The following is a 246,542-nucleotide window of genomic DNA, read 5'->3' as shown; positions in this document are numbered from 1 at the left end:
AACAAATTATGGATAATCTTGAATACCACTCTAATTATAGCTGCTGTTGCTTCCAAGCATTTCCCTGAAATTTATGCTCTTTATTTTAAAAAAACTTGCTTCACCATTCTTAAGCTAACACCTAGAACACTCAAATTTCCTCATGGTGGTACTTTGGCAGGTTTGCAGAAATTTTTCAACAAATATCAAGTATTTGTTTTATTGACGCAAGTAAAACTTCCATCTATAGTGGGGAGTGGGAAACCATTGCATTGTTTTCTGTAAGTCTGTTCTGAAGCAAAAACACTGATAGTGCTTCCAAAAGAACACATCCTCAGGGCTTTCAAGTTCAGTTTTCTATTGTGGATTTTTAAAGCCCATACAGTACTTCAAAGAAGTGTTACATAAAAAGCAGGTTGAGGGGGTGCAAGGGTAGTTCAGTGGTAGAATTCTCGCCTGCTATATGGGAAATCTGGGTTTGATTCCTGGGCCATGCACTTCCCAAAACACAAACAAGCAACAAACAAATTCAACAAATGGTGCTGCAATAATGGGATACTCACATTGGGAATAATGAAATGTGACCCTGTTATACAGTATACCAAAAAAAAGCAGGTTGAAGTAAAAATCGAACATGAAAATTAGAGTTGGCGAAGCACTTCCAACGGAATGAAGATGTGGTTTATAAGAGAGGGCACAATCAACTCCTTTTTCCCCAAAGTGAAAAGTCTTTACTATTTCTAATCATGATGTAAAAATATTACTCATTGAAAATTTCAGATAATACAGACTATTATAAAAGATTTTGAAAATCCTCCCAGTTCTACAACCCAGAGATAATGGTATATAGCCTTAGTCTTCTAGACTTCATAGCTATCCTATTAAAAATACACTTAAAAATGATTACTCATTTTGTAAAACTTTTGTTTCACCTAATGATAAACACTGAGCACATCTTTGCATCAACAAATGTTATGTTCTAGGCATTGTGCTGAGTGCAGTAGACATGTTAACATGTAAGTCTACAGAACTTAGAGGCTAGTAGAGGGTCTTTGTATATAGATTGTGATGTGGTGTGGTTATTGCTATGAGAGGGAAGTGCAATGGGAGTACATAAGAGGGGCACTACCCAAGTTAGACGAATCTGGCAAATATTCCTGGTTCAAGGAATGACAAAGTTGAAATGTGGAACAATGAATAGTTGATATGCTGAGCCCCATGTAATGTGTATTAGATGTTAAGGGGATTATAAAAGTATTGCATTCTTATTTTCCCTTGGGTGGTCAAAAAGGAAGTATTCTTCTTTGATAATATATGGGATATCTGCATGTTTTTCAATTTTTCCTTATTCCCTGGTCTAAATAAACTTACCTTTGTTTTTTCTCTGTAATGTTTGGTCAAGAAATAAGTGTAATAGTAGTAATTGCTTGCACATTTGTTTTTAAATTTACATTCCTTTTGCATTTTAGAATTTACTGTAGTTTAAGTTATTCCTCAATTGCATGTGCTACATATGTCTTAATTCTGAGGTCTTTTACAGCAAAGACTACTTTTGTGGATGAAAGAATCACTTTATATTCACGAATTTCCTTTACACATGTAGGCCACAGTTTTCTACTGAAGAGTTAAAGTTTTCTACTGAAAAGCCTCAGATAGCTTTTTCCTGAGATTTAAAGAATGATGTGACAGTTTGAAGCTATTATGCACCCCAGAAAATCCATGCTCTTTAATTCTCATTCAGTATTGCTGGATGGGATCTTTCTAATCATTTCTATGGCGATGGGTGGTAACTGTTGATCATATGGATTCTATGGAGACGTTTCTGTACCCATTCAAGGCGGGGTTGTTTATTGGGGCCCTTTAAGAAGGACCGATATTGGAAAAGGCGTCAGAGCAACCAGAACCAAGAGAGCCCACGCAGCCAGAGACCTTTGGAGATGAAGGAAAATGCCCCTGCGGGAGCTTTGTGAAACAAGAAGCCAGGAGAGAAAGCTAGCAGACATTGCCATGTGCTTTCCCAGCTGGGAGAGAAACCCCAAACTTCATTGGCTTTTCTTGAGTGACAGTAACCTCTTGTTGGTGCCTTAATTTGGACATTTTCATGGCCTTAGAACTTGCAACTGATTAAATTCCCCCTTTTAAAAGCCACTATCATTCTGATACATCGCATTCCAGCAGCTTGCAAACTAAAACAGCTTCTGAGATTTACAGAATGTTGTATTTGGGGAATAGGCTGTGGTCTTTCCATGGCAGTGTTCTTATAACCACTTTATTTTAGAATATAGAATTGTTTAAAGAAAGGAAAAGGGTTGACTTTTCTTTGATTCATTCGTATGTCATTGTGATCAGGCTCAATTCTTTAAGTTCCCCTAACATAATGGTTCACCTTTCCAGGAATAACTAAATTCTTAAGAATTGAACTTCTGCCTAATATGACAAGCAATTTTTCAATAAAGGTATTTTGGTTTTCATTAATATGAACTTTAACTAGCTCTAGGCTACTCATTCATGGGCTCATTAATATGTCTGTAGCAATATACCAATGTCTGTTTCAGCTATGAAATTCTTCTGCCCCAACTTTTTTTGTCTTAAATTTCTGTTTTGAAATAATTATAGATTATAGGAAGTTGCAAAAATAAATAAGGGTACAGGAAGTTCCCATGTACCCCTTCAAAGTTTCCAATCCAGAAAACTGATATTGGTACAATCAAAAAAGCTTATTTAGATTTCACCAATTTTACATGCATTTGTGTAGGTATCTATATGGTTCTATGCAGTTTTATCACATGTAAATTTGTGTAACCATAATTAAGGTACAGAATTGTTCCACCACAAGCCTACCTTTATAGTCACATTCCTCTTCTTCCCTCCATCCCAACTCTTGTCAGCCATTAATCTGTTGTTCTCCATTTCTGTAGTTTCATTATTTCAAGAATGTTTTATTAATTGTATTTATACAGCATGCAACTATTTGAGATTGGTGTTTTTTTACTTAGCAAATTCCTGAGAATCATCAAAGCTGTTGCATGTAACAATATTTTTTTATTGCTGAGTAGTATTCCATTACCAAAGTTTATTCATTCACCCATTGAAGGACATTTGTTGTGTTTCCAGTTTGGGGCTGTTACAAATGGAGCTGCTGCGAACATTTATGTACAGGCTTTTGTGTGAATGTAAGTTTTCATATTTTTGGAATGAACATTCACAAGTAAAACTGCTGGGTTGTATTTTAAGTGCATATTCAGTTTTATAAGAAACTGCCAAAATATTTTCCAGAGTTTCAGTACATTTCATATGCCCACTAACATTGTATGAGTGATCCAATTTCTCTGCATTCTTGCTAGCATTTGGTGGTGTTAATAGTTTCCATTTTAGGTATTCTAATAGGTGTATAGGGATATTGCACTATGGTGTTAACTTGCATTTTCCTGATGACTAAATGATATTGAACATTTTTTTCATGTACTTATTTGCCATCCACATATCCTCTTCAGTGAAATGTCTGTTCTCGTTAGCCCATTTTAAAACTGAATAGTTTTACTGTAGAGTTTTGAGAGTTTATATTCTAGAAAGTAATCCTTTGTAGAATTTATTTGTGTATATTTTCTCCAAATCTGTGGCCTGATTTTCACCCTCTTAAGGTTTCACAGAACAAAATTTTAAAATTTTGATGAGATTCAATTTATTACTTTTCTTTTTTATGAGTGTCAAGTTAAAAACCTCTTGCCTAGCTCTAGGTTCTGAAGATTTTCTCCTATTTATTGTTCCAGAAAGGTTTATAGTTTCGTTTTACCTTTTTTTTTGCATATGGTTGTCTAGTTGCTTCCAGCACTGTTTGCTTAAAAGCCTGTATTTTTCTTCATTGAGTTGCTTTTGCATGTTTGTCAAAAATCTGTTGGATTTATGTGTGTTCTCTTTTTTTTAAATACACGGGCAGGCTCCGGGAACTGAACCCAAGTTTCAGGCATGGCAGGCAAGAATTCTGCCACTGAGCCACCGTTATACAACCCTATTTGTGTTCTTTTTCTGGAATCTCTATTCTGTTCCATTGATGTATGTGTCTGTACCTTTGTCAACAGAACACTATCCTTAATTACTATAGCTATATAATAAGCCTTTACTCAGGTAGAGCTCTCTCACTTTATTCTTTTCAAAATTGTCTTTATTATTCTTGGTCCTTTGCCTTTCTGTACAAATTTAAAAATAAGTTTGTCTATATCTACAAAAATCTTGCTGGAATTTTGATAGGAATTATGTTAAATTTATAGATGAATTTGGGGAGAATTGATTTTTTACTATGTTGAGCCTTCCAATCCATGGACATGGTATGCTTCTCCATTTAGGTCTTTTTAAAATTTCATCACCACTTTGTAATTTTCAGATACAGATTCTTTATGCAATTTTTTAGGTTTCTTTGGAGCAATTGTAATTGGTGTGCTTTTATTTGGATTTCCATTTATTTTTGAACATCAAGAAGCCAGCAAAATGACACTAAAATGTGATTTGAAGCTTTGGCCTTTCAGTTTCCTCCTTCAAATGCATTAGTAGGCCTTTAAGAATTGAAATAAAGGAAGAAAGGGTAGGTTAAGTCCAGCCTCCTATTTCATATCGGATGTAGAAATAATACCTTTTACATCTGATCATTGTTGCCACTTGAAATCTTCCAGGATTGTGAAGTAGTTTCCTTATGAGGCAGTTCAGTTCATATCAGTGGTGGATAACTGATTTGCATTCTTCATTTTATTGCCTTCCTATTTCTTCTTAGTCTATCTATGGAAGGCAGACTAATCTAAACCTAGATGAAACAAAAACTGAAGATATAAAATGGCAGACTTTTATTTTTCTTTCTTAAGTTGTCACATATTTGATGCTATTGATTCACAGATGCAGGGATCCAGAGTCCATCTCAATGCAACCTCTCTCATATACCATCATCCCAGGTCTGAACTCTTAATCTATGTCCTACACATAGATTAACTGGTAGGATAGCCCAAGTTCATAATGTCATGAACTATCCAGAAACCTAGACACCTGAAAATGATGGGAGTGTAGAAAAAAGGAGTTTAAAGATTTCTATCAGTTTTTGGGGAAAAGTAGCCTGTCTAGATGGTATGAAGGAAATGACGAATAATATCATAACAAACACACTAAGCATGGTACTTCTTTATATGCTATTTTAACTAAATTTTAAGATGTTTCCTAAAATATTTACACAAATGAAGAAACAGGTTCAAAGGAGTTCTGATTTCCCAAGATAACGCAGCTAGCAAAAGGTCCAAGGATAATCAACATCAGAATCCCATATAGTGTTTGTTAAAAATTAAGATTCCTGAGTCACACTCCAGAACTACTGAATCATTTTTAAAGAATGAGGTGCAGTGGAAGGTGAACAAGCTTCCTTGGTGCTCATTTCAAACTTTCAGAACTAATGATCTGGGTTTTTTTTCAGGTTTTTAAAATAATTGTTTTAAACTTCTAAGTTAATTGTGCGAAAACTGAAAAGCACATGAAGCAAAGAACACAAATGTCATCCAGAATCACAAGCAGTTTAGTTTGACATATCCTTCTACGTCTTTTATGTGCATACATTTTTATGTGGTTGAGATCATATAGAAAGCGTCACGCTTTTTCATGGATATTTACCAATTCAAAGTCCCAAAGCCATGAGTATTGCGCTAATAAACAAGAACACATGACACCAACTCAGGGGGAAAAACGTACTCCTGCCTCTCGAGAACAAAAATTTCATAAGAGACAAAAATGGCAAAAGGCCTCTACAGATATTGGCAGTGACAAATACTGCATTCCCTTAATGCTCAATTTAAAATTAGACATAAATCAAGAGTACAAAAAGTATAATGCATCTAAGAAGAATTCATTGTCAGTTCTCTATCAAAATAATAGCAAGGTACGTTTCCAATGAGTTTTTTTTTTTTTTTTTAACATTTTTCCTGTGGTACAGCCAAGAGATGTGGACATATAATGGTTATATCAAAATGGAAATATGAGAAGTGCATGGGTAGTTGAGTGGTAGAATTCTTGCCTGCCATGTGAGAGGCCTGGGTTTGAATCCTGGTCCATCACTCCCCCCGCCCAGCCCCCGCAAAAAAAAATTCAACAATTGATGCTGTGATAAAAGGTTATTCACATGGAAAAAAAGTGAAACGTGACCCCCACCGCAAAGTTTACAAAAAGAGAGAATATGGATACATCTGTATACATCTCTCTCCCTGTACTTTCTTCTGTCCCTCTGCGGCCAACCTAATGAACAAGTCCTGATGTATACTGCTCAGAAGTGGTTTAACAATTCCATGTTAAAGATACTTCTATTAACAAAATATTTATACATTTGTTAATTCACTAGCTCTATTATTTATCAGACATTGTCACTTCAAGATCTCTAAAAAGCTTAGATGTTGTGAAATGAATCTTATCCACAGTAAACAAAGGTATTTTATAAAAAATGCACAGAGAACTATGGTTATAACTTAAAACTGTCTACTAGATATACTAATGATCTTTCTGAGCATTTTTCAGGTTCAACTGATGTTTAGGCAACAGATGAATATTATATATATATTATATAGCACTATGATAAAACTCCAATAATTCAAGTAGAATGAGGAAAAAAGAGCCTAAATGGAGGGGACAGTCCATTTAGGTAGAAGAGATCAGTGAAGTCTTTAAGGAGTAAATGGCATTTACAATGACTGGTAGAAATTTAAGATTTTCCTCAATAGTAATTTTATTATATTATATTATATTATATACATTGAGCTCAGAATTCATACTTCATTGTTCATTTAATATGCTTGAAAACTAGGAAGCAATTTGAGGAAGAATGGTGTGTTATTACACTAAAGATGAAAAACTACTAAATGCTTAACCAATTTCTTTTAAAATTTCAGATAAAGAATTTTCATTTGGAGAGGCATACAATTACAGGTTTTTTCAATTTTTTTTTAAATTACAGACTTAATTTTTAGAAGGATGACACACTTATAAAATTACAGTTCAATTTGTAATTTATTTCAATATTTTCAAACTTATTTACCTTCCATTTTTTGACATTCTCATAAGAGAACAGCACATCGTTGATACAAAAGCAAATCAGACTGAAAGCCTAAGCCTTAGTAAAATATTGTAGTATTTTTAAAGTTTATATAATTAACACCAAAGGCAAAATCAGATATTAAGTAATTAATGGCTCCCTCAATTTTACCATAATTTTAATTGAGAAATTGAATACTGACATTTTTAAAAACAGTAAACAATTTGCCCTTAAAAATCTTAAAAGTTTTTACTTTTGCAAAGTTACCTTTTTTTTTTTTTTGGTTAATACAGGTAACACTCTGCTTAAATAATCACACTCTTTTCACTTTGTGTCTATAAAAATGAAATTGTCCTTAACATTCCTAAATTCCTACTACAAAATAAGGAAAACATTTCTAAGTTTTCCAAATAAAGTCATAAGTATTTTTAAATGGGAAAACATAATTGAGTCATAGGGTTACATTCAGTGGCACAAATCATATATGTAGATGATAAAACATATCCGATGTTAGGTAAGGAATCAGAGTACTACTGTACTAGTAGCAAGCCATACAAAAGAGGTAGAATTCATAATCACAGTTTTATAGAAAAGTGGCAGTAGTTAATATCAGTACCCTGCTTTATTACTTATAGTACTAAAATTTGCTTAGCCTTACAAATCTAACAGCAGGAAAGGAGAGAGTCCCTCATAGTCAATGGTCATATATTGGCCCATATTTTCCACATTAAACAAGACATCTAAAGAAGTTTTTTAGTTAAGAAGGTAATCAATCATGTGGTGGTTACGTCATTTTTAAAAAGCCACAGGTAGGGAATCTAAGCTTTTGTTCTCTGAAAGGACTAAGAAGGGAAATACATCTTTCCGTACCACTCTTATTATAAATGAAACCACTATGTCTCTGGATATCATTATTGCTTATCAAGAATTCCAGCAGTACTAACTTATCTATGGATTCTAGTCCCAAATTTTTAAGTTGATTGTTTCTAACTCACAATACATTTTGTCATCTAAAATATAAGTGTGTATAACCTAATCATTTATTTATAGATTACTAGTACTTATTAGTAAGCTAGGATGGCAGAGATCTTCTGTGTATACACAGTTATTCACTTATTGGGTGTTCAATAACTTGGGACTCTGTTTTTCCAATCCTTATTTCTATGTCAATAAAGTGATCAGAAAGGATATTTATCAAAGTAATAATAAAAATTAAAATAAATAAGTATACTCAGTGCTGAAACTTAGAGTGTAGCTTAAGTTTCAAATGTACCTGAATACTTACAAAAGGTAACTTAAGACAGTATGAAATTATTATTCTAAAAAAACCCCACAAAACTATAGTCAAAATACATAAAGTTTCTTCCAGGTAACTGGAAATTGATTTCCTATCCTTTATATCAGGATTAGATTATCATGAAGAGACAATCAGATTCTAGACTTTTTAAAATAGTTCTGTTTCAGTGAGCTTTATTTTGATTGGATACTCTTAACTTGACCTAAACTACTTTTTATTCTATCTGATTGTTTTGAGAGCTAAGAAAAGAAGGTAGTTACGCTACATCCTTTTAGAAGTATCTCCTTCACAACTGGCAGGTCAGTAGTCATGTCAAAATTAACTTAACACTGTTGACAGGTAAAATAAAATAAGATGATTTCCTCACACTTAATTTAAAAATCTTATACCTTAGTTAGAAGCTAGACAGAATGTTTCTGTCCTTATGGAGACTGAGCAATCTTTGATTATATTCTTGACTTCAAAGAGAAAATCTGTTATAATTTTAATAAGGAAAGATGACTTTGCAATTCTGATAACTGTCAAAATGTTAGTTTTGGGGAATGTAGGCTATGTAAAACTAATATTTTTTACTAGCATTGTATACTGAACTATGATATTTGGTTATAAAAATCTCAAAAATGTTACTGTTTTCAAAGCTGTGCTTCTATTTACATTATATGAGAGGTGTATATGTAGAGAAAAGTTGAACCTTTGTCTTCTAAACATATAGATGATACATGATTAGGTAATTATTAGATAAGATCTGTAACAACATATTAAAAACTTCTATAATTAATTTAAAACTACTACATTTAAAAAGAAACTTCTGGGTAATAGAGCCTTTTAAAAACAGATTGTTTGACGTTGCAGTGAGGCCCAACATTCATTTGTTTAAAAGAACTATGACATTTGTAAAAATTTTTTCCAACTTCAGAATATGCAATTAGTTATATGGCTTCTTCAGTCAGTTATTATCTATTCTCTTAAAAGTATTTCTATTATACACTTAAGTACCACTGGATCAGTAAGATTACTTGCACAGAAAAAAGTAAGACTTTACTTTTTTGTTAAAATTATACTTGCTTCACAAGATAATGCCTGAAAGTATTTTGGAAACAATGATTAATGTCCTTGATGGTAACAGTTTTTGCATTTCTCCAAGTATGTTTTTCAATGTGAAGTACTTTACTTTGGAGCTTTAAGTTCTACTTTTCCTCTTATCTTCAAATAGACTCTTCAGCATATAAACCTGAATGGCTGACACCACCACCATGACAACTAAATTAACCATAGACCAGAAATTGACTCTATCAAAGTTGCTTTCTTGTACATTTCGATCACGAGCTTCAAATGCTCTAAGCAGAGTTTGAATATGACCACTTTTGCTTAGTCTGGACTTGATGCTATTGATGGATTCCTGGAGAGAACAAAATAATTTTATTATAAAAGAATGCTCATTTATTTTAAGTTAATAAAATTTCTTCATAGTACCCAGATAATCGTGTTAATTTCATATCCAAACGCAATTTTATGATAGGGTACATACACAATTAAAAGAGAGATAACAACTTAGATTATCTGAAGATCCTCTTCAAGGTTATGAAGTATTTCTGGTATATTTAAATTATTGTTTAATAGTTACTTAACAAAGGATCATGCTACTGCTAATGCAAAATGATAATAAGGAAATATATTTGAATGCACAGTGTCAAGAATTTTTACATGCATTATTATTATTCTCTCCCTCATAACTAAGAAAATGATTTTTTTAAAAGTCTAATATGATAATATTTACATTATCTGTTTATAATCTTTTTGTCTTTGAATTTTAGTTTGGCTCCAATTTAGTAAAACAACCAATGTTTTTATATCACAAAGAAGCAATGAAATCAGAAGATATTTCAAACTGAAATGTGCAGACTATACATCCAAACATATAACCTATTTATAAAACATAAAATAATATTCCGAGACCACATTCATAAGACAAGCTTCCCAACATGCATTCTAAACTGCATGTTTAGAATTCTAAACTTTAAAAGGAAATTACTTTTATAATAGGTTTTTTTTGAGATGACTGATTTGAAAACTATACAGGGATATATGGATGTAAGGTGAAATTAAGTTGAAATCTGAAATTGATGCCAGAGTATTTATGGAGAAAGTAAGAAAATATTAGAACAATCTTCTGGACAGTAACCTTGCTTAAAATCCTCACTTAAGCAAAATATACTAAAAATTTCAGACTGCTCTGCTAAACCTACAAAACTACAAAGTGTATGATTTATCACAGGCATATCTGTAAGGTTATGGTAAACCTAAGACTGAAAATATTTTCCTGGAAAACATTAAAAAAGAAGAAAGAGCTAAAATCAAAGACCTAACTGTACACTTGGAGGAACTAGAAAGACAACAGTTAAACCCAAAGCAAGCAGAAGGAAAGAAATTAAGATTAGAGCAGAAATAGAGAATAAAAAAGCAATAGAGAGCATTAACTTAGACTGACAACAAAAAAAGAGAACACACAAATAAGTAAAAGCAGAAATGAGTGTGTGGGGGTGGAGTGGACATTACTACTGACTCCACTGTAATAAAAAGGATAATTAAAGGATACTATGAACAACTGTATGCTAACAAATTACACAACCTAGTTGAAATTTCAAGATAAATTCCTAGAAACACATGAACAACCTACAATGAAGAAACAGAAGATCTCAACAAACCAATTACAAGTAAAGAGATTGAATCAGTTATCAAAAACCTCCCAACAAGTTCTGGGAAGATGGCTGAATAGGGTTGCTCAAGTTCAGCCCTGCTCCATGGAAAAGTTAGAGAAGGAACAGGAGGGCGATGGAGATGGAGATTCAAGAGTGCAACTGACCTAGGAGAGCCTTCTGCACCACACAGAGTGGCCTTGGCTGCAGAGGTTGAGGAACTGAGAGGCAGAAAGCTGGAGCCTGGCATGGAGGCACGGAGCCTGCTGGAGTACAGGGACAGGGAGACGGACTAGGAAGTAGGCCAGGTCATGTTCCTTGAATGCACTACCCTCACAAGAGCAGCCCCGTGACCTGTGACTCACCCCACACCACACACCTGAATGTTGTCACCTGCCCCCACCCCTGTACTCCAAGTGCCCCTGCCCCACCAACCCCCAGCGCACGTACCTGCCCCACAACCCCACCCCAACTGCTGTTCAACCCAACTTTCCTGCACCCCTACCGAGTACTACCTCCCTCTCTCTGCTCCCTGCAGTCTGTTGCCAGCACTTAAAGGCTAACCTCCATACCTAGGCTACACTACCTCCTGCCCATAGTGTCCCACAACCTCACCCCACCCCACCCCTGAGCTCTGTGCATCAGTTTATGGTACTCCTAGACTGACCTGTGCATGCATATGTGCCCACAATCACATCCTTCAGCTCTGGGAACATCAGTTTATGGCACTCCTAGCCCTACGCATGTGCACAGGCCCCCAGTCATGACCTTCAGCTCTGAAAACATCAGTTTACAGCACTCCTAGACCCACGCATGCACATAGCCCTCAGTCACACTTCTCAGCTCTGAGAAAGCACTGACCTGCGCAGCCAGGTCACATCTGCTCCCAACCCACAAAGGCATAATTTCAACCTGCTGCCATAGCTCTATGCATGTGCTCAAAGGGCCCTGCGTCCAAGACCCGTGCACACCAAGGTTACGCTCCCCAGACCTGCGTACCCACAAAGCTACATCCTCTCTGGCCGCTGTGCACCCATGTGCACAAGCAGCAGCATAATATCACAACCTGTGCCTATACTTGACTTGCAACGAATCACTATACTGTTATGCCCTGCCCCGTATCCTGCACCCTGTTGTACATCCATCTCGCAAACACAAGGCTTTAGACTGCTGAAACAAATTAATTCCCAAAGTAAATCAACCAAGATATTTACATACAATGAAAACAACAGAAGATCACTAAGCATATCACGATGCAGACAGATAAAGCTCTGCCTAACGGCCAAATTAAAAACATCAGTGCAGACACAGATGTTGGAATAACTAGTCAAAGATGTTCATATAACTCTACTTATAAAATAAGTGGGATGGCAAATGACTTAAAGGAGACCAAGAAGACAACAGAAGGGCATAAAAAGGAATTTGAAAGGATAAACAGAAAAACAGCAGATATCATGGAGATTAAAGACTGTTGACAGAATAAAAAACATGTCAGAGGCACACAACAGCAGACTTGAAGAGACAGAAGAAAGAATAAGTGATATAGAGGACAGGATAACTGACTTTGAACACTCAAAACAGCAAACGGCCAAAAAAAAAAAAAAAAAAAGATGTAAAAACTTGAATTGGATCTCACGGAAATGATAGCAAAACAAAGAATCACCGGTGTCCCAGAAGGGGAAGAGAGGAGTAAAGGGCTAGGAAGAGTAGTTGAGGATATAATGGGGAAAAACTTTCCAACCCTTATGAAGGACATATGAATTGGATCTCAGGGAAATGATAGCAAAACAAAGCATGCAAATATAAAAATCACTGGTGTCCCAGAAGGGGAAGAGAGGAGGAGTAAAGGGCTAGGAAGAGTAGTTGGGGATATAATGGGGAAAAACTTTCCAACCCTTATGAAGGACATAAATATAAAAGTCAAAGCTAAGCATACTTAAAATTAGGCCTAAGAGTCACCCCCAAGAGAGCCTCTTTTGTTGCTCAGATGTGGCCTCTCTTTCCAGCCAACACAACAAGCAATCTCACCACCCTCCCCCTGTCTATGTGGAACATGACTCCCAGGGGTGTGGACCTTCCTAGCAACGTGGGACAGAAACCCTAGAATGAGCTGAGGCGTAGCATCAAGGGATTAAGAAAACCTTCTTGTCCAAAAGGGGGAAGAGTGAAATGAGACAAAATGTCAATGGCTGAGAGATTCCAGAGTTGAGAGGTTATTCTGGAGGTTATTCTTATGCATTAAGTAGATATCACCTTGTTATTCAAGATGTAGTAGAGAGGCTGGAGTAAACTGCCTGAAAATGCAGAGCTGTGTTCCAGTAGCCATGTTTCTTGAGGATGATTGAATAATGATATAGCTGTCACAATGTGAGTGTGATTGTGAAAACCTTGTGTCTGATGCTTCTTTTATCTACTTTGTCAACAAATGAGTACAACATATGGAATAAGAATAAAGAATGGGGGAACAAATATTAAAATAAATTTAGTTTGAATGCTAGTGATCAATGAAAGGAAGGGGTAAGGGGTAGGGTAGGTATAATCTTTTTTCTGCTTTCATTTTATTTCTTTTTTTATTGTCTTTTTATTTCTTTTTCTGAATTGATGCAAATGTTCTAAGAAATGATGAATATGCAACTAAGTGATGATATTGTGTATTACTGATTAGATATAATGTTTTATTTCATTTGTTAAATTTTTAATTAATAAATAAATTTAAAATACTGGGGAAAAAAAGAAAGTGGAGTAATTCAGAGACAAAAATTGAGCATTTTGAGAACAGCAAGTGGGTTTTTCTTTCCTATTCTTCAGAATGCACTCTCAAACTCTAGACACCCACATTTAATGTAGAAGGATTGGTATATGGGGTAGATTGAATGTTTGCTTGAGGTCACAGATGTGACTTTTTTTTCTTATCTGCTGAGTGCACAGTCACCAGGTAAGGAATCAGCTTTTTCCTTCTCCAGTTTGACCCTCCAAGTTTCCCTCCCACTCCTCAAGTCTTAATAGCCAACCTGCATTTCCCTTTGCTTCTCCAAGGCCCCTCTTTAGAGTCTACTATTCTCTCTCTTCACTGAACAGTTACCTTTTCCTTATTGTTCTTAATTCTCAAGCTCCCAATCCCCAACTGTCTTGTGACACCATGCATGTATACTTGGACAGACAGAAAGTTGATTAGATACCAGTAATGAATCAGCACTGGCCTCCAAGGAATGATGTGTAGTGTGGATATGTAGTTTTCACTTCAAGATTCCAGATCATTTTTTTCATATTCATTAGCAAAAGAAAGTTCTGTTTCATGATTTTACTCAGACTGATCTCAAGCACCTAATATCCCTTTTCTAGGAAATAACAATAAGTTATAAAATAACCTTAAACTGAGGAGGCAGGAGGCATAACTATTGTCACTGGAAGACATGAAAGAGGATCAACTACAGAAATTTCCCTGAGCTATTTATTCACATGACAGATGTGCTCTTGGTACAAAGCTCAGAGTCAATTCAGCCCTCCCTTTAGTATTTAAAGAGAATGGACACAGGAAAGTTAAAGAGAACATATACTCAATTGGATCCTTCCTCACACCCATAGCTCACAGATCACATAAGGGAAGAAAATAGGCTGTTAAATATTATTTAACCAGCCACACATGTTTTTAACTGTTAATAAAAAATCATCAGCATACATATAATGTGTATAGTAAAACATGTTAAAATTATTCACTAAGCACAAAAAATATTTTAAATATATAATAAAGGCTTTAAAATATTGAGAAATCTGAATCTGATACAGTACATTTAAGATGGGAGGTAATTTCAAAATTAAGAAAGAAGAATCTAATAACTTAGGGTTCCTCTGTTCCATTGTCCCCACTGACACTCTTAGTCAATGCCATTTCCTCAATTTTACCCCCCTTTATATCTTTGTTGATCTGTTTTTGTATACTTCTACTCTCCCTCTGTTTCACTCAAACACTATTGTCTATTTCCAAGTCTACCACACATGCCCAACCTCTATTTTCCTTCTCATTTTCTCCCTATATCTGTCTTACTTCCTCAGTTTACCAATTTGGGCTCTCTTTTCATTTCACTATTCCCTTACAAGAACCCAACTTGCATTGAAATTCTACCCTGGAAGAGTACTTTCCACTGGAACATCGAAAATAAAATCAAACCATGCCTTCGAATTGTTAGGTCTCAAAAGGGAGTCCTCACCAACTGTACCGAAAATTAATCAGTAACCACCAGGATTTTAAGGAAAGAAAATGTTTATTCAGTGAAGGATAACCTTGCAGAGACAGGAGGATAAATACCTCCTGATAGATGTCAATCAGCTGGTAAGGTGAGGAATATATATAAAAAAAAAAAAAAGTCAAAGAAGCCCAACGAACTCCAAACAGAATAAATCCAAACAGGCTTTCCCCAAGACACATACCAATCTGTCTGTCAAATGTTGAAGAGAAGCAGAAAATCCCGAAAGCAGCAAGAGAAAAACAATCTACTACATACAAAGGAAACCACATAAGACTGAGTTTAGACTACTTGACTAGCACTATGGAAGCGAGAAGGCAGTGGTATGATATAGTTAAAATCCTGAAAGACTTCCAGCCAATAATTCTGTACCCAAACAAATTTTCCTTCAAAACTGAAGGAGAGATTGAAGTTTTCACAGACAAACAAGTCCTGAAATAATTTGTCAACAAGAGAATGGCCCTACAAGAAATACTAAAGGGAGAGCTGCCAGCTGAAAAAAACAAGACAGAAGAGGGACGACTGGAGGAGGGCACAGAACTGAAGAGTACCAGTAAGGGTAACTTAAAGGATAAAAAGAGAAAGAGGGAAAAGAATAAATAGATTAGATCTGACAAATAAAATGAAAAAAGATAAGATGGTGGATTTAAGAAATGCCTTTTCAGTAACAACTCTGAATGTTAATGGACAAAACTTACCAGTTAAAAGATACAGATTGGCAGAATGGATTAAGGAATATAATCTACCTATATGCTGCTTACCAGAGACTCATCTTCGACCCAAGGATACAAATAGATTAAAAATGAAAGGATGGAAAAAGATGGTCCACACAAGTTGTTACCAAAAGAAAGCAGGAGTAGCTATACTAATATCAGACAAAATAGACTTAAATGTAAAGACATCATAAGAGACAAAGAAGGATACTATATACTAATTAAAGGGTCAATTCACCAAGAAGATATAACAATCATAAATGTTTATGCTCCCAATAAAGGAGCTCCAAAGTACACAAGGCAAACAAAACTGAAGGGAGCTACAGATGTTTCAACAATAATAGTAGGATAGTTCAATACACCATTCTCCTCAACAGAAAGAACAATCAAACAGAAGATCAACAAGGAAATAGAGAAGTTAAATAACTTGGTATATGAATTAGACCTAACAGACATATATAGGTCATTGCACCCCAAAACACAAGGATATACATTCTTCTGTAATGCTCATGGAACATTCTCCAAGATAGATCATATGCTGGGGCACAGAACAGGTCTTTATAAATTTTAAAACATTGAATTACTCAAAGCACTTTCTCTGAACACAATGGAATGAAGCTGGATCTCAATAACCACCAAAGAACAAGAACATTCACAACTATATGGAGATTGAATAACACAGTTTTAAACAAGCAGTGGTTCAAGGAAGAAATTGCTAGAGAAATCATTAGGTATCTGGAGATCAATGAAAATGAGAATACAACTTATCAGAACTTATGGAATGTGGCAAAGGCTGTGCTGAGAGGGAAATTTATTGCACCAAATGCCTATATTAAAAAACAAGAAAGAGCAAAAATCGAGGACTTAACAACACACCTGGAGGAACCTGAGAAAGAACAGCAAACTAACCCCAAAGCAAATAGAAGAAGAGAAATAACAAAGATTAAAGCAGAGATAAATGAATGGGAGAACAAAAGAACAACAGAAAGAATCAATAAAACCAAAAGTTGGTTCTTTGAGAAAATCAATAAAATTGATGGGTCACTAGCAAGACTGACAAAAAAAAGGGAGAGGAGACAAATAAACAAATTCAGAAATGAGAAGGGGTGGGTAACCCCAGACCCTGAAGAAATAAGATACTATGAACAACGATTCAACAAACTAGACAATTTAGATGAAAAGGACAAATTCCTGGAGACACACAAACAAGCTTTACTGACTCAGGAAGAAACAGAACATCTCGACAAACTAATAACCAGTAAAGGATTCAATCAGTCATCAAAATTCTTCCCACAGATAGAAATAGGGTAGATACTCGGTAATTGGAGCTGAAGGGATGTAGATTGTACAACAGGACTGATTGTAAAAATTCAGAAATGGATAGCACAATACTACCTAATTGTAGCACAATAATGTTAGTACACTGATAGGTAATAAAGACTATCATTGTATCATCTAGGAATGCCTAGAGTGTACAATGATATTGACTAAATGCACAAATTAAAAAAATGTTTTTCCATGAAGAAGAACACAGTAATGTCAATATTGCAGGGTATTGAAAATAGATGGTAATTCATATTTCAAAACTTTAACTTCTACGTGAGACTAAAGCAAAAAATGTTTGGCACAAAATTTACATTTTGACTAGTGCATTTCCTAACATACCTTATATGGACAGTTTAATTGAACACCATAAATACACGGAAACTTGAATAGGGCATGGGATTTTGTAGGTTTGTCCAGAGCAATGCCCCGATAAATCCCAGAGTGATTTGAACAGTGACTAAAGAAGTATTTGCAAAGTCCTCTTGGAGAAATGGTGAGAAGGGGGAAAGTTCAACTTTCCCATTTGGAGAATTCCTGATATTCTCGCAAGCAGTGGGGACAACCAAATCAATAGGTCAAGCCCTCAATCTTGGGTTTTGTTCATATGAAATTTATCCCTGCAAAGGATAGGCTAAGCCTACTTAAAGTTAGGTCTAAGAGTCACCTCCAGAGAATCTCTTTTGTTATTCAGATGCGGTCTATCTCTCAGCCAACAGGGCAAGCAAAGTCACTGCCCTCCCCCTGTCTACGTGTGACATGATTCGCAGGGATGTAAACCTCCCTGGCAATGTGGGACAGAAATCCTAGAGTGAGCTGGGACTCAGCATCAAGGGATTGAGAAAACCTTCTTGACTGAAAGGGGGAAGAGAGAAATGAGACAAAAAAAGTGTCAGTGGCTGAGAGATTTCAGTAGAGAGGTTATCCTGGAAGTTATTCTTATGCATTATATAGATATCCCCTTTTTAGTTTAAGGTTTATTAAAGAGGCTAGAGGGAAGTACTAGTACCTGTAGATCTGTGTTCCAGTAGCCATGTTTCTTGAAGATGATTGTAAAATGATATAGCTTTCACAGTGTGACTGTGTGATTGTGAAAACCTTGTTCTGATGCTCGTTTTAACTACAGTATGGACAGATGAGTAAAAAATATGGATTAAAAATAAATACATAATAGGGGGAATAAATGTTAACAAAATGGATATAGGGAAACAAACAAAAAAATCTTACTACAAAGAGAAGCCCAGGGCCAGATGGCTTCACAGGGGAATTTCATCAAACATTCCAAAAAGAACTAACACCAATCCTGCTCAAACTTTTCCAAAAGTTTGAAGAAAAAGGAACTCAACTCATTTTATGAAGCTAATATCATTTTAATACCAAAACCAGGTAAAGATGCTATGAGAAAGGAAAACTACAGGCCAATCTCCCTAATGAACATAGATGCAAAAATTCTCAACAAAATATTAGCAAATAGAATCCAACAATACATTAAAAGAATTATACACCATGACCAAGCGGGGCTTCTACTAGGAATGCAATGATGGTTCAACACAAGAAATCAATTAATGTAATACAGCACATTAACACATCAAAAGGAAAAAATTACATGATCATCTCGATTGATGCTGAAAAAGTATTCAACAAAATTCAACATCCTTTTCTGATAAAAACACTAAAAAAGATAGGAAACAAATGTATCTACCTCATTATGATAAAGGGAATATATGAAAAACTGATAGCCAGAATTGTACTCAATGGAGAAAGATTGAAAGCTTTCCCCCTGAGATTAGGAACGAGACAAGGATGTCCACTGTCACCACTATTTTTCAACACTGTGCTAGAAGTTCTAGCTAGAGCAATCAGGCAGGACAAAGAAATAAAAGGCATCCAAATTAGAAAGGAAGAAGTAAAATTTTCATTATTTGCAGATAACATGATACTATACTTGGAAGATCCTGAGAAATCTACAGCAAATTACTTATGCTAATAAATTCAGATAGGTGGCAGGACATAAAATTAAAAGTGCAAAAATTAGTAACATTTCTATACATAAGCAACGACCTAACCGAGGAGTCAGTTATGAAAAAAATTCCAAAAAAAATTCCATTCAAAATAGCAACTAAAAGTATCAAGTACCTAGGAACGAACTTAACTAGGGATGTAAAGGACTTGTACACAGAAAACTACGTAACATTGCTAAAAGAAATCAAAGATCTAAATAGGTGGAAAGACATTCCCTTCTCATGGATAGGAAGGCTAAATATAGTTAAGATGTCAATTCTACCCAAATTGATCTACAGATTCAACACAGTGCCAATCAAAATTTCAACAACCTACTCTGAAGACTTGGAAATGCTAGTTACCAAATGCATCTGGAAGGGAAAGAGACCCCAAATAGATAAAAGCATCCTAAAAAAAGAATGAAGTGGGAGGATTAAGACTCCCTGATTTTAACACCTATTATAAAGCCACAGTTGTCAAAACTGCATGGTACTAGAGTCTTTGAGATCAAAGGAGAAAGGTTTATTTGGTTTGGAACTGAAATTTTCTGTAGCTTATAATCTAACTCAACCTATTTGTATAGCTCATTTGAACAACTGAACCCAGAAAAAGAAAGAGGTCCTTTAATTCTGTATACATTATTGTAATGCCTGGATACATCCTAGATAATAAAAAAGTACTGGCAAAGTCCCTTGAGGGATGGGAGAAAACATATGGAACTATTAAACCTTAACATCAGGGAATCCTCTGATACTGTGTCAAACTTTAGGGACACCCAAATCAATAGGCCATGCCCTTGATCCTGAGGCTTACTCTTGTGAAGCTTATGTAGGTAGAGAAGAAGCTTAGACTACCTATAGATATGCCTAAGAGTTACTTCTGGAGGACCTTTTTTGTTGCTCAGATATGGCCTCACTCTCTGTAAACCTAACTCTATAAGTGAAATCACTGCCCTCCCCACTATGTGGGACATGACATCCAGGGGTGAAAGTCTCCCTGGAGACATGGGAGATGACTCCCAGACCTGGCACTGTGGGATCAACAATTTCATCCTGACCAAAAGGGGGACAAAAGTATAACCAATAAAGTAGCAGTGGCAGAGAGAGTTCAAATAGAGTCGAGAGGCTACTCTGGAGGTTGCTGTTGTGCAACCTTCAGTTAGACATTGCTACCTATCATAACCTGCCCAACGCCAATCAGGACCATTCCAGCCAATCCTAAAGAACATCTAGGGCAATGTATAAGATTCCATCAGGGTTCCATGCACTAGAGTAACTTTCCAGAAACCTACAACCTCCAGATGGGTCCCTGGGCTGGATAAGTCTTGATACCTAGAGGGTTCAGAATCTCCAGATATCAGATAGTTCCATCTCCCTACCCCGTATTAGTGACAGACCTTTCTAATATGAAAAATTTAGAATGGCCAAAGCCCAAACACTGCTAAAAAGAGGGATGGAAAGATCAAAGGTGATGGTGGAGTTATATATTGAAGATAGGATTTAACAAATGAATATCAATGTTGAATCATTAAATTGATATTTCTTTTAGTCTCCAGCATCTTAGAGCAGCTAGAAGTAAAAACCTAAAATTATGGAATTGCAACCCACGTCAAACTTTGAAATCTGTTCTACAACTATGGTTGAAATTTATTGCTTTTTTTGACATATGTTAGTTTTCACAAAAAAAGAAGGAAAAAAGTCAAATTGATGATAAAAAATATTTAAGCCTTCTAGCCTCTATATTATGGAGCAGCTAGAAGGAAAAATCTGAGAGGATCATTTGGCAGTACATGACAAACTCTGGGAATGTCCTATAACTACTTGTTGAAGAGTGCTTTGAAAACTATTGCTTTTTTATTTCTTTGCTTATTTCTACAATATACAATAAAAAAGTTAAAAAACAACCAAACAAAAAACCTCCCACAAAGAAACTTCAAGGACCATATGGCTTCACAGGTGAATTCTACCAATCATCTCAAAAATACCAATCCTGACAAATGTTAAAATAAATTTAGTTTGAAATGCTAGTGGTAAACGAAAGCAAGGGGTAAGGGATATGGTATGTATAATCTTTTTTTTCTCTGTTATTGTTTTATTTCTTTTTCTGTTGTCTTTTTATTTCTTTTTCTAAATCAATGCAAATGTTCTAAGAAATGATGAATATGCAACTATGTGATGATATTAAGAATTACTGATTGTATATGCAGAATGGAATGATATCTTAATGTTTTGTTTGTTGTTAATTTTTTTTTAATTAATAATAAAAAAATACCAATCCCGCTCAAATTCTTCCAAAAGAGTAAAAAAGGGGGGAACACTACCTAATTCATTCTATGAAGCCAACATCACTCTAATATCAAAGCTAGTAAAGATACAAGAAAAGAAAATTACAGATCAATTTCTCTAATGAAGATAGATGTAAAAATCCTCAACTAAATACTTGCAAATTGAATCTAACAGTATATCAAAAGAATTATACACCATGATCAAGTGGAAATTATCCTTGGTATGGAAGTTGGTTCAACATAAGTAAACCAATTAGTGTAATATACCACATCAACAAAACGAAGGGAAAATATCACATGACCATCTTAATTAATTAAGAAAAGGCATCTGACAAAATCCAGTATCCTTTCTTCATAAAAACACTTCAAAAAAATAGGATTAGAAGAAAACATCATCAACATGATAAAGGGCACATATGAAATACCCGCAGCTAATATCATACTTAATGGCAAAAGATTGAAAACTTTTCCTCTAAGATCTTGAACAAGACAAGGATTCCCACCAGTCATCACTGTTACTCAACACTGTACTGGAAGTTCTAGCCAGGGCAATGAGGGAAGAAATAGAAATAGACATTCAAATTAGGCAAGAAAAAGGCATCCAAATTGGAAAGGAAGACATAAAAGCTTCACTATTTGCAGATGACATGATCCTATATTTAGGAAGTTCTGAAAAATCTAAAAGCTACTAGAGATAATAAATGAATTCAGCAAAGTGGTGAAGTTCAAGACCAACATGGAAAAATCAGTGGTGTTTCTATAAAGTACTAATAAGAAAACTGTGGAGAAAATCAAGGAAAAAATGCCATTTACAATAGCAACTAAAAAAATTAAAAATCCAGGAAAAACTTATCCAAAGATGTAAAGGACTTCTAAAGAGAAAACTACAAAACATTGCTAAAAGAAATCAAAGGACATTCCGTTTTCATGGACTAGAAGACTAAATATCAAGATGTCAATTTTACCCACAATGATTTATAGATTCAACAAAGTCTCAATCAAAATTCTAATAGCCTACTTTGCAGAAATGGAAAAGCCAATTATCAAATTTATTTGGAAGGGTAAGGGGCCCCAAATAGCCAAAAACATCTTGAAAAAGAAGTTGGAAGACTCACACTTCCTGACTTTAAAGCATATCACCAAGCTACACTTGTCAAAACAGCATGGCATTGGCTCAAGAATACACATACTGACCAATAGAATCTAAATGAAAATTCAGAAATAGACCCCTCACATCTATGGGCAACTGATTTTTGACAAGGCTGCTGAGTCCACTCCACTAGTAAGGAACAGTCTTTTCAACAAATGGTGTGGGAAAACTGGATAGCCATAAGGAAAATAATGAAAGAGGAACCCTAGCTTACACCATATACAAAAATTTATTCAAGGTGGATCAAACACCTGAATATGAGCCAGAACGACAAAACTCCTAGGAGAAAATGTACAGAAGCATCTTCAGGATTTTATGTTAGGGAATAGTTTCTTAGACTTTACACACAAAGCATAAGCAACAAACTACACAAAATTTAAAACTTTTAAAAAGACTTTGTCATGAAAGTAAAAAGACAACATACTTAATGGAAGAAAATATTTGGAAACCATATATCTGATAACAGTTTATTATCCAGAGAATATAAAGAAATCCTACAAGTTAACAATAAAAAGACAACACAATTTAAAAGTGGGCAAAAGACTTGAATAGGCATTTCTTCAAAGAGGATATACAAATGGCTAAAAAGCACAGGAAAAGATGCTCTATATCAGCAGGAAATGTAAATCAAAACCATGAGACATCATTTCACACCCACCAGAATGGCTACTAATAAAAAAAATGGAAAATTACAAATATTGGACTGGATGTGGAGAAATAGGAACAATTGTTTATTGCTGGTGGGAATGTAAAATGGTGCAGCTGCTGTGGAAGACAGTTTGACAGTTCCTCAGGAAACTAACTATGACCTGTATCCCGCTAATAAGTATTTACTCAGAAGAATTGAAAACAGGGACAAGAATAGATAACTGCACACCAACGTTCATAGTGGCTTTATTCACAATTGCCAAAAGCTGGACGCAACCCAAGCGTCCATCAACGAATGAACTGATATGGATACATACACACACACACACAAACACACACACACAAACACACACACACACACAGTGGAATATTATTCAGCAGTGAGAAGGAATGATGTTCTGATACATGTGACAACATGGATGCACTTTGAGGATATTATGCTGAATGGCTGAAGCCAGACACGAAAGGACAAATATTGTATGATCTCACTGTTATAAACTAATTTTAATAAGCAAACTTACACAGAATCTAGAATACAGGTTACCAGGGGATAGACTGGGGGTAGAGAATGGAGAGCTGATGCTTAATTTGTACAGTTGCTATTTAGGTTGACTGTAAACGTTTGGAAATGGATGGTGGTGGTGATAGCACATTATTGTGGGTGTAATTAACAGTGCTGAATTATGTATGTGAATGTGGTTTGAAGGGGAAGTTTTGGGTCATTTTTGTTACTAGAACGAAAGATGATAAAACATGGGACTGCATAACATGGTTAACCCTGCTTTGGACAATAGACTGGGGTTAATAGCACAAAGATGTTCCTTTATGAATTATAACAGTTGTATGGCACTAATACAAGGTGTCAATAGTAGGGTGGTATATGGGGAAAAATATACCTAATGTAAACTATTGACTATAGTTAAAATAGTATTATTTTAATATTCTTTCATCAATTGTAACAAAGGTACCACACTTGTGCAAAGTGTGAATAATAAGGGATATATGGGAGCATTACATTTTTGACATGACTTTTCTGTAAACCTACACCCTAATTAAAATAATAATTTAAAAAAATATGCTAAGCAAAAGAAACCAGAAACAAAGTGCTACATATTGTATGATTCCATTTAAAGGTAATTTAAATAAATCTACAGAGACAGAAATAGATTCGTTTTTATGTAGAGCTGAGAAAGGATAGCAGAATTGAGAGGTGACTGGGTTATAGGTTTTTTCTTTTTGGAGCAATGAAAATGTTCTAAAATTGATTGTGGCAATGAATGCACAAGTCTGTGACTATAGTAAAAGCCATTGATTGTAAATTTTGATGGACTGTATTGCATATGGATATATCTTAATAAAACCGTTTTTAAAAAAGAAAAAAAAACAATGGAAGGATATACTAATATGATTGAAATTTTAAAAATAGGTGGGAAGACTAAGAGTGAAAATATGGGTACATCATTTACATTTTAGGCCAGATTTCTCTATATAATATGGAGTGAAAAGGGAAAAGGTTAGAGGTTGAAACGGAACCAAAAGATAGTCAAGTTTTTTTTAGTGATAAAATTGAACTAAGTTTAACATACACATAAAATCACGGGTGAGACTGTCATCGTATGTCATAGTGTTATATGACATGAGTTCAAGTCAATCAAATAAAATCCTTTGTATTTATTAATAGTTACACCGGTGGAAAAGGTAAGAAAATCAACATTTATGGTGTACCAGGCACTGTTAAAAAAGCACATACATTTGCTATACTGCATTTTATCCTCACCACAACTCTAGAGGTATTATCTCCATTTGGCAGGTTAGGAAACAAAGGTTCAGAGAGCTCAGTAACCAAGGAATTACAAATAAGATATATGACAATACTCTAACGTCTTAAGCTAACTGATTTACAATATGTCTGTTCTGCTAATTTGATAGCTGCTTTCCTAAGAATCTCAAGTTATCAAAATACCCATTAAAAAAATTAATAAATTAAAAAATTTAGGTTACAAGAATATTACTAGACGTTATAAAGTTACAGCTTGCAATAACCAAATTATTTCTTCTGAAGGAATTTCTATAAAACAAGTATATATGCAAATATCACTAAGTAAATTCTAAACATTTGATCATGTCTAGCTTTGGCTGAAGATATTCAATAATCTTTTTTCCCTATCACAGGCAGAAGAATTATTAGCAGATAAGTTCTATATATGCCTTTGATATGTATGTATATAGTAAACAAAGCATGGAGCAATTAAGCAAAGAAGCCACATTTCTGATAATTGCTAGGTCTGATCTGGGTAGTGTAAAAAGTGTTTCCAAATTAACCAAAGAAGTAATATAAAATTTCCTGTTATAAAAACTATATTTGGGCAGGCAATGGTGGCTCAGTGGCAGTTTTCTCCTGCCATGCCGGAGACACGGGTTCGGTTTCCGGTGCCTGCCCATGTAAAAAAAACAACAACAAACTATACTGTTGGGGGGATACAAAAGTAGTTCAGTGGTAAAATTCTCACCTGCCATGTAGGAGACCTGGTTTCTATTCTCAGCCCACGTACTTTCCAAGCAAACAAAAATTCAGCAAATGGTGCTGCAAGAAGGGACTATTCACATGGAAAAAGAATGAAATAATGACCCCCGCCATACAGCATACAAAAAAAAGAAAACTATATGTGAAGATACCCACACCTCTTAAGTATTTCAAAATTACTCAGTTTTAGTCTTCCTTGTACAATATGCTGTGAGTCTTTACATTCTTGTGTTTGTAAACATTCTAAGAGAGTTTTGTATTTAAGAGCCTGTGTTCAGATTCAAGTTTGCCTTTTCCTTCATTGGAAAAATGGAGATGGTAATCTCCTAACAGAGTTAAGTAAGGATTAGGTAAGATACTTCAGATAAAATGCTTAGCTCAGTGTATATCATACTGTTATCATACCTCAGTGTGATATTTTATTAAAAGGCCATACTAACCAGGATATCTTCTAATTTCATATCCAACATATCTGTGCCGGTAATATATTTCTTCCAATCTTCTTGTCCTTGTTCCTGTTCTCCCATGTTATCGAGGATTAATTCAAAGAAAATCACTTTCTCAGAAATGGTGCTGAATGTATTGTCAAAGCAGAACATGTAGTCACCAACTTCGGTCTCGATCCTGTATTTTTAAAAGTACATATCTTCAGTTATCTGTATTTCCAGTTAGGAAATAGATAAAATAAATAACATAGTTTGTAATAACTGGAATGCCTATTGACATAAGGACTCACTTCCTTAGTATTTAAAGATAATTTATAATTTTTGGAAAAGAGACAACCTAGAAATACATATATTCAAGTACTTGTAAATTAGATAAACTTAGTATTTATTCAGTAAATGAAGGTAAATTATCTAGATCTAATTTCTGGAAAAGGATAGGATTAAAACCTAGGCACATAATACCTCACAAGAACCTTTAATATTTATATATTATTAAAAGTAATTTATCGTGAATTAATTTCATATGTAAATATGACTGCTAACCTACCCTTCAATTGAGATTAATCTGTAAATTGAGTTTTGCTTTGTTTTCAAAAGCAGTGATGGGTTGTACTAAGGACTTTCTTGCAGGCCTCTTCTATCAACTAATTACCTTTGTAATGTAGTTTACAAAGGTTAGGGATGAAGTCTATGGCCAACAAGCAGAGTATTACTCTCCGTGACATTGCTTTTACTGAACAAATGCCATGCTCACTTAAACTAAACTCATGATCTTGGACTCATTAGCCTTGCATTCAAGATAACTGACCTGTGTAGGGTTAATTTAGCAAAGTACTTTGTAATGATTTTTTTATGAAGAAACACTTTTAACAGAACAAAATATTCCATGGGCTAACAATATTTATAAGTACTTGCTCCAAACAAGAAAACAAATACCATTTCCTAGAATGAATGCCAAAACTGGTTTACATTTTATAATATATCAACAAGGTAACAGTTTTTCTTATTCAGTTAATTATGTCACGAGACCATTGCTAACACTTTTAAGAAACTGGTCAAATACTCTGTTGGCTTGAAAGCATTTATGTGTGCTAGAAAAACCATATTTTAATCCAAATTAATCTTGTGGGAGCAACAGTTTCTTCTAATCCTTATTCAGTATTATAGGTTGGAAACTTGATTAGGCTATCTCCATGGAGATGTGACTCATCCACTTGTGAGTATTAATTTTTCATTAGAGGATGATGTGAGTCTACCTATTCCAGATGGGTCTTGATTAGTTTACTAGAATCCTTTAAAAAAGGAAGCATTTATGGAGAAGGCTGAGAACAATGAGATAGCCAGGAGAACTACCAGAGCCATGACAGATCCACAAGACAGAGTCCATCAGCTAGAGCCCTTTGGAGATGTAGAAGGATAATGCCCCCAGGAGAACTTCATGAAACCAGAAACTGGGAGAGAAAGCTAGCAGACATTGCCATGTTTGCCATATGCTTTCCCAGTTGAGAGAGAAGCCCTGGACATCATCACCCTTCCTGAACCAAAGTATCTTTCTCTAATATCTTAGATTGGACATTTTATAGACTTGCTTTAATTGGAACATTTTTCATGGCCTTAGAACTATAAACTAGCAACTTATTAACTTCCCCTTTTTAAAAGCTGTTTCATTTCTGGCATATTATACTCTGGCAGCTAGCAAATTAGAACAAATACCAACTCAAACATTCTTGCAAGGCCATAATGTTTATAAAACTACACTGTAAAAACTACCGATTCAGATGATAGATACATACTTAGTCTTTTATTCGGTAACAGAGTAAATTACAAAGAATCTTTTACAAAAATTCAATATACCTAAAACACACATTCAATGATTTTGCCCCACAAAAGAAAAGTCAATTTTCTTTATTCCCATGACACTTCTAAGGTGTTATAATATGTCCAGCAACATTTCTGATCTACATTAATGATTTCTAAACTTTTCTAGCTGCGTTCCAAACTGCTTTGCAACCAATTCTTGTCAATTTCTTAAGGATAGTTTCAGTTGGAATTGGGTGACTCTCCAAACCAGTGGGCATTTAGAGTTGCTCTGGATTTATCTTTTTGGTCCAGCATTAGGTTCTGCTATAGCCTTCTAATATCCTGAATTTCATCATCCTTATTAAATAGGATGTTAACTTATACTTCCTTTTGTCTACACTTCCCTTTGGTTGACATACAACATTATGGAAATGCTGACAAGATCCGAGCAACATCTTTGGTGTCAAGCTCTTCAATGAAATTCAGATTCATTTGGAGACACATGAGTTTGGGGGCAAATATCAGATGTCAAGGGATGCCAAGAGCTTGCTGCAACTTAAAGTCTAACTGGAACAGGTTATGCTGCTAGTACTACCTTGTAGAAAACTCACGTGTGAGGGTAGGGAGGTTCAAGAAACCGCAAAGAGATTATTAAATGTTAAATTAGGAGAAAGGGTGTGTGTATGTGTGTGTATTTTAATCTGTGCTCAAAGTGAACCCTTCAAGAGCTGGGCTGGAGGCATCAGTAGCCTTGTTTCCATGGTACAGCAAGCATCACAACCCCAAGACAATCACTTATGATTCTCAAGCCATGCAGATTTCTATCTTCTTTTATGAGATATGAGGACCCACAGGGCCAAGCTACTAAAAGCTGAAAGAGAGGTGTGGGGGTAACATGAGGGTAGGACCTGATTTACCATTAACAAATCTTTATTAAACAAATGCCTTTCTTAAATGTCCTGCCAATGCCACATATTTAGTTTAGCAAAGAAAACCTGAACTGTTCTTTTGTTCTAATCTAAGGACATTGTTTTCTTTTTGGGCATGTCCTCTTAGATTCACTACATCCATTAATATTTTGCCCAGTTAAAATTTTTCAGATCCTACTGTTTTGCTTCTCTCCAATCACTGGTATTATTTTTTTCCACTAATTCACTTTTATTTATGATACATCACCATGTAACAACTGTCCTGACTTTCCATAGATTTCTTTTTCTATATGTCATATAGTAGATGAAAACAGTTCAAACTGCGTTTTAGTTTTTGTTGTGACTATTTATGGAAGGTTGCTCTAAATGATTCTGAAGCTTTCTTGCTAGGTCACTTAAATTTTCAAGAGGCCTGCATTACTTTCAATAACCTTCTAAATACAACATGTGATTTTCATCTTTTAAACTTATCTCTATTTCTTTTATTTTTTTTCCATTTCCACTTCATTACTTTTATTTGAGCAGGAGATAACTATACTCAACAAAGAGATTAGATAAGATTAGATTTTAACACATATACTACAATAATAACAGACAATACTTGTATACCCTTTCATAATTTACATATTGGTTTCACTTATCTCTTTTAATCCTTACCATCATTTTTTTTTTTAACCATCACATTTTGAAGTAAGTATAATGTAGGTAAAATGAGATACAAACAGGTTAAGATACTTGTCCATGATCACAAACCCTTTATAAGCCTAGATGAGACTTGGCTTTCTTAGTTGATCTAATACAACTGGTACATACGTACAAAGGATAATGTTTTATGGTCTGTATGCATGATTTGAATTCTCCTCAGTCATCATGATTTTTGTCTTTTGAGGATGTATTTAATCTTTGGAAAGAGACTGAAGCAAACTCTGGTGAATATGGAGGGTAACAATTTTAAAAGGAAACAAATCAAAACAAAAGACAACAAAATGCCGTGATTATTAAGTAATATGACCCAGATGTGGGGCATTTCCTGAGGAAAACTTGCCACCATATTCTGATTAATGGCATCATTCTTAAATGTATAACCACTAAATGAGACTCTTCCTAAACAGAGAGCAATTATTTAGATCATGTATCCTCAACAAAGGTGTTATTGCGTATAAAGGGGCAAAAAGTCGTTTCTGCGGGCAAAAAAATCTTAGCTGTTACAATGGTTTGTGACCCTCTAAAGTTCAGTCCTACACAATAAAATCTTATTCCTGAGTCTTTAATCTTTCTCACTGGATTTTCTTGGGTATTTCACAAGTAGTGCAAGCTCATGGAATATACACGAAGTGTACTCAAGATCAGTGCTACAAAACCACTGTGAATAGGCAGCTGTCACTGGAGGGCTTTCTCTTGACTGATGATTTAGAAGTCATGTTGTGAGAGGTGGCCTGTACATACATATTGACTGCCATTGGTTCCCTTGTGGATGCTGTTAACATTTGATCCTCAGTGGCTTTTGTATGTGACCTGGGCTTGGAGAATGAAATAAAAGTAGTTTATATTTCATAATTTATATCTACAAAAGTTATTCAAGAAATTATTAATTATGCCAAAAGCTGAAAAAAAAATCAAGAATATCTGATTAACTAATAGAGCTGATTAAATTACACATTTTCTCATATCAAGTAAAAGTTAAAAGTTAAGTTCACTAAAAACAATTTTTAAGAAATTAATGTATGTTTTTTCAATAATTTATTTTTTACTGGAAAACTATTTTTGAATGACTTAAAAGCTGATTATAATGCTATTATTTTTTTTGTTAATTAAAAAAATTAACTAACACAACATTTAGAAGTCATTCCATTCTATATATACAATCAGTAATTCTTAATATCATCACATAGATGCATATTCATCATTTCTTAGTACATTTGCAACAATTCAGAAAAGGAAATAGAAAGACAACAGAAAAAGAAATAAAACAACAATAGAGAGAAAAAATAAAACAAAAAAAACTATACCTCAGATGCAGCTTCATTCAGTGTTTTAACATAATTACATTACAATTAGGTAGTATAGTGCTGTCCATTTCTGAGTTTTTGTATCCAGTCCTGTTGCACCGTCTGTATCCCTTCAGCTCCAATTACCCAGTATCTTACCCTATTTCTATCTCCTAATGGTCTCTGTTACCAATGACATATTCCAAGATTATTCTCTAATATCGGTTCACATCAGTGGGACCATACAGTATTTGTCCTTTAGTTTTTGGCTAGTCTCACTCAGCATAATGTTCTCTAGGTCCATCCATGTTATTACATGCTTCATAAATTTATTCTGTCTTAAAGCTGCATAATATTCCATCGTATGTATATACCACAGTTTGTTTAGCCACTCGTCTGTTGATGGACATCTGGACTGTTTCCATCTCTTTGCAATTGTAAATAATGCTGCTATCAACATTGGTGTGCAAATATATCTGTTTGTGTCTTTGCCCTTAAGTCCTCTGAATAGATACCTAGCAATGGTATTGCTGGGTCGTATGGCAATTCTATTTTCAGCTTTTTGAGGAACCGCCAAACTGCCTTCCACAGTGGTTGCACCATTTGACATTCCCAACAACAGTGGATAAGTGTGCCTCTTTCTCCACATCCTCTCCAGCACTTGTCATTTTCTGTTTTGTTGATAATGGCCATTCTGGTGGGTGTGAGATGATATCTCATTGTAGTTTTGATTTGCATTTCTCTAATGGCCAGGGACATTGAGCATCTCTTCATGTGCCTTTTGGCCATTTGTATTTCCTCTTCTGAGAGGTGTCTGTTCAAGTCTTTTTCCCATTTTGTAATTGGATTGGCTGTCTTTTTGTTGTTGAGTTGAATAATCTCTTTATAAATTCTGGATACTAGACCTTTATCTGATATGTCGTTTCCAAATATTGTCTCCCATTGTGTAGGCTGTCTTTCTACTTTCTTGATGAAGTTCTTTGATGCACAAAAGTGTTTGATTTTGAGGAGCTCCCATTTATTTCTTTCTTTCTTCAGTGCTCTTGCTTTAGGTTTAAGGTCCATAAAACCGCCTCCAATTGTAAGATTCATAAGATATCTCCCTACATTTTCCTCTAACTGTTTTATGGTCTTAGACCTAATGTTTAGATCTTTGATCCATTTTGAGTTAACTTTTGTGTAGGGTGAGAGATACGGGTCCTCTTTCATTCTTTTGCAAATGGATATCCAGCTCTCTAGGCACCATTTATTGAAGAGACTGTTCTGTCCCAGGTGAGTTGGCTTGACTGCCTTATCAAAGATCAAATGTCCATAGATGAGAGGGTCTATATCTGAGCACTCTATTCGATTCCATTGGTCGATATATCTATCTTTATGCCAATACCATGCTGTTTTGACCACTGTGGCTTCATAATATGCCTTAAAGTCAGGCAGCGTGAGACCTCCAGCTTCGTTTTTTTTCCTCAAGATACTTTTAGCAATTCGGGGCACCCTGCCCTTCCAGATAAATTTGCTTATTGGTTTTTCTATTTCTGAAAAATAAGTTGTTGGGATTTTGATTGGTATTGCATTGAATCTGTTAATCAATTTAGGTAGAATTGACATCGTAACCATATTTAGTCCTCCAATCCATGAACACGGTATGCCCTTCCATCTATTTAGGTCTTCCGTGATTTCTTTTAGCAGTTTTTTGTAGTTTTCTTTGTATAGGTCTTTTGTCTCTTCAGTTAAATTTATTCCTAAGTATTTTATTCTTTTAGTTGCAACTGTAAATGGAATTCGTTTCTTGATTTCCCCCTCAGCTTGTTCATTGCTAGTGTATAGAAACACTACAGGTTTTTGAATGTTGATCTTGTAACCTGCTACTTTGCTGTACTCATTTATTAGCTCTAGTAGTTTTGCTGTGGATTTTTCAGGGTTTTTGACGTATAGTATCATATCATCTGCAAACAGTGATAACTTTACTTCTTCCTTTCCAATTCTGATGCCTTGTATTTCTTTTTCTTGTCTAATTGCTCTGGCTAGAACCTCCAACACGATAATGAATAACAGTGGTGATAATGGACATCCTTGTCTTGTTCCTGATCTTAGGGGGAAAGTTTTCCATTTTTCCCCATTGAGGATGATATTAGCTGTGGGTTTTTCATATATTCCCTCTATCATTTTAAGGAAGTTCCCTTGTATTCCTATCTTTTGAAGTGTTTTCAACAGGAAAGGATGTTGAATCTTGTCAAATGCCTTCTCTGCATCAATTGAGATGATCATGTGATTTTTCTGCTTTGATTTGTTGATATGGTGTATTACATTAATTGATTTTCTTATGTTGAACCATCCTTGCATACCTGGGATGAATCCTACTTGGTCATGATGTATAATTCTTTTAATGTGTTGCTGGATTTGATTTGCTAGAATTTTGTTGAGGATTTTTGCATCTATATTCATTAGAGGGATTGGTCTGTAGTTTTCTTTTTTTGTACTATCTTTGCCTGGTTTTGGTATGAGGGTGATGTTGGCTTCATAGAATGAATTAGGTAGCTTTCCCTCCACTTCAGTTTTTTTGGAGAGTTTGAGCAGAGTTGGTACTAATTCTTTCTGGAATGTTTGGTAGAATTCACATGTGAAGCCATCTGGTCCTAGACTTTTCTTTTTGGGAAGCTTTTGAATGACTGATTCAATTTCTTTACTTGTGATTGGTTTGTTGAGGTCATCTATTTCTTCTTGAGTCAAAGTAGGTTGTTCATGCCTTTCTAGGAACTTGTCCATTTCATCTACATTGTTGTATTTATTAGCATAAAGTGTTCATAGTATCCTGTTATTACCTCCTTTATTTCTGTGAGGTCAGTGGTTATGTCTCCTCTTCCATTTCTGATCTTATTTATTTGCATCCTCTCTCTTCTTCTTTTTGTCAATCTTGCTAAGGCCCCATCAATCTTGTTGATTTTCTCAAAGAACCAACTTCTGGTCTTATTGATTTTCTGTATTGTTTTCATGTTCTCAATTTCATTTATTTCTGCTCTAATCTTTGTTATTTCTTTCCTTTTGCTTACTTTGGGGTTAGTTTGCTGTTCTTTCTCCAGTTCTTCCAAGTGGACAGTTAATTCCTGAATTTTTGCTCTTTCTTCTTTTTTGATATAGGCATTTAGGGCAATAAATTTCCCTCTTAGCACTGCCTTTGCTGCGCCCCATAGGTTTTTTCCCTGAGATTTTTTCTTTTTTTTTTCTTGTTTTATTTTCTATTTCAAATACCAGAATACACCAATAGGAATGATCCCATTTTGATCATTCCGTTCTGTGTATATAATGAGTAATTCAGAATTTCATCACATACTTGCATATTCATCATCATGATCATTTCTTGGAACCTTTTCATCTATTCAGAAGGAGAAATAAAAAAGAAACAGAAAAAACTGTGCACCGCCCCATAGGTTTTGATATGTTGTGTTTTCATTTTCATTCGCTTCGAGATATTTACTAATTTCTCTTGTAATTTCTTCCTTGACCCACTCGTTGTTTAAGAGTGTGTTGTTGAGCCTCCACGTATTTGTGAATTTTTTGGCACTCTGCCTATTATTGATTTCCAACTTCATTCCTTTATGATCCGAGAAAGTGTTGTGTATGATTTCAATCTTTTTAAATCTGTTAAGACTTGCTTTGTGACCCAGCATATGGTCTATCTTTGAGAATGATCCATGAGCACTTGAGAAAAAGTTGTATCCTGCTGTTGTGGGCAAAGTCAACACAGCTAGCAACTTAAGATATTTTAAGACAAATATAACTGGAATAGCTGCTTTTAGTACTAAATGCTCCAATAACTGAACAAATTACCCAGGGAATACTCATGTATTCAATCAAAGCAAACAAGAAATTAAGTTAGGATCAAAGCAAAACTCCCTGACAGAAAAGAAAATAATGTTAGTGGAAGAAATTTTAGCTCACAAAAAGGACCACTATCAAGTATCATTTAAAATATTCATATGGAATCATCTAATTATGATGTTTAGTACTGAATATTTGAAATACCCTGCCCTGTAGATAGCCCCCTGGTATATTCCTCTTAAGGAACTAAACTAGTAGAGGTTACTTACGTGTGAACTCCATCTGATTTTCTTTGTTCAAAAACTAACATTTTGCCTTCTGGAGAGGCAAGATGGAAATCAATATCCAATCCTGCTCCATCTAAAACCTGTAGAAAAGCATGTAAGAGAAGAACATATATTATAAATTCTGAAAATAAAAATGATATAAAGTTCATTGTATGATGAAAAATTTTTCTTTCTAAACCTAGAGGGGTAAGAAAGTCAAGAGGCTCCTGTTATGAGCAGAAAGGATCTAAAAAATCATCTAGTTCATTCCATTCATTTTTACAACTTGTCCTTTTCTTACCCATTCCTGTTGTCATTCCCTACATTGAGGCCTATGGTTATTACTGAAAAAATCTTCCTAAAAACAATGATGTCAATGAGAAGTCTTGTATAATGGAAAGGAATACAGGCGGGAGTTCAAAGGTGAGATCCTTAACTTAAAATTAAAGCAGTTTAGGACCTACTATATAACCTCTCTGTTTCCACTCCAAAAAAGTGAGAATAATAAGCTACTTTTTAGCTTGGAATTCAAGAGTCTCCATGATCTGGATCCAACTGACTTCTTCTTCAATGCATTCTTCTACTATTCCCAGATATGAACTCTGTATTCCAGATAGGAGAGTTCACTTTCTGGCCAACAAATATGATATGTTCCTTTGCAATCTCTAAATGTCCTTACACTGAAATTATGATGACTATGGTAATAACAGCAGTAAACAATTGTAGTTTTATGCCAAACATTATTCTAAATATTTTATGTGGACTAATTAATTTATTCCTCGCAGCAACCATAAAGAGTAGGTCCTATTGTAATTCTCATTTTACCAAAAAAAAAAAAGAAGGAAGAAAAAGAAAAAAACAGAAACTACAGAGAAATAATTTATCCCCAGTAATACAGCAAATAAGTGACATGGCCAAAATTTGAACCTAGCAATCTGCCTCCAGAGTAATTTTTTTTTTTTAATTAGAGTTGTAGGATTACAGGAAATTCACGCAGAAAATACAGAGTCCCCATATACCCCGCCCCCCCCCACACGCATACTGTTTTTCCTATTAACACTTTGCTTTAGTGTGGTACACCTTTCTTACAACTGAGGAAACAATGCTATTATAATTATACTATCAACTATAGTACATAGTTTATTTTTGGGTTCACTGCGTTGTAGAGACTTACGAGTTTGTTTTTAATTTTATTCCAAAAACATACATACAACCTAAAATTTTCCCTTTTAATCACATTGAAATATACAATTCAGTAGTTTTAATTACATTTCAATGTTGTGCTAACATCACCACTATCCATTACTAAAACTTTTCCATTACCCTAAACTGAAACTCTATACCAATTTAGCATTAACTGGACATTCCCTATCCTAAATCTGGCCCCTTGTAACCTGTATTCTAATTTCTGACTCTGTGAATTTTCTTATTCTCATTTTTCATATCAGTGAGATCATACAGTATTTGACCATGTGTCTGGCTTATATCACTCAACATGATGTCTTCAAGGTTCTTCCACGCTGTCACATGTATCAGAACTTTATTTATTTATTTTTTATGGCTGAGTAATATTTCATTGTAGCATACAATCTGTTTTAGTTTCATGGCTGATACATCCAAATACCATGCAACGGTTTGGCTTAAACAATGGGAATTTATTAGCTTAAAATTTTGAGGCTAGAAGTCCAAAGCCAAGGTGTCATCAAAGCCAGGCATTCTCTCAGGAGACTGTGGCATTCTAATTGCAGGTGACCCTTGGTTCTTGTTTTTCCTGTCAAATAGCAATGCATTTGATGTTTTGGCTTCTCGACTCCATTGACTTCGAAATTCTGGATACTCCCTCTAGTTTTCTTCTCTCTAGAAGGCCTCTAGTAATAGCATTATGATCCATCCAGATTCACTGGGTCTTAGAAAGTAACCTCATCAAAAGGTCCTATTTACAAGGGTTAATTAAGTTTAAGAACATGTTTTCTGGGGTATATACAATATTACATTTTGTTTATCTGTTCATCTGTCGATGGACACTTGGGTTGCTCCCATCTTTTGGCAATTGTGAATAATGGTGTTATAAACATTAATGTACAAATACATGGTTGAGTTCCAGCTTTCAATTCGTCTGGGTATATACCTAGAAGTGGGATTGCCAGGTTATATGGTAATTCTATGTTTAACTTTTTTGAGGCACTGCCAAATGTGTTTCACACTGGGTGTACCATTTTACATTCCCAGTAAAAATGAACAAGTGTTTCTTTTTCTCTACATCCTCTCCTACACTGGTTATTTTCTGTTTTTTTAAAGAATAGCAGTTTTACAGGGTGTGAAAAGGTCTCTCATGATTTTGATTTGTACTTCCCTAATGGCTAGAAATGCTGAACAACTTTTCATGTGCATTCTGGCCATCTGTATATCTTCTTCGGAGAAATGTCTATGCAAGTTTTGCCCATTTCTACACCAGGGTGCCTTTTTGTTGAGGAGCTGTAAGATTTCTTTATATGTTTTGGATATTAAACTGTTATCAGCTAGGTGGTTTCCAAATATTTTCTCCTATTCTGTAGGTTGTCCATTTATTTCCATGATATGAAGCCTTTTGATGCAGAAAAGCTTTTAATTTGTATTAAGTCCAATTTATTTTTTTTGTTGCTTGTGCTCTTGGCATAAAGTCTAAGACACCATTTCCGAACACAAGGTCCTGAAGATGTTATCTTAGCTTTTCTTCTAGGAGTTTTAAGATTTTAGTTCTTATTATTTAGGTCTTTGATCCATATTGAGTTAATTTTTGTAAATACTGTGAGTAGGGGTTCATATTCATCTTTTTACATAAGGAAAGTTTTTCCAGTAGCATTTGCTAAGGGGACTACTTTTCCCTACTAAGTGGATATGGCACCCCTGTGAAAAACCCATTGGCTGTAAATGTGAGGTTTGATTTCTGAACTCTCAATTCAATTCCATTGGTCTATATGTCTGTCCTTGTGCCAGTACCATGCTGTTTTGATTTTTGTAGTTTTGTAATAAATTTTAACTCAACTAACATGAGTCCTCCAACCTTGTTCTTCTTTTGCAAGATGGTTTCTGGGCTTTTGTGTCCCCTTACCTTTCAATATAAATTTGATGGTTGACTTATCCAATTCTTCAAAGGTTGTTAGAATTTTTTTGGGATTGCACTGAATCTGTAAATTGTTTTGGGTAGTGTTTGTTTGTAAGCTGCTAGAATGCAATATACCACAAATGGAACAGCTTTTAAAAAGAGAATTTATTAAGTTGCAAGTTTACAGTTCTAAGGCTGTAAACATGTCCAAATTAAGGCACCAAGAAGAGGGTACCTTCACTCAAGAAAGGCTGATGCCATCCGGAACAGCTCTGTCACCTGGGAAGTCATGTGGCTGGAGCCTGCTGAGTTCTGGACACCTCTCTCAGCAGGGCAGACACATGGTGACGTTTGTCAACTTTCTCTCTCCATTTCATAAGGTTTCCCTGAGGGTGCCTTCCTTCCACATCTCCAAAGGTCTCTGGCTGTGTGGGCTCTGTTGGTTCTGTGGGCTCTCTCCAAAATGGTTCCCTTTTAAAGGGTTCCAGTATGCAAAGTCACCTTGAATGGGTAGAGACACATCTCCATGGAAACCATTTGATCACAAGTTACCACCTTCAAATGAGTGGGCCACATCTCCAAGGAAACAATAAAAAAGAGCTCACCCAGCAATATTAAATGAGGATTAAAGGACATGACTTTTCTGGGGTACATAATAGCTTCAAACCAGCACAAGCAGAATTGCTATCTTAATGATATTTAGTCTCCCAATCCATAAACACAGAATGTCCTTCTATTTATTTATGTCTTCTTTGATTTCTTTTAGCAGTTGTTTTATAGTTTTCCATGGATAAGTTCTTTACATGCTTGGTTAAATTTATTCAATGAGAATTTAGACAAATGAACTTCAGAAGAAGTGAAATTATCAGAGTTAAAGAGGGGCACTGAATAATGATAAGGGGTCAATTCCCCAAGGATATAATATTCCTTAACATGTATGCACCTAACAACAAAGAGTCAAAATACGCAAAGCAAAAAATGATAGAACTACAACATGAAATAGACAAATCCACTATTATTGCTGGAGACTTCAAAAGCCCTTATAACTAAATGACTGATCAAGCAGGCTGAATATTAGTAAGGATACAGCTGAATTGAACAGCACCATCAGTCAACTGAGTCTAAGAGACATTTATAGATTAATTCTTCTAACAGCAGAATACACATTCTTCTCAATTCCACGGAACATTCATCAAGACTGACCACACTTTGAATGACGAAAAACACGTGGTTTCACCTTAACAAAACTGAAAGAATAGATATACAAAGTGTGCTCCTAGAGCAATTTAAACTAGAAATTGGTAACACAAAGATAGCTGGAAAATTCCAAGCTATTTGGAGCTTTAAACTATACATTTCTAAATAACACAGGGTTTAAAGAAGTCTGAAATTTTCAAATATTTTAAACTAAATTAAAATGAAAATACAAATTATCATAATGTGTGGGATAGGTGGTGCCCTGGTGGCTCAGCAGGCAGAATTCTTGCCTGCCATGCCAGAGACCAGGGTTTGATTCCTGTGCCTGCCCATGCAAAAAAAAAAAAAAAAAAAAAGTATGGGATGTGGTGAAATTGGTCTTAGAGGGAAATTTACAGCATTGAATGCAAATATATTAGGAAAGAAGAAACATCTAAAATCACTACTCTAAGCTTTCACAGTAGGAAACTAGAGAAAGAAGAGCAATATAAAGCAAACAGAAAAAAAATAGATAGAAATCAATGAAATTGACAAGAAATCAGTAGAGGAAATCAACAAAACCAAAAGCTTGCTCTCTAAAAAGAGCAACAAAACGATAAATCTCTGGCCAAGCTAACCAAGGAAACAAAAGAGAGAAGATACAAGTTATTGATATCAGAAGTGAAAAAGAAAGGTCATCACTTTCTTTTTCTGTGATCTCATGGACATTAAAAGGATAAAAAAAGGAATATTATGAGTAATTCTATGTCCCCCAAATTGGATAACTCTGATGTAGTTGAACAATTCTTTAAAAGACATGAACTACCAAAACTCACACTCGGAAAAGGAGATACTTTGGATAGGTCTATATTTGTCAAAGGAATTGAATCAATAGTTAATAACTTCCCAAAAAAGAAATACCAGATCAAGATGGTTTCAATGAAAACTCTATGAAAGAAACTGATAGCAATTCTTTACAATCCCTTCCAGAATAAAAAGAGGAAACACTTCTTAATTCATTCTATGAGGCAGCATTACCCTAACAAGAAAACCAGAAAGACATCACAGGAAAGGAAAACGACAGACCAATATCTCTCATGAACAAAGATGCAAAAATCCTAAACAAAATATTAGCAAATTTAATTAAACAATAACTCCATAAATACATGGATTTATTCTAGGTATGTAAGGATGGTTCAACATTCAAAAAATCAATTAATGTAACCCATTGCATCAACAGACCAAAGAAGAAAAATAACATGTTCACATCAATAGATGCAGAAAAAGTACTTAATAAATTCCAAAATCCAAATCATGATAAAATTCCAGCAAAATAGGAATAGAGGGGAACTTCTTTCAACTGGATAAAGAGCATTAAAAAAAAACCTAAAGCTAATATCATACTTAATGGTGAAAAACCAGATGATTTCCCTCCAAGCATGTCTCTTCTCACTATTTCTGTTCAACACTATACTGAAAGCTCTACCTAATACAATTTTAAAAGGAAATAAAAGAGTAGAAATTGAGAAGTAAGAAATAAAACTATCTTTGTTCACAGATGACATGAGGGTCTATTTAAAAAATCCCAAAGAATTAACAAAAAACTCCTCAGATCTCAGGATACAGGGGTTAATATACAAAGTCAACTACTTTTCTATAAATCAGCAATGAACAACTGAAATTTGAAACTAAAAACCCACCACCACTTACAGTAGCATCAAAAAAAGAGAGATACACTTAGGTATAAGTCCAACATAATATGTACAGGATCTAAATGAGAAAAAAACAAAATTCTGATATGAAAAATCAGAGATCTAAATAATTGGAAGAAATTCCATGCTCATGGGTAGGAAGATTCAATATTAAGAAGGTAATTCTTCCCAACTTGATCTATAGATTCAACACAATCCTTATCAAAATGCTAGTAATCTATTTTGTAGATATTAACAAACTGACTCTAAAGTTTATATAGAAGGACAATAAACTCAGAATAGCCAACACAATATTGAAGAACAATGTCAGAGGATTGACACGACCTAACATCAAGAACAACCATAAAGCTACGGTAACGAAAACAGCATTGTGAACAGGCAAACAGATGAAACAAAATAGAGAGTCCAGAAATACACCCACACAAATAAAGTCAACTGATCTTTGAAAAAAAAGTAAAGGCAATACAATGGAGAAGGATAGTCCTTTCAACAAATAATGCTGGAACTGGACATCCATAGCATAAAAAGTCCATCTCGACCCAGACTTAAGAGCCTTAACAAAAATTATCTTAAAGTGGATCACAGACTTAAATTTAACATGCAAAACTATAAAATTTATAGAAGATAACATAGGAGAAATCTGGGTGACCCTGGGTTTGGTGATGTGCTTTTAGACACAACATTAAAAACACAATCTACGAGATAAAAAAATTAATAAATTGGACTTTATTAAAATTTTCTGCTCTTTGAAAGCCACTATTAAGAGAATGAAAAGACACAGACTAGGAGAAAACATTTGTAAAATACATACATGATTGAAGTTTATGTCCAAAATATACAAAGAACTCTTAAAAATCAACAATAAGAAAACAATCCAATTACTAAATTGTATAGATTGGAACAAACATCTCACCAAAGAAAATGTACAAATGACAAATCAACATATGAAAAGATGATGAACATCATAAGGCATGAGGAAATCACAAATTAAAATAATAATGAGATCTCACATACCTATTAGAATGGCTAAAATACAAAAAAAAAATGACAATACTAAATGCTGACAAGGATGTGGAGGAACACACTGCTGGTAGAAATACAAAATGGTAGAGCCATGTTCTAGTTTGCTAGCTGCTGGAATGTAATATACCAGGAACGGAATGGCTTTTTAAAAGAAGAATTTAATAAGTTGCAAGTTTACAGTTCTAAGGCCGAGAAAATGCCCCAATTACAACAAGTCTATAGAAATGTCCAATCAAAGGCATCCAGGGAAAGATACCTTGGTTCAAGAAGGCTGATGAAGTTCTGGGTTTCTCTCTTAAGTGAGAAGGCATATGGCAAACACAGTCAGGGTTTCTGTCTCATCTGGAAGGGTACACAGTGAACACGGCATCATCTGCTAGCTTTCCTGGCTTCCTGTTTCATGAAGCTCCCAGGGAGGCATTTTCCTTCTTCATCTCCAAAGGCTGCTGGCTGCTGGACTCTCTGCTTCTCGTGGCTATGTCATTCTTTGATCTCCCAGAATCTCTTATTCTCCAAAATGTTTCCTCTTTTATAGGACTTCAGAAACTAATCAAGACCCACCCAAATGGGTGGAGAGACGCCTCTACCTAATCTAGTTTAGAAACCACTCTTGATTAAATCACATCTCCAGGGGGATGATCTAATTACAGTTTCTAACATACAATGCTGAATACTGAAGATTCAGCTGCCTTTACAAAATGGGATTAGGATTAAAACATGGCTTTTCTAGGGTACATACATCAGGCAGACAGCTGCAGTTTTCTACACAGTTAAACATATAATCTTACCATACAATCCAGTCAGTAATTATGTCCTAGGTGTTTACCTAATTGAGTTGAAAATTTATGTCCACACAAAAACCTGCAAGCAAATGTTTACAGCAGCTTTAATCCCACAATTATTCAAAACTGGAAGCAATCAAGATATCCTTCACTAGGTGAATGGTTAAACAAACAGTGGTACATTTGTACAATAGAAGATTATTCAGCTATTTTTTAAAATTGAGCTATCGAGCCACAAAAAGATATAAAGGATCTTTAAATACATATTACTAAATGAAAGACGCCAGTGAGAAAAAGAACATCTTTTGTACAATTCAATTATAAGATATTCTTATAAATCAAAATGCAAAACTGTAGAGACAGAAAAAAAAGATAAATGGATGCCAGGAGCTCAGAGGGAGAAGAAAGGAATGAAAATATGAAGAAGGGTTTTTAGGGCAGTGAAACTATTCTACAGAACACTATAATAGTGGATACATAACATTATATATTTGTTAAAACCCACAGAACTGTACAATACAGAGTGAACCATAATGTAATTATGGGTCTTAGTTAATAGTATTGTATCAGCATTGTTCACCAGTTGTAACTAATGTACTACTTGATGGATTGAAGCTGTATGTACCTCAGAAAAGATCATGTTCTTTTAATCCATTCCAATGAGTGTAGACCTATTGTAGATGGGATCTTTTGATTAGGTTATTTTTGTTGAGATGTGACCCACTTCATTTAAGGTTGGTCTTAATTCTCTAACTGGAGCCCTTTATAAAAGGATAAAAGAGACGGAGAGAAGACAGAAAAAAAACCCAGAGCAGCTAAAAGATTCAGAGAAGCTGAGAATCAAGGACACACAACATACACAGAAGCTCAGAGAGGAAGTCACTGAAGCTAGAAGGTAGAAGCAATGAACTAGAGAGAGAAGGGAAAGACCAGCAGGCATCACCATGTACCTGGCCACCTGACAGTGGACCTGAAGATCGCCATAGCCAGTCTTTGGGGAGAAGGTATCATCTTGTTGATGCCTTGATCTGGACACTTTCACAGCCTCAGAATTGTAAACTTGTAAGTTAATAAATCCCCATTGAGAAAGCTAACCCATTTCTGGTATATTGCGTTTCGTCAGCTTTAGTAAACTAAAACATACCACACTAATGTAAGCTGATTATAATAGGGGAAACTGTACTTTGGGGGGATCTATACGGGAACTCTATAGTACCTGCTCAATTTTTCTATAAATCTGAAACTGTAATAAAAATTAAGTCCATTTTTTTTAAGTGCAAAAGAAAGGCATGTGAAAAGAGCAAGACTATTAGAAAACCAGATAGGTATAAAAAGGAACAAATTAAACACCTAGCTGAAATGATAAACTCAGTGGACGAGTTAACAGATTAAATTAGTGTTGAGAAGAGTTAATGAATTGAAAGAGTTGAAGAAATAGCTTTAATGCAGAACAGCAAGATAAAGAGAAATTATGAGAGATTAAGCAGTATGGAAGATAGAAATTAAAAAATATATAACATATCTAATATTTGGAAGGGGAGAATTCTGAAGACAGGAAAAGATAATGTTAGAGATAATGGTTGAAAATTTTCTAGGCTTGTTGAAAGACATGCATGCTGGTTTGAAAGGATTATGTACCCTAGAAAAGCCAAGTTTTAATCCTGATCCATCTTGTGGAGGCAGCCATTTCTTTTAATCCCTATCCAGTAGTTTAGGTTGGAAACTTAATTATTTATCGTCTGCATGGAGATGTGACTTGCCTAATTGGGGGTATTAACCTTTGATTAGAGGGAGATATGACTCTACCCATTCCAGGTGGGTCTTGATTAGTTTACCAGAATCCTTTAAAAGAGGAAACATTTTAGAAAAAGCTTCAGAGCCACGAAAACCATCAGAACCCATGCAGCTAGAGACCTTTGGAGATGAAAAAGGAACACACCCCTAGGGGAGCTTCATGAAACAAGAAGCCTGGAGAAAAAGCTAGCAGATGTCACCATGTTCACCACGTGCTTTTCCAGTTGAGAGAGAAACTCTGAACTTCACTGGCCTTTCTTGAGTGAAGGTAACCTCTTGTTGGTGCCTATAGACTTGATTTAATTTAGATATTTTCACAGCCTTAGAACTGTAAACTCGCCGCTTAAATTCCCCCTTTTAAGGAGTATAAGGATAGTTCAGTGGGAGAATTCTCGCCTGCCATGCGGGAGACCCAGGTTCAAGTCCTGGCCCATGCGCTCTTCCACCGCCCCACACAATAAAATAAAATAAACAAATGGTGCTGCAATAACGGGATAGTCAATGGAAAGAGAATGAAATGTGACCCCCACCACATAGCATACATACATACACACACACAAATTCCCCCTTTTAAAAGCATTCTATTTCAGGTATATCGCATTCCAAGCAGCTAGCAAACCAGAACAACATGACACATCAGATTCAAGAAACACTAAAAGATACAAGCAGAATAAATGTTAAAATTCAACACCAGACACAGTATGGTGAAACTACAGAACTAGAAGATATTAAAAGCAAGCAAAGAGAAGACAGATGAACTACAAATAGATAAATAAGTGACAGGAAGTCAAAAGATCCTAAAACACTAGTTTTTGTGTGTAGAGGAAAAAAAATCCAACAATGGAAGAAGAAACTAATTCACATTCAAGAGAGCAGAGGCAAAGACTCAGGAAAAAAAGCGAAGCCTAAAGCCTAGCCTATTTGTTTGGACTTCCAGTTAAATGACCCAACCATTTCCTTAAAAAGTTAAAAACTAATTTGGTATGCAACAAACAGGGGTCATGGAAGGAAGGTCAACTAGCCTCAAACAGAGCTGAAGCAGCAGCTGTTCAAATGACAGCTGGTTTAGAACCAGGATTGTTAACTCGGGCACCAGGTGGTTAGAACTGTGATAATGCAAAGGGCTGAACAAGTGCCACCACTTCAAGAAGGAGATGTCCAGCACTCGAACCAACAGTATTCTATTGGGGAAGAAATGCAGAACTCCTCCAGTAGATCAGGCTTGCCCAGAAGAAGAGAGCCATGAAAGTGGAAGGACCCATTTTACCCTATTCTCCAAAGCTAGGCAGGATTAGTTGAAGAAAAAAGACAGAAGTCTCCAGGATGGAGACATGGAAGATCTTGAAGACGAGAGGTAAATCTCTTACCCCTTCCACCAAAAGATTTCTCTGCCAGGGTTTCAGTGGACTTAGGAGAAAGTACTGCCTTTCCTATCACTCTCCCTAATTCCTCCTCCATTATAGCTTTGTGATCACCCCTGGAGGGACTTCTTGGGAAAGGAGGGTAGAGAAGAATGATTTTGTGGGACTTGGGGGCCCTCTAATGGTCAATTCATCTTGCAATAAAGTCCTAGAGTTCTGACTGAAAAAAAAAACCAACTAATTTGGGTCGTTTCATTACTTGTAGCTGAAAACACTGTAAGGATTATAAAGATCACGACATTGTAATGAAAATAATTAATGTTTAACCCCCCAAAGGCCCAAACCCTATAAGTGTGATTTGTTTACATGAGTATGGAAAAAGGTATAGAAGAATTACACCTGGAAGGTGATAGGTATCTATTACAACAATGAGGACATTATTTTTTCTTTGTATATCTTTAGACTGTTTGACTTGCTACAAGAAGAATGTATTACTTTTATAACTGGAAGTAAAAAGCTTATCAAAACAGAAATATAAATTAATGAACCAGAAAGTTAAAAAAAAGAAGAAATGAATAATAAAAAGCCAGTTTTTAAAAACAGATCAGTAAATTAGTCCTATCTGGAAAGGAGAAAATACATATAATAGTAGGCATGTACACCTGCAAATAAAATAGAGATAGAAAATATTTCAAATAGTATTAGGTACAATACTATACAAACAAACTTTTAAAATTAGATGACATGGCCAATTTATTAGAAAAAAATTAAAATTTGAATCAATACAAAAATTGAAAAACTAATAAAAATAAAAGAAATTGATATAGGTCGCTCCTTCCCCAAAAGCACCCAGATGATTATACAGGTGGCATAAATGTATGGTTCACCTATTCACACAATAGGTGTTTTTCAAGGACCTATTATGTTCCAGGAATTGTTCTAGACTCAGGGTGCACTTAATACCTAACAGTTTTTGAGTGCTTAATGAGTGCCAGACACCTTCCCTTTTACATGTTTTAAGAGATTTATTCTCCATAATAGCACTAGGAAGCAGGTTATTATTGTCATTTATAGATGTGGAAAGTGGGGTATAGAGAAGCTAATAACTTTGGCCTCTCTCAGATTTGGTTCAAAACACAAATCTGAGCAAGTTAATTTCCTGTTTAAAACTTTTCCATGGCTTCCTACAGCTCTCTCTGTAAAAGACCCACATCCTTCCCCACTATTACCATGTATTACGAATGTATTATAAAATTGTACTATAAAGTTATAATATAAAATTATAAAATTGCAATAATTGATAAACAGAATGTGGTGTATGTACATATATATATATGCAATGGAAATATATATATATATATATATATTCTCAATGGAAACTAGGCAGCAATAAAAAGGAACAAATACCGATTCATACTACAACATGGATGAACTTCATAAACATTATGCGAAGTGAAAGAAGCCAGACACAAAATAACACATATTACATGGTTCCATATATATGAAAAGTTCAGAAAAGGGAAATGTATAGAGAAAGAAAGTCTCAGGCTGGGGTTGGAAAATGGGATTAGCTGTAAACAGGCATAAGATATTGCTACAGCAATGAAAACTTTCTAAAACTGGACAGTGGTGATAGGTGCACAACTTGGTATATTTGCTAAAAATCACTGAATTGTACACAAAGTGGATGAATTTTTATAGTGCGAAAATTACACATCAATAGCACTGCTTTTAGATTATAATAATTTTTTTAAAAGACCCATATCTATAACAAGGCCTAAAAGGTCTGACCCCTACTGACCTCTTTAGAATAATCTTGAACCACTTTCCCCTTGCGTTTTGCTGTTGTAGCAGTCTTCTTTTAGACTCTCAGAGTCTTGCTTTCTTCCTCAAGGCCTCTGTACATGCTGTTTTTTCTAGCTATTGCCTTATTCCATCTACTCCCTTATGCCTAGCAAAAGCTGATTATTCTCATCTTAACTCATACATCACTTCTTATCGGATGTCTTCTCTCAATTTCCAGATGAAATCAAGTCTTTCCGATAAACATTTTCATAGCTTTATACACTTCCCTTCATAGCCACATGTTAGTTACAATTTTACATTTATTTGTATAATTATTTGATTAATGCATGTCCCTATATTAGATTGTATGAGAGCATGGGCTATACATATATTTATTCACCATTATATCCCTAGTACCTAGCTTTGTATTTGACACAAATTAAGCACTCAAAAATGATTTAAAATTTTAAATGAAGGAGCTATTTTGACAAAACATAACGTACTGACATCCAAAAATATTCAGGAGCTCATATCAATAAGATATGGGGTTGGTCAATTACCCAAAATGTCATTATCTAGAATGTCTGTCTGGTGACATTTTAAAAACTTACTTTAAGACAAAAATCAGTAGCTTGCAGTTAATTGAAAATTAATTGTGGAATTAGAAAATGCAAAATAATGGTTGAAGTTGATCTTGACTCTAAAAATCTCCAAACACTGTCATTAATGTACAGACATTAAATTATATATGACCTTACTTCTTCCCTCAATCAAAACAATTAAATTGTTTAGGGAGATTGTCTTGGGGGAATACACCCTTTAAGAGTGAATAAGATGAAAAGTATAAAGCTAAACCAAGGCAGCTATATAGCCCTAGATGTGTAAATGTAAAACTTACATTTACTGAATACTTTTTAAGTGCCAAGTTTGGTTAATGAATGAATACAATTCATTTTTTCAAAACAACACTATGAAGTATATCGCTGATTATACAAATGAGAGGTTAAGTAACTGGTTCAAAACCACACAGCTAGTAGATGGCAGAATCAGGATTTGATCACAGGAATTTTGAATCTAGATCCTGCCCTCTCAATCATAATAGGTCAATAATTAAAATAAATTTCCTCTCTAATATGTGGGAAAATACTGAGGAATTTTTTTAATAATTTAAATTGTTTTCTTATTAACACCCTAATAAATTTCCTCATTTTGCCTTCCTTAAATTCATCTTGTACACTATACTCAGAGTGATTTATCTGAAAAAATATTTCTGATGTTATAAACATGCCACTTAAGTTTTAAGTATAGTCTATTACTGAATAAGTTTTAAGTATAGTCTCACCTACTGAATAAGGGCAATGCATGACACCCAAGGCTATGGTTCTCTACAATCTCCTTTTCTGCTACTCCCATCCCAGACTGTATAGTCTTGAGGTCTAACAAAAACTCACTACTAGTACTGTCCACTACACACTGCCCACCCCGAAAACATTCACACAATATATTTTCAGAACTATGCATTTCTATTCGGTTTCCTTTCCTGAAATGGCCCTCCTTACTTCTGTCCATATTTAACTTAAGTATCTTTCTATATTCAACTTTGATATTTTCTCCAGGTATCCTCCACTGAGCCCAGAGAAGTGGTCCTCTTCTAATAGCACATAACTCCACTTCAACGAAATTATACGTTTTTGAGCCAGTAATCCTTGACTATTAAGGTTCTTGAGAACAGGAACTCTTGTTTTTCTTTTTGCTGGTTCTCATACCCTCCACCCCAACACAACGCACAATTCCTGACACACAGTAACTGATCAGTAAACGATGAACTTTTGAACTGGGGATTAGAAATCAAGAAATGTTGGGTTCTAGCCTCAATTTTGTTTACTATAACTTTCGATAAAGTACTTTACTCTTTAGGCTTATTTTATGCATCTATAAATAACCTAATACTAAAATTCTTTCTGCTGATAATTCTATATAACTTTTTATTTTGCACTATATATGACAGCACTTGTTATTTAAAAATCTGTACATCAAATTTTCAAAATTAACATTTGGTTATAAATTAACTTGCAAAAAATTGTAAGATGAACCACACCAACGCTCCCCCCCGCCACCCTCGCCCGGTGCTCAGCTGTGTGGAACCAATGTCGTTTCTTCTAAGAAATTGCCCTCTATAAGAATGATTAAATAAATTAAGGCAATACTCTATAACTAGAGTACTGTGCAGATACTAAAAAGAAAACAATGAAACGGGGTAAGTGCTTATAATGTTAAATGAAAGATTATACAATTTTAACATGCGGTTTTACCTTATTTGATTAAAAATAATGGATATGTAACTGGGAAGGAAATGTACCATTAAACACCGTAATATCGAGTTACAATCCATGGCCAGAATTAAAACATCCTTAGCTGAAGCAAAGAGTGAATATTTATAACATGGGAATTGGGTGAAAGGGGTGGGGATGATTCAAACAAGTGTCATCACCTCGTCCAATGATGAAAGAGAACGTGTATCAGTCCTGTATTGTGAAATACTCAGTATAAGAGCGTGTACTAACTAGAAAAACGATGGGGGAGTTATGCAACAAAGAGAAAAGCGACCGACAGCAGTAGCTCTGGCCTCCTTCCGACCGGAGGAAAGGGGACAGGACGAACAGCAGTCAATTCCAGTTCCCGCTTAACTTCTAGGTCCCTAGACACTGAGAGTCCGAGCCTCGCGCGCCTGCGCGGGGCTAGTGGCTTTCCGGTGGGCCTCGCCTCTTCACCACCCTCGTGAGTCACAAGAAGTTTCTAAGCGGGTGAGAGGAGACAACGCGGTGCAGCTGAGCTAAAGCAAGGAAACTGGCTCACCTTCCGCACTTACTTGGTACTCGATCTCCAGCGATGCCTTCAGGGGCATGGGCTGATAGAAACACTCCTTCTGGCCGGCTGGCAGGGTAAACGTGAAGTCGCTGTCTAGGGAAGGTGTGAAGCCGGCAGCCCCCCGGAACGGCACTGACGGCACAGCTACCAGGAGGAGTACCGGGAGGAGCAACCAGATCTTTTCGCCCATCCCTACCAAGGCGATCTCAGGCTGAAAGAGGCTGGGACGAGTTAGTTATTGGCGCCTGAGCTCCGCTTTTCGTCTCTGGACTCCTCTTGATTAGTAGAGAAACCTGGAGCCTGAAGAAACTCCAGGTGGAGGCAACGGTTGCAAACGTTCCCTCACAGAAACTCTGTCCTCGAAAGGGCAGGGACTGAGGGCGGGGCCGACAGGCGCTTTCCACACCCTCCCCAGTCTCTGCCCTCTTAGCTCCCGCGTGAGCACGGCCCGCCTCACACCCGCACGGCCGCAAGTCCCCATGGCTTCTCCACACCAATGGGCGTTCTGGCGGCGATTATGGGAATTGTAGTTCCGAGCGATTCTGGCGAACCCACTCGCAAGCGCTTGCTGACCACGATCCCCGAAAGGCCCCGCGCCGCGGCGTCGCGTCACGCAAGCCTGCGCCGGGGGCGGGGCTGTGGCCGGGGAAGCGCGTCTGTAACGGCTCCCGCGGCGGTTCGAACTGGGCGCAAACGCGGTTCGCTGGTTGTCCGGGTGGTGTGTCTGATGCTTCCACACCCGGGGCCAGGAGAGGGTTCGTGGCTTCTGAGCACAGGCTGGAGCGTGGCGTGTGCGGTCATCGGGTAGTCTCGCTCCCCAGCTACTACTTGGGCGGTAAGCGACTGTCTCCTGACGGGTGGACCGGCCTACCTGGGGGAATTTGGTTTCTTTCTCTCCCGGCTACCTAGGATGGAGACCGCCCACCGCCATGTCTGCTCTCACTTACTGAGCACTCTTCTCGGCAAGGTTGTATTTTAATTGAGGAAAAATCGGAAAGGAAGATGTCACGTTTTCCTTCGCTGCTTCCGTTTTACTTCTTTGAGATGAATGTGGCATCGCTCCTGTTAAATTGACAGTTCTGAAACAGGACACTACAGTATAAAGCTGTATTCTCTCCAGAATGGGGAATCGTTTTCGGCTATGGCTGATCCTTTTACAGGGTGGGTGGTGGTGTTTGGGGTGGGGTAAAGAACACTTACACTTCTGTGTGATGGGAGTTTGGGTGTGTGCACTTAACAAACACATTGTTCTTAGGTCTGGAAGATGAAGTTGTCAGGACCTGTAGGTATGTATAGACACTCAAGATAGACTTCTGTAACTACCGCACATTGAAGGGAGGCGCAATTTTTATTTGATAATACATGGACCACTAGAAAAATGAAAATACTTGAATGGCAAACGTGTTGATTATTTCAGACGAGATAGAGAATTCTTACCTTAAAACACACGTAAAATGGGGTGGGGAGCCTGATTTAGCTGAAACATATAGTCCCGAAATGCATTTTACAATTTGCCTCGATTTTCTTTTTCCTTTTCTCCTGCACAATCCTATAGGGAACTAGAGATGTCGAAAAGATAAAACAGAATGGGGACCTGATCCATTGACTTTTGTTTGAGAGAATCGTCTCAACTCAAAGCAAAAGCAAATTTGTGGAAATAAAAGGGAAAAGGATAGAACAAGTTTGTCTATTAATATTATTTTGCATCTCATTTTCCTGCCACAGTCTTCAAATAAGGTGAGAGTTTTCTTTCCAACCTTCCTCCCTGCATCAGAGAACTTTTGAGTGGATATACATTTAACACTGGATGAGCAAAAGAAAGGGCACTTTTGTGAGCATCATTTATTCATTCAGCAAATAATAAGCTGCTTTTCAGTGCCTTATGGTTTTGAAAATAATACACAGGACTCAACCTTTTGGAGATGTAGTCAGAATTCTAAGGGCAATGAAAGAAAGATGCTATAATGACAAAGGTAAATGGAATGTGAAAGAGGAATGTAATTTTTTAATTATGCAGAAAGATCTACAGGACTAGGAAAGATTATAAAGCCCCACAGTTTTTAGCTATATTAAATTACAATAATAAAATTTGGCCCCTTATTACTGTTTATGTGCAAAAATGTATTTAGTAGAGTTCACAAACCTAGGAATATTCATAGGTTGAAGAAACAAACTTTTTTTCATACATTTCTATGAGTTGACTTGCCGCATTTTGATCTGTGCAGTTGTAACATGTAAATGGAAGAGTGTTGTTTAAATTTTATAACCATTGTGAATGAGAGAAGGATTTAACTTTTATTTGGTAATAAATAACCCTCAAAGAAAATGTGAATGATTGTAATGATACTATTTTATCAAATGTCCAGAGCTTGTAATTTAATTATAAAATTTCAAACACCTCATATTGAAGGTGATATGTAATAAACTAGAAAATTGCGTTTGAAAGGGTTTTGGATGTTGATGATGTGGTTGAAACCCTGGTTCCACCCTTTAAAGTTTGTGTGACCCTAAGCAAGTTATTTAACTTGTCTGATTCTTAGTTTCTTCATCTTTGAATGAAATAAAAATATTTTGTTTTAAAATTTGTTAGGAAGATTAAATGTGCTTAGTAAAGAGGAACTGTAATAAGTAGAACCTGACTAAAATAAAAAACTGATCCATTGAACTTGTGTCTGGAACTTTCCATTGTGGCTTTGCATTGCAGAGAAATTCATTATTATTGTTTTTTTATTCTTGTTTTAAACCATCACCAAAGATTTCATAATACCTGAAATAGAAAAATAATGAGTTAAGTTCTATTACTAAAAGAATATTTTGATTGACACCACAGATCTTTTAGGCAAAGTACAAGAAATCAGTATCTTTTTTTAAGAAATGGAATCCAGTTCATCAGACTATAATAAAGACAATGAAGAAGAAAGTTTGCTTGCAAATGTTGCTTCCTTAAGACATGAACTGAAAATGACAGAATGGAGTTTGCAGAATTTAGGGGAAGAGTTATCTAGGTAAGTTAAGTAAAATCCTTTGTAGATTTCAGAATATGACTTTATGAATGTAAAATCTATGAATTTCATTTTTGTATATTGTGTTTCTTATAGGCCTTTAGAATAAATAGTTTTCTATAATTTTGAATATAACTGTTTAGAAAAAAAATAGGCAGTAAGAAAAACATTTATATATTAAGTAAACACCCATATTAAGACTCACAATGTAAAATACATGTTTGGGGCTTAATTAATCTTTTATTATTGTGACTTAAAAAAAATTTTCTTTAAGTAATCCTAGCATAGAGGCCCTGGAACTATATAGATTTTCAGTTTAAAACAAATTATGATTTATAAAAATTTACTGAAAAGATTACCTTAGTTTATAACTTTGAATCCATTTGTCACCAGCATTACAGATACTCTATTTCTATTTTCTTATTTAATGTACAGAAATTTCCAGTGAATATTTAAACTAAGAACTAAAATTTATTTTTTCTTTTTTCCCTAGTGTTAGTCTAAGTGAAAATTCCGATTATGCCTCTAATCCCTCAAGGTTTGAAAGGCTCGTTTTGGAAGATCTTGCTCAGCCTACCCACTCTGGACTTATGAATTATTCACCTCATAAAAAAGTTTGTAAATTGTCCAGTAACAGTACTGATTTTCAAAAAAAAGCAAAAGATAAGGTTATTGTTTGTAGACCTGTTTATTTAAAATGTTTTTTCATTGAGGTTTTTTTCTTTAAATGCCTTATTCATGTTTTCCATAATCTTTTACTATGATGCTAAAACTGTAGAATTTAAATGTAGTTGCTCTTGTTGCTTTCTAACAAGAAAGTACTTATCTTAATTTATTATCTTATTTTAAAATTTCTGCATTTATTACCTTTTTGTAGCTAAATGTCTTTTTTTTTCCTCAACTAAATCCCCTTACTTTTAGCACTATACCCTGTACATAATAGGTCATCAACTACTAATTGAATGGTTAAAATACCCACTCTTTAGCTTGGATCAGGCACTATGTGATAGCATGGGACTATTCTTCTTTCATTATCCCTAAATTTTGTGAATGGTGTTAGATATCTTCTCCTGGTCTGAAACTCTCCCTATGTATCTCTCTCCTTTTTTTTTTATACAATCCTGTTTTCCATTTATACTTGTCTTTATTCCTCTTTCTTACTCAGTCCTTTTATCCTCCTTTCCACTTTTCTTCCTGTTGTTTAGTTCTATATCCCCAACACGCATACACACAGATATGGTTACATATGTACATCATAATCTTTTTATAGACACTTCAGAAATCCAACCATTGAGAGGTTTTCTTTTAGTAGGGCACTACTTCATAAGCCTATTTAAAGCCTACATTTTGGAAAATAAATTCAAATTCCATGTCTGCAAACACTGCGGAATTCTGGGAAATGCTCTCTATATCCTAAGTCAAATTGCCATTATTTTTACATATATATGCCTCAGTTGAAACCATGTGTTTTTCCATAAGCAAACTGAAAAGACAATGCCAAGTTGGAGGGAAAAAATTGATTATACCTATAAAAAACTAAGGGCTAATCTCTCTAATATATAAAGAGTCCCTATAAAGTGACAAGAAAATGATCAACAACCCAGTAGAGAAATAGAAATAGGGAATGGATAAAGAATTAAAAATTATCTTTGAACAAGTGAAAAGATGTTTAGTCATACTCATGATAAAAATTCTAAATGAAATTCCAGTGAGATGCTATTTTTTACCCATCAGTTTTTTTTTTTTTGTATGCTATATGGCAGGGGTTGCGTTCAGTTCTTTTTCCATATGAGTATCCCTTTATTGCAGCACCATTTGTTTAATTTTTGTTTGTTTGTTTGTTTGTTTTGGAAGTGCATGGGCCAGGAATAGACTCTTACTCATCAAATTTTTAAACATCTAAAAGTTTGGCGAGGATTTTGTGAGCAAGATTGTGGGGAGATAGACACTCATGTATTGCTGGTAGGAGTACAAAATGATACAGTTCATATGGAGAGGCATTTTGCAATATTTGCCAAAATGAAAAATGTGTTTACTCTTTTTTAAAAAATTTATTTTCATTAGAAGAGTTGTGGGTTTACAGAAAAAGCATGTAAAAACTACAGCATTCCCATATGCTCCCCTAATGTTGACACTTTGCATTAGTGTGGTACCTTTGTTACAATTGATGTAAGAATATTAAAATTATACTATTAACTATAGTAACTTATAACTGTAGGTACTAATATAGTTTACATTAGGTCTATTTTACCCCATTACCTTACATTAGTCTCGTGCATTTGTTATAATTCAAAAAGAATGCTTTTATTCTTGTACTATTAATTCTATTCTATTGTTTACAGTAGAGTTCACTGTTAAACAGTCCATATGTTGTCTTTTAATTTTTGTTCTAGTAACATACATACAACCTAAAATTTCCCCTTTAACCACATTCATAGATATAATTAAGTTACTTATACTCACAATATTGTGCTACTGTCACACCGTCTATTTCCAAAATGTTAAAATCAACCGAAACAGAAATTCTGCGGTGTGTTTACTCTTGACTTTGAAATTCCACCTCTGAAAATATCCCATATGTATACCTCCATAAGTACAGACTGAAGTTTTTTTTGTTTGTTTTTTAAATCAAAGCAAAAGATTAGAAATGGCTCGAGTATCCAGTAATAGGGGATTGGTTGAATAAACTGTGGTTTATCCATACAATGGAAACTGCAGCTGAGAAGAAAAAAAAAAGCTTAGGAATTTCTCAATGTATTGATTATAGAGAGATTGCCAGGATATGCTGTTCACGTAAAACCTGCAAGGTGCAGAATGGTATATATAGTATGCTAGTTTTCTTATGTGGGGGAGGGAGGGTGAATTTGTATTCCTTGTATATGCATGTGAAAATCCTAGAAGAATAAACAAGTAGCTAATAAAAACGGTCACGTACCTTGTAAGAATGGAAATGAAACTTTATTTTATATAGTTTTGACTTTCAAATTGTGTAAATATATTATTTATTCAAAAAAAATTAAATGTTTTGAAAATCACAACCCTTACTAAAGTTAAAATAACTGAGGCACAAAAGTATAAAAGTTTCTATTAGATTTATATTCAGGAGTGATATTGTTGGGCCTTAGCATGTTCAGCTTTTTTGGATAATAACAGTTTTCCAAAGTGTACCACTATTTTCCAGGTTGGAGCCATGTATAGTTCCACCACCAGTGGGTGAGAGAGGACTGATTGTCCCACACCCTTGCTTACCCTCATCAAATATTTTATCTCTTCATTTTCTGAGTTGTCTAGTGATTTTATTGGCAATTGTTTATCATTCTCCATTTTATTACATACAATGCTGAAGTGAAATAATCCAAAATAGATTTTTTTACTTTTTTATTTTTTAGGTGTCTTTTCCATCTTGCACTCCTGTGGATCAGGAAATCAAAAGCCTTCGAGAGAAACTTAATAAACTTAGGCAACAGAATGCTTGTTTGGTATCACAGAATCATTCTTTAATGACCAAAATAGAATCTATCCACTTTGAGTTAACACAGTCAAGAGCAAAAGTATGTATCTTGAAATGATGGCTGTAGCAACAGAAAATAGTTATAATCTTTCTAAGATTAATTTAATTAAAAAATATTTTTATTGCCTTAGTATGATATGTATAGTAATTTTTATCATAATATGGTATCAATATATTATGGAATCAGGATTTTATATGAATTTTGCGTCTGAAAATGATTTAGGGGAACGTTAGTATAATCTTGGTATCTTGATAAGTCAGAGCTTCTGGAAGTTATGAGAGTACCAATTTGAGTGCTTTTATTTCTTATACAAAGATATATTTATCCTTTTAAATGAATATACTCTCATTGTTGAAAACTTAATAGAAAAAAGAAGAGGGGACAAGGAAAGTCACCCAGAGTTTCCAGTGAACAGAAACTTCCCATGGTTAGTTTATTAGAATTGAATTCATACTGTTTAAATAGTTTGGGTTTTTCCTATTTCTCACTTCACTTATAGTGTAATATTTTCTAATGTGGTTACATAGTTTTTCCCAATTGGCTTTTTTTTATGATAGCATAGCATTTCCTTATGTGATTATACTATAACTTAGTTAATAATTCCCCTATTTTAGTGGGACTAATCCCACTAAATAATAATTCCTCTGTTTAGTGCTGTATAATTGGTGCTATACAAAAAAATGAGAAGTAAGAAATGATCAATTAAAGAAATGATAAATCATTGTTATTCATACAGTGGATTGCTGCAAGCCTTTTTTTTTTAATGATATATGTATATATATTAGTACTAAAATGCAAAGTTGCCTGACCAACTGTTTGGAACTGTTGTGAAATTTAAATGTAATACTTGTAAAGGCACCTAGAATAGTGTCTGCACGTAGTCATCACTGTCACTCAAAAACTGTAACAAAATATGTTTAGTGGTCACAAAAAATGTTACAGAGATATATGTGTAAATAAAATGATCCCAGTTTTGCTTATTACGAGTGTACATACCAAATATGTTTATATATATAAATCTATATAAGGATAGAAAGACTTGCCCCATACTCTTGATAATTTCAAGAGGAATTAGAAGGTTGGAGTGGGGCTTTTTTTTTTTTGACATGGGCAGACTTTCGGAATCGAACCCAGGTCTCCGGCATGGCAGATTAGAACTCTGCCCCCTGAGCTGGGCCTGCCCCAAACCTTGGGGTTGGATTGGGGGCTTTTACTCTTTACTTTTATAGATATATTGTTTTAAGTAGTGGAATTATGAGAGAGCTTTATGTTTGTTTCCAAACAAAACAAAGTGCTATTGGGAATTATTCCATCCCAAGGAGAAGAAGTGCTACAGTGAACATTTAACTTTTTTGATGTTCAGGATTACTTCTAGGATGGATTTCCAGAGACATGATGGCCAAATCAAAAAGAATGTTCTTCAGGCATTTCCTGCACTCTATTTCCATTCACTACCCATGTTTTAAAAATTACTCTGAGAGAAAAATGTCATGAGGTTTAACTTTCAGTATATTTGTTTGCCATTTAGATTTCTTTGCAATTTATCTGTTCACCTTTTCTGTTTATTGATTGGGGCCTTAAGGTTTAAATTGTTCATCAACGAAATATAATCTCCTTTTAAAGTCATAGATGCCTAGTTATTTAAAGTCAAAAGAGAGACATAAAGAAAGCTTGATTTAGTAACTAGTCAACTAATAACATTTTTGTACCTTCTTTTGGGGTATAGACTCCCAGTGGTTATTTATTTTAGACAATAAGACGGATATTTGTATTTTGCTTCCCATCTCAGTATGAACAGAATCTTTTGGGGGGGGAACTACCTTTTCCACTTTTCCAGAGAAAGTTTGAGCTATTAGAAATATTTTGCTGAAATCCCCCATTGTATTAATTAGTATGTTCATAATTTACTTTTTAGTAATGTTTGTGGTTGCACTTCTAGAGCCTGGCATCCTGCTCTTTTTTAAGTGATTTGCTTCCCAGGTCTTAAATCGAGCTGCCATCCAGCGACATCTCTTTGATATTCTTCTAGGTTAGATCTACTATTTACTGGATCTTGGGTCTTTTCTTTCTTAGTTTCCTTTTTCTTTAATTGAAACAAAACTTCCAGTAACTTCCTTGCCGGTCTGAAAATGTCTTAATGTTTCCCTAACACTTTAATTGAATTCTGGGTTGAAAATTTATTTATCTCAGAATTTTTAGGGAATTATTTTCTTGTCTTCTAGACTTTGGTGCTACTCTGAAAAGTTTGATGCCATTGTGAATCACTTTCCTTAGAATGGAATCTGTTGTTTTTTCATTTGACTCGTCCCTCTTTCCCTGGTGTTTTAAAAATTTCACAAATGCTCTGTCTTCGAATTGACTTGTTTTTTTGGGGGGGGGAGGGGGAGGGCGGGGTACATGGTCCTGGAATCGAACCTGGGTCTCCTGCATGGAACGCAAGTATTCTACCACTGAACAACCCTGCACCCTTGAATTGGCTTTTATTACTCATTGTGCTGGAACATGAGTGTCCTTTCAGGACAAGAAACTGTGTCCTTTGATCCTGGTAATCTTTTCAAACATAACTTATTTGATAACTTTTCCTCTATTTTCTTCCTTGTGTCTTTTCTATTATGTGAATGTTGGACCCCTAGATTGGTCCCCTAAATCTTCTAAGTTTTGTCTGGTGTTTTCTTGTCTTTTGGTAATTCTTTTAAGATTGCCTCAACATTATCTTACTCACTTCTATTGAATCTTTTCATTTTGCTGTCATTTTTTTTCATATTCCAAAGCTTTTTATTGTTCTTTGCTTTCTGTTTAATGATCTCTAGATGCAGTATATTGTCTTATGCCTCTGAAAATTAATAATTTTGTGTATGTGCACTTTCCTTGCTTCTTCCAGTTGCTTTTTTGTTTGTTTTTGCCTCCTCCATGTTAGATTTCTTCAGATGTTAGTTTTGGCTATCCATAATTAAGAGAAAGCCACTTAAAAGCTGTTGGGAGTTCTAAGTGCAGTGGCAAAGTTTGTTGTCTAGTGGACTTTTTACTTGGGCTCTTTTTTTATATATTATTATTTAAGAAAACTAACAATACACTTAGAACCACCAAACTAATAGCTTAGTTAGCTTAACTATAGGCATATTTAAATAAAGTAGCCATATAATCATTGTAAAACCTGTATTTGCGCAGTAAGTTTCATTAAACCAATTTAAAATAAAGGTAACAAAGAAAAAATCTACAAATTTAGATAGCAAAGTTCTTAAATTCTAAATATAAAACACTAACTTAAATATTTGATCAAATGTCAAAACTGTGAATGTTCTCAAAATATCAAATGGAGTATTTGGGCTCTTTTGTAGGAAGAAACCCCTTCCTCCCCAACTGATACCAGTATGTGAAGGTCTTTTTTCTTTGAAGCTGTTGATTTCTTCAAAAACAGTCCTTTGACTTTTCCTACCTGTGGGATGGCCCTGACTGTCATGGAGTAGGAGGCTGCAGGCTGAGTGTTTTATGTTAATCTCCCTGTTACTTTATCCCTGCTCATCATTTTATGTAGCGTCCCACAGTCCCAAGACTCTTCTGTTAAATTTTTTCAGATAATAAATCTTTTTTCTCTTTCCTGACACTTGGCTGCTGGTGTTTTGGGAGTAGAAACAGAGGAGTTTACTGTTATCTACAGACTTTTAAGCTATATCCCTGTCAGGGTTGAGATCTTGCATCTCACCCCTGACCTCTACTGTGCTTCCTGCCTCCAAGTTCTAAGCTTTTTCAGGGATAATTATGTCCCTTATTGGTATTTTCCATACCATTTAGGTTGTGGGTTCCCACACTGCTAAAATGGTGGCATTCTTTTCATCTTTCAAGTTATAGGATTACTTTGCTCTCCTATATTTTCTTGGTTTTCTTTAATAAGCATGTATGCTAAAGTTTGGTTTGTAAATTTTAAAAAGATTCAATAAGTATTTTCTTACTTTACTTTTTATGGTTTGATATTTTACATTTAATTCTTTATGTGAAATTTATCTTCCTAGATGGTATCAGTAGAGATTCCATTTTTCCACCAAATAGCCTACCAGTTATCCTGCATATTAAGTTGAGGGTAATGACAACAACTTAAGTGTTTATTCTAACTTGTGATTATGATATGCCCATGAATATGTTTATTGAAGTAGTTGAGATGAGCTTTACATTTGACCATTGACTGGGGAGTCCCTTCATCTGACTAATTTAGCAAAAAAAAAACAACTAAAGGTCGACTAGATTAATCTATTTCCTGAAAGAAAGTGCTCTAATAAGTGTTTTTATGTTTTAGATTTCTATACTTGAATCTACTCAACAACAGGCAGCCAATGTTCCAATCTTAGAAGAACAGATTATAAATTTAGAAGCAGAAGTTTCAGCCCAAGATAAAGTTTTGAGGTAAGTACACTTTTTATAACTTTTAAAATTCTATTTCCTACATCTTGTTAAATTTTTGTCCTCACCCCCACTCCGGTAAGTCTCTTATGGCCTGATAGTGTCCATTTGTCTGAGAATTTGGTGAATTTAACATACTACCTGAAATGCTCTTTTCAGTCCATCATAATGTCTCTTAGCTGCAGGTTGTACGCAGTATATAAGACTAAAAAAAAGACTGAATCTAAGCTGAGATGCTTATTTACATGCTTTTATTAAATTTGAAATAGTTCATTCTTTACCCTTACATAGCTAAATATATACTCACTGCTTCAATGTGAGTTCAAGAAATAAAATACAAGGAATTGGGTATTTTATTTATCCTATTTTTCTGCTTTCAGTAAAATGGGAAATACGTGAAAATAAAATAGCATATTACTGTATTTGAGTGATTTTCAAAGTGAACTTCTGGGACTGACAGCATCAGGACCATCTGGGAACTTGTTAGAAATACAGAATCTGAGGTTTCATATCAGACTTACTGAATCAGAAACTGGGGAGTGGGGTCCAGCAATCTGTTTTAAGAAGTCCTGTAGGTGATTCTGATGCACAATAAGTTTGTCTTTCATGTCCATTAGAGTTTTGCCGTTTTTTTGTAATACATATATTATTTAAATTTATCCCTAGGCATTTTATATTTTTGATTATTATGAACATTTCCTATTCTGTTCAATGCTAGTGTATATAGCAAAGTTACTGGTTTTTATATAATTATTTTATAATTGGACTCTGTCACACTCTTTTAGTCTATTAATTTTTCATTTTCGTTCTCTTGGGTTTTCCTGGTAGCTAGTGATGTCAGCAAATAAAATATATTTTGACTTTACTTTCCAACATTTATACTTATTATTCTCCATTTTTGTCTTTTTGCATTAGGTAGAATTTCATAAGTCATTAGATGTAATGGTAACATTCATCCTTACCTGATTTCCAGACTATAAGATAGTGCTTCTAATATTTGTTCATAAAAAAGAACGTGAGGGCGGGCCATGGTGGCTCAGCAGGCAAGAATGTTTGCCTGCCATGCCAGAGGACCCAGGTTCGATTCCCAGTGCCTGCCCATGTTAAAAAAAAAAAAAAAAGAACGTGAGCTGTTGTTTCAGAGACATAAAGATTTCATTTGCTGGAAGTACTCTTGTTTTCTATAAAAACTCTTAATTGGCAAGTGATGAATATGCCTTTTCCCTGTTGCTTATTATTATGTATTTATTTCACTTAACTCGTTCATTTAAAGTGGATTTCCTACTACTGATCTGTTCTTACAAAACTGATATATTCTCTTGAAAAGCCTTTTAAAAATATTCTTTATTTTATAGAGAAGCAGAAGATAAATTAGAACAGAGCCAGAAAATGGTGATTGAAAAGGAGCACAGTTTGCAAAAGTCCCAAGAGGAATGTATAAAGTTGAAGGTAGATTTACTTGAACAAAGTAAACAAGGAAAGAGGTATGTGTTTTTTAAAGAAAATATATTTATTTGTAGGATATAATTTTTTATTGTAGTAAAATATAACATAAAATTTGCCATTTTAACCCTTTTTAAGTGTAAAATTCAGTGACATTAATTAAATTAAAAATGTGCAACCATCGCCAGCATTTCCAAAACTTTTTATTATCCCAAACAGAGATTCTGTACCCATTAAAGCAATAATCCTCATTTTCCCCTTCCCCCAGCTCCTAGTAACCTCTAATCAACTTTTTGTCTCTATGATAATCTGCGTATTCTAGATATTTGTAAGTGGAATCATGCAATATTTGTCCTGTTGGTCCAGTGGATTTCACCTAGCATAATGTTTTCAAGACTCAAAAATGTTGTAGCATATATCAGAACTTTATTCCTTTTTCTGGGAATAATATTCCATTTTATGTTTTTATCCATTCATCTGTTGATGTACACTTTCTACACATTTGGGCAAATGTGAATAATGCTGCCATGAACATTTATGTGCAAGTATCTGCTTCAGTCCTGTTTTCAATTCTTTTTGGTGTATATATCTATGAAGGAAACAGCAGTATCATATGGTAATTCTATGTTTAACTTTTTGAGAATTGTTTTCCATGGTGATCACACCATTTTACCTTCCCACCAGCAAAGCACAGGGCTCCAACTTCTTCACATCCTCTTTAATGCCTATTATTTTCCTTTATTTATTTTTTTAATTATACCCATCTGTGTAGGTATGACAGGTATCCTGTGGTTTTGATTTCCCTTTCCTTAATGACTAAAAATGTTGAGCATTTTTTCATGTGCTTATTGGCCATTTGTATGTCTTTTTGAGAAATGTTTATTCAAATCCTTTGCCTGTTTTTTTGTTTTTTATTTTTTATTGTGAAATATAAATATATTCAAAAGAAGCAATAAATTTCAAAGAACATTTTAGCAAGTAGTTTTGGAACAGATTTCAAAGTTTTGTAGGGTTACAGTTCCTTTGCCTGTTTTATAATTGGGTTATTGCTTTTTTTGTTATTGAATTATTGGAGTTCTTTATATATTCTGTATATTAAACCTTTATCAGTATACGACTTGCAAATACTTTCCCCCATTCTTCAGGTTGTCTTTTTTACTCTCTTGACAGTGTCCTTTGATGCCCAAAACTTTTAAATTTTAGTGAAATCCTTTGTATCTATTTTCTTTTTTATTGCTTCTGTTTTGGTGTTGTATCTAAGAATTCATTGCCAAATCCAAGGTCATAAAATTTTTGCTCTATGTTGTCTTCTAAGAGCTTTATAATTTTAACTCTTAAATTTAGGTCTCTAATCCATTTTGATTTGCTTTTTTTTAATATGGTGTAAGGTAAGGACCAACTTCATTCTTTTGCGTATAGATATCCATTTGTCTTAGCACAGTTGTTGAAGAGACTGTTCTTCTCCATTGAATGCTCTTAGCACACATATGTAAAGGTACTGAATTAGAAGGGAGCCTAACTGCTAAAGAACTCTAAGAAGTTTTATATACCTCTAGGAAATGAGGCAGAAAAGAAAGGCTTGATCCAGACTATAATTACTTTGTATATTATGCAAATGATTTATATTTTAACCTGGATATCATAAACAAATGGTTGAGGTTATTAGGTTAAAGGTATGACATAAGGATTTAGAGCTTTTTGAAGAATAGTTCAAATATTTACATTCTAAAATTAAAAGCACAAAAATGAAACTTAGCCCACAAAGGATGGGTCAAGCCTACTTAAAATTAGACCTAAGAGTCACCCCCAAAAGGACCTCTTTTGCTGCTCAGATGTGCCCTCTCTCTCCAGCCAACACAACAAGCAAACTCACTGCCCTCCCCCTATCTTCATGGGACATGACTCCCAGGGTGTGGACCTTCCTGGCAATGTGGGACAGAATCCTAGATTGAGCTGAGATTCAGCATCAAGGGATTAAGAAGACACCTAGAATGAGCTGAGACTCAGCATCAAGGAATGGAGAAAACCTTCTTGACCAAAAGGGGGAAGAGTGAAATGAGAAAAAATTAAGTGTCAATCGCTGAAAGATTCCAAACAGAGTCGAGAGGTTATCCTGGAGGTTATTCTTATGCATAAAATAGATATCACCTTGTTAATCAAGATGTAATGGAGAGGCTGGAGGAAACTCCCTGAAAATGTAGAGCTGTGTTCCAGTAGCCATGTTTCTTGAAGATTGTATAATGATTAAGCTTTCACAATGTGACTGTGTGATTGTGCAAACCTTGTGTCTGATGCTCCTTTTATCTACCTTATCAACAGATGAGTAAAACATATGGAATAAAAATAAATAATGGGGGAACAAATGTTAAACTTAGATTGAGATGCTGGTAATCAGTGAAAGGGAGGGGTAAGGGGTATGGTATGCATGAATTTTTTTTGTTGTCTTTATTTCTTTTTCTGAATTGATGCAAATGTTCTAAAAATGATCATAATGATGAATATGCAAAAAAAAGCACAAAAGCTTTAAAGGAACGTTTTTGGGGTACAGAAGATTAATCATAATGAATAAAATTCCAGCATAAAGGTAGAGATTCTTCGGTTTTATACTGTTTATAAGAGAAACACCTAAAACCGTAAGGACATAGAAAAGTTGAAAACCAAGGGATGGAAAGAAATATTTCAGCAAATGCTCACCAAAAGAAAGTAGAAATAGCTATATGAATGTCATGCAGAATAGAGTTAATTGCAATGTGAATTATTAGAATTAAGAATGACTATGATGTATTATATAAATAACACTTAACCAGGAAGGTACAAGGATTCTAAACTTCTGTGTAACTAAAATTGACTTTCAAAATGTATAAGCAAAATAGGGGAGGGTGTGGGAAGATGGCGGAGTAGGAAACTCTAGGAGTCAGTCCCTCTACCAGAAAAGCTATTAAACAGGGAGGAACTGTCAGATCAACTGTTTTGAAATTCTGAAGTCTGGCAGAATGCTATGCAGCATCCAGGAGAGTGGGAGGAAGAGGCAATACGTACAACTGAATTGTCCTCTCAGCTCAATGGCAACTGATGCCCATCCCCAGCCTCGCAGTAGGGAGCAGTAAGGTACCAACACAGCTTGCTGGTACAAGAGTGGGTCCTAAAAACATAGTTCCCTAAGATCCAGGGGTATACGGTGCAAGCAGTTATCACTGCTCTTGATTAGCTACTTCTAATTGCTCAGGGCCCAACTCTGAATGCAGCCATTCTTTCAGCCTCCCTGGAGAAAGGCAGTGGAGGGGACATAAAGATGGCACATCTTCTCAGAGCTACAGAAGACAGTTGAAGGGCTGTATTTGTTGGGCAGGTACCAAGACGAGGAAGCCCATCTTTGGGGAGTCATTGGGAAAATCACCCTTTCCAGCTGCACCTTCATTCCCTCCTTAGGGCAACTTGCAGCACTCCCTTTTGGCTCCCAGGCCTTGTTTTGGCTGGGAAAGTCTGATTGTGGAAATTCCTCTAATGTCTCCCACCCTCTCCTTGCCCCACCAAGAATTTGCTCTATAGGCAAAAACAACTTGAAACAGTAAAAGTGGAGTAAGAAACAGTTGAATGAGGTGGCCTGGAACAAAGACTGACCTACTTTAAATGCTGCAGAGGAACACTTAGGATAGGGAGAAGTCTGTTTCCTAGGGAGTTGAGAGGGCATTCAAATTCCTGTGAAGAAGGCCACTACCAAGGCCCCTAACAAGCACAAGCCCAGTAAATTTGGCCCAGAAAAGGCAGGGACACTGCTTTTCACTCTCCTTGGGCAGACCTTTCTGATACAAAGGCTGAACTATGAAGGAGAGTACCTGCCAACACAAAGCCAGTCTGCAAACACACTAAAAGGTGTTTTTGCTTAGGTTTGCTTGGTTTTGTTAGCTCTTGATACTCAAGAAAATCTCCGTCATATCACTATTTTGATACAAACTCAAGAATTAGATATTTCAAGAAGATCCCAGAGTTAACTTTTTTTTTTTTTTTGGCATTTATAAAGGGGATTTGTTAAGTTAGAAGTTACAGTTCTACTGCCGTGAAAAGGTTCAAGTTAAGGCACCAAAAAGAGAATGCCTTCTTTCAAGAAAGGCTAATTGCATCCAGAATTTCTCTGTCACATGTTAAGGCATGTGGCGATGTCTGCTGTCCTTCTTTCCTGGCTTCTAGGTTTAAACAACTCTCTCTCAGCTCCTTCTGCATCTCCGGATGTCTATGTTTTGGTTTCATCTCTCTGCTGTCTGCATCAGCTCTGAGCTCTCTTTATGTTTCCTTTTTTTTTTTTCCTGTTTTTTTTTTTAATTGTATAATATACATACAAAGCAAAGAAAGAAAAAAGCAATAGTTTTCAAAGTTGTCTGTTCGTATCTAACAAGTAGATACCAGACAGATCCCAAAATTTGTCATAGGCTATGATACGATCCTCTCAGGTTTTTCCTTCTAGCTACTCCAGAATATAGGAGGCTAGAAGGAACATATATATATATATATATATTTTTTATCATCACAATTGAATCTTCTTTTCTTTGTTGTGAAAATAACATATATACAGAAAAGCAATAAGTTTCAAAGCACAGCACAATATAAGTTGTAAAACAAATTTCAGAGTTTGACATGGGTTACAATTCCATAATTTTAGGTTTTTACTTTAGCTACTCTAAAATACTGGGACTAAAAGGTATATCAGTTTAATGATTCAGCAATCATATTCGTTTGTTCAACCCTACCTTCTCTGTATAACTCCATCATCTTTGATCCACTCTTTAGGGATATTTGGGTTATAACCATTCTAACTTTTTCATGTTGTAAGGGACTATCAATAATATGGGATAGGGAGATGGAACTAGCTGATGTTCTGGAGAGGCTGGCTACTCTAGGTTTCAGGACTCACCTGGTCCAGGGACCCATCTGGAGGTTGTAGGTTTCTGGAAAGTTACCCTAGTGCATGGAATCTTTGTAGAATCTTATATATTACCCTAGGTGTTCTTTAGAATTGGCTGGAATGGTTTTGGTTGGGGTTTGGCAAGTTATTTTAGCAGTATCTAACTGAAGCTTGTGTGAGAGAGACCTCCAGAGTAGCCTCTCAACTCTGGGCTCCCTCAGCCACTGATATTTTAATAGTTACACTTCTTTTTCCCCTTTTGGTCAAAATGATATTTTTGATCCCACGGTGCCAGAGCTGGACTCATCTCTGGGAGTCATCTTCCACGCCACCAGGGAGACTTTCACCCCTGGATCTCATGTCCCACATAAGGAGCAGGGCAATGATTTCGCTTACAGAATTGGGTCTAGAGAGAGTGAGGCTACATCTGAGCACAAAAGAGATCTCCAGAAGTAACTCTTAGGCATAGCTATAGGTAGGCTAAGCTTCTTTACTACCTGCATAAACTTCACAAAAGTAAGCCTCAAGATCAAGGGCTTGGCCTATTGATTTGGGTGTTCCTAATGGGTTTTTTTTTTTTGCATGGTCAGGCACTGAGAATCTCAGGTCTTCGGCATGGCAGGCAAGAATCTGCCACTGAGCCACTGTTGCCTGCCCCCTAATGTTTGACACAGTATCAGGGAATTTCCTTTTGGTAAATTTTAATACTTCCATATTTTTTCTCCCATCCCTCAAGGGACTTTGCCAATACTTTTTGATTATCTGCTTAATATATTCTAGGATGTATCCAGCCATTATATTAAGCTATACAGTGTTAAAGGCCCTCATTCTTATTCTGGGCAAAATGTTTCCCCTTTTAAAGGATTCCCATAAACTAATCAAGACCCACCTGGAATGGGTAAAGTCACATCTCCCTCTAATAAAAGGTTAATACCCAAAATTGGATGAGTCACATCTCTGTGGAGATAATCTAGTCAAGTTTGCAGCCTTAAGTACTGAATAGTGATTAAAAGAAACAGCTGCCTCTATGAAATAAATATGAATTAAAACATGGCTTTTTTCTAGGGTACATAATCCTTTCAAACAGACACAGTGATAGATCATTTTTCTCTTTCTGCCTTCAGAGTTCTCTCTTGTCTTTGACATTTGACAGTCTGATTAGTAAGTATCCTGGAGTAGGTCTATGCAGATCTGTTCTGTCTGTCATACGCTGCTCTTCTTGGATCTGTAATTTTATGTCTTTCAAAAGAGATGGGAAATTTTTGGTGATTATTTCCTCCATTAATCTTTCTTCCCCTTTTCCCTTCTCGTCTTCTGGGATACCCATAATATATATTAGTGTATTTCATGTTGTTATTAATCCCCTGAGACCCTGCTCATATTTTTCCATTCTTTTTTCTGTCCTTTTGTGTGTAGGATTTCTGTTGTCCTTTCCTCTATTCACTGATCTTTTCTTCTGCCTCTTCAAATCTGCTGTTGTAAATCTCCATTGTGTTTATCATTTCTTCTCTTATGTCTTCCATTCCCATAAGTTCTGCCATTTATTTTTTCAAGCTTTCAAGGTGTTCTTTATGGTTTCCCAGTGTCCTCTTTATTCCTATAAATTCTGCCATTTGTTTTTCAAACTTTTGAGTTGTTCTTTATGGTTGTATAATGTCTTCTTTGTATCCTTCATCTCTTTTGCCATATGGTCCTTAAATTTGTTGATTGAATTTTTTACTTGATTTAGTCTAATTTGACATTAATTAGTTTTTTCAACTCTTGTATCTCATTTGAAGTGTTAGTTTGTTCTTTTGGGTTATATCTTTATTTTTCCTAGTATAACTCATTATTTTTGGTTGGAGTCTCAGCAACACCATTTCCTTGACTAGCTTATTCTGGAGGTCATTTTCTTTTTCTAGATTTATCTTGTTGGTTGGCTTTGTTCTCTGTCTCTTCTTTGGCTTTCAGTTTAACTTATTATAGACCTCTAGCATAGTTTCTGTTTAACTGATCAGGATTTTTCAGCTCTTTTTTTTTCTGGTTCTTGCCCTACCTAAATGGTACTTTTTTTTTCTTGAGGAGGGTCTCTGTAGATATGATCAATTTCTGTCAGATTTTCCCAGACAAGACAGGCCCAAGTCTCAGAAGGAGGTTGCAGTTAGTATCAAGTTTTCCTGAGGATGAGACCCAGCACGGTGTCAGAGGTTCCTGTCAAGCCTCTAGATGCTGTGCTTTTCCTACCCAATTGAAAATGCCTGAGGCTTTCTCTAATGAGCCTTGGAATAGTTAAATAAAATAAAAATAATTTAAAAAAAATTAAATTAAAAATAGTTCAAATAGGAAGTAGTTAAAAAAAAAAGAGATGACAATAAAAAAGAAATCCCTTTTCAAAAAAATAAAAGTCAGTCCCCAGCCCCCAAGTTCCACCTGTCAAGAGTGGGAGTTGGTAGCTGGCTCTGTGTGCTCTTGGAGCACAGTCCTTTTCCAGTTTCTGAGCTGGGCTGACTCCAAAAGTCTCAGGGTTTTTTTTTTTTTTTTTTTTGCTTGTTTGTATGTTTTTTATCATTCCCCTCTCTTCTTGGCCTGGAGAGACCTCAGAATTCCTTTCCTGTTTGCTGTAGGTTTATCTGTGCTTGGAACTTGTGTTCAACAGTCCAGATCTATTCATTAAAACCACAATTGGAGATTGGCTGAGCTGTTCTCCTTTGCTTCCAGCGGAGACTGCCTCTTTTTTTCCCAGGGGAAGGTGTCTCTGACTGAGTCTGCCATGACAGTAAGGGAGGGGTGCCAGACTCCAGAGACTGGGATCTTTAATTACAGTTCTTTGCTGTGATCTCAGCCCTTCCACCTGTTTCAGGCTGGTGTATGATGTGTGTCCCATCATGGATGTTCCCCAAACAGTTCTTCCAGACAGTTCCTTGCTGTTTTTCTAGCTGCTCTGGAGTGCTAACTAAATTCCATACCTCCTTATGCTGCCATCTTCCTGTTGTATTTTTTGTATATATTTTGGTTTTGCTAAAACTGCCAGATTGGGTTGGTTTCAATAGCTCTTTCCTCTGGAGGCTTTTCTCTGGGTTCCATCTCTTAGCTTCTCTCAACTCTCTGAGTTTCATCTGTGTTTCCTCTCTTGAAGGACCTCCAGCAAGGGGAGTAAGACCCACCTTGATTGGGCTGGTTCAGATCTCCCTTGGAAACAACCTAATCAAAAGCTCCCACCCAGCAATAGGTCTGCCCCCAAAGGAATGGATTAAGAGAACATGGCCTTTTATGGGGTACATAATAGCTTCAAATCAGCACTGTATGTAACTCCAATTCTTACTTCTTACAGATTCTACAATTCAAGTACATAAAAAGTACTGATCAGTCTATGGTTTTGGACATACAGTATACAAAAATCATTAGTAACAAGTACAAAAAAGTGATGGTTTGAGGATATAGGAACAAAGTATAGGTATCCTATTGAGTCAAGTTGGAACCTAATCAAACATGATTTTTGTATATTTAGGTTGTTTCATTTTACCCCATGGTAACCACAAAGAGTGTACATGAAAAATGTATCCTGAAATATATTTATATGAGAGAATTGTATGGTAGCCCATGACAAACTCTGGAATTTGTCCTGTGACTACTTGTTGAAGAGTTCTTTGAAAACTATTGCTTTTTTTTATTTCTTTGCTTTGTGTATATGTTATATTATACAAAAAAAAAAAAGTTAAAAGAAATGAGAAGGGGCTCAATATGGTGAAATATAAGTCAAGTAAATTTGAAAGTAGGCATTAATGGAAGAATTAAGGGACAAAAAAGATATAAGACTTACAAAGACTAAATTAGCAAAATGGCAGAAAATAGTCCTACTAATATAAGAGTTACAAATGATTAAATTATCCACTCAAAAGATGGACATTGACAAAATAGATGAAAATAAATGACCCAACTATATCCTATCTAAAAGAGCATATAGTTCATTTTAAATTCAAACTCTTAAGTAGGTTGAAAGTGAAAGAATGGAAAGACATATGCCAGGCATACAGTAACCAGAAGAGCAGGGATAGCTATACTAATATCAGATAAAGTAGACTTTAAGTCAAAAACTATTTTGAGGGGCATAGAAGGTTATTATAATACTTGATAAAGGGGTTAATTTGGCAAGAAGACAAAAAACAGTTTTAAGTATACATGTACCCATAGCAGAGCCCCCAAATATATGAAGCAATTATTGACAGACTTGAAGAGAGATATTGGCAGTTCAATGAGAGTAGTAGGAGAATTTAATACACCAATTTCAATAATGGGTAGAACATGTAGATGGAAGACCAGTAAGGAAATAGAAGACTTAAACGATACTCTAAACCAACTAGACTTAGCAAACATTTATAGAACACTTCACCCAACAGAAACAGAATGCACATTCTTCTCTAGTGCACGTGGATCATTCTCTAGGATAGCCCATATGTTAGGGTCACAAAACGAGTTTCAAGAAATTCATATATATTGAAATCAAACAATATCATCTCAAACCACAAAGGAAGCTAGAAATCAGTAAGGAAGGGAGAAATGGAAAGTTCACAAATATATGGAAATTAAACAGTGTACTTGTAAACAACCAGTGGTTCAAAGAAGAAATCACAAGTAAAATTAGGAAATATCTTGAGGAGAATGAAAATAAATACACAACATACAAAAAAATTACTGGATGCAGCAAAGGCAGTGCAGGAAAATTTATAGTTCTAACTACTTACGTTAAAAAAGAAAAATTTCAAATCGAGACTTAACCTCAAAACATGAGAATTTAAAGAGAGAAAACACACTAACCCAAAGCAAGCAGAAATAAGTAAATACAAAGATTAGAGCAGAAAAATGTAATAGAGAATAAAAAACACAGCATCAACAAAACCAAAAATTATTTTTTTAAAAAGATCAATTAAATTGACAAGCCTTAAGTGATACTGTCAAAGGAAAAAAGGAAGAAGATACAAATAGTGAAAATCAGAAGTGAGAGAGGGACATAATTACCAGCCCTGCTGAAGCAAAAAAGACTATACGATGATATTATGAGCAACTGTATGCCAATAAATTCAGTAATCTAGGTGAAATGCATAAATTCTTAGAACCATGCGAAAATCTACATTGACTCGAGAAATAGAAGATTTCAGCAGATCACTTAGAAGTAAAGAGATTGAATCAGTAATCAAAAACCTCCTAAAAAAGAAAAGCCAAGGACCATATGGCTTCATACATCCATGAAGAATTAACACAATCCTGCTCAAACTTTTCTAAAATATTGAAGAGGAAGAAATGCTCCCTAATTCATTCTACAAGGCTGTGCTGGTTTGAAATTGTTATGTACCCCAGAAAAACCCGTATTTTTCCTAATCCAGTCTTCTTGTGGCAGACTTACTATTTGGTTAGGTTATTTCCATGGAGATGTGACCCACCCAGTTGTGGGTGAGATCTTTTGATGAGGTGGTTTCCATGGAGATGTAGCTCTACCCATCAAATGTGGGTCTTAGTCTACTTACTAGAGTCCTTTAAGAAGGAATCATCTTTGGAAAAAAGTCAGAGCTTACATAGACAGACATTTGAAGATGCATAAAGAAAACACCCCTGGGGAAGCTGTTTGAAACAGAAGGCAAGGGACCAGCCAACACCAGCTATGTGCCTTCCCAGCTGACAGAGGTGTTCCTTATGTCATTGGCCTTTCTTGGGTCAAGGTATCTTTCTCTGGATGCCTTAGTTAGGACATTTTTCTGGCTTAGAACTATAAATTTGTAATTTAATAAATCCCCTTTATAAAATGCCAACCCATTACTGATATATTGTATTCCACCAACATTAACAAACTAAAACAGGCCAACATCGCCTTTGTACCAGAGCCAGATAAAGATACTACAAGATCTTTTATGAATATATTCTACCCCGGGATGGGGTGGGGATAGGAAATGGGAAATTAAGGCTTAAAAGGTGCAGAGTTTCTATTTTGAATGATGGAAATGTTTTGGTGACAGATTATGGAAGTGGTAGTACAACATTGTGGATGTAATTAATAGCACACAAATATATATCTGAATGTGATTAAAAGGGGAAATTTTATATTGTGTATGTGGTAACAACAAAATTTTTTTTTAAATCCATGCAACTGTACTACACAAACAGTGAACCCTAAGGTAAACTATGGGGTATAGTTAATAGTATAGTTATAAAAGTATGGTATCAGCAATTATAACAAATGTCCCATACCAATACAAGGTATTAGTAATAGGGTGATATATTGGAATCTTGTATTTTATATATGATTGTTCTGTAAACTTACAACTTCTCTTATAAAGAAAAAAAATTAGAGAAAGGAATCAGGACCCATCTTATGGTAGTATTTTTGAAAACTTAGACTAAATAAACAATTTATTAACAATATAATTTAATAAAGCTAACTCAAGAATAAATTGACAACTTGTATAAACATATAGCCACTAAAGGTAATGAATGAACAACTAAAGATTTGCCCACAAAATAACTAAAAAAAAACAAAAAACAAAACAGAATCATGACAAAAGGAAACAGTAGGCCCACAGTGTATCTGCCACATGGCTACAAGGAACAAGAATTAAAATATCAAGCTTGACACAATTGATACTCTCATGCTTTTATAATAGGAGTGTAAATTGGTAGAACCATTTTGGAAAACTGCCATTATCTACTAAAACTAACATAAGCCTGCCCTATGATCCAACGTCCACTCCAGCAGAAATGACTGCCTTTAACAATCAAGAGACATGCACAAAGGTGATCATTGTAACTTTATTAATAATTACTAAGTATTCATGAGAAGTAGATTCAGTAACTAATCGTGATAGTTTGTTACTGTTTCTTATTTTATTTAAATGTTAAATATAAGTAAAGTACAGAACTGCTGGTAGAACTTCATTTATTGACCCTAGAAATGATAATGGAAAAACCAAAGTCCAAAAATAGACAAGACAGTTCTGAAACTGTATATCAAGGATGGCAGAACATAGCTACAAGATATCAAAACTTCTGTATGATAGTGGTGCAAAAATAAATGCAAGACCTGTGATACAGAACAGAGACCTGCACATGCATTGAAAACCTGATATGTAACAGAGTTAACATTACAAATCAGTGGGGAAAGGAAAAAAGAATCAATAAATGGTGTTCAGCAAACAGATACCATATACTTCCCATGTCATATTCTGAGAAGGGTACAATATCACTTATGTAGTATTCCTGCCAACAGTGAATGGCCTGAGTCTAATCATAAGGAAATAACATACACACTCAAATTGATCTTCTATGAAACAACTGTTCTGTACTCTTAAAAAAATGTCAGTCATGCAAGACTAAGAAAAAGTAAGAAATTGGTCCAGATTAAGGAATCTAAAGAGACATGATAACTAAAATCAGTAATCCTAGATGAGAAAAGAAAAAAATTTCTGTAAAGAACATCATTGGAATAATTGATGAAATTTGAATATGAATTGTGTATTAGATAATAGTATCAATTTTAGATCTCTTGAATTTGAGAGTTGTAGTTTTTTAGGCAGTTTCTTAGTTCTTAGAAAATAAAATGCTAAAGTATTTAGGGTTACAATATACTAATTACTCCCAAATTAATTCAGTACAAGTAAGTGAGAAAGAGAAAGCAATTTTGGCAAAATGTCAAAAATTGGTGAATACACATGGAGGGAATACAAGTGTTCATTCTTTTTACAACTTTCCTGTAGATTTGAAATTTTTCAAAGCAAAAATTTCCCAAAATGATGCAGGGAGAATTGGTTGTTGCTTTGGTTTCTTAAAGCTGCTGGGATGCAATATACCAGAAATGAAATGGCTTTTAAAAATGGAATGTATTACGTTGCAAGTTTATAGTCCTAAAGATATAAAATGTCTGAACTAGGGCATCCAGAGAAATAAACCTTGACTCAAGAAAGACCAGGGGGTCCAGATCCCCTTTGTCAGCTGGAAAAACGTGTGGCTGGCATCTCTGGGTCTTTGGCTTCTGGTTTCAAACAGCTTCCCAAGGGACATTTTTCTGGAGGAGACCCAAACCTCTGGGTCTTATGTTGGCTCTGTCAGATGTCAGCTCTGAAGCTTTTTCAAAAATGGTTCTCTCTTAAAGGACTCCAGTAAGCAACCCACGTTGAATGGGTGGAGACACATCTCCATGGAAACAGCTTAATCAAAAAGATCCCACCCTACCTCTTGTTGCCCACATGTCGCCTCATTCTCTCTAAGCCCAACTGTAAGTGAAAACATTGCCCTCCTCCCTACTTGGGACATGATATCCAGGGATGAATGTCTCCCTGGTGGCGAGGGAGATGACCCCCAGGTATGAGTCTGGCCCTGGCACCATAGGATCAGTAATTCCAGACTGACTAAAAGGGGGGAAAGAAGTGTAATTAATAAAGTATCAGTGGCTGAGAGCATTCAAATAGACTCAAGAGGCTACTTTCAAGGTCGCTCTTATGCAAGCTTCATTTAGGCATTGCTATCATAACTTGCCAAACCCCAACCAAAACCATTCCAACCAATCCTAAAGAACACCAAGGGCAATATGTTAAGATGCTACAAAAGTTCCATGCACTAGGGTAACTTTCCAGAAACCTACAATCTCCAAATCTCTGGACCAGATAAGTCCTGAGACCTAGAGTGGCCAGCCTCTCCAGAACATCAGCTAGATCCATCTCTCTATCCCATATTATTGACAGCCCCTTCTAATGTGAAAAAATCAGAATGGGCATAGCCCAGATACCCCTAAAGTAGGCAAAAGATCAAGAAGATGGTAGAGATCTGCAGAGAAGGTAGGGTTTAACAAGTAAGTATGCTTGCTGAATCATTATATTGATATTTCTTTTAGTCTTCAGTGTCTTAGAGCAGCTAGAAGTAAAAACCTAAAATTATGGGAGTCGTAACCTATACCAAACTCTGAGATCTGTTCTACAACTAATTGTTGCAATGTGCTTTGAAATGTGTTGCTTTTTTGTATATATGTTATTTTTCACAGAAAAGAAACGAAAAGTTGATTGTGATGATAAAACAGAATATTTACTTCTTCTCACCTCCAATGTTCTAGAGCAGCTAGGCTGAAAACTCTGAGATGATGGTCTAACAGCCCATGACAAACTCTGGGATCTGTCCTGTAACTAACTACTTGTTGAAGAGTGCTTTGAAAATTACTGCTTTTTTCTTTCTTTGCTTTGTATATGTGTTATGTTATACAATAAGAAAAGTTTGTTTTTTAAACAAAAGCTCCCACCCTGCAATATTGAATCAGGATTAAAGAATGTGGCTTTTCTTGGGTACATAACAATTTCACACTGGCACATTCCACCTCTGGACCAAGAAAAAGACATGTTCCTCCCATATACAAATACATTCATTCCATCAATATCATAAAACTTTAAGCTATTTCAATAATAATGCAAATACAGTACAAAGTCAAAACCAGTATAAAATCTCATCAAAGTTGGTCTCTCCTGTGGCAAAATTCTCTGGCTGTAGACCTCTGAAACGTAGAACAAGTTATCTCCTGCCAATATACAAAGGAAGGACAGTCATAGGATACATATTTCCATTTCCGTAGAAATATGTTGGAATATGTGGTGTTGGAAAGAGAACAGGTTGAAAGTCCCACACAATTCCCTAAACCAGCAGAGTAAACTCCATTAGGTTTCAAAATCTGAGAGTTATTTATCCTCAGGGCTTGATAAGAGGCTATCCCATTCTTTCTAAGGGCCTATGCAGTAGCCCTACTCTCTGCAAACACTGGTGTGAGGATTGCAACATGGGCTTATTGGGGGTGCCACCTTTATCTTGGCTCCACTGTCTCCAAACATTGGGGCAGCACCCGGGCTCTCTGCCATCTCGGGGGCATGTGCTAAATCCCCTCAGAACAATGGGGCAATCACCAGGCTCCCATCAATCCCTGGTTTATGTGTTCTACCCTCTCTCAGGCCTGGGGCACTGAAACTGTTACTGAACAACGAGGTAAAAGGCCTGCCCTCAGATTACAGGGCAGACTTGTCCTCTCCACTTGTATAAGTGGGTCCGCTCTCCTGGCCCGAGATTTCCTGGTTTCATGCCTTTGCTTCCATGGTTCTGCCTTTGAAGTAATTTTTCCTTCCGTTTGTCTGTTTTCTGACCCTTTTAGTCCAGTGTGGCAGTGGTTCCGTATATACAGATCCCACAACACTCTTGTCACGTTTCTATGCAGTATGCAGGGATTGTAACTCAGGCAATAGGACTTTCCATAAATCCTTCCTGGATAACTCATTTCCAATCCTCACTTCTCTTATATTGGCTGACTGGTTCCATGTTTGGTTAAATCTTCATATGGGGCCCTATTGACTGGAGTCTCATTTTCTGGAAGCCCAGAATTTACCAGACCATTAATTTCTGTTTTCTTTTTACCCAAGACTTCAGTTCTCAACTTACCTCTTTCCTGTCGCATTTTACTATAAGCTGAAAGGGGCATCCAGGCTACATTTTTCAAATTTAGTTTGGAAATTTCCTCAGGTGAGTATCCTGTGTTGTTGCATTTAAATTCTAACTTCCATCCAGCAGCAGTACTCAATTTGGCCATATTATCTGCCATTTTAAAACAAGGGTTGCCTTCTTTCCAGTTTGCAATGACACATTCCTCATTTCTGTCTAAAGCCTTGACAAATGTATCTTTAGATCTGCATTTCTACCAACAGTATCTTCAAAGCATTCTAGGCCTTCTTTATCAGGATCCTTATATCTTTTCTAGAATCTTCCCCTTCTACATTTAAAAAGCTGTTCCAACATGTTTGGTATTTGCACACTGAGACACTCCACTCCTGTTATCAAAATCTGTTTTGGTTTGTTAAAGCTGCTGGAATGTAATATACCAGAAATGTCTTTTAAAAAGGAAGTTGCAAGTTCACCAAATATCCCAACTAAGGCATCCAGAGAAAGACACTTTGACTCAAGGAAGGCCAGTGGGTCCAGAACACCTCTGTCAGCTGGGAAGGCATATGGCTGGAGTCTGCTGGGGTCTTTGGCTTCTGGTTAAAAACAGCTTCCCTGGGGGTGTGTATTACGTACCCAAGAAAAGCCATGTTTTAATCCTGATTCAATCCTGTCGGGCCAGACCTATAGTTTAGGGAAGCTTTGATTGGATTGTTTCCATGGAGATGTGGCAGATCACTTGTGGGTATGACCTTTTGGTTAGATAACTTCCAAGGACATGTGACACACCCAGTTGTGGGTGTGACCTTTTGATTAGATGGATATGTGACTTCACCCAATAAGGTAGGTTTTGATCATTTCACTGGAGTCCTTTAAAAGGGGAAACATTTTTGGAGAAACCTCAGATGCAGACACTTGGAGAACAGTTGCTTCAGAGATGACATAGACACAAATGTTTAAAGATTCTTGGACTGCTGACAGAGAGGTCAGATGCCTACACATGGACAGATCCAAGCAGACATCGTCATGTGCGTTCCCATGAGATGCTCAGCTCATACCTAGAGAGAGCCAAGGAAAGAAGAGATGAAACCCAACTACAGAGAAGCCAAGTGATGAACCCCCACAGGAAACAGAAAACAGTGGAACCCTTATCCAGGGAACCAGCAGATGTCAGCCACATGCCTTCCCAGCTGACGGAGGTGTTCCAAATGGCATCAGCCTTTCTTAACTGAAGGTAACCTCTTTTTGGTGCCTTAATTTGAGCATTTTTATAGCCTTAGGACTGTAAACTTGAAACTTAATAAAGTCCCCTTTTAAAATCATTGCATTTCTGGCATATTGCATTCTGTTAGCTTTAGCAAACTAAAACACATGGTAAGGGAAGAATGTTTTTAAACATAATCCAGAAAACTATAAATATTATAGGAAAAGATTGCTAAATTTTGAATCCATTAAAATAAAAACTTTGAGAAAAAGTGCTTTGGGACTTCCAGAAAGATGACCAACTAGAGTAGTTTGAGATTAGCTCTGCTCCAAGAAAAGTTAGAGAAGGGACAGGGGGGCTACTAATGCTGCAATTCGTGAATGCAGCTGACCTGGGAGAGCCTTCTCCATCACATGTGGTAGTCCTGGTTGCGGAAGCCAAGGAACTGAGAAGCAGAAAGCTGGAGCCTGGTGCAAAGGCACGGAGCTACAGAGCCCACGGGAGTGCACAGATGGGAGCTTGGAACTAGGAAGTAAGCCAGGCTGTGTTCCTTGGGTACACTACCGTCACCAGCATAGCCCCGTGACCAGTGAGTCACCCCACACTCTACACACCTGAACCCCATCACCCTCTCCCATTCCCCGTCCTCTAAGGCGCCCCCATCCCACCAGTTTCCAGTGCATGTACCTGCCCACACCCCCACCGCAAGTGCAGCCCAACCCACCTCTCCTGCACATGTCCCAAGCACTACTGCCCCCTCCCTGTTCCCTGTAGGCTGTTGCCAGCACGTAAAGGTTGCGGGCACTAACCTCCATACCTAGGCTAACCTGCCTGCCCATACTGTTGCACAGCCTCACTCTCTCCTCCCTGAGCTCAATGCATCTCTTTGTGACACTCCCAGGCCCACACCTGTGCACGAGCACCCAATGATGTCATTCAGCTCTGGGAACTGCACTTTACAGCTGTCTTAGAAACACGCATGCACACAGCCCACAGCCTCACTTCCCAGCTCTAAGAAAGTGCCGACTTGCACATTCGGTTCACATCTGCCCCAGTCCACAAAGGCATAATACCAACTGTGGCCACAGCTGTATGATGCACACTAAGGGCCCTGTGTCTTAGACCAGTGCACACCAGGTTACTGCACTTTACAGCTGTCTTAGAAGCACGCATGCACACAGCCCACAGCCTCACTTCCCAGCTGTAAGAAAGTGCCGACCTGCACATTCGGTTCACATCTGCCCCAGTCCACAAAGGCATAATGCCAACTGAGGCCACAGCTGTATGCATGCACACTAAGGGCCCCGTGTCTTAGACCAGTGCACACCAGGGTTACACCCTCCAGACTGGTGCATCCACACAGATGCATCCTCCTTGGCTGTTGGGCGTCCATGTTCACAAGCATCAGTGTAACATCCCCAACCTATGCCAGTACCTGCCCTGAAGCAAATCACCATACTGAGTGCTCTGCCCTGTGCCCTGTGCCCTGTCCCACAAACACAAGGCCTTAGACTACTGAAAGAAATCAATTCCCGAAGTAAATCAATCAAGATATTTACATGCGATGAAGACAGCAGAAGATCACTAAGAATATCACAATGCAGTCAGAAGTAGCCCTGCCTAATGACCAAATTCAAACACCAGAGGAGACACAGACAGTGGAACAACTAATCAAAGATGTTCATACAACTCTACTTAATAAAATAAGTGGGATAGCAAATGACATAAAGGAGACCAAGAAGACAGTAGAAGAGCATGATGAGGAATTTGAAAGAATAAATGTAAAAATAGCAGCTATCACAGAGATTAAAGACTCACACAACATCACACCAGATTTGAAGAGACAGAAGACAGAATAAGTGATATAGAGAACAGGATAATTGACTTCAAAGACTCAAAACAGCAAATGGCAAAAAAGTTGAATGGGAATCAGGGAAATGATAGACAAAACAAAACGTACAAGTATAACAATCATTGGTGTCCCAGAAGAAGAAGAGAGGAGTAATGGACTAGGAAAAGTAGTTGATGATATAATGAGGGAAAACTTCCCAACCCTTCATAAAGGACATAAATATACAAGTCAAAGAAACCCAAAAAACTCTGAACAGAATAAATCCCAATACGCCTTCCTCAAGGCATGTACTAATCAGTCTGTCAAATGTTGAAGAAAAGCAGAAAAGTTTGAAAATGGCAAGAGAAGAACAATCTACTACATACAAAGGAAATCACATAAGATTGAGTTCAAACTATTCAACTAGCACGATGGAGGCAAGAAGGCACTGGAATGTATATTTAACATCCTGAAAGAGAAAGACTTCCAGCCAAGAATTCTGTACCCACTTCCGGGTCAAGATGGCGGCTTAACAACGTGCGCGTTTTAGTTCATCCTCCAGAACAACTGCTAAATAACCAGAAACAGTACAGAACAGCTCCTGGGGCCACGTCAGTGACCAGACACACAGCATACCCCAGTCTGGACCAGCTGGACCGGCTGCGAGCACCCCCCAAAACCGTGAGTTCCCAAAGCTGCGGCGGCCAGCGCCACTCCCCCACAGGCCGCTTCCCAGAGGGGAAAGGAAAGGACTTTACCAGCAGCAGGGACTGGGCACAATTAAACGCCAATTGTGGAACTAATTAACAAATTCTGACTACTAAAAATAGGCCCCCAGCTTAGGTGAACCCGATCAAAGTGGAGGTTACTCATTTTTGCCCTGGTGCCAAGGGGGCAGGACTGACAGAAAAAGGGGGAAAAAAAAGAAGGGAACAGGTTTTTGTGGCTGTGTATCTACAAAGGCTTTACTGCCTCTGGATACAGCGGCAAGACTTTTCAGGCTGCAACTTCCCCAGGCATAGGCAGAAGTGAGCTCTTTGGGGGGCTTATCTGGAGCCTGTGCCTTTCCCAGGGGAGGGATGAAGGCCCACCCAGATGGAATCCCTCCATCAAGGAATTTAGACACCAGTGCTTGGTAATTTGAAGCCATTAAAACCAGCCTACAACCTCTCCTCTGTCTCCAACAACCCCCCAGCCAAAGTTAAAGGTACCGCATCATCTGGTGGGACCTGCAGTCAGACAAACGCCACATACTGGGCAGGATAAGAAAAACAGAGTCCAGAGACTTCACAGGAAAGTCTTTCAACCTGCTGGGTCTCATGCTCAGAGAAAACTGACGCAGGTGACTCTTTCCTCCAGATAGGAGGCCAGTTTGGTCTGGGAAAATCTGGCTGGGGTCTATAATATCTAAGCAGACCCTCCTAAGTGTGTGTGGGGGGAAAGGTATCACACAAGCAGGGCAAGAAACAAAAAAAAACAAGAACTGAAAAATTCTCCTCTGTTAAACAAAACCTAAGCTAAAGGTTCAGATAAAGCTGAACAGAATGTCAAAGAACAGATAGACAACAAATTCATCCAACAAGAAAACCCTAGATAAAAGAAGTGAAAGCAATCTGCAGAATAAACTAATTAAGGTAATTAAATGCCTAGACGCCAGCAAAAAATAACAAATCACACTAAGGAAATTGAAGATATGGCCCAGCCAAAGGAACAAACCAACAATTCAAATGACATACAGGAGCTGAAACAACTAATTCTGAATATACGAACAGACATGGAAAACCTCATCAAAAACCAAATCAATGAATTGAGGGAGGATATAAAAAAGGCAAGGAAGGAACAAAAAGAAGAAACTGAAAGTCTGAAAAAACAAATCACAGAACTTATGGGAATGAAAGACACAGTAGAAGAGATGAAAAAAACAATGGAAACCTACAATGGTAAATTTCGAGAGGCAGAACATAGGATTAATGAACCGGAGGACAGATCATCTGAAATCCAACAAGAAACAGAAACTATAGGGAAAAAAAATGGAAAAATATGAGCAGGAACTCAGGGAATTGAAAGACAATATGAAGCACATGAATATACGTGTTGTGGGTGTCCCAGAAGGAGAAAAGAATGGAAAAGGAGGAGAAAAACTAATGGAGGAAATTATCACTGAAAATTTCCCAACTCTTATGAAAGACTTAAAATTACAGATCCAAGAACTGCAGCGTACCCCAAAGAGAACAGATCCAAATAGACATACTCCAAGACATTTAATAATCAGAATGTCTAAGGTCAAAGAGAAAGAGATCTTGAAAGCAGCAAGAGAAAAGCAATCCATCACATACAAGGGAAGCCCAATAAGACTATGCGCAGATCTCTCAGCAGAAACCATGGAGGCGAGAAGACAATGGGATAATGTATTTAAATTATTAAAAGAGAAATACTGCCAACCAAGAATTCTATATCCAGCAAAATTGTCCGTCAAAAATGAGGGAGAAATGAAAACATTTTCAGACAAAAATCGCTGAGAGAATTTGTGACCAAGAGACCAGCTCTGCAAGAAATACTAAAGGAAACACTAGAGACAGATACAAAGACAGAAGAGAGAGGTGTGGAGAAGAGTGTACAAAGGAAGACTATGAGTAAAGGTAAAAGGAAGGAAAATTAGATATGACATATAAAATCCAGAAGGCAAAATAGTAGAAGAAAGTACTACCCATATAGTAATAACACTGAATGTTAATGGATTAAACTCTCCAATCAAAAGACATAGTCTGGCAGAATGGTTTAAAAAACAGGACCCATGTATATGCTGTCTCTACTCAAAGGTCACGAGGCCAAGGACACAAATGGACATTTACATGTTTATAGCAGCATTATTAACAATTACCAAGTGATGGAAACAGCCAAAATGTCCATCAACAGACAGTTGACTAAACAAACTGTGACATTTACATAAGATGGAATATTATGCAGCTGTAAGACAGAATAAAGTTATGAAGTATGTAACAACATGAATGGACCTTAAGGACATTATGCTGAGTGTGATTAGCCAGAGACAAAAGGACAAATACTATATGGTCTCACTGACATGAACTGACGTTAGTGAATAAACTTAGAATATTTCCTTGGTAACAGAGACCATCAGGAGATAGAAATAGGGTGAGATATTGGGTGATTGGAGCTGAAGCGATACAGATTGTGCAACAGGACTGAATATAAAATCTCAGATATGGACAGCACAATACTACCTAACAGTAATGTAATTATGTTAAAACACTGAATGAACCTGCATGTGAGAATGATAGAGGGAGGAGGACTGGGGACATAAATGAGATCAGAAAGAAAGATAGATGGTAAAGATCGAGATGATACAATCTAGGAATGCCTAGAGTGTATAATAATAGTGAAATGTACAATGTACAAATTTAAGAAATGTTTTTGCCTGAGGAAGAACAAAGGAATGTCATTATTGCAGGGTGTTGAAAATAGATGATAATTAATACTTTAAAATGTCACCGTATGTGTGAGACTAAAGCAAAAAATGTTTATTTGTTACAAAATTTATATTTTGACTAGAGCATTTCCTAATATAACTCATGTAGATAGTTTGAGTGAATGTCATAAGTACTTGGAATCTCAGGGAGGACATGAGATTTTGTTGGTTTGTCCAGAGTGATGCCCCGATGAATCCCAGAGTGATTTGATCAGTGACTGGAAAAGTATTTTCAAGCCTCCTTTGGGGAATGAGGAGAGTGGGGAGAAATTCAACTTCCCCAAGTTGAATTCTTGATATTCTCACAAACAGTGTGGACAACCAAAGCTATAGGCTGAGCCCCCAGGCTTGGGGTTTGTTCACATGAAACTTAACCCCACAAAGGATAGGTCAAGTCTACTTAAAATTTAGGCCTAAGAGTCACCCCCAAGAGAGCCTTTTTTGTTGCTCAGATGTGGCCTCTCTCTCCAGCCAACACAACGAGGAGTCTCAACACCCTTCCCCTCTCTGCGTGGGACATGACTCCCAGGGATGTGGACCTTCCTGGCAACGTGGGACAGAGATCCTGGAATGAGCTGAGACTCAGCATCAAGGGACTGAGAAAAAACCCTAGAATGAGCTGAGAATTAACATCAAGGGATTGAGAGAACCTTCTCGACCAAAGGGGAAGAGTGAAATGAGACTAAGTGTCAATGGCTGAGAGATTCCAAACATAGTTGAGAGGTTATCCTGGAGGTTATTCTTATGCATTAAGTAGATAACACCTTGTTGTTCAAGATGTAGTGGAGAGGCTGGAGGGAACTGCCTGAAAATGTAGAGCTGTGTTCCAGTAGCCATGTTTCTTGATGATGATTGAACAATGATATAGCTTTCACAATGAGACTCTGCGAATGTGAAAACCTTGTGTCTGATGCTCCTTTTAGCTACTATATCAGCAGAAGAGTAGAACATATGGAATAAAAATAAATAATAGGGGGAACAAATGTTAAAATAAATTTAGTTTGAAATGCTAGTGGTAAATGAAAGCGAGGGGTAAGGGGTATGGTATGTACGATCTTTTTTTTCTCTGTTATTGTTTTATTTCTTTTTCTGTTCTCTTTTTATTTCTTTTTCTAAATCGATGCAAATGTTCTAAGAAATGATGAATATGCAACTATGTGATGATATTAAGAATTACCAATTGTATATGTAGAATGGAATGATCTCTTAATGTTTTGTTTGTTAATTTTTTTAATTAATAAAAAAGTTAAAAAAAATTAAATTAAATTAAATTAAATTAAAAAAAAAGAATTCTGTACCCAGCCAAATTGTCCTTCAAAATTGAGGTAGGGATTAAAGTTTTCACAGATAAAGAAGTTCTGAAAGAATTTGTCAACAAGAGACTGGCCCTACAAGAAATACTAAAAGGGGTTCTTCTGTCTGAGAAAAAGAAAACAACACAGAAGAGGGAGGTCTGGAGAAGGGCCCAGAATTGAAGAGTACCACTAAGGGTAATTTAAATAATACAAAGAGAAAGAGGGGAAAGGATATATAGATATGACAAATAAAGTGAAAAACATAAGATTGTGGAATCAAGAAACGCCATTTTGGTAAAAACTGAATGTTAACGGACTAAACTTACCAATGAAAAGATACAGCTTGGCAGAATGGATTAAGAAACATAATCCATCTATATGCTGTTTATAAGTCTAGTCTTAGACACAAGGATACAAATAGATTAAAGTGAAAGGATGGAAAAAGATTTTCAACGCAAGTTGTAGCCACAAGAAAGCAGGAGTAGCTATACTAATATCGGACAAAATAGACTTTAAATGTAAAGACTTCATAAGAGACAGACACTATATACTAATTAAAGAGTCAATTCACCAAGAAAATACAACAATCATAAATGTTTATGCTCCCAATCAAGGATCTCCAAAGTATGTGAGACAGACATTTGGCAAAACTGAAGGGAGCGATAGATGTCTCAACAATAATAGTAGCAGACTTCAATACACCATTCTCCTCTATAGATAGAACAACCATACAGAAGATCAACAAGAAAATAGAGAAGTTAAATAACTTGATAAATGAATTAGTCTTAGCAGATATATACAGGTCATTGCACCCCGAAGCACAAGGATATGCATTCTTCTCTAGTGCTCATGGAACATTCTCCAGGATAGATCATATACTAGGGGTACAAAACAGGACTTTATAAATTTAAAAACACTGAAATTATTCAAAGCACTTTCTCTGATCACAGTGGGATGAAGCTGGATCTCAGTAATCACCAAAAACAAGAACATTCACGAATACACGAAGATTAAATAACACCATCTTAAACAACCAGTGGGTCAAGGAAGAAATTGCTAGAGAAATCATTAGGTATCTGGAGATCAGTGAAAATGAGAATACAGCTTATCAGAACTTGAGGAATGTGGCAAAGGCTGTGCTGAGAGGGTAATTTATTGCCTTAAATGCCTATATTAAAAAACAAGAAAGAGCAAAAATCAAGGACTTAACAATACACCTGGAGGAGCTTGAGAAAGAATAGCAAACTAACGTGAAAGCAAACAGGACAAGAGAAACAACAAAGATTAAAGCAGAGATAAATGAAAGGGACAACAAAAGAACAGTAGAAAGAATCAGTAAAACCAAAAGTTGGTTCTTTGAGAAAATCAATAAAATTGATGGGCCACTAGCAAGACTGACAAAGAAAAAAAAGAGGGAGGATTCAAATAAACAAAATCAGAAATGAGAAAAGGTGTATTCTGAAGAAATAACAATATACAATAACAATATACACCAACAAACTAGACAACCTAGGTGAAATGGACAAATTCCTGGGGACACACAAACAATCTACACTGACTCGAGAAGAAATAGAAGATCTCAACAAACCAATCACAAGGAAAGAGATTCAAGCAGTCATCAAAAATCTTCTTGCAAAGAAAAGCCCAGGGCCAGATGGCTTCACAGGGGAATTTTATCACACATTCCAGAAAGAACTAATACCAATGCTGCTGAAACTTTTCCCAAAAAATGAGGAAGAAGAAACTCTACCTAACTCACTTAGTGAAGCTAATACCAAAATGGGTGGAGATGGTATAAGAAAGAAAACTACTGGCCAATCTCCCTAATGAACATAGATGCAAAAATTCTCAACAATTGCATCCTGACCAAAAGGGGGAAAAGAAGTGTAATTAATAAAAGTATCAGTGGCACAGAGAGTTCAAATAGAGTCGAGAGGCTACTCTGGAGGTTGCTGTTACATAAGCAAGCTTCAGGTAGACCTTATTATTTGTCGCAACCTGCCAACCCCCAACCAGGACCACTCCAGTCAATCCTAAAGAACACCTAGGGCAATATATAAGATTCCGCAAGTGTTCCAAGCACTAGAGTAACTCTCTAGAAACCTACAACTTCCAGATGGATCCCTGGTTCAGATAAGTTCTGAAACCTAGCCCAGCCTCTCCAGAGCATCAGATAGTTCCATTTCCCTACCCCCTATTAGTGACAGACCCTTCCAAGACTTGCCATACTCCACACCCCACAGAGAGGTTTGGAAAGATGAAAGGTGATGGAATTATGCAAAGAAGATAAAGAAGATAGGACGTAACAAGTGAATATGAATGCTAAATCATTAAATTGATATCTTTTAGTCTCCAGTATTTTAGAGCAGCTAGAAGTAAAAACCTAAAATTATGAAGTTGTAACCCATATTCAAGTCTAAAATGTGTTCTACAACAAATTGTGGCGCTGTGCTTTGAAATTTATAGCTTTTTTTGTATATATGTTATTCTTCACAAAGAAAGAAGGAAAAAAAAGTCGACTGTTTTGATAGAAAAATAGTTAAGCCCTCTAGCCTCCTATATTCTGGATCAGATAGAAGGAAAAATATGAGAGGATTGTGTGGATCTGTCCTGTGACCACTTGTTGAAGAGTGCTTTGAAAACTATTGCTTTTTTATTTCTTTGCTTTGTATGTATGTTATACTCTTCAATAAAAAAAGTTAAAAAATAAATAAAAACTTTGAGTTCAAAAAAATTGCTTAATAATAAAAAAGCCAGGTACTTGGAAAAATATTCACAAATCATATCATTCATAAAGATTAGAATCTAGAACTTATAAAGAATTTCTAGACTTCCGGAGAAGATGGTGGCTTAGTAAGACGCGCGGATCTTAGTTTCTTCTCCAGGACAGCTACTAGGGGAGTAGAAACGATACAGAACAGCGCCCAAAGCCACAACAGAGATAAAAAAGACAGCGTACCCCATCCTGGAACAGCTGGCTGGCTGAGAGAAGCCGCTTGGGTGAGATCGCCGAGGCGCGCGGGTGGCGCTCCCTTCCCCCTTCCCGGGCCGGAGTAACTCCCTTCCCCCTTCCCGTGCCGGCTGGGAGAATTGGAGAGGCGGTCCCCTGAAACCGCGGCGGCTGGTGGCCACACCACGCGCGGCCCCCCGGACCAACTGAGAGAATTGGATCGGAAATCCCCAGGCCGTGGAGAACGGTGACGGGCGGGGGAGGCCCCTTCCAAACCCGTGACTCCCCGGGAACGTGCACTCTCCCGGGCGGGCCGCTGCCGCTAGCGCCCTCCCGCCACGCTTGTCGCCCGGGCCAACTTTGAAATTCGGACGGGCACTTTCCCGGGCTGCGGCGGCCAGCAACCCTCCCTGCGTTCGGTCCCCGGGCCGGCTAGAACTCTTCCAAGCCGCTTCGGCTAGCGAACCTCCCGGACAGCGAGAGTTTTCCAAAGTTAAAGGTCCCACAGCACCTTTTACTGGTGGGACCCGCAGACAAACGTGTGCCACGAGCGCCACCTACTGGGCAGGAAAAGAAAAAGAGAACCCAGAGATTTCACAGAAAAATCTTCCTAACTTTTGGATCCAATACCCAGGGAAATCTGTCTAAATGCGCAGACGCCAACAGAGATAACGGATCACGCTCAAATAATTGAAAATATGGCCCAGTCAAAGGAACAAACCAATAGTTCAAATGAGATACAGGAGCTGAGACAACTAATGCTGAATATACGAACAGAAATGGAAAACCTCTTCAAAAACGAAATTGATAAATTGAGGGAGGACATGAAGAAGACATGGGCTGAACATAAAGAAGAAATAGAAAAACTGAAAAAACAAATCACAGAACTTATGGAAGTGAAGGACAGAGTAGAAAAGATAGAAAAAATAATGGATACCTATAATGATAGATTCAAAGAGACAGAAGATAGAATTAGTGATTTGGAGGATGGAACATCTGAATTCCAAAAACAAACAAACTATCGGGAAAAGAATGGAAAAATTTGAACAGGGTATCAGGGAACTCAAGGACAATATGAAGCGCACAAATATATGTGTTGTGGGTGTCCCAGAAGGAGAAGAGAAGGGTAAAGGAGGAGAAAAACTAATGGAAGAAATTATCACTGAAAATTTCCCAACTCTTATGAAAGACCTAAAATTACAGATCCAAGAAGTGCAGCACACCCCAAAGAGAATAGACCGAAACAGGCATTCTCCAAGACACTTACTAGTTAGAATGTCAGAGGTCAAAGAGAAAGAGAGGATCTTGAAAGCAGCAAGAGAAAAACAATCCATCACATACAAGGGAAACCCAATAAGACTATGTGTAGATTTCTCAGCAGAAACCATGGAAGCCAGAAGACAGTGGGATGATATATTTAAATTACTAAAAGAGAAAAACTGCCAACCAAGACTCCTATATCCAGCAAAATTGTCCTTCAAAAATGAGGGAGAAATTAAAACATTCTCAGACAAAAAGTCACTGAGAGAATTTGTGACGAAGAGACCAGCTCTGCAAGAAATACTAAAGGGAGCACTAGAGTCAGAATCGAAAAGACAGAAGACAGAGGTATGGAGAAGAGTGTAGAAAGAAGGAAAGTCAGATATGATATATATAATACAAAAGGCAAAATGGTAGAGGAAAATATTATCCAAACAATGAGAACACTAAATGTTAATGGACTGAATTACCCAAACAAAAGACATAGAATGGCAGAATGGATTAAAAAACAGGATCCTTCTATATGCTGTCTACAGGAAACACATCTTAGACCCAAAGATAAACATAGGTTGAAAGTGAAAGGTTGGGAAAAGATATTTCATGCAAATAACAACCAGAAAATAGCAGGAGTGGCTATACTAATATCCACCAAGTTAGACTTCAGATGGAAAACAGTTAAAAGAGACAAAGAAGGATACTATATACTAATAAAAGGAACAATTCAACAAGAAGACATAACAATCATAAATATTTACGCACCGAACCAGAATGCCCCAAAATACATGAGGAATACACTGCAAATACTGAAAAAGGAAATAGACACAAATACCACAATAGTTGGAGACTTCAATTCCCCACTCTCATCAATGGACAGAACATCTAGACAGAGGATCAATAAAGAAATAGAGAATCTGAATATTACTATAAAGGAGCTAGACTTAACAGACATTTATAGGACATTAAATCCCACAACAGCAGGATACACCTTTTTCTCAAGTGCTCATGGATCATTCTCAAAGATAGACCATATGCTGGGTCACAAAGCAAGTCTTAACAAATTTAAAAAGATTGAAATCATACACAACACTTTCTCGGATCATAAAGGAATGAAGTTGGAAATCAATAATAGGCGGATGCCAGAAAATTCACAAATACTGGAGGCTCAACAACACACTCTTAAACAACGAGTGGGTCAAAGAAGAAATTGCAAGAGAAATTAGTAAATACCTCGAGGCAAATGAAAATGAAAACACAACATATCAAAACTTATGGGATGCAGCAAAGGCAGTGCTAAGAGGGAAATTTATTGCCCTAAATGCCTATATCAGAAAAGAAGAAAAGGCAAAAATGCAGGAATTAACTGTCCACTTGGAAGAACTGGAGAAAGAACAGCAAACTGACCCCAAAGCAAGCAAAAGGAAAGAAATAACAAAGATTAGAGCAGAAATAAATGAAATTGAGAACTTGAAAACAATAGAGAAATCAATAAGACCAGAAGTTGGTTCTATGAGAAAATCAATAAGATTGATGGGCCCTTAGCAAGATTGAAAAAAAGAAGAAGAGAGAGGATGCAAATAAATAAGATCAGAAATGGAAGAGGAGACATAACCACTGACCTCACAGAAATAAAGGAGGTAATAACAGGATACTATGAACAACTTTACGCTAATAAATACAACAATTTAGATTAAATGGACGGGTTCCTAGAAAGACATGAACAACCAACTTTGACTCAAGAAGAAATAGATGACCTCAACAAACCAATCACAAGTAAAGAGATTGAATTAGTCATTCAAAAACTCCCTAAAATAAAAGTCCAGGACCAGACGCCTTCATATGTGAATTCTATCAAACATTCCAGAAAGAATTAGTACCAACTCTCCTCAAACTCTTCAAAATAATCGACGTGGAGGGAAAAACTACCTAATTCATTCTATGAAGCCAACATCACCCTCATACCAAAACCAGGCAAAGATATTACAAAAAAAGAAAACTACAGACCAATCTCTCTAATGAATATATGTAAAAATCCTCAATAAAATTCTAGCAAATCGTATCCAACAACACATAAAAGAATTATACATCATGACCAAGTAGGATTCATCCCAGGTATGCAAGGATGGTTCAACATAAGAAAATCAATTAATGTAATACAGCATATCAACAAAACAAAGCAGAAAAGTCAAATGATCGTCTCAATTGATGCAGAGAAGGCATTTGACAAGATTCAACATCCTTTCCTGTTGAAAACACTTCAAAAGATAGGAATACAAGGGAACTTCCTTAAAATGATAGAGGGAATATATGAAAAACCCACAGCTAATATCATCCTTGTCATGGTTAGGGACAGGTGTCAACTTGGCCAAGTTGTGGTACCTGTTCATCCTATTGGGTAAGCGCTGGCCTGTCTGTTGCAATGAGGACATTTCATAGGATTAGGTCATGATCACGTCAGCTACATCCACAGCTGATTCCATTTGTAATCAGTCAAAGGGGAGTGTTCTGCAATTAGTGATGCTAATCCAATCATGGGAAGCCTTTTAAGGAGGACTCAGAGGAGACAGGTTCCATTCCTGCTTTGGCTGGTGAGCCTCTCCTGTGGAGTTCATCCAGGCCATCCATTGGAGTCATCGACTTCGCAGCCTGCCCTGTGGATTTTGGACTTTGCGTTCCTACGGTCACGTGAGACACTTTCATAAATTTTATATTTGCAAATGTTCCCTGTTGATTCTGTTTCTCTATAGAGAACCCTAACTAATACATCTTGGTACCAGGAGTGGTTCTTAAGGAACAGAATCTTAAAAATGGGTATTTATGAATGGTTTTCTACTCTGACTGGGGTCAGAGACACTAAGGACTCTGATTCCCGTAATCAGAATGACACTCCCAATCCATGGACTGAGTTGGCAAAGGAGATAGTCAAAATATCATCATTCGATTCTCCTAATGCTTCGCTTGTACGAAGCCAGACTCTGGGGGATAATGTTTTTGACACCTTTACAGAGTTTTGTAGGAATAAGAATTATAGAGGTGTTGGTTGGTTGTTGTTAGATACACTGTCTACATTAAAGGGTGAAAGGGATGGGCTTAAGGCCTCAAACAAGAAGCTTAAGTGCCGTCTGAAAGATGTAGAGGTTTCTATGAGTATCCTGAAGGAAAATTTTATTTCCTGTAGCCGTAGACTTGAGATCTCTGAAAATCAGACTCAGAATCTTATTGTTAGAGTAGCAACTTTACAACGTAAACTGAAATCTCAGTCTTGCATGGTGTCTGCCGTTAAAGTGAGGGCATTGATTGGAAAGGAATGGGACCCTGAAAAATGGGATGGTGACATATGGATTGATAATGATGTTGGGGATGAGGTTGAAACCCTAGACCATGCTGAGCCTTCTTTAGATAACCCTGTAATACTCTGCCGTGAGGACATAGCCGCCCCACCTCCAGCCTGCCTTGAGGAATTGGCCACCCAACGTCCTCCTGAAGGGATTAGCCCTAGAGTTATTAATCCTGTTTCACCAGATGAAACTGCAAATGAAAGCCCTGAAGCAAATGGCTTGGAAGATATTTCTAATTGTTTTCATGACCCACCCCCACCACCCCTCATTTCTTCTAGACCTATAACTAGACTAAAATCCCAACTGGCCCCTAAAGGTGAGGTACAAAGTATCACACATGAGGAGGTACGTTATACTCCAAAAGAATTGTGTGAGTTTTCCAATTTATATAGACAGAAATCAGGGGAATATGTGTGGCAATGGATTTTAAGAGTGTGGGATAATGGTGGGAGGAATATAAGGCTGGATCAGGCTGAATTTATTGATATGGGCCCACTAAGCAGAGATTCTGCATTCAATGTTATAGCTAGAGCAGTTAGAAAAGGTGTTAACAGCTTGTTTGGGTGGTTGGTTGAAACATGGATCAAAAGGTGGCCAACATTACCTGAGGTTGAAATGCCAGAACTGCCCTGGTATAATGTAGATGAGGGGATCCAGAGGATTAGAGAGATTGGGATGTTAGAGTGGATTTATCATGCAAAGCCTGCTCTTACACCCCAGGAATGTCCAGAGGATGCACCTTTTACCAGAACAGTGAGAAATAAATTTGTGAGACTAGCACCATCATCCCTCAAGAGCTCTGTGGTTGCACTTCTCTGTAGGTCAGATATTACTGTAGGAACTGCTGTCACTGAGCTGGAATCCTTAACCACAATGGGAATGACAGGATCCCGAGTTGGCAGAAGCCAGGTGGCAGCACTTAATCACCAAAGACAGGGTAGACGCGGGTATTATAATAGACAACAAACTCAAAGGAGGCATCAAAATTATATGACACGCAGAGATTTGTGGCATTGGCTAGTAAATCATGGGGTGCCTAGAAATACAATAGAAGGGCAGTCTACTAAATTCTTGTTGGAGCTGTATAAACAAAAGAGTTCTAGGTCAAGGGAACAGAAGTCTAACCTGAATTACAAAAACACAGAGTCACGGCCCCTTAATCAATTTCCAGACTTGAAACAGTTTACAGACCCTGAGCCCCTTGAATGAAGGGGAGGCCAGGTCCCTATGGGGAAGAAACCTGTTACACTACCACAAATTTATACTGTTGACCTTCCTCTAAGTCTTCCCCAAGGAGACCAACGGCCTTTTACCAGGACAACTGTGCATTGGGGAAAAGGAAATGATCAGATATTTTGGGGATTATTAGACACTGGTTCAGAAGTGACATTAATTCCAGGGGACCCAAAACGTCACTCTGGACCACCAGTCAGAGTGGGGGCTTATGGAGGCCAGGTGATCAATGGAGTTTTGGCTCAGGTCTGTCTCACAGTGGGTCCAGTGAGCCCCCACACCCATCCTGTAGTTATTTCCCCAGTTCCAGAATGTGTAATTGACATAGACATACTGAGCAAGTGGCAGAATCCCCATGTTGGTTCTCTGACTCGTGCAGCGAGGGCTATTATGGTAGGAAAGGCCAAGTGGAAGCCACTAGAACTGCCCCTACCAAGCAAAATAGTAAATCAAAAGGAATACCATATTCCTGGAGGGATTGCAGAGATTACTGCCACTCTTAAGGACTTGAAAGATGCAGGGGTGGTGATTCCCACCACATCCCCATTCAACTCTCCTATTTGGCCTGTGCAGAAAACAGATGGGTTTTGGAGAATGACAGTGGATTATCGTAAGCTCAACCAGGTGGTAACTCCAATTGCAGCTGCTGTTCCAGATGTAGTATCATTGCTTGAGCAAATCAATACATCCCCCGGTACCTGGTATGCAGCTATTGATCTGGCAAATGCTTTTTTCTCAATAGCTATTAGGAAGGACCACCAGAAACAGTTTGCTTTCAGCTGGCAAGGTCAGCAATATACTTTCACTGTCCTACCTCAGGGGTATATCAACTCTCCAGCCCTATGTCATAATCTTGTTCGCAGAGACCTTGATCGTTTCTGCCTCCCACAAGACATCACACTGCCATTATATTGATGATATCATGTTGATTGGACCTAGTGAGCAAGAAGTAGCAACTACTCTAGATTTACTGGTAGGACATTTGCGTGTCAGAGGATGGGAGATAAATCCAACAAAAATACAGGGGCCTTCCACCTCAGTAAAATTTCTAGGTGTCCAGTGGTGTGGGGCATGTCGAGATATCCCTTCTAAGGTGAAGGATAAATTGCTGCATCTGGCCCCTCCCACAACCAAAAAGGAGGCACAACACCTAGTTGGTCTTTTTGGATTTTGGCGACAACATATTCCTCATTTAGGTGTGCTACTCCGGCCCATTTATCGAGTGACCAGAAAAGCTGCTAATTTTGAGTGGGGACCTGAACAAGAGGAGGCTCCGCGACACGTCCAGGCTGCTGTGCAAGCTGCTCTTCCACTTGGGCCATATGATCCAGCAGATCCAATGGTGCTGGAAGTGTCAGTGGCAAATAGAGATGCTGTCTGGAGCCTTTGGCAGGCCCCTATAGGAGAATCACAACGCAGACCCTTAGGATTTTGGAGCAAAGCCTTACCATCTGCTGCAGATAACTACTCTCCTTTTGAGAAACAGCTTTTGGCCTGCTACTGGGCCTTAGTAGAGACTGAACGCTTAACGATGGGCCACCAAGTTACCATGAGACCTGAGTTGCCTATCATGAGTTGGGTGTTGTCTGACCCACCAAGCCATAAAGTTGGGCGTGCACAGCAGCACTCTATTGTAAAGTGGAAATGGTATATATGAGATAGAGCCAGAGCAGGTCCTGAAGGCACAAGTTACATGAAGAAGTGGCACAAATGCCCATGTTTTCCACTCCTGCTGCCACATTACCTTCTCTTTCCCAGACCAGAGCTATGGCCTCTTGGGGAGTTCCTTACAGTGAATTGACTGAGGAAGAGAAAACTCGGGCCTGGTTTACAGATGGTTCAGCACGATATGCAGGTACCACCCGAAAGTGGACAGCTGCAGCATTACAACCCCTTTCTGGGGTGTCCTTGAAGGACAGTGGTGAGGGGAAATCCTCCCAGTGGGCAGAACTTCGAGCAGTGCACCTGGTTGTTCATTTTGCTTGGAAGGAAAACTGGCCAGAGGTGCGTTTGTATACTGACTCATGGGCTGTTGCTAATGGTTTGGCTGGATGGTCAGGGACTTGGAAAGACCATAATTGGAAAATTGGTGACAAAGAGGTCTGGGGAAGAAGTATGTGGATAGACCTTCCTGAGTGGGCTAAAAACATGAAGATATTTGTGTCCCATGTGAATGCACACCAGACGGTGACTTCAGCAGAGGAAGATTTTAATAATCTAGTGGATAAGATGACCCGTTCTATGGATACCAGTCAGCCTCTTTCCCCAGCAACTCCTGTTGTTGCCCAATGGGCTCATGAACAAAGTGGTCATGGTGGTAGGGATGGAGGTTATTCATGGCCTCAGCAACATGGACTTCCACTCACCAAGGCTGACCTGGCTACAGCCACTGCTGAGTGCCCAATCTGCCAGCAGCAGAGACCCACACTTAGCCCCCGATATGACACCATTCCCCGAGGTGACCAGCCAGCTACATGGTGGCAGGTTGATTACATTGGACCACTCCCTTCATGGAAGGGGCAGCGATTTGTTGTAACTGGAATAGACACATACTCTGGATATGGGTTTGCTTTTCCTGCACGCAATGCTTCTGCCAAAACTACTATCCGTGGGCTTACAGAATGCCTTATCCATCATCATGGTATTCCACATAGCATTGCTTTGGATCAAGGAACACACTTCACAGCAAATGAAGTGCGGGAATGGGCACATGCTCATGGAATTCTCTGGTCTTACCATGTTCCCCATCATCCAGAAGCAGCTGGATTGATAGAACGGTGGAATGTCCTTTTGAAAACTCAATTACGGTGCCAAATAGGTGGCAAAAACTTGAAAGGCTGGGGTAATGTTCTCCAGGAAGCTGTGTATGCTCTGAATCAGCGTCTGCTGTATGGTGCTGTTTCTCCCATAGCCAGGATCCATGGGTCCAGGAACCAAGGGGTGGAAATGGGTGTGGTGCCACTCACTATTACTCCTAGTGATCCACTAGGAAAATTTTTGCTTCCTGTCCCTGCTACCCTGAGTTCTGCTGGTCTACAGGTTTTAGTTCCAAAATGGGGTGTGCTTTCTCCAGGAGAAACAACAGTGATACCACTGAACTGGAAGTTAAGATTGCCACCTGGCCACTTTGGGCTACTTATGCCTCTGGATCAACACACCAAGAAGGGGATTACATTATTGTCTGGGGTAATTGACCCTGACTATCAAAAGGAAGTAGGACTGCAACTACATAATGGAGGTAAAGAAGAGTTTTCTTGGAATATAGGAGATCCCCTGGGGCGTCTATTAGTACTACCATGCCCTGTGATTAAAATCAATGGAAAACTGCAACAACACAATCCAGGCAGGACCACTAATGGCTCTGAGACTTCAGGAATGAAGGTTTGGGTCACCCTACCAGGCAAAGAACCACAGCCAGCTGAAGTGCTTGCTGAGGGGAAAGGGAACATGGAATGGGTAGTGGAAGAAGGTAGTGATAAATATGAACTTCGACCACGTGATCAGTTACAGAAACGAGGACTGTAATGCTGTTTTGTTTGTTTTATACTATTTAAGTTGTAAGATATCAAGTTTAAGAATGAATGTTGCCCAAGGATTTGCACCCTATTCTGGAGAGATTTAATGTGCTTCCAGTTATGTGTAGGACAGTTGAGTATTGTCAGGTAAAAGAAAAATGTGTGCTTATTTGTTTTCATTTGGAAATTAAGTATGGTCTAAGGTGATATATATATATATATGTGCCAAGTTGACAAGGGGTGGACTGTCATGGTTAGGGACAGGTGTCAACTTGGCCAAGTTGTGGTACCTGTTCATCTGATTGGGTAAGCGCTGGCCTGTCTGTTGCAATGAGGACATTTCATAGGATTAGGTCATGATCACGTCAGCTACATCCACAGCTGATTCCATTTGTAATCAGTCAAAGGGGAGTGTCTTCTGCAATTAGTGATGCTAAATCCAATCATGGGAATCTTTTTAAGGAGGACTCAGAGGAGACAGGTTGCATTCCTGCTTTGGCTGGTGAGCCTCTCCTGTCGAGTTCATCCAGGCCATCCATTGGAGTCATGGGCTTCGCAGCCTGCCCTGTGGATTTTGGACTCTGCATTCCTACGGTCACGTGAGACACTTTCATAAATTTTATACTTGCAAGTGTTCCCTGTTGATTCTGTTTCTCTAGAGAACCCTAACTAATACAATCCTCAATGGGGAAAAATGGAAAACTTTCCCCTAAGATCAGGAACAAGACAAGGATGTCCACTATCACCACTATTATTCAACATTGTGTTGGAGGTTCTAGCCAAAGCAATTAGACAAGAAAAAGAAATAGAAGGCATCAAAATTGGAAAGGAAGAAGTAATACTATCACTGTTTGCAGACGATATGATACTATACGTCGAAAACCCGGAAAAATCCACAACAAAATTACTAGAGCTAATAAATGAGTACAGCAAAGTAGCAGGTTACAAGATCAACATTCAAAAATCTGTAGCATTTCTATACACTAGTAGTGAACAAGCTGAGGGGGAAATCAGGAAACGAATCCCATTTACAATCGCAACTAAAAGAATAAAATACCTAGGAATAAATTTAACTAAAGAGACAAAAAACCTATATAAAGAAAACTACAAAAAACTGCTTAAAGAAATCACAGAAGAACTAAATAGATGGAAGGGCATACCGTGTTCATGGATTGGAAGACTAAATATAATTAAGATGTCAATCCTACCTAAACTGATCTACAGATTCAATGCAATACCAATCAAAATCCCAACAACTTATTTTTCAGAATTAGAAAATCCAATAAACAAATTTATCTGGAAGGGCAGGGTGCCCCGAATTGCTAAAAACATCTTGAGGGAAAAAAACGAAGCTGGAGGTCTCGCGATGCCGGACTTTAAGGCATATTATGAAGCCACAGTGGTCAAAACAGCATGGTATTGGCATAAAGATAGATATATCGACCAATGGAATCGAATAGAGTGCTCAAATATAGACCCTCTCATCTATGGACATTTGATCTTTGATAAGGCAGTCAAGCCAACTCACCTGGGACAGAACAGTCTCTTCAATAAATGGTGCCTAGAGAACTGGATATCCATATGTAAAAGAATGAAAGAAGACCCGTATCTCACACCTTATACAAAAGTTAACTCAAAATGGATCAAGGATCTAAACATTAAGTCTAAGACCATAAAACAGTTAGAGGAAAATGTAGGGAGATATCTTATGAATCTTACAACTGGAGGCAGTTTTATCGACCTTAAACCTAAGGCAAGTGCACTGAAGAAGGAAATAAATAAATGGGAGCTCCTCAAAATTAAACACTTTTGTGCATCAAAGAACTTCATCAAGAAAGTAGAAAGACAGCCTACACAATGGGAGACAATATTTGGAAATCACATATCAGATAAAGATCTAGTATCCAGAATTTATAAAGAGATTGTTCAACTCAACAACAAAAAGACAGCCAACCCAATTACAAAATGGGAAAAAGACTTGAACAGACACCTACCAAAAGAGGATATACGGATGACCGAGAGGCACATGAAGAGGTGCTCAATGTCCCTGGCCATTAGAGAAATGCAAATCAAAACCACAATGAGATATCATCTCACACCCACCAGAATGGCCATTATCAACAAAACAGAAAATGACAAGTGCTGGAGAGGATGCGGAGAAAGAGGCACACTTATCCACTGTTGGTGGGAATGTCAAATGGTGCAACCACTGTGGAAGGCAGTTTGGCGGTTCCTCAAAAGTTGAATATAGAATTGCCATACGACCCAGCAATACCATTGCTAGGTATCTACTCAAAGGACTTAAGGGCAAAGACACAAACGGACATTTGCACACCAATGTTTATAGCAGCATTATTTACAATTGCAAAGAGATGGAAACAGTCAAAATGTCCATCAACAGAAGAATGGCTAAACAAACTGTGGTATATACATACGATGGAATATTATGCAGCTTTAAGACAGAATAAATTTATGAAGCATGTAATAACATGGATGGACCTAGAGAACATTATGCTGAGTCAGACTAGCCAAAAACTAAAGGACAAATACTGTATGGTCCCACTGATGTGAATGGACATTCAAGAATAAACTTGAAATATGTCATTGGTAACAGCGTCCAGCAGCAATTAGAAACAGGGTAAGATAATGGGTAATTGGAGCTGAAGGGATACAGACTGTGCAACAGGACTAGATACAAAAACTCAAAAATGGACAGCACAATAATACCTAATTGTAAAGTAATCATGTTAAAACACTGAATGAAGCTGCATCTGAGCTATAGGGTTTTTTTTGTTTGTTTTTTTTGGGGTTTTTTGTTTTTTTTTTGTTTTTTTTGTTTTTACTATTATTACTACTTTTATTTCTTTTCTCTATATTAACATTCTATATCTTTTTCTGTTCTGTTGCTGGTTCCTCTAAACTGATACAAATGTACTAAGAAACGATGATCATTCATCTATGTGATGATGTTAAGAATTACTGATTGCATATGTAGAATGGTATGATTTCTAAATGTTGTGTTAATTTCTTTTTTTTTCCGTTAATTAAAAAAAAAAGGAAACAAAACAAAAAAAAAGCTTCTGACCTAGAAGGTTTCATGGAAGAGTGTCATGAGGCTAGTGTAACTAATTTTATAAAACAGATAAGAACAGTAAAGAAGGGAAGTTGTATGTCCATTTATGCATGAAAAATGTGCTGAAATCCTAAGTAAATTATTAACCAACAAAATCTGAGAGTATATTATGAAACATGTTTATTCTAGAAATGCTAAGATGGTTCAACATTGGAAAACCTGTTAATACTATTTTCACATTAATGGATTAGAGGAAAGTCTAATTCGATTTTCTAATTAAATTTAGATCTAGATCAAATTAGATTTGGTTATAATTTATAGATGCAGAAAGACATTTGTTGAAGGATCATATCAAATTATGATTAAGAAAACATCAGAAAATTAGGAATATAAGGTAATTTCCTTAATGTGATTAAAAATAAAAATCTGCAGAAAACATTATATTAGTGGGTAAACTATAGATACATTCCTGTTCCTCTCAAAGGCAAATTCAGGGGCATTATCACTGCTATTTTTTCATACAGTAGCAGAGCCTCTGATTTCACAGTCAGGCAAGAAAAAAGCACAAGAAGTGTAAGGTTTAGAAGAAAAGACAAAATTTTCAGTATTTACAATAGCCCTCTGCATAGAAAGCCAACAGAATAAATAAGTCAAACTATTAGAACTAATAAGAGTGCAGCAACAGATGACTAAAAAAAAAAAGGATAAAAATTAAATAAATAAGGGGGGTAAAGGGTGAAAAATTAGGTAAATTGAAATACTAGTGGTCAATGAGAGGGAGGGGGGAGGGGTGTGGGATGTATGAGTTCTTTTTTCTTTTTCTTGAGTGATGGAAATGTTTAAAAAACGAGCATGGTGATGATTGCACATCTATGTGATGACACTGTGAGCCATCGATTGTATACTATGGATAGACTGTGTGTATGTGTGAAGAGTTCTCAATAAAAAGATTTTTTAAAAAGGAAAAGGATTCAGTAATACAAATTAAAGGATATGAACGGGTGGTTTACAGGACTAGAAATCCAATGGCTTATGAAATTTGAAAACTTGCTCAAGCTCTTGGTGATCGACAAAGTACAGATTAAATGAGATGCCATTTCATACTATTGATGTAGGAAGTTTTTAAATTTGTCGGTGATAATTATTTTAATTTACTAAGGATTTACTATGTGCCAGACACAAATATAGATGCTTTATTTGTATAAATCATTTTTAAACTTTTTTATTGTATTAATGTAACATATATACAGGGCAAAGAAAGAAAACAGCAAGTTTTCAAAGCACTCTTCAAGAAATAGTGTATAAATCATTTTTAATCCTCAAACAGCTGTATTAGATAGATTGTATCATTCATGGGGAAACAAAAAGATGTTAAAATTTTACTGTTAGAAAGTAGCAGTGGTAGAATTGGAATCCAACATTTTGGCTCTAGGGTCCACTGGACTAAATACTGTGCCAGAGGTAGTAGTGCATAGCAGTTAAGTACAGCGATTTTAGAGACAGCTGTGAGATCTTGAGCATGTTGCTTGCCCTCTTAGTGTCTCATTTATGGTACCTATCTTCATAATAGATTATGGGGAGGCTTAAATAAGACATTTAAAAATTATCATTCTATTCTGCTTCTCAAGTGTGGGTGAAGAAGTGGTTCAAAAACTCATGCATTGCTAGTTGGGAATAAAAATTGCTATAGCTGCTTGTCCTGGTTTGAAAAAAATACCCTTTTATTAAAAGCCAGCCCATCTCTGGTGTGTTGCCTCCTGGCAGCTTTAGTAGTCTAAAACAGTTTGATACTGGAGAAGTGGGGTGATGCTGCAGTTTGCAAATACCAGACATATTGGAAGAGTTTTGTTTGATGAATAAGGGGAAGATTTTGGAGGAACTGTGAGGAGCTTGATGGGGAAGCCCTGGAGTGCTTTGAAGAGACTGTTGTAGATAGAACCACTGTCAGTATGGGCAAAGAGGAACAGAAAAGGGAGAAATTGGAGTTTGCAGAGTGAAAACCATGGAAACTAGGATATGAAGCCAAGAAACCCTGGGCCAGGAGAGCGGACCCACCCATATATGTGAGAGGATGAGTTTGCCCCAGGAGCAGAAGGTGGGCCTTCCACTTTGTTGCTCAGAAAGAGTTGTGCCACCCCAGGCATTGGAGAGGGTGGAGGGCATAAATGGGGATTGCAGGGAGCCTGGCTGCCGTCCCATTGTTCTGGGATGTTGAGCACATGCCCTAGAGTTGATGGAGATCCTGGCTGCTGCCCCGAAGTTTAAAGAAGGTGAGCTTAGAAAAAGGTGATCTCCCGATGTCCCCCAGGATTGCAACCATGCCAGTGTCTGGAGGGAGCAAAGCCACTGTGTAAGTCCTTGGAAAGTGTGGGACTGTCTCTTTCTAAAGCCCTGAGGATAAATGACTCTCAGACTTTGAAATCCAATGGAGTTTACCCTGCAGGTTTTCACAACTGTGGGAGTCCAGTGATCCCCATTTACCATTTTTCTCCCTATGGAAATGGAAATATGTATCCTATGACTGTCCCTCCTTTGTATATTGGCAACAGATAACTTGTTTTGAGTTTTACAGGTCCGTGAACGAGAAGAAACTTTTTGCATTAGAACAGATCATGCCTGTAGCAAATGTTGATGAGACTGTACTGGTTTTGACCTGGTATTGTATTTGTATTGTTACTGTTTAAGGCTTCTGTGATATTGTAATGAAGTGAATGTGTGTTGTATATGCAAACAAACATATCTTTTTTGAGGGTCCAGAGGGTGGAATGTGCCTGTTAAAGTATTATGTATGGTAGAAAAGCCATGTTTTGATCCTCATCCAGTCTTGTGGGAACAACTTTTTGTTTTAATCCGTATGCAGTACTACAGGTTGGAAACTTGATTGTGTCATCTCCATGGAGATGTGACTTCACCCGTTCCAGGTGGGTCTTGATTAGTTTATTGACATCCTTTAAAATAGGATACATTGGCGAGAAACCTCAGAAATGACAGAGCCTAGAGAAACAGAAGCCTCAGAGCCAACAGAAACTTCACAGCAGACCTGATGCAGCTGTGAACCCATGAAGCGCAGAACACAGATGTTTGAAGAAGGCTGGAGCCCAGCAGACATTGCCATAAGATGTTAAGCAAGCCAGAACCTGGAGCAGCCAAGGGAAGCCAAGAGATGAAAGCCAGCCATGGAGAAGGAGAGTGAGTAACCTTTACAGAAACAGAGGCTGAAAGCAATGGAACCCAGGAGTAAAGGACAAGCAGATGCCAGTCACGTGACTACCCAGCTGAAAGAGGAGTATCTGATCCATCAGACTTGCTTGAGTAAAGATAACCTCTCGTTCATGCCTTAATTTGGACACTTTCATTTCCTTACAACTGTAAACTTGTAACTATTAAATTTCCCCCTTTATAAAAGCTGTTCCATTTCTGGTATATCACATTCTGGTACACACTGCTTACCAATTTTTTTAAAAGGGATGTTTCAGTATTTAATGTTTAAAAAAAATCCAACCATTAAGCAACTAATTATATATCTTAAAGAAACTGTCACACATATTGCTAAAGAGATATGCTCTGAAATAGTCACTGTAGTGTTGTTTCTTTCAGCTGGATACGACTTCAGTGTATATCAACTGAAAACATGGGTGAATAAATTATAACGTTTTTAGACTACAGAGTAGAATAACATGAGGGAACATAAATACTGAATGACATAGAATAAAAGTAGTCTGCATAAAGATTGTACAGTATGATATCATGCATATAAAATATAAAAACATAAAAAAGACTGATATTTCACTGAATATAAGATTATACAGATTTTAACATGACCATTATTTTTTTAGGTAGCACTCAAAAAATATATACACTGTGATTCTTATGTTCACCATCAATTGTAAAATACATACCAGTTTTAGAGATGGAAAATTGCCACTTAGATTAAATGAAATATATGTACTGCTTGTAGATGTAGGTTAAAATGTGAATGTACAAATGTGTGGCAATGAAAAAACACTAAATTCATTATAGGCTTACCTCCGTGGAAGAAGTGGGGAGAAAGGGATTTGGAAAGAACACAAAGAAGCTTCAACTCTGTAATGGTTTTGTTTGCTTAAAATGAAAAACTTATATGAAGCAAAAATAGCAAATAGTTAAGATTCTTTGAAGGTGGTTTGGGAATACATGGATATATTAATCCATACTTTTTGTGTGGCTGAAATATGTCAATTTTTTTCTAAATTGGAGATGAGGTGAGGAAGAGTAGATAAGTGTAAAATGAAAAAGCTTCCCTCAAAGGATGATAGAGGAAAGCACAGTATCTATAAAGATTTTTGGTTATATTGGCAATGCAGGGTTCCATTGCTCTCTGAACTCTAGCTATGCAAACTCAGGAATGAAATACATTTTTATAGATTGTCTCTAAACCCTTTCTATCCTGTGTCTGAAACTTTGAAACCAAATAGACACTCCTGAAATCCACAACTGCTATACAAACCTAAAAACTACATAGGTAAAGAAAGTCAGGGATACTTCCACTTTAATTTGTTTATAGTTTTGGCACAGAAACCAATAGGGTAGAGCAGAAGAAAATACAGAAGATGAAGTAAGGGGAAGAGTTAAAATCCAGAGTATAGGTAGAAGAATTTACCTTTGATAAGAGAAAGGTCACTAACTCCCCATTTATTGGAAGAAGTGTGGTGAGAATGTTTTAAATATGAAGAAGTTTTTGGGTATGGATGTCAAACTGACCAACTTCCAGCCTGATAGTTTCAGTTCAGTGTAAGAATTAAGAGGAAAGTATGATGTCTAGGAAGAGGTGAGGCAGCAAGTTTTAAGAGGATAAGTGGAGGTGGATGGATTTTTTGTTGCTTTTTAGTTTTTTGTATCCTATATTGATAGAAGTCATTGTCTTTTGAAATACCTTTTTTTATTATTAATTAAAAAAAAATTAACTAACAACATTTAATTAAAAAAAAATTAACAACATTTAGAAATCATTCCATTCTACATATGCAATCAGTAATTCTTATATCATCACATAGATGTATGATCATCATTTCTTAGTACATTTGCATCGATTTAGAAAAAGAAATAGCAAGACAACAGAAAAAGAAATAAAATGATAATATAGAGAAAAAAATAAAAATAAAGAATACAAAAAATATATATAAAATACAAACAAATATAAAAAAAACTATAGCTCAGATGCAGCTTCATTCAGCGTTTTAACATAATTACATTACAGTTAGGTAGTATTGTGCTGTCCATTTTTGAGTTTTTGTATCTACTCCTGTTGAACAGTCTGTATCCCTTCAGCTCCAATTACCCATTGTCTTACCCTGTTTCTAACTCCTGATGGTCTCTATTACCAATGACATATTCCAAGTTTATTCTCTAATGTCAGTTCACATCAGTGGGACCATACAGTATTTGTCCTTTAGTTTTTGGCTAGTCTCATTCAGCATAATGTTCTCTAGGTCCATCCATGTTATTACATGCTTCATAAATTTATTCTGTCTTAAAGCTGCATAATATTCCATCGTATGTATATACCACAGTTTGTTTAGCCATTCTTCTGTTGATGGACATTTTGACTGTTTCCATCTCTTTGCAATTGTAAATAATGCTGCTATAAACATTGGTGTGCAAATGTCCGTTTGTGTCTTTGCCCTTAAGTCCTCTGAGTAGATACCTAGCAATGGTATTGCTGGGTCGTATGGCAATTCTATATTCAGTTTTTTGAGGAACCGCCAAACTGCCTTCCACAGTGGTTGCACCATTTGACATTCCCACCAACAGTGGATAAGTGTGCCTCTTATCCGCATCCTCTCCAGCACTTGTCATTTTCTGTTTTGTTGATAATGGCATTCTGGTGGGTGTGAGATGATATCTCATTGTGGTTTTGATTTGCATTTCTCTAATGGCCAGGGACATTCTCTTCATGTGCCTTTTGGCCATTTGTATTTCCTCTTCTGAGAGGTGTCTGTTCAAGTCTTTTTCCCATTTTGTAATTGGGTTGGCTGTCTTTTTGTTGTTGAGTTGAGCAATCTCTATAAATTCTGGATACTAGACCTTTATCTGATATGTCATTTCCAAATATTTTCTCCCATTGTGTAGGCTGTCTTTCTACTTTCTTGATGAAGTTCTTTGATACACAAAAGTATTTAATTTTGAGGGGCTCCCATTTATTTCTTTCTTTCTTCAGTGCTCTTGCTTTAGGTTTAAGGTCCATAAAACCACCTCCAATTGTAAGTTTCATAAGATATCTCCCTACATTTTCCTCTAACTGTTTTATGGTCTTAGGTCTAATGTTTAGATCTTTGATCCATTTTGAGTTAACTTTTGTATAGGGTGTGAGATACGGGTCCTCTTTCATTCTTTTGCATGTGGATATCCAGTTCTCTAGGCACCATTTATTGAAGAGACTGTTCTGTCCCAGGTGAGTTGGCTTGACTGCCTTATCAAAGATCAAATGTCCATAGATGAGAGGGTCTATATCTGAGTACTCTATTCGATTCCATTGGTCGATATTTCTATCTTTATGACAATACCATGCTGTTTTGACCACTGTGGCTTCATAATATGCCTTAAAGTCTGGCAGCTTGAGACCTCGAGCTTCGTTTTTTTCCCTCAAGATACTTTTAGCAATTCGGGGCAACCTGCCCTTCCAAATAAATTTGCTTATTGGTTTTTCTATTTCTGAAAAATAAATTGTTGGGATTTTGATTGGTATTGCGTTGAATCTGTAAATCAATTTAGGTAGGATTGACATCTTAACTATATTTAGTTTTCCAATCCATGAACACAGTATGCCCTTCCATCTATTTAGGTCTTCTGTGATTTCTTTTAACAGTTTTTGTAGTTTTCTTTGTATAGGTCTTTTGTCTCTTTAGTTAAATTTATTCCTAAGTACTTTATTCTTTTAGTTGCAATTGTAAATGGAATTCGTTTCTTGATTTCCTCCTCAGCTTGTTCATTGCTAGTGTATAGAAATGCTACAGATTTTTGAATGTTGATCTTGTAACCTGCTACTTTGCTGTACACATTTATTAGCTCTAGTAGTTTTGTTGTGGATTTTTCCGGGTTTTCGACGTATAGTATCATATCGTCTGCAAACAGTGAGAGTTTTACTTCTTCCTTTCCAATTTTGATGCCTTGTATTTCTTTTTCTTGTCTAATTGCTCTGGCTAGAACCTCCAACACGATGTTGAATAATAGTGGTGATAATGGACATCCTTGTCTTGTTCCTGATCTTAGGGGGAAAGTTTTCCATTTTTCCCCATTGAGGATGATATTAGCTGTGGGTTTTTCATATAGTCCCTCTATCATTTTAAGGAAGTTCCCTTGTATTCCTATTTTTTGAAGTGTTTTCAACAGGAAAGGATGTTGAATCTTGTCAAATGCCTTCTCTGCATCAATTGACATGATCATGTGATTTTTCTGCTTTGATTTGTTGATATGGTGTATTACATTAATTGATTTTCTTATGTTGAACCATCCTTGCATACCTGGGATGAATCCTACTTGGTCATGATGTATAATTCTTTTAATGTGTTGCTGGATTCGATTTGCTAGAATTTTGTTGAGGATTTTTGCATCTATATTCATTAGAGAGATTGGTCTGTAGTTTTCTTTTTTTGTAATATCTTTGCCTGGTTTTGGTATGAGGGTGATGTTGGCTTCATAGAATGAATTAGGTAGCATTCCCTCCACTTCAATTATTTTGAAGAGTTTGAGGAGAGTTGGTACTAATTTTTTCTGGAATGTTTGGTAGAATTCACATGTGAAGCTGTCTGGTCCTGGACTTTTCTTTTTAGGAAGCTTTTGAATGACTGATTCAATTTCTTTACTTGTGATTGGTTTGTTGAGGTCATCTATTTCTCCTTGAGTCAAAGTAGGTTGTTCATGCCTTTCTAGGAATTTGTCCATTTCATCTACATTGTTGTATTTATTAGCATAAAGTTGTTCATAGTATCCTGTTATTACCTCCTTTATTTCTGTGAGGTCAGTGGTTATGTCTCCTCTTCCATTTCTGATCTTATTTATTTGCATCCTCTCTCTTCTTTTTTTCAATCTTGCTAAGGGCCCATCAATCTTATTGATTTTCTCATAGAACCAACTTCTGGTCTTATTGATTTCTCTATTGTTTTCATGTTCTCAATTTCATTTATTTCTGCTCTAATCTTTGTTATTTCTTTCCTTTTGCTTGCTTTGGGATTAGTTTGCTGTTCTTTCTCCAGTTCTTCCAAGAGGACAGTTAATTCCTGCATTTTTGCCTTTTCTTCTTTTCTGATATAGGCATTTAGGGCAATAAATTTCCCTCTTAGCACTGCCTTTGCTGCATCCCATAGGTTTTGGTATGCTGTGTTTTCATTTTCATTCTCCTCGAGGTATTTACTAATTTCTCTTGTAATTTCTTCCTTGACCCACTCGTTGTTTAAGAGTGTGTTGTTGAGCCTCCACGTATTTGTGAATTTTCTGGCACTCTGCCTATTATTGATTTCCAACTTCATTCCTTTATGATCCAAGAAAGTGTTGTGTATGATTTCAATCTTTTTAAATTTGTTGAAACTTGCTTTGTGACCCAGCATATGGTCTATCTTTGAGAATAATCCATGAGCACTTGAGAAAAAGGTGTATCCTGCTGTTATGGGATGTAATGTCCTATAAATGTCTGTTAAGTCTAGCTCATTTATTGTAATATTCAAGTTCTCTGTTTCTTCATTGATCCTCTGTCTAGATGTTCTGTCCATTGATGAGAGTGGGGAATTGAAGTCTCCAACTATTATGGTAGATGTGTCTATTTCCCTTTTCAGTGATTGCAGTGTGTTCCTCACGTATTTTGGGGCATTTTGATTCGGTGCATAAATATTTATGATTGTTATGTCTTCTTGTTTAATTGTTCCTTTTGTTAGTAGATAGTATCCTTCTTTGTCTCTTTTAACTGTTTTACATTTGAAGTCTAATTTGTTGGATATTAGTATAGCTACTCCTGCTCTTTTCTGGTTGTTATTTGCATGAAATATCTTTTCCCAACCTTTCACTTTCAACCTATGTTTATCTTTGGGTCTAAGATGTGTTTCCTGTAGACAGCATATAGAAGGATCCTGTTTTTTAATCCATTCTGCTAGTCTATGTCTTTTGATTGGGGAATTCAGTCCATTAACATTTAGTGTTATTACTGTTTGGGTAATACTTTCCTCTACCATTTTGCCTTTTGTATTATATATATCATATCTGATTTTCCTTCTTTCTACACTCTTCTCCATACCTCTCTCTTCTGTCTTTTCGTATCTGACTCTAGTGCTCTCTTTAGTATTTCTTGCAGAGCTGGTCTCTCGGTCACAAATTCTCTCAGTGACTTTTTGTCTGAAAATGTTTTAATTTACCCCTCATTTTGGAAGGACAATTTTGCTGGATATAGAAGTCTTGGTTGGCAGTTTTTCTCTTTTAGTAACTTAAATATATCATCCCACTGTCTTCTAGCTTCCATGGTTTCTGCTGAGAAATCTACACATAGTCTTATTGGGTTTCCCTTGTATGTGATGGATTGCTTTTCTCTTGCTGCTTTCAAGATCCTCTCTTTCTCTTTGACCTCTGACATTCTAACTAGTAAGTGTCTTGGAGAATGCCTGTTTCGGTCTATTCTCTTTGAGGTGTGCTGCACTTCTTGGATCTGTAATTTTAGGTCTTTCATAAGAGTTGGGAAATTTTCAGTGATAATTTCTTCCATTAGTTTTTCTCCTCCTTTTCCTTTCTCTTCTCCTTCTGGGTCACCCACAACATGTATATTTGTGCGCTTCATATTATCATTCAATTCCCTGAGCCCCTGCTCAAATTTTTCCATTCTTTTCCCTATAGTTTCTGTTTGTTTTTGGTTTTCAGATGTTCCATCCTCCAGTTCACTAATTCTATCCTCTGTCTCTTTAAGTCTACCATTGTAGGTTTCCATTGTTTTTTTCATCTCTTCTACTGTGTTTTTCAATCTCATAAGTTCTGTGATTTGTTTTTTCAGACTTTCCATTTCTTCTTTTTGTTGATCCCATGCCTTCTTCATGTCCTCCCTCAATTTATCGATTTGGTTTTTGAAGAGGGTTTCCATTTCTGTTCGTATATTCAGAATTAGTTGTCTCAGCTCCTGTATCTCATTTGAGCTATTGGTTTGTTCCTTTGATTGGACCATATCTTCAATTTTCCTGGTGTGATTTGTTATTTTTTGCTGGTGTCTGGGTATTTAATCAGATTTCCCTGAGTGTGGGACCCAGCAGGTTGAAAGACTTTCCTTTGAAGTCTCTGGGCTCTGTTTTTCTTATCCTGCCCAGTACGTGGTGCTTGTCTGTCTGTGGGTCCCACCAGCAAAAGATGTTGTGGCTCCTTTAACTTTGGAAGACTCTCACTGCTGTGTGTGTGGTGGAGACAGAGGAAAGGTTGTAGGTTGGTTTTAATGGCTTCAAATTGTGAAGTCCTGGGATCTGAATTCCTTGAGAGAGGGATTCCACCTGAGTTGCGTTTCACCCCTCCCACGGGGAAGGTTCAGGTGGTAAAGAGCCCTAAAAGCAGCCTGTTTCTGCGTTTGGGGCAGTTGTAACCTATGTAATCCCAGCGCTGAGCCCAGAGGCAACGAAGCCTCCGTAGAAACAGCCACAGAATGCTCTGTTTCGCCCTCTTTCCTCTTTTTCAGTTATCCCAATCGGCGACTTCCCCCTTGATCAGTTTCACCTGAGTTGAGTGCCTATTTTTAGTAGTCAGAAGTTGTTCCTTAATGCCACTATTGGTGTTAGGTTCAGCTCATTCTCTACTACTGTTACAGACTCTTTCCTTTCCCTCTGGGAAGTCACCTGTGGGGGAGAGTCGCCAGCCGCCACGTCTTGGGGAACCACTGTTCCGATGCTCCCAGCTGGCCCGGGAAGCCGCGTGTGTGGAAGGGGCTGCGGTCACCGGCCACTGCGGCTTGGGGGACTGCTGTTCCGAGGCTACCAGCTGGCCCAGGAAGCCGCACGTGGGGGAGGGTCGCCGGCCGCCGCGGCTTGGGGAACCACTGTTCCGATGCTCCCAGCCGGCCCAGGAAGCCACATGTGTGGAAAGGGCTGCGGTCGCCGGAAACTGTGGCTTGGGGGACCGCTGTTCCGAGGCTACCAGCCGTCCTGGGAAGCTGCACGTGGGGAGGGTCGCCTGCCGCCGCAGCTTGGGGAACCGCTGCTCCAAAGCTCCCAGACGGCCCGGGAAGCTACATATGGGAGGGCCGCCGCGGCTTGGGGAACCGTCAATCCAAGGTTTCCAGCCGGCCCGGGAAGCCGCGTGTGTGGAAGGAGCTCCAGTTGCCGCGGCTTGGGGAACCCGATCCAAAGCTCCCAGCCAGCCCGGGAAGGAGGGAGGGGCTCCGGCCACCAGCCGTCTCAGCCCTGGGAAGCGTGCGCCTCTCGGGGACCTCACCGCAGTGGAGTCTCTTAGCCGGTCCAGCCGATCCTGAATGGTGTGCGCTGTGTATCTGGTCTCTGTTGTGGCTCCGGGAGCTGTTCTGTACTGTTTCTAGTTCTTTAGTAGTTGTTCTGGAGGAGGAACTAAGACCCATGCGCCTTACTAAGCCGCCATCTTCTCCGGAAGTCCCGGTAACTCCAAGAAACTGCGCTGGGAAGGTCTGCACTGATATGTCATCTTGGGACACTCCTCGCAGCCCAGTGAAATACCTTTTTGAAAACTTATTTGATTTTTCAAAGTCTTCCAGAGTTTACTGAGTATCTTTACTATTTTAGACAATGAACTGATTCTTTAATATCTACCTTTGAAAAATTATCATCCAGCCTCAGGCTACTTCCTTAATCTTCCTTTTCCAGACAAAGAAAAAAATTACTAACACATAAGAATGTATTTACATTTCAAAGTTTATGCTTGTTAGTACTGCATGTTACATTTTATTTATTTTTCATGTTGATACCTTTAAGGAAATTATAGTATAATCTTCATTCTTTGTTTTACAGTTTAACCTAATATTCTTGCTTACTACAGAGAAATCTGCTTCTCTCTATTTTTTATAATTAAATATAGATTATTTTGGAATGTAACAATTCAAATACACAGCATTCTTTATTTTTATTTATTATCCCTTTTTACACTTTAGAGCTGAACGACAAAGAAATGAAGCACTATATAATGCTGAAGAGCTGAGTAAAGCTTTCCAACAATATAAGGAAAAAGTGGCTGACAAACTGGAGAAAGTGAGTGTTGGGCAAATTCAGTGCCTTGTATTTCTGTCACTATTCTAAAAATAAACTATACCTAGAATATATTTACTTATGGTTAAAGCAGAGAATGATTTTTGTGACCTCATAATAAAATCATTGAAATAAAGAATTTGTAAATATGAGTTAGGGATGATGTTCACTAATCTTTTTATAATCAGCATACATTTTTAATTTATCCAAGAAGGGAAAAGTATACAGTGGAGACAGGAGAAGGGACAGTATGTGGAGAAGGATGGATTGGGTAAATGGAATTTGAAACTTTATCAGTAGAAGTAAGAATTTCATTCCCATCACCTCAATGAAATTATAGCCCTCAACTGGCCTCCCTGGACCTATACCCTGAGAGGGATTCACTTCTGCCTCTCAGAGAAAAGGTTCTCTGAACAGATTCTATATAGTAATATAGTGGCTTTATTACATTTATTTAATATCTTCAAATAATATCACAGGTAATAAAACCTGCGTGGAGGAAGGTCACAAGTTGGATATTTGGAAGTTAAAATCAAAAGGGAGGTCTGGTCAAAAGATACTGATAGAGGAGACTTCCATCTTGACATAATTAATGCAGTGGAAATCAATGATTGTGTTCAAAGAAGGAGAAGAACGGAAGGAAGAAATAATATATAGGAGAAGTAAAGAGTGTAGGTTAGCTGAAGAGTGTTCACTTAGTAAATATTTCTCGAGTTCCTATCATATGACAGGTATTGTGCTAGTCTCTGGGACATTCAGCACTATATAACACATGATACTTACTCATAAGAACTCCGTCTAGTAGGATAACATGTATGTACACAAACAATTTCGATATCTTGGAATAAGAATAATAAAAGTAACTGGTAGATATGGTAGGGAGGCAAGAAGTGGTATTTAACAAACTCTGGTGGGCCTAAGGGAAGGCTTCACTGAGTAGGAATGATTATGGTATACCACTGAATAGTGTTAAGCAGGGGTAATACTTAACTATGCTCAACTCTGGTTTCTGATACCATTATGAAGATATATTAGTGGGGTGAGAGACAAGTCAAGGAGACTCTGAGAGAAGAGGCAAAAGTTAATGAGGTGATAGTATTGAGTGGATAGATATGAGGTTAAGGTGAGAGAATCTGTGGAATTTGGTGACCACTTGAATATATTAGAAATAGGCAGTAAGAGAAAGGGAAGAGGGCCACGGTGGCTCAGCAGGCAAGAGTGCTTACCTGCCAGGCCAGAGGACCCGGGTTCGGTTCCCGGTGCCTGCCCATGTAAAAAAGAAAAAGAAAAACACGGTAGAACCTCGGGTGTATATAAGTTACTGATTGGCATGAATGGCTGCTAATTCCTTCATGAATCAAAACAGACAACTTTGAGAAAAAGATAATGGGTTCTGCTTTGGAAATGTTTGTGGGATATCCAGGTGTAGGTTTCTAGTAGATATTATTATCTATAGGCCTGGTTTTCCACATGGAAATCTGGACTAGATGTATAGAGTTGACAGTACTTAAATGGCAGACGTCTTAGATTGTTTGATGGAGAATATTATATAGAATAAGAAGAGAATGAAAAATATTTAAAGGGTATTTGAAAGATATTTAAAAATGGTTAAAGAGCTCTCTGCTCCCACAAGTAACTTGGCTCTGGGGGCTCTGCTTGCCTGTCTGCCCACCACCCGGGTCCACGCCACTGCCAGCAGCTCTCCCCAGTGGCCTTACCACGCCAGCCGGTACACCTCTCCGACCTCCATCCCCACCACGGAAGGTTAAGTTTGAAGAGAGGGGAAGAGGGAGCCATGGACATGAAGAGGAGGATCCACTTGGGGCTGAGGAACCAGACCCAGGCAGCAGTTAGAGAACTTGTTCTGGACAATTGCAAATCAAATGGTCGGAAAATTGAGGGTTTAACAGCTGAGTTTGTGAACTTTGAGTTCCTCCGCTTTTTAATAAAGGTAAGCTTGATTTCAGTTTCAAATCTCTCTAAACTACCTAAGTTGAAAAAGCTTGAACTCAGTGGCAGTAGAATTTTTGGAGATCTGGACTTGGTAGTGGAAAAATTTCCAAATCTCACACATCTAAACTTAAGTGGAAATAAACCGAAAAATAGCAGCACCTTGGAACCTTTGAAAAAGTTGGATTGTCTGAAGAACCTGAACCTGTTTAACTATGAGGTCACCAACCTGAACGACTACCCCAAGAGCATCTTCAGGCTCCTGCCCCAGTTGACCTATCTGGATGGGTATGACCAAGAGGGCCGGGAAGCCCCCAACTCTGATGCGGAGGTGGATGGTGTGGATGAAGAGGAGGAGGATGACGAAGAAGGAGAAGATGAGGAGGATGAGGATGGTGAGGACAAAGAATTTGATGATAAGATGAAGATGTAGAAGGCGAAGAAGATGAAGTCATTGGGGAGGAGGAAACTTTCAGACATGATGGAGAAGTCGATGAAGAGGACGAGGATGAAGATGAAGATGAAGAGCAGGAAGAAAGCCAGAAAGGAAGAGAAAAACAAATGATGAGGGAGAAGATGATTAAGACCCCAAATAACCTGCAAAAAAGAACTGCTCAGTATTGGTTGGACTGCTCCTTTGGATTCGGTAGCTGTTTAAAAAAAAAAGAGGTAGCTGTGATACAAACCCCAGGAAACCCACCCACCCAAATAGCCAAAGAATAGTTCCTTTAACATTCCACTTTCCTCCATCTAGTCCCTCTTGGAAATCTACCACCAAGCTTGGGGACCTCACCCCAACAAAATTGTAAGAGCTGTTAGGTTTTCATATAAGACTTGCTGTAGCATGACTAGCTGTGACCGGTATTTCCTGAGCACCCATGACTAACAGTTACACCAAGGCTGTAACATTTTTACTTCCTGTACAACAAAGAAGCTTTGTAAATAAAATCTTAACATTTTGGGTCTGTTAAGAAAGAAATGATCAAAGAAGTTGGAAAAACAGGAGAGTGTATTGATTAGAAAAGCTAAGGCCATAGTGCATTTTTGAAAGAAGCTGGTGGTCCTCAATATCAGATGTTAAGGTAAGATGAGGTTTTTATAAATAGGGAGTCATTGGATACTTTGTAGGGAGCAGCCTTATTAAAGTAATAGGAGACAGAAGGTACAACTTCTGAAATGGGAAAATTGAAAAGGGAGACAGAAGAGGTAGCTAATAGACATTTTTATGTTAGGTAGATGAAGAAGAAGGAAATGGGAAGATTGAAAAGTGGAAAGAAGATAGGTCAAGAAAGATGTAGTCGACCCTGGAACAGAGATGAGATACTTTTTAATGGAATAAGGCCATTTCTTACCCTTAGGGGGGAAAGCAGATGAAAAATTTTAAAAATTGGTGCAAGGAATATGGCAAATTGAAAGATTTTAAAATTAAATGTCTTTGGTCTCATAAAGTAAGATGGTGCTGAAGTGATTTTCATACATTCAGGGTGATGGGAGGGATTTTGGACACCTGGGGGTGAGTACTTCTTATACCATTGTTTTAACAAGAAAATAGCTAAAGTTTTCAAAAGGAAGATATAAAAGAGAAAAACAGAGTGAAAAATGACCAGTTAATAAAGGAAGTAAAGAAAATAGTAGTGGCTGAGCCATGGCTAAAGAATAAGAGCTTAAAGAAGTTATCAACTAAAAAGACTATTTGGTCATGAACAGGTCGTTCCTTGTGGTAAAACTGTAAATATCACTTAGTTTAAGATATTAAGATCTCATTAGATATTGAAATCTTAAGACTGAATTAGTTAATCAGATCACTGTTTTTAAAGCCTTGTAAAAATGGAATGATGTTGAAAGAATTTTTATAAGGTGATCAATGGGGAGAGGTAGAATATCTAGTAGGAGAAATAGAAGGATATATTTAGGGAGAGGGAGGAGTTTAGAGGAAAATGAAGTTTTTTTTTTAACACTTTTCCCTAGGATTATCAACTTCCAGTTCTGTTCAGCAGATCCCTATATTTTGGTGGATCTAACAAAGTGTAAAAAAAGAAGTGGGACAGATAGGGTGCTCTACCCAGTCCTCCACTTCTCCCTCTCCAGCCTTGGTGCTTTGCTTTGACCAGTTTTATGTTTTGGGCTTTGATTTCATTAGGAGTAGTTTGTGGCTAATGTTGCAAAAACTACTTTTCTAGAACATTTGCACTGAAATGAACTAATTTGGGTGTAGCATCTTTGTTTGAGTTGCCTGCCTTGTCCATTAGAGGCCAGGGTACACTGTTGCTTTTAGGTGATAGTGCTATTGTTCTTCTCTCTCCAAGGCATGTAGGGATTTCTGGACATTTAGTGACTAACATCCCCCTCCCTGTCCTTTATGACTGCCAGGAACTTTACTTTGCTCCTTATTATTGCAAAACTGGGAACTTAAGTCACTATCTGAAATCACTACTTAACATTTCTAGTTTGAGATATTTAATATTTTTGAAATACCTAAAATTTAAACCACATTAATATGTCCACTTAAAACAAATTATTGTTTTAGGTTCAAGCTGAAGAAGAAATATTAGAGAAAAATCTAATTAACTGTGAAAGAGAAAACAAAATGCTACAGGAAAAATGTGGTATATATAAAAGTGAACTTGAAATTCTGAAAGAGAAATTAAGGTAAAGTATCCTATCATAGAAAAAATAGTTTGGGAGTAGAAACAGAAAAGAAATTTGAGGAATTTTAAAATATGTTATAATTATGACCTTAAATTATGTGGAAAGATAGGCTTCCCAAGTGAAACTTTTTTTTAGGTATAAGGATAGAATTTTAAATGTAATAAGATGTGTCAATATTTATGTAAATATAGAGCAAAACTAATCAAATATGTATAATAAGAAAAGTATACAATAAGTTGTGTAATTAGAGAAATGTGTATAATTAGAGAAAATTAACATAGGCATAATGCCCCTCTAAAATCACGTTAGCTAGCTAGTGAAAAGTATATCAGATACTCAATAGAAAAACTTCTTCAGATCATCATGAGTCACCTAGTTTAAGCTTTTCATTTTATAAATTATGAAAACGAACACCAAAGAGTAATCATTTGTCCCCAGTCAGAAAAAGATTAACTAAGGATGAGAACCTAGGTTGTCTGTCTTCATTATAATGTGTTACCCTTTTAAAAAAAAAAAAATCAAGTTTCAAACTTTTATACTAAACCATTCTTGTTGCCTTAGACTCTTGAGGGGGAAGCAATCAGAATAACTTATTCATATGGTTTTAATAAACTTGCCAAGGACGTAAAGATAGTTTTTATGGTAGCTACTTTTTGTAAGTAGAGTATTTCCTAGAATTGGATGCAGTCATTGCAAATCTTTTTTTTTATTTAACAACGAATTTATTCCACCAAGCCCCATTTCTTAAGTCCTACTGGTTTCTTTTTCCTGGCTGCAGGAACTAAACCTGCTTTTACTTTTTTTTTAAAATTTATTTATTAATTAAAAAAAAATTTAACAAACGAACTAAAACATTAACGTTATCATTCCGTTCTACATATATAATCAGTAATTCACGATATCATCACTTAGTTACTATTCATCATTTCTTAGAACATTTGCATCAATTCAGAAAAAGAAATAAAAAGAATAAAAGTCATTCGTCGGAGTCGGGAAATTTTCAGTGATAATTTCCTCCATGAGTTTTTCTCCTTCTGTTCCCTTCTCTTCTCCTTCTGGGACACCCAGAACACGTATATTCGTGCGCTTCATATTGTCATCCCATTCCCTGAGTCCCTGCTCATATTTTACCATTTTTTTCCCTACAGTTTCTTTTGCTTGTTGGATTTCAGATGTTCCATCCTCCAGTTCACTAATCCTATGTTCTGCCTCTCAAAATCTACCATTGTAGGTTTCCATTGTTTTTTTCATCTCTTCTGCTCTGCTTTTCATTCCCATAAGTTCTGTGATTTGTTTTTTCGGACTTTCCTTTCTTCTTTTTGTTCATTCCTTGCCTCCTTTTTATCCTCCCTCAATTCATTCATTTGATTTTTTATGAGGTTTTCCATGTCTGTTCATATATTCTGAATTAATTGTTTTAACTGCTGTATCTCATTTGAATTGTTGGTTTGTTCCTTTGACTGGGCCATATCTTCAACTTTCCTAGTGTGATTTGTCATTTTTTGCTGGCGTCTAGACATTTAATTACCTTAACTAGTTTATTCTGGAGATTGCTTTCACTTCTTTTACCTAGGGTTTTCTTGTTGGGTGAATTTGTTTTCTATCTGCTGTTTGACATTCAGTTCAAGTTTTTGGACCTCTAGCTTATGTTTTGTTTAACAAAGGAGCAATTTTCAGTTCTTGTTTTCTTGTTTCTTGCCCTGCTTGTATGGTGCCTTTTTCTCCCCACCCTTAGGAGAGTGTACATACGTATTATAAATGCCAGCCGGATATCCCAGGCCAAACTGGCCTCCTGTCAGGGGGAAAGAGTCACCTTCACCAGTTTTCCCTGAAGTGAGACCCAGCAGACTGAAAGACTTTCCTGTGAAGTCTCTGGACTCTGTTTTTCTTATTTGCCCTGTATGTAGTGCTTGTCTGCCACAGGTCCCACCAGCATAAGATGATCCAGTATCTTTAACTTTGGCTGAATCTCCCTGCTGGGGGCATAGTGGAAACGGAGATGAGGTTGTTAGCTGGTTTTAGTGGCTTCAAATTACCAAGCTCTGGTGTCTCAATTCCTTGACGGAGCGATTCCACCTGAGTGTTGGACTTCACCCCTCCCCTGGGAAGGCACAGGTTCCAGAGAAGCACTCAAACATACTTTTTTCTGCCTATGCCTGGGGCAGTTGCAGCCTGATAAGCCCTGCCGCTGTATCCAGATGCAGTCAAGCCTTTGTAGAAACACAGCCACAAAAACCTCTGTTTCTTTTCTTTTTCCGTCAGCCCAATGAGCAACCTCAGCTTTGACCAGCTTTACCTGAGCTGGGGGCCTATTTTTAGTAGTCAGAATTTGTTAATTAATGCCACAGTTGGTGTTTGGTTGGACTCAGCCCCCTGCTGCTGGTAACGTCCCTTTCCTTTCCCCTCTGGGAAGCAGCCTGTGGAGGAGGGGTTCCGGCCGCTGCAGCTTGGGGAATCACAGTTCTGGGGGCTGCTTGCAGCCTGTCCAGCTGGTCCAGACTGGGGTACGCTGTGTGTCTGGTCACAGATGTGGCCCCTAGGAGCTGTTCTGTACTGTTTCTGGTTATTTAGTGGTTGTTCTGGAGGAGAAACTAAAACACGCACATTGCTAAGCCACCATGTTGGCCCCCTCTCCATTGCAAAATTTTGAAGAAAGAAAACATTCTGCTAATTAACGTATCTACAAAGCTTCATCACTAAAATTGTTATTTTATACTTTACGAAAGAATTCTTTTTACATAGAAATGATTTTTTTCCTTGTCTAGCATGGATTTACCCTGAAGGGTGTTCTTATTTATTTTTGATTGATTGTCTGTTTTGCAATTTGGCTACACCTTTAATAGTAACATCTTTGAAACGTCCTGTTCACAAATGGGTTCACAGTCATGGGAATGAAGATTAAGACTAAAGAACATGTCTGTTGTTGAGATACATGACTCAATTCACCCACCACAAAGAATGGCAGCACAATTGGGCTATGATAGAAGCTCCTAACTTGTTTTATTTTTAGATTTTTTTAATTGTGATATATAATATATATATACATATGTGTGTGTATATATATATACACACACACAAAGAAAACAATAATTTTCAAAATACATTTTAACAAGTAGCTACAGAACAGATTTCAAGGTTTGGTTTGGCTTACTGTATTAGTGAAGGTTCTCTAGAGAAACAGAATCAACAGGAAATATGCGTGAATATAAAATTTATAAAAGTGTTTCAAATAACCATAGGAATGTAGAGTCCAAAATCTCTAGTGCAGGCTGTGAAGCTGACGATTCAGGTGGAGGGTCTGGACAAACACCACAGGAGAGGCTCACCAGCTGAAGCAGGAAGAGAACCTGCTTATTCTGACTCCTCCTTCAAAGGCTTCCAGTGATTAGATTAAGTATCACTCATTAAAGAAGACATTCCCCTTGGCTGATTACAAATGGAATCAGCTGTGGATATAGCCAACGTGGTCATGATTAAATTCTATGTCATAGCAAAAAACAGACCAGCACTTGCCCAACCAAACAGGTACGACCACCTGGCCAAGTTGACACATGAACCTGACCATGGCACTTAACCATTTCACATTTTCAGGTGGTTGCTCCAAAACACTGGAAGCTTAAAGAAATATCATTACAGTGATTCGGCATTCATACTTGTTTTTTAAATTGTCTTTTTCTGTGATAACTCCTCCTCCTCCTTTGACCCTATTCCCAATCTATAGGGGCCTCTGGGCTATGCCTACTTTAACAATTTCGCACTGAAAAGGGGTGTCAACAATATAGAATAGGGTGGTGGAATTAGTTGATATTCTTGGGGAGGCTGGCCCCTCTGGGTATCAGGACTTATCTGGCCTACAGATCCCCCCTGGAGGATATAGGTTTCAGGTAAGTAAACTTAGTACATGAAACTTTAGCAGAGTCTCAGATCCCTAGGTGTTCTTTAAGATTAACGAGAATTATTTTAGTTGGGGTATGGCAAACCAGGGCAAGTAATTAGCAATATCTAGCTGAAGATTGCAATAGAGTAGCCTCTTAACTCCATTGAATTCTTTTAGCCACCGATGCCTTAATTTGTTTCATTTCTTTTTCCCTTTTAGTCTGGAAAACATTGTAAATCCCATGGTGCCACAGCCAGACTCAACCCTAGGAGTCATGTCCCCCATTATTAGGGAGACTTTCACCCCTGAATGTCATATCCCATGTAGGAGGGAGGGTAATAATTTTCCTTGTACAGATGAGCTTTGAGAGAGAGAGAGAGGCCATATCTGAGCAACCAGAGAGGTTCTTTGGAAGCAACTCTTAGGCATAATTATAGGTAGTCTTACCTTCTCTGCTACAGAAATAAGTTTCATAAGAGCAAGCCTCAAAATCAAGGGCTTGACCTATTTTCTTAGGATCCCTACTGTTTGAGAGAGTAGCAAGGGTTTCCCAGAGGGGGAAATATAATATTTCTGTATTTTTCTCTAGTTCTTCAAGATCTACAAATACTTTTTAATTAACAGCCCACCTTAGTCTGGGATGTCTTCAGATATCACATTAAATCTATGCAGAATTACAAGGCCTCATTCCCATTCTATGCTGCATGTGTTTGGGTTGTTTAAATGAGCTATCCAAACAGGTTGATTTAGATTGTGTGTTACAGAAAATTTAGGTTCTAGACACAATAAGCCTCTCTGCCTTTGGTCTTATACAGTAGGTGAAGCTCTAGATTACATACACTTTCATCTTTTGCCCTCTCTTCTAACTTAACCTTAGTCTCAATCATATGGCTTTATTTTTATCTCTAAATGAAGCCTGATATCTTTTTCGACTACTTTAACTGTTATTTTATGTAGCATGCTAAGTTTCAGTGGTGCAAAACCCCAGCTTTGAATCTTAGGTGTCACAGAGGTACTCCAGGTTCCAGGGAAATACCAGCTTGTACACATATAACCCAGTGTCTCAGAATCTAGAAATACATTTACAACTCAGACTAAAAGTAAGACCGAGTTATAAATATATAATATATCAAAGCTAACAACCTAGGCTTCAATTTTCTTACTAGTATTTTCTAAAAGGGACCTTAGCAAATTTGTTCTTTTGTTTCTGGCTTATTTTGCACAACACATTGTCCCAAAGTTCATTCAGTTTGTTGCATGCCTCACAACATCATTGCCTTCTGTAGCCACATAGAAAATATATGTATGTAGATAGATATATGTATATGTCATAGTTCTAGTTTCGGCTTCTCAGTCATTGTTCCCTTCTATCCCCTCCTTCCATTGGGCATCATGGATAATGTCCAAAATAAACAAACCTTGTCTTACAGTGTCCTCCCTTGGCTTTGCAATCAACAGCACTCTTAATTTGAGACTATTTTCATTGGTCCAAAGAGAAAGAACCCTCTCAATTTGAGACTGTTTTCATTGGTCCAAAGAGACAAAGAACCGATAAACATAGCCTCACCAAATATCAAAACCAAACCTCTCCTAATCTGTTGTCCTCACCCCCCACCCTAGTTTACCCCTGGTATTGCTGTGCTACTGTTGCTGTCTTCCTGTTATTATAGGCTATAGAATGCAATGAGTTTTCCCTCTAAACCCCTCTATTATTGACTCAGTACAAGGTGAAACCTTTGAAGGAGTTTATGTGAGAACTTATTTATAATTGTAGAGTTAATCGGTGGAATACATGGCACTATACATCCACTTTCAATCGTTCACTTTCAGTATGGCAATGTTACTTATAACCCTACCAGTTAGCTTTCATTGCCTCTATATTCCCTCACATTTAATTTAACCTAATTGAATAACATTTTCCCTGCCTTTAACTTCTTTAGCTTCTGTGTACCTCTAGGTCCCATATATTCTATTGTGTAAATCTTTGAGATTACCTTTACCAAAGTCATAATGAAGTCAATACAACGTCTATCCTTTTGTGTTGATTTATTTCACTAAGCATTATATTGAAGATTCATCCACCTTGTCATATGTTTCAGGACCTCATTTTTTGTATCTGCTGCATAATCCATTGTATGTATATACCACAATTTGTTTACCCACTCATCTGTTAATGGGCACTTGATTGATTCCATCTTTTGGCAATTGTGAATAGTGCTACTATGATCATCAGTGTGTAAATGTACAAATTATTCTATGCAGAATCTTCTATAACATTAAGAACGTTGCTAATGCAGCATTTCTTAAAAGAATGCTTGTAAGAACTAAAATTCATTGATATTGGACTCTTAAGCTGAATTTACAATTATGTGGAGCCTATCTACTTTTGACTCATTTTTCAGAAATCTTGCAACACATATCTGATTTACCACCTACCCCACAACTTCAGAACTATTTGGCTTTTAGGGAGTTAAAGTGCTCCATTGTTATCTTCTAGTTTTTCTTCTTGTTTATCTACACCCATTCTGCAAGTTTTGTTGCAGGTACTTTTGATGTTTTTGTACATGCATTGGTGATGAGTCTATATTGTGACTGCTCCTTTTTCTTTTTTTTTTTTTTATTGGCAAATCTTCACACATGTACAGTCCATACATGATATACAATCAATGCTCACAATATCATCACTAGTTATGTATTCATTCTATGATCATTTTTAGAACAGTTGTATCACTCCAGAAAAAGAAATAACTCATATCCCGTACCCCTCATCCCTCCCTCTCATTAACCACTAGTATTTTCTCATTAATCACTAGTATTTCAATCTACCCATTTTGTTTTATCCCTTACCCTCCCATTCTTTATTTATTTTTTATCCATATTTTTTACTCATCTGTTATGAATGCTTCTTGGCTGACAGCTCTTATATGGCACTATTGATTATCCCAATTTCAGAGATATTAAAAATGTGAGAAAGTGTTTAAACTGATGAAATACATTAAGTTTTAAGCATAAAATTGTTCTGATGTTTTTATGTCTTTTTGTATGTATATATATATTTGAAAATATTATAACTAATAATCTATTAATGGTTGATTAGACTTTAACTTTTGAAGTTACATAGCTAATAGTTCATAATTTTTCCTTATGCTGTCAAACTTCTTGATGATGCAGAATGTCAGGGATTTTTGAGTTAGATTTCCTGTCTTATACTTATAAATAAAGTGAAAAGGGTTCCAAGATAGTGGAACTATCCTGCCCTACCACTTACTGTGAGAAGCTGGGCAAGTTTTAATAACCTTTCTGAGACTGAATTTCCTATCTATACTTAGGGTATAATAATATCACCAATTATGTAAGATTTTGAGTACCTAGCATGAAGACAGTAGGCACTCAGTGAATGTAAGCTAGTATTATGTCAGAATTAAGCTTTAAAATATTTTTAAAGTAAAATTAACTAAATATGGTTATTGGCAATAAATGCATATTTTATTTTCATTTTTATGCTTTGTTTTTCATAGGCAGTTAAAGGAAGAAAATAACAATGGAAAAGAGAAATTAAGGAGTATGGCAGTGAAAAATTCAGAAGTCATGGCACAACTAACTGAATCCAGACAAAGTATTCTGAAACTAGAGAGTGAGTTAGATGACAAAGAAGGAATACTTAGAGAAAAATTTTCTCTAATGAGTGAGAACCGAGAATTAAAAGTCCGTATTGCAACACAGAATGAGCGATTAGGTTTGTGTCAGCAAGAAATTGAAAATTCAAGGGTGGAACTGACAAGCCTGGAAAAAATTATATCCCAGTTGCCAGTAAGTATGTGTGAAAAGAAATATACTGTACTTGATTACATAATGGAAAGAGCAAAGTTTACCGAAGTTCTTTATGAGAAAACATCATTTTATATGGGTCTTATTAATTTCCATTTTTTTCACTACTTGACTATGTTCTCAGTCCTCAGTTACTTTTTTGTCTTTTCCCTTATTTTTTTCACTTTTAACTGTGTTAACCTCTCTGTCTCTCAGATGCCATGTATAAGACACAGAACATTTTAAAAAACAGTTTTGTTATATTATTTATATAACAAAATTCACCTATTTTAAGTGTACTGTTCAGTGATTTTTAGTAAACTTTGTTTTTTAAACATCACCATAATCCAGTTTTCAGTTATTTCTGTTATTCCCGAAAGATCCCCATGTCCATTTTATAATTTAACCCCTGTTCTCACCTCAAGTCCCAGACAACAACTAATCTACTTTCTGAATCTATACATTCATCTTTCTGGACATTTCATGTAAATGGAATCATGAAATATGTGGTCTTCTGTATATGGCATCTTAATGCTTTTTGGGGTCATCCATATTGTGCCATGTATCAGTATTTCATTTCTTTCTTTACTGAATAATACAGCATTATTTGGATTTATTACATTTTATTTATGCATTGACCTGTAGATGGACATTTAAGTTGTTTCCACTTTGGGGCTATTATGAATAATGCTGCCATGAATCTTTGCATGCAAGTATGTGTGGACATATGTTTTCATTTCTCTTGAGAAGATACTTGGAGCAGAATTGCTAAATCATATGATGAATTTATGTTTAACATTCTAAGGAGATCCAAAACTTTTTCTAAAGCGGCTTTTACATTTCCACCAGCAGTGCCTGTAGGTTCCCTTTTCTTCACATCCTGTCCACACTTGTTATTATCTGTCTTTTTTACTATGACCATCTCTTAGTGGGTGTGAAGTGGTAGCTTGTGGTTTTAATTTGCATTTCCCTGAGGAATATTTATGTTGAACAACTTTTCTTATACTGATTAGAATAGCACAAAACTTCAGATGTTTTCATGAGAGCAGTATGCCACTTTTCTCTTTGAATTATATATGAAATCGTGTTTATAAGTAAGATTAGGAAGGTGAATGACTATGCTAATGTCAGGAAAATGTTATTGAAATTTATAAAATAAAGTTGAGATTAGGAGAAAATATAGATAAATGTATCATGGTTGGTTTTACATGTGAATGAACGATAGATTGGATGGTAGATTCTTGCCAATTTTAAATTGTTAAAGCCATAAAGTTAAGAATCTAAAATGACCTTAGAAATCATATGATTCAGTATCATCATTTTATTGGGGAAGAAATATAGACTCAAGGAAATAGATAACTTGTCCATACAACTATAACAGAATTAAAACTAGACCATACAATTCTTGGCTCCAAGCCCTCTGCTTATTTCTGTTTCCTAGAATGATCATTATTTGCTTAGATTTGTAATATACCGTCTGTTTTCTTTTTTTAATTGACATTCTCAAATGAACTTAGAGTTAAGAATTACTTGATGTATGACTGATGGTAGGATAGTATTGTCTTTATTCTGTCCAAATTGTATGAAAAAATGTACTCATTAAAATGTTTTTAATTGGTATGATTGATCCTGTGTGTCATACACTGTGAAGAATAACATGGTTTGGAAAGGTAAGTTGTTTCCATTTCTAAAATGATATGATTTGATTATAGTTTGTAGGTAGTAGTTGTTAAGTGATTATCTTGCCCTTTTCACAGCTATTTTTAAAATTCTGTATTATTTACAGAATTAAATAATACACAGAGAGGATAGAAATCATATAGCTCATTTTTTTATCACAGTGGAATAAAGCTAGAAATCAATAAAAAGAAAAACTGGAAAATTCACAAATATGTAGGAATTAAACAGCATGCTCTTTAACAATCAATAGATCAAAGAAGAAATCAAAAAGGAAATTAGAAAGTACTTACAGGTGAAGGTATACAAAACACTGGGTACCGAAATTTATAGTATTCAGTGAAGTCGCTGCGCAGAAAGAAATTTATAACTATAAATAACTACATTAAGAAGAAGAAGAAATATCTCTCAGATCAGTAACCTTCATATGTTGAGGACCTAGAAAAAGAAAAGCAAATTTAATGAAAAATTAACAGAGGAAGGAAATAATGAAAAAAATAAAAGGGGAAATGGAGAAACAATAGGAAAACAATTGAGAGAATCAGTGAAACCAAAAATTGGTTCTTTGATATGAACAATAAAATTGACAGACCTTTAGCTTTTGACTGACAAAAAAAATGAAAAAAGAAACGATGCAAATAACTAAATCAGAATTGAAAGGGGCATTACGACAAATCTTGCAGACATAAAAAGGGTTATAAAAGAATACTATGTACAATTACATGGCAAAAATTAGATAACCTAGATGAACTGAACAAATTCCTAGAAACACACAAATTACTTAAACTGACTCGAAAAGAAAGACAAAATCTCACCTGACATGTAAAGATGTTGACTCAGTAGTCAAAATCCTCCCAAGAAAGAAAAATCTAGAATCAAATGGATTCACTGGTGAATCCTACCAAACATTCAATGAAGAATTAATGCCAGTTCTTCTCAGACTCTTCTAAAATATTGAAGAGAAGGGAACACTTCCTAGCTCATTCTGTGAGACCAGTGTCACCCTTATACCAAAGCCTGATAACGATGTTACAACACAAGAAATTACAGACCTATTTCTCTTATGAATATAGGTACAAAACTCCTCAACAAAATATTGGTAAACCAAATACAAGAACATATTAAAAGGATTGTACATAATGACCAAGTGGGATTTATCCCAGAATGCAAGGGTGGCTCAACATAAAATCAGTGTTATACAGCACATTAATAGAACAAAGGGAAAAACCCACATGATATCTCAGTTGTTGTAGAAAAGTCATTGACAAAATCTAACATGCTTTTGTGATAAAAACACTCAGAAACTGGTCCTAGAAGTGAACTTTTTCAATATGATGCAGGGTGTTTATGAAAAAAACATCAAATAGGTATTGGTGAGGATGCAGAAAAATCAACGATTTTGCACATTATTGGTAGTAATTTTAAATGGTGTAGATGCTACTGAAAATAGTTTGGTAGTTCTTCAAAAGTTAAACGTAGAATTACCATGTAACCTGGCAGTTTTACTACTAGTATATACCCCAAAGAATTGGAAACAGAAACTTGAACAGATACTTGTACACCAATATTTATAGCATCATTATTCGCAATAGATATAGGTGAAAACAACCCAAATTTCGGTCAGCAAATGAATGGATAAACAAAATGTGAGATATACATGTAATGGAATATTATTTAGCAGTAAAAAGAATTAAAATTCTGATGCATGCTGCAACATGAATGAACCTAAAGAACATGTTGAGTGAAATAAGCCAAACACAATAGGATAAGTACTATGTGATTCCCCTTATGTGAAATATCTAGTATAAGCAAATTCATAAAGACAAAAAGTAGATTAGAGGTTACCAGGGGCTGAGGGAAGAGAGGAATGGGGAGTTATTGCTTACCAGGTACAGAGGTGTTTGTGATGATGAAAAGTTTTGGTAATAGATGGTGATGACATAGTACAACATTGTGAATGTAATTAACACCACTGAATTGTATACTTACAAATAGTTAAAATGGAAAATGTGTTATATATGTCACTACAATAAAAAAAAGTTTTTTAAGTACAGAACACTACAGAGACTGTTATACGACAGCATTTCCATTTGCTAAATCAGGATAGCATTTTGCCATATCCACTTCAGAATTATTTTAAATAAAATTTTACAGGTAAAGTCCTTTTATGTACTTCATCAGATCTCAATTTTTTCTCTCCTCAGAGGTAGTCATAATCTTGATATTCATGTGTATCCTTTCCATCCTTATTTTAAATATTTCCATATATGAATGGATCCAGAGAATTATGTCTGTGTGTGTGTGTATAATTTTTGCCTTTTTCGTATGCATTTTTGATACTGTGTACTTTGTTCCCCATAAAAATCAGTGGGGAAAAGATGGAAGAATCATTTCCATCTTTTAAAATACTATGTGTGGTGCCAAGATGGCAGCATAGCAAAGTGCACGATTTAGTTCGTCCTCCAGAACAACTACGAAATAGCCAGAAACAGTACAGAACAGCGCCTGGGGCCATATCAGTGACCGGACACACAGCGTACCCCAGTCTGGACCAGTTGGACTGGCTGTGATCTCCCCCAAAACTTGAGTTCCCCAAGCCGCAGCGGCCGGTGCCCTTTCCCCAAAGGCTGCTTCCCAGAGGGGAAAGCAAAGGGACTTTACCAGCAGCAGGGGTAGAGCGCAACCAAACGCCAATTGTGTAATTAAGTAACAAATTCTGAACACTAAAAATAGGCCCCAAGCTCAGCTGAACCCTGCAAAAGCAGAGGTTGCTCATTTTTGCGACAGCGACAAGGGGACAAGGCTGATAGGAAAAGAAAAAAAAAAAAAAACAGAGGTTTTTCTGGCTGTTTCTAAAAAGGCTTGACTGCCTCTGGATACAGCAGCAGGACTTCTCAGGCTGCAACTGCCCCAGGCAAAGACAGAAACAAGCTTCTTTGAGGGCTTTTTCTGGAGCCTGTGCCATCCCTGCGGATGGGGGGGTTGGTGGGGGTGGTGGTGAAGCGCAACTCAGGTGGAATCCCTCCCTCTAGGAATTCAACACCAGGGCTTAGTAATTTGAAGCCACTAAAACCAGCTTACAACCTATCCTCTCTCTACACTACGCCCCCAGCAGGGAGAGTGTGCCAAAGTTAAAGGTACCACTTCATCTTATGCTGGTGGGACCTGCAGGCAGACAAGTGCCACATACTGGGCAAGATAAGAAAAACAGAGTCCAGAGATTTCACAAGAAAGTCTTTCAACCTGCTAGGTCTTACCCTCAGAGAAAACTGGCGCAGGTGACTCTTTCCTCCTAAGAGGAAGCCAGTTAGGTCTGGGAAAATCTGGCTGGGGTCTATAATAGCTAAGTAGACCCTCCTAAAGGTGGGGAGAAAAAGGCACCATACAGGCAGGGCAAGAAACAAGAAAACAAGAACTGAAAATTGCTCCTTTGTTAAACAAAACATAAGCTAGAGGTCCAAAAACTTGAACTGAATGTCAAACAGCAGATAGAAAACAAATTCACCCAACAAGAAAACCCTAGGTAAAAGAAGTGAAAGCAATCTCCAGAATAAACTAGTTAAGGTAATTAAATGTCTAGACGCCAGCAAAAAATGACAAATCACACTAGGAAAGTTGAAGATATGGCCCAGTCAAAGGAACAAACCAACAATTCAAATGAGATACAGCAGTTAAAACAATTAATTCAGAATATATGAACAGACATGGAAAACCTCTCAAAAATCAAATGAATGAATTGAGGGAGGATAAAAAGGAGGCAAGGAATGAACAAAAAGAAGAGAGGAAAGTCCGAAAAAACAAATCACAGAACTTATGGGAATGAAAAGCAGAGCAGAAGAGATGAAAAAAACAATGGAAACCTACAATGGTAGATTTTGAGAGGCAGAACATAGGATTAGTGAACTGGAGGATGGAACATCTGAAATCCAACAAGCAAAAGAAACTGTAGGGAAAAAAATGGTAAAATATGAGCAGGGACTCAGGGAATGGGATGACAATATGAAGCGCACGAATATACGTGTTCTGGGTGTCCCAGAAGGAGAAGAGAAGGGAACAGAAGGAGAAAAACTCATGGAGGAAATTATCACTGAAAATTTCCTGACTCCGACGAATGACTTAAAATTACAGGTTGAAGAAGTCCAGCGTACCCCAAAGAAAATAGATCCAAATAGATGTACTCCAAGACACTTACTAATCAGAATGTCAGAGGTCAGAGAGAAAGAGAGAATCTTGAAAGCAGCAAGAGAAAAGCAATCCATTACATACAAGGGAAGCCAAATAAGACTATGTGCAGATTTCTCATCAGAAATCATGGAGGCAAGAAGACAGTGGGATGATAGATTTAAATTATTAAAAGAGAAAAACTGCCAGCCAAGAATTCTATATCCAGCAAAATTGTCCTTCAAAAATGAGGGAAAATTACAATATTTTCAGAGAAAACATCACAGAGAATTTGTGACCAAGAAACCTGCTCTGCAAGAAATACTAAAGGGAGCACTAGAGACAGATAGGAAAAGACAGAAGAGAGAGGTGTGGAGAAGAGTGTAGAAATGAAGACCATCAGTAAAGGTAAAAAGAAGAAAAATTAGATATGATATATAAAATCCAAAAGGCAAAATGGTAGAAGAAAGTACTACCCATACAGTAATAACACTGAATGTTAATGGATTAAACTCCCCAATCAAAAGACAAAGACTGGCAGAATGGATTAAAAAACAGGACCCATCTGTATGCTGTCTGCAGGAAACACATCTTCAACCCAAACATTAACATAGGTTGAAAGTGAACGGTTGGGAAAAGATATTTCATGCAAATAACAATCAGAAAAGAGCAGGAGTAGCTATACCAATATCGAACAAATTAGACTTCAACTGTAAAACAGTTAAAAGAGACAAAGAAGGATACTATGTAACTAATAGAAGGACCAATTCAGCAAGAAGACATAACAATCACAAATATTTATGCACCGAGCCAGAATGCTCAAAAATACATGAGGCAAACACTGAAAAGAGAAATAGACACATCTGCCATAATAGATGGAGACTTCAATTCCCCACTCTCATCAATGGACAGAACATCTAGACAGAGGATCAATAAAGAAGCAGAGAATTTGAATCATACAGTAAATGAGCTAGACTTAACAGACATTTATAGAACATTACACCCCAGAACAGCAGGATACACATTTTTCTCAATTGCTCATGGATCATTCTCAAGGATAGACCATATGCTAGGTCACAAAGCAAGTCTCAGTAAATTTTAAAGGATTGAAATCATGCAGAACACTTTCTCAGACCATAAAGGAATGAAGTTGGAAATCAGTAATAGGCAGAGTCCCAGAAAATTCACAAATATGTGGAGGCTCAACAACACACTCTTAAACAACCAGTGGATCAAGGAAGAAATTACAAGAGAAATCAGTAAATATCTCGAGGCAAATGAAAATGAAAACACAACATATCAAAACTTATGGGATGTAGCAAATGCAGTGCTAAGAGGGAAATTTATTGCCCTAAATGCCTATATCAAAAAAGAAGAAAGGGCAAAAATTGAGGAATTAACTGTCCACTTGGAAGAACTAGAGAAAGAACAGCAAACTAACCCCAAAGCAAGCAAAAGGAAAGAAATAATGAAGATTAGAGCAGAAATAAATGAAATTGAGAACATGAAAACAATTGAGAAAATCAACAAAACCAGAAGCTGGTTCTATGAGAAAATCAATAAGATTGATGGGCCCTTAGCAAGATTGACAAAAAGAAGAAGAGAGAGGATGCAAATGAATAAGATCAGAAATGGAAGAGGAGACATAACCACTGACCCCACAGAAATAAGGGAAGTAATGACAGGATACTGTGAACAACTTTATGCTAATAAATACAACAATGTTGATGAAATGGACAACTTTCTAGAAAGGCATGAACAACCAACTTTGACTCGAGAAAAAATAGACGACCTCAACAAACCAATCACAAGTAAAGAAACTGAAACAGACATTAAGAAGCTCCCCAAAAAGAAAAGTCCAGGACCAGATGGCTTCACATGTGAATTCGACCAAACATTCCAGAAAGAATTAGCACCAATCCTGCTCAAACTCTTCAAAAAAATCGAAGAGGAGGGAAAGCTACCTAATTCATTCTACGAAGCCAACATCACCCTCGTACCAAAGCCAGAAAAAGATATTACAAAAGACCAATCTCTCTAATGAATATAGATGCAAAAATCCTCAACAAACTTCTAGCAAATCAAATCCAGCAACACATTAAAAGAATTATACATCATGGCCAAGTAGGATTCATCCCAGGTATGCAAGGATGGTTCAACATAAGAAAATCAATTAATGTAATACACCATACAACAACTCGAAGCAGAAAAACCGCATGATCATCTTGATTGATGCAGAAAAGGCGTTTGATGAAATTCAACATGCTTTCCTGTTGAAAACACTTCACAGGATAGGAATAGAAGGGAAATTCCTTAAAATGATAAAGGGAATATATGAAAAACCCACAGCTAATATCATCCTCAATGGGGAAAAACTGAAAACTTTCCCCCTAAGATCAGGAACAAGACAAGGATGTCCACTATCACCACTGTTATTCAACATTGTGTTGGAAGTTCTAGAAGCAATTAGACAAGAAAAAGAAATACGGGCGGGCCACGGTGGCTCAGCAGGTAAGAATGCTTGCCTGCCATGCCTGAGGACCCGGGTTCGATTCCCGGTGCCTGCCCATGTAAAAAAAAAAAGAAATACAAGGCATCAAAATTGGAAAGGAAGAAGTAAAACTCTCACTGTTTCCAGGTGATATGAGACTATATGTCCCAAAAAATCGACAGCAAAACTACTAGAGCTAATAAATGAGTACAGCAAAGTGGCAGGTTACAAGATCAACACTCAAAAATCTGTAGTGTTTCTATACACTAGTAATGAACAATCTGAGGGGTAAATCAAGAAACGAATTCCATTTACAATTGCAGCCAAAAAAATATATATTTAGGAATAAATTTAACTAAAGAGACAAAAGACCTATACAAAGAAAACTACCAGAAATTGTTAAAAGAAATCACAGAAGACCTAAATAGATGGAAGGGCATACTGTGTTCATGGATTGGAAGACTAAATACAGTTAAGATGTCAATTCTACCTAAATTGATTTACAGATTCAATGCAATACCAATCAAAATCCCAACAACTTACTTTTCAGAAATAGAAAAACCAATAAGCAAATTTATCTGAAACGGCAGGGTGCCCCGAATTGCTAAAAGTATCCTGAGAAAAAAAAAATGAAGCCGGAAGTATCACACTGCCTGACTTTAAGGCATGTTATTAAGTTACAGTGATCAAAACAGCATAGTACTGGCATCGAGATGGATATATTGACCATTGGAATCGAATAGAGTGTTCAGATATAGACCCTCTCATCTATGGACAACTGATCTTTGATAAGGCAGTCAAGCCAACTCACCTGGGACGGAACAGTCTCTTCAATAAATGGTGCCTAGAGAACTGGATATCCATATGCGAAAGAATGTAAGAGGACCCATATCTCACACCCTATACAAAAGTTAACTCAAAATGGATCAAGACCTAAACATTAAGTGTAAGACCATAAAACAGTTAGAGGAAAATGTAGGGAAATATCTTATAAATCTTATACTTGGAGGCGGTTTTATAGACCTTACACCCAAAGCAAGAGCATGGAAGAAAGAAAGAAAGAAATGGGAACTCCTCAAAATTAAACACTTTTGCGCATCAAAGAACTTCATCAAGAAAGTAAAAAGACAGCCTACACTACACAGTGGGAGACAATATTTGGAAACGACGTATCAGATAAAGGTCTAGTATCCAGAATTTATAAAGAGATTGTTCAACTCAACAACAAAAAGACAGCCAATCCAATTACAAAATGGGAAAAAGACTTGAATAGACACCTCTCAGAGGAGGAAATACAAATGGCCAAAAGGCACATGAAGAGATGCTCAATGTCCCTGGCCATTAGAGAAATGCAAATCAAAACCACAATGAGATATCATCTCACACCCACCAGAATGGCCATTATCAACAAAACAGAAAATGACGAGTGCTGGAGAGGATGTGGAGAAAGAGGAACACTTATCCACTGTTGGTGGGAATGTCAAAGGGTGCAACCACTGTGGAAGGCAGTTTGGCGGTTCCTCAAAAAGCTGAATATAGAATTGCCATACGGCCCAGCAATACCATTGCTGGGAATGTACTCAAAGGAATTAAGGGCAAAAACTCAAACGGACGTTTGCACACCAATGTTTATAGCAACGTTATTTACAATTGCAAAGAGATGGAAACAGCCAAAATGTCCATCAACAGACGAGTGGCTAAACAAACTGTGGTATATACATACGATGGAATATTATGCAGCTTTAAGGCAGGATAAACTTATGAAGCATGTAATAACATGGATGGACCTAGAGAACATTATGCTGAGTGAGTCTAGCCAAAAACTAAAGGACAAATACTGTATGGTCCCAATGATGTGAATCGACACTCGAGAATAAACTTGGAATATGTCATTGGTAACAGAGTTCAGCAGGAGTTAGAAACAGGGTAAGATAATGGGTAATTGGAGCTGATGGGATACAGATTGTGCAATAGGACTACATACAAAAACTCAAAAATGGGCAGCACAATAATACCTAATTGTAAAGTAATCATGTTAAAACACTGTATGAAGCTGCATCCGAGCTAAAAAAAAAAAAAAAACAAAGCAGAAAATGATGAGTGCTGGAGAGAATGTGGAGAAAGAGGAACACTTATCCACTGTTGGTGAGAATGTCAAATGGTGCAACCGCTGTGGAAGGCAGTTTGGCAGTTCCTCAAAAAGCTGAATATAGAATTGCCATAAGACCCGGCAATACCATTTTTAGGTATCTACTCAGAGGACATGAGGGCAAAGACACAAACAGACATTTGCACACCAATGTTCATAGCAGCATTATTTACAATTGCAAAGAGATGGAAACAGCCCAAATGTCCATCAACAGATGAGTAGCTAAACAAACTGTGGTATATAACAGTTTGCTGAGTCTCAGCTCAGCTGTAAGACATTAAAGTTATGAAGTATGTAACAACATGGTTCACCTCAAGGACATTTTGCTGAGTGAGATAAGGCAGAAACAAAAGGACAAATGCTGTATGGTCTCACTGATATGAACTGACATTAGTGAATAATTTAGACTATTTTGTTGGTAATGGAGACCACCAGGAGATAGAAATAGGGTAAGATATTGGGTGATTGAAGCTGGTGGGATACGGATTGTGTAACAGGACTGAATGTTGGAACTCAGAGATGGACAGCACGATACTACCTAATTGTAATACAATTATGTTTAAACACTGAATGAAGCTGCATGTGAGAATGATGGAGGAGGGCTGGGGGCACAAATGAAATCAGAAAGAAATATAGATGATAAAGACTGATATGATATAATCTAGGAATGCCTCTAGTGTATGATGATAGTGACTAAATGTACAAATTTTTAAAATGTTTTTACATGGGGAAGAACAAAGGAATGTCATTAATGTAGGATGCTGAAAATAGATGTAATTAATTTTTAAAATTTTCAACCTATATGTGAGACTAAAGCAAAAAATGTTTATTTGGTATAAAATTTATATTTTGACTAGTGCATTTCCTAATAAAACTTATGTAGACAGCTTAACTGATCATCATAAGTACATGGAACTTTGAGTAGGACATGAGATTTTGTTGGTTTGTCCAGAGTGATGCCCCATTAAATCCCAGAGTGATTCAGTCAGTGAGTGGAAAAGTATTCGCAAAGTCCCCTCTGGGGAATGGTGAGAACAGGGGGAAATTCAACTTCCCCAAGTTTAATTCTTGATATTCTCACAAGCAGTGTGGACAACCAAAACTATAAGCTGAGCCCCCAGTCTTGGGATTTGTTCCTATGAAACTTAACCCCACAAAGGATAGGCCAAGCCTACTTAAAATTAGGCCTAAGAATCACCCCCAAGAGAACCTCTTTTGTTGCTCACATGTGATCTGTCTCTCTCCAGTCAACACAGCAAGCAAACTCACCACCCTCCCCCTGGGACATGACTCCCAGGGGTGTGGACCTTCCTGGCAATGTGAGTCAGAGATCCTACAATGAGCTGAGACTCAGCATCAAGGGATTGAGAAAAACCCTAGAGTGAGCTGAGACTCAGCATCAAGAGATTGAGAAAACCTTCTGGACCAAAAGGGGGAAGAGTGAAAGGAGGCAAATTGTCAATGGCTGAAAGATTCCAAACAGAGTTGAGAGGTTATCCTGGAGGTTATTCTTACGCATTAAGTGGATATCCCCTTGTTAGTCAAGATGTAATGGAGAGGCTGGAGGAAACTGCCTGAAAATGTAGAGCGGTGTTCCAGTAGCCATGTTTCTTGAGGATGATTGAATAATGATATAGCTTTCACACTGTGGCTGTGTGATTGTGAAAACCTTGTCTCTGATACTCCTTTTATCTACCTTGTCAAGAAACGAGTAGAATATATGGAATAAATATAAATAATAGGGGAAACAAATGTTAAAGTGAATTTAATTGGAAATGCTAGTGATCAGTGAAAGGGAGGGGTAAAGGGAATGGCATGTATAAATTTTTTTTCTGTTGTGTTTTTATTTCTTTTTCTGAACTGATGTAAATGTTCCAGAAAATGACCATGATGATGAATATGCAACTATGTGATGATATTGTGAATTACGGATTATATATGTAGAGTGGAATGATCAAAATAGGAATGTTTGTTGTTGTTTGGTGTTTTTTGGTATTCAAAAAAATTATTTAAAAAATGCTATATGTGCTATTTTGAAATCTATGTGTGCTTCTATTATTTGTTTTTAACTCAGCATGATAAAATTTATTCATGTTTATTTATGAAACTCAAGTTTATTTCATTTTAATGTCATAAATTATTTTATTATTTTATAAATATGAATATGGATATTTTATTTTTATTTTAGTATTTCATTTTTTCATTCTCCTATTGATGGTCATTATGTTGTTTCCTTTAAATTTACTTATTTTTCAAACTTGGTTTTCTAAATTAAAACACTTGTATCCCACACACGTATTATAAATGTACAAGTATTTGTTTTTAAACTTGCAGTTAAAAAGAGAAATGGTTGGTTTTAAATCATTCATTTCGAAGTACCAAAAGAGCAGTTTGTCAAACAAGGAGGACAATTGCATTAGCTGCTGTGAAGCAAATAAAATGGTGATCTCGGAATTGAGGTACAGTCTTCTAATTCGGAATTATAGTTAATAGAATGTTTCTTATTGTATTTAAATTAAGATCTTTTGTTGAAAAGTTGGAAAAGAAAAACAGAAAAGTACAGGGAATATTATAACAAATATCTGTGTTCCCACAACTAGGCATTGGTTCTTAACATTTTATGACATGTTTTTCAAGGCTGTTACTTTAAATAAAAATAATTCTCATGCACTTCCCAAAAAACAAACATGGAAACAAAGAAAGAAAAAACAAACAAAAATTCAACAAAATCGTTGTACAATAACAAAATACTCACATGGAAAAAGAATGAAATGTGACCCCCGCCTTACAGCATACAAAATAAAAAAGATAACATAGAATGAATAAGAATCCTTTGATCCTTACTTCTAGTCCCTTTTTCACCTATCTGCTGTCAAGAATTGGGTATATATTCTTCATCCATTTTGTATATGCTTATTCTCACAGAAATGTAAGTGTATAATATATGGTTTGCAGTTTTGCCATTTCACTCAGCATAATTCTTAAAATTCATCCATGTTGACAATATAGTTAGAGTGATTGATCAGTGGATGAATTGGTGTAGTTAGTTTTGTTTTAATGGTTGTGTAGGATTCTATCCTATAACTATGTCACAATTTATTTGTCCATTCCATTATTGATAGGTGATTTGTTTCTAGCTTTTTTTTTCCTATTACAAGCATTGCTACAGAGAGCAATCCTTATATCTGTATTCTTTTTTTTTTTTTTTTTTTTTTTTAAAGATTTTGTGTTTGTTTTTTTTTTTTAAAACGCTTTTATTTATTTATTTTTACATGGGCAGGCACTGGGAATCGAACCTGGGTCCTCTGGCATGGCAGGCGAGCACTCCGCCTGCTGAGCCACCGTGGCCTGCCCTATATCTGTATTCTTGTACAAGAGTTTTTCTAGTTTATATTTGTAAAACTGGAATTTCTGGATCACAGGGTATGTACATTTTCCATTCTCCTAGGTTTCCAAAGTCCAATTTACAGTCCTACCAGTGGTGTGTAAGAGTTTCCATATCCAATAGTTAACTTATATTAGAGTTTTTAATTTTTGCCAGTTCAAAAGGTGGAAAACATTTGTATAGAATCTTTCTTCTAATAATTGTTGGCTTCATTTCTTTTGTGCCAGAATTAAGCTTGCAATAAAGGAAGCAGAAATTCAAAAGCTTCAAGCAAACCTGACTGCTCATCAGTTATCTCAGAGTCTTAATGCTTCTAGTGAGAACCAGGAACGTGGCAAATTAAATAGTTTAGAAACAGAACCTATAAAACTAGGCGGTAATCAAGTAGGTAAGTATTTTATATTGAATTAATTTTAAAAATTATTATCAGAGTTCTTTATGATTAATTTTTTGAGAAACCAATCATACTTGATCATCTGTTTATTAGTAAATTACTACTTATGCTCTAAGACAGCAAAAATTATTCAAAATTCCTAGATTTTGCATAATTATTTTTAATGTACTTTATTGGCATACAATTTATATGCAATAAAATGCACCCATTTTAAATATAGTTTGATTTTTGTTAAATGTTTATTTTGTCATATGTTATATCCTTATCACCGTCACCATAATCAAGTCATAATAATTCCAGTACCTCATAAGTTTCCCTTCTATGCCTTCCCATTTAATTCTCTACCACACACCCTTACCCAAGCAACTACTCCTTTCTTTCTGTCACTAAAGATTGGTCCTGGAGTTTCACATAAATGGAATATACAAGATGTGTGCTCTTTTTTTTTCTTTTTTCAAATAATGGCAATTTTATTAGCCTGAAGAAAATAAGTGAAATCTGCCCCAAAATAATCACCATGCATTTAAAAAACAATTAATATTCTATTTACTCTTCTGAGACAACTAATGTTTATTGAGCAAATCCTATTTTCCAGGACCCAGAACCTTAAAGAGTTCTCAACTCCATCCTATAAGATAGGTAATAGTATCTTTTATTTTATGGATCAGAAAACTTAAGACTCAGGCTAATAGAAACCTGCCCATAAACAAGAGGACAGCCATAGGCTGTTTAATTATACTGTTTTAAGAGAACATATCACCTGTTTTTCACATTTGAGTTACTACCACCAAGTCTTTGCTTTTACATTCATTTTTTTAAAATTTTTGTGGAGTTAAACAGAATTTTCATTTACATGACCATCACTTCTCTTTCCTACTTGTCTCTCTAAGGTCTTCATCACTTATCTGTAATTTCCTGCTTATAAATTTCATTAAAATAAGCCGAAATGGGAGTGTATAGTATTAGATATTACTGTATCATTCCAGAGTTTAAAAATGACACAGCACAAATTTTTCAAAAGCTATACCTATGAATGAAAAAATATAAACTATGATTTCTAAAATATACTTTTTATATACATTTTAACCTCATTTTCATACTTTTGATTTATAAATATAACCTTGAGTACAGAATGTTAAAAAACTTAAATGATTATGTATTAAGTGGATAATCACATTTAAATATTGAAATATGTATTTTTAAAGTTTAAAGTACCTCTCTTAAGAACTGAGCTAATGAGTGGTTCCTTATTTTAGTACAATTGAATAAAATTATAAAAGGAGTGTTTTCCTTTATAGTACAGAAGTATAGGTAGCCAAAGGTCCAAAAGATCAAACATAGAGTTCAGTAAATATTGAGGATATTCCAGTAGTTACTAAGTTCTGGCCAACTTCTAGTAATATTTTAGAATACGTTATCTTATAGAGAACCTGTTTTGTTAAAAATGTTCTCATACCCTTTTAAAAAGCCAAAAAAAAAAAAAAAGAACTTAACCATTAACTGTGACCGAACTGATCTTGGATACAATAGGTTCAAAGTTATAAAAACTGATGGGGGCTGATGCCCAATAGACGGAGGGAGCCAAAGGACACAATGACTGAGAAGCAGATTGGTGTACTGTGATGTATACATATAAAGTAATATTGTGCAACTACAAAAGTCTTAAAAAAAAATGTTCTCATAGAAAGGGAAAGAACAGTAAAGAAGTGAACTGCATCAGTTATCTATTAAATGCCTTAATTACAGATTAGGGAGCAATGCTCAAACTTATCTATGATATATGCCAAATGGTAGAACCAGGTCTGATTCCTGGGTGTGACTTTTATTCTTGGCCCTTTTTTACCATATCACAGTGCTCTATCATTTTATGACTTAATCATATCACTGTATTTTAATTTTAATTTGGAAAATTATCAAGGAATAGAACTATTCTCTACAGTTTAAAAATTGTTTTTCTCAAAAATGAGCGTTATAAGAACAGAATGTAGTTTGTAACATTAGAGCACTTTCATAGGTTCATTAAAATGAGAAATTTATACAGGAAAAAGTTCACTTTACATATAATTTATTTTGATTTGGCGACACAAAGCTTACTTACAGCTTTACAACCTCTATATCATGGTAACTTCGTATGTTGTGAAATGGTTATCTATAATCTTGACATTTTCTTCAGTTAGCCAGTTTTCCAGTTTTAGCTGCCTTATAAAAGACTTTCAAAGACTTCATTCTACCTAGAGTTTGTTGGTCTTGTAGCTCAAGATGTGTTATCTTTGAATGTAGCCTGGAAACTTTCTGCCATAGGTGTTTCTTATGTTTTGTCTGTAAATCTTCTGCTCCAGTCCATATCCTTATATAAGTAGTCTTCAGTGTCTCTATCTTCCATTTCCAGTTTCTTGTTGGGTGGGTGTAAAAGAATTAATTTTAGGTCTAGGATTTTCAGTGGGTGCAAAATGACAATTACAGATTCCTTATGTGCATTTGATTCTTCAACTATTTGAGTAATTGTGCTGAATAAGACTGGATTTTCTTGTGCTGACTTAATTTCCACAAAGTTATTTGCAAAATTTGAATTAGCGAAATGATTGGTAGCTATTTCAAGCATTTCTTGTGTTTTCAAAGACTGCTGAATTCCTTCTGAATCTTAAGTTGTCAAAGTAATAGTTGTAAAATTTATATTGTCAAAAGATGTGTGAAAAACACCTACATCTAAATCCTGATCAACTGATGTTTCCAAAGTAGATTGTGGTTTTTCAATATCTTGTTTAACTAGTTTAAAGATTACTGTTATTTTGTATATGTCAGTTTTTGGAGCTGGTGGGTGTGCCTAGGCAGATGAATCAAGTAATTCTGCACATTTAGGGAGCACAGTCTCGTTAGTTTATAATTTTTGTAGGCTCATATGGCACTTGATTCTTCTTGCTCACTCTCCAATTTTTTCTTCTGAGACTTTTTTTGGAGGAGTCTTCCCTTTGTTCATCCTTCTAATAAGCCTATTGATCTTAGTTCATCCCTCTAATAAGCCTATTGATCTAGTCTTCCCTGTTGCCAGCTTCTCCCCCTTCTACAAATGGTGCTCTTTTTCTTCATTCCACCTCTGCGAGGAGATCATTTAAAGGGCCACAGGAAGTTGTTTCCTTCTTTGAAGTGTTTCCCAACAGTATAGAGTCATGAATCACGTCCTCCATGCAGACGATGCCATATTTACCAAGAGATCATGCAGTCAAAGAACTGTCGAGGCAATCCACTTCTTACTGATTTTGTCGTAACCACACTTAAAGATCACTTCATTCACTGACTTCAGATTAGGTACCCCCATGCCATATATGCTTCCACAATTCTCAGCATGTTAATTGAGGCCTTGTTAAGCTTAACAGAGGTGCCATTAAAGATTTGGCAAAGGTGAAGCTGCGACGCTTTCTGGACCTTTGGGCCACACCATCGATACTTCTGATTCTATTGACAAATGCCAGTGTGGGTTCTGAAAGTACATAGAAGTTGCCAACTTTTCTTGCCATTCTAGCCATTCAAATCTCGGTTCTGTACATCTGCTTATATTCCTTATGATAGTACCTCGCATTTTCGTAAATTAAGCTTCATCCTTGCCTTTTAGTCTGTCGTTTGGGCAAAATTCTTTCTCAAGCACTGATATTCAGCAAAATTTCTTTGCTTTTTCTTAAGGGTTTCTGGCACAGCTGGAACCTTCTTCTCTCACACCTTCCATGATTCAGGCTGAAAAAGAGTGGATGCATGCTCTTGAGTTTAGCTTCTTCAACATAATATTTTAAGATATAACCGTATTGTTGAGTGTATTTTTATTACTGAGTACCATTCCTTTGAATGAATATAAACCTTTTGTTTAGCTATTCATCTGATAGACATTTAGGTTATTTCCAGTTTTGGGGCAATTATGAATAAAGTTACTATGAGCATTCTGTGGACATATCTTTCATTTTTCTTGGTAGACAACTAAGTATAATTTCATATATTGTGTTTTTTCAACAGGATAAATATACCAAATAGTTTTCCACTGTTGTTGTATTATTTTATATTTTCATCAGCAGTGTATGTGAGCTCCAATTGTTCCACATCCTCACCAATACTTAGTATTACCAGTCATTTTAATTGTAGCTATTCTAATGGTAGGTATGGGCATCTCCTTTCCCTCATAAATTGATATTTTTTGGTTTCTTCACATGAGCTTATTTGGCCACTCATAAATCTTTTGTGAAGTGTCTGCTCAAATCTTTTGCCTATTTTTTTAAGTGTACAGTTTGATGAAGTTGATTAAGTTTACTCAGTTGTGTAACAAGAACCACAATTCAGTTTTTAGAACACTTCCATCACACCAAAAAGTACACTGTTTGCAGTTAATCCTCATTCTCAACCAACCCAAATCAATTACTGGTCTGCTTTCTACTCTATAATTTTGCCTTTCCTGAAAATTTCTATAAATAATATTGTACAATGTGTAGGTTTTTTGTGTCTGGATTCTTTCACTTAGCGTAATACATCTGAGATTCATCCATGTTGTTGCATGTATCATTAGTTTCTTTTGTATGTATATAATATATTTTATCCATTTAATGGTTGGTGACATTTGGATTATTTCCAGTGCTTATGAATATCACATGCAAATCTTTTTATAAACATGTTTTCAAACCTAGTTGTACAATTGCTATGTCAAATAATAAGTGTGTGTTAAACGTTTTAAGAAACTGCCTGTTTCCCAAAGTTGCATATACTTTGTGTATATGTGTATAAAGTAGTGTATGAAGGTTACAGCTTCTCCATATCTTTGGCAACACTTGATGTTGTCAGTCTTTTTCATTATACCCATTTTTAGTGATTGGATAGCTGTGTTTTATTGTAGTTGTAATTCACATTTCTCTAATAACTGAAGATGTTGAGTATTTATTCATATTTATTCACATGCTTCTTTGTCATTTGTTTATTTTCTTTGGTGAAGTGTCTTCAAAACCTTTGTCCATTTTTTCATTGGGTTATTTGTCTTCTAGTTATTGAAACATAGAGTTCTTTACATATTCCAGGCATTTATCTTATGTATGTTTTCATTTTCTTAATGTTTTTTTTTTTGAAAAATGGAAGGTTTTCATTTTGATGTATTCTAATTGACCAAATTTTTCATGGTTTGTATTTTTCGTATCCTGTGAATTCTTTGCCTACTTCGAGGTCACAAAGATTTTCCCTTATATTTTCTTCTAGAATCTTAATAGTTTTAGCTTTATGTTATGTCTGTAATCCCCTGTGAGTTGTTGTGTTTTTTTGTGTTTGTTTGTTTGTTTGTTTGTTTTTGTATAGTATGAGACAATGGTCAAGGTTCATTTGTTTCTGTACAGTTATTCAGTTGCTCCAGCATTGTTTATTGAAGATTTTTCCTTTTTCCATTGGCAATTTCTTCTAAAATAATTTGACTGTTTATGTTTTGTCTATTTCTGGACTTTTTCTCTTCCATTGATCTATTTTTATGTCAGTAATAGTGTTTTGATTACTTTAATGTTATAGTAAGAATTGAAAAATGAGTCAGTGTAAGGTCACGTACTTTGTACTTTCTTTCCAAAATTGTTTTGGATATTCTCTGTATTTGCATTTCCCTGTAAATTTTAGACCAGCATGTTCATTTCTACCAAAAAGAAAAAAATGCACCAAGATTTTTATTGGGATTGCATTGAATCTAGACAGTCCATTGGAGACAATTGACATCTTAGCAATATTGAGTCTTCTGATCCTTGAACATGGTATATTTCGTTATTTACTTGGGCCTACTCTAATATCTTTTGACAGTACTGTGTAGTTTTTAGTGTACAGGCTAAAGGTCTTTCAAAAAATTATTCCCAAGGATTTTCTATAGTTTTTGACGCTCTTCTGTATGAACGTTAATTTCTTTTTCATTTTTTAGGGGGTTTCTGATAATATGTAAATGTACATATCTGGTGATGTTAGTAAACTCACTTATTAGTTCTAATTCCATTTTGTAGTGTCTAATATTTTCCATGTGCCTGCCTATATCATCTGAATGAAGTCAGTTTCACTTCTTCCTTTTCATTGTGTGTGCTATTTATTGTTTTTCTTTGCCTTATTTCACTGGTTAGGTTAATATCTACAATATTGCATAGAAGAGATGATAAGAGTGGGTGTCCTATTTCTTTTCCTGGATTTTAGGTAAAAGGCACTATTAAGTATGTTAGCTGTGGGTTTTTCATAATGTCCTTCATGAGTTTAAGGAAGTTCCCTTCTATTTCTATTTTACCACGAGTTTTTTTTTTTTTTTTTTTGGTTTGTTTTATTTCACATTGTCATGAATATGTGTTACATTTTATCAACTGCTTTTTCTGCTTCAATAGATATGATTAAAAATTTTTTCTCTTCTGCTAATATAGTGAATTATATTGATTGACTTTTTAATATTAAACCAACCTTGAATTCCTGGGATAAAGCCCACTATTGTTACCAAATATGTGTTCACGAGGGATGCTGGTCTGTAGTGTACTTTTTTGCAGTATCTTTGACTGCTTATATTATCAAGTTGTCCTTATCAAATCATTTCTGAAGTGTGCTCTCTTCTTCCATTTTCTTGAAGAGTTGTGTGGGTTGGTGTTACTTCTTCTTTAATGTTAGATAGACCAGACAAGCCATCTGGGCCTGGGATGTTTTTTATGGTATGGCTTTTAATTATGAATTCAGTTTTGTTAATCAACATGGGTCAATTCAGGTTTTCTGTTCTCTCTTGAATTCCTCTTGGCAGTTTGTGTTTTCAAAACAATTTGTCTGTTTTATCTAGGTTGTCAAATATCTTGGCATAAAGCTACTCCAACTTTCTTTTGATTAGTGTTTGCTTTCTATATCTTTTTTCTGTTTTATATATAAAATGAGTTTTTTGCAGAAATCATATAAGTAGATCTTGCCTTAATACCCAATCAGATAATATTTGTTTTTAATTGAAGTGTTTAAATCACTTAACAGTTAATATAATTATGAATCTGTTAGGATTTAAATCTACCATTTTGGTATTTATTTTCTTTGTTTATTCTATTTGGCATTCATTTCTTTGTTCATCTTTCTTGCCTTCTTTTGAATCAAGTATATTTTAGTGTTCCATATTTTTTATCTCCACTGTTGATTCATTAACTATACATCTTTATTTTATTTTTTAAAGGATTGCCTTAAGGTTTAACATATGCATTAACTTATCACACCTCTCTTCAAATACAAGATGTGAACTGGGTAATAAAAGAAACTTACAACGGTTTATTTCGATTTCTCCCCTTGCATTTTTTTTTGTGCTGTTGCTATTTGTATAAATTTTATTTATGTTATAAGCTGCACAATATATCATTATGATTTTTGCTTTAGACAATCAGTTATAAGGAAATTTAAAATGAGAAATTTTTTTTGTATTTATGTACATATTTACCATTTTGACACTTTTCATTCCTTTGAGTATATTTACGTTTCCTTCTAGTGTCATTATTATGTGCCTGAAGAACTTCCTTTACATTTCTTCTAGTGTAAGTCTGTGGTGATGAATTTTCCTTGCTTTTTGTTTGGTTAGGTGGCTACTTTCAATTTTTCCCCTTCATTGTTAAAAGGTGTTTTCTTCTGGCTTGCATAGTATCTGAAGTGAAGTCTGCAGTATTTCTCATCTGTTTCCTCTCTTTGTAATGAGCATCTTTTCTCTGTCTGATTTCTGGCAATTTCATTATGATGTACATAGGTATGGTTCTCTTCATGTTTTTCCTCCTTGGGATTCATTGAACTTCTTTGATATGGAGATTATAATTTTTATCAAATTTTCATTCTTCTGTCTAACATATGTGGTTGGAGTACCATAGGTTACTTTTAATTTTTTTCCAATCCTTTTATCTCCATGCTTCATTTTTTATATAATGAATACAGATTTATTACGTTTTTATTACATGGATATCACAGGTTCATTGTAGTAAACACCAAAAATTCAGAAAAGCAAAATAAAAATCACCGGCAAAATATATGCTTAAATATCCACAATTAAAATTTGATGGTATTCACGTTTATCATTTCCAGTGTGTATGTATGTGTAGCCATGTATATATAATTCATCTGATAGTATTGCAGATAGGCTAACTATATTTTAAATTTCTTTTCTCCTGATTTTTTTTTATTTTTAACTTTTTTTATTGTATAGTATAACATATATACAAAGCAAAGAAATAAAACAGCAATATTTTTTACAGAACTCTTCAACAAGTAGTTACAGCATAGATCCCAGAATTTGTCATGGGCTATCATATGATCCTCTCACATTTTTCCTTCTAGCTGCTCCAGAATATAGGAGGCTAGAGGGCTTAAATACTTTTTTATCATGACAATCAACTTTTTCTCCTTCTTTTTTTGAGAAAAATAACATGTACAAAAAAGCTATAAATTTCAAATCCATGGTTCATTTTTAAGTTTCTATTGCTATATATTTAAGACCATTTGTTTTTTTTCTTCTCATCTTCTCTAATTTCATCCAGTGAAATCTTCTATCAGATATTTATTGTATTCTAATTGTCTCTAGAAGCCCCATTTGGATCTTTCTTATATCTTCCATTTTTCTCCTAATTATACTCATTTTTTCCTTTAAAGTTTTGAACACATTTATCATACTTATAATAGCTGTTTAACACCCTTATCTGCTAAATCCATCGTCTCTATAATTTTTGGTTCTGTTTTTCTTGACTGATTTTTTCTTATTCACATTTTTCTCTTTCTTTTTTATATATTTTTTACTTTTTAAAAATATTTTTATTAATAAACAACATAAAAACATAGACATTCAGGGGTGCAAGGGTAGTTTGGTGGTAGAATTTTTGCCTCCCATGCAGGAGACCCAGGTTTGATTCCCAACCCATGTACTCCCCGCCCCCCAAAAAACAAACAAACAAAAAACCAACAAGAAATTCAACAAATGGTGCTGCAGTAATGGGATACTCACATGGAAAAGGAATAAAGTGTAACCCCTGCCATACAGCGTACCAAAAGAAAAAAAAACATACAAACATTCTTAATATAAAAGCATTCAATACATGGCATGCAATCAGTGGCTCACAATATTATCCCATAGTTGTGTATTCATCACCATGATCATTTTTTTTGAACATTTGCATCACTCCAGAAAAAAGAAGTAAAAAAGAAAAAGCTCATATATACCATACGCCTTACCCCTCTCTCTCATTGACCACTAATATTTTCATTTACCCAATTTATTTTTAGCTTTGTTCCTTCTATTATTTGTTTATTTTTGTGTATATATTTTACTCATCTGTCCATAACCTAGTTAAAAGAAGCATCAGACATAAGGTTTTCACAATCACATAGTTACATTATAAAAGTTATATCATTATACAATCATCATAAAGAAACAAGGCTACTGGAGCACAGCTCTACAGTTCAGGTTCTTCCCTCCACTATACCATAAACTAAAAACGGGATATCTATATAATGCATAAGAATAACCTCCATGATAACCTCTTGACTCTGAAATCTCTCAGCCATTGACAAAAGCCTCATTTCTATCTTCCCCTTTTTGGTCAAGAAGGTTTTCTTAATCCCTTGATGCCAGGTTCCATCTTATCCTGGGATTTCTGTCCCATGTTGTGAGGGTGGTTTTACACCCCTGGGAGTCTTGTCCCACATAGAAGGGGAGGGCAGTGAGTTCACTTGCTGTGTCCACTTAGAGGGAGAGGCCACATCTGAGCAACAAAAGTTCTCTGGGGGTGACTCTTAGGACTAATTTTAAGTAGGCTTAGCCTATCCTTTCAGGAATAAGTTTCATAGGGGCAACCCCCAAGATAGAGAGCTCAGCCTATTGCTTTGGTTGTCCCCACTGCTTACTAGAATATAAGAAATTCTCCAAATGATGAAATTGAATATTGCCCCCCTTTCTCCTCATTCCCCAAGTGGACTTTGCAAATATTTCTTTATTCATTGCCCAAATCACCCTGGGATTTATCAGGGCATCACGCTAACCCGGACAAACCAACAAAATCTCATACACTATTCAAGATTCCATGTACCTTCGGTGTTAACTAAACTGACCATACAAGTTAAATTAGGAAATGCACTACCCAAAATATTAATTTTGTACCAAATAAACATCTTTCCCTTTAGTCTTACATAGAAGTTAAGTTTTAAAACACGGACGATATCATCCTTTACCCAGTCTTCTGATTTAAAATCTTAGTCCTGTCCAAATCAGCTTCATTCATGTCTCTACTTGATGTCTGATCACTTTTTCAACTTTTTAAACAGTTCCTGTATGGGATAGTGCTGACTTTCATAGCTTCAGAGCACTAACTCTGAGTTTCAGATGTCACATAAATACCTGATGTTTCTGGGAAGGTCCATATTATATGCAAACAGTTCAGTATCTCAGAATTTAGAATTAACAGTTACACTTCCTGAATATATGTGACTGCCATAAGAGCTTAAAATCTAGGACTGTTTACAATAAGCCCCAATCTGATAACCCATGCTCTCAACTTTGGTTCACTGAATTTTTATATTATAGTTAGTCCATATGATTGAGGCATGATAATAATTGTCTTCTTTGTTTCTGACATTTCATTCAGAATACTGCTTTTAAGGTTCATTCATATAGTTGCATGCTTCACAACTTCATTCCTTCTTTTGGCCACTCAGTAGTCCATTGTATGAATACACCCTAGTTCCCCCTTCCATTCCTCAGTCCTTGTACCCTGAGGCCACCTCCATTCATTGTGGATCAAGAACACTGCCACCAGAAACACCAGTGTGCAAATGTCCATTCATGTCCCCACACTCAGTTCCTCCAGGTATACACTGAGCAACGGGGTTTCAGGGTCATAAAGAAACTCCAGCCCTAGCCTCCTGTGGAACCACCACATTGCCCTCCAAGAGGTTAGACCTCTTATTTAACTACCAACAGTGAATCGGTACATCTCTCTCTCCACATTCTTTCTAGCATTTGTTTCTCTCTGTTCATTTTTAAACAGTTTTATTCACGTATCATACAATCCAACCTAATTGTATAGACGTGTCATCACCACCATACTCTATCTGGAGACATTTTCCTTTCTTTCACACAGAATCCATACCCCTTTCCTAATCCCCTGCCTGTTGACATTCAGTTTTGGCATGATGCCTTTATTACATTCAGTGGAAGCATATTACAGTGTTATTGATGATACTAGACCCTAGTTTACATTGTTTCTACTTTTTCAACATCCTTCAATACTGACATTCATTTGTTCTACTTCATGTAAAAGCATTTTTTAATTTGTATATTTAATCACCATCATTCTACACTATAGGCTTTCCTAAATTATACCGTATCGGTCTTTATCCTCTATCTTTCCTTTTGGCTTCATATGTGCCCTCAACCCTTCTCCCTCTATCATATTCACATTCAGCTTCATTCAGTGTACTTATGTTATTGTACTACAATTAGGTAGTATTATGCTATCCATTTCTGAATTTTTACAATCAGTCCTGTTGCACAATCTGTATTCCCTCAGCACCAATTAGAATCTCTATCCTAATTCTATCTCCTGATAGCCTGTGTTCTTAACTTCTATTCTCCAAGTTCATCCTCTCCAGCACTTGTGTTTTTCTGTTTTTTTGATAATGGCCGTTCTAGTGGTTATCAGATGATACCTTACTGTGGTTTGGGTTTGCATTTCTCTAGTAGCCAGTGATGTTGAACATCTTTTCATATGCCTTTTAGCCATATTTATTTCCTATTCTGAGAAGTGTCTGTTCATGTCTTTTGCCCATTTTTTAATTGGGTTGTTTGTCTTTTTTGTTGTTGAGTTGAAGAATCTCTTTATATATTCTGGATACTAAACCCTTATCTGATTTGTTGTTTCCAAATATTCTCTCCCATTGTGTGGGCTGCCTTTTTACTTTCTTGGCAAAGTTCTTTGATGTACAAAAGTGTTCAATTTTGAGGAGTTCCCATTTATCTATTTCTTTCTTCAATGCTCATGCTCTGGGTATGAGGGCTAGGAAACTGCCTCCTATTACAAAATTTATAACATATTTCCCTACATTTTTTCTACAAGTTTTATGGTCTTAACTCTAATGTTTCGGTCTTTGATCCATTTTGAGTTAATTTTTGTATATAAGATGTGAGATATGGATCCTCATTCATTCTTTTGCATATGGATATCCAGTTCTCCAAATACCATTTATTGAAGAGGCTTCTCCATCCCAGGTGAGTTGGTTTGACTGCCTTATCAAAGATCAATTGCCCATAGATGCGGAGGGTCTATATCTGAACACTCTGTTCAATTCCATTGGTCAGTATATCTGTCTTTATGCCAGTAGCCTGCTGTGTTTTTTTTTTTAACTTTCTTTATTGTATGTGTATAACATATATACAAAGCAAAGAAATACAAAAGTAATAGTTTTCAAAGCACTCTTCGACAGGTGGTCACAGGACAGATCCCAGAGTTTGTCTTGGGCTACCATACAATCCTCTCACATTTTTTCCTTCTGGCTGCTCCAGAATATAGTAGGTTACAGGGCTTAAATATTTTTTTAGCATCACAGTTGACTTTTTTTTCCTTCTTTTTTGTGAACAATAACATACATACAAAAAAGCTATAAATTTCAAAGCACAGCACCACAGTTCATTGTAGAACATATTTCAGGGACTTTGACATGGGTTACAATTTTGCAATTTTAGGTTTGTACTTCTAGGTGCTCTAAAATACTGGACACAAAAAAGATATCAATTAATGATTCAGCATTCATATTCATTTGTTGTCCTATCTTCTATGTATAACTCCACCATCACCTTTGATCTTTCCATATCTCTCTTGAGGTGTGTTTGGGCTAGGCAATTCTAAATTTTTGATATTGGAATGGTCTGTCACTAATACGGGGTAGGGAGATGGAACTATCTGATGTTTTTGAGAGGCTGGCCTAGGTTTCAGGACTTATCTGGACCAGGGATCCATCTGGAGGTTGTAGGTTTCTGGAAAGTTACTTTAGTGTGTGGAACCGTTGTGGAATCTTTCATATTGCCCTAGGTGTTCTTAAGGATTGGCTGAAATGGTTCTGTTTGGGGGGTGGCAGATTATGATAGGTAGCAAGGTCTAACTGAAGCTTACATACGAGCAACCCCCAGAGTAGCCTCTCAGCTCTATTTGAACTCTCTCTGCCACGATACTTAATTAATTACACCTCTTTTCCCCCTTCTGGTCATAAATGAAATGTCGATCCCATGGTGCCAGGTCTGGATTCATCCCTGGGAATTCTCTCCCACATCACCAGGGAGACTTTCACCCCTGGATGTCTTATCCCACATAATGGGGAGGGCAATGATTTCACTTGCAGGGTTGGGCTTACAGAGACTGAGGCTACATCTGAGCAACAAAAGAGGTCCTCCAGAAGTAGCTCTTAGGAATGCTTATAGGTAGTCTAAGCTTCTCCACTACCTACATAGACTTTATAAGAGTAAGCTTCATGATTGAGAGCATGGCCTGTTGATTTGGGTGTCCCTAAAGTTTGACACAGTATCAGAGGATTCCTTGATGGTAAGATTTAATAGTTCCATATTTTTCTCTCATGCCTCAGGGGACTTTGCCAATACTTTTTTTATTATCTACTTAATAAATGTTTCCAGCATTACAATATTCTACACAGGATTAAAGGACCTCTTTCTTAATCTGTGCTCCCTGTATTTCACTTGTTCAAATGAGCTATACAGATAAATTAAATTAGATTATGCACCACAAAAAATTTCAGTTCCAGATCAAATGAACCTTTTCTTCCATTGGTCTCCAAGATTATGTGTGGTTCTAAAATATAGACACAGTCTTCCTTACCCCTATGTTTTGAGTTACTTTAACCCCAACCTGTTTGGCTTCATTCTTATCTCTAAATATCAGGTTATATATATAAAACAGCCTTTCAAAATCCAAAAATAATAATCACCATTCTGGACTTAATATGTCTGCTCTAAAAGCTTACAATCTAGGCCTCTGTTTTCTTTTGATCGTTTTCTAAAGGTGACCATACCATTGTTCTTTTGTTTCTGGCTTATTTTATCTCACCAAATGTCCTACATGTTCATTCACATCGTAGCGTGCCTCACGACTTTGTTCCTTTTTGTAACAGCACAACCTTCGTTTCTAAGTAAACACCATTGTTCACCAATCTACTTCTTTATCAGTGCATCCTTCTGCCACCTGCATTCATTGGGCATTATGTAGAAGACTCAAAGTCCACAGTCCATCAACATTCTCAATTTTAAATAATTTCATTGTTCCCAACAGAAAGAAAACCAATAAACACACCCTCACAAAACAGGAAATCTAAACCTCCTCTTAACACTTGTCCCTCCCCCCCAATATTTACCTCTCCTTTTGCTGTGATAGTGCTGATGGTTTCCTTTTGAACAAAGCTCATAGCATGCAATAGCAGTTTTCCCCCTGTACCCTGGACTTAAATACTGTTTATACAAGAATCATATTGACGTAATTCTTATGAGAACTAATTCATATTTCTAGTGTTAATTAGTGGGACATGTAGGTCTATACCAACCCCTTTCAATCTTGCTCATCTTCAATGTGATAATATTACGTATAGACCCACTAAGGAACCACCTTTACCCCTATCTATTCCCTTACATTGTAGTTCAACCTCATTAGCTATCAGTTCACCCATCTCTAGCTTCTATGTATCTCTGAATCCCCTAATTCTGTATTATGAGCTTCTGATTATACCTTTATTCTGGTCATAAAAGTGGAATCATACAGTATCTATCCTTTTGTGTCTGACTAATTTTGCTAAGCATTATGTCCTCGGGGTTCATCCATCTTGTCATGTGCTTCAGAACATCATTTTGTCTTACTGCTGCATAATACTCCATCATATGTATATACCATATTTTGTTGAGCCACTCATCTCTGTTGATGGGCATTTGGTTTGTTTCCATCTTTTGGTGATTGTGAATAATGCTGCTATAAACATTGGTATGCAAATATCTGTTTCATTGCTTTCAGCTCTTCTGGGTATATACCAAGTAATGCTATTGCTGGGTCATAGAGCAAGTTGATATTTACTTTCCTAAGGAACTGCCGAACTGTCTTCCATAGTAGCTGCAACATACATTCCCACCAGCAGTGCATAATTGTTCCAGTTTCTCCACATCCTCTCCAGCATTTATAGTTTTCCTGTTTGTTTCATGGCAGCTATTCTTATAGGTGTGAGGGGGTATCTCACTGTAGTCTTAATCTGCATTTCCCTTATAGCTGGTGAAAATGAGCAACTCTTCATGTGCTTTTGAGCCATCTGTATTTGCTCTTCAGAAAAATGCCTATTCATATCTTTGGCCCATTTTATAATTGGGGTGTTTGTTCTTTTGTTGATGAGTTGTATGATTTCTTTGTATAACCAGGAAATCAAACCTTTGTCCAATATGTGATTTCCAAATATTTTCTCCCATTGAGTTGGCTGCCTCTTCACCTTTTGACAAAGTCAAATGACAAAAGCATGTGATTTTGAGGAGTTCCCATTTATCTGTTTTTTCTTTTGTTGGTTTTGCTTTAGGTGTAAAGTTTAGGAAGCTATCACCTATTACTAAGTCCTGAAGATGTTTCTGTACATCTTCTTCTAGAAGCTTTATGGTGCTAATTCTTATATTTAAGTGTTTGATCCACTTTGAGTTAATTTTTGTGTAGAGTGTAAGATAGGGGTTCTCTTTCATTCTCTTGGCTATTGATATCCAGTTCTTCCATGCCCAATTACTGAAAAGACTAGTTCAGAGGATTTGGGGGCCTTGTCAAAAATCAGTTGAGCATAGATTTGGTGATCTATTTCTGCACTCTTGATTCAGTTCCATTGGTCAATGCTTCTATGTTTGTGCCAGTATCATGCTGTTTTGACCACTGTGGCTTTATAATAGGTTTTAAGTCAGGGAGTGTTATCCTCCCACTTCGTTCATCTTTTTTTATGATTCTTTTAGCTATCGGGGTCTCTTTGCCTTCCACATGAATTTGGTACTTAATTTTTCCAAATTTTCAAAGTAAGCTGTTGGAATTTTGATTGGTACTATGTTGACTCTGTAGATCAATTTGAGGAAAATTGACATCTTAACTATATTTAGCCTTCCTGTCAAGGAGCAGGGACTCTTTCCATCTATTTAGATCTCCTTTGATTTCTTTTAGCAATGTTATATAGTTTTCTGTGTACAAGTCTTTTATGTCTCTAGTTAAGTTCATTCCTAAGTATTTGATTCTTTTAGTTGCTATTTTGAATGGAATTTTTTCCTTAACTGACTCCACAGCTAGGTCATTGCTTGGTATAGAAATGTTACTGATTTTTGCACATTAATTTTATGTCCCGCCACCTTGCTGAGTTTATTTACTAGCTCAGGTAACTTTGCTGTAAATTTCTCAAGATCTTCCAAGTTTAATAGCGTATCGTCTGCAAATAATGAGAGTTTCACTTCTTCCTATGCAATTTGGATGCCTTTCATTTCTTTGTCCTGCCTAAGGCTCTATCTAGACATCTAGCACAGTGTTGAATAATAGTGGTAACAGTGGGCATCCTTGTCTTGTACCTGATCTTAGGGGGAAAGCTCTCATTCTCTCTCCATTGAATATGATGCTGGCTATTGGTTTTTCATAAGTTCCCTTTGTCATATTGAGGCAGTTACCTTTGATTCCTATCTTTTGGAGTGTTTTTATCAGAAAAGGATGCTGAATTTTGTCGAATGCTTTTTCAGCATCAATCGAAATGACATTTTTTTCCCTTTCAATTTGTTAATGTGCTTATTACATTAATTGATTTTCTTGTGTTGAACCATCCTTGCATTCCTGACATAAATCCCACTGGGTCATGGTGTATAATTCTTTTAATGTGCTGTTGGATTTGATTTGCTAACATTTCATTTAGAATTTTTACATGTATGTTCGTAGGGAGATTGGCCTGTAGTTTTCCTTTCTTATAGCATCTTTATCCAGTATTAAAATGGTATTAGCTTCATAAAATGAATTAGGTAGAGTTCGTTTTTCCTCAAATTTTTGGAAAAGTTTGAGCAGGATCGGTGTTGGTTCTTTATGGAATGTTTGATAAAATTCCCCTGTGAAGCCATCTGGCCCTGGACTTTTCTTTGTAGGAAGATTTTTGATGACTGACTGAATCTCTTTACTTATGGCTGGTGTGTTGAGAGCCTCTATTTCTTTCTGAGTCATTGTAGCTTATTTGTGTGTCTCCAGGAATTTGTCCATTTCATTTAAGTTGTCTAGTTTGTTGGCATATAGTTGTTCATAGTATCCTCTTATGATTTCTTTTATTTCTTCAGGGTATGTGGTAATTCACCCTTCTCATTTCTGATTTTATTTGCATCCTCTTTTTTTTTTTTTTTTTTTTTGTCAGTCTTGCTGGTGGTCTATCGATTTTACTGATTTTGATTTTCTCAAAGAACCAACTTTTGGTTTTACTGATTCTATCTATTGTTCTTTTGTTCTCCCATTCATTTATCTCTCCTTTAATCTTTGATATTTCTCTTCTCCTGTTTGCTTTTGGGTTAGTTTCCTGTTCTTTCTCAAGTTCTTCAGGTGTTCTATTAAGTCCTCAATTTTTGCACTTTCTTGTTTTTAATATAGGCATTCAGGGTAATAAATTTCCCTCTCAGCACAGCCTTTTTGCTACATTCTGTAAATTCTGATAACTTGTATTCTCATTTTCATTCATCTCTGCATACCTACTGATTTCTCTCACAATTTCTTTGACCCACTGGTTGTTTTAGACTGTGTTATTTAATCTCCATATATTTGCGAATGTTCTCATTCTTTGGCAGTTATAAAGATCCAGCTTCATCCCATTGTGATCAGAGAAAGTGTAATTTCAATGTTTTTTAAATTTTAAAGACCTGTTTTGTGCCTCTAGCATATAATCTATCCAGGAGAATGTTCCATGAGCACTAGAGAAGAATGTATAACCTTGTGCTTTGAGGTGCAATGACCTATATATGTCTGTTAGGTCTAATTCGTTTATCAAGTTATTTAACTTCAATATTTCCTTGTTGATCTTCTGTCTGGTTGTCTGTCTATAGAGGAGAGTAGTGTATTGATATTTCCTGCTATTATTATTGGAACATCTATCACTCCCTTCAGTTTTGCCCATGTCTGTCTCATGTTCTTTGGAGCTCCTTGATTGGGAGCATAAACATTTATGATTGTTATATCTTCTTGGTGAATTGACCCTTTAATTAGTATATAGTGTCCTTCTTTGTCTCTTATGATGTCTTTACATTTAAAGTCTATTGTGTCCGATATTAGTTTAACTACTGCTTTCTTTTGATTACAGCTTCCGTGGGAAATCTTTTTCCATCCTTTCACTTTCAGTCTATTTGTATCCTTGTATCTAAGATGAGCCCCTTGGAAGCAGCATATAACTGGATTGTGTTTCTTAATCCATTTTGCCAATCTTTATCTTTTAATTGTTAAATTTAGTCTGTTAACATTCGAAGTTATTACTGAAAAGGCATTTCTTGATTCCACTGTCTTTTTTATTTCATTGGTAAGTTCTGTATATTCTTTACCCTCTTTCTCTTTTAGTAATTCTAAAATTACCCATACTGGCACTCTTCAATTCTGTGCCCTCCTGCAGACTTCCCTCTCCTGTCTTTTTTTCAGCCGGGAGAACTTTAATCTCTCCCTCAGGACGATTTGGCTGGGTACAGAATTCTTGGCTGGAAGTCTTTTTCTTTCAGGATGTTTATTTATTTATTTTTCTTGCAGGATCTTGAATGTATCATGCCACCAACTTCTTACCTACAGGGTGCAAGTTAAGTCGTCTGAACTCGGTCTTATTTGATCTCCCTTTATGTAGTATGCCATTTTCAGGATTTTCTGCTTCTCTTCATTATTTGACAGACTGATTAGTGTGTGCCTTAAGGAAGGCCTTTTTGGAATTTTTTTTTTTTTTGAGTTTGCTGGGCTTCTTTGACTTGTATATTTATATCTTTTATGAGGATTGGGAAGTTTTCCCCCATTATATCCTCAACTATTCTTCCTAGCCCTTTACTCCTCTCTTCTCCTTTTGGGACTCCAGTGATTCTTATATTTGCATGGTTTGTTTTGTCTTGTCATTTCCCTGAGTTCTCATTCAGTTTTTTCCATGTTTTTTGCTTTTGCTGTTTTGAGTCTTCAAAGCCAGTTATCCTTCCTTTATATTACTTATTCTTTCTTCTGTCTCTTCAAATTGGGTATTGTGTGCCTCTAGTATGTTTTTTATTTGGTCAACAGGGTATTTAATCTCTGCGATTTCTGCTGTTTTTGTATTTATTCTTTCAGATTTTTCTTTGTCCTCTTCTACTGTCTTCTTGATCTCCTTTTTGTCATTTGCGATTCCCACTTATTTTATTAAATAGAGTTGTATAAACATCTTTGCTTAGTTCTTCCACCGTCTGTTTCTCTTCTTGTGTTTTAATTTGATCATTAGGCAGGGCTATATCTGTCTGCATTGTGATATGCGTAGTAATCTTCTGCTGTTTTCTGCTGGCATGTAAATATCTTGATTGATTTATTTTGGAAATTGATTTCTTTCAGTAGTCTAAGGTCTTGTATTTGCAGGAGCCATTGTATAGCAGGGAGCAGGGCACGGGGTAGGGCACTTAATGTGTTGATTTGTTTCAGGGCAGGTATGGGTGCAGATTGGGGATGTTACACTGATGCTTGTGAACATGGGCGCCCAGTGGCCATGGAGGATGTAGCTGTGCAGTGCACCAGTCTTGAGGGCATAGCCCTGGTGTGCGCAGGTCTAAGGCACAGGGCCCTTTGTGCACTTGTGTAGAGCTGTGGTGGCAGGTCGACATTGTGCCTTCTAGGATTGTGGGCAGATATGACCTGGCCACACAGGTCAGCACTTTCTCAGAGCTGGGTAGTGTGCCTGAAGGTCGTGCGCATGCACATTTCTAGGACCGCTGTAAAGTGCGGTTCCCAGAGCTGATGATATGATTGGAGGCCCATCTGCAAGCGTGGGCCTGGGAGTGCTGTAAACAAATGCACAGAGCCCAAGCGGGGTGGAGTGAGGCTGTGCAACACTATGGGCAAGCGGCTTTGGGTACAGGGGTAGCCTAGGTATGGAGGTTAGTGGCCACAGCCTTTATGCACCGACAACAGCCTGCAGGTAACAGGGAGGGGGAGGTAGTGCTTGGGAGGGGTGCAGGAGAGGTGGGTTGAGCTACACCTGAAGTAGGGGTGTGGGGCAGGTATGTATATTGGGGGATAATGGGGTGGGGGTGCCTGGAGTGCAGGGAATGGGAGTGGGTGATCGGGTTTTGGTTCATGGGGTGTAGAGTGAGTCGCTGGTTACAGGGCTGCACTGGTGAGGGTAGCACGCCCAAGGAACGCGGTCTGGCTTACTTCCTCGTCTTGTACTCCCATCCCTGTACTCCCTTTGGGCTCCATGGCTTTGAACCTCCATGCCAGACTCCAGCTTTCTGCCTCTCTATTCCTCATCCTCTATAACCAGGGCTGCCCTGTGTAGTGCAGAAGGCTCTCCCAGGTCAGCCACACACCTGAATAGCCGCCTCAGTCACCCTCCTGCCCCTTCTCTAACTTTTCCATGGATCAGGGTGAATCTTACGCTACTCCATTCAGCCATCTTCCTGGAAGTACCACGCTGTTTTGATCACTGTAGCTTATAATGTGCTTTGAAGTCTGGTAGTATGAGAACTCCCACTTCATTTTTCTTTCTCAAGATATTTTAAGCTATTCGGGGCACCCTGCCCTTCCAAATAAATTTGATTATTGTTTTTTCTATTTCTCCAAAGTAAGTTTTGTGATTTTAATTGGTATTGTATTGAATCTATAAATCAATTTGGGTAGAATTGACATCTTAACTATATTTAGTCTTCCAATCCATGAACATGGTGTGCCCTTCTATTTATTTAGGTCTCCCATGATTTCTTTTAGCAACGTCTTATAGTTTTCTGTGAATAGGTCTTTCGTTTCCATAGTCACATTTTTTCCCAAACATTTTATTCTTTTGGTTGCTATTGTAAATGGAATTTTTTTTCTTGATTTCCTCTTCGGGTTGCTCATTATTAGTGTATAGAAACACTACTGATTTTTGAGTGTTAATCTTGTATCCTGTCACTTTGTTGTACTCATTTATTAGCTCTGGTAGTTTTGTTGTAGATTTTTTGGGATTTTCGATGTATAGTATCATATCATCTTCAGACAATGAGAGTTTTACTTCTTACTTTCCACTTTGGATGCCTTTGATTTCTTTTTCTTCTCTAATTGCTCTAGCTAGAATTTCAAGCACAGTGTTGAATAACAATGGTGACAAATATATGGAAGCTATATATTGTTGTTGCCTTGTTCCTGATCTTAGGGGAAAGGTTTCTGTCTTTCCCTATTGGGGATGATATTTGTTGTGGGTTTTTCATATAGTCCCTTTATCACATTGAGGAAGTTCCCTTCTATTCCTTTCCTTTGAAGTGTTTTCATCAAGAAGGGATGTTGAATTTTGTCAAATGCCTTTTTTGCATCAATTGGGATGATCATGTGGTTTTTTTGCTTCGTTTGTTCATGTGGTCTATTACATTAATTGATTTTCTTATGTTGAAACATCCTTGCATACCTGAAGTAAATCCCATTTGGTCATGGTGTTTAATTCTTTTAATATGCTGCTGGATTCAATTTACGAGTATTTTGTTAAGATTTTTTGCATCTATATTCATTAGAGAGATTGGTCTGTAATTTTCTTATTGTATCTTTTATCAGTCTTTGGTATGCGAGTGATGTTGGTTTCAGAGTGAGTTTGGTAGCTTTCCCTCCTCTTATATTTTTTGAAGAGTTTGAGCAGGATTCGTACTAATTCTTTCTTGAATGCATGGTAGAATTCACATGTGAAGCTATCTGGCCTTGGACTTTGCCTTTTTGGTAGCTTCTTATGATTGATTCCGTCTCTACTTGTGATTGCTTTGTTGAGGTTGTTCATTTCTTCTCAAGACAATGTTGGTTGGTCATGCCTTTCTAGGAAGCTGTCCATTTCATCTACATCATCCAGTTTATTAGCGTATAGTTGCTCATAGTATCCTCTCATTACCTCCTTTATTTCTGTAGGGTCAGTGGTTATGTCTCTTCCATTTCATTTTCAATTTGCATCCTCTCTCTTTTTCTTTTTGTCAACCTAGCTAAGGTTCATAAATTTTATTAATTGTCTCAGAGAACCAACTTCTGGTTTTGTTAATTTTCTCGATTGTTTTCACATTCTCAATTTCATTCCTTTCTGTTCTAATCTTTGTTATTTCTTTCCTTTTGTTTGCTTTGGGTTTAGTCCATTGTTCTTTCTCTAGGTTTTCCATGTGAACACGTTATTACTCAATTTTTGCGCTTTCTTTTTTAATATAGGCATTTAAGGCAATAAAGTTCCCTCATAATAGTGTCTTTACTGCATCCCATAAATTTTAATATATTGTTTTCATTTATATTTGCCTCAAAATATTTACTGGTTGCTCTTGTAATTTTTTCCTTGACCCTCCAGTTACTTGCGAGGGTTTTGTTTAGCTTCCATATATTTGTGCAGTTTTTGGCCCTCTGCCTGTTACTGATTTCCAACTTTATTCGTTTATGAATCAAGAAAGTGTTTTGTATTATTTCATTCGTTTTTAATTTATTGAGGCTTGCTTTGTGACCCAGCATATGGTCTATCCTTGAGAATGATCCATGAGCACTTGAGAAAAATGTGTATCCTGCTGTTGTGGGGTGTAATGTTCTATAAATGTCTGTTAAGTCTACCTCATTTGTTGTATTATTCAAATTCTCTGTTTCTTTATTGATCCTCCATCTAGATGTTCTGTCCATTCATGAGGATGGGGAATGAAGTCTCCAACTATTATGGTAAAGGAGTCTAATTCTCCCTTCAATGTTGTCAGTGTTTCCCTTGTATTTTGGAGCACTCTGACTCAGTGCATGAATATTTATGATTTTTTACGTCTTCTTGTTGAATTGTTCTTTTTATTAATATGTAGCATCCTTCTTTGTCTCATTCAATTGTTCTACATTTGAAGTCTAATTGTCGGATATTAGTATATATTTTCTGATTATTGTTTGCATGAAATATCTTTTCCCAACCTTTCACTTTCAACCTATTTTTGTCCTTGGGTCTAAAATGAGTCTCCTACAGACAGCATATAGATGGGTCGTGTTTTTTAATTGATTCTGCTTGTCTATGTCTTTTGATTGGTTAATTTAATCTGTTAACATTTAATGTTATTACTGTAAAGGCAGTACTTTCTCCTACCATTTTGCCATTTGGATTTTATATGTCATCTAATTTTTTCTTTTTTTACCTTTACTGATATTCTTCATTTCTATACTCTTCTCCAGACCTCTCTCTCCTGCCTTTTCCTATCTGTCTGTAATGCTTTCTTTAGTATTTCTTTCAGAGCCAGTCTCTTGGTCACAATTTCTCTCAGTGATTGTTTGTCTGAATATGTTTTAACCTCCCCCTCATTTTTGAAGGACAATTTTGCTGGATATAGAACTCTTGGTTGGCAGCTTCTCTCTTTTAGAATCTTAAATATATCATATACTGCCTTCTTCCCTCCATGGTTTCTTCTGAGAAATCCACACATAGTCTCATGGGCTTCCCTTGTATGTGATAAATTGCTTTTCTCTTGCTGCTTTCAAAATTCTCTCTTTCTCTTTGACATCTGACAGTCTGACTAGTAAGTGTCTTGGAGTATATCTATTTTGATCTTTTCTGTTTGGGGTATGCCTCGCTTCTTGGATCTTCAATTTTTTGTCTTTCATAAGATGTAGGAAATTTTCAGTTACTATTTCCTCCACTAGTCTTTCTCCTCCTTTTCCCTTCTTTTCTCCTTCTGGGACATGCAGAACTTGTATATTTGTGCACTCAGTTCCTGGAGACCCAGATCATATTTTTCCGTTCTTTTCCCTGTATTTTCTTTTATGTGTTAGATTTCAGATTTCCAGTTCTCTTTTTCTCTAATCCTTTCTCCTTCCTCTTCAAATCTGTCACTGTAGGTTTTCATTGTGTGTTTTTTCTCATCTTTTCTACTCTCCCTTTCATTTCCGTAAGTTTCTGATTTGTTTTTTCAAACTTTGTATACTTTTTGTTCATTCAATGCCTTCTTTATATCCTCCCTCAACTCACTGATTTTTTAAGAGATTTTCCATGTCTATTCAAACATCCTGAATTAGTTCTTTCAACTCCTGTATCTCATTTGAATTGTTAGTTTGTTCCTTTGACTGAGCCATGTTTTCTTATTTTCCTAGTATGACTTGTTAATTTTTGCTGGCTTCTAGGCATTTGATTTCCGAAATTAGTTTATTCGGGAGGTTGTTTTCACTCTCTTAGCTAGGATTTTCTTGCTGGATGGTTTTGTTTTCTATCTGTTATTTGACATTCACTTCAACTTCTTCTAGACCACTAGTGTAGATTGTATTTAACAGATCAGAGATTTTCAGTTCTTGTTTTTCTGTTTCTTCCCCTACCTATATGGAGCCTTTTTTTTTTATTTTGAGGAGGGTCTCCTCAAATATTGTAGACCCCAGTCAGATTTTCTTGACCGGAATAGCCCACGTCTCACGAGGAAAGCATCCCTAGCATCAGTTTTCCTGAGGGTAATACCCAGCAGGTTGCCAGACTTTCCTAAGAAGCCTCTAGACTCTGTTTTTCCTATCTTGCCCAGCATGTGGCACTTGTCTGCCCATGACTTCCCACCAGCATAAAGTGATGTGGTGCCTTTAATTTTAGTATTCTCTCCCTGCTGGAGAAATGGTTGAGACAGAGGAGAAGTTGTAGGTTGGCATTTATTCCTTCTGTTTTCCAGTCCCTAGTGCCTGGATTTCTTGGCGAAGGGATTCCACTTGAGCTGGGTCCCACCTTTTTCTTGGGGAAGGTACAGCCTTTAAGAAATTAACTTATTTCACCTGACTAGTTACTGCGTTTCTCAGAGGAGCTCTGCTCTTGCCTGGGGCAGAGCTGGTGCCTGTGAAGACTTTCAGTTCTATCTAATGAGGTGTTAAGTAGTAGAAACAAAGCAGGAGTGGGGGGGTTAGAATCCTTTCAGAGCAGACCCCTGCTCCTTGGATTTGTCAATCAAGAATTTAAGTTGGTATATGGCTCTAGGTATCTTCAGGCTCTATGTGCCCCCGTCCTGTTTTATTTTTTTTAGGGTCCAGTCTTTTTCTAATATTTTGTGCTGTCTGACTCAAAAAGCTTCTGTTTTGTGTTTGTTTTTTCCTTTTTCTATCAGCCCCACCCCCTCTAGGATTATCTGTACTGAGGGCCTATTTTCAGTAGTCAGAATTTGTTCATTAATTCCACAGCTTGAGCTTGGTTGAGCTTGTAATGTGTGTTTTCTTTCCCTACAAGGAACCAGGCTGCTGTGCCCATGGGGGAGGGGCACCAGCCTCAGTGGCTTGGAGGACTTACAGTTCTTTGTGGGGTCTCAGCCAGTCCAGCTTGTCCAGACTGATGTACGGTGTGTGTCTGGTTACTGATGTAGCCCTAGCAGTTGTTCTGTACTGTTCCTGGCTATTTACTAGCTGCTCTGGAGGACGAACTAAATTCCATACCTCACTAAGCCATCTTGCCCCCTCTCTTGCCTCTTAGGTCTAGTATTTTTTTTATTATTATTATTTGTTGCTGGCCATTGTGAATTTTGTTGTTGTTGAGTTTATTATTTTTAAAGTATGCTGGAATTTGTTCTGGTGGGCATTTATATGTGAATTAATTTTATGTTTTTAAAACTTTAAAAATAACTTTTTAAGTATGGGTCTAGAGAAACCTTTTCTCTAATAATAGTGTAGCCCCACTGCTATGATGTAATTTTATGGGAGTCTCTTGAATTTTAGAAATTAAATGAGGTGTCTCCAATCAGGCTGGTGCACCCTTGAAATGATTCCTGGCTCAGGCTTGTATGAGCTCTGGGAATTGACTTGGGGCTCCTAGGTATCTGTTCTTTTTCTGAAAGATGTTTTTCTCCAACTTCATTGATTGGAAGCATGCAAACTGGTCTTCAGTCAGTGACTCAAGGAGACCTCTATGTAGATTTCCATAGCTCTTCCTCTGTATATAATCCCTCCTCTTTAATATTTGGCCCATCACATTCTAGTACCTTGGCCTGTGTGAACCCTAATCTCCTGTCTCCTTAACTCAGTGAAACATTTAGTTGCTGTTAGGGTTCCCTACCTTGTCCTACCATATTGAAAGTGGCTCCAGCCAATAAGCTGGTACAATTTTGGTCTCACCTTATTAGACTCTCTCATCTCAGAGATGACATCCAGGACTTCCTGTTGGCCAATGTGTGCAAATAATTAAAATAATATTTTATATATTTTTCTCCAGTTTTCTGGTTATTTACAATAGAATGATAAGTTGTGAGTTTATTTCTTCTTCATGGCCAGAAGTGGAAGTAAGTACATCCACTTTTTAAAACCATTGTTTAGAGATCTCTTTTGTGTACACTAATTTTCTTTTGAAGTAATATGTGAGCTTCAGTAGGGCAAGTATTTTTGTTCATTTAGTTCACTGCTGTATTTCTGTCACTTAGAATAGTGCTTTGGTACATAGTTGCCTTTCCATAAGTATTTGTTGAATGTTATAAGGTTAGTAAGGTTGTAGCCTCCAGATATTGGCTTTATGATAAATAATAGTAGGCCTCTCCATTTATCATCATTAGTAAAACATTGACCAGTTGGAATCCCAGCATTTTGAAGTAGAACCCATAGTATTCTGGAATAAGTGAGAAATAGTCCATAAACTGAAAAACACTCTCTGACAATCAAGAAAAGCAACATATCCATCAGAAAATTAATGTAGCTGAGGAATGCCAATAAATTGGAGATTATGACTAGTCAGTTTGTTTCATGGAAGAAAAGAAGCACTTTGACTTGCTGGCAATATATAAATGGCTTTTTCTTTTTACATGTTTGAAGGGGAAGTATTGAAAGACAGGTGAAAGAAGAAAAGTACAGAAATAAAGAAGGAAATATGAGATGAATAGTAGTAGCACTGATTAGAAAATAAGAGTCTCCTAGCGACAGAAATAATGAGATCAGCAGAGAGTGTGCTAGTTATTAGAAGTTGTAGTAATGATAATGTTCTAGTTTGCTTGCTGCCAGAATGCAATATACCAGAAACAGAATGGCATTTAAAAAGGGGAATTTAATAAGTTGCTAGTTTACAATTCTAAGGCTGAGAAAATGTCCCAATTACAACAAGTCTATAGTAATGTTCAATCAAAGGCATCTAGAGAAAGATACCTTGGTTCAAGAAGGCCAATGAGTTTCTGGGTCAAGATGGCGGCTTAACAACGTGCGCGTTTTAGTTCGTCCTCCAGAACAATTACTAAATAACCAGAAACAGTACAGAACAACTCCTGGGGCCACATCAGTGACCAGACACACAACGTACCCCAGTCTGGATCAGCTGGACCTGCTGCGAGCACCCCCCAGAACTGTGAGTTTCCAAAGCTGTGGCGGCCAGCACCCCTCCCCCACAGGCCACTTCCCAGAGAGGAAAGGAAAGGACTTTACCAGCAGCAGGGACTGGGCACAATCAAACGCCAATTGTGGAACTAATTAACAAATTCTGACTACTAAAAATAGGCCCCCAGCTTAGGTGAACCTGATCAAAGCGGAGGTTGCTCATTTTTGCCCCAGGTGCCAAGGGGGGCAGGACTGACAGAAAAAGGGGGGAAAAAAAGGGAAACAGAGGTTTTTGTGGCTGTGTATTTACAAAGGCTTGACTGCCTCTGGATACAGCATCAGGACTTTTCAGGCTGCAACTGCCCCAGGCATAGGCAGAAGTGAGCTCTTTTGAGGGCTTGTCTGGAGCCTGTGCCTTCCCCAGGGGAGGGGTGAAGCCCAACTCAGGTGGAATCCCTCCATCAAGGAATTCAGACCCCAGGGCTTGGTAATTTGAAGCGATTAAAAACAGCCTACAACCTCTCCTCTATCTCCACCACGCCCCCAGCAGGGAGAGTCTGCCAAGTTAAAGGTACGGCATCATCTTATGCTGGTGGGACCTGCAGTCAGACAAGCGCCACACACGGGGCAGGATAAGAAAAACAGAGTCCAGAGACTTCACAGGAAAGTCTTTCAACCTGCTGGGTCTCACCCTCAGGGAAAACCAACGCAGGTGACTCTTTCCTCCTGATAGGAGGCCAGTTTGGTCTGGGAAAATCTGGCTGGGGTCTATAATATCTAAGTAGACCCTCCTAAGTGTGTGGAGGGGAAGGCACCACACAAGCAGGGCAAGAAACAAGAAAACAAGAACTGAAAAATTCTCTTCTGTTAAACAAAACTTAAGCTAAAGGTCCAGATAAAGCTGAACGGAATGTCAAAGAACAGATAGACAACAAATTCATCCAGCAAGAAAACCCTAGATAAAAGAAGTGAAAGCAATCTCCTGAATAAACTGATTAAGGTAATTAAATGCCTAGACGCCAGCAAAAAATAACAAATCACACTAGGAAAATTGAAGATACGGCCCAGTCAAAGGAACAAACCAACAATTCAAATGACATACAGGAGCTGACACAATTAATTCAGAATGTACGAACAGACATGGGAAACCTCATCAAAAACCAAATCAATGAATTGAGGGAGGATATGAAGAAGGCAAGGAAAGAACAAAAAGAAGAAACTGAAAGTCTGAAAAACCAAATCACAGAACTTATGGGAATGAAAGACACAGTAGAAGAAATGGAAAAAACAATGGAAACCTACAATGGTAGATTTCGAGAGACAGAACATAGGATTTCAAAACTGGAGGATGGAACATCTGAAATCCGACAAGAAACAGAAACTATACGGAAAAAAATGGAAAAATATGAGCAGGGACTCAGGGAATTGAAAGACAATATGAAGCACACGAATATACGTGTTGTGGGTGTCCCAGAAGGAGAAGAGAAGGGAAAAGGAGGAGAAAAACTAATGGAGGAAATTATCACTGAAAATTTCCCAACTCTTATGAAAGACTTAAAATCACAGATCCAAGAAGTGTAGCGTACCCCAAAGAGAATAGATCCAAATAGACATACTCCAAGACATTTAATAATCAGAATGTCAGAGGTCAAAGAAAAAAGAGAGGATCTTGAAAGCAGCAAGAGATAAGCAATCCATCACATACAAGGGAAGCCCAATAAGACTATGCGCAGATCTCTCAGCGGAAACCATGTAGGCAAGAAGACAGTGGGATATATTTAAATTATTAAAAGAGAAAAACTGCCAACCAAGAATTCTATATCCAGCAAAATTGTCCTTCAAAAATGAGGGAGAAATTAAAACATTTTCAGACAAAAAATCACTGAATTTGTGACCAAGAGACCAGCTCTGCAAGAAATTCTAAAGGGAACACTAGACAGAAGAGAGAGGTGTGGAGAATAGTGTAGAAAGGAAAACTATGAGTGAAGGAAAATTAGATATGACATATAAAATCCAGAAGGCAAAATAGTAGAAGAAAGTACTACCCATGCAGTAATAACACTGAATGTTAATGGATTAAACTCTTCAATCAAAAGACATAGTCTGGCAGAATGGATTAAAAAACAATACCCATCTATATGCTGTCTCTACTCAAAGGACACGAGGCCAAGGACACAAATGGACATTTACACACCAATGTTTATAGCAGCATTACGAACAATTACCAAGAGATGGAAACCGCCAAAATGTCCATCAACAGACAGTTAACTAAACAAACTGTGACATTTACGTAAGATGGAATATTATGCAGCTGTAAGACAGAATAAAGTTTTGAAGTATGTAACAACATGAATGGACCTTAAGGACATTATGCTGAGTGAGGTTAACTAAAAACAAAAGGAGAAATACTGTATGGTCTCACTGATATGAACTGACATTAGTGAATAAACTTGGAATATTTCCTTGGTAACAGAGACCATCAGGAGATAGAAATAGGGTGAGATATTGGGTAATTGGAGCTGAAGGGATACAGATAGTGCAACGGGACTGAATATAAAAACTCAGAAATGGACAGCACAATACTACCTAACTGTAATATAATTATGTTAAAACACTGAATGATGCTGCATGTGAGAATGATAGAGGGAGCAGGGCTGGGGACATAAATGAAATCAGAAAGAAAGATAGATGGTAAAGATCAAGATGGTATAATCTAGGAATGCCTAGAGTGTATAATAATAGTGAAATGTACAATGTACAGATTTTAAAAATGTTTTTGCATGAGGAAGAACAAAGGAATGTCATTATTGCAGGGTGCTGAAAATAGATGATAATTAATACTTTAAAATATCACCTTATGTGTGAGACTAAAGCAAAAAAATGTTTATTTGTTACAAAATTTTTATGTTGACTAGAGCATTTCTTAATATAACTCATGTAGATAGTTTGATTGAATGTCATAAGTACTTGGAATCTCAGGGAGGACATGAGATTTTGTTGGTTTGTCCAGAGTGATGCCCCGATGAATCCCAGAGTGATTTGATCAGTGACTGGAAAAGTATTTGCAAGCCCCCTTCGGGGAATGGTGAGAGTGGGGAGAAATTCAACTTCCCCAAGTTGAATTCTTGATACTCTCACAAGCAGTGTGGACAACCAAAGCTATAGGCTGAGCCCCCAGTCTTGGGGTTTGTTCATATGAAACTTAACCCCACAAAGGATAGGTCAAGTCTACTTAAAATTTAGACCTGAGTCACCCCCAAGAGAGCCTCTTTTGTTGCTCAGATGTGGCCTCTCTCTCCAGCCAACACAACAAGCAGTCTCACCACCCTCCCCCTCTCTGCATGGGACATGACTCCCAGGGGTGTGGACCTTCCTGGCATTGTGGGACAGAGATCCTGGAAGGAGCTGAGACTCAGCATCAAGGGACTGAGAAAAACCCTAGAATGAGTTGAGAATTAACATCAAGGGATTGAGAGAACCTTCTGGACCAAAGGGGAAAGAGTGTAATGAGACTAAATGTCAATGGCTGAGAGATTCCAAACAGAGTTGAGAGGTTATCCTGGAGGTTATTCTTATGCATTAAGTAGATATCACGTTGTTGTTCAAAATGTAGCGGAGAGGCTGGACGGAACTGCCTAAAAATGTAGACCTGTGTTCCAGTAGCCATGTTTCTTGATGATGATTGAACAATGATATAGCTTTCACAGTGAGACTCTGTGAATGTGAAAACCTTGTGTCTGATGCTCCTTTTAGCTACTATATCAACAGAAGAGTAGAACATATGGAATAAAAATAAATAATAGGGGGAACAAATGTTAAAATAAATTTAGTTTGAAATGCTAGTGGTAAATGAAAGCGAGGGGTAAGGGGTATGGTATGTATAATGTTTTTTTTTCTCTGTTATTGTTTTATTTCTTTTTCTGTTTTCTTTTTATTTCTTTTTCTAAATCGATGCAGATGTTCTAAGAAATGATGAATATGCAACTATGTGATGATATTAAGAATTACTGATTGTATATGTAGAATGGAATGGTATCTTAATGTTTTGTTTGTTAATTTTTTTTAATTAATAAAAAAAGTTAAAAAAAAAAAAAAAGAAAAGAAGGCCAATGAAGTTCATGGATTCTCTCTCAATTGTGAAGGCACATGGTGAGCAAGGCATCATCTGCTAGCTTTTTCTCCTGGCTTCCTGTTTCATGAAGCTCCCCAGGAGGCATTTTCCTTCTTCATCTCCATAGGTCGCTGGCTCGTGGGCTCTCTGCTTCTCATGGCTATGTCGTTCTTCTCTGGCTCTCTCTGAATCTCTCATTCTCCAAAATGTTTCCTCTTTTATAGGATTCCAGGAACTAATCAAGACCCACCCAAATGGGTGGAGACATGTTGTCACCTAATCCAGCTCAACAACCACTCTTGATTAAATCACATCTCCAGGGAGATGATCTAATTACAGTTTCGAGCATACCGTATAGAATAGAGATTATTGTGTCTTTACAAAATGGGATTTAGATTAAAACATGGCTTTTCTAGGGGACATACATCCTTTCGAACCAGCTCAGATAATATGTTGTAGATTCTCTGGCCCCAAAGAACAGAGCCAATGACCACCTAGAAGGAGAAACATTAGGAATACAGTGAATTTATGGGAAATGGCTACATGCCATATATCTTTATTACCACCTCTAAATACTACCAGGGATTCTGTAATCTTGAGGGCATAGTGCATCTCTACTTGCTTCACGTGTTTGTGTGTTCTCATTCAATCATTTACATTTTGCCTCTTTAAAGCACTCCTGAAAGCTCATTTACTTTTGGGTGGAGTGGGTTGTGGGACGTGTTTATAATTGAGCAATGGCATAGTCAAATAACTGCCTCTAATAATCCTCAGTAATATTTAAAGACATCATTGACTTTTTAACAGTTAGATTCCAGAGGAGAAAATGGAACTAAGGAAGGACTCACTATTTATGTCTTTCAAACCTGCATCTACAGACTACATAAAAAAATTCTTAATGACCTGAAGTCATTCAAATCAAATTTATGATTAACTTTAGTTATTGGAATAGCGCTAATTTTCCTTCCTTCATTCCTTCTTTTCCCCCTCCTTTCCTTACTTTCTTTTTCTCTTTTTTTCCTTTTTCTTTTACATTTTACAATTATTTCTATCCCAAAATTGGAATTTTAAAAAGTGGAAAGGACCCTAGACTTTTTAGATTTCTGATACAAAGGAAAATTCTTGATATATCCAGAAAACTGAGTGATTCACAAGAACTTATTCCCATTTTGTTACATAATTTCAAAAGTACCTTATCTACCATGTTCCTTAATTGTTACCTTTATTTTATCTCAGTCTTCATCCTCTTTAGTATTCTTTAGATCCAAAATTGAACTTTGTTTGTGAGTAAATCCTTTAACTATTGAAATAGTTTTTATTCTTGAAGTTTTATCCAGAACACTTTGCTTTTATATCTATTAGCAGAAAGTATAAAAGATCAAAGTCAACAAACTGTGTACAAACAGTATGAAAGAGAAAGACAAAGACTTGCTGCTGGAATAGAAGAACTGCGTACTAAACTTATGCAAATAGAAACTGAGAATTCTGAATTGAAGGTTAACATGGCCCGCAGAACTAGTCAGTTTCAGCTGATTCAAGAGGAGCTGCTAGAAAAAGCTTCAAACTCTAGCAAACTGGAAAGCGAAGTAAGTTTGGAATTAGTTATCTATATATATCTACTAAATTTTAGACAGCAAAATATGTATCATTCCAGAATTTTGAAAAAATTAAATAAGTCCAGATTTATACATTATTTAAAAAATAAGTGGTACTACATAAGGCATACATTCTTTTAAATATGTATTTAGAAAGCTTTGGATTTTAACCTATGTTGAAATTACAATACTCTCTTGGCTAACAGATCTCAGATTTGGTGGCATTAGTACTGCGCAGTATCCTATTATTTCTTCTGCAGGATAAATTAATATAGCTAATACATATTTATAAGTAAATAATTTAGAATATGTAGTTGGAAGAAAAGGGGTGGTAATAGAATTTTAGTAATATTAAGGATGGAGTAGTACTCAAATTTTATCTAACATCAGAATCACCTGGGAAACCTATTAAACATGTAAATCTGAGTCTCATTCCAGCAATTCAGTAGACGTGGAGTATGGTTCAAGAATCTGCCTTTTTAAACAGCTGTATATGAATCGGATGCAAATAGTATATGAATTACATTCTGAATAGAGAATAATGCATGTTTTGTGATTATCTGATCTTCATTTCCACTGAGAACAGGATAATGATTTTTTATTAGATAAAGATGAATCAGGACCCATGTGTATATGTTGTATTCAGACTTCAAACCAGAGGTCTAGAATCTATGGGGGCACTTTTTGAATGTCTGATTTTTTATTTTAATGTCTGTAGCCAAGGGGCGGGCTATGGTGGCTCAGCAGGCAGAGTTCTCACCTGCCGTACTGTAGACCAGGGTTTGATTCCTGGTGCCTGCCCATGCAGAATAATAGTAATAATAAATAAATAAAATCTATACCCAAGATTAATGAAAAGACCTTTGAGATAGGAACTCACGTGAATAGTAGAAAAGGAGATTTAGTCATTTTGTAGTTACAGCCATAAGCTTAGAAAATTGTCAACTACTGAGATTAATAGCTGTTGTGGGTTGTTTTTTTTAATTACAAAAATAGCACTGTCTTGTTGAATAAAATCAATTGTTGCTAATTTTACCACCCAGAAATTACTGCTGTTAACATTTTATTATTCTAATTTCAGTCTTTAACCCTTTCTTTTTAAAAATGGGAGAGAGTGCAAACCTATTTGGGGATAGAGGTCTGAATTAAATTATTTACATAATACATGGATGGAAGAATGTCTCTGGTCTTCCTCTCACTATATGCTTTTCTTCAAAATTGTCACTTATTTTTTAAAGGATTTAGAATTATGTGGACCAAAAGTTATTCATTTTGCAGCCCAAATGTTTACTACCATAAATTTACCCACTTTTAGACACAATGTATATTTCAACTTTGAAAAGAGGACCTGGTATTTGATTTTTTTAAAATAACATTTATTTCAATTTTTTTCAGATGACAAAGAAATGTTCTCAGCTTTTAACTCTAGAGAAACAGCTGGAAGAAAAAATTGTTGCTTATTCCTCTGTTGCAGCAAAAAATACAGAACTAGAACAAGAACTTATGGTAAAATTTACCCTTTTCACTGCACATTTACTGTCACATTATTATTGAAAACTTGCTTTTTTTTTAGTATCATTATTAAAAATATACCAAAATGTGAACGTATAAATTCTGCTAAACTCTTCTGATCTTTCATTTTCTGTTTCTATATTTTTAAGTTAATAGGTTTGTATATAAAGTTGTTATATAGGTTTTCTCATTTTTAACCCGGTAGAATTGAGGGAAATAATAGCAGTTTTTAAATTTGTTTTTCAGTGTTTTCATTTCTTAAAATAATCTAGTCTATTTTTGATAAAATGCTTTTTCCCATTTTTTGTGTACCTTATAAATATTTAAATATTTTTAAAAGTTTGAAATATTAACTCCTATGATTCTTTAAAGAATAGAGCAAGGTAAATTTATTTTGCATTTCTAATGTAATTTTATTTTAAAATGTTTCCCACTTGTATTCCTTAAAGTGATTCTGTATTTCTAGGAAAAGAATGAAAAGATTAAAAGTCTAGAAACCAATATCAATACAGAGCATGAGAAAATTTGTTTAGCCTTTGAAAAAGCAAAGAAATTTCATCTTGAACAGCATAAAGAAATGGAAAAGCAGATTGAAAAAGTAAGATTAATTAAAGTTTTTACAAAGTATGGATAATGAATATGAATACTTAAAAATGTCAAAAAGAACCTTAAAAATTACCAGCCTAAAAATTTATATTTTGGATAGCAGATTACCTAATTTAATTTGTATGGTCAGTTTAGATGAACAGCGTCAGTACTTGCAATCTTGAATAGTGCATGAGATTTTGCTGGTTCGTATAGGTTAGTGTGATGCCCCTATATATCCCAGAGTAATTTGGGCAGAGAATAAAAAAGTATTTGCAGAGTCCCCTTGGAGGACTGTGGAGAAATGAGGAAATATTCAGTTTCCCATTTGGAGAATTTCTGATATTCTCGCAAGCAGTGGGGGCAACCAGATTAGTAGGCTGAGCCCTCGATCTTGGGGTTCACCTCTATGAAATTTATTCCTGCAAAGAATAAGCTAAGCCTACTTAAAATTAGGCTTAAGAGTCACTCCCAGGGACCTCTTTGTTGCTCAGATGTGGCCTCTCTCTCTCTAAGCCATGTCAGCAGGTGAACTCACTACCCTTGCCCCCACCTGGGACCTGACTCCCAGGGGAGAAAATCTCCCTGGTAACGTAGACAGAACTCTCAGGATAAGCCTAGACCTGGCATAATGAGATTGAGAAAGCCTTCTTGACCAAAGGGTAAAAGAGAGAAATGAGACAAAATAAAGTTTCAGTGACTGAGAGATTTCAAACAAAGTCAAGAGGTTATCCTGGAAGTTATTTTTTTATGCATTATATGAGATACCTTTTTTTAGTTTATGGTATATTGGAGTGGCTAGAGGAAAGTACCTGAACCATTGAGCTGTGTTCCAGTAGCCTTGATTCTTGAAGACACTTGTGTAACGATACAGCTTTTACAACGTGACTGGGTGATTGTGAAAACCTTGTGTCTTATGCTTTTTTTATCCAGGTTATGAACAGATGAGTGAAAAATACGAATAAAAAAATAAATAATAGGGGGATAAGGGGTAAAATAAATTGGGTAGATGGAAATACTTGTGAGAGGGAGGGATAAGGGGTATGGGATTTATGTGTTTTTTTCATTTTTGTTTCTTTTTCTGGAATGATGCAAATGCTCTAATAAATGACCATGGTAATGAATACACAACTATGATAATATTGTGAACCATTGATTGTATACTATGCATGATCTGTATGTGTGCAAGAATTTGTCAATAAAAATGCTTTTGAAAACATTACCTTTATTTTATAAAGTACACCTGCCATTTCAGATTTAACCATTATTTTTTACATTATCAAAGTGAGATTGATTCTGTAGACACTATTTCACTGTTGATATCAGTCACCTGAAGGTTGGTTGAGAGGGATAAAAAAAGAATAGAAGCGCTCTTAACCTTGGGTTAAAAGTAGAGTGGGGAAAAAAAATGAAGAAGATGTGAGATTAAAAGCTCAAGACTTACAAAAAATAGATCATTAGGTTGGGCTTCTAGCAGAATGGAATTGAAAAAAGGAAAGTCAGTGAAAATGAATATAAAGCAAAAATTACTGTGAGCAACAGAGAGAAAAAATACAGGAAATAAAAATCAAACAGAGGGTCAGAGAACTCTGTGCAATAATTTCAAAAGGTCTGACATTCATGTTATTAAGAGTCCTGGGAGGAGAGGAAGAGGACATTGGTGAAGAAGATATTTGATGGAATAATGAGTGAAAACTTCACTACTTTGGCCAAAGAAATAAATTTACACATTCAAGAGGATTGAAGAGGATAAACACAAAACCGTTCTGAGTCACATCGAAATCCTTGATCAAATCCAAAACCCAAAAAATATTGAAAGCAGGCAGAAAAGGGGAACCTGTGGCATAAAAGGGAACAAACATTGGAATTATTGCAGATTTCTCATCAAAATCCATGGAAACAAGAAGACAGAAAATTTTTTTTGTGTGCTGAAAGAGGAAAACTATTGACTTAGAATTCTATATTCAGCAAAGATTATTCTTTAGGAATGAAGATGAAATAAAGACATTAATAGATGAAGGAAAACTTAGAGAATTCATCCCAGTAGACGTTTTCTAAAAGAAATTCTAAAAGAAGTTCTTCCAGTAAAAAGCTAATAATACCAAAGGGAAACTTGGAACTTCAGAAATGAAAGAAGAACAACTGAAATAGTATTTAGGTAAATGCAATGATTTATTTTTAGATGTTTATAATATCTATGACAGTTGAAAGCAAAAAGTACATTGTTTGGTGAGGTTTACAGTGTATGTTAGTATAATACATGTGACAACTACAATATAAAGGAGGAAGGGTGAAGGGACCTATATGCTTAAAAGGTTTCTGCATTTCACTTCAAGTGATAAAATTTTAAGTCTAAGTAGGCAATGAATAATTAAATTATGTAAATTATGATTTTTAAAGCAACCACTAAAAAAACTATACATAGTAATAAAAAAGCCAATAGATGAATTGAAATAGAATTATGAAAATATTAAAATAATCTAAAGGAAGACTAGAAAAGAGAAATAGGGGTGAAAAACAGAAGGCAGAGAAAACTAATAAAATGGTGTGCTTAATTCCAGTCATTTGAAAAATTACTTTAAATGTAAAATAAGCACATCAAATAAGACTGATTGTAGGACTGAATAAAAAAGTTTTTTAAATAAACAAGCCTCAAATATATACTGTCTTGAAGTAAGCTATTTTAAATACAGTTATATACATAGTTTAAATATAAAAGGATGGCAGAAGGTGTACCATGTGAACACTAATCAAAAGAAAGCTGAAGTGGCTATATAAATATCAGACAAAATAGACTGAAAGCAAAGAAAATTACTGGTGATAGAGGGACATTATTACATAATGATAAAAGGCTCAATTCGCCAAGAAAACTTCATCCTAAAATTATATGTCCCTAACAACAGAGTTTCAAAATAAATGAAGCAAAAATGAAGAAGCCTGAAAGGTGAAAAAGATTAATTCAAAAGTATAGCTTATATATAGTGATTTAAATATTTCTCTTCCTGGTAATCGGTAGAAAATGTAGACAGAAGATCAGCAAGAATATAGACTGTACCTACACCTTCAGCCAACTTAACCTCATTGATACTTATAGAAGACTAGACTCAACAACTGAAGAATATACATTGTTTTCAATTGCACTTGGAACAGTCACTATATCCTAGGTCATAAAATAGTCTATATTGATCTGTCAAATGGCCTCTCATGTTTGATATGTCAGATTCCATGAAAATCCATGGTTATGATCTCCTGTAATCTTATTTGCTCTTGAAACTACAATGTATTGATGTTTTAGAAAATTTCTGAAAGTTATTTAGTCTTTTAAATGTTTTTTCTGTTGAAATTAATCTGCATGCTTTTTATTATTATTGTTTCTTCCTTCTTTTTTTAATAGAAGCCAGAATTTTCTTTCCAGTTCTTAATGAAAAGTTTAACTTCCAAATGCTGCTTTTTCTGCACTGTTTTAAGTTGATTAAAAAACCTCTTATGTCTAATCTATTTGATTATTTTCACTTAATGTTTATTTATTTTTCAGATTTCCTTGGTTTTGATATTTTCTAGTTAGCCCTGTTGGTGCCACAGTCCTATTATATGTATGTATGTGTGTAATATATATGTCTATATACATATATTATTTCATATATATTTATATAGAGATAATATACTGCCATATACATTGCATGCACATACCCGTAGTAATTTCTTTAAATATATTGTCTTCACAAAATCTTTTGCAAGTTTGATAACACCAAATATTGATAGTTGTGAGAAGTGAGAATTCTAATATATTGCTAGTGAAAGTATAAATTAATATACTTCAAAGAGAAATACCTAGTGAAATTGGAAATCTGCATATCTTACAATCTAGAAGTCTACTTCTAGGTGTTCTACTCAAAAGAAGCTCTTATACATGTACATGAAGAGACCTGTACAAAGGGTGTTAATGCAACATTTGTTGTAATAATGAAAAAGCAGAAACTAACTATCTCTGAGTATAAGAGTAGACAAACGTAGTTTATCCTTACAATGGGATATTGCACTTCTACTAAAGCAAATGAATTAGAGCCAAATATATAAACAAGGATAAATCTCTAAAAGAACATTGACTGAAAAAACAAGTTGCCAAAATTTGCAGAAGGACTGATATTTAAGTAAATTTTCAAAACATTACGTTATGTATTGTTCATGGATAGACATATGTAGTAAAATCACACAAAAAAAAACATGTATAAGAATGAAATAAACACCAGAGAACAATACAGACCAATTTTAGCCACAGTTAAGTGAGGGAAGAAGAGAGGAGATGAGCATGTGATTTCATTTCTTCTCTAAAAGGAGGAAAGCTGAAGGAAATTTGGAAAAATGCAAAAACCTATGTAATTTCAGTGGTATGTTCACATGTGTGTACTATATTATTTTGTGTGTGTTTAAAATGTTTCAAAATTTAAAAGAATATATGAAAAATCTCATCTTGTTTTTATATTTAGCTTGAAGCTCAACTAGAGAAAAAAGACCAACAGTTTAAAGAACAAGAAAAAACTATGTCCATATTGCAACAAGATATCATATGTAAACAGCACCATCTTGAATCACTAGATAGACTCTTGACGGAAAGCAAAGGGGTAAAATCATATTTATAAAAGTGCTATTTAAAAGCTGAGTAATTTTTAAAGTTTATGTTTCTGTAACATTCCTTTCATTCTAATCAAATCATTACTTGTTTAATAGTCCATTACTTGTGCTAAAATGTTTAGCATTTATATTTTTGCTACCAATCTGTATGTTTTTAGGAAATGGAAAAGGAAAATATGAAGAAAGATGAAGCTTTGAAAGCATTGCAGAATCAAGTATCTGAAGAAACAATCAAGGCTAGTATGCTAAAAAAAATTTTTTTAATTTTTCTCATTGAAGACAATCCCTGGGAAGTTCTTTGGTTCAGAAAATGGTGTTTGTTTTTATTTGATTTCATTTATTCAAACACATATATATAATAATACATAAATATACATATTTGTAAATGGTTTGTCTATATTGTAGATTAGTCAGGGTTCTTAAGAAAAACAAACATATGTAGAGAGAGAGATAGATATTAAGAGATTTATCAGAAGGGATTGACTCATGCAGCTATGGGAGCTGGCAAGCCCTTATATATGGCAGGAAGTAAGGTGGAATCTCCAATAAAATTGATTAAAAGTCAGTACTTCCAAATTCCGTTGGGCAGGCTGCAAGGTGGAAACTCCAATAAAGGTTATGCAGAAGTTGAGGCAGAAATTTTGCTTTCCAATATCTGAAATCCTCAGGTCTAGCTTTTAAAATCGCCAGCTCATTGGATAAGGAAACACCCAAAATTGTTGAGAGCAGGCATTCTCCTTTGTTGATTGTAGATACCTTCAACTGTAGAGGCAGTTAACTAACTATAGATGCAAATCCCTATCTCAGATGCCTTCATAGTATCAGTCATGCCAATGCTTACTTGACCAAACAATTAACACCATAATCTAACCAACGTGACACATGAAAGTAGCCATCAGACAGTGAATGTTTTTTATTCATTTGAGAAGCAGACTCTCACATTCTTTCTTCAAATAAAAAATTTAACAGAAATGGAATTTTAAATTATTTACTTATTTTAATTGGTTTATTAATTTTTAATTTTATTTTGTATAATGTTAAGCCCACAGTAAAGTACAAAGAGTAGTGCAAGCAACTGTACCCTTCACTTAAATTCACTGTTAACTTCTAACCACACTCACTTCATTTCTCTCCATATATGCACATGTCCACACACACACATAGTTCCCTTTTGACAAACCACTTCAGAGAAATCTGCAGATATCATAACACTTTACACCTTTTATATTTAAACATGTATCTCCTATGAACACAAACTTTCTGCTGTGTGACCACACCATTAACAGAGCAGAAAAGTCCATATTAACTGAGTAGCATCATTCAACACACAGTTCATAGTGTAATTTTTCCAATTATTTAAAAATGTCCATTATAACTTTGCGAATTAAAGCATGGTCTACACACTGGTAGTATTAGCATCATCTGGGAGCTTAGAGTTGTAGAATATCAAGTCAAGACTAAGGTGAAGTAAGTGAGATGTCTCTACTGTGAATTTAAGGAGACACTCTCAGGATAGTAGAAGTGAAAAGTTGGCATTGTATAACCCTGAGAGTGAGTGTGCCTTTGAATTTTGAAAGTACATTCTTTGCCTTACCTAGTCCCAGCCCTCCTGTTAATCATTCTGTGTTTCAGTGGGATATCCAGATGATCTGTATGTACAATAAAGCTAGAAGGACACTAGCTTGGTTTGTTTTCTTTCCTCTGATTGTGAGTCAGTTTTAAATCACTTACTGCTCATGGCTTTTTATACCAATCTCACTGCCTCCTTCTATTTTTCATGATGCTGAATCTTTTGAAAAGTCCAGATCAACAAGCATATCACATGGGTTATAATGTATTTATCTCACTGCTTCAGATGGAGGCAGATAATATAAGAATACCCCATATTGGCAGTTACCCTTGACTTCTTATTCAAGATGATGTCTGCCAGATCTTACCCATTTTAAGGGCACATTTTTTCCTTTTGTAATTAATAAGTAAACTATGGGGTGATGTTTTGAACCAGTGTGAATGAATGCCGTGTTCCTCAATAACCTTATAAACCATAGGTGAGCATCTATTGATGAACCTTGCCTGAATCGGTAACTACATTGGTATTATTAGATCATGATATTTTGATAGTCACAGGGTTTTTTTCTCCATGTATGGAAACTGATATAAGTACCAGTGCTCATTTTCTTGCTTAAGAAAGGAAGCAGAAGTATTTATACCTTCCATAAAACAAATATTAATTCAAAGATTATTACCATGGCAGCAAATGATTATCAAAGACAAGCATTCAGAATTACAAACGTTTTAGTGGCTAATGGTTATAGTCACACATTATAGGGACAGCCTGTGAAACCTGTGTGTCTTACAGACTCCCATTTTTAGAAATAACAGTTATTTTGCTGGCATTTAAAAACATGAAAACACTCCTGAGAAGCTCAAAATTACAGTAAGGAAAAAAAATGAGCAAGGCAAGAATCTTATTAAAAGAGAAATATGGAGCATATATTCTGGCCTGTGCACTAATTTGTTTGAAATTTGGGTTGCTTTTGTTCCTTTCCTCTTTAATATTAAGATAGTAAAAGCATTTGCAGCTGTATGAGCATTTGAATCAACTTATATTGCTGCCTTTCTGAAAATGTATTTTGTTGATTCAAAGCAAAAACAGCCTTCACTTGATTATGTTTGTTTTTCTAACTGGCCAAAAGTTTTCATTTTCTTTGTGAATTCAGCATATTCAGAATATTTGCATCTTAACATCATTATCACAATACACAATTTGTGCTCACTTTAATATTTTTTTCTGTTCAAGGAAGCTTAAGCAGTAGTCTTAAATAGTACCTATTATTTTAAGAAAATGTTTTAGGGTTTTGGGCCTATTAAGTTCTTGGCAGTTGGCCCCAGCCTATCTTGCTAACCTTATCTCCTAAATACCCATCTCCAGCAAATTCATACTTTTGACACTCGAGCTCTGGTGAGCTTTTTATTTTTACTATTCTCTTTCATAGTGCCTTGCCGCTGGACATCTTCCCTCTTCTTGAATTGCCCTTCTTCACTTCTTAACTTGTTCAATTCCTGTTTATTCACAGGATTCCATTCTCTGGTTTCCTACTTTGCAATGAAGAATTAATTTTCTCAATAAATCTCTTTCATAATAGTGTTTCATATCCCAAGTAGGACTGTGAAGTAGCATTAGGAGATAAATGTGCATAAAATGAGTGCTCACTAATATTAGCTGATTTTCCTTTTATTGTTTGTTTGTTCATTTGTTTTTTTCCCTGATTAGGTTAGACAGCTGGATTCAGCATTGGAAATTTGTAAGGAAGAACTTGCCTTACATTTGAATCAATTGGAAGGAAATAAGGAAAAGTTTGAAAAACAGCTAAAGAAGAAATCTGATGAGGTAAATTCCTATATATATATATAGCATGTTTTTCAAGTGATTTCTTAAGATACTGTTTATTTTCAGAGTACTTTAAAAGTACATCTTTGTATATTTGATGTAAAAAATATTTTTAGTAAAATGTGAATTCCAATTTTATATTCTTTACAAAACATTGTTTCAATGTAACGTGAGCTATGTAACATCTTAAAATTATTTTTTAATTTCAAATTAGGGAATATGAAGAAAAAATCATTAATAGAATGGAGTAATTATAATGTGAAATAAATAACACTTAGAACAAATATTGTTTTAAATTTAGAGGCATAATTTTTTCTATTTTATCTTTGTTCATCTAGTTGTCTGAGGATTGAGAATTAGGTTTAGTTCAACTTTCTTTACTGAGATAACTTCCTTATATACTAGATTGAAGACACTTCTTGATTTACCTTATTCATCTTTGTATCCTCATTGTCTAGCAGTTTACTTTCAATATAATAGGCACTCTTTAAATGTTTACTCAAAGGGATAATCTTGATTGAAACTCCTTTAGTCTACCCTCTGTAGGCTGAGTTAATATAGTTCTTCAAGGTTAAATGTCATAATTCATTTCTTTTTATTAAAATAATTTAATGTTCTTTTGGGGATAGTATTGCACTTAATAACAGTATTCAGAATTAGGGGCTTCATCCAGCCTTTTCAAATGGTGAAATAAATACACTTATGGTTAACATTATTCTGACTTCAGGGTTCTAAATTTTTTGAAAATTTAGGTGTTAATAATAGGGTAGAAATGGGAACCCTGTATTTGCACATAATTGTTCTATAAACCCACAACTTCTCTAATAAAGAGAAAAAGCACTTTGAAAAATGCTTTTAAGGTGGTAAAATTATGTGTTAATGCAAATTTACATTGTTGACATGATAGAAGAAAATAAATACAAAATAGGGAAAAATCCTCAACGTTTTCTGCATAAGGAATTCATTCACTAAAATCAGTCATTTTGTTAATGAATATCTTTATTCAAATTGATAGATTTAAATTTTGATAAGTTGGCATCATCTTGGTAATTTTTCTGTGGTATATTTTATTTTTAAGTAACCATTATAAGAGTATTTTGCTTTGGATACACACTAATACTAAATAAAGTTAACTTTAAAATAGACTTTACATAATAAAGTCTTACTAATTTTTTTTAAATTATTTTTTTAAAGCGTAACATACAAACACAAACATTCTTACCATATGATCATTCTATTCTTGGTATATAATCAGTAACTCATCACATAGTTGTTTATTCATCACCATGATCATTTCTTAGAACATATGCATCAATTCAGAAAAAGAAATAAAAAGAAAAAAACTCATGCATAACCATACCCTTACCACACCCTCTCATTGACTGCTAGTATTTCCCTCTACCCAATATATTTTAATCTTTGTTTTCCCTATTTTTTTTCTATACCCCTTACCACTCCCTTTCATTGATCACTAGCATTTCAATCTACTAAATTTATTTCAGCATTTGTTCCCCCTATTATTTATTTGTTTCTAATCCATAAGTTTTACTCATCTGTCCACACCATAGATAAAAGGAGCATCAGACACAAGGTTTTCATAATCACCCACTCACATTGTGAAAGCTATATCATTATACAGTAATCTTTAAGAAGCATGGCTACTAGAACACAGCTCTACATTTTCAGGCAGTTCCCTTTAGCCTCTCCAATATAACTTAGCTAAAAAGATGATATCTATATAATATGTAAGAATAACCTCCAGGATAACCTCTCAACTCTGTTTGAAATCTCTCAGCCATTGACACTTTATTTTGTCTCATTTCTCTTTTCCTCTTTTTGGTCTAGTAGATTTTTTTGATCCCTTGATGCTGAGTCCCAGCTCATTCTAGGATTTCTGTCCCATATTGCCAGGAAGGTTTACACCCCTGGAAGTCGTGTCCCATGTAGAGAGGGGGAAGGCAGTGAGTGAGTTTGCTTGTCATGTTGGCTGAGAAAGAAATGCCCCATCTGAGCAACAAAAGAGGTTCTCTGGGGGTAACTTTTAGGCCTAATTTTAAATAGGCTTAGCCTATCCTTTGCAGGGATAACTTTCATATGAACAAACCCCAGGATTGAGGGCTCAGCCTATTGCTTTGGTTAGCCCCACTGCTTGTGAGAATATCAGGAATTCTCCACATGGGGAAGCTGAATTTTCCCCCTTTCTCAGCATTCTCTCAAGGGGACTTTGCAAATATAAAGTCTTACTAATTTTGAGAAAAAAAATTTACTCTCTGAATATAATAATAAATTTAATACAGAAAATGCAATAAAAAAGCGATTTGTCTTCAATTTACTTAAAGTAAAGCCAATTGGACATTAAAGAATAGTGCAATGAAAATGTCAGTTTAAATTTGGTAAATACGGATTAATTGTTGTAGATTAATATTTGTGATGCAACTAACTTATTAGGTACTTCAATATATGTAATTGAAATCATTTTGCCAGTAGTTAGATTACTGAAGTAAAATTTATCTTATGTGGTATGAATTTCTTGATTTTTGCCTAGTTACTATCTTTTTTTCTCCTGCTTTTCTCTTCTTTTTCCTCCTGTCTTATTTGAATCTTTTTGTCTGTTTCTTCTATGAATGGGAAGGTAAGTGTGAGATAAAATGTTCCAGTAAGGAAAAAAAATAGTGTTTAAACCTGCTTTGCAGGCAAATCAGCTAAGTTATAAAATGAACTACTGCAAAAGTGTTATCTGCAGTTTGTCAGAAGCTAACAGACAAAAACAAAATAGGTGATACTGATAATGTGTCTGTAGTAAATGAATTATTTTCATGCAGACAGAATTAAATATAACACATTGGTATTAAAACGGACTATAATAATATTAGAAATTGTTCGGTTGCCTTTGATATCTAGGGTTACTCCAAGTTTATAAATTCATCATGTATTGGAAAGACTGAAATATAATAGTTGCTTACTATTTGGCCCTTAAGCCCTTCATAATGCTGCCAAATGTTGAACTGCAGGTAATTAGAAAAAGAACCACCTCAGAATTCTCTGCTACTGATTGTTATAAGGAATTTAAAACTCCTTTCTTCTGGAATGATATTTATCAAAAAGATGTTTTGATTTCAAGAAATAGTTTTATTTTTACAAAATTTATTCTGTATGCAACAATGAAGAAAACTTTTAAAGAAGATTTACCTACAGTTCACTCTCTAATTCTTCAGTTGATTTCATTTTTCCATTTGCATGCACATTTTTCATAATCATATTAAGAAATGTAATTCTGAGATTTTTCCCGCTTAATGCCATATTGTAAAATTTTGAAAGAGGATAGATAACACTTTTTGTGGTATTCACCTCTGATTTCTGGCTTTTATTAGAGGCTATTAAAATGGAATATACTTTTTTTTTCTATTCCTTTTCACCCTTTACTCTGGACGACTCATGCACTTCATCCCATTTCTATACTGTCTTTTTAATTGTGATTTAAATGGTTGCATAGCTTTTTTGAGATGCAGTTTGTTTATTCACAGTAATAGCCATCACTTAACTGAGGACCTAATATGTGCCAGGCAGTGTCCTAATATAACTAAGTCTTAATACAGTGCTGTTAAAGAAATGTTGTCATCTTCATTTCACAAATGAGGAAACTAAGGCTCAAAACAGTTAAGTGACTTGGCCTAGGTCACCGCAGTTAAAGTGGTGAAGGTAAAGTGGTGGAGGTAGAATTCACATTTCTGTCTGCTTGACTCTAAAACCTTGCTTTTCACTACTACTAAACAGAAGTCCTTTTGTGCTTTCCATGTTCTCAAGAACCTTGAATGACTTGCTGAACATTACTTACATTTCCCTAGCTCTTTTGGGCCAGCAATACTTTGACCAAATACCAGCCCTGTGCTTCTCACCTAGGTGGTTGCATCATTTTTAATCGGATTGAGATATGATTTATAAACCTTCCCTTTTTGGGAGAAGGTGAAGAATATTGTAAAATATATATTAAATTATGATGCATTTTTAATAATATTTTTAAAATAATTTCTGTTGGCACATTTTAGGATTTGGATCACTATAATAAGAACATATTTTTTTCCTTCTTAATTGGTTTTCCCAGATAACTTTAAAGGTATCTTTTAAAGCATTTAGGGAACTAGCATATTGAAATCCTAAATATTTGAGGTGAATGAGTGAAATGCCTTAGTTGGTATTGTCATTCCTTTATCTGTGTTTTGGAGGCTGAATATTCAGGAGTGCTCTGCAGGGGTCACAAACAACAACATAATGGGACCAGTAATCTAATAATAAATAGTCCCTAACATGTATTGATTATTTTATTTTATACCTATTTTTATTACAGGTATCAGGTAGTGTCTGGAGCAATCTACGGCTTGCTTTGTTCTCTCCTCCCTAGTGTGAGGGGTCACACAGAATGTGCTCCTTTTTCTAGCAGTGCGTTGCAGCAGCACATGTGCAGTGTTTTTGCCCAGCGAAGCCCACTTGAAAGTCAAAGTTCAGAGTTCTTTGGGGGGACTGGTCACATAAGTACACAATCAACCACAACTTATAAAATTCTAGATTCCCAAAACGAAAGCAGGGATCAGTACCCCAGCCAAGCAAAACTATCTTATCACTTAGGAAATGTTTCAGAACATCCCCAGATGCCTCCCAATGGCCAACCCTGCAAGCATCCTCTTCTAACACATCTGCCCCATCCGAACAAGGAACCCTACTCCCCATAACAAACTAACCTCAGTAAAACTGCCCCACATTACAAGTGGGGATAATTACTTAATAAGAAAGAAAGCTTTGACATTTTATTGCTTTTTTATTAGAATGTTTCATTATAATGAGAACATTTCATGTAATGAGAGAAATGTATATATTTGTTAGGTATATTGCTTACAGAAGGAGCTAAAGATAAAAAATCACAGTCTTCAAGAGACCACTGAACAAAATGTTATTCTACAGCATACTCTTCAGCAACAGCAGCAGATGTTACAACAAGAGACTATTAGAAATGGAGAGCTGGAAGACATTCAAGCTAAACTTGAAAAACAGGTATATTTTTTGGCCAAAAATGATTTTATTTGCATGAGATAGAAACTTTAAAAATTATTCATAGATTTTTGGTAAGTTAAATAAATTTTTATTTAACTTCAAAGATTTCATATCCAGAAATATTCTATATTTATTATAAAATAAATGTATTTATGTATTGTAAAATAAAGTTCTATTCGTTTGTAATCCAACCTACATTTTTAATACTGTGACCACATTTTGGTCATTCCATACAACTTAATTATCATTTAAACTCCTCTATTCAATTTCTTTCTTTCTGAACTTGAATATAAAACCTAACTGAATCATTATACCTTCCAACTCCTTTTGGCTCAGGACGTGGTGTGATTAACCCCCCAAAAAATGTCAAATTAGTGCACTAAAGGAAAAATCCCATAATAAAATGCCCATGCTACTTACCTTTCCTCTTTGAAATTCATCTGAATTCCTTAAGCACATATTTCACAGTTTTTGTTTTTGTTTAGTTTCTCTTTTCTCCAGAAATCAAACTTTAGAAAATTGAAAAATGATAACCACCTGTAATCTTATTATACCTTAACTTTTTGTCATTTTTATGTTTTTTTATGTACTTATTCTTAATTCATCCTCACCCTCTCCCATGAAACTTAAAAATCTCCTCTCAATATATTCAAACACATCAGGCAGGTATTCTATATGTTCTTTTTTAAAGCCATCATTCCTGTGGTTGTCCATCCCTTTTGTTACAGTGTAGACCTATTCCCTGCTATGCCTGCTATACAGCTTCATCCTGAATATGTCTTCATCTCATATGTATTTGATTTTCATTAGCTAAATCCCTTCTCATTGACTCTGGTTTTTGCATGATTCATTATGATTCTTGTTCCTTCTATAGTGGTTTTCATTTCTTTTTTTTTTTTCAGTTTTTTCCCTTAATTCAATCAACTCTGTATTTTTTCATTTGATTTTATTTTTTAAAGATTTTGTGTTCATATTTAAATTTTTTTTCAGTATTTGAGGTAAATCTTTCAGTTTCTATTTTCTTTTTGCCTTTTATTTATGTTCTACCATGTGTATGTTCCATATTGGATTCTTTCAGGTTATTACTCATCTTTAGATTCTTTCTGCTTACAGGTGTGCTGTTTAATCAAGAATAGGGTAAATAAATTTTCCTTGGTTCTCTTCCCTTTTTATTTGGATACTGTTTTGATTTTATTCTTGGACCTAAATTGGAGGTGTGGATATTAATGGCTTATAATCTGTATTTCTTTGGTAAATGATTAGGAGAAGAGCAGGGAGGATATTTAAGTCAGAAACTTGAGATAAACTTTGAGGTCACAGTCATGTAAATGTCCATTGAAAACATGGAGCAAGTGAGATTACCTAAGGAGAGAATATGGAATGAGAGGAGAAAAGATTGCTTGGACAGTGCCCCGAGGGATGTGGTGCTTAGAGGCCAAATAGTAAGCATTTCAAGAAGAAAGGAATGATTATTGGTGTCATGGGCTGCTGCAATCAATGTCAAGTCAAGTGAGGGTTGAGAAGTGTCCACTGGAATTAGCAAAACGGAGGTCATTGGTAATGTAATTGCAGTTTCTTTAGAATGGCTAGATAGAGTTGAAGAGTAAATGAGAAATGTAATAAAGATAGAAACCTGGTAAATTCTTTGAAAAGATGGGTTATGAAGGATTGTAACAGGAAAGGTGGTAGTTGGAGGAGGGAGAGTTATAAAGGAAAAAATTTTTTTAAGATGTAAAGATCTTGAACATGTTTAATAAATGGTAAAGAAACCAGCAGAAATAAAGGTAGAAGATTCAGGCGAGTGGATGGAGGTAGTCAATAGTATGAGGTTCCTGAGAAAGTAGATAGGAATTGAATTCTGAATGCCCATTGAAGCCTTTGAAATTTATTGCTTTTTTGTATATATGTTATTTTTCACAAAAAGAAAGTAAAAAAAGAGAAGGAGTATAACAGAGAAGATAGGATTTAACAAATGAATATGACTGCTGAATCATTATTTGGTATTTCTTTTGGTCTCCAATGTCTTGGGACAGCTAGAATTAAAAAAATGAAAAATTGTAGAACAATAACCCATACCCAACTTTAAAATCTGTTTTATAACTACTTTTTAAAATGTACTTGGAAATTTATTGCTCTTTTGTATGGTATGCTGTATTTCACAATTTTTTTTTAAAAAGTGTTAAAAAAAATATCTGTGAGTTCAATAAAAAAGCCAAAGACACATGAAAAAAAAATACTTATGAAGCAATTTGGTTTATATAGGAGAAAGAATACGTTCCTTATAGCAGTAGAACAGAAGAACAGAGGAACAAATACAAATTGTGTTGGAAGAAAATGCAAGTGGTTATAACATTTGCAGTTAGGTGGGAATTTGGGAATTCATTCAATGAATCTTGAGCCTATTTGTGAAGAAAGAAGGTAACAGTTTGACAAGAGAAGAAAGAACAATTCAAATGAGGAAGTGACAGGGAAACATTTATCATTCTTTTATTCAATTTTCATAAGTCCTGTTTTAGTCCTATAATGTTGCCCATTCTCTAAATATCTGCATGGGAGTGAAATAGCTTTGTTATTAAAAGGTAAGTTTTGCTTTGTACTTCTAAACATTACTTCCTGGTCTATATTTTGATTTTGGTATTCCATTTTAAAATCGAATGATAGATTAGTCTCATTATTTATATAAATATTTTCCTTCTGAATAACGTTGAATCATGACTTTTAAAGTACTTACTGAAAACTGCTTTACAAGGTATCAAAACTGGAACAAGAACTTCAGAAACAAAGGGAAAGCTCAGCCGAAAAGTTGAGAAAAATGGAGGAAAAATGTGAAGCAGCCACTCATGAAGCAGATTTGAAAAGGGAAAAAGTTATTGAGCTTGCTAGTACTGCCAGGTAAAATATGAATATGTTAGTATTTATCTAACTTCCTGTTTCAAATCAGTAATATCTGAGTTTCATAATCACATAATGTACATTAAAGAATTTTCTTAAGGAATTAATTTCTCCACCGGCTATGTTCCTTGAGAAATTTTTTTAATCTTATATCCCTCCTTTGGACCTTTTTTGCATGATAGTTTAATACCCTTAATCTTCCCACCACACTGTAGGTTTCTTAAAGCAAAAATCATATGTGCTTTATTTTGGTGCTCTCCACAACAACTAGCATAGTTCTCCTTATAACTCATAGGTACTTAATAACTGTTGTATTGAGTTACATTGTGAATTATGTTAAAAGTTGCAGAGATGTACTCATATAGAGGAAACTTTCTGGAAGGAAGAAAGTTCTAATTGTAAATGGAAGGAAATAACTTAATAGAATAAAACAGTGATTCTTAACTTTGGCCGAACAGTAAAATCTTAGGAACTTGTAAAAGAAGTGCTGATGCTTCTAAAGATTCTTTTTTAACTGATTTGGTCAAGAAGAGGGCCCATGAGCTGAAAGCAATACCCACCTTCCCCAGACCCCTTCAATTTTGTCAACAAGAATTGACATAAATAATTGTATGCTCATAATTAGACCACCCCTCTACCAACAGGCATCTACCTACAGTGACCCTATCCACTAAAACTACAGCAATGTCTCCCCATGCTGCCCCTTCCCCCATCAGCAGGAGTTAAGGTAGGCCTTATATGCTCACAGTAGCAACTTGCTTCCCCAGATGTTCTCTCTACTCTCTTAACAGCATCAAGAAATATCCCAGGTTTAAGACTAAGACCATAGTCCTTCAGGTCTTCTTTACTCCATTGACAGGTTTCTATCAACCAACACTGAAAGCAGTGACTTAATATCTTTCTTGAGTCCACAAAGACTAATCCTATTTTAACGTTATCCTTGTTCATAGCAGATACCACAAGAAGCCCTAGATTTCCAGGTCAACCCTCGCCTCTCACACTAATTCTCAGAAACTCCCCATATATTCTGTTCTCTTCTCCCACCCTATCCCAACTTCTGAATCCTTTCTCTAATTTCTATCTTACCTTAGCAATTCACTCCCATGGTATATGTATCTACCCCTATATTATCATTTCTACTCCTATATTATCATTTTATTCCTTCTAATACCCCAAATCCAACAATTCTTTGACCCCACCAGGACCTGTATATGTAATCTATTGATTCCACCGCTGTCTCATTCCCTTGATGCCCTCTCTCATACCTTTACATGACTTAAAATCCAATTCATCATTAAAATCACTGATTTGGATATACCCTCAACCCCCTTACTCCTCTCTTACTTTGTAGTATGCAGCACCGATTTAAATCTAGCTCTAACTACTCTATGCTTGCATCTTTGCAGAGGCTGTAGAAAAATACAATCATGCTGAGTGGTCTCCCTTTAATTTCATAACTTCAGACTTCACATTACTTTAATGCTGCCTGGCAATCACTATAATTTTCACTCTTGTTGAAGACTGTTTAAACTATTGCTGCTTCTTTCAAATACACTATTGCTGCTTCTTTCAAATCTCCAGCACCTCCTCTTTAATCCTGATGATCTTGCTTTCTGCTTCACTGTGAAAATTGAAGCAATTGCTTCTTTCTTTCCTCCTTCCCACCCTTTTAATTTCTCATAATTATAGCTTATTTACGCATTCAGTAGGAAAGGTAAATCCTAAATACTGATAGGAAGGTTTTGAACTAGATGATTAAACTTCATAAGAAAGATAAACTGTAGTTCCAAGAAATCCTTTCTTCATAAATCGAGGCTTTTCTTTGTTTTTTCCTGTTCCCACTATTCTTTCACAACTAGAATAACAATTTATAAAATTCTGTTTTTCTCTCCCAAAAGGTTTTAGAATTAAAATATACCTATATTTTAGAGTTAAAATATCTTCAAGGATTTTTTTTTCTAGAAAGGAAAGGAATTTAAGCTCCTTCTGTGTTCCAGGCCATGGTGTTAGGTAGATATGTCAACTCATTTAACCTTCAAAACAGCCCTACAATGCGGTTTTTATTATCCCCTTTTTTAAGATATGGAAATTAAACTCAAAAGAAGTTAAGGTAAATTTGAAATAAATTTAGAAATGCCCTAAAACCAGTTTTTTTTTTTCAGAATAAAGAGATTTTTATTTTATTTTATTTTTTTAAATAGCAAAAAAAACGCCAAATAAACACAAACATTCCTATATTGATCATTCCATTCTACATATATAATTAGTAATTCACAATGTCATCACATAGTTGCATTCATCATCATGATCATTTCTTGGAACATTTGCATCTATTCAGAAAAAGAAATAAAACAAAAACAGAGAAAAAAAATTATACATACCATACCCCTTACCCCTCCCTTTCATTGATCATTAGCATTTCAAACTAAATTTATTTTAACATTTGTAAAACCAGTTTTTTTGATGTTACACGACTATGAAAAAATACTTCTGGTACTACATGTAAATGTAACTGCATGTGAATGATCCTGACCCTGGTGTCTACAGTGCTGAGGGTCATTTTGCACTGTTTAGATTTCTCAAACTGCCTCAATAGCCTTTTTTTTAAATCGTTTTTACATTTGAAGATGCTGGAGATTCTCAACTGCTATGCTCTAAAAGTTAAGCATTACTTTTGCATAATACTTTCTTTGGCTCTATTTCTAATCTCAGATTTCATTGCTGTCAACGACTCTGGGATAAGAAGGTATTTCTGGAAAAACTGATGGATTTAAAAACCTGTCATAAAAATTTTTTTTTGTATTGTCATAAAATTTTGAAAGTTGTGGGATAATATTTAGTATTGGGTTATTTATAAAATAAGGATTCTTTAAACTCTTAAGTATTTCTTATATTGTAGTAATCCCTTTGTTTACCCAGCATCAGCAAGGAATGACTAGTTACTCAGAATAAAAAAAGAAAGTGGAATTATCTCTGTCAAGTGTTGAAACTTCAAAACAAAATAAACAAAAAATATTTTTTGGTAGAAAGTTTTTATATATTTATAATATGACATTTTTACCTTCTCTTAATGTCTCAAGGTTATCATTGTATACATTATATATCATTATATACATCTTCATATGCTAAAATATAGTAATCCTCTAATGAAACCTCAAGGTGTATAGAACTGTCTTTGTCTTTTACTGAGTGTCTATAGACTGCTGTGTTTTAGGGGTGTTCTTTCTGTTTTTTATAATTTTTCCCCAACTCCTTTGCTGCCAGGATGTCAGCTTTTGGCTCTGTATGCCAACCACTTTCAATTTTCTTTTCAACTTATCTATTTATATCTGCTCTAATATAAAAAGCTAAATGGTAAAACAAAATCATTTACCTGGGACTTTAGAGCTGTAAAATGGGCATTCACACTTTTCTAATCTAATAGTTCTTAGCATTGTTGGACTGTGGGCATATTTGAGAAACTGATAAAAATCTGAATTTTTTTCTATATGAAGATGTAAATATGCATACATAGTTTTACATGTAGTTTCAGGGTTTTTATGAATTTTCTTAAGTTTACTCATTGACATCAGACAAAAAGCCCTTTAAACTAATCTAAACCTGCCTAAATTGCATTTAGAGACGAAATGCATTGTGTTGTACAGCTGCTTCTACTTGCTAACTCAGTTTATGAAATCTCAAAGAAGGAAAAGAAAAGAGAACTCTAAAAATATGTTAATGCAAAGGGGCATCACTTCTTCCTATTCTTGAGGATGATAGTAGCGATTACTTAATTAGTATCACTTTGAGATTGTCAGCAAATGGACTTAAAACTGCCTTTCAGTATATATTTACAGGTAGAGGAATTTCCATACTGGAATCAGTTTAAGATTGATTAAAAGTTAGTAAACCTGGCCCTATTGCTATTAATAATTAGTTTTATTATCTCAGACAATTCACCAGTTTCTGTGAAGTGTGGAAGTTATACCAGTCTAGGAATCTCTAGTCACTTTTAATGCTAAAAAAAAGATAACATTAATAATAAGGCTTTAAGTAGAAGCAACTGATTTGGCTCTCCTATGGTGATATTGAATTTGTGATGAATATTTTGAAGCACAGATTACTTGGAGTCATTTTTGGCTTGTTTATTGTCTTTATAATAGAAATTACAGATGACAAGCCACCTTGGATGTTCTCAGTACATACAAAGTTTTATAAAAATTGAATGTAGTTACATTAAAAAGAATGCTAGTCTTGTTAAATATTACCAGGTAGTACAGCTTTATGTAATAGGACTTTAAAGGGAGTTCAGAATTACAGTCTTTTAATTGTGGCATTTAAATATATATGTTAAGTAATTTAAGATTCTGATTGGACTTCTACTAGTAACATTTGTCCTTATACAACTTGCAGACTTTGTTTAGCTAGGCAAACGTCAATTGGTTTTTAAGTTTTCAAGTTATTTTATTTTTTTGTTTGTTTTTAATTAGGCAAATGAAACTTGAGATGGATCAGTACAAAGAAGAGCTGTCTAACATGGAAAAAGAAATAATGCACTTAAAACGAGATGGAGAAAATAAAGCATTGCGCCTCTCTCAATTAGATATGATCTTAGAACAGACAAAGACTGAACTAGATAAGAAAACAAATGCTGGTAAGCAGTGGGTTAACTGAGCTTATCTACTTGCATATTTGTACTTCTGAAATAAGACAGGAATTTAGGATGATAGGACTTTAAGGGACAATGAGTAATCAATATCTTACCTCTTGCAGATGAGTCAAGTTGGATACTAATTATAATTATTTATATAGCCTTTAATAGTGGGATGTTTTACATATAGTTCTAAAACTACTCTTTCTTCTTAACAGTGAAAGAGTTAGAAAAGTTACAGCACCACACTGAAATGGAACTAACAGAAGCCTTGCAGAAACGGGAAGCACTAGAGACTGAACTACAGAACGCTCATGGAGAATTAAAAAGTACTTTAAGACAGCTGCAAGAATTAAGAGATGTACTGCAAAAGGCTCAATTATCACTTGAGGAAAAATATTCTACTATAAAGGATCTCACAGCTGAACTTAGGTGAGTTAAATACTAAGAAATAATATCACAGTTACAGTTATTTCACCTCATTACTTTGACTCCGTGGATGATACAAAACAGAAAGAATCCAAGTAAGTGAAAAACTTTTCATGCTCTGATACATTGTATGTTCAATTAAAGCATGTTGTTTGATGTCTAGATGTCCAACTTCTCACCTGCTTTTACCCATAATCATCCCATCCCATGCTCCTTCTCACTAACTCAGCTGCTGCTATTGGCTGCTAATACTTGCATCCTCAATCTTAGAACCATTTTATGCTAACCCTATCCTATGTCTAAGAGCAGTAAAAAATGATTGGGTCATCATATAGCAGTGGCTAATAGAAAAATAATATGGATAATGGAATATTGTTGTCTTAAGCCCTTATTTTTTGCCAGATTGTGTCACGAACTTCACATATGAGCTCATTCATTTCCTCACAACAAACGCATCAGATAGATATTATCATCTTTTTACAATTTGGAAAACTGAGGCTTCCAGAAATAAGTAAAATGCCCAAGGTCATACAAGTAGTAGGGTTCAGAGAATGGCATTAAACACAAGTCTGTCTGTCTCTAACATCTGGGTTCATAGATTAGCCGTGATACACAGAATGCTATGCTGGCATACATCTATTGTGAGTGAGAGTGGAATGCCAGACTGGAGCCAAAGGAGGAAAAATAGATCCAGAAAAGGGAAATAAAGTTAAAAATCAGTATTCTATACAAAAACTCAAAAATGGACAGCACAATACTACCTAATTGTAATGTAATTATGTTAAAACACTGAATGAAGCTGCATCTGAGCTATAGTTTTTTTGGTATGTTTTTTCTGTTCTTTTATTTTTATTTTTTTCTCTATATTATCATTTTATTTCTTTTTCTGTTGTCTTGCTATTTCTTTTTCTAAATCGATGAAAATGTACTAAGAAATGATGATCATACATCTATGTGATGATATTAAGAATCACTGATTGCATATGTAGAATGGAATGATTTCTAAATGTTGTGTTAGTTAATTTTTTTTAATAAATAAAAAAAAAAATCAGTATTTAGTTTGCTAGCTGCCAGAATGCAATATACCAGAAAAAGAATGGCGTTTAAAAAGGGAAGTTTAATAAGTTACAAGTTTATAGTTCTAAAGATGTAAAAATTCCAAATTAAAGCAAGGGTATAGAAATGTCCAATCTAAGGCATCCAGGGAAAGATACATTGGTTCAAGAAGGCTGATGAGGTTCAGGGTTCCTCTCTCAACTGGAAAGGCACATGGTGAACATGGTGACATCTGATAGCTTTCTCTCCAGGCTTCTTGTTTCATGAAACTCCCTGGGGGAACGTTTTCCTTCATCTCCAAAGGTTTCTGGCCTCATGGGCTCTCGTGATTCTCATGGCTCTCTTGTGGCTCTGTTGTTCTCTCTAAACTGCTTCCTCTTTTAAAGGATTCCAGTAAACTAATCAAGACCCACCTGGAATGGGTGCAGTCATATATCCATCTAATCAAAGTTAATACCCAGAGTTGGGTGTGTCACATCTCCATGGAGATAATCTCATCAGAACGTTATGCCATGTGGTCTTTTTTTTTGGCTTTCAATGAGGGGATTTATTTAGTTAAAAACTGACAGTTCCTCAGAGAAAAGGCAGCTAGCTTTCATCTGAGTTTCTCTGTCACATGGGAAGTCACATAGTGACATCTCTTGGCTTTCAGTCCTGGCTTCTAGGTTCCAACTGCTTTCCTTAGGGTGTGTCCTTTCTGCATCTCCAAACATCTGTGTCTGAGCTCCTCTCTTCTGGCTCCTCCTTTTAAGCCCCACTAATAATGAAAGGCATACCCCTTAGCCAACTGCTGATGTAATCAGGCATAGATGAACTTCACGTGCTGTTGATTTAAGTCCACAGCAACAGAACTGGGCACCATCATCTGGCCAAATTGACCCATGAACCTAACTACTACAGATGTATATTCACAAACATATAATTATTTAATCTTGAGAAACCAAAGAATAAAATAGAAAATAGGCTATATGTCTAGAAGCACCACACGTAAAAAGTGTAAGAGTCATACGATATTCAAGGCTCTAGTAGCTTACTGTGGATTTTTCAAGATTTTCAACATATACTATCATTTTATCTGCAAACAATGAGAGTTTTATTTCTTCTTTTCCAATTTGAATGCCTTTTATTTCTTTTTCTTCTTTGATTGGTCTGACTAGAACTTCCAGCACAATGTTGAATAACAGTGGTGACCATGGACATCCTTGTCTTGTTCCTGATTAAGGAACAAGCTTTCAGTCTTTCCCCATTGAGGGATGTTAACAGTGGGTTTTTCATATATTCCCTTTATCATGCTGAGGAAGTTCCCTTCTATTCTTATCCTTTTAAGTTTTCATCAAGGAAGGATGTTGAATTTTGTCAAATGCCTTTTCTGCATCAATTGAGATTATCATATGGTTTTTATGCTTTGCTGTGTTGATAGGGTATATTACATTAATTGATTTTCTTATATTGAACCGGCCTTGCATACCTGCAATAAATCCCACTTGGTCTTGGTGTATAATTCTTTTAATGTGCTGCTGGATTCAATTTGCAAGTATTTTGTTGATGATTTTTGCATCTATATTCATTAAAGAGATTGGTCTGTAATTTTCTTTTCTTGTACTATTTTTGTTTGGCTTTGATATTATGGTGACATTGGCTTCATAGTATGAGTTAGGTACCTTTCCCTCCTCTTCAGTTTTTGAAGCATTTGAGCAGGAATGGCACTAATTTTTTCGTGAGTGCTTGATAGAATTCACATGTGAAGCCATCTGGTCCTGGACTTTGCTTTTTTGGGGAGATTCTTGGTGATTTACTCAGTCTCTTTACTTGTTAATAGTTTGTTGAGGTCATCTATTTCTTCTTGGGTCATTTTTGGTTGTTCATCTTTCATGAAAGTTGTACATTTCATCTAAGTTGTTAAGTTTATTAGCATAGAGTTACTCATAGTATCCTCTCATTACTTCCTTTATTTCCACAGGGTCAGTGGTTATGTCTCCTCTTCCATTTCTTATCTAATTTATTTGCATCCTCTCTTTTTATTTTTTTTATTTTTGTCAACCCTAGCTAAGGGGCCATCGTTTTTATTGATTTTCTCAAAGAACCAACTTCTGGGGTTTTTTTGTTTTTTTTTTTAGTTTTCTCAGTTGTTTTCACATTCTCTATTTCTGTTCTAATTTTCATTCTTTCTTTCCTAGTTTTCCTTATTCTTTTCCTTTTGTTTGCTTTGGGGTTAGTTTGCTGTTCTTTCTCTAGTTCTTCCAAGTGAACAGTTAATACGCAATTTTTGCCCTTTCTTCTTTTTTTAATAGGCATTTCAGGTAATAAATATCCCTCTTAAACACTGCCTTTGCTGCATCCCATTAATTTTGATATGTTGTGTTTTCATTTTCATTTGCCTTCATATATTTACTGAGTTCTCTTGTAATTTCTTCCTTGACCCACTGGTTGTTTTACAATGTATTATATAACTTCCATATATTTGTGAATTTTCTGGCCCTCGGCCTGTTACTTATTTCCAACTTCATTGCTTTATGATCTGAGAAAATGTTTTGTATGATTTCAATATTTTTAAATTTATTGGGACTTGCTTTGTGATCCACCATGAGTTCTATCCTAGAGAAAGATTCATGAGCACTTGAGAAAAATATGTATCCTGCTGTTGTGGTGCGCGGTGTTCTTTAAGTGTCTGTTAAGTCTAGTTTACTGTGTTATTCAGATTCTCTGTTTCTTTATTGATCCTGTGTCTAGATGTTCTATACATTGATGACAGTGGCGAGTTGAAGTCTTCAACTATTATGGTAAAGGTGTCTGTTTCTCCCTTCAATGTTGTCAGCGTTTGCCTCATGTACTTTGGAGCACTCTGGCTTGGAGCATAAATATTTATGATTGTTAGGTCTTCCTGTTGAATTGTTCCTTTTATTAACACATAGTGTCCTTCTTTGTCTCTTTCACTTTACATTTGAAGCGTAATATGTTGGATATTAGTGTAGCTATTCCTACTGTGTTCTGATTGTTTTTTGCATGAAATACCTTTTCCCAGTCTTTCACTTTCAACTTTTTTTGTCCTTGGGTCTAAAATGAGTCTCCTGTAGACAGCATATAGATGGGTCCTGTTCTTAAATCCATTCTGCCAGTCTGTGTCTTTTGATTGGAGAGTTTAATCCATTAACATTTAATGTTATTACTGTAAAAACAGTACTTTCATTTACCATTTTGTCTTTGGGATTTTGTATGTCATATCTAATTTCTTTTTCTCTTTTTACCTTTACTGATAGTCTGCATTTCTACACTCTTCTCCAGACTACTCTCTCTCCCGCTTTTTCTGTCTGCCTGAGGTGCTCTCTACAGTATTTCTTGCAGAGCCAGTCTCTCTTGGTCACAAATTCTCTCACTGATTGTATGTCTGAAAATATTTTTATCTCCCCTCATTTTTGAAGGACAGTTTTGCTGGGTATAGAACTTTTGGTTTGCAGTTTTTCTCCTTTAGAATCTTAAATATATCATACCACTGCCTTCATGGTTTCTGCTGAGAAATCCAAACATAGTCTTATTGGGCTTCCTTTGTATGTGATGGATTGCTTTTCTCTTGCTGCTTTCAAAATTCTCTCTTTATCTTCTACTTTGACAATCTGATTAGTAAGTGTCTTGGAGTATGTCTGTTTGGATCTGTTCTGATTGGGATATGCTGCAGTTCTTACATCTATAATTTTATGTCTTTCATAAGAGATAGGAATTTTCAATGGTAATTTCCTTCATTAGTTTTTCTCCTCCTTTTCCCTTCCCTCCACCTTCTTGGACACCAACAACACATATATTCATACACTACATGTTGTCATTAATTCCCTGAGACCTGGCTGATATTTTTCCATTCTTTCCCCTGTATTATCCCTATATTTTCTTTTGTGTGTAAGATTTCAGATGTCCAGTACTCTAATTCACTGATACATTCTTCTGCCTCTTCAAATATATTGTTGTAAGTTTCCATTGTGTTTTTTTTTCATCTCTTCTATTGTGTCTTTCATTCCCATAAGTTCTGTGATTTGTTTTTTCGAACTTTTGAGTTCTTCTTTTGCTTCGTCCAGTGGTTTCTTTATATCCTCCCTCAATGCATTGATTTGATTTTTGATGAGATTTTTTCATGTCAGTTTGAACATCCTGAATTAGTTGTTTGAACTCCTGTATCTCATTTGAAGTGTTGGTTTGTTCCTTTGACTGGGCCATATCTTCGATTTTCTTAGTATGACTTATTTTTCACTTGCATCTAGGCACAAAAGGCTTATTTCTTGAGTTTGTTCTGCCTGGAACACCTTTCCCTCCTCTATTCCCTTGACTAACTCTGATGCATCCTCCAGGTCCCAGCTCAGTTGGCATTTGCACAGGTGTGTTGGGCCAACTCCACACATCCAAAGGTCTGTGGTTGGGGTGATTTGTGTATTACAATCGGGTGGCCTTGGAAGAAGCCCAAGTCACACTGTGTGCCTTCTTGATAAGATAACAGGTTGGAGATCCTGGCTGACTCCTTTATCACTACGTGAGGATCTCGGTCCTGCAGATGCAGCCTCTGCCCAACCAGAGCACGCTCTTACCTTCCACCATTCTTGAATAGGGATTGAAAGAAATGGTTGCTCCCACAAGATTGGATCAGAGTTAAAACATGGCATTCCCAGCATACGTAATCCTTTCAAACCAGTACAATCAGGATGTGAAATGTGGAGTAAAGAAACAGGATAGCAACAGCAAGTTGACTTAAATGTTATATCCCATATCACCAGTATTGACCTCTTTCCCAAATACTGTACTCAGCTATGCATTACCTACTTGTTGTTTTCTCTTGGATGTTTTTTGTTTTGTTTTGTTTTTGTTTGTTTTTTTTTTCTGCTCGATAAAGCTACTGGTTTATTTGGTTTTTTTTTAAACTTTTTTTATTAATAAAAAAATTAAGAAACAAAACATTAAGATATCATTCCATTCTACATATACAATCAGTATTTCTTAATATCATCACATAGTTGCATATTCATCATTTTTTAGTACATTTGCATCAATTTAGAAAAAGAAATAAAAAGACAACAGAAAAAAAGTAAAATGATAATAGAGAAAAAAAAGATTATACATACCATACTCCTTACCCCTCGCTTTCATTTACCACTAGCATTTCAAACTGAATTTATTTTAGCATTTGTTCCCCCTATTATTTATTTTTATTCCATATGTTCTACTCTTCTATATAGTATATATATAGTAGCTAAAAGGAGCATCAGACATAAGGTTTTCACATTCACAGAGTCTCATTGTGAAAGCTATATCATTGTTCAATCATCATCAAGAAACATGGCTACTGGAACACAGCTCTACATTTTCAGGCAGTTCCCTCCAGTCTCTCCCCTACATCTTGAACAACATCTCTTGGATGTTTTTAAGAAACATCACAAAGTTGGCCATAACAAAATTAATTTTTTTTTCCTCACAACTTTGGCCTTCTTCCATCTCAGTATCCTGCAGTTGCTTAAACCCCAAATTATGAAGTTATTCTTGCTGTCTCTCTCCCTCTGTTCTTTCTAGTCTGTTAGCAAGTCATGTCAAGTTTATTTCCAAAACATAATCTGAAAACTATTGGTTTCTTGGCTTCTTTTTACTATTTTAGTGAAGGTCATTAACTCACATCTGTCTATTGTTGTAGCTTCCTGAATAGTTTTCCTGCTTAAATTCTTACCACCCTACTGTCTGTTCTCCACAGAAATCAGAGATAAAACATCAATCAGATCACATCACTTCCCTACTTAAACCTTCTAATGGCATCCTAGAACATTCAGAATAAAATCCAAGCTTCTTGGGAAATGCAAATCAAAACCACAATGAGATACCACTTCACACCCACTAAGATGGTTGTAATAATAATAATTTAGAAAACAGAAAATAAGTGTTGGAAAGGATATGGAGAAAATGGAACCCTCATACACTGCTGGTGGGGATGTATAATGGTTCACCCATTGTGGAAAACAGTTAGCAGTTCCTCAATACGTTAAACGTACGATTACCATATGACCCAACAATTCCACTCCTACAAAAATTTGTGTATGAATGTTCATAGCAGCTTTACTCACTAAAGCCACAAGATGGCTGCTACCCAAATGTCCATCCACAGCTGAATGAATAAACAAAATGTGATTATTTCCATACATAGAATATTACTTTGCTGTAAAAAGAATGAAGTACTGATAAATTCCAGAACATGAATGAACCTTGAAAATATTATGCTAAGTGATATAAGCTAGACACAAAGGCTGCATATTGCATCATCCATTTACATGAAATATCCACAGTAGGCATAACCAATAGAGACAAGTTTCCAGGTGTTGGGGGAAGGAGGAATAGAGTGTGACTACTTAGTGGGTATGAGGTTTCTGTTTGAGATAAAGAAAAGTTCCTGTAACTACAAATGGTGAAGATTGCACAACATTGTGAATATACTTAATGCCACTGAATCTTACACTTAATAATGATTAAAATGATAAATGTTGTGTTATTTGTATCTTACTGCAATTTTTTTTTAATGCCAAGCTTATCTTTGCCCTTTGCATTTCTTTAGAGGGAACTTCTCTGACCACCCACTCAAAAGTAGCCATCCACTAACACCCTTTTTAATTCTCTCATGTAGCACTTGATATTATGATAATTTTCTTATGTAGCTGTTTATTGTTTATAGTCTTCTCTCTCATACCTATTAAAATATAACCTCCATGTGATCAGAAGCTTCTATCTGGTTGATAATAAATTACCAGCACTTAGAATTTTGGCATATGGGAAGCGTCTAATAAATATTTGCTGTATGAGTGTTAATTGAATGAATTCATGAAAGAAGTAAAGAGTAAATCTTAAATTCTAGCTGGTAGCTGAATTTTGAAGTTTAGGTACTCTCATAGGCAAATTTAGAACTTCTCTTTACAATTTATTACATATTTGAAGAATATATAGCCTTATATTGTAACTTTGAGGCTTTTAAAGTAGTAAACAACTCATTAAAGAAGTTTAGAATTTTCTTTTAAAAACTCCTTTATTGAGAGTGAGGCCAAGATGGCGGCTTAGCAATGTGCGCATTTTAGTTCGTCCTCCAGAACAACTACTAAATAACCAGAAACAGTACAGAACAGTTCCTGGGGCCACGTCAGTGACCGGACTCACAGCGTACGCCAGTCTGGACCAGCTGGACCAGCTGTGAGCATCCCCAGAACCGTGAGTTCCCCAAGCCGCAGTGGCCGGCACCCCTGCCCCACAGGTCACTTCCCAGAGGGGAAAGGAAAGAGACTTCAATAGCAGCAGAGGCTGACCCCAACCAAACACCAATTGTGGCATTAATTTACAAATTCTGACTACTGAAAATAGGCCCCCAGCTCAGGTGAACCTGGTCAAAACTGAGGTCACTCATCTTTACCCCGGCACCAGGGGGGCAGGCTGACGGAAAAAAGAAATGGAGGTTTTTGTGGCTGTGTTTCTACAAAGGCTTGGTTACCTTTGGATTCAGTGGCAGGACTTCTCAGGCTGCAACTGCCCCAGGCATAGGCAGAAGCAAGCTCATTTGAGGGATTGCCTAGAGCCTGTGCCTTCCCCAGGGGAGAGGTGAAGCCCAACTCAGGTGGAGTCCCTCCCTCAAGGAATTCAGACACCAGGGCTTGGTAATTTGAAGCCATTAAAACCAGCCTACACCCTCTCCTCTGTCTCCACCATGCCCCCAGCAGGGGGAGTCTGCCAAAGTTAAAGGTACCACATCATGTTATGCTGGTTGGACCTGCAGGCAGACAAGCGCCACATACTGGGCAGGATAAGAAAAACAGAGTCCAGAGACTTCACAGAAAAGTCTTTCAACCTGATGGGTCTCACCCTCAGGGAAAACTGACACAGGTGACTCTTTCCTCCTGATAGGAGGCCAGTTTGGCCTGGGAAAATCCAGCTGGGGTCTATAATACCTATGTAGACCCTCCTAAATGTGGGGGGGGAAAGGCACCATACAAGCAAGGCAAGAAACAAGAAAACAAGAACTGAAAAATTCTCCTCTGTTAAACAAAACCTAAGCTAGAGGTCCAGAAAAAGCTGAACTGAATGTCAAAGAACAGATAAACAAATTCATCCAACAAGAAAACCCTAGGTAAAGGAAATGAACGCAATCTCCAGAGTAAACTAATTAAGGTAATTAAATGTCTAGATGCCAGCAAAAAATAACAAACCACACTAGGAAAATTGAAGATATGGCCCAGTCAAAGGAGCAAACCAACAATTCAGATGAGATACAGGAGCTGAAACAATTAATTCAGAATATACGAACAGACATGGAAAACCTCATCAAAAACGAAATCAATGAATTCAGGAAGGATAAAAAGAAGGCAATGAATGAACAAAAACAAGAAATGGAAAGTCTGAAAAAACAAATCACAGAACTTATGGGAATGAAAGGCACAGTAGAAGAGATGAAAGAAGCCTACGAACATAGGATTAGTGAACTGGAGGACGAAACATCTGAAATCCGACGAGAAACAGAACTATAGGGAAAAAAATGGAAAAGTATGACCAGGTTCTCAGGGAATTGAATGACAATATTAAGCGCACAAATATACGTGTTGTGGGTGTCCCAGAAGGAGAAGAGGAGGGAAAAGGAGGACAAAAACTAATGGAGGAAATTATCACTGAAAATTTCCCAATCTTATGAATGACTTAAAATTACAGATCCAAGAAGAGCAGCATACCCCAACGAGAATAGATCCAAATAGACATACTCCAAGACACTTACTCATCAGAATGTCAGAGGTCAAAGAGAAAGAGAGAATCTTGAAATCAGCAAGAGAAAAGCAATCCATCACATACAAGAGAAACCCAATTAGACTATGCATAGATTTCTCAGCAGAAACCATGGAGGCGAGAAGACAGTGGGATGATATATTTAAATTAGTAAAAGAGAAAAACTGCCAACCAAGAATTCTAAATCCGGCAAAATTGTCCTTCAAAAATGAAGGAGAAATTAAAACATTTTCAGAAAAAAATTCTGAGAGAATTTGTGACCAAGAGACCAGCTCTGCAAGAAATACTAAAGGGAGCACTAGAGACAGATACGAAAAGACAGAAGAGAGAGGTGTGGAGAAGAGTGTAGAAAGGAAGACTATGAGTAAAGGTAAAAAGAAGGAAAATTAGATATGACATATAAAATCCAAAAGGCAAAATGGTAGGAAAAAGTACTACCCATACAGTAATAACACTAAATGTTAATAGATTAAACTCCCCAATCAAAAGACATAGACTGGCAGAATGGATTAAAAAACAGGACCCATCTATATGCTGTCTGCAGGAAACACATCTTCAACCCAAACATAAACATTGGTTGAAAGTGAATGGTTGGGAAAAGATATTTCATGCAAATAACAATCAGAAAAGAGCATAAGTAGCTATACTAATATCGAACAAATTAGACTTCAAATGTAAAACATTTAAAAGAGACAAAGAAGGATACTATGTGCTAATAAAAACAATTCAGAACGAAGAAATAACAATCATAAATATTTATGCATCAAACCAGAATGCTCCAAAATACATGTGGTAAACAGTCAAAAGAGAAATAGACACATCTACCATAATAGTAGGAGACTTCAATTCCCCACTCTCATCAATGGACAGAACATCTAGACAGAGGATCAATAAAGAAACAGAGAATTTGAATAACACAATAAATGAGCTAGACTTAACAGACGTTTATAGAACATTATACCCCACAACAGCAGGATACACCTTTTTCTCAAGTGCTCATTGATCATTTTTAAGGATAGACCATATGCTGGGTCACAAAGCAATCTCAATAAATTTTAAAGGATTGAAATCATGCAGAACACTTTCTCAGACCATAAAGGAATGAAGTTGGAAATCAGTAATAGGCAGAGTGCAAGAAAATTCACAAATATGTGGAGGTTCAACGACACACTCTTAAACAACCAGTGGATCAAGGAAGAAATTACAAAAGAAATCAGTAAATATCTCGAGGCAAATGAAAATGAAAACACAACATATCAAAACTGTGGGACGTAGCAAAGCCAGTGGGAAATTTATTGCCCTAAATGTCTATATCAAAAAAGAAGAAAGGGCAAAAATCGAGGAATTAACTGTCCAATGGAAGAACTAGAGAAAGAACAGCAAACTAACCCCAAAGCAAGCAAAAGGAAAGAAATAATGAAGATTAGAGCAGAAATAAATGAAATTGAGAACATGAAAACAATTGAGAAAATCAACAAAACCAGAAGCTGGTTCTATGAGAAAATCAATTAAGATTGATGGACCATTAGCAAGATTGACAAAAAGAAGAGAGAGGATGCAAATAAATAAGATCAGAAATGGAAGAGGAGACATAACCACTGACCCCACAGAAATAAAGGAAGTAATGACAGGATACTATGAACAACTTTATGCTAATAAATACAATAATGTAGATGAAATGGACAACTTCCTAGAAAGGCATGAACAACCAACTTTGACTCGAGAAAAAATAGATGACCTCAACAAACCTCTCGCTGTAAAGAAATTGAATCAGTCATTAAGAAGCTCCCCAGAAAAAAAAGTCCAGGACCAGATGGCTTCACATGTGAATTCTACCAAACATTCCAGAAAGAATTTGCACCAATCCTGCTCAAACTCTTCCAAAAAATCGAAGAGGAGGGAAAGCTACCTAATTCATTCTACAAAGCCAACATCACCCTCATACCAAAGCCAGACAAAGATATTACAAAAAAAGAAAACTACAGACCAATCTCTCTAATGAATATAGATGCAAAAATCCTCAACAAAATTCTAACAAGTCAAATCCAGCAACACATTAAAAGAATTATACATCATGACAAAGTAGGATTCATCCCAGGTATACAAGGATGGTTCAACATAAGAAAATCAATTAATGTAATATACCATATCAACAAATCAAAGCAGAAAAACCACATGATCATCTTGATTGATGCAGAGAAGGCATTTGACAAAATTCAACATCATTTCCTGTTGAAAACACTTCAAAGGATAGGAATAGAAGGGAACATCCTTAAAATGATAAGGGGAATATATGAAAAACCCACAGCTAATATCATCCTCAGTGGGAATAACTGAAAACTTTCCCCCTAAGATCAGGAACAAGACAAGGATGTCCACTATTACCACTGTCATTCAACGTTGTGTTGGAAGTTCTAGCCAGAGCAATTAGACAAGAAAAAGAAATACAAGGCATCAAAATTGGAAAGGAAGAAGTAAAACTCTCACTGTTTCTGGGTGATATGATACTATATGTCGAAAATCCCAAAAAATCGACAGCAAAACTACTAGAGCTAATAAATGAGTACAGCAAAGTGGCAGGTTACAAGATCAACACTCAAAAATCTGTAGTGTTTCTATACACTAGTAATGAACAATGAGGGAGAAATCAAGAAACGAATTCCATTTACAATTGCAGCCAAAAGAATTAAATATTTAGGAATAAATTTAACTAAAGAGACAAAAGACCTATACAAGGAAGACTACAAGAAATTGTTAAAAGAAATCACAGAAGACCTAAATAGATGGAAGGGCATATCGTGTTCATGGATTGGAAGACTAAATATAGTTAAAATGTCAGTTCTACCTAAATTGATTTATAGATTCAATGCAATACCAATCAAAATCCCAACAACTTACTTTTCAGAAACAGAAAAAGCAATAAGCAAATTTATCTGGAACAGCAGGGTGCCCCAATTGCTAAAAGTATCCTGAGGAAAAAAAATGAAACCGGAAGTATCACACTGCCTGACTTTAAGCCATATTATGAAGCTACAGTGGTCAAAACAGCTAGGTACTAGCATCAAGATAGATATATTGACCAATGGAATCAAATAGAGTGTTCAAATATAGACCCTCTCATCTATGGACAGTTGATCTTTGATAAGGCTAGTCAAGCCAACTCACCTGGGACAGAACAGTCTCTTCAATAAATGGTGCCTTGAGAACTGGATATCCATGTGCAAAAGAATGAAAGAAGACCTGTATCGCACACCCTATACAAAAGTTAACTCAAAATGGATCGAAGACCTAAACATTAGGTGTAAGACCATAAAACAGTTAGAGGAAAATGTAGGGAAATATCTTATAAATCTTATACTTGGAGGCGGTTTTATAGACCTTACACCCAAAGCAAGAGTACGGAAGAAAGAAAGAAAGAAATGGGAACTCCTCAAAATTAAACACTTTTGCACATCAAAGAACTTCATCAAGAAAGTAAAAAGACAGCCTACACTAAACGATCGGAGACAATATTTGGAAACAACATATCAGATAAAGGTCTGGTATGCAGAATTTATAAAGAGATTGTTCAACTCAACAACAAAAAGCCAATCCAATTACAAAATGGGAAAAAGACTTGAACAGACACTTCTCAGAAGAGGAGATACAAATGGAAAAAGGCACATGAAGAGATGCTCAACATCCCTGCCCATTAGAGAAATGCAAATCAAAACCACAATGAGAGCGAGGGGTAAGGGATATGGTATGTATAATCGTTTTTTTCTCTATTATCGTTTTATTTCTTTTTCTGTTGTCTTTTTATTTTTCTAAATCGATGCAAATGTTCTAAGAAATGATGAATATGCAACTATGTGATGATATTAAGAATTACTGATTGTATATGTAGAATGGAATGATATCTTAATGTTTTGTTTATTTTTTTAATTAATAAAAAAAGTTAAAAAAAAAACCACAATGAGATATCATCTCACACCCACCAGAATGGCCATTATCAACAAAACAGAAAATGACAATTGCTGGAGAGGATGTGAAAGAGGCACACTTATTCACTGTTGGAGGGAATGTCAAATGGTGCAACTGCTGTGGAAGGCAGTTTGGTGGTTCCTCAAAAAGATGAATATAGAATTGCCATATGACCCGGCAATACCATTGCTAGGTATCTACTCAAAGGACCTAAGGGCAATGTTGTGTCTTTACGCAAATGGACATTTGCACACTAATGTTTATACCAGCATTATTTATTTGCAAAGAGATGGAAACAGCCAAAATGTCCATCAACAGAAGAGTGGCTAAACAAATTGTGATATATACATATGATGGAATATTGTGCAGCTTTAAGACAGACTAAAGTTATGAGGTATGTAACAACATGGATAGACCTTGAGGACATTATGCTGAGTGAGATTAGCCAGAAACAAAAGGACAAATACTGTATGGTCTCACTGACATGAACTGACATTAGTGAATAAACTTGGAATATTTTATTGGTAACAGAGACCATCAAGAGATAGAAATAAGGTAAGATATTGGGTAATTGGAGCTGAAGGGATACAGATTGTGCAACAGGACTGAATATAAAAACTCAGAAATGGACAGCACAATACTACCTAACTGTAATACAATTATGTTAAAACATTGAATGAAGCTGCATGTGAGAATGATAGAGGGAGGAGGGCTGGGGGCATAAATGAAATCAGAAAGAAAGACAGGCGATAAAGGTTGTGATGGTGTAATCTAGGAATGCCTAGAGTGTAAATAGTAGTGACTAAATGTACAAATTAAAAAATGTTTGTGCATGAGCAAGAACAAAGGAATGTCATTACTGCAGGGTGCTGAAAATTGATGGTAATTAATATTTTAAAATTTCACCTTATGTATGAGACTAAAGCAAAAAATGTTTATTTGGTACAAAATTTATATTTTGACTAGTGCATTTCCTAATATAACTTATGTAGATAGCTTGATTGAATGTCATAAGTACTTGGAATCTCAGGTAGGGCATGAGATTTTTTTTTTTTTTTTTTAATTTTTTTTTTTATTAATTAAAAAAAGAATTAACAAAACAATTAGAAATCATTCCAATCTACATGTACAATCAGTAATTCTTAATAACATCACATAGTTGCATATTCATCATTTCTTAGTACATTTGCATCAATTTAGAAAAAGAAATAAAAAGACAACAGAATAAGAATTAAAACAATAATAGAAAGAAAAAAAAACAAAAAAAACAAAAACAAAAAACCTATACCTCACATGCAGCTTCATTCAGTGTTTTAATATAATTGCATTACAATTGGGTAGTATTGTGCTGTCCATTTCTGAGTTTTTATATCCAGTCCCGTTGTACAGTCTGTATCCCTTCATCTCCAATTATCCCTTCTCTTTTTTTTTTTTTTTTTAATTAACGGAAAAAAAGAAATTAACCCAACATTTAGAGATCATACCATTCTACACATGCAATCATTAATTCTTAACATCATCACATAGATGCATGATCATCATTTCTTAGTACATTTGCACTGGTTTAGAAGAACTAGCAACATAACCGAAAAAGATATAGAATGTTAATATAGAGAAAAAAATAAAAGTAATAATAGTAAAATCAAAACAAAACAAAACAAAACAAAACAAAAACCTATAGCTCAGATGCAGCTTCATTCAGTGTTTTAACATGATTACTTTACAATTAGGTATTATTGTGCTGTCCATTTTTGAGTTTTTGTATCTAGTCCTGTTGCACAGTCTGTATCCCTTCAGCTTCAATTACCCATTGTCTTACCCTGTTTCTAACTCCTGCTGAACTCTGTTACCAATGACATATTTCAAGTTTATTCTCGAATGTCCGTTCACATCAGTGGGACCATACAGTATTTGTCCTTTAGTTTTTGGCTGGATTCACTCAGCATAATATTCTCTAGGTCCATCCATGTTATTACATGGTTCATAAGTTTATCTTGTCTTAAAGCTGAATCCATTCTGCCATTCTATGTCTTTTGATTGGGAAATTCAGTCCATTAACTTTTAGTGTTATTACTGTTTGGATAATATTTTCCTCTACCATTTTGGCTTTTGTATTATATATATCATATCTGATTTTCCTTCTTTCTACACTTTACTCCATACCTCTCTCTTCTGTCTTTTCGTATCTGACTCTAGTGCTCCCTTTAGTATTTCTTGCAGAGCTGGTCTCTTGGTCACAAATTCTCTCAGTGACTTTTTGTCTATAAATGTTTTAATTTCTCCTTCATTTTTGAAGGACAATTTTGCTGGATATAGGAGTCTTGGTTGGCAGTTTTTCTCTTTTAGTGATTTAAATATATCATCCCACTGTCTTCTAGCTTCCATGGTTTCTGCTGAGAAATCTACACATAGTCTTATTGGGTTTCCCTTGTATGTGACAGATTGTTTTTCTCTTGCTGCTTTCAAGATCCTCTCTTTCTCTTTGACCTCTGACATTCTAACTAGTAAATGTCTTGGAGAACGCCTATTTGGGTCTATTCTCTTTGGGGTGCGCTGCACTTCTTGGATCTGTATATTTAGGTCTTTCATAAGAGTTGGGAAATTTTCAGTGATAATTTCTTCCATTAGTTTTTCTCCTCCTTTTCCCTTCTCTTCTCCTTCTGGGACACCCACAACACGTATATTTGTGCGCTTCATATTGTCATTCAGTTCCCTGATTCCCTGCTCAAGTTTTTCCATTCTTTTCCCTATAGTTTCTGTTTCTTTTTGGAATTCAGTTGTTCCATCCTCCAGTTCACTAATTGTAGCTTCTGTCTCTTTAGATCTACCATTGTAGGTATCCACTGTTTTTTCCATTTTTTCTTCTTTGTCCTTCACTCCCACAAGTTCTGTGATTTGTTTTTTCAGATTTTCTATTTCTTCTTTTTGTTCAGCCCATATCTTCTTCATGTCCTCCCTCAATTTATTGATTTGGTTTTTGAAGAGTTTTTCCATTTCTGTTCGTATATTCAGCATTAGTTGTCTCAGCTCCTGTATCTCATTTGAACTATTGGTTTGTTCCTTTGATTGGGCCATATCTTCAATTTTCCGAGCGTCATCCATTATTTTCTGCTGGTGTCTGGGCATTTGATCAGATCTCCCTGGGTGTGGGACCCAGCTGGTTGAAAGGTTTTTCTGTGGAATCTCTGGGCTCTGTTTTTCTTTTCCTGCCCAGTAGGTGGCGCTCGTGGCGGTCGTTTGTCTGCGGGGCAGTCGGCCCGGGAAACCGCGCGTGGAGGCGGGGGTCGCTGGCCGCGGCTTGGGGGAGTGCCGGTCCAAATTGCCCAGCTGGCCCGAGATGCCAAGCGTGACGGGAGGGCCCCGCTATCCAATGTTCCCAGTCAGACCGGGGAGCCACGTGCGTGGAGGGGACCCCAGACGCCAGCCACCCCAGCCGGGAAAACGTGCACCCCTCGGGTATCTCACAGCAGTGGATTCTCCCTACCCGTTCAGCCGTTCCAGAATGGGGTACACTGTCTTTTTTGGTCTCTGTCGTGACTCCGGGAGCTGTTTTGTATTGTTTCTGTTTCTTTAGTTGCTTTTCTGGAGGAGGAACTAAGACCCGCGCGTCTTACTAAGCCGCCATCTTCCAGGGCATGAGATTTTGTTGGTTTGTCCAGAGTGATGCCCCAATGAATCCCAGAGTGATTCAGTCAGTGAGTGGAAAAGTATTTGCAAAGTTGCCTTCAGGGAATGGTGAGAATGGGGAGAAATTCAACTTCCCCAAGTTGAATTCTTGATATTTGCACAAGCAGTGTGGACAACCAAAGCTATAGGTTGAGCCCCCAGTCTTGGGGTTTGTTCATAAGAAACTTAACCCCACAAAGGATAGGTCAAATCTACTTAAAATTTAGGCCTAAGAGTCACCCTCAAGAGAGCCTCTTTTGTTGCTGAGATGTGGCCTCTCTCTCCAGCCAACACAACAAGCAAACTTACCACCCTCGCGCCGTCTATGTGGGACATGACTTCCAGGGGTGTGGACCTTCCTGGCAACATGGAGCAGAAATCCTGGAATGAGCTGAGACTCAGCATCAAGGGATTGAGCAGACCTTCTCGACCAAAAGGGAGAAGAGTGAAATGAGACAAAATGTCAATGGCTGAGAGATTCCAAAGAGTCAAGAGGTTATCCTGGAGGTTATTCTTACGCGTTAAGTAGATATCACCTTGTTATTCAAAATGTAGTGAAGTGGCTACAGGGAACTGACTGAAAATGTAGAGCTGTGTTCCAGTAGCCATGTTTCTTGATGATGATTGAATAATGGTATAGCTTTCACAATGTGAATGTGTGATTGTGAAAACCTTGTGTCTGATGCTCCTTTTATCTACCTTGTCAACAAATAAGTAGGACATATGGAATAAAAATAAATACTAGGGGGAACAAATGTTAAAATAAATTTAGTTTGATATGCTAATGATCAATGAAAGCAAGGGATAAGGGATATGGTATGTATAATCTTTTTTTTCTGTTATCGTTTTATTTCTTCTTCTGTTGTATTTTTATTTTTTTCTGAATTGATGCAAATGTTCTAAGAAATGATGAATATGCAACTATGTGATAATATTGAGAATTACTGATTATATATGTAGAACGGAATGATATGTTAATGTTTTTGTTTGTTAATTTTTTTAATTAATAAATAAATAAACAAAAACTCCTTTATTCAATATTGTTTCATATTTCAAACTGGAAAATCATATAAAGATTTTCAAGATCAACATTTTTAGCTTTTGTCATATTGTAGTTTGGAGTTCCAATTTAAAATTCTCTGTTCATAGGCTCAAGAATGGCATGTCTTAAAATTATATCAATATTAGGCATTTTTATAAGATAGAGTTACATATAAAGTAGGGTTTTAGGAGAACTACAGCTTATTAAAAATATATTAAAATATTTTTATATTAGATTTCAAGTACTTTTCCATACATAAGGCATCGTTTCAAGTAAAATCCCCATGAGAATTACATTGGACATTTTACTGAGCTATGTATATCAGGGATCCCTCTCATGAGATGAATGCCTCATTCAGTGGTAATAAAGTCACAACTGTATCTAGAAAAGACTTGTAAATACTCCCTTGATTTATAAATGAAAGGAAATATGGACATTTTAAAAAAATGTCTTAAACTGATTCATTCTAATAGCCCTAGGAGCACTTTAACATTTGGCTTAAATTGTTCTGCAGTAGTACAGTTCAAGTGGACATATTGACTTTTGCTTTTTTAGAACACTACTAAAGTAATTGTATTGCTACCAGTCATTTACTTTATATATTATTTATTTTAATCAGAGGTAATTGCACATATGTTGTCACTTTCATTTTATACAAATTTTATCCAGTTGACTATTTTTTTTTAATTGTAAGAATCTCACTGTTTTCTTTTATCTTTGTCTTTTGATAAATTGCAGAGAATGCAAGATGGACATTGAAGACAAAAAGCAAGAACTCCTTGAAATGGATCAGGCACTTAAGGAGAGAAATTGGGAGCTAAAGCAAAGAGCAGCTCAAGTTTGTTTTCTTAATTATATCTTAATAACATTCTCTGTTATGACATATTCACGCAGGTCATCAATTTTTGATAAAATGGGCATTTTTATAGCACATTTATTTTCTATGGAAATATATCTCTTTGTATCATGCTGTAATTTTTGATAATGGGGATTATTAGCATCTGAGCCTTTTCTATCTTTCTTTTCACTCTCAATCAGGAGAACATGAAATTAGAGGACTTACTTGCTCAGCTAAGTGTTAGAGGAACAAAAATATTCAGAGATATTATTTAGCTATTTTTATCCAGTATAAAATGGTATCTGAGTCATTTTATTTGTCATTTATGAACATAATCTTATCTTTAGTATAAAATATATGGAACTCGTGATCCATTACTAGTATGCAATGATTAGATTCCCCATTATTATTATTATTATTTTCTTTCTTTTGTTTTTACATGGGCCGGCACCAGAATTTCGTGTTTCTGACATGGCAGACGAAAACTGCCTGCTGAACCACTGTGGCCTGCCCAGATTCCCCACTATTTTTAATAATTTATTTGAGATGAATTTCTGTTTCAGTCATGCCCACTATAAAATATTCTAAAGCACTTTCAGAAATTGCATTCCAAACATGCAAGTTTTCAAATTAGAATAGTATTAAATAGCAGTTTAATGTTACTTTTGCACTTAGGTTACACATTTGGATATGACTATTCGTGAGCATAGAGGAGAAATGGAACAAAAAATAATTAAATTAGAAGGTACTCTGGAGAAATCAGAATTAGAACTTAAAGAATGCAACAAACAGGTAAGTTTTTTAAAAATTGCACTTTTTAAATTGTCTGAAAATTACTCCAATTGTATGCATCCATTAGTCATATAAATATGATTTTTGTAGAATATGTATTATAAAAACACATAGTTTAAATTATCTTGTAAATGCTACTTTATATTCATTTTTCTGCTCAATGTTATTTATTTGTATACTGTATGGTGGGGGTCACATTTCATTCTTTTTCCATGTGACTATACTATTATTGCAGCACCATTTGTTGATTTTTGTGTGTGTGTGCAGGCTGGGGAGTGCATGGGCTGTAAATCGAATCTGGTTCTCCTGCATGGCAGGCAAGAATTCTACCACTGAACTACCCTTGTAGCCCCTCCTCAGTGTTATTTTGAATGTAGTTTTTCTTATATCAATTTGTTCACATACTCGTCATAATCTGAATTATTACCTAAATACATAGAGAAAACTTTGGGAGGATTTGTAATTAATTCTGGTAAAGGTGGTTGTTTTCTGGGGCTGGCTGCCAGTGATCCTGGTTCCTCTATCACATAGCTGGGACATGATGGTGTTTCCTGGTCTTGCATGTCTCTTCTTGGTTCCATCAGTGTCTAGCTTCTTGCTTCCTTTGGCTTTCATGATCTGAATTTCAGTCTCTTATATAGAACTCCAGTAATAGGATTAAGACCCATCTTTTTTGAGGTGGGATACACATTAATTAAAGTAACCTCATCTAAAAATTGTACTTACAATGTGTTCATACCCACAGGGATGGATTTAATTTAAGAACATGTTTTTCTGGAGTACATACAGCTTCAACCACCACAGTCATGTAACAATTGTTTTAATATACAAATGTGATTGAGACTTTCATCCTTTTTAATATATTTTAGGTGTACATTTAAGCATCTCATTAGGCGCAGAATCCTTATGCTTGTATTTATAAGTTATGGGATGTTTAAGAAAAACACAATTTTATATTTTGCTTATTTTAGATGTGTGTTTAAAACTTGACTTGCTTGGAACACAGCTGTGATTAATGAAGTATCTTTCCTGAGATACTTTAATCTTACTCATTCCTTTAATATTCAGATAGAGAGTTTGAATGAAAAATTACAAAATGCCAAAGAACAGCTTCGAGAAAAAGAGTTTATAATGCTACAGAATGAACAAGAGATAAGTCAACTGACAAAAGAAACAGAAAGAACACAGCAAAGGATGAAAGAAATGGAAACTGTAAGCAAATTACTTTTCACCTTTCCCCCTAAGAAACAAGTAGAATTCTCTTAAAAGTGTAATGAACCTTTATGTTTTAAACTGGTTAGTTTTAGTAAGCAGACACTGTATCGTAAATACTTTTCGGCTTATTATTTGTGCCCAAAACAAATAATAAGCCGTCTTTGACCTTTCTAAAATTTTTTTGATGGTCTAAATATGGACAAGGGCAATGTCTTATTAATATTTGTATTCTCTATAGGCCTTGGCAGGGTATCTGTCATTTAGTAAATTCACAATATATGTTCATTTAATCAACAAATATTATTTGAGAACCTATAATGTAGTAGTTCTGAAGATATATATATATATATATTAATAAAATGCTGTCCTTTGTCCTTGAGGGACTCCATTTATAGAACAAATGAACTGATAATAATTATACTTTGTTGAGGCCAAATGCTTTGAATTGCCAGATAAAGTTTGATGACTTAATATTATCAGTTGGCTTGTGTGTTGACTGGTGAACACATTCCACTCAATTGGCCTATTTAGAAAGTAAATTTGCTTCCAAGAGCTTTTCAAATAAATATCTTTTTCTTGTTTTTAAATGCCATACTTAACAGTAAAATTTCAGATATAGCATTTTATTGTGTTAGACTAATTAACTGATTATCCATCTCCTCCACTAAAACATAGACTTCTAAGAAGGCAGCCACTTTGTCTCCTTTGGTCACTGCTATATCCTTAGCACCTAGAACTGTACATATCACCTAATAAGCATCAATAAATATTTGTTGAATTACATATGTAAATCAAGCAGAGTCTCTGATAACACATTGAGCATAAGTGACAGAAATGATTACTGGCCCAATGATTTCAGGTTCCCTAGCAAAACCTGGCTAAAAAATATTTACATGGAATTTATACTGACATACAACATAACTAGACCCTGAGCCCCCATTTCAGACATCAGGTTTGGTAATTTTAAGGTTTCTTTCCCTATTGTCAGCCCTGAAGTCAAGTGTCATTACCTACCACCTAATCTACCTCACTCAGCTAATTTACAACTATGTCTCTTCACTGATTTTTTTTCTCTCTAAGAAGTAATATTTACTAAGGATTTAACCAAATGATATAAAAAGTTTCAGAGGGGTAGCATTCCCTGTGACAAATTTTACTTTAACAGAGAATAAAGTCATGGCCTTACTTTAGCCAGCTGTATGGATTATTGATAGGTTTTTGTAATCCATGCCACACACTATATTTCCGTCTTTGGCATGGATAATCATGTTAACATCTTTTTTTCACTATACATTACCATGTATTCTATCATAAAAGTTATATTCATAATAATAAAGTAGTATGAGCAAGTAACTTACAAGAGTCCTAGATTGACACAGTGCTTTCAGCCTTTTCTTGCATTTAAAAAGGAAAAAACATTTTCTGAATATCAGTTTCACAATAGGCAATACTCCATTGTATGCTAAATTTTCTAGCGGTTTCGTTGAGAAAGGGAAATTCACTTAAGTGAGAATAAGAAATAGGCATTCTGTATCATTTAATTTCATCCTACAAATATCTTGTGCTTTTCAGGTTATGAAAGAGCAGGAACAGTACATTGCAACTCAATACAAGGAGACTGTAAATTTGGAGCAAGAGTTGAGGCTAAACAGGGAGCAGATGCAGACTTCTCATACAGAATTAGTGGAGGCTCATCGTCAACAAGTCCAAGCACAAAGAGAAATAGAAAGGCTCTCGAGTGAACTGGAAGAAATAAAACAACTTTCTAAAGAGAAAGTAATTTCTATTCTAAATAATTTTACCTTATTAAAAATCTTTAAAATGTTAACATTTACTTTATTGAAATGTAGAATATAATTCTTGCGTAAGATAATCATATAATTTTTAGCATAATTTTTTCTTGATTTAAGAAGTTGTGAGTTTCAGACACTGGGAGCCCAGAATAAGAATGAGGGCCTTTAATCCTGTATAGCTTACTGTAATGCCTGGATGCATCCCAGAGTATATTAAGCAGATAATCAAAAAATATTGGCCAAGTTCCTTGAGGGATGGAAGAGAAAATATGGAACTATTTAGCTTTACCACAGGGGAAACCCCTGATACTGTCAAACATTAGGGACACCCAAGTCTTTAGGCCAAGCCCTGGATCTTGAGGCTTGCTCTTGTGATACTTGTGTATGTACCCAGGAAGCTTAGCCTACCTGTAGGTATGCCTAAGAGTTACTTCCAGGGGATCTCTTTTGTTGCTCAGATGTGGGTTTTGTCTCTCTAAGCCCAACTCTGCAAGTGAAATCCTTGCCCTCCCACTATGTGGGACATGAAATCCAGGGGTGAATGTCTCCCTGGCGGCATGGGAGGGATGACTCAGGCCCTGGTATAATGAGATCAACAAAGCCATCCTGACCAAAAGGGGGAAAAGAATTGTAACAAATGAGATATCCATAGTTGAGAGAGTTCAAATAGAGTTAAGAGACTACTTTGGAGGTCACTCTTATGCAGACTTCAGTTAAACATTGCTACCTGTCATGGCTACTGGAACATAGCTCTGCATTTTCAGGCAGTTCCCTCCAGCCTCTCCATTATACCTTAACTAAAAAGGTGGTATTTGTTATTATTTTTATTTTGTTTTTTTGCAGTACTATTTTTTTAATTTTATTTATTAAACATAACATAAACACATCCTTACTATATGATCATTCCATTCTTGATATATAATCAATAACAAGTATCATCACATATTGTATATTCATGATCATGATCATTTCTTAGAACATTTGCATGAATTTAGAAAAAGAAATAAAAAGAAAACAGAAAAAAATTCATACATACCATACCCCTTACCCCTCCCTTTCATTGAACACTACCATTTCAATCTACTAAATTTATTTTAACATTTGTTCCCCCTACTATTTATTTATTTTTTGATCCATATATTTTACTCGTCTGTCGATAAGTTAGATATCTATATTATGTGTAAGAATAACCTCCAGGACAACTTCTCAACTCTGTTTGGAATCTCTCAGCCGTTGACACTTTGCTTATTTCTCTCTTCCCCCTTTTGGTTGAGAAGGTTTTCTCAGTTCCTTCGTGCTGAGTCCCAGCTCATTCTAGGATTTCTATCCCACGTTGCCAGGAAGGTCCACACCCCTGTCCTGCATTTTCTCCCACTTTAGGGGTATTTGGGCTATGCCCATTCCAGCTTTTTCGTGTTGGAAGGGGCTATTGATAATAGGGGATAGGGGGATGGTGGTGCGCTTTGAAATTTATTGCTTTTTTATATATATGTTATCTTTACAAAAAAGAAAAAATAATCAATTGTGATAAGTGCATAGCTATATGATGATATTGTGAAAGAATAAATACATAAATAAAAAGTAGTTGTGGGTTTACAGAATAATCAGGCATAAAATAGAGGATTCCCATATACCACCCTGTTATTAATACCTTGCATTGGTATAGGACACTTGTTAAATTGATGAAAGCATATTTTTAAAATTGTACTATTGGGTGGGCAACAGTGGCTCTGTGGCAGAGTTCTCAAGAAGTCTGCGATGCCGGAGACCTGGGTTTGATTCCCAGTGCCTAGTAGTGGGATTGTTAGGTCATATGGTGATTCTGTACTTAACTTTTTGAGGAACTGTTAAACTGTCTTCCACAGTGACTGCACCATTTTTACATTGCCACCACCAATGAATGGGTGTTCCTGTTTCTCAGCATCCTCTCCAACACTTTGTAATTTTTGTTTTTTTAATAGCAGCCATTCAAATGGGTGTGGAATGTTATCTAATTGTGGTTTTGATTTGCATTTTCCTCATGGTTAATGATGTTGAGCATTTTTTCATGTGCCTTCTGGCCATTTGTATATCTTTGAAGAGATGTCTTTCTTCATGTCTTTTGCTTATTTTTCAGTTGAGTTGTCTTTTTGTGTAAGCTGAAGGTGAAGGATTTCTTTATATATTTGGGGTATTAAACCTTTATCAAAACATTTAGTATTTGGCTTCCAAATATTTCCCACATTGTGTGGGTTGTGGTTTTCCATCATGATAAATTTCTTTGAGGCACAAAAGTTTTTAATTTTGATGAGGTCCCACTCATTTATTTTTTCTTTTGTTGCCTGTCCTTTGGGTGTCTAAAGTCTAAAAATATATTGCTTAGTTGCTTCCCTGAGTTTTCTATGAGTTTTGTAATTCTGGCTCTTATATTTAGGTCTTTGATCCATTCTGAGTTGATTTTTTATATAAGGTATGAGGTAGGGGGCTTCTGTCTTTAAGCAAATAGAGATCCAGTTTTCCCAGCACCATTTTGGGAAGCAACTGTTCTTTCTCAATTGAATGGTATTTGTCCCCCTGTCAAAAATCAGTTGGCCATAAATGTGAGAGTTAATTTCTCAGTTCTCAGTTCTGTTCTGAGTTCTCAGTCTATATATCTGTCCTTGTGCATGTACCATGCTCTGCATAACTTTTAAGGACAACTGGGAAATCCCTCAGAACTGAGTTTTGGCCAAACTAATTGATTTTCAATAAATTGAGTTATAAAGCACTTTTAGACTTCCAAGTGAGTTTAAGCAATCACTTGAAGGAAAAATAAAGCTAATCTTCTTTGAATAAGAAGACGGAATATAGTGTGTGGCATGGATTACAAAAACCTATCAATAATCCATACAGCTGGCTAAAGTAAGGCTGTTCACATTTCTAATGATTAGACTAATGAAGAATAAATAAAAGAGTTTTATTAGAGATATATTGGAATTTGGGATCTACTAGGAAAAGGAACATTTCCTACTTTTATCTCATTTCTGAATTTCTCATTAGTATCTAAGTAATCAGTTGATTTTATCTGATAAGATCAGCTTGATTAATCAAAACCATGAGTTAAAGTAGGGAATTATTTAAAATAATGCTTTTTTCTTTTTATTGAGATATTATATATTCACATACCATATAATCATCCAAAGTGTACAATATGTGATTCACAGTATCATCATATAGCTGTGCATTCATCATAATCTATTTTTGGACATAAAAATAATACTTTTTAAACAATATTGTACTTTAGCCCCAAATTCTAAATATACATTCATATACCAATCTTCCGATATAGGGGCCAAAGCCTTGGTTCTTTGTGTATGAGTTCTTTGATTAGAATTCCACATAGCCTTTCTTGCATAAGATCATACTCATATTCCACCATCTATAATTTCAGTTTTGGTTTCTTTGAAGTGGAGAGAGAAATAAAAGACATTTGTGAACCAATCACAGTACAGTATCTGTTATATTTTTAGTGGAGTTTCCCACAATATTTTACAGCTACCTTGGCTGTTTCTAATTGGGTAGCAAATGTTTGTGACTCACATTTTGAGCTGTACCAAAGCATGTAATTTCATTTTCATGTAAAAATAGCTTTCTTTTTGCATGCATATTTCATCTGTATAAATTAGGTATAATAAAATTACAGAATTACAATCACAAGCACAACTAGCATAAATAAGTTTGGATAAAAATACAACTAACTTGTTAATAAGCAAACAATGCATCTGGTAAGCAAAAGTACACAAACATACCTAGGAGTGGACTAGTGTTTGCCAAAGTTTGTTATGCTGTGGTCATGAGTATGTTTTACAGAAAGTATTGGTTAGTGAATATCTGTTGTATTTTGATGACAAGCAATGTACTATACTCTCCCAATTAGCACTCTCTTAAATGTCCATATTTTAAAGTATACCATTTAATAAGTTATCATTGCATATGTATTTATATAATATAAAAGATGAAAATGCTTTCATTATGCACTGGATCAGTTTGATTATATTAACTAAATAATCAGTTATATATAGCTTCTACTCAATATGTCATTTTTAAGGAAGCTCACAGAAACCATTTAGCTGAAGAATTGGGGGCTTCTCAAGTACGTGAAGCTCAGTTAGAGGCAAGAATGAAAGCAGAAATTAAGAAATTATCATCAGAAGTAGAATCTCTCAAAGAAGCTTATCATCTGGAGGTAAGGATAATTTTAATTTGTTCCAGTAGCCCCTGGTAAAAAGAGTTGACCTGTCTAGACAAAAATATGTCTAACTCTTATATGTTATTATAGAATAACCCACCATGATCTTCATTTCTGGTAACCTAAACAAATCCAGTAAGCTAATATATGGTGGGGTGAAGAACTTGAATTCTCAAGTCAGGTAGCCTGATTTCAAATCCCAGCTTATCACTGAGCAGTTGCCATAACCTTGGGCAAGTTATTTAATATGTCTAAAATGGTTATAATAACAGTATCTGTCTCATAAGACTGTGGTGAAGATTAAATTAATTAATAATATATGCAAAGTTCTTAGATCCTGGCACATCATCATCATCATCCTTTTTTATCATTAGTTATAAAATAGCACTTGCCAAAAACTAACTAGAAATATTTAATAACTGAGATGTGATATGATATGAATTTTATAATGTTTTGTAATTGCCAGCATTTGTCCTGCTAGGAAGTTAGATAGAGAGGCAATATTAGAACCTGATACTTTGCTTATTTAAAAATCTATCAATATGCCTTCAGCCTTTATAGAAATGGGTATTATTATCAATTAGAATAGCATTTCTCCAGCATATTAAAAACTACATTTGAAGATATCATCCAAAATCTTTGTATAAGATCTAAATAAGTTACTTCACAAATTTAGTTCTATTAAAACATTTTTCTATATGATAAAGGTTGCAGATACATTTATAATAAATCCCTTTCAAAGGCCACTTTGGTGACATCTGTGAGGGATTGGTAGGGCTTGTGGTGACCAAGTCCCGCTTAAGTATATTTAGATTCAGATTTACTTGAAAACATTGTGACTGCCAAACAAAATACATTTGCAAACTGAATCCATTCTCAATTTGAATTCAAACAACTTTGGTTTTTAGAGACATATGTGAGTGCTGTTGGACTTAGCATAATTATTTAATTAACATTTGCTGCTCAACTTAGTGATCCTCTGTAATAAAATATTTGCCAATAATTACTCATTATACTTTTATTATTACTATATGGGTTCTATTCAGTTTTTATCTGTAATTATCCAGTTTTTTTACTTTTAGTTTTGTAAGCCACCTGAAATCATTTATAAAAGATGGTTCTAGTGTTCCTGATTAATATTTGGTACTAATATTTTATCTGTGTGATGTAAAAACATGTACTGCATTTTCCTCCTTTTTGATATTGACAAAGGTTGATTTTTTTTTTGACAAAGGTTTATTTTTGAAACATGTTATGTTGGTTGAATTTAAATGAGAGAATACGATATTAAAATAATAGAGAGTTAATAGAAAGGAATCAATAATTTTTAACAGTATTTTTAAAAAATATGTTTCAGAACTGTCTTAAAGTCACTTAGTACTTATTATAAAATAGCTTTTGTGGATGAGAATAAGATTTTTAAAAAAACTTTATTGTGGAAAAATTTTAAACAGATACAGAAGTAGAAAGAATAGTAAGAATTCTCCTATATTACTCAATTTCAATAAGTATCAACTCATGGCCAATTTTATTTCATCTGCAAGTTATAATAACCATATTTATCAACTAAAAGGAAATACTCTTGAGAATGAAAAGAGGTGCTATTAATAATTATACTAGGACACCAGGCATAAAGTCAGACAGCCCTAGGCAAACTGGAAAGTATGGGTACCATATTTTTAATCCCTTTTACCCCTCTCCCCATATCTACATAGTTTGAAACAAATCCCAGACATCTTTATTTCATCTGTAAACATTTCAATAAGTATCTCTAAAAGATAAGGCCTAGATTTAAAAAATATATATAACCACATACCATTATCACACCTAGAAAAATTTACAGTAACTCAAGTACCCGGTTATTGTTTAGATTTTCTCCCCCATTGGCTCGAAATGTCTTTATAGTTGATTTGTTCAAGCAGGATCCAAATAGAGTATACTGCATTTGTTTAACTTTTCTTTAGTAAATTTAAGACTATACGTTCCTTCTTTACTTTTTTCTTTTGTATTTTATTTGCTGAAAAATGAGATGTTTATAAATATAAACAAAATTTACTTTCCTTCAAGAAAAGTAAGTTGGAAGTAGAAAGTCTGAGGATATTGTTGAAACCAACTCCACCGTATATTCTTTCTTTCTTCTTTTCCTTTTCCAACTTTGGGGCGGTGTAGATGCTTTCACATCAAGAAAACCATGCAAAGTGGAAGATTTCTGCCGATTCTCAAAAAACTTCTGTTCAACAGCTAAATGAACAGTTAGATAAGGCAAAACTGGAATTAGAAGAAGCTCAGGACACCGTAAGCAATTTGCATCAACAAGTTCAAGACAGGAATGAGGTGATTGATGCTACAAATGAAGCATTACTTATTAAAGTAAGTGAACATTTATGAATACCTGTAGCATATCTATGAAAATGTAAATTTGTGACTTATTTTTCCTGCCCTTGTATTTTATAGAGGACTAGATAACCAGCTGTTGAATCGTTTGAATGAAAAGCATTTCGTGCCTTTCATGCAGGAGACCCTGGTTTGATTCCCAGACCATGCACCCAAAAAACAAACAAAGAAAAAGCATTTCATTTAGGGTTGGCCACAATGGCTCAGCAGGCAGAGTTCTCACCTGCCATGCTGGAGACCCGGGCTCAATTCCCAGTGCCAGCCCATGCAAGAAAAAAAAAAGGCATTTCATTTAGAAGGCACTGATTTGGGAATTATTAATAATATGATAATGTATATCATATTACCATAGGATAATAATTTACAAATGTTCATTACAAACTCATCCAATCATAATGGATACTTTAGAGAGTGTTACAACTGATATACCTAAACAGTTGAAGCATTTTTCATAATCATTAGAGTTCCTTTAAAAATCATCATGTAAAAATTGCATGGTTATATTCAGAATTTTGTTTTTAACTAGATTTGATTACAGACACCATTTTTCATATGGCCTGTTGCCACCTTCTTTACCCTTATTGATCATGGTAATTTTCTCTAGAATTTGAAATTAATGGCAGCATTGATATTAAAATGTTAACATTCATTCAAAACTGCCAACAAATATGGTAAAGTTGTGAGCCATGACCTGAAAAAGGAACAAATAAGCTCATTAATAGTTGTAAAGCATTCACTGATTTCATATTTAAATGGGAGCTAAGGGAAAGCAAAAACTCAACCAAATATCTCAGAAATATTTCTAGTCACTAAACTAAACACTTAAGTTACTTCTATAATATAGTTAGTACGTAGTAATAGAGGAAAGTTGAAATAGGTATAATTTAAAATTATGTTTAGATTGAACACTGTTTTTATTTAAACATCAATCTAGCTATTATTCTGGGGATTTACAGCTTTTATTCAAAATTATGAAGTTCCATTGTAAAGAATTGACCCTGAAATATTAAGCAAGTCTACATTATATCCCTTGTCAAATTGTTTTCTCCACTCATTAGATATTACCAATTGAGTTAAATAGAATTGGACTGTACTTATTAACTATTAAGTTTTTAAGTTCAAATACTGGGAAATTGCCAAAATAATGGCTAAGTGGCACCATTTCTTAAATGAACCAAAGATTCGGGGATCACAGACCATGTAACATGCTAGCCAATATACCATTGAGAAAATTGAAGTCTGTTGTTACTTGTAAGAGCTCTCAAAGTCAACCTCAGCTGGCTCTAAAGTCTAGACTGAAAAGGAGTCAAGGAGATAAAAGAAAGAAGAACACTGCATAGAAGAGCAAATAAAGACATAACTGTAACAATTAGAAGTAGCTGTAAGCAATGGAAATCCATCCCATTAATAGCAGCAATAAATGAAAGAGAACAGAAACAGTAATGAGGGAAAGGAGAACAGGTTTTTTTAGCTCCCTTCCTCTTGTCTCCTAACTAATACCGTAGTGTTTGAGAGCAACTGGAGCAGGGGCAAAGTTAATACCATTTTCCAAAAAGGCCTTGAAGGCATTGCTGTGTTATGGCACAAATACAGCACACTTCCTTGTGTCTTAAGAAGAAGTTGGATTATATTTAGTATATTTGATACACTACCTTTCATTGTAAACAATATGTGTGAAAGTATAAGATTCTACTTATCTGAAATACCACATTTCTCAGTCAGGGCTAGATAAGGCACAAGGATAAAAACCCATAATGTGTCAACTCTAGTCATTCTAATTAGTTGTGGTTATAAAAATGTGAATGAAAGATTTACTAAAAAGAAAGTGGTACTCCAGCCACTATTTATAAATAAATAAAAAATGTATTTATTTTCTATTAGAAATTCCAAAGTGAATTGTTTTCTATGTGTGTGCATGTTAGCTTAACAAAAGATATAGTATACATCTATACTTTTGTAGAGAAATTTTTAGATGTAAAATTTCAGTCTTGAATAGAAATTGATATTGTCATTAATACTAAAAAAGAAAAATATCCCAGAAGAGAAATCTAATTTTCATGAAATCTCGTAGCATAGTTTAAAAATATTTCAAATGAGTATTTGTAATTGTCCCAGAAGCTATCTTAAATAGTAGTGTTTAAGCAGAGCTTGCAAAATTCTCAAGAATGTTGTAAAAAGAATTCCTATGCAGGAAAGAAGATTTATTTAGATGACTTGTAAGAGTCTATGGTTTTATAAGTACTTACTCCATATATCAAATATGTATTGAGTACCTACTATGTTATTCCCTGTAGGAATCAGAATTAACCAGATTACAAGCCAAAATTTCTGGACATGAAAGGACAGAAGACATCAAGTTTCTACCAGCTCCATTTATACCTCCAATAGAAATTATAACTGACATTCAAGATCCAAAGTTTGCTAAATGTTTTCCCACATCTTTTTTCAAGTGCAGAAAACTGCGTCGTTCTATTAGTGCCAGTGACCTAAGTTTCAGCACTCATGGTGATGCAGATCTTTCTGAGGAATTATTACAGGATTTAAAGAAAATGCGATTAAAACAGTCTTCAACATTTGAAGAAAGCCAGAAGTCTCTAACTTATACTAAGTCAGACCCACTCACATATGACCTAGAAGATGATAGTTCTGAGAGTAATGATTTTAGTACTCTTAGTGGAATGCTAAAATACATAAACAAAGAAGTGAGACTACTAAAAAAGTCTTCTATAGAAACACCTGCTGTTTTAACTCAGGTAAGTATTTCATGTGTTAAAAGTTGTAATAACGGGGTCGGCGGAGTGCGCGGCGATGAGACTTGGTGTGGTTTCTGGCACGGCCAAGCAGGGACGCGCGAGAGCTGCGGCTTTTCAGCTGCTCGAGTTGTCCTTCGGCGAGGCCAATAAGATGGAGGCGAACGCGGAGGCGGCAGACGGAGGGGACGGTGTCCGGCGGCGGCGAGGCTTGCGTGAGGCGGGGAGGCCGCGGCCGGGTCCGGTGCTGCCGCCTCAGTCCGGAACACAGGGGCTTCCGAAGACCTCGTACTGGTTCGACATTTGGGTTTTCATCCTCTTCTACCTGGTGGTGTTTTTCTTCGTGTACTTTTTGCCCTGAATGGTTTTCCTGATATCTAAATTAAGAAGCTGTCTTCTGAAGCGGACCTCTGAAAATGATTACAAACCTTTTGACTAAAGAAGACAGACAATATTGTGAATTCGAAGAATTTCAAATCAAGGGACCTTATTTTTATTTTACACATTCTATTACTTATTTGGGGGACTATATAAAATGCGTAGGGTTCTCATCCATTCATAGCTAAGTCCTTAAAACTAGACTCCTTGGTTCGTGTTTCAAAACTTTTTTTTTTCAAGTATTCGATGGCTTTATGGGACGAAATATGAAATTATTTGTACTTTAATGGTTTAATGTATTAATAAACATAGCAATGCCTTTAACATTTAAAAAAAAAAAAAAAAAAAAAAAAAAAAAAAAAAAAAAAGTTGTAATAACTTGTCTCTAATTTATACCATTTTATTACTTGGAGAAAACATATTTAAATGAAGCATACCATGTTTCTGTTAGGTCCTTTACTGGATAGATATACAATGTAAGTGTTGGAAAGGAATAGAGAAAAAGTTCTTTTCTTTAGCACTAGACAACTAAGTAGGAAAGCCAAAATATTGTCTAAACTTTAAAAGCAAAGACCAAAAATTCTAAGAAAAAAGCTATTAATAATTTCTGAAAAGAAAAGACTTTTTATTTTATGCATTAATTATAACTAATAGTAAAAATATACTTTTCCAAGTGATGATATGAGGTAATAGTGGAGAAAGGGGGAGGCATAGGGAGACAGGGTAGGAAGTGTAGTGAAAAATAGGAGAAAACATAAAAAGAGGATCAAGAGAAAGTAGGTTGTGAGGTGAACTTTTTCATAACTTTGTCATAACTTAGGCTCTATGCATTAGAATAAGTTACTATTGAATATCACTGACCTTCAGAAAATTTATTTACTGATTGGCCATTATTAAGAAGCAAGAATAAAGCCAAGTCACCTTATCTTTCTACCTTCCTAAACTATTTCTTTAATCTATATTTATCTTCCCTTCCTTTCTTTTTTTTCTTTAAGAGAAAGATGCATTCCTCTTCTTTTTATAACAAGAACCTCTTTCAAGCCTTTAGTACCCCTATTTTGCTACTATGCTTCCTCGTTTAAAGTCACAAATGATCTCCTTATCAACAGATTTAGTAGTCGTTCTCTCCTCAGTTTTTAGAGCTTTTTGACAGTATCCATTTCCTCCTTGAAATTCATCTCTTGACTTTAATGACTTTCTTTTATTCTGTTCTTCCCCTTATTCTTTACTATTTCTCTTTGTCTGATTCTCATATTCTAATTCCTGACTATATTTTCTCCAAAATTCTTGCTTTAGTCATATAACCACAATACTGCTTTTAATCTTAGTATAATTTTGGTATACATAAATATTGAAAGTAAAATAATTCAGTGTAAATTTGGAACTCTTTTACACCCCACACAAGTAAAGTTGAAAATTTAACTTTGAAAGTTAACCATTGTTAAAATAGCCTATTATAATTTGATTGATATAATTTCTATATTTGATTAAATAGTTTTACCCCATGTTAGGAAAGTACTTTGAACTCTAGAATTTTGGAAAATGTTACAAACCTTCCAAAATTAATTGTGTTTCTAGACTTTCTGGAAACCATTCTAGTAAAATTGTTATGTAACCTTTGTTTTGGACATAGACTTCCACAATGAGCATCTTCTATATACCAGTCACTAGGAGCATAGAAATAAGCAAAAATGACCAAGACCCTGTCTATACAAAGCTTACATTTTAGTGGGGAAGACCATGAATAAACAAACAAAATGACAAAGGCTCTAATGCTAGGTAGAAATAGGTGTTAGAAAGAAAAGCTGTAGGAGGATGATAGTATGTGATGGATGCAATACAAAAAAATAGAAGGCCTCACAAAGAGGTGACATGTGATGAGTCCTATAAGAAGAAAGAAAGTAAACTATTCCAATATCTGGAGGAAGAGCATAAGGGTCGTGGCCTGGCATGTTCAAAAACAACCATAAGGAAGCCAATGTGACTAGTTTGGTGTGAACAGAGCACTTTGGATTTTATTCAAAGGGTGATAGAAGTCATCTGAATGTTCTGCTTGGAGAAGTAACATAATCTGCCCTATGTTTTAAAAGCATCACTGCGGCTGTTTTATGAGGAATAGAAAATAAAGGGATAAGAGCAGAGACCAGCTAGGAAGTTATTTTTTTTTTGTACCAAATAAACATTTTTTGTTTTAGTTTTCACGTAAGTTAAAGTTTTAAAATATGAATTACCATCATTTTCAACACCCTGCAATATTGACATTCCTTTGTTCTTCCTCATGAAAAAACATTTTTTATTTGTACATTTAGTCACTATCATTGTACACTCAAAGCTTTCCTAGATTATACCATCTCAATCTTTATCGTTTATCTTTCCTTCTGATTTCATTTGTGTCCCCCACCCTCCTCCCTCTATCATTCTCACATTCAGCTTCATTCAGTGTACTAACATTATTGTGTTAGAGTTAGGTAGTATTGTGCTGTCCATTTCTGAATTTTTACAATCAGTCCTGCTGCACAATCTGAATCTCTTCAGCTCCAGTTACCCAATGTCTACCCTATTTCTATCTCCTGATGGTCTCTGTTCTTAGCTGGCATTCTGCCAGTTCATTCACTCATTAGTTCATATTGGTGAGACCATGCACTATTTGTCCCTTTTGTTCCTGGCTAATCTCACTCAGCATAATGTTCTCAAGGTCCATCCATTTTGTTACATACTTCATAACTTTATTCTGTCTTACAGCTGCATAATATTCCATTGTATGTATATACCACAGCTTGTTTAGACACTTATCTGTTGATTTGGGCTGTTTCCATCTCTTGGCAATTGTAAATAATGCTGCTGTAAACACTGGTGTGCATATGTCCATTTGTGTCCTTGTCCTCATGCCCTCTGAGTAGATACCTAGCAATGGTATTGCTGGGTCGTATGACAATTCTATACTTAGCTTCCTTTTGAGGCATCGCCAAACTGCCTTCCAGAGCAGTTGTACCATTTGTACCATTTGACATTCCCACCAACAGTGGATAAGTGTGCCTCTTTCTCCACGTCTTCTCCAGCACTTGTTTTCTGTTTTATTGATAATGACCATTCTGGTGGGTGTGAGATGATATCTCATTGTGGTTTTGATTTGCATTTCCCTAATAGCTAGGGAAGTTGAGCATCTCTTCATGTGCCTTTTGGCCATTTGTATTTCCTCTTCCGAGAAGTATCTGTTCATGTCTTTTGCCCATTTTGTAATTGGGTTGTCTTTTTGTTGTTGAGTTGAACAATCTCTTTATATATTCTGGATACTAGACCTTTATCTGATATATCATTTCCAAATATTGTCTCCTATTGTGTAGGCTGTCTTTTTATTTTTTTGGACAGAGTTCTTTGATGCACAAAAGTGTTTAATTTTGAGGAGTTCCCATTTATTTCTTTCATCAGTGCTCATGCTTTGAGTGTAAGATCTAGGAAACCACCTCATAAGACTTATATTTCCCTACATTTTCTTCTAACTGTTTTATGGTGTTAGATCTAATGTTTAGGTCTTTGATCCATTTTGAGTTAATTTTTGTATAGGGTATAAGATATAGATCCTCTTTCATTCTTTTTCATGTGGATATCCAGTTCTCTAGGCACCATTTATTGAAGAGACTGTTCTGTCCGAGGTAAGTTGGCTTGACTGCCTTATCAAAGATCAGTTGTCCATAGATGAGAGGTTCTATATCTGAACAATCTGTTCGATTCCACTGGTCAGTATGTACCATGCTGTTTTGACCATGTAGCTTCATAATATGCCTTAAAGTCAGGTAGTGTGAGACCTCCGACTTCATTTTTATTTCTCAGGATATTTTTAGCTATTCGGGGCACCCTGCTGTTCCAGATAAATTTGCTTATTGGTTTTTCTATTTCTGAAAAATTAGTTCTTGGGATTTTAATTGGTATTGCATTGAATCTATAAATCAATTTAGGTAGAATTGACATCTAAACTATATTTAGTCTTCCAATCCATGAACACAGTATGCCTTTCCATTTATTTAGGTCTTCTTTGATTTCTTCTAGCAATTTCTTGTAGTTTTCTTTGTATAGGTCTTTTGTATCCTTAGCTAAATTTATTCCTAAGTGTTTTATTCTTTTGGTTGCAATTGTAAATGGAATTTACAATTCAAGTTGTGCATTACTAGTGTATAGAAACATTATAGATTTTTGAGTGTTGATCTTGTGACCTGTCACTTTGCTATACTCATTTATTACTGTAATAGTTTTGCTGTGGATTTTTCAGGGTTTTCAACATTGATTTTCTCATGGACCCAACTTCTGCTTTTGTTGATTTTCTCAATTGTTTTCATATTCTTAATTTCATTTATTTCTGCTTTTCATTTATTTCTCTTTTCAGTGTTTGCCACATGTATTTTGGAGCATTCTGGCTTGGTGCTAAACATTTATGATTGTTATGTCTTCTTGTCAAATTGTTCGTTTTATTAATACTTAATGTCCTTCTTTGTCTCTTTTAACTGTTTTACAGTTGAAGTCTAATTTGTTCGATATTAGTATAGCTACTCCTGCTCTTTTCTGATTGTTATTTGCATGAAATATCTTTTCCCAGCCTTTCGCTTTCAACCTATGTTTATCCTTGGGTCTAAGATGCATTTCCTGTAGACAGCATATAGATGGGTCCTGTTTTTTAATCCATTCTGCCAGTCTATGTCTTTTGATTGGGGAGTTTAATCAATTAACATTTAATTTTATTACTGTATGGGCGGTGCTTTCTTCTACCATTTGCCTTTAGGATTTTATATGTCATATCTGGTTTTCCTTCTTTTTACCTTTACTGATAGTCTTCATTTCTACACCCTTCTCCATACCTCTCTCTCCTGTCTTTTCATTTCTGTCTTTGGTGCTCCCTTTAGTATTTCCTGCAGAGCTGGTCTCTTGGTCACAAATTCTCTCAGTGATTTTTTTTGTCAGAAAATGTTTTAATTTTCCCCTCATTTTTGAGGACAATTTTGGTAGATATAGAATTCTTGGTTGGCAGTTTTTCTCTTTTAGTAGTTTAAATATATCATTCCACTATCTTCTGGCCTCCATGGTTTCTGCTGAGAAATCTGCGCACAGTCTTAATGGGCTTCCCTTGTATGTTATGGATTGCTTTTCTCTTGCTGCTTTCAAGATTCTCTCTTTTTCTTTGACATCTGACATTCTGATTAGTAAGTGTCTTGGAGTACATCTGTTTGGATCAGTTCTGTTTGGGGTATGCTGCACTTCTTGGATCTGTAATTTTAAGTCTTTCATAAGCATTGGGAAATTTTCAGTGATTATTTCCTCCATTACTTTTTCTCCTCCTTTTTCCTTCTGTTCTCCTTCTGGGACACCCATAACACATATATTCATGCACTTCATCTTGCCATTCAGTTCCCTGAATCCCTGCTTATATTTTTCCATTCTTTTCCCTATATTTTCTTTTGCTTATCGGTTTCAGATGTCCTGTCCTCCAGTTCACTAATCCTATCTTCTGCCTCTTGAAATCTGACTCTGTAGGTTTCCATTGTTTTTTTCATCTCTTCTACTGTGCCTTTCATTCCCATAAGTTCTGTGTTGTTTTTTACAGATTTTCAGTTTCTTCTTTGTTCATTCCTTGCCTTCTTTATATCCTCCCTCAATTCACTGATTTGATTTTTGATGAGGTTTTCCATGTCTGTTTGCACATTCTGAATTGTTTCAACTCCTGTATCTCATTTGAATTGTTGGTTTGCTCCTTTGACTGGGCCATATTTTCAATTTTCCTAATCTGATTCATTATTTTTTGCTGGCGTCTAGGCATTTAATTACCTTAATTAGTTTATTCTGGAGATTGTTTTCACTTTTTTTACCTAGGGTTTTCTTGCTGGATGAATTGTTGTCTATCTGTTCTTCAGAATTCAGTTCAGCTTGTTCTGGACCTCTAGCTTAGGTTTTGTTTAACAGAGGAGAATTTTTCAGTTCTTGTTTTATTGTTTCTTGCCCTGCCTGTATGGTGCCTTTTTTCCCCCCACTTAGGAGGGTCTACTTAGGTATTATAGACCCTAGTCAGATTTTTCCAGACCAAATTGGCCTCCTGTCAGGAGGAGTCCCCTGCGCCAGTTTTCCTGAGGGTGAGACCCAGCAGACTGAAAGGCTTTCCTATAAAGCTCTCCATTTTTCCTATATTGCCCAATATGTGGCGCTTGTCTGCCTGCAGGTCCCACCAGCAATGGTGATGTGGTACCTTTAACTTCAGCAGACTCTCCTGCTGGGAATGTGGTGGAGACAGAGGAGAGGTTGTAGTCTGGTTTTAATCACTTCACTTCTTCGAGACCCTGGGGTCTGAACTCCTTGAGGGAGGGATTCCACCTGAGCTGGGCCCCATTCCTCTCCTGGGGAAGGCACAGGCTCCAGACAAACAGTCAAACAAGCTTAATTCTGCCTGTGCCTGGAGCATTGGAGCCCAGGAAGCCTTGCAGCTGTATCCAAAGAGTAGTCAAGCTTTAGAAACACAGCCACCAAAACTAAAGAGAAAAGTCCTTTTCAGAGCAGGACCCCTATTCCTCGGGTTTGCCAGTCAAGAGCCTAAGTTAGTACATTGCTCTCTGTATCTCCAGGTTCTATGTGCCCCCTCCTTTCCTTCGGGGCCCAGACCTTTTGAAATCCAAAAAAACCTCTGTTGTGTTCTTTTCTTTTTCCTTTTTCCATTAGCCCTGCCCCCTCTGCACCCTGGCAAAAACCAGTGGCCTCTGCTTTTACTCGAGGTTCGGCTGAGCTGGGGGCCTATTTTTAGTAGTCAGAATTTGTTAATTAATTCTACAATTGGAGTTTTCTTGTGCTCAGCCCCTGCTGCTGGTAATGTCCCTTTCCTTCCCCCTCTGGAAAGCACCCTGTGGGGAGGGGTGCCAGCCACCATGGCTTGAGAGCTCACGGTTCTGAATGGGCTCATAGACAGTCCAGCTGGTCCAGACTGGCCCCAGCACTTGTTCCATGCTCTTCCTGGCTATTTATTAGCTGCTCTGGAGGACGAACTAAATCCCACACCTCACTAATCTGCCATTTTGGCCAAGCACCATAGACTCTTTAAGATGTAATTCTTACCATTTTGCTTTCAGACTGACAAAAGGTTCAGAATCCACAAAAAATTACATATGACACAGTTGTAAGTACAATTACAAGGACTTCACAGACTTCAGGTTAAGAACTTGTGTTTTGGATTAGAGCAGTGGAAGTGCTATGAATACTGATTAATTAGTTAATCTAGTTTAGCAGGACGTTATAAGAAATATTTATATCCATCTTATTTCCTGAAAGAATTGTGGGTAGCTTACAGAGTGTGGCCCATATACCATGCAATGCAAAGAAAATAGGAAGTGAAAAAATTAGGTTAGTGAAAATGATTAAAGAGGGGGGAGAAAAGCAGGATGAATGAGGAGTACAGGTTGAATACCTAGAGACACGATAACATTTTCAAGCTTATGGTTCCAGTAAAGACCTAGGTATAAAAAGAGGATTTGACCATATTTTAGAATCTCCTGGCCCTTTCCTCTCTATTTTTTTAATTTCTCTGTGTCATGCTGCTTTTATATGTGAACATTTCTTTAATACTTTTTCTATACATTCTCTTTTTTTGCTCTCTTTTTCATGGACTTTTCTCATTTCTCCCTTCTTCGTTGCTGTGCCCTCAGTTGAACCGTAATGTGACATCAAAGTCTTTTTAATTTTTTTATGACCCGTATTCCTAGTTTTTGTTTTTTGCATGGGCAGGCACCAGGAAACAAACCTGGGTCTCCGCCGTGGCAGGCGAGAATTCTGCCACTGAGCCACCATCACATGGCCCCCTATTTCCAGTTTTAAAATCTGTTTAATCTTACATCTCCTCCATGCATCCCCACCCCAACAAACAGTATTACTTCATTGTTTTTTATGATGTAATTTCCAAAAAAAAAATTTTATTCTGAAATGTAGCATATATACCAAAAAAGTGACAAATTTCAATGCACATTTGAACAAGAAGTTTCGAAACAAATTTCAAAGTATGATATGGGTTACACTTCCATCATTTCAGGTATTTCCTTTTAGCTGCTCTAGACTAAAAAGAAAAGGACATATCAATATAATCAGTATTACTTCTTATACACATAGTGTCCATTGTTGAAAATTTTTTTTTAATTATTTTTATTTATGTATTTTTTAGAGCAACTGTAGGTTTACAGAATTTAGCAGAAACACTTCTGTGTTCCCAATAATACCATCACCAACCCCGTGCATGCAGACATACATGTGTGCACGCGCGTGCACACTCACAGTTTTCCCTGTTTGCATTTTGCATTAGTGTGGTACATTTGTTAAAATTGATGAACCACTATTATTAGGATTATATTATTAACTAAAGTTACAGTTTACATTAGCATTCTCCTTTTGTATTGTACAGTTGTATGGGTTTTTGTTTTTGTATGGCGGGGTCACATTTCATTATTTTTCCCTGTGAATATCCCATTATTGCAACACCATTTCTTGAATTTTTTGTTTGTTTTGCTTCTTTGTTTGTTTTTGGGGAAATGCATGGGTGGCAGGTAAGAATTCTACCACTACCCTTGTACCCTGCTATGGGTTTTTTATTTTAATTTATATAGTGGTAACATAAAAACCTAAATTTTTCCATTTTAACCACTTTCAAATATACAGCTCAGCGATGTTAATTATATTCACAATGGTGTGCTGCCATCACCACCATCCATTACCAAAACTTTTCCATCATCCTAAATAGAAGCTGTGTCCCCATTAATCAGTAACTCTCCATTTCCTTTCTCCCTACCTCTACCCCCAGTGGCCTGTAATCTATTCTCTGTTTTTATGAATTTGCGTGTTCTAGTTATTTCCTGTAAGTGAGATCATACAGTATTTGTCCTCTTGTGGTATCTAGCTTATTTCTTTCAACATGATGTTTTCTGAGTCATGCTTTTTTCACTTTTGTTTTAAATTGTGCTCTTGATTATTATAGTGGACTTTTAATGCTAAAACAATATTTCAAATAGTAATCCATTATTTTGCATTGTTTCAGGGAGAAAATTTGTAATAAAAGAAGATGTGGATGTGATGAAAAATGGAATTTTCAATACCATGCTATGTTTACTTAATTATATGTAGCTCATACTTCATAGAGGCTGTTACTTTATTGCTTTTGAATAAATTTTATATTTCAGTCTTTTTAAAGAAAACTCTTTCTTTTAAAGCTTAATTATATTTTTAGTAAAAATTAATTCATTTTATTCATTATTTTGGTTTAAACTTGCTTCTTTTTTATCTAAAAATTATTGTTAAATGTGTTATAAGTATATGGAGTAATTCTTATTTTTAATGAGACAAATTACTTGCTTATTTTCTAATACTTAATTTTTTAAATTAGTAATATGAATTGAGAGCCATTCTAACACAGGTTCATAATTATATTAATATTGGCTATTTTTGAGTGCTTATATTTTTTAAAACTTTTTATCCTGAAATACTTTCAGATTTACAGCACAGTATAAATAAAAATACAGAAACCCATACAGAAAGCTCCAACATAACTTTATTTCTTCCTTCCCCAATACCCATATCCACCAGTTTTAACGTGTTACCACATTTGTCTTAATATTCTATCTGTCCATCTATCTACCCATCTGTCTTTCTATTTATCAATTCATGTCCTGATTGTATATATCATGTTCCTTCAATATTTAATACTGCCATCTACATTTCCTAAGAACAAAACTATTCACTTATGTATCCTCCTTAAGTGCAGTTATCAAGTTCAAAAAATTTAACATTGACATAAAGCTCACAGCCTAATCAATTTTTTCATATGCCCAAATAATATCCTGTGGAGCCTTCTCTCTTTCCGTATGTATTGCCTCTAAATTGTCATTGCCTTTTTAGTTGCTCTTTTTTTTTTTTTTTAATTGTGAGGGCATACATACAGCATAAACTTTCCCATCTCAGCCACTCCCAAGCATATCATTCAGTGGGATTAATCACATTCACTTTGTTGTGATACCCTCACCACCTTCCACCACTACTAAAACATTCCAATCTCCCCAAACAGAAACCCCCCCACCGATTTTGCATTAACTCCCCATTCCCCTTGCCCCTGCCCCTCACAAGCTGTACTCTAATTTCTGTTTCTATGAGCTTAAAGGTTCTCCAGTATTTTCTTTGTAGTTACCATGGGACTTAAATTTAACATCCTAAATCTGTAGTAGTCTCACTTACTTCAATACCAACTTAACTTCAATAGTATACACAAGCTATGTTCCTCTACTCCTCTGACCCCCCATCTTTATGTAGTTCTCGTCACAAATTACATGTTTATACATTGTGTCCAAAAACCTAATTTATTATTTGCCTTTTTTTTATTATACATTTACCTTTTAGATCCAGTTGGAAGTTAAAAGTAGAGTTACCAACCAAAAATACGATAGTACTGGCATTTATGCCTGTTGTTACCCTCACAGAGATCTTTATTTCTTCATACAGCTTTCAGTGTGCTGTCTATTGTCCTTTCCTTGCAACCTGCAGAACTCTCTTTAGCATCTCTTGAAGGGCTTGTATAATGGTGACAAACACCCTCAGCTTTTGTTTATCTGGGAATGTCTTAGTCTCTCGCTCAGTTTCTAGAATCCTTAGTTGGCAGTATTTTGCTTTCGGCACTTTATGTCTTCTTCCCACTCCTTACTTTCTTCCGTTTAATCTTATTGAGGCTCCCTTGTAAATGACATGCTGCTTCCCTCTTGCAGCTTCAGGATTCTCTAACTTTGTCATTGGACAGCTTGAATGTAATATGCTACAGCCTGTGTCTGTCTAAGTTTATCCTGCTAAGAGTTGTTTGAGCATCTTGAATGTGTATATTCATGTATTTCTCTAGTCCTTTCTCTCTTTCCTTCTGGGACTCCCACTATGCATATATTGGTAAACTTGATGGTGCCTCATAGGTTCTTCAGTCTCTGTTTACTTTTCTTCATTCTTCTCTCTGCTCCTCAGATGGATGATTTCAGTTGTCTTATCTTTAAGGTCACAGATTCTTTCTTCTGCCAACTCCAGTCTGCTATTGAACCCCTTGTGTTATAGTTTGCTAGCTGCCAGAATGCAACACACCAGAGATGGATTGGCTTTTAATAAAAGGGGATTTATTTTGTTGGTTCTTCAGAGGAAAGGCAGCTAACTTTCCACTGAGGTTCTTTCTTACATGGAAGGCACAAGATGGTCTCTGCTGGTCTTCTCTCCAGGCCCCTGGGTTCCAACAACTTTCCCCAGGGTGATTTCTTTTTCCATCTCCAAGGGCCTGGGCTGAGCTGCAAGTGCTGAGATGAGGAATGCCAAGCTGCTAGGCTGTGCTATGTTGCGATCTCTCATTTAAGCACCAGCCAATTAAGTCAAAGGTCACTCATTGCAGCAGACACGCCTCCTAGCGGACTGCAGATGTAATTAGCAATAGATGAGATTCATGTACCATTGGTTTGTGTCTGCAGCAACAGAAATAGGTATGCTCACCTGACCAAGTTGACAACTGAATCTAACTAACACATGTCCACCCCTTGTCAACTTGGCAACTTCAAGCATCACCTTAAACAGATGAAAAAAATTCTCTTGCTGTGGACCTGTGAATCTCAAAACAAGTCCGGTGCCAATAAGCAAAGGAGGATATTCACAGGATACAGATTTTCATTTCCATAGGGAGAAATTGGAAGAAACACAGATGTAAAACCTACAGAGCAAGCGCCGTGGGATTTCAAAATCTGAAAGTCATTCATCCTTCAGCTATAGGAAGTGGCAGTCCCACCTCTTCCAAGGGCCTATGCAGTGGCCAGCCTCTTTCCAGATCAACCTCGGGGAACATCGAGGAGACCACCTCTGGGCTCCACTCTCTCCAGGCATCAGGGCCACCCCTGGGCTCTCTGCCATTTCTGGGGCACACGCTCAACCCCTCCACATGGTGGCAGCCAGGCTCTCCCAGTCCCCAAGGAGCGTGCTACGCCTTTTCCAAGGCCCGAGGCTGCACAACTATTCCACTGCAATGAGAGGGGAGACTCATCCTCGCCCTTCAGGGTAAACTCACCCTCTCCACACATACAGGTGGGTCCACTCTCCTGGCTGAGGTTTCTTGGCTTCAGACCCGAACTTCCACGGTTCTCACTCTGCAAACTCCAATCTCTCCCTTTTGTGTCCTCCTTTGTCAAGATTGGCGGTGGTTTCATTTACACCAACAGTCTCTTCAAGCCCTCCAGGACTTCTCCATCAATCTCTTCACAGTTCCTCCAAAGTCTTCCCCTTAGCCATCCAAAACACCGTTCAAACATATCTGGCATTTGCAAACCGCAGCAGCACCCCACTCTCCGGTACCAAATCTGTTATAGTTTGCTAGCTGCCAGAATGCAACACACCAGAGATGGATTGGCTTTTAATAAAAGGGGATTTATTTTGTTGGTTCTTCAGAGGAAAGGCAGCTAACTTTCCATTGAGGTTCTTTCTTACGTGGAAGGCACAGGATGGTCTCTGCTGGTCTTCTCTCCAGGCCCCTGGGTTCCAACAACTTTCCCCAGGGTGATTTCTTCTCCATCTCCAAGGGCCTGGGCTGAGCTGCAAGTGCTGAGATGAGGAATGCCAAGCTGCTAGGCTGTGCTATGTTGCGATCTCTCATTTAAGCACCAGCCGATTAAGTCAAAGGTCACTCATTGCAGCAGACACGCCTCCTAGCCGACTGCAGATGTAATTAGCAATAGATGAGATTCACGTACCATTGGTTTGTGTCTGCAGCAACAGAAATAGGTATGCTCACCTGGCCAAGTTGACAACTGAATCTAACTAACACACCTTGATAGAATTTATTTCTGTCACTGTGATCTTCAGCTCTGTTTGGTTCCTTTTCATAATTTCTGTCTCTCTAGTGATTTTGTCTTTGTGTTATTCTATCATTTTTTTCTGGTTTCCTTTAGGTACTAGTACATGTTTTCTTTAGCTTTCTGAACACATTTAGGACCATTTTCTTAAAGCCTTTGCTATGTTCCAGCTCTGATCCTCCTCACTGATGGTTTCTACTGTGTTAATTTTCTCCTTTGCCTGGGCTATCACTTCCTGCTTCTTTGTATGTTTTGTAATCTTTTGTTGAAACCTGTACATTTCAATATGTTAATGTATTGTCATGGGAATTTAGTCTTTGAGGTTTCTGTCTCTTAGACTACACGCCCCCAGATTTCAGAGGACTAGGTCCTTATAGCCCACCCTGACACCCACAGTCTGTACCAAGAACTCAGGCTACAGTCCCCAGTGCTGCCAGCTATGTGGTTGGGAGATGGAGATGGTAGCTGCTTCAAGAAGGATGAAATTCACCAATATTTATTGCAGTTTACTCGCCTTTTCCTCATGGATGCTATCCAGTATTCCACTAGCCTTCCAAGTTTCAACATAGTCAATTCAACAGTTCCTGCTAGTTCAATAGTTGTTTTGGTGAAGGGATTGATTCTTAGAGCTTCCTTTCCCAACTTTCCCACCTGGATCCCAATATTTGTAAAAGCTTGTTCTAGTCTGCCAAAGCTGCCAGAATGCAACACACCAGAGATGAATTGGCGTTTAATAAAAGGAGATTTATTTAGTTAAAAACTTATAGTTCTTTAGAGGAAAGGCAGCTAACTTTCATTTGAGATTCTGTCTTACATGGGAAGGCATAGGACAATGTCTGCTAGCCTTCTCTCTCAGCTTCTGGGTTCCAACAGCTTTCCCTGGGTGATTCTTTTCTGCATTTCCAAATGTCAGGGCTGAGCTGTGAGTGCTGAGATGAGGTATGCTGAGCTGATTGAGCTGTGCTGTATTGAGCTCTCTTCTGACCTCTCCCTTAAGCCTCCAGCTAATTAAGTTAAACATCACTCATTGCAGAAGGCGTGTCCCTTAGCTGACTGCATATATAATCATCCATAGATGAGTTTCACATGCCAATGGTTCACGCACATACCACCATTACCTGGCCAAGTTGACACCTGAACCTAACTACCACACTTGTATATACTTGCAACCAGACTTTTCTAAGGCTGTTAGATTCAAGATATGAACTGACATGGCCCTAATGTGCCATCAATAGTCCTTTGGTTGGAGTTCAGGCTTATGAAGTCCAAGGTGATTAATGGAATCCTGGCACAAGCATGTCTTCAGAGTGGGTTTAAAGGTCCACACATCCATCTGTGGTCATTTCCCTGGTTTCTGGTTACATAATTGGGATGCATATACTTAGCAGTTTGCTAAGAACCATCATGGTATGAAAGGTCAAATAGAAGCCTCTACCTTTCCCCTGTCCAAGCTAATTGAGTAAATCAGGAGCAGTTCCACAACCTAGGTGGAATTGCAATAATTAGTATCACCATGAACAATTGAAAGGATGTGGAGGTGGCTCTCCCCATTCAGTAAACATAACCAATAGTCTCCCCAGTCATAGCTGCCATGACAGATGTGGTATCTTTTCTTGAATAGATCAACACAGCCAAACATTGTCTTGTACTTGTTATACATCTTTTTATTTATTTATTTATTTATTTATTTATTTATTTTGCACGCACAGGCACTGGGAATTGAACCTGGGTCTCCAGCATGGCAGGAGAGAACTCTGCTACTGAGCCACCATGGCCCACGCTGTTATACATCTTTTGATCTGCAGAGGCATTCTTTTCAATTCTCATTAGTGAAAATGATTAAAAGCAGATGCTCCTAAATGAGAGTCAGCAGTACAAACAAATTGCCTTCTATCAAAGCTACATTAACTGTCCTTTTTATCAAAATAATCTGCAAGGACCTTGAGAATCTTGACAGTATGTGAAACCGTCATGCTTTTCCCATATATTGAAGACATACTAATCACATTTGGTTAGCAGGATATTACAAACATTCTTGATGCTCTTGTAAGATACAGGCTTGCTAGAGAGTGGAAGAGAACCCTATAAAGATTCAGGCATATGCCACATCAGTGAAGTTTTCAGGAGTCCATTGGTCTAGGTAGTGATAGAACCACGCTTCTAAGTACAGGATAGTTATTGTGTCTTGCACTCAATATTACCAAGAAAGGCACAGGACTTGGCCAGCCTTTTTGCATTTTGTATTATATACAGCTCCAATATATTTATCGGGGAATTTAGAGGACTGTCAGTTTTAATGGGCATTGCTCTGATGTAGGTCCAGGCTGTGGTACAAGTTGTCCTGCTACTCAGACCATATGATTTGGAATATCCATTGGTACTAGAGGATCCATGGTGATAAGAACAGTAAAAGGAATCTCTCACATGCTCCAGTAAGCGAGCTCATTGCCCACCAGAGAATCTCCGAAGTGGAGAAGGGCACTCAACAACACGTTAACAGAATAACTCCAGGTGAATATCACTGTGTCTAGCATGCATTGAGGATTGGGCCCATGAATGGAGTAGCCACGGTGGAGGGATAGAGACTCTGTCTGGACTCCCTCTCACCAAGACTGAGTCAGCTAGTTCCCACTGCTTAAATGTCCTTCCTGTCAGCAGCAGATACCAGTGCTGAACCCTTGATATGGTACCATCTCTCAAGGAGACCATCCAGCTCTTTGGCAATGAATTGATTAATCCCAGCTGTGTTAGGGTTCTTTAGAGAAACTGAATCAACAGGAGAGATCTGGTGTCTCATGCAACTGTGGGAAAGGAAGAGTCTAAAATCTGTAGGGCAGGCTGTGAGGCTAGCAGCTCCAATGAACAGTCTATACAAACTCCACAGGACAGACTCACTGGGTGAAGAAGCTTTGAAAGAGTCTCTCTCCTTCTTTAAAAGCCTTCAACTGATTGGATTATCTCTTTGTGGAGAGGGATGCCTTAGTTGATCTCAGATGTAATGAGCCACAGTTGCAATCCACTGACTGATGACTTAATCAACTGGCCACACAATATCTTTACAGCAACGGTGAAGCCAGTGCTTGCCTGACCAGACAAGTGGGCATGATCATTTGGGCAAGTTGACGCCAGGACCTAACCATCGCACCATCTTTTCTAGAATTGGTCACTACTCTGTACATGGGTTTGCCTTCCCTGCCAACATTTCTACTGTACCCAGTGAATAAGAACTTAAAGATTGTCTAATTTATCAGCATGGGAGTTCATATAACATTACTTTGGACCAAGGTTTCTATTTTATGGCAAAGGGGCATACCAAAGTGAAGGTGTTCACAGGATTCACTGTTTATACTATATACCACATCACCCAAAAGTGACCAGCCAGATGAACATTGTAACTCTTAAATGTTCATCTTAGGGACCAGTTTAAGGACATTCTTCAATGGAGCAGTATCCTCCAGGATGCAGTATATGTATTGGCTAATATAATTTCCTCTAGCCCCACTAATTAGAATATATAGGTCCAGGAGCTAAGAAGTAGAAGTAGAATTGGCCTTTCTCACCATCACCTCCAATAAGCCACCTGCTTTGTTGAATCAAAAATTCTGCATTCTGAGATGCTGGATGAGGGGAGTGAGTGCTTCCACCAGTAAGCACTGGTGATATAGGATGAATTCCACTGAATCTAAAACTACAAGTGCTTCCTGGTCACTTTGGGCTCCTCATGCCAGTAGACTAACAATGAAAGAAAAAAGTTACTAAATGGGTAAGTGTGCAAATCCCTGTTTATCTTAGCAGGTAGGGTTACTGCTGTATGATGAAAGCAAGGAGTGTGTGCAGAATGTAGATGATACATTAGCACATTCCTTGGTGTTTCCGAGCCAGTGAAGACAGTAAATTGTAACACCTATGGCCTAGAATGGGGATGCTATCCAAAGGCTCAGATTCCTCAGGGCTGAAAGTCTGGGTTATTCTAGCAGGTTGGTAAAAGAATGAGGGAAACCTATATTAGAAGGCAGAAGAGGGAAATAATAAATGTCAGCTAAATTGTAGCATGTTTCACTAACTCCTGTTTAAGTATTATTTTTAAACATTGCTATGAACCACCATCTTGAATAGTCAGTAACTAAGTATTTAATGTGTGTACTTAATAGGATAAATAGCAGAAGAGGTAAACTGCAGCAGATGCTTGTGCCCTAG

General features: G+C 36.1%; 2 protein-coding genes and 3 pseudogenes across 12 annotated transcripts; 3 read left to right on the top strand and 2 right to left on the bottom strand.

The window, feature by feature from the left end:
* Positions 1-4,792: 4,792 nt before the first annotated feature.
* Positions 4,793-51,290, bottom strand: TMED5 (transmembrane p24 trafficking protein 5). 2 transcript variants are annotated; one of them, XM_077120254.1, is made up of 5 exons: positions 50,743-51,290; positions 35,159-35,256; positions 30,532-30,600; positions 26,351-26,534; positions 4,793-9,726 (listed from the first exon to the last, which is right to left on the bottom strand). In XM_077120254.1, exons 1-5 carry the CDS (start codon positions 50,929-50,931, stop codon positions 9,508-9,510), a joined length of 759 nt encoding a protein of 252 aa, XP_076976369.1. In that variant the 5' UTR covers positions 50,932-51,290; the 3' UTR covers positions 4,793-9,507. The 2 variants fall into 2 exon arrangements, with proteins under 2 accessions (XP_076976369.1, XP_076976370.1); XM_077120255.1 differs by lacking the exon at positions 30,532-30,600 and having other exon boundaries at positions 50,743-51,272.
* Positions 50,464-244,318, top strand: CCDC18 (coiled-coil domain containing 18). Of its 10 annotated transcripts, none has more exons than XM_077120245.1 (30): positions 50,464-51,576; positions 52,297-52,478; positions 53,572-53,746; positions 54,237-54,411; positions 57,133-57,294; positions 61,547-61,653; positions 63,006-63,134; positions 113,714-113,810; positions 118,285-118,406; positions 125,802-126,093; positions 138,903-139,027; positions 140,181-140,341; positions 173,270-173,490; positions 174,895-175,005; positions 175,478-175,609; positions 180,084-180,218; positions 180,387-180,464; positions 183,503-183,619; positions 188,498-188,665; positions 191,415-191,557; positions 196,027-196,190; positions 196,406-196,619; positions 215,854-215,953; positions 216,629-216,745; positions 217,814-217,957; positions 219,533-219,736; positions 223,820-223,957; positions 226,130-226,330; positions 228,649-229,107; positions 244,055-244,317. In XM_077120245.1, the coding sequence occupies exons 3-30, from the start codon at positions 53,616-53,618 to the stop codon at positions 244,202-244,204; spliced, it is 4,497 nt and encodes a 1,498-aa protein (XP_076976360.1). In that variant the 5' UTR covers positions 50,464-51,576; positions 52,297-52,478; positions 53,572-53,615; the 3' UTR covers positions 244,205-244,317. The 10 variants fall into 10 exon arrangements, with proteins under 10 accessions (XP_076976360.1, XP_076976362.1, XP_076976357.1 ...); XM_077120247.1 differs by having other exon boundaries at positions 173,267-173,490; positions 188,576-188,665; XM_077120242.1 differs by having other exon boundaries at positions 173,267-173,490; positions 244,055-244,316.
* LOC143649452 (acidic leucine-rich nuclear phosphoprotein 32 family member B-like) lies at positions 115,558-116,672 on the top strand (annotated as a pseudogene).
* LOC143650921 (THAP domain-containing protein 5 pseudogene) lies at positions 142,459-173,108 on the bottom strand (annotated as a pseudogene).
* On the top strand, positions 229,149-229,805 carry LOC143649451 (sarcoplasmic/endoplasmic reticulum calcium ATPase regulator ARLN pseudogene; annotated as a pseudogene).
* Positions 244,319-246,542: the final 2,224 nt, after the last annotated feature.

Source organism: Tamandua tetradactyla, chromosome 11, assembly GCF_023851605.1.
Source record: "Tamandua tetradactyla isolate mTamTet1 chromosome 11, mTamTet1.pri, whole genome shotgun sequence".
NCBI lineage: Eukaryota > Metazoa > Chordata > Mammalia > Pilosa > Myrmecophagidae > Tamandua > Tamandua tetradactyla.
Note: the sequence above shows the minus strand (reverse complement) of the source record. Positions and strands in the feature narration are given on the sequence as shown.

Bases quoted from the DNA above. Each gene is read 5' to 3' on its own strand.
- TMED5 (XM_077120254.1), bottom strand. From the start codon at position 50,931: ATGGGCGAAAAGATCTGGTTGCTCCTCCCGGTACTCCTCCTGGTAGCT. The intron at 35,257-50,742 runs GTAAGTGCGGAA...GCTTTTCTACAG, and splicing joins CGCTGGAGATCGAGTACCAA to GTTTTAGATGGAGCAGGATT. The intron at 30,601-35,158 runs GTAAGTAACCTC...CTCCAAGCCCAG, and splicing joins AAATCAGATGGAGTTCACAC to GTCACATACAAAAGCCACTG.
- CCDC18 (XM_077120242.1), top strand. From the start codon at position 53,616: ATGGAATCCAGTTCATCAGACTATAATAAAGACAATGAAGAAGAAAGT. The intron at 173,491-174,894 runs GTAAGTTTGGAA...AATTTTTTTCAG, and splicing joins CTAGCAAACTGGAAAGCGAA to ATGACAAAGAAATGTTCTCA. The intron at 175,610-180,083 runs GTAAGATTAATT...TTTTATATTTAG, and splicing joins TGGAAAAGCAGATTGAAAAA to CTTGAAGCTCAACTAGAGAA.